The sequence below is a fragment of the Macaca thibetana genome, chromosome 2 (assembly GCF_024542745.1).
Source record: "Macaca thibetana thibetana isolate TM-01 chromosome 2, ASM2454274v1, whole genome shotgun sequence".
In the NCBI taxonomy this organism is placed as follows: domain Eukaryota; kingdom Metazoa; phylum Chordata; class Mammalia; order Primates; family Cercopithecidae; genus Macaca; species Macaca thibetana.
The window spans coordinates 86,573,060-86,809,499 of NC_065579.1; the positions used below are offsets into that span (position 1 = coordinate 86,573,060).

General features: G+C 38.0%; 1 protein-coding gene and 1 pseudogene across 7 annotated transcripts; both read left to right on the forward strand.

Moving 5' to 3' along the window:
• Positions 1-85,480: 85,480 nt before the first annotated feature.
• Positions 85,481-220,948, forward strand: ATP11B (ATPase phospholipid transporting 11B (putative)). Of its 7 annotated transcripts, XM_050780101.1 has the most exons (31): positions 85,606-85,763; positions 111,044-111,160; positions 123,543-123,632; positions 125,120-125,200; positions 129,894-130,001; positions 130,201-130,329; positions 130,922-131,025; positions 135,976-136,023; positions 139,342-139,406; positions 144,538-144,619; positions 153,959-154,109; positions 155,235-155,432; positions 161,587-161,829; positions 162,339-162,514; positions 163,457-163,525; positions 165,132-165,205; positions 165,287-165,390; positions 168,415-168,596; positions 169,855-170,058; positions 175,527-175,680; positions 176,904-177,006; positions 180,037-180,182; positions 181,241-181,300; positions 182,875-183,002; positions 184,684-184,822; positions 195,514-195,579; positions 196,118-196,221; positions 197,431-197,596; positions 201,322-201,407; positions 205,221-205,346; positions 213,147-213,232. In XM_050780101.1, exons 1-30 carry the CDS (start codon positions 85,737-85,739, stop codon positions 205,303-205,305), a joined length of 3,489 nt encoding a protein of 1,162 aa, XP_050636058.1. In that variant the 5' UTR covers positions 85,606-85,736; the 3' UTR covers positions 205,306-205,346; positions 213,147-213,232. The 7 variants fall into 7 exon arrangements, with proteins under 7 accessions (XP_050636056.1, XP_050636058.1, XP_050636057.1 ...); XM_050780099.1 differs by lacking the exons at positions 201,322-201,407; positions 205,221-205,346 and adding an exon at positions 217,334-220,948 and having other exon boundaries at positions 85,481-85,763; positions 213,147-213,280; XM_050780100.1 differs by lacking the exon at positions 205,221-205,346 and having other exon boundaries at positions 213,147-220,948.
• LOC126948395 (alpha-ketoglutarate dehydrogenase component 4-like) lies at positions 201,418-205,228 on the forward strand (annotated as a pseudogene).
• Positions 220,949-236,440: the final 15,492 nt, after the last annotated feature.

Consider the following 236,440-nt stretch of genomic DNA (forward strand, 5'->3'; position numbering starts at 1 on the left):
GGGCAGAGTCGGCAAGTTTAGGAATGGCAAATTTAAGTAAAGATCGGCAGGCTTTGGGGTATAGGGAGCTCTCTAGTTGCCTGGTACCTGGCCCTGCGATCATTTAAGGCAGGGGAAATAATGGCGTGGTGTATGAGAGTTTGATGGGGAGTGGTTGGTTTGCATTTTAGAGGCCTGCTCCCAAGTTGTTTACTATTTTGAGAAATTAGCTAGCCCTGGGAGGGCAGTCTCTCCTTGGCCAGCAAGATTTTTAAGAAGTCAACACATCATAAGATACAGAAAATAAAAACATAATAAACACTGATCCAAGAGAGAAAGCTTCCAACATTCCATTCAGGTTTTCTGTTTTATTTTGTTTTAGATATTCTGTATCCTAAAACAGTTCTTTTCTATTCCTCAGTTTTCAACAGTTTTTTTCCTAATTATGAACAGATGTTGGATTTTATCAAATATTTTTCCTGAATCAATTGATTATATGACTTTCCTCACATCTAGCAATATGAATATTCAATTTATTGAACTTTTAACGTTAACCAATATTTTTATTTCTGAGAATAAACCCAACTTGGTCATGATGGGCTCATTTTTATACATTGTTAGATTTGATTTGTCAACATTTTGTTAGAATTTTTGCAACTATACTTATAAGAGAAATTGGTCTGTTTTTCCTTTTTTTGTGTTGTCCCTATTGGATATTGGTACAAGTTTACGTTAGCCTCCTGCAATTAGTTGAAAAGTACACCTCAGAAATATTTACCAAGAAAGAGTTGGCCGGGCTCCGTGGCTCATGCCTGTAATCCCAGCACTTTGGGAGGCTGAGGTGGGTGGATCACTCGAGGTCAGGAGTTGGGGACCAGCCTGGCCAACATGGTGAAACCCCATCTCTACCAAAAATATAAAAACTTAACCGGGCATGGTGGCACACACCTGTAATCCCAGCTACTCGAGAGGCTGAGGCAGGAGAATTGCTTGAACCCAGGAGGTGGAGCTTGCAGTGAGCCAAGATGGCACCACTGACTCCAGCCAGGGCTACAGAGTGAGACTCTGTCTCAAAAAAAAGGCCAGGCGCAGTGGCTCACGCCTGTAATCCTAGCACTTTTGGAGGTCAAGGCGGGTGGATCACTTGAGGTCAGGAGTTCAAGACCAGGCAGGTCAAATGGTGAAAACCCGTCTCTATTAAAAATACAAAAATTGGTGGACGCCTGTAGTCCCAGCTCCCCTGGAGGCAGAGCTTGCAGTGCGCCGGATCGCGCCACTGCACTCCAGCGTGGGCAACGGAGGGAGACTCTGTCTCAAAAAAAAAAAAAAAGAAAGAAAGAAAGAGTTAATAGAATATTGGCATTTTTTTCCTTGTTTGATAGAACCGTCCAATTAAGCCAATCAGGCCTAGAATCTTCTTTACAGGAATAACTTTTAACTGGGATTTCATTGCTTTAATAGTTATGAAAGTATTTCAATTTTCTATTCTTTTTTGTATCAATTTTGATAAGTCAGTAAGTTTGTGTCAGTTTTTAGAAGTTTGCTGTTTTTCTGGACATTTCATCTAAATTTTCAATTTTTTGGCATAAGCTTGTTCATATTATCCTTTTATAATCTTTTTAATGCCTGCATGATTGGCAGGTTTTTGTTTCTGATACTGTTTATTTGTTCTTTCTTTTTTTCTTGATAAATCTCACCAGAAGTTAATCAACTTTTTTAGTCTTTTAAAATAACTCTTTGACTTTGTCAGTGCTTTCTATTAAACATTTGCTTTTCTCTTTATTAATTCATGTTCTCATCTGTTTGACTTCCTCCCTTCTAATTTCTGTGGATTCACTTTTCTGTTGTTTTCTAACTATTTGAGATTGACGTACAACTAAATAAATTTCAACCTTTTTCCTTTCTTAATACATACATTTAAGGCAATAAATTTTCTGTTAAACTGTTCTAACTCCATCTCTAAAATTTTTAAATGTACCATTTTTACCATTATTCAGATAAAAGTATTTTCTAATATTTCTTGTGATTTCTTCTTAGACTCATGGATTATTTAGAAGCATATTGACTAAACTCTAAGCAAATGGGAATTTTTTTAATTAATCTTTTTTATTACTGATTTCTCTAATACATTGTACTAGAGAACATATTCTATGTGATTTCAGTACTCTCGCATTTATTAAAAACCTTCTTTACAGCTGCTGTGCATTGTCAATAATTGTATATATTCTGCATGACTTTTTGAAAAGAATATGCAATACATAGTAGTTGGTGCAATACTGTTTCGTCAGATACGTTAAGTATATTGCTCATATCATTTATATACCTCATGATTGTTTTCTCAGTAGTGAAAATATGTATTTAAATATTCTTTATGATGAACTTATTTCTTCTTGCAATTCTGCCTGATTTTGCTCACTATGTGTTGATATTGCCATTGAAAGCATGCAAATTTAGAATTGCCGTATCTTCCTGTGAAGCTTAACCTTTTATCATTATGAAGCAAAGCCCTTTAATTCTAGTAATGCTTTTTGCCTAAATTCTATTTTGTGTGATATTACTGTAGCTGCTCCAGTTGTAAAACAAACTAGGGAGGAAGGAGGGGTAAGCATTTCACTTTCTATCTTTTTGTATCATTATCATGTTTATCCTTTATGGATATAGATTTGGATATATCTATATTTGTGGATAAATATAAAAGATTGCTTGAAAAATTATATATGTGTATATATAGTCATACATACAGTTCTTTAACTGGAGCATTTAATCCATTTATAATTAATGTAATTACTGTTGCCTTAGAGTTATATTTATAATCTTACTCTATGCCCTCTCTTTGTCTGACAGCTCTATGTTCCTTTTTCTTTTTCTCCTCTCTTGCATTCATGTGTAGGGGGGTTTATTTATTTTGTTTTGTTTTTATCGTGCTATTTTCCCTGTTAGTTTGAAAGACATATACTCTTTTTAGATTTTTTTTTTCTTTAGCGATTACCCTAGAACTTAAAAAATAGATCCTTAATTTCTGACGCCTAATGAATTGAAAAAATATTTGTGGAAATAATTGAATGACAACAGTAGCATTGTACTGTTCCAGGTGTTATTTTTATCTGCTCCATTCAGGCACCTAGAGGCACTAGCAGTCAGCATCACCTTGCTTGGGATTTTCTGGGCCACCCATATGATCAGAAAGGTGTAAACCACACACAATCTGCTTTACCGCCAGTGTAATTTTATAGCTATGTTCCCAGTCCAAAGGGTACGAGCGGGGCGTTATTCATCAGGACTTGTGCACTTTGCATGCCCTGGATTCAAATCTAGCACCCCTAGCTCAGGGAGACCTCAGGTCTGCCTCACAGCTGCCTTTTCTGAATCAACAGCAAAAGTGATCCAGTGGTATATTCACGCCCTGACCTCCCACCCTCTGCTAGATCTCAGTCCAATCATTGTTCACTGTGTTGTTTACTCTTTGATGTATTTTAGAAAAAAGTTTAATACATTTCATTCAGCTCTTTAGTTGCAATGCCTAAGAAAAATTACCCTCTCAGTTCCTGCCCCTGACATTCCTGGAGCTACCTATAACTTGGTTACTCCTCTAACCAGTACTTACTGAGAGCCTACTATGTGCCTGACCCTGTTCTATGCTCTAGAGAGTCTGCGGTAAAGTCCAGGTCTCAAGGAGTTGACATTCTGGCTGAAAAAAGAGATGTTAAATAAGTAAACTTGTCTAAATAGATTGAGAGAGTGAACTACACAACGTCCAGCAAAGAGCTTCTTAGGCAGGTGAAACAAATCCCAAGGCCCTGAGGCAGGAGGGTGCTTGGTGCTTAGAACTTCAGGAGGAAGGTCAGAGTGCCTGGAGTAGACGAGAGAAAGGGTAGCAGAGATGAGATCAGGGTGGCCAAAGCCAGATTGCATAGGGACTGGTAGGGATTTATTCTAGGTTGAATGAAAAGTCCTTGGTGTGGAAAGTTTTGAAAGACTTGTGTTTGTATGAAGTTGCTCTGGTAGCTTTGTGGAAAATAGCCTACAGATCTTTTCCCTGATTCTAATCTAACACACTCCAAAACATTTCTTTTCCCTTCTGAATTAGCTAAAGTCACATAAGCATAAAGGAAAAAAAAATCCTAATTAATATACCTTGAGTGGTGACTGCAGGATTTGGAGGAAGCTGCAGGATTTGGAGGAAGGATTTGGAGGAAGACAGTGAGGACTCCTATTCATGTTCCAGGCTGGGAAATTAGCTGCCATGGGCATATAGGACTCAAGCCCTACTATCGCAAGTCTGGCCTCCCAAGACTGGCTCCTTCTTTGACACAGCCACACCTACAGCAAAAGACTTGAGCAACGTGCTGCTGCCCAGCCCCAGGTGGTTCTAGGAACCTGCCACTCTCCTGAAACAACCAAGGCCCTGATTTCAACCTCTATCACCCGTTCTGATTTCTCCCTCCTTCATCCCCAGTGGGCACGTTGTTGCCCTCTGCCACCCAATGCTTCAATTGAGATCACCTGTGTCACCTGACATGTTCTCAGAATAGAAAATGATCAGGCTCTGGCACCAGGGATAAAAGTTACAGAGAGCAGATAGGTAACCCCAGAGGAGTAGCTGAACACATAATCAACCTCACTACTGCAGAAACCAAACACATTCATAGACTAGTGCAAAACTTCATAAAGCAGTTTTTGACCGCCCTTGAATAAAGTGGGAGAAACCAATTATGGCATAAACAGAAAGGCCAATGCTCACACTAAAAAACTCTAGAGAAAATGGTGGGCCAGGCACGGTGGCTCACGCCTATAATCCCAGCAATTTGGAAGGCCAAGGCGGGTGGATCACCTGAGGTCAGGAGTTCCAGACCAGCCTGACTAACACAGTGAAACCCCATCTCTACTAAAAATACAAAAATTAGCCGGGTGTAGTGGTGGGTGCCTGTAATCCCAGCTACTCAGGAGGCTGAGGCAGGAGAATCACTTGAATCTGGGAGGCGGAGGTTGCAGTGAGCTGAGATCTCACCATTGCACTCCAGCCTGGGCAACAGAGCGAGACTCCATCTCAAAAAAAAAAAAAAAGAAAGAAAGAAAGAAAGAAAGAAAGAAAATGGTGTCCTTGTAATCCCAGCACTTAGGGAGAGGATTGTTTGAGCCCAGGAGTTTGAGACCAGCCTGGACAACATGGCAAGACCTTGCCTCTATTTTTGTATTTGATAAATTTTTTAAAGAAAATGGTTTCCCATTTCTCAATTGTGTGTGAACAGATGCTAAATATCACATATACTAAGATGGGCCATGAAGTCAAAGTAGCCGTTTTATTCCCATGTATGGCAACACTTCATCTCCTCAGAATCCACCTGTCTAGACATTTCAACTATCCAGAATGCAGATACAAGAAAGGCAGCAAACAAAAACTTATCCAAAGAATTCAAATATATTTAACAAGTTTTACATTTTAAAGTATCTCTTTTATCTCAGGCTATTCACATTTATCTCAGTTCTCTTTTATCTTAGTTCTTTTTTCCCTGAGTTGTACACAACATCTTGATGTTAGAGGTGAGAGACGGGCTACCATAGGAAACAGCCAGAAATAACAGTCTGCCCTCTAGAGACCAGAGCAAAAATCTGAACATACAGATGCAGCATCTCAAAAAATATAGCAATTTTGTCTCTGCGCAAACAGCACTACAATTTTCAGTTAAGGCATTGCAGCATTGTATGATAGCTGAAGTATACAATGAGTTCCCTTAAAGATCAAGATCAATGCTTGAGCATGGGAGGTCGAGGCTGCAGTGAGTCATGATTGCACCACTGCACTCCAGCCTGGGCAACAGAGCAAGACCCTGCCTAAAAAAAAAGAGAGAGAAAAGAAAAGAAAAAAAAATCCAAAAAAACCATCCAGAGGTCCAGATCAAGATCAAGAAAATGTTAAGTTGTTTTCCTGGAAGGGCAAGAAATGTGTATTGCATTATAGAACAAATCCCACTAAAACATAACCAGGATTCATTTTGTAAACTGAGTAAATGTGAAGGTGTAACTTACCTATTCAAAACACCATTTTACTTGGAGTAACGTTTTTTTCTTCTTGTCACCTGTGATTAGATAAGATCTAAGAAACTAATTGTGTGGTGAAGAACCTGGGTTCTGATATCAGACAGATCTAGACTCAGTTAACAGCTGTGTGACTTTGGACAAGTTACTTAACTTCCCTAAGCCTAGGTTCCTGATCTCTAAAATGAGATTATCAGTACCTCCCTTACAAGGTTAACACGAGGATTAAATAAGATGAAGCACTGTGAGTCACTTCCGCTTCACAGTAATTGCTCAATAAACAAAAACTATTACTTCTACTATCTCAATACTGGAGGCAGTACTGCCTAATGACTATGAACTCTGCAGCCAAAGTGCATAGGCTCAAAGTTCAAGCCTTGGCTTGGCTACTTACATAATAGTGTGACCTTGAACAAGTTACTAAATCTCTCTGTGCCTCCATTTCCTGGTCTTTAAAATAGAGACAGTGATTGTACCTACCTAATAGAGTTGTGAAGAGGATTAAGTGAGCTAATGCAGGGGTCTCCAACCCCGGTGAGTGGCAGGCGAGCATTATTGCCTGAGCTCCGCCTCCTGTCAGCTCAGCAGTAGCATTAGATGCTCATAGGAGCGTGAACCCCACTGTGAACTGTGCATGCGAGGGATCTGGGTTGTACGCTCCTTATGAGAATCTAACTAATGCCTGCTCATCTGAAGTGAAACAGTCTGGTCCTGAAACCATCTCCCCAACACACAGTTTCTGTGAAAATTTGCCTTCCACAAAACTGGCCCCTGGTGCCAAAAAGGTTGGGGACCGCTGAGCTTAGAAGTGCTTAGATCAGGGCCTGTTGCACAGTAAGCACATATAAGTGTTGACTGTCATTGCTGTTAATGACTGATCCTGCCATTGTTGGGAAGCACTTTTCCTCCTTTGATTTAGCCATGACTTTCTCCTTTGTTCTCCCCTGGCAATGATGTCATATACAAAGTCCTTTTATGTGTATCATCCCAAGCAAGTCTTAGGACATGATACAAATGTTTATAAATTTCACACAGGTATTTGTCCAAACAAATATTTAACTGAATCATGAATCCTAGTATCAAACAAGTATCACATCATATAATGGTACACTTTTTAAGATGAAAGAAACTAACATCTATAGTTAGAAAAATACGGTCCTCTGCCAGGCATGGTGGCTCACGCCTATAATCCCAGCACTTTGGGAGGCCGAGGCGGGCAGATCACGAGGTCAGGAGATCGAGACCATCCTGGATAACATGGTGAAACTCCGTCTCTACTGAAAAATACAAAAAACTAGCCGGGTGAGGTGGCGGGCACCTGTAGTCCCAGCTACTCGGGAGGCTGAGGCAGGAGAATGGCATGAACCCGGGAGGCGGAGCTTGCAGTGAGCCCAGTTCGCGCCACTGTACTCCAGCCTGGGTGACAGAGCAAGACTCTGTCTCAAAAAAAAGAAAAAAGAAAAAGAGTCCTCCAAAGTAACATAGTATTGGAACAAAAATAGGCACATGGACCAATGGAACAGAGTAGAGAACCCAGAAATAAAGCCACTATCCTACAGCCAGCTGAACTTCAAAAAGTCAACAAAAATAAAGGCTGGGCGCAGTGGCTCATGCCTGTAACCCCAGCACTTTGGGAGGCTGAGGCGGACGGATCACGAAGTCAGGAGATCGAGACCATCCTGGCCAACATGGTGAAACTCCATCTCCACTAAAATATAAAACATTAGCCAGGCGTGTTGGCATGCGCTTGTGGTCCCAGCTACTCAGGAGGCTGAGGCAGGCGAATCACTTGGACCCGGAGGCGGAGCTTGCAGTGAGCCGAGATTGCACCACTACATTCCAGCCTGGCCACAGAGTAAGACTTCATCTAAAAAGAAAAAAAAAAAAAGTCAACAAAAATAGGCAATGGGGAAAGAGCTCCCTATTCAATAATGGCGCTAGAATAGCTAGCCAGCCATATGCAGAACAATGAAACTAGATCCCTTTCACCATATATAAAAATTAACTCAAGATGGATTAAAGATTTAAATGTAAGACCTCAGACTATAAAAATCCTAGAATAAAACCTAGGAACTACCCTTCTTGACATCAGCATTGATTTACAGCTAAATCCCCAAAAGCAATTGCAACAAAAACAAAAATTGACAAGTGGGGCCTAATTAAACTAAAGAGCTTCTGCACAGCAAAAGAAACTATCAACAGAGAAAACAGACAACCTACAGAGGGGGAGAAAATCTTCACAAATTATGTATCTGACAAAGGTATGATATCCGCAATCTATAAGGAACTTAAATCAACAAGCAAAAAATAACCCCATTAAAAAATGGGCAAAGGACATGAACAGACACTTCTCAAAAGATATGCGAGCAGCCAACAAACATATGAAAAAAATGCTCCACATCACTAATCATCAGAGAAGCAAATCAAAACAACAATAAGATACCATCTCACACTGGCCAGAAGGGTTATTATGGAAAAGTAAAAAAATAACAGATGCTGGAAAGGCTGCAGAGAAAAGGGAACACTTATACACTGTTGGCGAGAATGTAAATTAGTTCAGCCACTGTAGAAAGCAGTTTGGAGGTTTCTCAAAGAATTTAAAACAGAACTAGCATTCCACCCAGCAATCCCAAATCCCACTACTGGGTATATATCTAAAGGAAAATAAATTGTTCTACATAAAAAGATACATGCACTTGTATGTTCCTTGCAGCGCTATTCACAATAGCAAAGACAGATTCAATCTAGGTGCCCGTTAATGGTGGACTAGATAAAGAAAATGTGGTACACATGCTCCATGGCACACTATGCAGCCATAAAAATGAACAAATTCTGTTCTTTGTAGCAATGTGGATGCAGCTAAAGGCCATTATCCTAAGTGAATTAACACAGAAACAAAAAATATATATATACTTCACGTTCTCACTAATAAGTGGTAACTAAACATTGAGTACACATGAACATAAAGATGGCAACCACAGCCACTGGGTACTACAAGAGGGAGGAGGGAGAGAGGGGAGTATAGGCTGAAAAACTACCTCATTATATACTGTGCTCATTACCTGGTGATGCAAACTTCCATACCCCAAACCTCAGCATCACACAATATACCCATGTAACAAACCTGTACCTGTACACCCTGAATCTAAAATAAAAGTTGAAATTATTAAGAGAGAGAGAGAGAGAGAGAAAAGGAAGGAAGGGAGGAAGGGAGGAAAGGAGAAAAGGAGGGAGGGAAGGGAGAGGAGGGAGGGAGGGAGGGAGGGAGGGAGGGAGGGGGGAGGGAGGGAGGGAGATAGGTCCCTTATCTCTCTAATTCCTGGAGATTATAGCTACTGAGCCTAATCGTGAAATCAGTTTAAACAGGTGCAGTTTCTCCCATTTAGCATAAGGTGGCACCAAAGGATGTTTTAATTTGTGGCTCAGTGCATTGGACAAGGTGCTCCAGCTAGTCAGAAAACCTAGGAATACAAGCAAGATCTTCTGGACTAACTGAATAACCCTGAGAAGCCTCAGTTGTCAGCAGCTTCCTAGAACCTTTTGTGCCCAAACTTCGGAAAGTGTTTCATCTTGGATAAGAACAGAAAAGTTCTCTTACAAAAATGTGCCTAAAAATAGCCTACTGTTGAACTATTACAGGGGTCTACTGTTTGACACCTGCCAGGAAACTGTGTTTTCTGGTAAACAAAAAGTAACCCATGTACTGCATAGGAAAGCCATCAAATTTAAAATACTAACAAAAAATCATCAATACTATGACTTGGAGATAACCATAACCTCTCCCCAAAATTTCCACCTCCCAAATTGCCTATTCCTAGCTTCCCACATTTTCTATTTCCCAATTTCAGCCTCCCAAGTTCTCTACCAATATTTTCCAGTTGTCTAAATTCACAATATTTGAGACATTTTATTCTTTCCTAACAAAAACAATAGTAATATCCCACCTAGAATTATATTGTTTTAAAAGTGCTTAATCATTGGAGATCTGTGGCACAGCAATATGAATATACTTAACACTACTGAACTACACATTTTAAAATGGTTTCAATGCTAAATTGTATGTTTTTTACCACAATTAAAATTTTTTAAAATTGTTTTCAGAAAGAAAAAATGTTTAACCATTAACATTTTTATATATTTAGTTCAAATTAATTTAAGCAGTCCTGTCCATAGTACATTGAATTGTACATAATACAGCGCATTTAAAAACGGGCCAATAAGCAAGCTTATGCTAATAAAATAAACAGAATAACCTTGTGACTTTGGGACTCACTGGGCATGTGTTCCAAAGAACATACCATGCCTAGCGCTGTGGGTATCAAGAGGGCAAGATAAATGTAAAGGTTAACAATAGCCCTTCAACTTCGACTGCAATTTCTCCAGTGAGTTAGTCACAAGATCCAACTGACCAGAGGTATCTCTTTAGATCAAGTGATGCGAAAAAGACTGTTTTTTAAAAAGTCCTAGTCTTTGGCAACTACAAGATCATTGATTGTCTAAGTTGTGAGGAAGGAATAAGAGAAAAAGTGAACTCGTTGTGGTCAGTCTGAGAATCCATGTAGATTTTAGGATGGAGTGGCAGTGAGCAGTTTTGTAGAAGGGGCTTTCACAGCTGGAAGTCATACCAAAGTGAGAGTCTATCACCTTAGAATCTCCAAAGGCAGACAACATGGGTTCAAACCCTAGCTCTGCCACTTATTAGATGTGTGGTTAGCTTTGCACATAACTTTATCTTAGTGCATCTACTATCCTCCTCTGTAAAACAGGAATTATAATGGTAATAAAGTAGTATCTATCTCATAAGATGGGTAAGTAAATTAAAAGAATTAATAGTGTGAGGCCAGGCGCAGTGGCTCACGCCTGTAATTCCAGCACTTTGAGAGGCCGAGGCAGGCAGATCATCTGAGGTCAGGAGTCCAAGACCAGCCCGACCAACATGGAGAAACCCCATCTCTACTAAAAATACAGAAACCACCACATGACTGTAATCCCAGCTACTCAGGAGGCTGAGGCAAGAGAATCACTTGAACCCGGGAGGCGGAGGTCGCGGTGAGCCGAGATAGTGCCATTCACTCCAGCCTGGGCAACAAGAGCAAAACTCCATCTCTCAAAAAAAAAAAAAAAAAAAGAATTAATAGTGTGGCACTTGACATATTGACATACAGAAAGCACCCAATAAATGTTACCTATTAGTAGAGATTTTGGAGAGCCTTGAAAATCAGTTGAAAAGTTTGAGCAGTAAGCAGCAAGGAGGCACCCTCAGGAAAGTAGGATGAAGACAAAAGCACAGTAGATCAGTGTGTGGACAGAGGAGACTGAGGGGAAGCAGGGGGAATGGAGACTCAGAAAATTGGGCTTGAGGTTTCAAGCGTCTGGGCTGAGGTGGTGGAAGTAGGGAGCAATGTGTATGAAAAATTGATTGGTTATTGTGAAGAACAAGTGTCAGAGGATTTAGAAGTGAAAAGAGCACCCTACTAGGAACTGGGTGACTTTGAGGCACCCTCATTGTCTGGGGTAAATACCAAGGTTCTTGGTCTCACAGCCAAGGAGATTGAGGTCACAGACACACACACACACAGAGTGAGTTTGGAGCAGGAGTTTCATAGGCAAAAGGAAAGAACAGCTCTCTGTTACAGAGAGGAGTCCTGAGCAGGTTGCCACGTTGTAGTACAAATGTCAGGGTTTTTATAAATGGGCTAGTGTGGAGGGGGCTCATGAGGAGGGGATGTCTTATCCTCCCAGGGCCCGACGGTTCAGTTGGGACCAGATGTGCTATCTATGTAGAGCAGTTTTTTTTTATCAGCTCTCATCCCATTTCTGGGCCACATGGGCTGACTTTTAGTCTGTGTTTCTCTGTCTTGCCTATCTATCTGGGAGGCAGAGTTTCTGTGTCTGTTCCCATACATCTTCCTGCAGCTGCAGGCATACCCCTCAAGTCTGCTTTTAACTTCCCTATCTTAGTGCACCTAAAGGGAAAGGAATGTGCTTATTACGGCCACTGTTTTACTGGGACGCACTGTATAGGTGTGAAGTTTGGTGATAACCCAGGAGACTTTCCCCAGCTCCTCCTGTGTCTGAGCTGTCTTATCTGTGTTTTGCTGTTTGCTCTTTCAGGCTGCTGGTTGTTAGAAGAGAAGTGACTTCTTTGAACTGCATGAGGTTAGAAAGGGAGCTATCTCTGAGCTGCTTTTTGTTAAAAGGAAAGTTTTCTGCCAGGGACTCACTTTACCCTAACTGTCTACCTAAATAATTTCTCTCTGCCTCCTATAACATATTTTCCCCCTCTGAAATGGAACCCCTAACTGCTGTTAGGGGGAATTGGGTGCCGACTTCTGACTACTTCCTACTGGAGAGGGGCACTGTGTGGGGAACAGCAGCTAGGGCTCCTCCTGGGGTTGATTTAAGGGTTCCCAGTAGAAGAGAGGTTTCATTTTCAGCTTTATTTGCAGCATCATTTGAAGCTTGGTGGTTTCTAGGTGAGAAGAGATAAAGTTTACAAGGGGGTTTGGAATATAGGGTTCAACTGTGAGTATTAAGACTGCCATTATTAATGGGGACACTGTAGGCCATAACCATGACAACTGAGTTTGTTTGATACCTGTGAGCCATTTAGATGGGTTGTGCTGTTGTAAGTGGGTGTATGGGGCTTGGCTTTTTTTAGCTTCCTTGGTCTCGCTTTCCCCCAAAAAAGGAAACCTTGGGGTTATACGTTACCTGTGAGTATTTGTAGGATAATTGTCCGGAACTAGAACATGTTTCCAGATTTTTACATTACCCATGCCTTTTTGTTTCCTTTGAGCTGCAGCCAGAAATTGACAGGAATAAACAGGATTAGTTTAAAATGTAGGCAAGAACTGCCTGTAATCCCGGCACTTTGGGAGGTCAAGGCAGGTGGACCACGAGGTCAGGAGATCAAGACCATCCTGGCTAATACGGTGAAACCCCGTCTCTACTAAAAATACAAAAAATTAGCCGGGCGTGGTGGCGGGCACCTGTAGTCCCAGCTACTCAGGAGGCTGAGGCAGGAGAATGGCGTGAACCCGGGAGGCGGAGCTTGCAGTGAGCCGAGATCGCGCCACTGCACACCAGCCTGGGCATGGGAGCGAGACTCCGTCTCAAAAAAAAAAAAAAACAATGTAGGCAAGAACTTAAAAACAACTAATGAGATTACAAGTCAATGACAGATGTATGATAAGTTTTAAAACATAATTTGTCTCTCTCTAGTCCTCATTTTTGTTAAAAACAACTTATGGTAGGACTGAGCTGTCTGCAAAATAGACTTTAGTTGTAAACTTGGTCTGATTATTTGCATAAAGTTCAGCAAGAATAACCATTTTTTAGATCGGTTTTGATGGAAACTTTTTCCATGAGGAACCTCAGAACCTTTTAAAGCCAAGCCCAGACATGGGTTCAAACCTTCAAATACATGTGAATTGAGTAACTTCTTTCTTCTTGAGGTTCCAGAAGCATGGAGTTTCTAGGCCTGTTAGAAAATGACATTCTTTTTACTATTATTATTATTATTAATATTGTACTTTAAGTTCTAGGGTACTTAACCTAGAACTTAACACACACGTGTGCAACGTGCAGGTTTGTTACATATGTATACATGTACCATGTTGGTGTGCTGCACCCATTAACTCGTCATTTACATTAAGTATATCTCCTAATGCTATCCCTCCCCCCTCGCCCCACCCCATGACAGGCCCCAGTGTGTGATGCTTCCCACCCTGTGTCCAAGTGTTCTCATTGTTCAATTCCCACCTATGAGTGAGATCATTCAGAGCAAACTATCGCAAGGACAGAAAGTGACATTCTTTACTCACTGCAGGCTAGGAGCCCTATACTGAGAAGCTGTAGCCAAGGTATGAGGCCAGTTTCCCAAGGGCCTTTTTATTGGCTTTGCAAGTCAAGCCTGACTCCTTAAAGGAAACACACCCTTCCAGTCAAAGCCTTGGTAAAACAACCAGTTTTTCCAATTTTGTCCTGTTGCAAAATAAAATGGATTCTTGTTGCATTGATGCAAACAACTATATTGTTGTAATTTAAGAATACTTATAACTAGTTTTCAAATTCTAGAGGAACTAGGCAGAGAGAAACAAACACGCTTCAAGTCCTATTTACAGGAGTATACTTTACTTAGTTGTTAAAGGCCATAGCTAGCTCAAGACAAGTTTCCTTGGCTCTGAAAAATAAAATAAGGATTAGCGGTGTTCCAAGCAAAAGTCAAAAACATGCTTTTGTTTTCTATTAGTTCAGTCCATTCTATTAACTTTTGTTTTGCTTGATATTTATAAACATTTTAGCTTTTCATGAGTTCTGTATTTTTGTTGTTGTTATTGTTCGAAAGACCCACATTTGAGAGCACTTGTTCAAGTCCCATGGCTTGATTATAAAACATCTTTTGAAGATAATTAAAACAAAACAACAATTATCTGTAAATGACAAAATGTCCAGTTTGGATACTGTCAGAAACACAATTGACAAAGAAATTTGGGTATTTTTGTGATTTACAGCAACCCAGTATAACAATCTTAGTTGTGATTAATTGCACACATTCAGACACTAGACCCCTAGACATCCCAAGCAGTTGTGGAAAATATGTTAATACTATTCCCTAAAATATAACCGATTAGACATCATTTTGGCAATTCCGTGTACCAAAACATGTTAAATAATCCTGTTTACCTCTCTTCCGGATGCTCCAGGGGCCCTCTGCAATACACAAAAGCCAAAGTTTAGGAAAGACAGCCTTGAGACTAAAGTTTGATTTTGGGAAGCCTGTTAAATATATTCAAAATTTGAAACACTCAATATCATGAAATAGAATTTCAGATTACCATAAGGTTTTTTTGTTTGTTTGTTTTGTTTTGCCAAAATGAGTCAAAAATTTGAAAAAGCAAAAAACATTCATCAACCTTTTCTATTACATGAAAATCCTGTTCAAGACAGAAAGTTAAATTTTACCCTTGCATTAGTTTGCTATTAATGTTAACCCTAATTTTTAATGAAACCTTATAGACAATCATATTTAATTTTAACAAGTTTGGCCATGAAGTGAGATTTTCACAGACCTGTTACAACCCTTGACAAGTTTTGGTAAAGAGTAGATTAGCATTGTAAGAAAACCTTGTTGTGCTTTTGTTTTAGTGTTTAATTTACAGAAACAAAACATATAATACCCTTTTGAATTTAGTTAATATGGTCACACACAGAGTTTCCTTTGCAGGACTAATTTTTACAAACTCCTCACAATTTGCTTAAACCATTCACTTTATGTTATTTAATTTTAAGGCAATTCTTTATTCCTAAGCAAAATGTATATTTTCGTGCCTTCTTATAATTTTTAACTAAAAACATTTTTACTGTTTTTATATACCTTGCCTGCAAATCCATGTTCAGTAGTTTTAATTACATGTCATAATGGTAATGCTTAGCACTTTTTAACTTTAATGTAAAACCTGCTACATTTTTTAAATTATGCACTGGATGCAGATGAAGTTTGACTCCTTCCAGCACAATTAGGGACGTGGCGACTTCCACATGTTCTTGGCCTTACCAATTGTTAACAGGCAAGTTTACAGCTTTTAAAGGCTAAGGAAGCAGTTTATGGCTGGGCACGGTGGCTCACGCCTGTAATCCTAGCACTCTGGGAGGCCAAGGCGGGCAGATCATGAGGTCAGGAGATTGAAACCATTCTGGCTAACATGGTGAAACCCCTTCTCTACTAAAAATACAGAAAAAAATTAGCAGGGCTTGGTGGCGGGCGCCTGTAGTCCCAGTTGCTGGGGAGGCTGAGGCAGGAGAATGGCCTGAACCTGGGAGGCGGAGCTTGCAGTGAGTGGAGATCACGCCACTGCACTCCAGCCTGGGTGACCCAGCCAGACTCCCTCTCAAAAAAAAAACCAAAGAAACAGTTTACAACCTTAAATCATTTAGCATACCTAGTATCTGGCCTGTATAATTTAGACTACATTTTTACACCTCGAAGACATTTGTATTTTACCAATAATTCCTAAGACCGTTTTTATTTTTAAAGATTAAAGTCACGTGAACTGAAAGGTACCACAGCTTTTACTTTTCCTTTAAAAACATTTGATTTAAGTGCTTATTTTTCTTAGGCCAATTAATTAGAACTCTTTTTAATAGACATTGCCCGCATAACACATATATAACCACACAGACAAACAGAAGAAGATCCAGTAGTTATAAAATTTACATCTGCCAATTTCCCAATTGGATTATTGGCCTCTGGGTGAGGCCCTATAAGAACAGGGCTAGGAGTACAATTTCCAGGGCCTAATAAACAAGCATAGCCAGAAGACAAGGACAGATTTGGAGAGGTACTTACTCACCTCTAATTCCAGGGGTTCCATAAGGAAAACAGAGATTTTTCCCAAAATGGGATCGTGACACCTTTTCTGATTTCCCAAGGCATCCCAGGCCACCAGAAGTCATTCTAGGGTCTTTCATGCATGCAACAAGAGTGGCAAGACAGAGTGGAGAAAAGTAATTCAATCAAGTGAGGAAAAAAAACCTTTTCCCGGAAAACTAGATTTATGAAGAGAAAAACATAAAGGCCTTTTGAATGTACTCATAACTTGGATATCCATTTTTAATTAAGCTGAGTGCTCTTTAAGAAAATCCTTTTTCACTAATTAACACTTTGTGGAGGAGACAAACAGTAATTCTTACCATTTGTTTTTCCAGTTTGCACCACTACCTGTTCACAATTATGTTCAGGTTCTCCAGTTTTCTCTGGGAGAAAGTGACTAGGCTCAGGCAAGGGCAGATTTTTAACTGGACTGCAGATCCCTTTAGCAGGAAAGCTTGACATTTGAGGAGGCAATTGTCTGTTAGCCAGAGACTTTCCTTAGTGGACAACATTCCGTTATATGGTATGGAGTTAAATAGTTAAGTTATTTCCCATGGTTAACCCAGCGGCTTCTGGTACCAGCAAAGCCACCACTGTAACAGTTTGAAGGCAGGCTGACTGTTCTTAAGCTACCAAGTTAAGATCCTCGCTTAAGTAACCCACTGGCTGTTGAGCTGGACCTCAAGCCCTAGTTAAAACTTTCAGGGCTATTTCCTTCCTTTTCAATACATAAAGATTAAATACCTTCCCTATGGTAAGACTAAGAACTGGTCCTTTTTTTTTTTTTTTTTTTTTTTTTGAGACGGAGTCTCGCTGTGTCGCCAGGCTGGACTGCAGTGGCGCAATCTCAGCTCACTGCAACCTCTGCCTTCTGGGTTCAAGCGATTCTCCTGCCTCAGCCTCCCTAGTAGCTGGGACTACAGGTGCGTGCCACCACGCTCAGCTAATTTTTGTATTTTTAGTAGAGACGGGGTTTCACCATGTTGGCCAGTATGGTCTCAATCTCTTGACCTCATGATCCACCCTCCTCAGCCTCCCAAAGTGCTGGGATTACAGGCGTGAGCCACCTCACCCGGCCAGAACTGTTGCTTTAAGGAAGGCTTGCTTTATCTAGTTTAAAGCTTTTGTGTTTTCAGGTTCCCAAAGGGGGTTGAGTTGCAACTGTTTGAGTTTCTTTTATGAGGTGGTATAAAGGATGAGCTACTTTCCTGTGCCCAGGTACTTACAGTCTACAAAATCCAATAATGCCTAAGAATTTTCTTAACTGTTAAAGGAAATGGGCTTAATCCTTTCCTCACCAGGTGCTCTGGTCCCTTTTGATAAGACCAGAACTAGGTACTTTACTGAATTCTTGAGAGAGCTGAGCTTTAGATTTTGAGACCCTATTCTTCCTTTTTTTTTGAGACAGAGTTTCGCTATTGTCGTCCAGGCTGGATTGCAATGGTGTGATCTCAGCTCACGGCAAACTTCGCCTTCTGGGTTCAAGCGATTCTCCTGCCTCAGCCTCCCAAGTAGCTGGGATTACAGGTGCCCACCACCATGGCCAGCTAATTTTTTTTTTTTTTTTTTTTTTTTTTTTTGTATTTTTAGTAGAGATGGGTTTCACCACATTAACCAGGCTGGTCTCAAACTCCTGTCCTCAAGTGACCCGCCCACCTAGGCCTCCCAAAGTGCTGAGATTTCAAGCGTGAGCCACCGTGCCCAGCCGACCCTATACTTCTTTCCGCTAAGAAATTGAGGAGAGTCTTAATGCCTTCCTGAGCACTTGATTGGGACACAGAGGGAAGTGTCATTTACACATCGTGAGACCCTGACCTGAGGATGGAAGAACTTAGAGAGGTCCTTTGACAGCACTTGTCCAAACAAGTGAGGGCTGTTTTGAAATCCCTGAGGCAGCACCATCCATGTTAACTGGGCGGTCTGGCCGGTGGGGAATCCTCAAAGGCAAACGATATTGAGAGTCAGGATGTAACAGTATGCAGAAAAAGGCATCCTTTAAATTCAGGACTGTAAGCCATTTAGTTCCCTGCGGTATCTGGGTCAGCAAGGTGCAGGGATTAGGAACCACCGGATGAATTGGGACTATGGCCTCATTCATGAGACAAAGGTCCTGAACTAGTCTCCATTCCCCACTGGGCTTTTGCACTCCTAGTATCAGGGTGTTTCGAGGACTGTTACAGGGTCTGAGGAGGCCCTGCATTTTCTGGTTATTAATAATAGCTTCTAGCCCTTTCCTGGCTTCTGGCCTTAGGGGATATTGTCTCGGGTTAGGAAAAGAAGTGGGATTTTTAAGGTGCATTTGAACTGGCCTAGCAGTTTTAGCTCGACCCCTTCTTCCTTGAGTTGCCCACACTTTTAGATTAATATTGGCTTCCACTAAGAGAAGACAAAGTTTATCCTGGGGCCACGAGGATGCTGGCCCCCACGTGGGCTAAAATGTCTCTATCTAATGAAACAGTGGGACTGTCAGGCATAATCAAGAAGGTATGTGTAGACAATAACTACCCACAACTACAGCTAAGGGTTTGAGAGAAATGTCGGATTAGAGTCTTTGCTGAGATACCCATCACGGTTGTGCTATGGGAAGAGGGGAGGCCTGGACTGGAGAGGAGAACAGAGAGACTAGCTTCAGTATCCAGGAGGGGGCCCACCCTCCTCCCTTCAATTTCCAGACTCACCCGGGGCTCCTGAGCATGATGGCAGTCTGAGTCACTGGAGCCAGGGGTCTGAGCTCCAGAATCCATCAGTCCTGCTGGATCCTCTGTGAGACTGGTTCTGGACCAGGTGACTTCTGTCCCCAGGGGCAGTCTGATCTCAGTGATCTCCACCACAGGCTGGACAGCACTGAGGTGGCTTTTTCTTGTTGCCTAGGCAATTCTTCTTAAAGTGCGTGGGCTTGTCACACTGATAGTGATTAGTGGGTGCTCCTTGGGGATCCTGAATTCTGCAAGGCTGCAAAGCAGCCACTAGAGCCTTAGTCTTTCTCTTGTGCTTTCTCTTTTTCTCCTGGGCCTCCTCCTGGTCCCTATTGTAAAAGACCAAAGTGTCCACCTTCGGGAGGTCTTCCAAGGTACTACCTGGTCCTATGGCCTGTTTCTGTAGCTTCCTTCTAATATCTGGAGCTGCCTGCTTTTCAGCTGCAGTGTGGGTTTGGCTTAGAAGCAGCATAACATCCCTGCATGTGAGATCAGGCACTTGAGTCACATTTTGGAAGGCCTTGATATACCTATCAGGGTCATCAGAAAACCAGCCCAAGTCTCCCTTTATTTGCCTAGGGTTCTGTAATGAGACGGGAACAGGCACCCTAGTGATGCCCCTTCCATCTGGCATTTTTTTGTAGGGGTAGGAGTGAAGCTGGGGCAGTGGCGAGCTTCACAGATGGTGGAGCTGGAGGAGCAGTTGGAGGGGGGCCAGATAAGGAAAACTAGAAGGACTGGGACACTTAGAAGCTGCCTCCAGTGGCTCCTCCAAAACTTGCTTTTCTAACTTAGGGGAACTACTCTCTACAGACACCTGCCTGATATGATTACCAAGAGGGCTGAGTCGATCCGGCAACACTCGCAAAGGTCTGGATTGTCCCGCAGGGCAAAGAAAGCCTATACATAGGGGACCTTGGGCCATTTGCCCTCCCATCTACAGAAAAGATCTAATTGTTGGATAAGATTAAAATCAAGGCTCCTTTGGGAGGCCGAGGCGGGCGGATCACCTGAGGCCAGGAGTTCGAGACCAGCCTGGCCAACATGGTGAAACCCCGTCTCTACTTAAAACACAAAAAATTAGCTGGGCGTCGTGGTACACACCTGTAATCCCAGGGACTCGGGAGGCTATGGCAGGAGAATTGCTTGAACCCAGGAGGCGGAGGTTGCAGTGAGCTGAGATTGCACCATTGCACTCCAGAATGGGGGACAAGAGCGAGGTTCATCTCAAAAAAATAAAAATAAAAATGAATCCCCTTTCTATTTAGATGCCATTCTAGTTGTAGGTAAAATAGGTGTCTTAAGAGAACATAAGGGTCATATGGTGGTCTTCCTGCTAATAGAGAGAGTACTGAGACTAAAATTCGGGTTTGGAGGATATGTTCCTCCTCACTGCTGAAAGCAGAGTTCTTTCGCTCACAGAGGCGGCATCAGGTTTGGTCTCTATTACAGGGGCATAAAAGGGAGAAGAACTGGAAAGCTAGAGGCTTTTGGCAAAGGGCAGGCAAGTTTCGCCCTGGAGAGGATTCCCATTCTACTAGGTGATGCTAGTGGAATACCAGGCAGTAACTTTGCCTCCGTATGCTCTTTAAACAAAGGACAGAGAGAAGTTTGACCTGTGGCAAGCTGTCCCCACAGCATACCTCCTAGCGGGAGAAAGTTAATTCACCTCCTGCAGGGCCTATCCAGTCCACTGGGCAGTGCTGGCTCCTCATATGGGAAAAGAAACAGCCTAGGTGGACAGAGGGGCGTTTACTGGGGGAAGCGACCTCCCAGCCAAACCCAGGAAGTGCTATCACTAGGAGTTAAAGAGTCTTTGAGATCTGGATCATGAAATCCCCCTGTCTGTAAAGAGTCACAAAAACAGCAATCCCTTGACCTGCATTCCTGGTTGCTAAGGTGGTTGCTAAGCCTGCCTAATTGACTTATTTCCCTGGGCTATAAAAACTCCCACAGCATTGCATACAGAGATAGGATGGGAGGTATGGTGACCCCCGGAAAGGCAAGGAGAAAAATAAGATTTGCAATAGGAAAGCTTGGGGATCCTGTAGCTGACACCCAGTTGGGCGAATGGAGCCTGGGATCAGTCCAGGAACCTTTTGAATAACACCAGGGTGTAGCCCTGGCCAGAAATTCTCAGTTGCTCCAAGACCTATTCCAGCACCACAGCCAGTGTTTCTGTGGAAAAAAGGAAAAAAAAAAAATAGTTTGGACAGAGCCAATATTCCCGGCAACCTGAGGGCACTGGGGGATTGACTAGGTCCTCCCCAGCAAGCCTCACATGAGTCTTTAAGACCAGCGGCAGGCTCTTGTGGCTCCTTAATCGGCCATCAGATGACCAGTGTTTTCAATCGTTCTTTGAGAGAATAAAAAACTGAGGATGAGAAGCCTCGAACGTGAAAGGACAGAATCCGCTCCCTTACAGAGTCCACTACTTTACTCACTCTTCCGATGAATTCACCTTCAAATCCCAGACGGGCCCCCAAAATGAAGTGCCCTCGTTGTCTAGGGTAAATACCAAGGTTCTTGGTCTCACAGCCAAGGAGATTGAGGTCACAGACACACACACACACAGAGTGAGTTTGGAGCAGGAGTTTCATAGGCAAAAGGAAAGAACAGCTCTCTGTTACAGAGAGGAGTCCTGAGCAGGTTGCCACGTTGTAGTACAAATGTCAGGGTTTTTATAAATGGGCTAGTGTGGAGGGGGCTCATGAGGAGGGGATGTCTTATCCTCCCAGGGCCCGACGGTTCAGTTGGGACCAGATGTGCTATCTGTGTAGAGCAGAGTTTTTCTTTATCAGCTCTCATCGCATTTCTGGGCCACATGGGCTGACTTTTAGTCTGTGTTTCTGTCTTGCCTATCTATCTGGGAGGGAGAGTTTCTGTGTCTGTTCCCATACATCTTCCTGCAGCTGCAGGCATACCCCTCAAGTCTGCTTTTAACTTCCCTATCTTAGTGCACCTAAAGGGAAAGGAATGTGCTTATTACGGCCACTGTTTTACTGGGACGCACTGTATAGGTGTGAAGTTTGGTGATTACCCAGGAGACTTTCCCCAGCTCCTCCTGTGTCTGAGCTGTCTTATCTGTGTTTTGCTGTTTGCTCTTTCAGGCTGCTGGTTGTTAGAAGAGAAGTGACTTCTTTGAACTGCATGAGGTTAGAAAGGGAGCTACCTTTGAGCTGCTTTTTGTTAAAAGGAAAGTTTTCTGCTGGGGACTCACTTTACCCTAACTGTCTACCTAAATAATTTATTTCTGCCTCCTGTAACAACTTGAGCCTGGCTGTGGCTCCAGGAGATATGGGTTTTAGGGGAGTCATAAAACCCCTCCCAGGTTCCAACTATTCCTCTGTCAGTTTGGAGAATATCTTCACTGCCTCCTTCACAGGTTGTTGGCAGAAGAAAATTAAATGATATACATAAAAACACCTGTAAAGCAATAAAGATGCATATTATAATATTACAATCTAGATATAATCTAGATTAATAATAATATAATCTAGATACATATTATAATTTTATTGGTTTTGTTTGTATTGTTTGTAAAATGTCTCATAGGTGAAATTTGTCAAGTGGAAAATATTGACAATTTTCTAACAAAATAGGGAATTTGGGAAGTTGAAATTTCACGAAGGGCATATAGATAATCCAATCAAATCTGCAGCTACGGAATAGAAATATTCGGAAAACTAAAACAAAAGAGCCAGATCTTGGGGCCAGGTACATGGCTCCTAACTGTAATCCCAGTGTTTTGAGAGGCCAAGGTGGGAGTATCACTTGTGCCCAGGTGTTTGAGGCTGCAGTAAGCTGTGACTGTGCCAGTGCACTCCAGCCTGGGCAACAGAGCAAGACCCTGTCTCAAAAATAAGCAAATAAATAAATAAATGGATGGAGGGAGGGATGGGTGGATGGCAGATTAGCTTCCCCAAAATGTGCTGCTTTGGCATAAGAATTATTCTGAGCTAAAGGCACTTAAAACACAGCAGATTCGGAAGAGTATTCTAATGTCCCTCCTTTTCTTCCTGAAAAGTCCCTTGTGCAGGCCGGGTGTGGTGGCTTACGCCTGTAATCCCAGCACTCTGGGAGGCTGAGACAGGTGGATCGCCTGAGGTCAGGAGTTCGAGACCAGTCTGGCCAACATGGTGAAACCCCATCTATACCAAAAATACAAAAATGAGCCAGGTGTGGTGGCAGGCGCCTGTTATCCCAGTTACTTGGGAAGCAAAGGTTGCAGTGAGCAGAGATCGCACCACCACACTCCAGTCTGGGCAGCAGAGCCAGACTTTGTCTCAAAAAAAAAAAAAGAGAGAAAGAAAAACTCCCTTGTGAAAGATGCTCTCCTTGGATCTCCTTGTTTAATGGTGGAGTCATAGCCAAGAGAATTCTGTACAAGCAGACCTTGTTAAAACAATTCTTATCTTCCTTTAACCTTCCCACATAATTTAGTTACCCGCATAACTGGCTATCTTTGTTCAACCTGACATAAAGGCATTTGGGTTTTCCCACTTCTTTGCATCTTCATTTCCTTATGAGGGCTCCAGTGTCATGCAAAACATATTAAATTGTATGCTTTTCTCCTGTTAATCTATTTTATGTCAATTCTTAGGCCCACCTAGGAACTTTAAGAGGATAGTGGTAAAGTTCTGTCTTCCTTACAAAATGATTTTTTAAAATTCCATCATGCATTGTCTCGAAGAGACATAATTAAAAACAAATTGAACCACCAACTGAAAAGGCTGATTTCTGGTTCAACTAATAGTTTAACATATACATCTATTTCTTTTCTAAAATGTCACTAAGTGAGGAAAAACGTTTAAATCCATAAGGACAAAAAGAATAGGAGAAGAGACAACAGTAGATGTAACACATTTTTATAAAACAAAAAGCAGCTTGTCTAGCTGATTTCTCAGGAAAGAGCTACCACATTGTCTGTAGGAAGGGATCCCAAGTAAAAGCAAACCACCTTGCCCTGTATAACAGTCAAGAAGCTTACAATGGGGGGCCACAGAAGGCAAGAGATGCTGTGAAGGTCAAAAAGCAGAAAATTAGTCAGAAATCCATACATGGATCATCGGATTTGGGGTGGACAGCCACCCCCAATATGGCTGTCACTCAAAGTGTCCATTGGTTGGGGGGGACTAGGGGTAGAGAGGAGTTGCCTGTGTCCACAGTTAAGGCTTTCATGTTGTTCATTTAAAAACTGAGGTCAGGCGCGGTGGCTCACGCCTATATCCCAGCACTTTGGGAGGCTGAGGTGGGCGGATCACCCAAGGTCAGGAGTTCAAGACCAGCCTGGCCATCATGGTGAAACCCCATCTTTACTAAAAATGCAAAAATTACCCAGGTGTGGTGGCGCATGCCTGTAATCCCAGCTACTCAGGAGGCTGAGGCAGGAGAATTGCCTGAACCGGGGAGGCAGAGGTTGCAGTGAGCCAAGATCGCACCGCTGCACTCCAACCTGGACGGCAGAGTGAGACTCTGTCTCAAAATAAATAAACAAATAAAAACTGTGAGACCTGTGCATTAAGGGAGTGGACTTAGTATTGAATCTCAACATCACCAATCCCATCTTCCCAAAGGGAGGTGAGGAAGGGGAACAAACTCCCTTCTCAGAAGCAGTATTTTAGTTGCTGCCCAGTCTTGTAAGTAAAATCCCCTCCCGACCCCAAACCCAAAAATTGAGAAGTGCAACTTCTCAGACGTTCAGAAGGATGAGGAAGAGGAAAAGCTCCCATAAGCAGAGGGCTAGAAAGAGCAAAGTATCATACTGCTGTTTAGCATTGGTTTAAATGGATGCAAAAGTGGCAATCAACACTTTGATTTCTTTGTACCCTAAAGTTTCTATCTCTTTGCTCACAAGTTAGAAGCAACTCAGAGAAAGGAGTCACTCTTGATTTCGGTTTGTGACCCAAACACAAAAACTGAAACTTGGAGACAGAAAAAGAAAGATAGGAAACCACCAGCCTTACATCAACCCAATCAGGCACATCTAAAAGACTCAGTGTGACTCTTTTTTCTGAAAGTAGGCCAGGCGCGGTGGCTCACGCCTGTAATTCCGACCACTTTGGTAGGCTGAGGAGGACAGATCACGAGGTCAGGAGATAGAGACCATCCTGGCCAACGTGGTGAAACCCCATCTCTACTAAAATACAAAAAATTAGCCGGGCATGGTGGTGCACACCTGTAGTCCCAGCTGCTCTGCTGAGGCAGGGGAATCGCTTGAACCCGGAAGGTGGAGATTGTAGTGAGCCAAGATCGCGCCACTGCACTCTAACCTGGCGACAAAGCAAGACTCCGTCTCAAAAAAAAAAAAAAAGAAAGAAAAAGAAAAAAAAAGAAAGTAAACAGTCTGAGAAAAGGGAAGGTAAATGTCTGTTACCCACCTTCTCCTCACTCTTTATATCTTGGTAAAGGACCCTAGAAAATAATCAGTTCTTAGCTTCTATCTGCAACCCCTCCTTGCTATGTCATCAGGCAAATGCCAACCTCTTTGTGACTTGTTTCTCAACAGTAAAATGTACATAGTGATGAGTAAAAGTGCATAATCATTAACAGGACAGGCTCTCTACAGTGAGACAGAGCTGGGCTCAAATCCCGATATCCCTCTACTTATTAGCTGAATGATGTTAGGCCATTCATTACTTAAAGTCTCTGAGCCTCAATTTTCCTATCTATAAAATGGCTTAATAGTATATATGCCATAGAGTCATTGTGGGGATCCAATAAGATTATGTAAATAAAATCTTTTTTTGCTCTATATTTTGGTTTGGATATTTGACCCTTCCAAATTTCATGTTGAAAAGTGACCACTGACCGGGTACGGTGGCTCACACCTATAATCCCAATACTTTGGGAAGCCAAGGCAGGAGGATTGCTTGAGCTCAGGAGTTCAAGACCAGCCTGGGCAACATGGTGAAACCCTATTTCTACAAAAAATACAAAAAAATCAGCCAGGCGTGGTGGCTCACACCTGTAGTCCCAGCTACTCGGGAGGCTGGAGCAGGAGAATCGCTTGAACCCTAGAGGCGGAGGTTGCAGTGAACTTTCTCTGTTGGAGCTCCGCCACCTGCCTGCAACATTTGCAATAGAGCCCCAGTGGGGCAGGCAAGGCATGGGGGACAGAGCAGAAGCAGCAAAGTATGCTTTAGGGGAGAAAAGGGAAATCTACAAAGTATGCTTTAGGGAGAAGGGGAAATCCAGTGACTTTTTAAAAACCTCATCAAATACATTGAACACAAAATGATCCTGCCAACCTGTCACTCCCTTATCCTACTTCATCCTGGGTTAAAATCAGCTGCATAGGAAAATACTTCTATCCTGGCAAAAGCAAATCAGAAAGGAAACTTCACAAGTCACCCAGTCATAGCATAGTCTTCACAAAGCTCTGTCACCCCTGCCTTGCCTGCCCAGCTGGGGCTCTATTTGCAAATGCCAGAATGTCCAGGCACGTGGCAGTACTCCAACAGGGAAAGGCACTAGGGGGGTGTGAGGGGATTCTTTCCTCTGGAGTACCCACCCAGAGGCCACCCAAGGCCTGCACCAGAGATTGAGACTACATACTGTACTGTCCTCTCCCTTGGGTGGAGACTGGGCGTATAAGGCCCTCTGTGTAGACAAAGAGCTTCCATTTAGACAGCACCATCTGGCATGGTTCCCTTTCATGATTAATTGCAGTGTTTTTGCTTTTAACTTGGCAAGGCTTATGGCCATGTAGTTCCCAAGCCATGTCATTCTCAAATATTTCACTTGGCCATATCTTACAGACTCAGGGATGCTCTCAGTATGTGTGAGGGGATGTACAAGTGAGAAATGAGGGAAGCAGAGACAGCCACCTTTGTTCAGTGCCTTCTATGCACCAAGCACTATCCTAGGGGCTTTACTTATGTTATTTCATTTTGTTCTTACAAAAACACATCATGCATATGAGGGAGCTGAGGCTCTGCTCAGTTATAGGTTGTTATTTTCTCAAAATCATAAAGTTAATAAGAGGCAGAGTTTGGAGTCATACTGAAGTGTGTCTGCCTCCTAAGCCACTGTATTTTCACTGCATCCCTCCACCTAAGGGAAGGGGAGGGGAGAAAGCAGCCAACCATGGCTGTGACTCCGTGGTTTTGCTTGGAGTTCCTGAATTACCAGCAGTGGATCCTTCCTTACCTATAGGCTTGTACTCTTAGCCAAGAACTCAACGGCTAAATGACAAGTAAATAGCACACAATTGAGAAATTGCTCAGCAAACTAGAATCTAATCTATTCTGCTTTGTATGCCAACTGATTGCCTTATGGACCAGTGGTCTCCAATATTTTTTTGAATGTGTATCTTAGCAAAAAACTGTTGGCCGGACACAGTGGCTTACACCTGTAATCCCAGCACTTTGGGAGGCAGAGGCAGGTGGATCATGAGGTCAGGAGATTGAGACCATCCTGGCAAACATGGTGAAACCCCGTCTCTACTAAAAATACAAAAAAAAATTAGCCGGGCGTGGTGGCGGGTGCCTGTAGTCCCAACTTCTCGGGAGGCTGAGGCAGGAGAATGGCGTGAACCCAGGAGGTGGTGGAGCTTGCAGTGAGCTGAGATCGCGCCACTGCACTCCAGCCTGGGCGACAGAGCGAGACTCTGTCTCAAAAAAAAAAAAAAAAAACTGTTGATCACATACTCTCAATAAACGTCTGTTTATTTTTTAGAGGCTATATGAAAACTAGAAAAAGCAAAAGTGAACATTCATCTTATTCATCATATGACATTTTAGCAGTTATAATTTTTAATATTTTTCTTTCCACATTTGAATGGGTCCACTTGCACTCATTGCTATGTTAACAGTCATTAACCCGGAAGACCACTGTCATACTCAGTTACTGTTGAGAGGCAAACCCGCTGCTGTATACCAAGATCCATCCATCAGCATTTAAGAAAACCCTACCTAGCAACGGTTATAAGTACCTATGATGGAAGATTATTGTTTCAGTAGCCAAAACACTCAGGTGACTTCATGGCATCTTCCACATTGCCAATCAGAATCCTCCTAGATCCTTTCATGCCCAAGTGGCACTCTGCTCCCTAAATGTTGGGCGCATTTGCCTAGCTCCTTCCTAAATGATCTGATTAGCGTAGTTAATTTGTTTAAAAATGGGCCAGAACTGAAGAACATACCACAAAAACTCAGATTTTCGTGTAAACTTTCATCATGAAAAACGTGCCCTGAATTTGAGGTGGAGAGGAGCTTGAAACTTCTTCATTTCTATATTGTAGAAAGTTATTTGGTCACAAACGAGCATCTACTCTCCATCCCACTGAAGTCTAATTTATGTTTTTTGGTCACAGGTTCCTCTTTGGGATGCCTACAGCTCTACGCTCTGAGTGAGGAGGCTACATGACATCTTTTTAAGTACCCCTTTCCATGGCTTGTCTGAGCTGAGGAGAGAGGCTGCCTAAGCAGGACCCCACTAACAGGAAGTTCTCTCTCCTCAGCCACAGGTGAGGTGTATCCGAATGAAGGGAGTAAACGGGGCAAAGCAGCCAGTGGAGTGTATGCGGTTTGGGGGATGAGAAAACAGGTCAGGAAAACGGTAACTGTCTAGAGAAGACTGTTCAGCAAGGTGATCAAACAAGGAGAAGGTTCCATGACAAACATCACAAGTCAAAGTTCAAACCCAAGAGCTTAAAGAACCTGGGGATTCCAGCAGAGCCAAAACTGGATAGGCCATCTGGGCAAATACCAAAGAGGACCATTCCCTTCAGGTAGCTTTTACATGCTCAGTGAGACATGGCAGAGGGAAGAACAACTCCAAGCTGAAATGCCCTGGTTGTCAAACTTTAGTGGGCCTAGGATCAATGGGGACTTTGTTAAAAATGAGATTCGAATTCAGTATATTTTGGAGGGGAACAGGGGATGGAGACTATGAATCTGGATTTTTAACAAACACCCCAAGAAATTCTCATGCAAGTGTTCCATGAACCAGGTTTTTTTAAAAGCACTGAAATTAGCTATTATCATGCTCAGGTTAATAGGCTACCATTAAAAAAAAAATATCTCCCTGGGGTTTAAAGTGTATATATACACACATGATTGAAACTCTCATATAAGTTAATATAACTTTGTATTTTTCCCACTGAAAGAGGTACCCCAAAATTATCCCGTGTCAAATTAAATACTACCAATAAAAAAGTTCAGTACCACGAGGCAAGGAGTATAGTGAATGACAGGCAATAGTACTTGTGATACCCTCCTAATGGCAGGCTGCTGCAACATAAAACACTCTTGAAGAGTTATCTTACAATTAATTGTGTCATAGGGCACGAAGCTGATCTATGTAGAGTTTATATTAGTCCTGTAATAATTTCTATTTCTCTTTATAGTTATCTCTCTTTTGCATAAGTCATGGTTCAAAGGCAATACAAGCATTTCTCTAACATTAAAATCAGTTTAGTATTTTAAGACTTTGGGAGAAAGGACCATAATAGGGCTGCCAAGTAATATTCAGATCTTGAAACAACCAAGAAAAGTACAAAGACTTGGAGAAAACAGTAAGAAAAGCAGTGAGTTGATAGTAAGCACTCTATTGTAGAAGAAAAGAGAGTGGTGATATCAGTCTGTTAAAAAATGTGGGTTTCTGGTTTTTAAGGAATGTCGGCTCCATTTCTAGGGCAGTGACAGCCAGTGATGAAGATTCAGCAGTACAAAGGGTATGGGCTTGATGTTTGGCTGGTGTTAAAGAAAAAGTCTTCCTCGGTTCTGAGAATAAAGAGTGAAACCTCTATGGTGCCTTTTTACATGTGTCTGTTCATTATTATGGGAATATGGTATGAATTATAGTGCTGGTTTCTGTTGGAATTCAGTCTATTTCCTTGTTGCTTTCTGTATCCTAACATTCTGCAAAATATTTGATATAACTGCCTGCATGACTATGATATTGGCATTGCTTCAAATGTAGTAATTTGCTCGCATACTTAATGCTAGCTTTTACTGAACTATTTGTTTGGCTACATGTGCTGTCACTATCTTTATAGAAAGGCATTCAAAGTTATGTTGCTGCCTGCTTTGTGCCCATTTTAATTGATATATTTACTCCTTACAGACTATGCAGAAATTTATTCTAATATATTTTGTATTGTAACTCACTTTTTAGTACTAGTATTTCCACTAGAAATACTAGTACAAACTGTACTAGTACAGTTCCATTATTTTTCCTTTTGCAGCACCACATGTCTGGCAGAAAGCTTAATTAACCAGTCTATTCGTGATGTTTTATTTCTGTCATAGGTACCAATATTTAATGGTAATCAACATATTTCATTAGAGCTATGTATTTTATATTTTCCAAAGGTTAATAGAACATTATATATTATACTATATTACACAAACAAAACTATATCTTCCCCTAAAAAAGTTTTAAAGTCGCTTTTAATAAAAGTTTAGAGATAAGGCCAGGTACAGTGGCTCATGCCTGTAATCCCAGCACTTTGAGAGGCCGAGGTGGGCAGATCACCTGAGGTCAGGAGTTTGAGACCAGCCAGGCCAGCATGGCGAAACCCTGTCTCTTCTAAAAATACAAAAATTAGCCAGATGTGGCGATGGGCACCTGTAATCCCACCTACTCAGGAGGCTGAGGCAGGAGAATTGCTTGAACCCGGGAGGCAGAGGTTTCAGTGAGCCAAGAGATTGCACCACTGCACTCCAGCCTGGGTGACAGAGCGAGACTCTGTCTCAAAAAAAGAAAAAAGAAAAGTTTAGAAATAAGTCTATTATCGAGTGTTTGCTATGCTGCAGGCAATTTTTTGTGAGTTATTTTATTTAATCCTTATGATAACCTTAAGAGGTAGGTAGTATTATTATCCCTATTTGATATATGGTGGAACTAAGACTCAGTGAGAGGAAGTGACTGGCCCAAGTCACACAACCAGTAAGTGGGCTTTGAGGAGGACACCAGGAGCCCGTAGGCTCTGTCCCTATCTGTGTAATCCTATCTGCCCCCAACGGGAGCCTTCTGGCTTCTGCTGTATACACCGACTGAGGAAAAGAGTAAGTGAAAATCTTAGATTACCATGCCTTGTGATGTCAACCATGAGCAGAAAGAGTTACAAACAGGAGTCATTCTATTTAGGTTCTATTTCTGTCTCTAATTCCTACACCACTCACCAAGTGAACCCAGACAAGTCACCACCTTCTCTAGTCTTGAGTGTCCTCAAAGTACAAACTAAGCAGCTAGACTGGATAAGTATCAAGGGCCTATCAGTTCTAAATGCTAGAAATTAACTTTCCTGTCATATCTGTAGGTGAAGGGAAGCCATGCTGGAAAATTTAACTTCTCTTAGGCGCATTCAGTCCTGTCCTCATAACATTCCAACCCTACACTTTTAATCCAACACTTATTCTACACCAAACATTAGACACTGACTCTGATTTAACCCCTTAAAGAACTTTAAAATGTCAGCGGCATTATTCTCATTTTATAAGAAAGGGAATTGAGTCTCAGAAAAGATAACTAATTTATCTAAAGACACATAGCAAGTAAGTAATAGAATTAAGAGGCTAGGTGCAGAGGCTCACACCTGTAATCCCAATACTTTGGGAGGCCGAGGTGGGCTGATCACCTGAGGTCAGGAGTTCACGACCAGCCTGACCAACATGGAGAAAACCTGCCTCTACTAAAAATACAAAATTAGCTGGGCATGGTGGTATACACCTGTAATCCCAGCAACCTGGGAGGCTGAGAATCACTTGAACCTAGGAGGCAGAGGTTGCAGTGAGCCGAGATCACGCCATTGTACTCCAGCCTGGGCAATGAGCGCAAAACTCCATCTCCAGAAAAATAAAAAAGAATTAGGAGTAGGCTCCAGGTTTGTCTCCCTCCAAAGCCCACCATGAACCATCATGCTTCTTTGAAGTAACTGCCTCCTCCAGCTGTGCTACACATGGATTCAATGTGGAGATGGGAGAGATCAACCATGGTAGCTATAAACCTTCCCTCTTTTCTATCTGTGGTACAATTTTGTGAATGAGAATGTGCATAGGGTATGATTTGTAACCTTTCCAAGCACTCTACTTCCTTCTTCTTCCATCCTCTAAGATGGCTAAGATGAACTGCTTATGAACTATTAAACAGAATGCAGAGCCAGGTGCAGTGGCTCACGCCTGTAATCTCAGCACTTAGGGAGGCTGAGGCAGGTGGGTCGCCTGAGGTCAGGAGTTCCAGACCAGCCCGGCCGACATAGTGAAGCCCCATCTCTACTAAAAATACAAAAAATTAGCTGGGCGTTGTGGCGGGCACCTGTAATCCCAGCTACTAGGGAGGCTAAGGCAGGAGAATGGCTTGAACCCGGGAGGCGGAGGTTGCAGTGTTCCGAGATCACACCATTGCACTCCAGCCTGGGCAACAAGAGCAAAACTCTGTCTCAAAAAAAAAAAAAAGAAAGAAAGAAAACACACACACACACACACACACAGCAGAATATGCGGTGTAGGGGACTTAAAACATTTAGGTTCTGCTCTAGTTTTACCATTTATGTGACTTTGGTAAGTTCAGAATCTCTGTAAAATAGGATTGAGTATATTTTCTCTGCCTATCTCACAGAAGTGTTATAAAAAAAAAAGCAAATTTATTCATCCATTAACAAATATTTGGCGAATTTGGCGAATACCTAATACATGAAACGCACTCTTCTAGATGCTAGACACCCCACACATTTCCAAATACCCATTGAGTGTGTTGACCCATCCCAGCAGAGACCCACAAGTTGTGCACTTATTACAACACTTGGACTCTGGGTACTCTCATCTGTCATAGTCAGATCATCTAACTCAATTACATCATCACTAGTTCATGATACCGAGGTGGTTTCAGCAATTTATTTTGCAAGAAATAATTGTTTTCCCACACTCTTTGCCTCCCACAAGTACCAGCTTGGACTTTTTGGCGAGTTCCCTTAGCCTCACACTTCTTTGAAGTAACTGTCTTTAAGTAAGAAAGTTTTAATAAGAGAGTTCTGCCCTGCTTTACTCACCTGCCCGCCCAGTCCTTCTACCATCTGTGCTTTTTATTTCCTTATATAGACCCAAGGAGGGGTGTGCCCAAGAGCACAGAAGGTGCCAGGAAGGGACAATGTTAAAGAGGTTTACATACCAAGTGACTGGATCAAAAAGGGAAGAACTGGGCAGGAGCCATCACAGTACACCACTAACACAAGCTACATTTCTGGGGAAAAAGGTATTGCCTTGAAGAATAATTCAGTTTTGTCAGAGAGAGAGAGAGAGAGAATGCAGCAACCTTCATCAAACAAGGCGTAATGACTCGCTCCTTTCCAGCAGGTTTCACCAGTTCCTCCACCTTTCAATAGTTTGACCTGATAGTAAGAACCAGGGTTGGACTACTTCCTGGCTCTGCCTCTGATTAAATCATAGCAAGTTTTTCTTCTTGTGGTGATGAATTTATTACTCACCAAAGTAAACCACAGCTGCCAAACTTGATAATTGACTTCTCTGGGATTCTCCCAGAAAAAGGTGTACATCCTTCACAGCACACAGTTATGAAATTTATGTCACCTTCAATTAAATCTGTATTTTTACTTTATATAAGTGATGACAAGTTGTGTTGGATGTATTAAGTCATGATGAGATTGCATTATCTACTTCTTGTCATAAAAACACCAACAATTGCCCCATTTTCATTGAAAGTTAAAACCTAAGGTATACAGCAGAGACTGTGTGTCCTTTTAAATTTTTTTCCTAGCTCAAACATCAGTTTACAGTAACACAATCTGTGAGATCTCATGGGGAGTAAAGCAATTTGGACATCCCCACTGCAACTTGATCCACAGACTGTTGAATGCAGCAGACATCTCATGTTACTGTCTTATCTATGCTGGAAACACATTAGAGATGCCTCATCTCCTCTCCCTTTGGCTTCCAAGCATCTCTCTTTACACCCTTTCTTTCAGCCTCTTCACCAGTCTCAGACAGGGAATGTACTACTCCCCTCTCTATCTGTTCTCTCTACTACTGTCGGTCATATCTACTTTCTTATTCCATTGATTCTCTCTCTCTTTCTAGTAATTTCACTTAGTTAGTATCTTCCGGTTCACTGCTTCTTCTCTCTGTCTCCCCTTCAGAAAAAGCCTCCCCAGCTGGGCACGGTGGCTCATGCCTGTAATCCCAGCACTTTGGGAGGCCAAGGCAGGCAGATCATGGGGTCAAGAGATCGAGACCATCCTGGCCAATATGGTGAAACCCTGTCTCTAATACAAATACAAAAATTAGCTGGGCATGGTGGCACACGCCCGTAGCCCCAGCTACTCAGGGAGTTGAGGCAGGAGAATCGCTTGAACCTGAGAAGCAGAGGTTGCAAAGAGCTGAGATTCTGCCACTGCCCTCCAGCCTGGCGACAGAGTGAGACTCCATCTCAAAAACAAAACAAAACAATAACAACAACAACAACAAAAAAGCCTCCTCTGCCCTAGAAACAAAAATCCTTGGTGAAGTTGTTCCATTAGTACATTACCCTGCTCCTCTCCTTCCCTTCTCTGCCAAACTTCTGTTCTCCACCCACTGCTTCCACTTTTATATCATCCATTCCACTTTAATCATTTTCAACCTCAAGTTCCAGTGAATCTACATTGTCCAGTGAGGTTCATCTTGTCTATCTGCAGTTCTCCGAAGTTGATGATCCCCTTTTTGAAGGATTCTCTTTCTTTGAATTCCAAGAGAATTTTCTAATCAATCCTCCCATCTCTGTTTTCTTCACTCTTCATCCCTTTCTTCTCTACAACCACTCCCCCAGAAATCTCACCCAGACTCAGGTCTTCCAACTGCTCAATTCAAGCCTTACAGGGCACTTTTAAGCAGCTGTGCCTACCTAAGTGGCATGACACTCTTTCACAGACTTTGCTTCCTGAACAGCAGCAGGTGGAGACTGGATGTCTGGCTGGAAAAAAGGCCTGACTCATTCCTAGCCCTGTTCTCCCTGATGTTCCTGTCCATCAGCTCCTTGCTCATTCTACTGTTACAGACTCACCGCTCTCACATCACCACATTGTTCCATCTTGGCAGCACATGTGTTTATTGTGTCTCGGATCCTGAGTTTTCTCCTGAAGTGTAGTTCTACATTTTAGCAACTTCCTAAATATTTCCCCTTGCTTTTCCTATCACTTCAAACTCAAAGCATATGAATAAATGTATTTACCCATGGGGGAGTTGGGGGAACATGGTACCCTGACATTATTATATCATGTCATGATGAGATTGCATTGCCTACTTTTTGTTATGACAACACAGTTGCCCATTTTCACTGAAAGTTACAAAACTAAGGTATACAGCCAACTATGTGCCCTTTTAATTTTTTAAATGTTAATATTTTAATTTTAATATTGACAAATGTTATCAATTTTTAATTTTTTTAATTTTAAATTTTTTAATTAAATTTTTATTTTTTTAATTTTAATATTTTTATTTTATTTTATTTTATTTTTTTTGAGACAGAGTTTCACTCTGCCACTCAGGCTGTAGTGCAGTGGCACAATCTCGGCTCACTACAACCTCTGCCTCCTGGGTTGAAGCGATTCTCTTGCCTCAGTCTCCCGAGTAGCTGGGACTACAGCCATGCACCACCACACCCAGCTAATTTTTGTATTTTTAGTAGAGACAGGGTTTCACCATGTTGGTCAGGCTGGTCTCAAACTCCTGACCTGGTGATCTGCCTGCCTCAGCCTCCCAAAGTCCTGGGATTACAGACGTGAGCCACTGCACCCAGCCAATATTTTAATTTTAATATTGACAAATGTTATCAATGTTATTATCATTCAGTCAATCTCAAAAACCAGTCGTTTTTGCTCCCTCCTCCTATTCTAATTACCAAGCCCTCTTAATTCTTTCTCTGTTCTTCTCTTTTTTTCCCTTACCATTTCCAATGCCACCACCTTGCTTTCTGTAACCCATCTACTACTAGCTTCATCTTCATAAAACACCGATCACAAACATTTAATGCCTACATTAGCCAGAAGTTTTCAGTCATAAATAAAAATGTCAGTTCAAATGAAAATGTATGAAGAAAATTTGGCAAACACTTAAATGAAACAGCAAAAATCTTCAAGCATGGTTGAATCTAGATACTCAAGCAATGTCATTAGGAATCTCTCCCCAACACCCTTGGGCTGTTGGGTGGCTTCACTCTCAGACACGTTCTTCCTGAGTGTGGGGAAAGAGCAGCCACCACCTGTAGACCTATAGTGAAAGTGTAATCATTAGCAGAAGGAAGAGTACTCTTTCCCAGTCGCCCAGCGGAAGTACTGACGCTACTTCCATTTCAAAGAGCAGGGTTGGCTGGGTGCGGTGGCTCACGCCTGTAATCCCAGAACTCTGGGAGTGTGAAGCAGACGGATCATGAGGTCAGGAGATCGAGACCATCCTGGCTAACACAGTGAAACCCCGTCTCTACTAAACGTACAAAAAATTAGCTGGGCGTGGTGGCACCTGCCTGTAATCCCAGCTACTCAAGAGGCTGAGGCAGGAGAATCATCTGAACCCAGGCAGCGGAGGCTGCAGTGAGCCAAGATCAGACCACTGCACTCCATACTGGGCAACAGAGTGAGGCTCCATCTCAAAAAAAAAAAAAAAAAAAAGAAAAGTAAAGAAAAGAAACAGCAGGGTCATAGGCCCAACCCTTGAATCAGGAGGGTAATGTCAACCCACCCAAACTGCATGGATTAAGAGTAGAAAAAGCATGTCTCCCATAGAATATAAAGGTACTAGTACCAAAAGGAAGCATGGTTCTGGGTAAACAAAAACCACCAATGTCCAGTTGATTCTCCCATGACTACATGGGACGTTAAATTCCCTTAGTCCGACTGACATTCAAGATCCTTATACCTCAATGTGGCCTAAAACTTCCTTTCCTGTTTTCTCTTGCCTTATTCAATGCAAACCTTTCACTTTAGCCAATATTAACTATTTGTTATCCCCTGCTATCTCCACAGTCTTTCCTATTTCTACACCTTTGTTAATGTCACTAGCCCTACCATGTCTTCAAATTCTACCCATCCTCCAAAACCAAGATTAGGCCACCCTCTTTCTGGTCTACTTTACCCTCCCAGATTGCAATATTTTATGCTTTTATTGACTCAATTAATATTGATTGACTACCAGCTGGTCAGATAGGAGACAGTGTCTGTTATCAGACTGTAAACACTTAACCAAAAGGTTGATAAAGATAGAGAAAGTTGATATGAAAGTGAATACTTATTTAGAATGAGAAATTAAATCACAACTAATTATTGATTTTGAAAAGCTGCCATGTCACAAACATTACAAGATCCAAAAAGCAACAATATTTTTATTAATGAACTACCTGGCACCCCACTATAATACTTGTTTGCTACATTTTTGGCTGTGTATTCTTTAATCATCTCTTCATTTGATAATTGATTTGTAATATTTTCTGTAAAGAAAACAGAAAGGTAATTCAGTATTTCCTCTAGCCTGGGTGAGCTTTTCTGCTTTTTTATTATTGATATGTTTCAAAATACATGTCAGCTTCATAATTCATATTTGGTAATGTCAGATAAATATTTAGAATGCTGTCAAATTTGGGGAGAGTGCTACTATCAAGTTTTTAAAAATCTATGATCTTTAAGGTTTTGAAAATTTTTCAGCAGACTAGTTTCTGGCTCTCCATATTTTAAACCTCGTTACTTCTCCACAACCTACTGCCTCTGGTGCCGGGTGCTATGGGATGTACACATATCATGATGAGAATTCTGGTCCTGCTCTTTTGGGTGAAGAATGACAAGTGAGTCAGCAAGAGGTTCGAAGCCATTCCATTTCTATACTGGAATGGCTAGCGATAACTTTACCCATGAGGGTGACAGTGAACATACAAATATATCTTATAAAATCTTCACTAACTATATTTCTAGCTTAACTGTCCCTTAGCTGGATCCCAAAACTGTTCACGGCCCCTCCAAGGCCCTGTGGGAAAGAGTTACAGGGGGGAAGTTGGAGTGGAAAGTTATACCAAATAAATCTATTATGGCTGAATATGTGACTATTGAAATTTTTAAAAACATGTGACCGTACTGCCAGGAAAAAATGTGAATGACGTTGAAATGGACCAGAAAAAGAAAAGGTGATGAGTGCCTTATTGGCACAGCCTACTCGGTTTTCTGATTCTGTATGGGCCTGTGTCTTTTCATAAATGATTGCTGTCCATAGAAATGCAAATGCATGTTACCTTGTGGAATACTATCGATTACTGCTCTGTGGACACTTACTACTTTTGTAAGTGCATCTGCACAATCCTAGTTGCATATTTACATATATAAAATGCGTGTGTGTGTATATAGATATAAAATGTGTGTATACATATATATAAAATGTGTGTGTGTGTGTGTGTGTGTATAGAGAGAGAGAGTGTGTGTGTGTAGGCCGGGCGCAGTGGCTCACAACTGTAGTCCCAGCACTTTGGGAGGCTGAGGCTGGCAGATCACGAGGTCAGGAGTCCAAGACCAGCCTGGCGAACATAGTGAAACCCCATCTCTGCTAAAAACACAAAAATTATTCGGGCATGGTGGTGCATGCCTGTAATCCCAGCTACTCAGGAGGCTGAGGCGGGAGAATTGCTTGAACCCGGGAGGCGGATGTTGCAGTGAGCCAAGATGGTGCCACTGTACTCTAGCGACAGAGTGAGACTCCATCCCCCAAAAAAAAAGTGTGTATATATATAAAATGTGTGTATATATATGTGTGTGCATATATATATAAAATGTGTGTACATATAAAATGTGTGTGTATATACACACACACATTAGATATATGATGTATATGTAGTTTAAATTTTCCTTCAAACTAGTTGTAATCTCTTATTTGTTCCTTTATTAATCAATGAGTTAAATAAAATTTTTGATACACGTTTATTTTATCTCTATGAAAGTCATGATTTTACCTTTATCTTTTAGCAATATACCAATATAAACACATTGCTAGGGCCCCTCCCAGGACCTGGGAAGGTGCCCATGCAAGATAGAGCTCTAGTGCTAAAGTTTCCTTAGCTTCATGGAAAGCCAACCTTGCTTCTGGCTCTGACATTTTGTGACACAGGAGACTAGGGTCACTAGGGTGACTTGGTGTGCTTTCAAAGGCACCTTAACTTTATGTCAAATTTAAATTTTAGAAGGGAGCCAACAAGAGAAACAGAAAGAGCTGTGGAACTGACATGATCATATTCAGAGCAAGAACAGTTCCCAACACCATCGAGACTGTGTGGAGCACCCAGGAATCAAATCCCAGGTTTTCTCCTACCAGGTTTCTTCCCATATTCCCCCCTAAATCTGACTGGGAACTCTTTATTCCAGAGTACTTCCCTTCTTTTTTTTTTTTTTTTTTTTTTTTTGAGACGGAGTCTCCTTCTGTCACCCAGGCTGGAGTGCAGTGGCATGATCTTGGCTCACTGCAACTCCGCCTCCTGGGTTCAACTCCGCCTCCTGCCTCAGCCTCCCGAGTAACTGGGACTACAGGCGTGTGCCACCATGCCCAGCTAATTTTTGTATTTTTAGTAGAGATGGGGTTTCACCATATTTGCCAGGCTAGTCTCGAACTCCTGACCTTGTGATCCACCCTCCTCGGCCTCCCAAAGTGCTAGGATTACAGGCGTGAGCCACCGTGCCCAGTCACACCCCCCTTCCTAAAGGAGAACATGCCAGATCAGCAGGTACAGATATCCAGCTGCTGAGGTTTGTCTGATCACCTAGACTAGTTTGACAAGTCCTTCTGGGTTTAAAGAAGTGCGAGCCTAAGGGAACTGGCACAAAAGTCCAAGGGAATGCTTGTAGGAGCAAAAGAGTGATGCTGAGTTAAAATACAGCCTCTTAAATGATGAATTATAGAATTCTAATGCCTGTTTACTAAATGATGTTCCCAAAACAATCAATACCTATACCTATCAGTTCTCAGGCTGGAGTACTGGCAGCCACCAGCAGACCCACGCCTGATCAACCGAGGGCATCAACACTTCCCTCTTCCCTTTAACCGACCTGAGAAAAGTTGCAATTTTTCAAGATGAATTTTAATTTGTGAAATTCAAACTAGAGCTGTCTCTTTAGCAGTCTCACATTAGAGCTGAAACTCAACTTTCAGGTCCCATTCTTCTTGTACCTGATAGTGCTTCTTCCGTGGAAGAACCGGACCTCAAAGAACTGTGCAAAGGCCTGGCCCAGAATAACCTGAAGCTTTTGAAAAATGCAGGTCTCCATCCTTCATCCTCAATCATTCTTTTGAATAGCTTTAAGGACCAAACTGTGTAGTTAATACAAATGTAGGAGAAATAGCCCATCAGGAGCCAAAAAATTTCCCCAGGTTAGTGCTATGTAGAATACTGTAGTTGAGTCGAACATTCTCCAAATTCTTCCCAAAGTATAAGAGATAGTAACAGTTAACATTTATTGAATGTCACTATGTGTCAGCCTCTAGCATAAGCCCTTTACTTGTGTTTACCATATCCTAGATGAGTTGATTGTAAAGGCTTTGTAAGTATTAGCTATCATGAACTCACCTGGAACAGCTGTAAGGGTTATAAGTTATATATAGCTAGTGCCTGGCACATAGTAGGCACTCAATAAATGTTTGCTAATATTGGTTTATACAGAATGCTTGAAAACTATGACTTTTAACTGGAGTGATTCTTTTATCTTAGATGGAGATATGTAGATAAAAATGATAGTAACTATTTATCTGCATGAGTTGTAGCAGAGACTGGATTTGTTTTTATGACCCTGAGGAAAAGATTTTTTTAAGTTGGTATAAGTCATAAGGAGCTGGTAAAAGGAAAGAAATGGAGAGAGAAGAGAGAAAAGGAAGAGCAGAGGAAGGAAGTTAGGAGATACGTTTAGAAGTGATGAGCTCTTAGGTATCTGTGGGGCTGTTCTAGAAGGGGCAGGACAGACTTTTTGTTTTTTTGTGTGTGTGCTTTTTGTTTGTTTTTGTTTTTGAGACGGAGTCTGGCTCTGGCTCTGTCACCCAGGCTGGAGTGCAATGGCGTAATCTCTGCTCACTGCAACCTCTACCTCCCGGGTTCAAGCGATTCTCCTGCCTCAGCTTCCTGAGTAGCTGGGATTACAAGCACCTGCCAACAAGCCTGGCTCATTTTTGTATTTTTAGTAGAGATGGAGTTTCACCATGTTGGCCAGGCTAGTGTCAAACTCCTGACATCAAGTGTTCTGCCTGCCTTGGTCTCCCAAAGTGCTGGGATTACAGGCATAAGCCCCGTGCCTGGCCAGGTTTTTGACAAGGATAATTATAAGGAGAATTCAAACACCAGATAAGCTTGCAGATCGAGGAAAATTTTACTCTAGCCTAATACCAAGTCCCATCTCAAATCTACCTGGATGGCTTGAGATATGAAATTGAACACCATGGACACTTTTCATGGGCCTCCAGCTTCACAGGACAAAGAGTTTTACAACAAATGAAATGCCGATCAATTATTAAAAGGATAAGAGTTATTCCTGAATAAACAATAGGTAATATCCACACCATTTATTTTTAAAAACTCCTTGGAATTAGCAAGAAAGTGAACTTTCCCCTATCAGCCCAACATTCCTGAGGCCAGTAACTAAGTTACTTTTTTTTTTTTTTTTTTTTTTTTGCCTTTCTGTTGTCAGAGGACAGTGGATGATATTTGTAAAGCATCAGGTTCCTTTTACTCTGTTGATGGAACCTGATGCTTTACGAGTATTGCAGTGATGTGGAACCAATCTAAATGCCCCTCAATGACAAACTGGATATGTGTGAAAATTTTGTACATATATACCATGGAATACTATGCAGCCATAAAAAAGGATGAAATAATATCTTTTGCAGGAACATGGATGAAGTTGGAGGCCATTATCCTTAGCAAACTAAACAGGAACAGAAAACCAAATACTGTAAGTTCTCACTTAAAAGTGGAAGCTGAATGATGAGAACTCATGAACTTAAAGAAGGGAACAACAGACTGGGCATGGTGGCTCACACCTGTAATCCCAGCACTTTGGGACGCCAAGGTGGGTGGATCACCTGAGGTCAGCCTGGCCAACATGGTGAAACCCCATCTCTACTAAAAATATAAAAATTAGCCGGGTGTGGGGGCAGGTGCCTATAATCCCAGCTATTCAGGAGGCTAAGGCAGGAAAATTGCTCGAACCCAGGAGATGGAGGTTGCAGTGAGCTGAGATTGTGGCACTGCACTTCAGCCTGGGTAACACAGTGAGACTCCTTCTCAAAAAAAGAAAAAAAAAAGGGGGAACAACAGACACTGGGACTCACTTGAGGATGGAAGGTAGGAGGATGCAGAGAAGCAGAAAAAATAACTATTGAGTACTTAGCTTAGTAGCTGGGTGACAAAATAATCTATACAACAAGCCCCCATGAAACCAGTTTACCTATATAACAAACCTGCACATGTACCCCCAAACCTAAAATAAAAGTTAAAAAGTAAAAAGCATTATGGAGTTTGTTAGTTAAATAAATGTGAAAATGAAATTCTTAGAATATGCTGGACTTTTTTGTAAAATGAAGAATTTCCCCTCCTGTAATAAGGAATTCAACACTTATAGACATTTTAAAAATAAAACACTTGACAAATATAAAATGATACTTTTATTATCAGTCAACATAGTCCTTGACAAAGCAAACTTCATTATATAACTGTTTTTAGAAAAAAAAAAAAACAGAGCTTAAAAAACAAAATATATGTTAACTGGATAATATGTATTTAAATAGGCCAGGTGCAGTGGCTCATGTCTATAATCCCAGCATTTTGGGAGGCCAAGGCAGGTGGATCATGAGGTCAGGAGTTCAAGACCAGCCTGGACAACATAGTGAAACCCCATCTCTACTAAAAATACAAAAATTAGCTGGGCATGGAGGCACGTGCCTGTAATCCCAGCTACTCGGGAGGCTGAGGCAGGAGAATCACTTGAACCTGAGAGGCGGAGGTTGCAGTGAGCCGAGGTAGTGTTATTGCATTCCAGCCTGGGCAACAGAGCAAGACTCCATCTCAAAAGAGAAAAAGAAAAAAATATATATTTCAATAAAATATTTTACAAAAATATGATAAAAGTTTATTATAATCAGATTTCTGATTTTCACTTGATTTAAACCCAGCCTAATGGCAAATGCAAACTGTAATAAGGCATTTTGTGGAACATCATACAGTTAACTCACTAACAAATACCTTGGTGGATAGTACGGTATAGTGGTTAAGTGAGTTGGCTTAAGAGCCACACTGTCTGGTTCAAATCCTGACTCTGTAACTCACTAAGCTATTGACCTTAGGCAAGTTACTCAAACTTCACCTCCAAATGCTTTACCTCCAAAATGGACATAACGGGTATCCACTTCATAGGGTTACTTCAAGCTAATAAAAGGAAAGCACAGGCATGAAGTAATTGGCCAGTCAATGTTAGATACCACTGTTATTAGGATCAATTTTTTTTTTTTTTTTTTTTTTTACCTACAGGGTCTTACTCTATCACTCAGGTTGGAATACGGTGGAGGGAACACAGCTCACTGCGGTCTCAACCTCCAAGGCTCAAGTAATCCTCCCACCTCAGGCTCCCAAGTAGCTGCGACCACAGGCACGTATCACCACGCACAGCTAATTTTTTGATTTTTTTGTACAGGCCCCCAGGATGATGCTCAGGCTGGTCTTGAACTCCTGGGCTCAAGTGATCCTCCTGCCTCAGACTCCCAAAGTGCTAGGATTACAGGCGTGAGACAATGAGCCCAGCTAGGACTAATATTTAAGAAAGAAGAAAACACATTACTCTTCAGAAAGGTTGACTGAGATGCTAAGTTAAAATACAGAGCCACAAATGAGCAACTGTAAAATTTGAATGCCTCTGTACTAAATGATGTTCCCCAAGTAAAAATACATATGTTGGCATAAAAAACCAACATTATATTTTCAGAGACATGGATTTCTCTTGTTTGTTTTTTAGCATGCAAACAATGAGACAAACAGTACCTTCTGCTATATATGTGAAGGTGTGAGTATTGTTTAAGGGGTGGGTATGTATCAGAGAATTTCATGGGGTATTCCATGCAATCTCAAAGTGAACTTTTTCCACTCTAATGATTGAGATCATGTTCAATAGCTCTTGAAGACAATCACACTTGATAACACACTGTGGATTTTCTGAAACGTCATTGTTATCATAAGAAGTAAGTATGTCAAATATATCATACACAATAATTTTTTCACAAAAGAATGCATAACAGTTGTTTGTAAATAATTGGCGAGATGGATTGTATACCATGATGATTCCCAGTGGTGCCTTGTTTTATATAAAAAGTGTTAATAATAGCTAACATTTACTGAGTATTAAATATGTGTGAGGAATAGTTCTATGTGCTTTACATGTATTTTCTCATTCTATCCCCATGACAGCTGTGAAGTAGATATCATTATTATGCTAATCTTATGGAGGTTCTGAGAGGTTAAGACGTTTGTTCAATATCACATAGAAGTCGTAAAGATGACTCAAAACCATGCAGTCTGATCTTCTTAGCCCATATTATTAACCATCTCATTATGTCACAAAGAGATAAACTATCAGACAACTCTTTACTTTTCAAAAAAAGTTTACTAAAAGTTTTGTCAGCATATCCTAATGCTTTTAAAACATGGTATCACTTATAAAACCCTGTATCACACACATCTCAGGGGCATAAAATTTGTATAAAACTATTTTTATCAGTTCACTCTGGAAAAATAACATATTACTCTCCTTTTAAAATATTTTTTACCTTAAAATCATCTGGTTAAATGCTTTTAAATCAATCTGTACATGATTACTCCTTAATGTACTTGAAATACAAATCTAAAACATACAAAACCAAAAATACCATTTTCTATTTGGAGATGCATATATATGTAACATAGTTTCCTGTGATAGACGATACTGCAGGGTATAAATAAATTTCAAAAAGGCTATGATTAGTATCTTTAGAGAAAAAAGATAAAACACCGAATCCATGAAACAAAAACAGGTTCACATTAAAAAAAGAATTCTTGGAGAACAGGAAATATACAGCAGCCAACTTCCAAGATGGTCCCCAGTGATTGATTCCCACCTCCTAGAATTCAAAGCCTATGTTATCTCCTCCCACACTGTATCAGGGTTGGTCTTCTTGACCAACAGAATACAACAGAAGCGATGCTATTTGACTTCTGAGACTGAGATATAAAAGACATTGTGTTTCTGCCTTATTCTTTCTCAGGTCACTTAATTGTGAGAAGCTAGCTGCCATGTTATGAGGCTGCTCAAGTAGCTTTATAAAGAAGTCCACACAACAAAGAAGTGAGGCCTTCTGCCAATAGCCATGCATATTACCATTTCAGATGCCCATCCTCCAGCCCCAGTCAAGCCTTAAGATGACTGCAGCTCTGGCCAATGTCTTGACGGCAACTTCACAGGAGTCCCTGAGCCAAGCCACTCAATTAAGCTGTTCCTGAATTCCTGGGCCACAGAAACTGACACAACACATATCTGAAGGCTTAAGTTGCTATATTTTGGGGTGGTTTGTTACACAGCAATAAATAACTAATACAAAAGTTTACTTTAAAAATAAGACAGCAGGAGTTAAAAATACAATAGATGTTTAAAGATAAAGTTGAGGAAATCTCCCTTACTAGAATAAGTGGCAAAGAGGTAGAGAACAGGACAGATAAGATTAGAAACCTAGAAGACAAATCTAGCGTATCTAACCAGAAAGACTTCCAGAAAGAGAGAACAGTAAAAAGGGGTGAGGAGGAAAAGAAGAAGATTATGAAATTTTTAAAAAATGTTTCAGAAGACCATGACTTTCTAGATTGAAATAATCCACTTGGTCCTCCACAAAATGAATGAAAAACCATGGACAACAAAGCAAGTGATTGTGAAATTCCACAGTCTCTGAGGGTACAGAAAGAAAACTTCCATGAAGAAAAAACATGTCACATGTAGAAAATCAAGGGTTAGACTGACACTTGACTTCTCACCATAACATTAGAAAAGACAATACAGCAAAGCCTTCAAACTTCCAAAGACAGATGATTTCCAACCTATGTTTCTATATCCAGTCTAGCTATCAATCAAGTGTGAGATTAAATAGTCATTTCATATGTTACTCAAAAATTTCATCTCCATGAATTCTTTACACGAAGCTACTGGAACACATGTACTATTGAAATGAGGTATTAAATCAAGAAAGAGAACATATAGGAGGGGGAATTAGGGGACAAAAAAGAATACACAGTCTTTATTCAGAATTTAGAATTAAAGGTTTATATTAATTAACACATCAATTCATCAATCTCCTTTTAAAAGGGAAACTCCTGCCTGGCCTCCCCCAACCAGGACCATTTGCAGGTGGGTTGGCAACCTTTGGGTAAAAAGTGTGGCTTGCTTCTTTTATTTTTCCTAGTCAATTCCATCCTCACTCCCTAACTGCTGTTTTAACTGCCCTGAGGTTGGGGTGGAAGGCATGAAAGAAGGACAGGTATATTCTCACTCAGATGTTACTATTATAAGTTGGTCTCGCTTCACACTCTCTGAGCCTCCTGAACCACTTCTTTAAGGGTGTTTTTGTTTGTTTGTTTGTTTGTTTGTTTGTTTCAGAGGTGCTTTCATTGGTTCCTTGGTGATTCCCCAGCAAGTGAAGCTTTTCTACTTAGCCTTCTGGGTTTTGTTTTGTTTTGTTTTTATTTTTTATTTTTTATTTTTTTTTTTTTTTTGAGCCAGAGTCTCGCTGTGTCACCCAGGCTAGAGTGCAGTGGTATGGCTTTGGCTCACTGCAACCTCTACCTCCCCGGTTCAAGTGATTCTCCTGCCTCAGCCTCCCGAGTAGCTGGGATTACAGGCACCTGCCATCAAGCCTGGCTAATTTTTTTTTTTTTTTTTGTATTTTTAGTAGAGCCAGAGTTTCGCTATGTTGGCCAGGTTGGTCTCGAACTCCTGGCCTCCGGTGATCTGTCCGCCTTAGCCTCCCAAAGTGCTAGGATTACAGGCATGAACCACCGCGCCCAGCCTCTGCATAGCTCCCTTGACTTAAGTGATACGTTTCTACTCTGGCTGGTCACTTTGCTCTTTCCACAGCCTCAATAATCTGGTGGCTCATCTCTAGTCTCCATCTCCTTAGTTCCCATTGCCTCTCTAAAGGGCTCAGTTAGACAGAATCTAAGAGAATTCCCAAAACATTTCACTCTCTCTTGCACAGTGTACATCTAGAAACATTCTTTACCAGAACAAACTCTGAGTAGCCAGGACATTCATAATTTAGAGACAATGTTTCCTCACTCCCACAATCAGAGAAACCAGTCTGCCACAGATGTGAGTCACACATGAGTCTTTGTGCCTGGTGGCTCAAGGACACATATTAAGCTCTCCAAATGGTCCTATTAACGTATCTGTCATCAGACTTGAGGTGAAGGGGGAGGCGCCCCACATTCTCCTCCTTTATTTATTTATTTATTTATTTATTTATTTATTTTTGGGACAAAGTCTCACTCTATCACCCAGGCTGGAGTGCAGTGGCATGATTTCAGCTCACTGCAACCTCCACCTCCTGGGCTCAAGCAATCCTCCCACCTCAGCCTCCCAAGTAGCTGGGACCACAGACTTGCGCCACTATGGCTGGCAAATTTTTTTTTTTTTTTTTTTTTTTTGTATTTTTAGTACAGATGGGGTTTCACCATGTTGGCCAGGCTGGTCTTGAACTCCTGAGCTCCATTGGTCCATCCTCCCCATCTCCCACAGTGCTGAAATTACAGGCATGAGCCACCATGCACGGCCGTCCTCCCATCTTTAATAGTTGGGAATCAGCACAGCTTCACCAAAGAAATTTCTTTCACAAAATCCTTTTCCAATCTTCACTCTTTATACTTCTCTGTCTTCCTTAAGGGTAAGGGATTATCTGAATCATGAAATCAGTATATATCTGTACATCATTTTTTTGGAAATTTCTTATTGGTCTAATGCTGACACTGGAATCTTATATCAATTGTATGTCAGTGCCTAGATCAAAACTTCCAATACCACCACCTGTCATACTCACATGATCATCATAATGTAGCCTGAATTTTCATTTAACCAGGATTATGACACAATTATATTAACTATAGCAGGAGAAGAGGGTTGGGGGGGCAGTGTTCAATAGGGGAACAAGCTAAATCTTAATCTCCCATGGAACACTGTCAATTAAAAATTTAAGACATAACAGCATATTATTTACAAATGTGGAAGCAAGTGCCAGAATAAACTGTTTTTTTTTTTTTTTTTTTTTTTTTTTTTGAGACGGAGTCTCACTCTGTCCCCCTTGCTGGAGTGCAGTGGCCGGATCTCAGCTCACTGCAAGCTCCGCCTCCCGGGTTCAGGCCATTCTCCTGCCTCAGCCTCCCGAGTAGCTGGGACTACAGGCGCCCACCACCTCGCCCGGCTAGTTTTTTTGTATTTTTTAGTAGAGACGGGGTTTCACTGTGTTAGCCAGGATGGTCTCGATCTCCTGACCTCGTGATCCACCCGTCTCGGCCTCCCAAAGTGCTGGGATTACAGGCTTGAGCCACCGCGCCCGGCATAAACTGTTAAAAGAGTTGAAAATTGTGGTCTCTTGGGAGTGGGACTGGGGAGCCAGCAGTTTATAACATCAAACAGCCATAAATGGTTTATAACAAAAAAACAGTGTTTGACTTCATAAACTAGGCTCACACGTTACTTTAACAAATAATTTAAATTAGCAAAAGGGGGACATCAGGATTTTTTTTCCAAAACATATAATAAAAGCCAAATAGCACTGGCATAAAATATGTAATAAAATGTATATTTTTTTAATTAAGTAAAGAGTTTCCTGTGAGCGCAGTTATAATCTGTATCACAGCAAAATGATACACTGGAATGTCTAACAGGAAGAATGTATAATTATATTACAAAGGAAATGCTTTGGAATCTGTTTTCCCCTCATACACCAAATAAAAATGTCTCTACCTAATGTAAGAAGTTTTAAATGCCCCCATGAGCTGCAGTAAGAGAGGAAATACCACCAGGAAAATAGAGGACCAACAGTGCACAGATTTGAGCAAGAGGAAGGTCTACACATCAGCCACCCTCCCCCATGTTCCCAGGTACAGCTGATGCCTGGAATTCTTCAGCCTGGTAGAAGATAGAACAATCTTCTACTGGTAGAAGATAACAATTCTACCCAGTTAGAAGATAGAAGGTAGAAATAGAACAATCCACCCTGGCTAATGCAGGGATAAAGTGTCTACAAAGAATTTAAAGAAAACTGTAATGCATACATTAGCAAAGGCTTAAGAACCCAGTGTAAATGGGCCCTGTTATAACAAACTGACATCCTTACTAGACAAGGTCAGTGTGAACCTCACACAGAAAGGGATCAATAGAACCTGGTGGGGAAAGGAATGCAGATCAAACCTAAACCCGGGCTACAGGTTCTTCCTGGTTCCAGAAGGCACTGGAAATGTATATGAGAATTGTGTATTTATCTTTAACGTAGTTTACAGCAAAGAGTTTTCATGCTCAAGTAGATTTAATCAACATGAATGCTTTTATTGTCCTTATAAAACCCCACGTTAAGAAACCTCTCTGAGCAATTAGCATAGATCTGTGTCTGGATACTTTTTGAGACAGGGTCTCACTGTGTCACCCAGGCTGGAGTGCAGCGGCATGATCTCAGCTCACTGCAGCCTCGACCTCCCAGGCTCAAGTGATCTTCCCACCTCAGCCCCCCGAGTAGCTGGGACCACAGGCATGCGCCATCACACTCAGCTAATTTTTGTATTTTTTTGTAAAGATCGGTTTTCTCCATGTTAGCCAGGCTGGTCTCAAACTCCTGGACTCAAGCAATCTACCCACCTTGGCCTCCCAAAGTGCTGGTATTATAGGCGTCAGCCACCACCCTGGCCCTAAATTCTGATTTATTCAATTCTCCTGCAATTCTCCTCCAGTCTCAAGCAAGAAGGAAAGTCCTTTGTAACTTTTTACCTAAGAAATTTTTACAGAGCCCAAAACATAGACATATGAAGTCAGAGGCTCTTCTGGTCTCTGTAAAACCAAAGTCCATAGAAGACATAACGCTGTGTGTCTTGCAGTAGAAGTAGAAAAGGAAAATCCTATATATTTTTTATTATACTTTAAGTTCTAGGGTACATGTGCACAACGTGCAGGTTTGTTACATATGTTTATAAGTGCCATGTTGGTGTGCTGCACCTCGTCATTTTAAGAAAGGGAGAGAGAAAGCACAGATTCTGGAGACTGGACAGGCGACAGACATTGGTGGGTCCTGAAAAGTATCAGGAGCCTATGGATAACTTGATAGCCACGCCCAAATGAGGAGGAAAGATATCCAAGGGGGAAGGCTTGTCATCCTCCTAAGGAGAACAGACCCCCAGACATAGGGGCTCCCAGGATCCCCAAAGATTCTCCTACCCCGAGCACGGTCCAGAAGCAGCTAAGTGCTTAAACCTTGCTGGTGAGACACAGGTACATCAGCAGAAACCAGCGTGAGCCATCTCTCACTAAACAGAACGATCAGTGTTCCCCCAGAATCTTAGCATGGTCCCATGGGAAGAGCCAGTCATGACAGTGAATGCTGTCCCTGTACTGCAGGATGGGGGCTCAGAGTCAGATTTCTGTTGATTTGAGGAAAATAAGGAAATGTGATATTTTCTGCACAGCTGAGCTCGTGAACTGGAATTCACTCCCACAACAGACAGGGATCTGGAACAATGGACACTACCTGACTTTCACAGGCACAGTTTTCATGTCCAGTGGAGATAAAATCAGATATTTGACCCCTCTTACAGAATGATGTCTTAATAAATTCCAATGAATAAATGGAGTGGAGAAGTTTTTAAAAAGTCATTCCTCGTTGGGAGTCATTATCATCCCATTTCTGACTAGTTAGGTATATTGTTTGGTGGATTAAGCTTAAAAGTATGGAAAATAGGTAAATCAGTCCAGTTTGTTAATTCTGATAGTTCAAATATGGAGTGCATTTATAGTTACAGTATATATCATGAGAACTTCAAGAGATTTAAGAATACTATAAAGGTAGAATATTTGCCTCTGAGAAAGAACTCGCCATAAGATCAAAAATTAATTCATAATTTCAGCATACCTCTTATTGCTTAATAACATTAAAGAGGAAAGGAAGGTATATTCTACATAAGTCAATTAGATTTTATTTCTTTTGATCCATATAGAATCCTTAGTATAATTATTAAAATTCACATTGGAAAAAAATATTTTGGCTAATTTTAAAAGACTCCATCAAATACTTTCAACTCACTAATTTAGTGGGGTTCCCAAACGTAATGTTTTCATGCCTTTGTAATTTCAAAACCCATAGTTAGGGTGTTTATTCTTAACATAACAAGAAATTTAAGACATCAAGATTAGTGCAATAGACAAAGTATGAGATACTCTCTCGATCTAAAGCAAAATCAATCAGAACAGATTCCTTGCCCAAACCAGAAGTATTAACAAAATATAATCTGTTAATTGCAAACAAACTAAAATTATTAAATAATCTGAAGTTAAATTACATTTCTCATTCCAGAAATATAAATACTAGTAGGTTTTTTTTTCCTTTGGCATTACAAAATTATACAGATGAAAGAAAGAAGGAAAGGAAGGGGAGATGGGAGAAAGGGAGAAGAGGAAGGCAGGAGAAAAGGGAGAAAGGAAGGGGCTGCCTTGCCTTAACAATCTTACAATCTTTTTTCTTTTTTTTTTTTTTTTGTCTTGTTCTGTCACCCAGGCTGGAGTGCAGTGGTGTGAGCTCGGCTCACTGCAACCTCCCCACCTCCGGGGTTCAAGCGATTCTCCTGCCTCAGCCTCCTGAGTAGCTGGGACTACAGGCATGAGCCACCATGCCCAGCTAATTTCTTTTGTATTTTAGGAGAGATGGTGTTTCACTGTGTTACCCAGGCTGGTCTCGAACTCCTGTGCTCAGGCAATCCGCCCGCCTCCGCCTCCCAAAGTGCTAGGATTACAGGCGTGAGCCACCTCGCCCAGCCTCTTTTTTTTTTTTTTCTTTTTTTTTTTAATGGAGTCTCGCTCTGTCACCTAGGCTGGAGGGCAGTGGCGTGATCTCGGCTCACTGCAACCTCCACCTCCCGGGTTCGAGCGATTCTCCTGCTTCAGCCTCCCAAGTAGCTGGGATTACAGGTGCCCGTCCCACGCCCAGCTAATTTTTGTTTGTTTGCTTGTTTGTATTTTTTTAGTAGAGATGGGGTTTCACCATATTGGCCAGGCTGATCTTGAATCCCCGCCTCAGCTTCCCAAAGTGCAACGATTACAGGCGTGAGCCACTGTGCCCAGCCCAATCTTACAATCTTATTGAGAGAAAAAAATACAACTGAAAAAAATTAATAAACAAAGTAACACAATCACACACTAGATTAGATGCCACAATCAGCTAACACATCATTTCACTAAACAGGCTGAAATTAAACAACCATTCAGTTTGGTGTATGTGGAATGTTTTATTATCAATTATTAGGTGCCCAGTGTATGTCAATATCAAATAAAGGGCAAGGAACCTGGAAAAGAATTGAGGACAGATGGAATAATTCATCAAGGAAGTGGTTCTCTATTGATTTCACTGAAACCCAAGGTTACCTTTAATAGTTTTACGTCTCCATCTTTTGTAGGGTTTTTTGGTTTTAATTTTTTTCTTCTTTTTTCCGTTTCAGTCTTCTCCAGCAACAAAAGCCAGTAGGCCCAGGTGGTTTGGCAGTAGCACAAAGTGTTCAGGGTAAAAAAGGCCTGAGTTAGAGTCTTACCTGGACCTTTCCATAACGTTTTGTTTGTTTGTTTTGCTTTGTTTTTTGGAGCTGGAGTCTTGCTCTGTTGCCCAGACTAGAGTGCAGTGGTGTGATCTCAGATCACTGCAACCTCCACCTCCCAGGTTCAAGTGATTCTCCTGCCTCAGCCTCCCAAGTAGCTGGGACTACAGGTGTGTGCCCCCATGCCCAACTAATTTTTGTATTTTTAGTAGAGACAGTGTTTCACCATGTTGGCAGGGCTGGTCTTGAACGCCTGACCTCAAGTGATCTGCCCTCCTCGGCCTCCCTGAGTGCTGAGATTAAAGGCATGAGCCACTGTGCCCAGTACCATGACAACTTTTGGGAGAAATTTACTAATTTGAGTCTAGATTGGTATATTTCTGGATATGGTGTCTTCAAACCAGTTAAGCGTTTCATACTGAAAACAAAATTAAAGTTACAGTTTACTAAAATTAAAGTTACAGTTTATTAAAAATCGTTTTTGTGTGTGTCTGCCATGTGTAATCTTGGGCTAAGGAGGTAACTCTGTTTGTCTCCATTTCTTCACAGGTAAAGAGGAGATTTTAGTGCCAAGCTCAGAGTGAGGATGAGAAAAGTGCAGTTAAGAAGCTAGCATCTGGAACAGACAAGGCGTGGAATCAGTGGTAGCCATTATTCTTTCCCCTTTGGAAAGGTGGTAAAAAAGTGAGGACGTCTACTGTAGAGCAGTACTTCTCAAGCTTTAATATGTATATGAAACATCTAGGATATTGTTAAAATGCAGATTCTGATCCAGTAGGCCTGGGGTAAAGCCTGAGATTTGTCATTTCTAATGTCATTGGTTCAGACACCACTCTAAGCAGTACAGTTTCACAGGTAAAAAGAACATGGAAATGTCAGAGGAGAAAGATTAACGTGAAGGGAAATAAACCAACATTTATAGAATGCCTACTGTATGCCTAGAAATATATACATAAACACTATTTTTTTTTTGAGACAGAGTCTCGCTCTGTCGCCAGGCTGGAGTGCAATGACACAATCTCGGCTCACTGCAACCTCAGGTTCAAGCGATTCTCCTGCCTCAGTCTCCCGAGTAGCTGGGACTACAGGCATACGCCACCACGCCCGGCTAATTTTTGTATTTTTAGTACAGATGGGGTTTCACCATGTTGACCAGGATGGTCTCAATCTCTTGACCTCATGATCATCCCACCCCGGCCTCCCAAAGTTCTGGGATTACAGGCGTGAGCCAGCGCGCCCGGCCAAACACAACTTTTTTTCCTCATTTTATTCTTAAAATAACTCTGAGAAGTAGGTTTTATTTCCTTTATATATAGCAGGAAATTGAGAACCAGGTGCCCTTGCTCATAAGAGATTGCTATAATCCGAAGTTCACATTCACTGCACACCTTGAGAGAGGACACTGAGGTAGCCACATCAACGGAAGTAGATAAGGACAAAGGAGTCTAAGTACAAAAGACTGACCATGTAAGGGCGGGCACCAGGGGCCTGCGGAGGGAGAAGTGAAGGGGCTCAGTGATGTGTAAGTATAGAAACAGACCGCAGGGGTAATAAACCCCCTTGTTCCCAAATGCCTTTAAAAGCCAGGCTAGTTGCCGTTCTAAGTTCAACCCTTCACCTTTTGTGTCAAATAATCATTGACAAAGCCCTGATGCAACTGGCGCCTTCCATGCAATGAAAAAAATGGATCTGATGCGGCTACACCTCTCCAAGCTGTTTCTATGGTTACCAAGATAAGAAAGAAAATGCAAAGAGGTCAAAAAGAGAACAAAAGTCCTGCAATTCTAAAGGGACTTTCTCCACCACTGAGCTTGGCAAAGAGTTCATATCTAATCTACGTTCAACATTACACTAGCAAACGAGAGCTGCAGCCAAAGTTATGAGTCCATGATGATAATGAGGTCTAACAGGTGAATGTCACATGGCAAGATAAAAATGTTGCCATAAGGCAATTGCAGTGTGTAGGTTCCATAAACTGTGAACTTCATTTAGGGCAGACACAAAAAACATAATTGTTTTAAATAAACTACAACTTCAGGATGACATATGTAACTGTTTTTATGGCTCCATATTTAGAAATATACCAATTTGGGCCCAAGTTAATACATTTCTTCAAAAGTTGTCATGAAACCTATAATTGTTAAATAGAAAGAATTCATGTAATCTGTTTCATTATACTACCAACTCCATTCCTTGAGGATACAGAACCTGGGATTAATTGAATTGAATAATTTCTCCTCCTTGCCTGCATGAGTAAGATAATCCCTTGTAGTAATCATGATCAAAGAATCAAAATAACACCAGGACAATGGTAAAGGAATGTAGTCCAGAGAAAAGCAGGACCAACTTCATGACGAGGGAAACCAACATGTATTTAGTCTACATACATTAATTTTATTTACTCTTCACAACCTTGTGAGCTAGGTAATGATATGCCAATTTTACAGATACTAGGACTGAGGTTAAGATAAGTTAATTAACTTGTTCCTGATCATACTACTAGTAAGTGGCAGTTAGGATTTAAAAAAGCAAAGGCAATGCTTTTACAAAGCATATAAGGTTTGTCATAGAAAGTGTTGGCTGGGCGCGGTGGCTCACGCCTGTAATCCCAACACTCGGGAGGCCAGGGCAGGTGGATCATGAGGTCAGGAGTTCAAGACCACCCTGGCCAAGATGGTGAAACCCTGTCTTTACTAAAAATACAAAAATTAGCCAGGCATGGTGGCGGGCACCTGTAATCCCAGCTACTCAGGAGGTTGAGGCAGAGAATTGCTTGAACCCGGGAGGCAGAGGTTGCAGTGAGCAGAGATCGTGCCACTGCACTCTGGCCAGGGTGACAGAGTGAGACTCTGTCTGGAAGGAAGGAAGGAAGGAAGGAAGGAAGGAAGGAAGGAAGGGTGGGTTTATTGCCTACCTATATCAATTCTCCTCTTCCTCCTTAACAAAATCTCTATTTTTTTCTGGGCAAACTGTCACTTGGAATAAAAGAATATATTTTCCAGCCTTTCTTGAAGCTAGTTGTGGCCATGTGCCTAAATTCTGGACAATGAAATTCAAGTAGAAATGTTACATTGGCCGGGTACAGTGACTCACACCTATAATCCCAACACTTTGAAAGGCCAAGGCAGGAGGATCACTTGAGGTAAGAAGTTCAAGACCAACCTGGCAAACATGGTTAAACCCCATCTCTTTCTAAAAACACAAAAATTAGCTAGGCATGGTGGCCGGTGCCTGCAGTCCCAGCTACTCTGGAGGCTGAGGCAGGAGAATCCCTCGAACCCCAGGAGGTGGAGGCTGCAGTGAGCCGAGATTGCGCCATTGCACTCCAGCCTGGGCAACATTATTTTCTACTCTCTTTCTCTCTCTTTAAAAAAATCTTTTGCCAGGCACGGTGGCTCACGCCTGTAATCCCAGCACTTTGGGAGGCCAAGGCAGGCGGATCACGAGGTCAGGAGATCCTGACCATGGCGGCTAACATGGTGAAACCCCGTCTCTACTAAAAATACAAAAAATTAGCCAGACATGGTGGTGCATGCCTGTAGTCCCAGCTACTCGGGAGGCTGAGGCAGGAGAAAGGCGTGAACCTGGGAGGCGGAGCTTGCAGTGAGCAGAGATCACGCCACTGCACTCCAGCCTGGGCGACAGAGCGAGACTCCGTCTCAAAAAAAAACAAAACTTTTTTAGAGATGGAGTCTCACTATGTTGCCCAGACTGAAGGGCAGTGGTTATTCATAGGCGTGATCACTGTGCACTGCAGCCTTGAACTCTTGGCCTCAAGATATCCTCCTGCCTTAGCCCCTCAAGTAGCTGTAGCTGGGACTGCAGAAGCATGCCATGTCACCCAGTTTATTTTCTATTATCTTATCAATAGAGCGAGACTCCATCACACACACACACACACACACGCACACACATGCACACACACACAGAAAAGAGAGAGAGAGAGAGAGACAGAGAAAGAGAAATGTTACATAGGACTTTGGAAAGTATTAACAGCAATCTCTCCTGTGTACCATCAACTCCCATCACTGGACTCCTTTCTGAGTCACTGGTTCTTAGTTCTCAGGCTATCCGGACTCGAATGACTCCAACTGTGAAATCCATCACAATTGGCTGAAACTTTTACCCCTCCGCAGCTTCAGCTTCATTCCTACATGATTCTCCCATGGGGATGATGCTCATCTGCTCCCCTGAGCTCCCCAGGATAAAAAGTAAGCCCTGGATGCCCACATGAGCACCAAGGAGCCACTATTTTTATCTAAAACTTTAGATTGAAATTTCACTAACAATGACCGAGTTCATAGCTGGCCCTTGGTGCCTGGTTGTACCCCCTTCCTGAATCTCTGTGGGATTGGAGCCCAGCTCTGAACCCCAGCAAGCTGGCTGGGGACCACACTGTCTCCTGGCTACTGCTGGCCCCGTTTCCAGAGCTGGACCTGCCTGCTCTGTTCCTTCAAATTGGATTCCATTTGGCCACTGACCCCTGCATAAAACAAATGATCTTTGTTGTATGCAATCACCTTCCAACCTCAGCAAGGTATTGTCAAGCTGTTATGCTTTCCAAACCACCACAGGTACACCCTAGTCAGAATATCATTAGCCAGTAAGTCACAGATCTGTCTCAGCTCAAAATCTCTCCTCATTTCTTAGAATGCCATTCTATGAGAGAAGAAAGGAGAGAGGGGGGCAGAAATCTTTTTATGAAAATGAAATGTACCTACCCTAGCCTCTCTTGATTTAAACTTCTTATATATGTTATACATGTATAATTAGATCAGTTTTAAATAATAGAATTATGCCTAAAATCTGATCATTATTTCCTACTCTCTCTCTTTAAAAAAATCCTTTTTCTTTTTTTTTTTTTTTTTTTTTTTTTTTGGAGATGGGGTCTCACTGTCACCCAGGCTGCAGTGCAGTGGCACGATCTTGGCTTACTGCAACCTTTGCCTCCTGCGTTCAAGCAATTCTCCTGCCTCAGCCTCCCAAGTAGCTGGGATTACAGGCACATGCCACCACGCCCGGCTAAAAAAAATTTTTAGAGATGGAGTCTCTAAAAAATTAAAATACATTGCCCAGGCTGCAGTGCAGTGGTTATTCACAGCTGTTATCATTGTTCACTGCTGCCTTGAACTCCTGGCCTCAAGAGATTCTCCTGCCTCAGCCTCCCAAGTAGCTGGGACTACAGGAGCACGCCACCTCACCCAGCTTATTTTCTACTGTCTTATCCATGGATGAAAACAATGTGTTAATATTCTAGTTTAGAGATTCCAATTGGATCAAGAAAGTTTCCAGGAGACACGAATTGGCAAGGAGTCCAATTTGAGAGCAGTCTAGTTCCAGCATGCCTTGAAGTGATTAAACTTCTTTATGATTGAGCAAGTAGGCATAAAGGAGCTGCTTGTAAGGTAACAGTGGCTTCTTTTCCTTCCTTCCTTCCTTCCTTCCTTCCTTCCTTCCTTCCTTCCTTCCTTCCTTCCTTCCTTCCATATAACCACTTTTCTCTTCCGGAAAGATCAAGCTCTTAAATATGACTTCTCAGGCTTGGCTTCCAAGTAAAACCAATTCAGAGAAGGAAGAAGATAGAAGCGCTTATAGTTAATTATTCTGAGCAATTTCAAAATTCTTAATTGTATTAGAGTGTGAAAAACCAATGGAGAAATGAATCACTCTTTATCAGAGATCTGCTACTGGGGTCAGAAGCAGACATTATTGATCTAAGGTAGGAGAAAAAGGGTTGTGACTCCATTTTGGACGCGCATGTTTTTATTCAGCATAGTTTTGCTCAGAAACCCACCCTTCAAAGACTCTGTAAAGGCCAGAAAGAGAAAAAAAAAAAACGAAATTGCCTAGGAAAACATGAGTTCCTCATGGATATTAAAGTAGAATCCTTATCAATTTTACAACTAGGTAGAGTAGGCCAAGCAGCAAGAAAAAAGAAAAAAAGTAAAATAGGGATTTCTTTTGTGTTGATGCAACCTGGAGCCTGCCTTAGGTGAAGGTCTGAAAGAAAAAAACCTGTCTGTGATACCCTACCAAAATATATTTTTATATTAAAACTATTATTTCTGGATGTCTTCCTGACTCTCCTACAGATTTAGACGCCACCTCTTTGTACCCATTGCACTTGGGACATGCCTCCAATACAGCAGGTTATCGTATTATGGTGTCACAGTTTTAGCTTGTCTGGCTCCCAACTAAGCTGCTTGGGGTCAGAGACTATTTGCTGTGCCTAGTATAGGGTCTGCCAATGTGTACTAAATTAATAAATAATTGTAGTTCATGAGATAGTAGAAGGTCTGCATTTCTACCAATGGAATTATATTGGAAAAAATGATGATGACAAAACTTAAGCCTATTTCCCTTAGCCTTTTGTCCAAGACAAAATCCAACATAGGAGGTACGACCATCTGCTCATGATTTTTGGAAGCACATTACTTCAGGAATTGGTTCATAGGAAGAAAAGACCCCTTTCCTATAAAATTATTTTATGTCAGTGTTGCAAAATTTAGCGGTAATTTATATTACCTTCTTTCTATTTGGGTTTCTTGAAATACACTTGTATTAGTCAGAGTTCTCCAGAAAAATAAAACCAATAGGAGTATCCTTCTATCTCTCTAGAAACGGATTTATTATAAGGAATTGGCTCATATGATTATGGAGACTGGCAAGTTCAAATCTGCAGGCAAATCTGTGAGCCAGCAGGCGGAGCGGCAAGAGAAGACCCAATGGTGCAAATGAAGTCTAAAGGTTGTCTTCTGGAGAATTCCCTCTTACTAGGGTCTTTAGGTGGTTTCTATGTTCTAGTCTGGCCTTGAACTGATTGGACAAGACCCACCCACATTATGGAGGGCAACCTATTTTACTCTACCAATTAAAACGTTAATCTCATTATTCTGGGTGGTTTTTGAGGGTGTTTTTGGATGTTTGACCAGTTGACACATAAAATTAGCTATCACAACATTCATGAGTCAATGTTTGAATAGGCAAGGTTTGCTGTGTATTGCTCTGCAGAATGAAGGTTCAGAGTAAGTCTCAATTGAAGAGGATACTGCTGGTTTTGTGCAATTGTACCTAACATGAGCTTTTGCTTCAGAGAGACCTGGGGTCTAGGATCTACTATGCCAATCTACTATCTGTGCGACACTGAGCAAGTTATCTAAAGTTTGTACACTTCAGTTTCCTCTTTTGTATTTTAGGAGTAATAATAGTACATAGTACCTATTCATGGAGTTCTGAGGATTAACTGCACATAAAGCACTTAGCTAAGTACTGATCACATTCACAGTAAGAAGTCAATAAATGTTCATTGTTGTTGCAGTTGTTTCTGTATGATTTTGTCCTCGACTAAATGGTCTATTCTTCAAGGCAGATTTTTTTAGCCTCTCTCAATCACACTCTATGCTTAATGCATCATGTGCATTTGATCAGTTTAACTGCTCTCAGATTCTATGACTCTATTTTCATGATAAGAATACCAGGGTCAGGGGTATATTTTAATAGCAAAATTTGTCCTTGTGTGTATGTGTGTTTTAAAAACAAACCAATATAAAAAATAGTTCATATGCTACTGAAGGGTGGAGGACGCTAGACGAAATCCATGACGCAGAAACAAGCTCTAAATAGGCTTTGGTGAAGAAAGATAAGGACCTTCAAAGGAATAAATAAATTTACAGATGGAAAGATCTGGAGCATATGAACAGCATTCTACAGGCTTTAGTCACATAACAAAATCGATGTGAGTTCTATTCAAAGAAACTCCAGATTATTTTGAAGCAAACCTAAGATCATCATTTCTTCTATATATATTTTGATATGCATCTCTAAAAAGGACTTTCCTTTTTAAATAGCCACAGAGCCTCCACTCCCCTAGGAATAAAGGAAAATTATTTAACATTACTAAATATCAAGTGCTCACATTTTCCTTACTGTAGCTATACAATCATTTTTTAAAAAAACAGTTTGTCCATATCTAGATACAAATAAGGTCTGCCTGTTATTGGTTGATATATACCTTGAAGATTGTTTGTTTGTTTAATCTATAAACTTCTTCCTAAATTTTTCTCTTTTTTTCTTGTAATTTTATTGTTGAAGAAAAAGGGTCATAGTCTTACACAAGTCTCCACTGTCTGAATTTGCTGACAGTATCTATGGAGACATTAAACATGTTCTTGTAGCCTGAGTATTTTCTATAAATTAAAATCTTAAACTTGATAATTTTTAGATTTTGTTTTTGGTGAAGGACAAGATTACCTTACAGGTTTTAAGTTCTTCCATCAGAAGCTACATAGTGTCTGGTTGTCTCCCTGGGATGCTAGCAGCCATTATTGAGTAATGTCTACCTAGTGATATCCTGATTCTGCTATTCCTTCTTTATTTGTTGGCTATAATGCTATAAAACATAAACTTTCTCTCATCAACCATTAGGTTACTTTGAGGCACAGGTCATATTAGGATCAATGGCTATTGAAACCACACCCTTATTTAAAGTTTGATAATTAAATTTTATAAATTTGATATTACATTGTAGAATCAATCAGTCACTCTCAGCTGCTGGATTGCGCCTATAATCTCTATAATGCATATTGTATTGTGAAATAGGTACTCATTTTTTTTTTTTTTTTTTTCCTTTTTTTTCTGGTGGGGGATGGAGACACAATTTCACTCTTGTCGCTCAGGCTGGAGTGCAATGGAACAATCTTGGCTCACTGCAACCTCCGCCTCCCAGGTTCAAGCGATTTTCCTGCCTCAACCTCCTAAGTAGCTGAGATTACATGCACCCACCACCATGCCCAGCTAATTTTTGTAATTTTTTTTTTTTTTGGTAGATACAGGGTTTCACCATGTTGGCCAGGTTGGTCTTGAACTCCTGACCTCAGGTGATCCACTCCCCTCAGCCTCCCAAAGTGTTGGGATTACAGGCATGAGCCACCGCGCCGGACCTATGCAATAAGTACTTATTCTCAATTAAGGTTGATCAAGGAGTGTGGTAGATGATCAATCAAAATTTTAATCTGTAGCCTAATATTAATTATTTAGTTTACACCAAAGTCTTATTATTATGGATAAAGATGTAATGGATGGGAGTATTCATGTATCTATGTTTTCATTTCTTTTTAATTATTTCAAAGTAGAATTACTAGAACAAAGGATTTTACTATATTTATGGCTATTGTTTCTTATCGCCATATTTCTTTTCAAAAGGATTGTATTAATTTACAGTGCCATCAAGAATGAGTACATGGCCAGCTCCAGTGGCTCACACCTGTCATTCCAGTGCTTTGGGAGGCTGAGGCAGGTGGATTGCTTGAGCCCAGGTATTCAAGACCAGCCTGGCAACATAGCAAAACCCCATCTCTACAAAAAATATAAAAATTCGCCCCACATGGGGGCATGTGCCTGTAGTCCCAACTATTCTGGGAGGGTGAGGTGGGAGGATCACTTCATTCTGGGAGGCATAGGTGGATACATATAGGTCATTGTATCCTCCTCCGGGGTCTGGGATGATTTTCCAAGGATAACCAGGAGGCATGAGGCAGAGTAAGACTCTGTCTCAAAAAAAAAAAAAAAAAAAAAAAAAAGAAAGTACAGAATTTCTCTTTAACATTGACAATTGTTACAATAAAAAGCTCTACATTTTTGTTTCTTCGTAGATATGAAAAGATATTTCAAAGTTGTTTTCATTTCCATTCCTTTCATTACTGTCAAGGATGAACATTTTTCCATGTATTTATTTACTAATTATATTTCCTCTTGGGTAGAAGAGATATTTTTCTTAAACTATGAAAAAGCATATCTGAACAAGGTAACTATATAATGGGAGCAAGACATTTCAGAATCTGAATTCTTAGTTTTCATGAATTGGCTTAGTAGGAAAGTATATAAACATTTCTCATTTTAATTTACTTTTTTGTAAAGTTGAACTGAATATATTTTAGCCACGACAGAAGGTTATTCAGAAAATTCCATGAGTGTACATAGCTTAAATTCTTGTGAAAAAGGATGTACCCAATAATTACATTTGATATTTTTAAAAGCATAACTTTAACATATGTATTTAGCATTACAAACTAAAAATTAACCCAAGATCGTCCCTGAATCTCCTTACATTCAATTATATCCCTGAACCCGGTGTCTTAGTCTGTTTGGGCTGCTATAGCAAGATATATTAAACTGGATTGCTTATAAACAACAGAAATGTTTCTTACATTTCTAGAGGCTGGGAAGTCCAAGATCGAGGTGCTAGCAGGTTCCCTATCTGGTGAGCATTCACTCTCTCCTTCATAGATGGTGTCTTCTTGGAGCATCCTCATGTGGTGGAAGGGGCAAACAAGTTTCCTCAGGCCTCTTTTATAAAATGCTATTTCAAAGTTGTTTTGCTTGCATTCCTTTGATTACCATCAAGAATGAACATTTTTCTATGTATTTATTTACTAATTATATCTCCTCTTGGGTAGAAGAGCTATTTTTGTTTAACAAGATAACTATAATGGGAGCAGGACATTTCAGAATCTGGTGAATTCTCGGTTTTCATGAATTGGCTTAGTAGGAAGGTATATAAATATTTTTCATTTTAATTTCCTTTTTTGTAAAGTTGAACTGAATATACTTGAACCACAATCCGATTCATTTGGTCATGATTTAATCACCTCCGCAAAGGCCCCACCTCTTAATACTATCACATTGGATGTTATGTTTCAACAAATACATTTTGGAGCAAGACAAACATTCAGACCATAGCATTTGGAATTGGGAATAACACAACTATTAGCCTCTACACACTCCTGTTTAGGGGGATAAATGGAGTGAATATAAATTAAACTTTTTTTTTTTTTAACAAAAAAGCAGTTCTAAAAATCAATTTATTTAGCAAACATTAATTATTTCATTGGATTTCTTGAGAATGGGAATGTGGGTAATGTTTTGAGGAGGAAGCTTCCCTAGGGGTTGGAATACATGATGACATTCCCTCTCGTTTTGTTTTTCCATCAGAAAACCCAGTGGATTTGACAGCCTATCCTGTGGCCAATCCAGATATAGGTCAATGTATCCTCCTCCGGGGTCGGGGGTGATTTTCCAAGGCTAACCAGGGCTCTGGCAGAATCCAGAGGGGCATGCAAGAGAAGAAGGGGGTTCTGGGGAAGATATTCACAGAACAGCCAGCCAGACCTGACCCCAGTCTAGACCTTGCATTGGAGTCAGAGTTCTCACTGGCAAGGAATCAAATTGACTTTAGCTTGTTTAAAACTGACAGAATTTTTGCTCATCTATTTTGAGCAATTTGTTGGCTTTAGCAATTTTCTTGACCCACAGAGACACAATCACAGTGAGATAAAGCCAAGGTGACAGTGATTTTACAGAACATTTTCTATTTCCCGTGGATTTTATTTCTAGGAAGCTTAATCAATTATTTCCCTAGGATATAGTGGGCTTTTCTTCTTTTAATTGGCACTTTAGTGCCTAATTAAACAAGCATGCTAATTAAAACAGTAATAATAATAGAGAATTAACTTATGAAGCTAGTGAATTTATCAAAGGCTTAGGCATTAGGAAACTCTAATATTAAACCTAGCCTGTTATTGACACACTGTATTTTCATTATCCCTATTTCTTCTATTTTTGAAACGAATATACAATTGAAAATTAAATCAAAATAATTAATAGCTAAACATTCAACAATTGCTCTTATAAATAATACATAGGGGAAAAATAGTACATGGAAGGTCAGGTGCAGTGGCTCACGTCTGTAATCCCAGCACTTTGAGAGGCCAAGGTGGTCAGATCACTTGAGCCCAGGAGTTGGAGACCAGCCTGGGCAACATGGCAAAGCCCCATCTCCACAAAAAATGCAAAAATTAGCCAGGTGTGGTGATGCATGTCTGTAGTCCCAGCTACTAGGAAGGCTGAGGTGGGAGGATCACTTGAGCCCAGGAGGTCGAGGCTGCAGTGAGCTGAGATCGTGCCACTGCACTCCAGCCTGGACAAAAAGTGAGAGCTTGTCTCAAAAAAAAGAAAGAAAAGAAAAGAAAACATATTTCTGTTTTCATATGTCATTCTGTTGGGAGGTTTGCTAAACTGAACATTCTACATCTGATCAACTTCAAAATATTGATGAAACAAGTTTGCTAATCCTGTGATGCTGGAACAGACTCTATAATAAACAGTCATTTCTCCAAGTCTTTCCCAGGTAATCCCTTCTGTATTGATGAATGTCAAGCAAACCTTTTCTATTCTAAAATTTTCACACCCTTACTAGTGAACAGTGTGTGCTCCAGGTCACACTTCAGCTGCAGAATGTATTACAAACGTGACGGGGATGTACAGGGATGACATTCGGAAGTTCACTGTTTCCTTCAGGTTGTGTGACCTCACTTACTCCATCTCCATTGAACTATGTCGTAGCTAATACAGCTCCTAGCATATAGAAGGTGTTCGTAAATATGTGTTAAAATGATGGCTGCACTTGCACAAATGTGATGGTCTCTCACAAGAGGGACGGAGGCAACTTGCCATCCTGATAGTATCTTCTATCTTCCTAACTGCTAATACATGACTGGATCATTTAGTCTCAGAATGTGGCCCTAAAGAAAACAATTTCTCATTATTTGGTTGACTTTAAAAAATGATACGTAATATTTTACATATTTATGGGGGTACATGTGATATTTTGTTACATGCATAAATGAGTAATGATCAAGTCAGGGTATTTGAGGTATCCATAACCTAGAGCATTTATTATTTTTATGTGTTAAGAACATTTCAAATCCTCTCTTCTAGCTACTTTGAAATATACAATACGTTGTTGCTAACTATGGTCATTCTACTCTGCTATGGAACATTAGGACTTATGCCTTGGAAAAAATAATAATAATAACTTTTGAATCAAGGACCAGAGAAGGAAAAAAAAAGAACTTATACCTTCTACCTAACTATATATTTGTATCCATTTACCAACTCTGTTCATCCCCACTCCCACCCACACCATCCTTCCAAGCCTCTGATATCTATTACTCTACTCTCTGCCTCCATGAGATCAACTTTTCTAGCTTCCACATATAAATGAGAATGTGTGATATGTGTCTTTACATGCCTGCTTATTTCACTTAATATAATGACCTTCAGTTACATCCATGTTGCTGCTAATTACATGATTTCATTATTTTTATGGCCAAATAGTATTCCACTGTATATGTATACATTTTTTCTCCATTCATCCGCTGATGAACTGTTAGATTGAATCCTTATCTTTGCTATTATGAATAGTGCTGCAATAAACATGCAAGTGCAGATATTCCTTTGATAAATTGATTTCTTTTCCTTTGGATAAAACCCAGTAGTGGGATTGTTGGATCATATGGTAATCATATTTTTAGTTTTTTGAGACATCTCTAGACTATTTTCCACAGTGGCTATCTTAACTTACATGCCCACCAACCGTGTATAAGAGTTTCCTTTTCTCCATATCCTTGCCAGCATCTGTTATTTTTTGTCTTTTTAATAATAACCATTCTAACTGGGGTAAGAAGGCATCTCATTGTGGTTTTGATTTGCATTTTCCTGCTATTATAAAAAATATGTTGAGCACTTTTTCATATGCCTGTTGGCCATCTGTATATCTTCTTTTGAAAAAAAATGTTTATGCTCTTTACCCACTTTTAAAAATTTTTCATCTTTTAGGTTCAGGAGGTACATGTGCGTATTTGCTACACGGGTATATTGTATGATGCTGAGGTTTGGGGTATACATAATCCCATTACCCAGGTAATGAGCATGGTACCCTACAGGTGATTTTTCAACCCTCATCCCCTCCTTCTCTCTCCCATCTAGTAGTCCCCAGTGTCTATCGCTCCCAACTTTATGTCCATTTGTATTCAATGTTTAGCTCCCTCTTTTAAGTGAGAACATACAGTATTTGGTTTTCTCATCCTGCACTAATTTGCCCACTTTTTTTTGAGCCAGAGTCTCACTCTGTCACCAGGCTGGAGTGCAGTGGCGCGACCTTGGCTCACTGCAACCTCCACCTTCTGGATTCAAGCAATTCTCCTACCTCAGCCTCCTGAGTAGCTGGGACTACAGGAGTGCGCCACCACACCCTGCTAATTTTTGTATTTTTAGTAAAGATGGGGTTTCACCATGTTGATTTGTCTACTTTTTAATGAAATTATTTATTTTTTACTGTTTAGTTGTTTGAGTTCCCTGTATATTCTGGGTATTATTCCCTTATTTGATGAATAGTTTGCAAGTATTTTCTCCCATGCAATGGGCTGTCTCTTCACTCTGCTGATTGTTTCCATTGCTGTGCAGAAGCTTTTTAGTTTCATATAGTCCCATTTGTCTGTTTTTGTTTTTGCTGCCTGAGCTTTTGAGATCTTTTTTTTTTTTTTCATTGAGACGGAGTCTCGCTCTGTCGCCCAGGCTGGAGTGCAGTGGCCTTATCTCAGCTCACTGCAAGCTCCACCTCCCGGGTTCACGCCATTCTCCTGCCTCAGCCTCCTGAGTAGCTGGGACTACAGGCGCTCGCCACCTTGCCTGGTTAATTTTTTGTATTTTTTAGTAGAGACGGGGTTTCACCATGTTAGCCAGGATGGTCTCAATCTCCTGACCTCGTGATCTGCCCGTCTCAGCCTTCCAAAGTACTGGGATTACAGGCTTGAGCCACTGCGCCCGGCCTGAGATCTTAATAATAAAATCCTTGCCTAGGCCAGAGGCGTACAAACTTTTGGTTTCCCTGGGCCACATTAAAAGAAGAATTGTCTTGGGCCACACAGAAAATACACTAACACTAACAATAGCTGATAAGTTAAAAAAAAAATCACAAAAAAACTCATAATCTTTTAAGAAAGCTTCTGAATTTGTGTTAGGCCGCATTCAAAGCTGTCCTGGGCTGCATGTGACCTGTGAACCGTGGGTTGGACAAGCTTGGCCTTACACCATTGTCCTGAAGTGTTTTTCCCATGTCTTCTTTTAGTAATTTTATGGTTTTGAGTCTTACGTTTAAGTCTTTAACCCATCTTGAGTTGATGTTTGTATATGGTGAGAGATAGGGGCCCAGTTTCATTCTCCTGCACACGGCAGTCCAATTTTCCCTGCACCATTTATTGAAGAGGGTGTCTTTTCCCCAGTGTATGTTCTAGGGAAAGATCAGTTGGCTGTAAATATCTAGATTTATTTCTGGGTTCTCCATTCTATTTTACTGATCCATCTCTTGGTTTTTATGCCAATGCTCTGCCATTTTGGTTGCTATAAGCTTGTAATATATTTTGGACTCAGGTAGTATGATGTCTCTGCTTTGTTCTTTTTGCTCAGCATTGTTTTAGCTGTTTGTGCTCTTTTTTGGTTCCTTGCATATTTTAGGATTATTTTTTCTATTTCTGTGAAAAATGACATTGGCATTTTGTTAGTGATTGCGTTGAATCTCCAGATTGCTTGTGGTAGTATGGTCATTTAAACAATGTTAAGTCTCCGGATCCATGAGCATGGAATGTCTTTCCATTTGTTTGTTTCCTCTTCAATTTATAAATCAGTGTTTTATAGTTTTCTTTGTAGAGGCTTTCATCTCCTTGGTTAAATTTATTCCTAGGTGATTTTTTGTACCAATTGTAAATGGGATTGTCTTCTTTCTCAGCTGGCTTATTATTGGTGTATATAAATGGTACTGTTTTTTGTATTTTGATTTTCTATCTGCAATTTGCTAAATTTGCTTATCATATTTAAGAGTTTTTGGTGGAATCTTTAGGCTTTTCTAGAAAAAAGATCACATTATTAGTGAAGAGAGACAATTTGACTTCTTCTTTTCCTATTTTGATGCCTTTTATTTCTTTCTCTTGCCTGATTGCTCTGGCTAGGACTTCCAGTACTCCTATTAGGAGTGGTGAAAGTGGACATCTTTAACTTTTTCCAGTTCTTAGAGGAAAGGTTTTCAGCTTTTCCTCATTCAGTTTAGTGTTGGCTGTGGGTTCGTCACATAGGGCCTTTATTATGTTAAAGTATGTTCCTTCTACATCATGTTTGTGAGAGTCTTTATTATGAAGGGATGTCTAATTTTATCAAATGCCTTTTCTGCATCTATTGAGATAATCATATGTTTTTTGTCCTTTATTCTGTTGATGTGATATATCATGTTTATTGATTTGCAAATGTTGAACCACCCTTGCATCCCTGGTATAAATCCCACTTTATCATGATTTTTTGTTTGTTTGTTTGTTTTTAATTGTTTGAGGAGAATCGGTGTTCTTCTTGGAAAGTTTGGTAGAATTTGGCAGTGAAGCCATCTGGTCCTGGACTTTTCTTTGTGGAGAGGCTTTTAATTATTGATTCAATCTCATTACTCGTTATTTGTCTGTTTGAGTTTTCTATTGCTTTCTGATTCAATCTTGGTAGGTTATATGTGACCAAGAATTTGTCCATTTCCTCTGGGTTTTCCAATGTATTCATATATAGTTGCTCATAATAGTTCTGATTATCTTTTGCATTTTTGTAGTATCACTTATGTCTCCTTTCTCATATCTGATTTTATTTCTTTGGCTCTCTCTTTTTTCTTAGTCTAGCAAGTGATTTATTAATTTTGTTTATCTTTTCAAGAAATTAACTTTTCATTTCCTTGATCCTTAGAATGTTTTTTGTCTCTATTTTGTTTATTTCTGTTCTGTTCTTTGTTATTTCTTTCCTTCTACTAATTTTGGGTTTGGTTTGTTTTTGCCTGTCTAGTCCCTTGAGATGCATCTTTAGGTTGTCTGAAACCTTTCTACTTTTTTGATTTAGGTGTTTATTGTTAAAAACTTACCTCTTAGCACTGCTTTTGCTATCTCTCATAGGTTTTGGTATGTTGTGTTTCAATTTTCATTCATTTTTAAATTTGTTCTGGTTTCTTCCTTAATTTCTTTCTTGACCCAGTGGTCATTCTGGAGCATATTATTTAATTTACATGTATTTATACAGTTTCCACAGTTCCTTTTTTATTGATTTCTAGTTTTATCCCATTGTGATTTGAGAAGATACCATAAAAGATCTGAATTTTTAAAATTTGTTGAGACTTGTTTTGTGTCCTAACATATAGCCTATCCTGGAGAATGTTCTATGTGCTAATCAGAGGATATGAACTCTGAAGCTGTTGTATGAAATGATCTCTAAATATCTATTAGGTCCATTTGGTCTAATGTGCAGTTCGGATCTTTCTTTGTTAATTTTCTCTCTAGATGATCTGTCTAATGATGACAGTGGGGTATTGAGGCCCCCAACTATTATTGTATTGTATTGTATATTGTGTATCTCTCCATTTAGATCTAATAATATTTGCTTTACATATCTGGGTTCTCCAGTGTTGGGTGCATATATGTTTAGAATTGTTATATCTTCTTGCTGAATTGATGTCTTTACCACTACATAATTATCTTCTTTGTCTCTTTTTGCTGTTTTGGAATTAAAATCTATTTTATCAGATATAAGTATAGCCACTCCTGCTCACTTTTCGTTTCTGTTTGCATAGAATATCTTTTTCCATTCCTTTACTTTCAGTCTATATGTGTCTTTACAGTTGAGATGAGTTTCTTGCATGCAGCATATGGTTGGGTCCTGTGTTGTTGTTTTTTTTTAATCCATTCAGTCAGTCTGTATCTTTTAGGTGGAAAGTTTAATTTGTTTGCAGTCAAGGTTATTGGTGATATGTGAGGGTTATGTGAGGCTTATTCCTGTGGTTTTATTAATTGATTTCTAGTTGTTTCGTGTCCTTTATTACTTTCTTTCTCTCTTGTTGTTTATCACTGTGGTTTGGTGGTTTTCTGCAGTGGTAACATTTGAGCATTTTTTCTCCTCCTTGTTTGTGTGTCTTCTCTACCCATGGTTTTTATGTTTTCATGATGGTAGATATTGTTCTTTCACTTTTGGGTGTAGGACTCCCTTAAGCATTTCTTGAAGAACTGGTCTAATGGTAATAAATTCCCTCAACTTTTGCTTACATGGGAGAGATTTTATTTCTCCATTTGTGAAGGAAAAGTTTTCTGAATATAGTATTCTTGGTTGACAGTTGTTTTACTTTTTGTTGTTGTTGTTGAGATGGAGTCCCGCTCTGCCACATGTTGCCACATTGCAACCTCTGCCTCTTAGGTTCAAGTGATTCTCCTGCCTCAGCCTCCCAAGTAGCTGGGATTACAGGTGACTGCCACTACACAGAGGTAATTTTGTATTTTTAGTAGAGATGGGGTTTTGTCATGTTGGTCAGGCTGGTCTTGAACTCCTGACCTCAAGTGATCCACCCACCTCAGCCTCTCAAAGTACTGGGATTACAGCCATGAGCCACCATGCCCAACCGACAGTTGTTTTCTTTCAGCACTTTAACTATATCATCCCATTCTCTCCTGGTCTATAAGGTTTCTGCTTTTAGAGAAATCTGTTATTGTTTCTCAGCCTTTTGGCTGAGATCAAGTGGAGAAATCTGCTGCTCTGAAGGGAGTTCCTTCATAAGTGAGTAGATGTTTTTCTCTTGCTGTTTTAGAATTCTCTTTGCCTTTGATATTTGACAGTTTGACTGCAATATGCCATGGAGAAGATCTTTTAGAATTGTATTTATTTCAATTTGTATTTATTGTCAGTGGAGGCTCTGGTAACATTTTGCTGGGGACTGGGACACCAGGTGAGCCATTCTTTGGGCCCCAGTGATGCAGTGGTGCCTGTCCTGGGGCCCTAGGGCATCGCAAATTGGTACAAGTATTAGTGGGCCCAGGCATGCCAGTTCTTGGGTCTCCAGGTGGCTTTCTTGGATGCCAGGCATAGTGGCGATGGGATGGGTGGGTCGGTGGGTTCTCAGGCCATGGAGCAGCAGGTGTGACATGAGTGATGGCAGTAGCGGTCATGGGACAACCCTCTGGGACTCAAGCAGTCTGCACTGGTGTTGGTTGTGGCTGTGATGGGCTAGGTGGACCAATCCCCAGGTTCACAGGGTGGGTGCCAGCTGTGGTAGTAGTAGCAGATTGGGTGGGCCCCACTTCAGACCCCGGGAGGACTACTCAGCTGTAAATGGTGGTTAACTGGGCTAGGCAATCCCTAGATCCCTGGATGGCATGTTGGGTACTGGGAGGGTGGCAGAGCCAGGCTGGTTGGACCTGTCCTCAGGTCCCTCCACCAGTTGTGCATGCAGGCACTAGCTATGGTAGGTAGAAGTGGGTGACCTTCCGGTCATCTGTGGAATGCTCAGGTGGGGGCTGCAGTGGCCCCACTGTGGCCCTCCTACTAGAGAGGGTGAAGTTGCTCTAATTGGGGGTAGCCATAGGCAGGTGGCTGGTGAGCCATCTTAAAGCCCCTCCATGTGACTTTTTTTTCCAGACACTCCTGAGGTTTGCAGGAAAAAAACAATGCAAAGAAATGAGGATACCACAATCATCACTGGCTCAGGCCTCTCTCCAGGGTATTGCCAGAGATTCAGCCCTCCCCTTCCAAGTCCCTTCTGTCTTCCATTAGGTCCTCAAGCAATTCCCACACCATGCTTGCACTACTCCTCAGCAACCAAATACCTTCCACCTTGGCTACTCCCCATCAATCCTGATCTCTTTGGGTAGAATGGTGAGGAAAAACTCCAGCTTTGGTTGTTCCTACAAATTTCTGAGCTCAGATCTTTCCTGCAGCCACCTTGAACTTGTGCAAAGATGATGCTGGGGCACACTGCATTCCTTTCCAAATGCTACTAAAAGTCCCAGGATTAAACATCACCAGAGAGCTGTGCAGCCACAACCTTAGGGCCCCAGGTGTTGCTCAGGGCCCAGGAGAGAGAGCAGGTGGGTATTTCATCCCTGCTGCTGCTTTGGGGTGAGGTTGCTTGGTGATGCTGGAGATTGACTCCTCTGCTGGTCCCAGGAGCCTCAGATAGAGCCAAAATCCTACCGCAAACTTGAATGCAAGTGTAAGAATATGTGGGAAAAAAACCCCTCATTTTCTCCTACTAATTTATACTCTCACAACACAGAACACTTCTGTTACGCCCATATGTGTGTAGCTTTTCCAATTCAATTCAATTCTGACACTATTTACCTGGAGATAGCATCAGATCCCTCAGGTTGAGGGCTCAGTCCCACAGGAACCCCCTCCATTTCAGATGCTAGTTTTAAGCACAGGTTATGGCCTGTGCTTCTGACTGACCTGCTATAAATCAGGGTTCCCATGGCCCCCTCCTCAGGCTTAATTTGCTAGAGTGGCTCACAGAACTCAAGGAAATACATACTTACATATACTGGTTTATTATAAAGGATACTACAGGCCAGGTGCAGTGGCTCACACTTATAATCCTGGCACTTTGGGAGGCCGGGGCAGGTGGATCACCTGAGGTCAGGAGTTCGAGACCAGCCTGGCCAACTTGGTGAAACCCCATCTCTCCTAAAAATATAAAACTTAGTTGGGTATGATGGTGGGCACCTGTAATCCCAGCTACTTGGGAGGCTGAGGCAGGAGAATTGCTTGAACCCGGGAGGAGAAGGTTGCAGTGAGCAGAGATTGTGCCACTGCACTCCAGCCTGGGTGACAGAGCAAGACTCATCTACATATATATATGTGTGTGTGTGCGTATATATATATATATATAATCTCGTTAGCATACAGGATTTTAGGAGCACTATGCCAGGAAATGGGGGACAAGATTAAATATATATTTTGCAATAGCAGAGCAACCGATAGGTACATGCTGTCCCAAAGAGCCAGACTGCCTTTAGCTATAATGCTGAGGCCTCCATTAAGAAACTTAACTTTGGCCTGGCACAGTGGATCCTGCTTGTAATCTCAACACTGGGAGGCTGAGACAGAAGGATCACTTGAGGCCAGGAGTTCTCAACACAGTGAGACTTGTTTCTCTAAAATATTCAAAAATTAGTCAGGCATGGTAGCACATGCCTATAGTCCCAGCTACATAGGAGGCTGAGGCGGGAGGATCCCTTGAGTCCGAGAGGTCGAGGCTACAGTGAGCTATGCTTGTGCTACTACACTCCAGCCTGGAGTGAGTAGACCCTGGACAGAGTGAGACCCTGTCAGAAACAAACAACCATACAAAGAAACAAAAAGAAAAAGAAAACTTCTTGACTCTGCAACTTGATGCCAGACATATCTTCAAGAGATCCGCCTCTTCTATCTCCAAATACCACCCTTTCACCATGACCACTGTATTTCTGCTTTTTCTCCTAGTCAAATTTTCCTGCTTTGATGAATGGATGTGGCATACTCAGTTCTGGGAATTTGCTGCATTTTGTTAAATAAAAGTGTGCTTTGTAGTTGGCAGAATTGTTGGTTCATGTGTCGGTCTAAGTTACTGACTTTAAAAGATACACAGAACTGTAATAATAGCATTAGAATTTTCTTAAATATTAGGGACGGGGTTGTATAAATGGCTTGGACATGATGTACATTAAATTGGAAGTTAGCTTTTTATCAGGAATGGAGAGAAAGACATGGTAGATGAGACACAGAAGTAGAGAAGCAAAATGTAATAATAAAGATTTTCAGTCTTTGGTCTCGGGATTTTAGACATTAAATTTTATAAAAGTAAGCATAGTTTAAAAGTATATTAAAATGTTACTTTTATAACTTACCATTCTTGGTGTGCTTAATGATTAGCCTGAATACCAAGGCTATTTATGTGGGGACAGTCATAAATTTAATGAGGTAATTTTTACTTATAGAGAGATTGTTGCAAAGTAACACAACATGGGCTAAATTAGTGAATATAGGATGAGAGCAAAATAATGCAAAGCAATACCCATCATCAATCCAGTTCTTGCATGCTCATTATTATGTTTGGGAACCAGTTAAGAGAACAGTATTTTCACAGCTTTAAGAATGAAAAACATTAAATCCATTGTACAAGTAGCCAGACACAGAGCACAGAGTTCCAAAGCTATTCACATTGGGCCTGGGAAGCCTCCATCAATGGTCAGCTGGTATTCTCCGTTTTCTTAGCACACTATACTAGTTAAGATCAAAGATTTTAACCTGAAAGAGACCTAGGTTTGTGTTCTGGTTCTGACAGTTCCTAAGTGGGTGATCTTAGGCAAGCTGCTTAATTTTTGTGTACTTACATGATTTTCCTCACCTGCAAAATGGGAACTATAATACCTACATTGCTGTTAATAGCCAAAATATTTAACGACTGGTACATCTTGGGCACCAACCAATCAGAATGGACTCTGGTATCACCCTTGATGTTGGGAGCACCTGCTGTGCCCAGTGTTAACCCTTTAGTTTCTGAATTTGAGGACAAGGTGTAGGGGTCCCTAGGAGAAGAGTTGGGCAACCGGAGAAATAGGGTGTGGTGTGGAGGATACTTGGGGAACTCAGGGCAACAGCTCTTCACTGACCACTATGGAAGTATTTCAGTACTATAACAAACATTTTAACCATACAGTAACCTGATGTAACTATAAATAAAATATAGTTGTTGTGAGGATTAAATGATATATGTAAAGCACTTAGTTCATACCAACAAGTTTAACAAATGGTAGCTATATAATAGTAACAGTGTCATAATAGCAATAAAATAATGCCCTCATTGGGCCTAGAGAGGATTAAATAAGATAATGTGTTATGTATTTAGTTCAGGGTTTGGCTCCTAGGGAGTCCTCAACAAATAGTACGCATTGTTATTGATTCTATTGTTGTTGTTTAATGCCTGGTATATGGATTAAATTGTATACAGTGGATTAAAAGGCCAATCAGGGCCAAGAAAATGTGGGCATATAGCTACTAAATAATTACCAAACTCATGCTGTGAGATTAAATAAGAGCATGGAAAATCATATAAAAAACCAGTGTATAGTTTTAAGAAAAACAAAGAGTAATTCCTACAAAACAATAATCTGGGAATACATCTAGTTTGTCATATAGTGAAAATGAAAATTAAATTAATAAACGTAATTGGATCTAACAAATTATTGGCTACTAATCCAGAAAAGGCAAAATATAAAGGAACTGACAATAAAATAAAGTCAATTGTAGCATTCTTGAAGCAACTTGAATCTTGATTGTTACTGATAACTTAAAATTTAATGATATATTTTCACATCTCTGGGACTTTAGAGATAAATAACTTTTTTTTTTTTTTTTTTTTTTTTTTTTGGAGACAGGGTCTTGCTCTAACACCCAGATTAGAGTGCAGTGGCACAATCTCAGCTCACTGAAGCCTCAACCTCCCAGGCTCAAACGATCCTCCCACTTCCACCTCCTGAGTAGCTGGGATTACAGGTGTGCACCACTACACCCAGCTAACTTTTAAAAAATAGATAAATAATATTGTTTGACCAAATTAACAAGCAGGTAATAACTTTTCCTTATTAAAATAAATCAGCTCAAATCTTGAGTCTTCAGAAAGCTTTGTTATACTGTACAATTTAATCCTTCCTCAGAAGGGTATACAATCCAAAATGAAGTGTTTAAAAATCATCTGCTTACTCTTTTTTAAAAGTAAACATTCAAAACAGGATGATTTAATAGATTGGGGGTTTGTGGGTTTTCAGACTCTGTTGTTTCTTGGCCCTCAAATCAATTATTACCAAACTGCTATCTAATTTTACCATGACCTTAAAATCTCCAGTGAACATTTAGTGGTCTAGTGGTTTGGAAAATGTGGTTGAGATGAAGTGAAACTCTATTGAACTTACCTTCAACTGAAATTAATATTTTCTTCTTAGGAGCTTTATTTCAGGCATGATAGTAACAGTCAACAGATCATTCTTTTAAATTCATAAGGTAATAATCCTCATCATCATTATGAGGGAGGTATGTCTGAGAGAATCTACCACTGAAAGAAGCACAGAGCCAGAAGTGAGGGTCTCACTTTTTTATTCAAAGATATTTTTCCACATTTGAATGGTAAACTCAAAGCTAATTTGCATTACTGATTAATCAATATTGTACCACAAGTTCTTTTATAGCCTCAAAAGGATTTTTTCCACTCGGGTAAGCCTGAGAGAACAAAGGTGGCTACTCGTATAAACTCTGTTTGAACAGATTTTTTAAAAAACATTGTGCTTACAGTAATCAGATTGCACACCAGTATTAAACATACAGCGTGCATATATAATTTTCTGGCTCCTGTTGATCCAACGGCTTTCGAAAGGCTCAGTCTATCTGAATGACGAAATAAAGACAATTGCTTGCAGAGGAGGGAAACTGAAACCAATTGGGATAAAGATAATAAAGATAGGTAAGAGCAAGATATTGAAGATCTGTCATCCACAGAGATAATATTTTGTTGGAGAGAGAACTATAAAGAAGTAACAGACTTTGAGACTTCCCTCACTGTATAGTCACAAAAGATGTCTTTCATTCCACAAGTATTTTCTTTGAATACCATATTGAGGCCTCATTTATTAATAACTAAATTTGTCATGAATCAAACTTCTGTATTAGTTACAAGAACGTACACTGTTTAATAGTGTGATTAGAGTCACATTTAAACTGCAGCTTTCTTTTCGTTTTTTTATTTTTTAGTTTTTGTAGAGACGGGGTCTTGCTATGTTGCCCAGGCTGGTCCCAAACTCCTGGTCTCAAGCCATCCTCCCACCTCGGCCTTTCAATGTGCTGAGATTACAGGTATGAGCCACGCTATGCCTAGCCAAAATTGCAGCTTACAATAAGTAGCCAAATCTAACAAGTACACTTTTATTCTCAGTCTAACATTTAATCAACAGAAAATTGAGTAAGGTGAGGAAAAAGGAATTAAAGAGCAGGCTGTACTGTATATGCTTACCTCTGATATAGAGGGCAGCCTCAATTATTATTATTAAATAAAATATTAATATACAAATTAATACTACTGCATCCAAGTTATGTTAAAATAGATGATCAATAACAGCAAGTGCCCCACTTTTAAGAATGCACGTACTTCCTGTCATTTTCCCAGGTTGGATTCGGTGGTGCTTCTCCCTGGGCTCTAACCCAAGGGTCAGGGAGATGCTAGGAACTGGGGTAGTGGGAAAGGGCAGAGGGGGCAAGAGGAGGAAGGAAATCCAGGAAGACGAGACTTTTGGATGTCAACTGGAGACAAATTCCATCCATATGTTCTAGAAAAAGCCCCACTGAAAACTGTTAGGACTCTGAGACTCTGACATGTCCATGAACTGGCCTCAAATAAAAATAGGCTCTTTCTGATAGTAGACTAGTATACCCATGCAATGCTGGGGAGCATAAGAACATGTTTGGGGACTAGAATTGGAGCGCTCATTTTAGGGAAGCTGGTGGGGACAATATCAATGCCACAAACCAAGTATTTTATCAGAGTTTTAATAGCGACTTGATAAAAGACAACAGATGGAGCTAAAAATAAAAATGGTGGATGCAACCTGAAAACTGGCATCTCTCACAACAGACTATTGAATTCATTCACACAGGAGAAAAGTTGAATTCTCTTGTCTGACATATCAAAACCCAGTAAAGCAAAAACAAAATGTCATTCAGAATTCTAACGCAAACTTGTGGAATTCTCACACTCAATGAAGTTACCGTTAATTATTAATACTTAATGGAATTAAAACCTATTAATTAGAATTCACACATACTATTATATTACTCAAGGTTAAGTGATATTTACATCTCTTTGTACTGGTACATACATAAAAACAACATATATAAAATAATACAGAGGAAGACACGTACATACGTTTGTCAGTTCGAAAAACTGTTTACCTTTCCTATTATGATTGAGGGTTTTTTTCCCTCCTTTTTCCACAGTGATGGGGGAAAGTCAGAGTGGCGCATCTAACAGTAACAGTGATCTCCTCTCCTTTAGAGTGAAGATACTGATCCACCATCATATGACTGAATTGACTTTCTGGTCATGCTATTGATTCCACTGAGTTACGTGTTCCCTCTTTTTGCCTTTTGGGGCTGGAAGTGCAAGCCATGGTCATGGGACAGAGATTTTCCTCTCTGTAAAGCTAACGACCACTTCTAGGGGTTGAGCTACAATATTTTACCTCTTAAAAACTGTGGATAAAAATCAAGCAAGCTAAGTAACAAACCCACATCCCCTCCCCCATCTTCCCCTCTCTGCACAAGCATACAGATACATAAATGCGTGCACACACACTGACAACACCACTCCTGCTTGGTGTAGATGAGACACAATCTTCTGCAGACAGGATGTTTCTTCATGCAAGGTCACTGGGTGTGTATATGCTGACTGGCAAGAAGTATTGATCCATCCAAAAAAGTTATCATGTCTCTGTTGAATTATGAAGGACCTGGTCAGTGAACAAGAAAGTCTTAAATGGGAGCTGACAAAACCAACAATTTCTAAACTTTATCTTTTACTCCATGTATCTGTAATTTCCAACACAGGTATGGTCAGTACCTGTCTGAATACTCTCACCTACAATATTTTTATTATACTCAAGATGGTAGACATAAAATTGTGTTGCTGTTAATAACCTAATTCTGAAGCAGTGTCCCAAGTCTTAAACCATGAACTCCTTGAAGGCAAGGCCTATGGGACTCTTCACCCAGGCACCTAGGACAATGGCTAGTGGTTGCTACATGCTTAGCAAACATTTGTTGAATAACTGAATGGTGGCAGAAAAGGTGATGGTGGAGAGACAGGTCCAGAGGCTAGTATACCAGAATAGGAAAGTTCTTAGTATGATTTTATGAATGGGCCATATAAAACTGTCAGCAATTGATTGTAATGACACATTTATGTTGTATTTCACTAGGAATTATCTACAGGAAACCAATTTACCTCACCAGAATAGCAACATTAAATAGTCTGCGAAGTCTCTGATTGAATCAGTATTGTGTAGGAAAACACCTCTTACTTATTTGGTCTTTTCAATTAGTAAGTCATCTTCTTTTATCCCTTTTTTCACTCATAAAACTCCATTTTATCATTGATGTCTAGAAAATTCCCTGATTTCTTCACTGATCACTTAAAAGCTAGGTGTTTTTTGTTTTTTTTTTTTTTCTTTGAGATGGAGTCTCCCTCTGTCACTCTGGCTGGAATGCAGTGGTAAGATCTTGGCTCACTGCAACCTCCACCTCCCAGGTTCAAGCGATTCTCCTGCCTCAGCCTCCTGAGTAGCTGGGATTACAGGCACCTGCCACCATGCCTGGCTAATTTTTGTATTTTTAGTAGAGACGGGGTTTCACCATGTTGGCCAGGCTGGTCTTGAACTCCTGACTTCAAGTGATCTTCCCACCTCGGCCTCCCAAAGTGCTGAGCCACCGCACCTAGCCATAAAATTTGCTTATTCTTTATAGAACAGCTGGTCACACAAACGAACACTTGAGCTCTTGATGAATTCCACAAACTGAGTCGTTGCCCTTCAGAACAGTCTCATGGGGAAGACAGACATTAAAGAGGTTACAGCAAACAATTATACGATGACCAGTGTGCAAAGTACTTGCAGAGATACTGAATACTGTGGGAATGCTAATCTCTTGAACCACTAGCCACTTTCTTCCTGTCTCCCATACAGCAGTCTCTTTGAATCAGTATTTCCCAGTTCTCCACTTCCAACCCGTGCTACTTCTTGCAACCTGAAAGAACGGTGCTTTCTCTTGGATTCAGCATATTTCCTTCTCACTTACATTTTTTCCCCTCTTTTCACACCCTGCCTTACCTGGCTTCAGCCTTTACTCATCATTTTGTTTCTTTTCTGTCAATCTCTTACTCATACAAATTACATGTACAGTCATTGTAAAATAGTGAAAATATACGTGTAATTATGGTGGAGGTAAGGAAATTGAATAATCTTCAGAAGCTCATTACCTCATTTTAAAATTAATCTTTGTGGCATAATCATGAATAGTTATGTCTTATATTGTCCTTTGTTTCTTCTATTCAAAAAACATTGAAGGTGGCTTAAAAATATATACACAGTCTGGTCTGGAAATCCTGAAACGATAATCAGAAGGAAACTGCTTTTTAAATGGAATAATTTGTAACCTAGTACTAGACTGATAATTTTGAGGAAGTGAAAAGTTGTCTTTTTTTTTTTTTTGAGACAGAGTCTCACTCTGTCGCCCAGGCTGGAGTGCAGTGGCCTGATCTCGGCTCACTGCAAGCTCCGCCTCCCGGGTTCACACCACTCTCCTGCCTCAGCCTCCCAAGTACCTGCGACTACAGGCGCCTGCCACCATGCCTGGCTAATTTTTAAAACATTTTTAGTAGAGACAGGGTTTCACCATGTTAGCCAGGATGGTCTTGATCTCCTGACCTCGTGATCCGCCCGCCTCGGCCTCCCAAAGTGCTGGGATTACAGGTGTGAGCCACCGCGCCTGGCCAAAAGTTGTCCTTTTAAAAAATGAGATAGAGCAGATTCTAGTGCCCATCTGATATCTCCGTCACTATAGAAATATTTAGGGCAACAGATTGGCAAGGCTGTGTCCTTCAAGCCGAATGACCCTTGAAGAGTTCTGAGAGGCACACAATAGGAGGTGCCCTGGATCTAAAGGATGGTGACCACTGGTCTTACTGCATAGTTTGGGATCTACTAAAGTTATTCAGGGTGCTTGGCTCTATATCACTTTGATGTTTTTCTCTCTATCTACTCAGTCATTGGCTTTCTTAGTTCATTTTACATTTATTGAGTACTCCTTAGACGCTGTGGGTACCAGAATGAATGAGCCACAAATGTTGATCATAGTCTGTGCTTCCTATTGATGGTCCAAGATGTTCTCATCAGGAAAAACAGCCCTCTTTGTTTTGTCTGTGTTGTAGCTGAGAATATTGTACTGAACTAGGAGATGTTTTTCTCTTGGGAATGAACATGTCTCACAGTGTAACTAGCACAGAATTATGTTAACAAGTTTACTCAACAAAAAGAACCATATTTACCATTTATTCAGTGGTTGTTACGAGATGCCGGTAAACTTACTGTCTCGGAGGTTCTGTTACTTCACTTGGAACAGATTAACTTTCCAGTTTCCCTGCATCACAGCACAGCTTCCTATAACAGTTTGTTACTTCTGGTTCTTTGCCAGTCCAGCACTTTTCAACTTAATGTTTCACTCTCACAATAACTTCCTATCTAACCTGTCTTCTCTCTCCAACCTATCACATATAGTGTCTATGGACTAATATTCTGATTTCATCCTGCTATTAACCTGATCACAAAATTCCAGATTGCCCATTTCCTGTAAACTCTTATGACTAGACAGAAACTCACCCCACACTATGCCTCCCCTTACTTACCCAGTCTCACTTCTTATTACTCCAAGTTAGTTATACCTCAAACAACTTGAGCTTTCTTGACTCTGTATTTGCTCCTGCAGTTCTTCCTGTTGGAAAGTTTTTCTCTCCCACCTTCATCCTCCCACTTCAAGATCAGCTTAAATTCAGCTCCTTTCTTCTGCAGCCTTCCCCAACTGCTATTGCTCACATCAATTTTCTGAAATTAGCGTCTACTGTCAGTATAGTTCTTTAGGACTTAATCCCATACTGACTTGGATTGTTATTTAACTGATTCCCCTCTGCAACTTCTTTTTCCACCTAGATTTTAAACTATCCAGAGAAAAGAGGCTCACCTTAAAAGTTGCCTTTGTGTCTCCTCCTAGTTTTAGGCAGTTGTTACGCATACATTTGATGCTTAATACACGTAAGAAATAAGTGTGGATTGAATAAATTACCACTGGCTCCAAGCATGTTTTTTTTTCCCCTTTCCTTTATAGCTGATGCCTGCCTTCTAAAGTCCTTAAGTTCTGTATTTACCCATCTCAGTGTTTTTCAAACCTTTCTAACCATAACCAATAGGAAGAAATTGCTTTTATATTGTGACCTGATGTACATGTATATGAAAAATTCACAAAACAATACGTGTAAGGACTTACTCTGTGCCATGTATTCTGATGTTTTCTATTTTTTAAAATACAGATCATGATACACTAAATTGATTTCACCACCAAGGGGTTATAATTACAGTATTGTTGGGACTCAGAAATCAATATCCCAAATATAGTGTTTTGACATGCTGAACTGAAGAAGCCGTAAAATCTCTCTGGCCTCCCCTCTTTGCCCCCACCACCTCTCCCAAAGCACATGATGAAGCTGAAGTTCCTTTATCTGCCCAAGATCTAGACCCATCAAAAGGAACAATTGTTTTTCCTTCCCCTTCCTGTAAGACCAAGAATGTAACCACACCTAATAGACCCTTTGACAAAATAACATACAAGTTAATTAATCTCTGTTCCCTGATCCATTCATCTTCCCTAGTAACTTCCTCAACAGAATTCCTCTTCTCCCCACTCCCATAACCTGTTTTGCCAGGATGGTATATAAGCTTGCCAACCACATTAGGGGGTGGGCAATCACTTTATGATTCTCCGCATGTGCATACTGTGTGCACATTAAATAAATTTATATGCCTTTTCTCTAATTAATCTGCCTTTTGCAAGTTGATTTTTCGGCAAATCTTCAGAGGGCCAAGGGGGAAAGCTTTCCCTTGACCTCTACGGTAGAAAAACGCTCTCCTATGCGCCTTATATTAACATGAGGTGTATAGTACTGCTCTTAAAAAAAATGCTTAAAATGGCCAGGCGCGGTGGCTCATGTCTACAATCCCAGCACTTTGGGAGGCCATGGCGAGTGGATCACGAGGTCAAGAGATCAAGACCATCCTGGCCAACATGCTGAAACTCCGTCTCTACTAAAAATACAAAAATTAGCTGGTTGTGGTGGCATGCGCCTGTAGTCCCGGCTACTCGGCTACTCAGGAGGCTGAGGTAGGAGAATCGATTGAATCTGCGAGGCAGAGGTTGCAGTGAGCCGAGATCAGGCCACTCCACTCCAGCCTGCCAACAGAGTGAGACTATGTCTCAGAAAAAAAAAAAAAAAAGGCTTAAAATACTACTTGGGCTGTTCATTCTGTTCCTGACAGTTTGAGCTTCAATTTGATCTTTACATAGTTACCTTGAGATTACTTCTTACCATATTGCACCAGAGCACTAGGGATCAACCCCTTCCTTCCCCCAATTTCTTCCTTTTGAAATTTGGGGCACAATTAAATAATGATACACAAAGTGTTCTCCAGATTGCTATTTCTTATGTTATCTTGAAATTTTAGAGGCATATAAATAAAAATTTCCAGGCCTCATTTGTAATCAAACTATTTGCAGATGAATAAAGTAGGCATGACCATATTTTTATTTCTAGACATAGCTTAAGAGCATGAGCACTATTGCCTGACAATCCAGAATCTGAATCCTGGCTTTGCCAAATTAGTGTGAGCCTCCATTTCTGCATCTATACAAAATGGGAATAATACCTACTTCAAGGGATTGATTGGAGTTAAATTACAGCATACAAGGAAAGAACTTGATACAGGACCTGAGTGCTCCATGAATGGACACAGTGCTCCATGAATGGTAGTAAGGTTTTGTCACTAAATATATCTCAAACTTCCTTTTAGGGTCATAAAGTAGGGTTTAGTCATAAGAATAAAAGATGACTTTTCAAGTATCTAGCTTTTTTTTTTTTGAAGTTAGATGATTTATAATATAAAATTCCATGCTGGTTTTATAGATCATAAATATCCCCAAAGAAAGATTCTATTTGTGGTGCTGGATAAGCATTATATAATAAGAAAGGTCTACTGAAACTAGAAGATTGAGGATACACATGCAACGACCTGCCTAGTCATGCTAATCTCATTTAGATTTGTTCTTAATTTTTTTTTTAACCACAAACGTCTGTCGGTGAAGTGTGCTTTAATTCAGCAAAAATACAGCATTCAATACATATACATAACACAATATGTATACCAGGCTGCTTTTAAACAACGCCAAACCTTTAAGTCAAAGCCTTGTTCCAGTTGCTTGTATATTCCTTATGAGCTTGTCATCCACACACTTTTTTAACCCAGGTCAAGTTACTTCTACGGGTGTTTTTGATTGCAGAAATTTGGCAGTTAACAGTGAACAACTACCTTTTTATACAAATTATCTTCCCCTGAACCTGTCCAATTTAGCACACGACAAGACAGAATATCTCATCCATTCTCCTAGAAACACGGGCCCAGGCTGTACCAGGCTCAGGGGAGTTGCAATGCTTTCCAATCACTTAATGGGTGTGATCACGATTTCCCTAGCCCCGTCTCAGCCGTTTGCTAAACAAGAGGCCTGACTTGTGTTGAGACAAAAGCTCTGACAACTTGATGGAACCCAAACTGGGCCCTCTGGGGATTAACTTTCAGTCACATAAGCTCAGGACTGTGCGTATGCTTGTCGGGAGACTGGTGGACCAAGAAGCCAGACAGCCCGAAACAGACCTGCAACAGGAGGTAGACACCGAGGAATCAGCCCCAAGCGGCAGACTCCGGAGACGGCCAGACCCACAGACACGACTTAATCCCACTCTCAGAACGGGGAGGAGGGTGGCGGTGGACAGAAAGAGCGTCCGAGAACCCGGCACCTTTCCACGCTCCCTTCTTCCCGGACCCACAACACAGTCTCCCACCCCCACTCGGAACCACGGCGGAGCGCGCCAGGCCCCCCTCAGTCTGCCCATCCCCTTTCGTCACGTCCGGGGGCGGGCCGGGGCGCCGGGGGCGGTCCCGGGTGGAGTCGGGGGGCTGGGCGGGGCGGGACGGGGCGGGGCGGGAGTGGGGTTGCGGGGGTGCTTCGGGTGACAACGGTCAATAATGAAGGTGGCTGCGGCGCGGCGGCAGGCTCAGCTGCGCCGGGCGGGGGCGGCGCCGGGGCCGCGCCTGTAGGACTCAGGGCCGACGCCGCGGGATGGGGACGCGGCGCGGGGAGTGAGGCAGTGGCGGCGGCGGCGGTAAGCGGAACTTCGGCCCGAGGGGCTCGCCCGCTCCCGCCTCTGTCTTGTCCGCCTCCACCTGCAGCCCCGCGGCCCCCGCGCCCCGCGGGACCGGGACGGCGACGACGGGGGAATGTGGCGCTGGATCCGGCAGCAGCTGGTAGGTGCTCCCGTCCCTCCACTTCCGTTCGTCCGCCCCTGCGCGGCCTCTCGGCCCGGGGTGGCGGGGAAAGGCCGGCGGCGCCGAGCCGGGAGGCCAGGGCGCGGGCGCCCGGCTAGGCCGCAGCGGGGACGGGCGCGGGGCCCAGATCCGGAGAAGCCCCGTGCGGCCCCCGCGCTCGTCTCGCCTCCAAGCCCGAGCCCCCGAGGCTGGCGCTTCTCCGTTACTTCCTCCCCCTTGCCGCTCCGGGGCGGCTGTGACCAGAGGAGGGAGTCCCGAGCGGAGTGGCGGTGCCCTCTGAGGAAACAGGGCGAGGGAGCTGAGCGAGAGTAGGTCTTGGGGAGATGAGAGAGGCGTGCGCTTCCTGCCTCGAACAATTTGGGACGTGTTTGGGTGAAGGGGAATCGAAGAACCTGTCTTCTGCCTCCTCTCGTCACGGACTTCTGGAAGCGTGTCACGATTCACAGCTGTGTTGATTCCCGAGGAGGAGGCTGTCGTAGGTAGTCTAACCCCCTCAGCGAGAGACGTTTCTCCCCAGGACCTGGAAAGGGGAAAGACTTCCAGCTCCTGGTCTAGCTTCGGAAACGACACGTATGATAGGTATGAACAATACGTACTGTCGTTTCCTTCCTACCTCGTCCTCACCCCACCCCGAGTGAAACTTTTCGAATGTGAACCTTACTTTTTTCCCGTTCTCCTCAAGGCAGTTTGAGCGAGACAGGTTTGGAAGGAACAGTTAACTCTCCAGTATTACTGGAACATCTGGACACCACCAACAAAAGATCTTAGAAAAGGGTGATTTGAGGCCTGTAAGAAGTGCCACCTTTCCCAGAGTCAATTCAAAGAGAAAAATCTTTTCTTCCTCCTGGCAGCTACAGCGCAGAAAGTACAGCACTAAGGCAGCTGTGACAATTAGGACAGAAATTGCCCTGGCTGAAGAAGCCTAACCTTATCTGTGTGATGAGGCCGGTTACTATTTAATTTCTAAATCGCATTAACTTAATGCTTCTACAAGTTAGTGTTTTCATTTACTAATTCTAAAGGCAGTGGTACAATTTAGTGAAACAAACTATTTTTGTGGGACGAAAGCATTGATACCTCTTTTCCCCTTCTGCTCTAGAAAAGCATTTTAACGTTAAGACCAAGAAGTGTGGGGTTTCAGAGCCAGCCTTCTGTTACTTCGTTTTGCAGTGGGCATCATTCTCAAAAAAAAAGATTTATAAATAAGAACTGACTCCCACTCCCTCCTACAAATGTTGGCTCTCTATTTTTAGCATTGTAAATTCAGATATCCCAGATATATGCTTTATTAGGAAACCAAGCTAATGATGTCGTTATAATACCATCTTGTAATACTTTGGATTTGTTGCCGTAAGCTGTAGCACAGTAATTTTACTCAGGAAGTTAATTATTGCAGGTTTGATCTTATGCTTTTGATTTGCCAAAGCTTCGTGCCAAAGCTGATTTACCTCCTGGTGTTTTTGTGTGGTAGGAAGATCATTTTAAAGTGGTTCTCTTGAAGCTTTTTTTAAATATATTGAGACATCCTTTCGCACTGTTAGATATTTTTTAGCCAGAATAAAATCCTGGTTGTATAACCACGCTCATCTTCAAGACAGAAAATCTGGTAATGTTTTTTAAAATGGCTTCAAATGAACACAGCTGAAAGGAAGGGCCGGAAGTTGTGTGTGGTTATTTTACAAGGCAGCCGCCTTACAGGGATGGTTAACGAGTTGAACAAGTTGCTGTGCATAAAAAATGCTATCTCTGACATTTAGTTGCTCACCTCACTGGTTTTAAGTTATCAGATCTTCTACATATGTAATCATACCTGGGCCAGCGTAGGACTTTGTGTCTCTGGTTAAGTTTGTATGGTCACGTAAAGTAAACATCAAGGACACTGGATACAGAGTAAGGAAAGTATATTTTACTATCCCAGTCATAAACAACTATTCTAGTTATTGCACCAGAAATTATTCAACCCAGGTGAAAGCTAGTTTAGATTATACTTCCATTGGCTTAATGGATTGAATCACCATGACTTTCAGCAATGGGTTTATTTTAAAATTCAGATAAATAGGACAAATTTGGGGAAATTGACAAGCAAATCCTAAGGACAGGTTGGAGTTATAAGCATATTTAATTCATTATATGAATCTCGATTTTCAACTAATGTTGTCTCAAAAAAGTTGTCCTTTTATTACAGAAACAACACCTATGCTGTAGTAATTTCTTTTTAATTAAAAAAAAGTGTGACTCCTTATGATGACAAAGTGTTTTCATTACTTGAGAAGATGGAAAAAACCAGAGGGTTGACAGGAGCTTGATCTTTTCTATTGGGAAAGTAGACTGAAAATGAAAAGATTGGAATATGCTTTTCTTTTTTGTTTTTGTTTTTTGGCACACAATGTTAAAGTTATTTTACACTAAGAAAATTCTCTTATGGTGTCTTTGTGGTACAGTTAGTATTATTCAAAGTGTACTCATTTTCAATAGCATATTTGATGTGTTAACTCATTAGAGATGACAATACCTTGATTGTAATTATGGAAATGCCATTAGCTACTCACTGTATTCTAATATTTAGACCTGTACGGTAGCCATTAGGCCCAAGTGGCCATTAAAATTAAAATTTGAACCACATGTGGCTATTAAAATTAAAATTAGAATTCATGTGTCTATTGGCTGCCATTGGCTACTATATTGGACTGTTAATATTTTTATTATCACAGAAAATTCTAGTGGACAGCACCAATGTAGGCTTTTAAATGAAAGTCTGTGTCAGTACACATTTGAATGTAATAAAGCACTTGCTGTGTGCTGGTATTAAAATATGCTGAATACTGGGGGTACAAATGTTGGTCAGGGTCACACTCTACATGAGTAGACATTGGGTACATGTTGCTGAACAAATAATAGATGAGGAAAGAAAGAGTGAATCTAGTGTTCTTTCTGTGTTTGGAAACAAAAGTGACAAAATTTAAGATTGGCTAGCCCAGAAAACAGTTAGAAAATAAGTAATTACACAAAACCAATATTACTAGGATAACTGTTTCTTAAACTGTTCCACAAATGTAAACCTTTTAGATTGTATTGGTGATGGTGGTAGGAGGCTGCTAAGATTGTCTTCTGATTAACTGAGAAAAATGAGAAGGTCTTAGTCTGAACTCACTCAACTTTCTGTTCTTTCTCACACTCACCAAACTTGCTTATATTGGTACTTAATTCTTCCCTTCTTTCCCACAATCACAAGGAAGATGCAACCCTCTTTTCCAAGATAACAATTCCACTTAAGCTCTTGATCCTTTTCTTTCATACTGCTGTCCGTACTCCATCAGTTATCGTTAGTATGTTTCTTTTCTTTCTCTTTCTCTTTTCTCTTGTGAACATGTTCAGGCCTCTCTCTGCTACTTTTTCCTATACCTGTAACTGCCAAATTATTTTTAATTTTCTGAAAAACAGATCTATTCTATAAAACTATGCTGGCTGATATATTTGAAATGTGGCTGGTTTGAGTAGAGTTATTCTTACATATAAAATACACATTGGATTTCAAAAACAGTATTAAAAAATGTGAAACCTGGCTGGGCACGATGGCTCATGCCTGTAATCTCAGCACTTTGGGAGGCCGAGACAGGCGGATCACCTGAAGTCAGGAGTTCAAGACCAGCCTGGCCAACATGGTGAAACCCCGTCTCTACTAAAAATCCAAAAATTTGCCTGGCATGGTGGTGGGCACCTGTAATCCCAGGTACTCAGGAGGCTGAAGCAGGAGAATCGCTTGAACCTGGGAGGCAAAGGTTGCAGTAAGCCAAGATCACTCCACTAGACTCCAGCCTGGGTGACAGAGGGAGATTCTGTCTCAAAAAAAAAAAAAAAAAGAACTCTCATTTTTTTATTAGTTACATGTTGAAATATTATAATTCTTTGGATATATAGGTAAAGTAAAATAAATTTTTAGAATTTTATGTGTTTCTTTTTACTTTTTTTTAAGTGGTTAGAAATTTTAAAGTTACCTACGTGACTTGCATCTGTGACTCATGTTCTGTTTCTATTCGTGCTGCTATATAACATTAAAAGTGAATTTCTGTATCCTGGTAAGCATAGTGAGATCCCATCTCTAGGAAAGAAAAAAAATTAGCTGGGCATTGTGGTACTGACCTGTAGTCTCAGCTACTTGGAAGGTTGAGGTGGGAAGATACTTGAGCCAAGGAGTTTGAGGCTGCAGTGAGCCATGATCGTGCCACTGCACTCTAGCCTGGGTGACAGAGTGAGACCCTGTCTGAAAAGAATAGTGAGCTCCTGTTGTTACAGAACGCATTACGGAAGTCTAGATATCTCACTTACTAGACTAGACTAGGATAAGAACCATATCTTACTTGTGTTTATATTCCTTACACTCAAGACAGCAGTTGGCCCATTGTAGGTAAATGTTAGTTGAATGAATGAGTGAGTATCAAATCTAATTCAGCATCAGTTTGAAAATACCTGCTTTCTTTGCCTCTTTTCCAAGGAATGAATGAAGGAATTGAAAAAGGAAGCACTGGCCTATGGTGGTATTTTTTTTGTGGTTAAGTCTTAACCTCAATAATTAATGTTTAAGAACCTAGATCTGTGAATATGTGCTGCTTTATCTCAATTTTCAGACATACATTCTTAGATACCCACTTTTGCATTTGGTTAGGAAGAGGATAGAGCATTAGAGGAATCTCAGGTATTCCCAGCAACACTGAAGTAGGGACCTTGCTCCAGATCCTCTAAAGAGCCTTATGACTACCATTATTGTCATTAAATGTTTTCTAGACCTGTGCTATTCAACATAGTATCCACATATGGCTGTCAAAATGTAGGCACTTGAAATGTGTCTACTCTGAATTGAGATGTGTGTGAATGAAATACACAATGGATCTTGAAGACTTAGTTTGGAAAAAGGATGTAAAATATCTCATTCATTTTCTAATTGATTACATGTTGAAATTATATTGGGTTATATAAATACACATATATTGGGTTAAATATTAAATGTTACTTGTTTATTTTTACCTTTTTTTAAATGTGGAAACTAAGAAAATTAACATATGTGGCTTAGGTCATATTTCTGTTCGACAGCATTGTTTTAGATTATGGTAACAATATATAATGCCTGGCATAGGCAGATTCAAGAAAGTTTTTGATTCTAAGGACTTTCTGATTTTACCCAGGCTTTTTTTCTGTGAGTTTTCTGTTGGCTGCTGTGGGGTTCTAGATTTAGCCATGCTGTTGATTCTTCATTTTGTTCCTACAGTTATCTGAGTGATCATTCTAAGCAAGAGAATATTCATGATTAGCTTAGTTTTTGCTAGAAATGTGCATTTTTTTATTGTTTAATTTTAATTTTTTTATTCTTAAAAGGAAGTAAACGTGTATTTTTTTAAAATATCAAAATGAAACTCAAGATTTGAGTTTATAAACATAGTTGAAAGATTTTATTCTCAGGTATTCTTTATTTTGCTTTTCTTCCTGGAGTTTCTCTGTTACAAAATTTAGTATAAGAAAAACATTCTAGGCCAGGTGTGGTGGCTCAAACCTGTAACTTCAACACTTTGGGAGACACACCGGAGGATTGTTTGGGGCCAGGAGTTTAAGGCCAGACTGGGCAACATAGTGAGACCCTGTGTCTGCAAAAATTAAAAATTAGCTGGGCATGGTGGTGCCTGCCTTTAGTCCCAGCTACTTGGGAGACTGAGGCAGGAGTATCGCTTGAACACAGGAGTTCAAGGGGGCACTGAGCTATGATTGTGCCATTGCATTCCAGCCTGGATGACAGAGTGAGACTGTGTCTCTAAAAAATAAAAAAAGAAAGAAACAAAAACATTCTTAATTGGATATTTATATGGGAAATACTAGGAGACTTATTTTTAACAAGTTAGAAAATATATATGTAATTTTTTTTTGAAATAAGGCCTCACTTTGTCTCCCAGGCTGGAGTGCAGTGGTGTGATCATAGCTCACCGCAACCCCAAACTCCTGGGCTCAAGTGATCCTCCTCCTCAGCCTCCTGAGTAGCCAGGACTTCAGGCATTTGCCGCCACACCCAGCTAATTAAAAAAAAAAAATTTTGTAGAGATGGGGTCTCACTATGTTGCCCAAGCTGGTCTCAAACTCCTGGCCTCAAGCAGTCCTCCTGTCTCAGCCTCCCAAAGTGCTGAGGTTACAGGTGTGAGCCACTGTGCCCAGACAATGTTTGTATTTAATTCTTTTGCATGTGTAGTTATAATGCATTTAGTAAACATTCACCTGTATTGGGAGTGACATGCATTGAATTTCTATTACTTCTTAGCACTTGGGAATGGCTCTGAGGGAACTGTTTGACTCTTGGGTGTGCGTGGGAGAAAACTAGAACACTAAAATTTTTTTGCTGACTGGCTCACTTAAAATTGTACAGTTTTTAATTTTCTTATTTTCTTATCCTATATGTGGTATTGGCAAATTCTTTTGAATTTTTTTTTTTTTTTTTTTTTTTTTTTTTTTTGAGACAGTCTTGCTTTGTCGCCCAGGCTGGAGTGCAGTGGCGCAATCTTGGCTCACTGCAACCTCCACCCCCCAAGATTCAGGCGATTCTCCTGCCTCAGCCTCCTGAGTAGCTGGGATTATAGGCACATCCCGCCACATCCAGCTGATTTTTTGTATTTTTAGTAGAGATGGGGTTTTGCCACGTTGGCCAGGCCAGTCTCGAACCCCGGACCTCAGGTGATCCACCCACTTTGGCCTCCCAGAGTGCTGGGATTACAGGTGTGAGCCATCCCACCAGGCCTTCCTTTGGAATTTTTAGGATGTAGTCTGTCCTCCTTAACATTAAGTTATAGCTTATGCAGATAATCATACTTGTTTCTCTTTAAAACTATTAGAGTATCCAAAATTTAGATGAAATATCAAATTAAGGATATTAATTAGTTAAGCTGTGTCTGTCTCCACATTTTAATTGGAAGTGGAGTGCCCCTCAGGAAAGGAGGAAGAATAGGATGATAGGCATAGGTATCAACCATTCATTCATTCCCCTACATTTTGGAAAAGTTAGGAACAGAAACAGAGGTTGTATATATGTAGCTTATTCTTACTGTGTGAAGCCGGTAGAGCTGGTACAGGTTATTTTTATTCTTTCTTTAAGCATTATATTACGGAAAATTTGAATCACATACAAAAGTAGAGAAAATGGTATAATGAGCCCCTTTATGGTATAAAGTTGGGCAAATGGCATAATTTATCCTTTACCCAACTTTTATAATTATCGGCACATGACCAAACTTGTTTTATCTATTCCCCCCACCCACTATCCTCACTCCCTTTAGTTATTTTGAAGCAAATCCCAGACATTATATAATTTTACCCATAAATATTTTTGTATTTATCTCCAAAATTGCTTCTTCCTTTCTTTCCATTCTCAAATTCTTATTTTTATAAGTGTAGAAATTTTATGTCAGTTACATCAGTGATTATTAATATAAGTTCATGTAAAACTCTCCCCTTAACTTGATTTAATTCAGTTATATTGATAACAAAAGGTATATGCATAATATGTATTGCTAATAAATTTGTTAAGAATCTGTCAAATTCTAAGCAGAATATGTAGTTAGTCAGCTGCTCTTTTTCTGTGGATACATCTGTGGGGAGAAGAAATCACAGAAATACATGAATCCAAAAATGCTTTGCTTTAAAACATAATGTGCACCATAAATATACAAAATTTCTGTCAATTTTTTAAAAAATGCATTTTAAAAGGTGTTTTACTTATAACATGAATGCATTTAAGTGTTTGGGGAGCAAATCATATCTCCCTTTTTGTTGTTGCTAAAAGTGATATATCCAGAACCATTTATCTCTTTTCTCTGCCACCACCCTCGACTAGCTTTCTCTTACCTAAATCATTGCAAAAGCTTCCTAGTTCATCTCATTGTTTCTCCCTTTCTGTCTTTGCAGTCTGTTTTCAGTATACCTACCAGAGTGATCTTGTTGAACAGGTTAGATCATATGATTCCTCTGCCTAAGATTTTCCAATTGCTTCCTCTTTTGTTCAGAGTAAAAGCCAAAGTCTCTGCTTGGTTCAGAGTAAAAGCCAAAGTCTCTGCTTGATCTGTAGCCCCACCCCTACACTTCTTCCAATTCATTTCTCATCCTCATTCACTCTTCTCTCACTCTTTGTTCACACTAGCCTATTGCATCCCAGGCATACTTCAGTTTTAGGATGTTTGTCCTGACTGTTACTACCTCTACCTGGAATGTTCTTCCTACAGACATCTGCTGGCTCCTTTGCTCCTTTCAAGTCTTTATTCAAATATTGCCTTATTCATGAGTGAACCTTTTTCCAGCCATTCAGTATAATGTTCTGACCCTCTCCAATACTTCCCCGTTGCCTTTCCTTGCTTGATTTCTCAGAAGTTAACACTGTTTAACCTACTCCAAAACTTACTTGTCTCGTTTATCTCAGGAAAGAAGGGATTTTGTCTGCTTTGGTTTTGTTCTCCATTTAACAAAAGCTATTTTTCAACTCTGCATCCCCTTTTAGGTGACACCATTTCTTTCTCATGCCATGAATTCACTCATTTTCTGTAAGTGAATTAATTTTCTGTGATAGCGTGTTTGTTGCTAGGTTTTGGAACTACCAAAATGAAGTAATCCCTGCCCCAGCCAATCTTCTGGGGGGTTCTTCTTTTCTAATGTGTATTGGGATTGTTGCCAATTTTTTCCTGTTACAAAAAGTGTTACAATGACTATTATTGCTTGTTTATTAATTTATTTATTTTGAAGTGAAATACTAGAAGTGGAATTGCTGGGTCATGGGTTATGTACATTATGACTGTTACTAAATATTGCCAAAGTATTTTCTAAAACAGAGTTCTCCTTTCCCTACATCTTGCTCAACACTTTGTTCTGTCAGACTTGAAAAAATGTACCAGTCTGATGGGTGTGAAACAGTGTCTCGTTTTGTTGTAATTTGCATTTTCTTGATTGCTAGTGAGATGCAGGTATCCTCAATTTCATTCATATGAATAGATTGCCCATTTTCCATTGGGTAGTTTGGCCTTTCCTTATTCTTGCTGTAGCCTGGATGCTAATTTTTTGTTATATGTGTTGTAAATATCTTCTAGTCTGTCCCTTGTATTTAATTTTGTTTATGGTATCTTTTTTATACAGAAATTTTAAATTTATTTGTAGGTAAATTTATTAGGCATATGATTTCTGCTTTTTATGACATATTTGACAATTCCTTTCTTATACTAGGATCATAAAGCTGTTTTTCTAGCATAATCTTCAAATTGTTTTAAAATTTACTTTTTCAACATTTAGATCTTTAAAGATACCTGGAATCAATTTTTGTGCATGGAATAAGGTAGGGAATTTGTTTTCTCCCATATAGAAAGTTGTGTCAATGCTGTTTATTGAATGAGGCATCCTTCCTCCACAAGTCTGTGTTGTTTGCCTTCTCTATCATAAATGACACATTTACGACACATACCAGCATTCTCTTTCACATACTCTGTCATATACCAGCATTCTCTTTCATATACCTTGGTCTCATTCTAGATTCTGTATTCCGTTTCATTCATTTGTTGGTACACAAATAATGCTCTGTCTTAATTATAGTATTTTAATGATAAGTCTTGGTATTTGGCAGGCAGAACCCCCACCTTCTTTTTTTTTTTTCTTTTTAGAATTATATTGACCTTTATTCTTCCATATGCCACTTACAGTGTTTGTCTAACTCCATGGAAAATCATTCTAGATTTTGATTAGCTTTCACCGAAGTTAAGTTTCTTCATATTTTTCCCTTTGATGATTATAAGCTATGGATTGTATTTTCATTTTTATTTATTTTTCTAGTTATGCCTATAGTCATTGAGCATCTCTATACATCTACAAATAACATAGGAATTTAGATTTTTTAACTCCAGTGTTCTTTCTCATCTTCCGCATTACAATTGCATAGTAGTTTAGTTCTATTTTTTTCTCTTTTACCAGCTTTATTGAGCTACAACTCACATACCATACAATTTACCCATTTAAAGTATATGATTCAATTTTTTTCTAGTGTATTCATAGGTTAGTGTAACCATCACCACACTCTAATTTTAGAACATTTTTTCTTCCCAAAAAAAGCTACATACTCATTAACTCTCATTCCCCATGTTCCCAAACTTCAAGCCCCCAGCCTAAATCAACCACTTTCTGTTTCTAGATTTGCCTACTCTAAACATTTTATATAAATGTCATCATAACAATATGTGGTATTTTGTAACAGTGTTCTTTCACCTAGCATAATGTTTTCAAGATTCTTCTATGTTGTAGCATGTATCACTACTTCATTTCTTTTTATTGCCAAATAATACTCAATTTTATGGATATACTGTATTTTTTTATTCATCCATCAATTCATGGACGTTTGGGTTGTTTCTGCCTTTTGGGTATTATCACCATTCATCTGTAAGTTGTTATGTAGATGTGTATTTTCATCTGGGCTTATACCTAAAGAGTAGACTTTTGTTGGGTTGTATAGTAACTCTGTTTTTAACTTTGTGAGGAATTGCCAAAGTGCTTTTCAAACTATCTGGACCATTTTACATTCCCACTAGCAATGTATGAGGGTTCCAATGTCTTCATATCCTTGCCAACACTTACTTTTGTCTGTCTTTTTGATTATAGTCATCCTAGTGGGTATGAATAGTATCTTACTGTGATTTTGGTTTGTGCTTCCCTAATGACTAATGATGTCCAGTTTTTTTTATATATACCTGTTGGCCATTTGTATAGTATTTTTGGAGAAATGCCTATTCAGATATTTTGCTTTTTTTTTCTCTTTTTTTCTTTTGAGACGGAGTTTCACTCTTGTTGCCCATGCTGGAATGCAATGGTGCGATCTCGGCTCATGGCAACCTCCGCCTCCCAGATTCAAGTGATTCTCCTGCCTCAGCCTCCTGAGTAGCTGGGATTACAGGTGCGTACCACCAGGCCCAGCTAATTTTTTTTTTCTTTTTGTATTTTTAGTAGGGATGGGGTTTCTCCATGTTGGTCAGACTGGTCTCGAACTCCTAACCTCAGGTGATACGCCTGCCTCGGCCTCCCAAAGTGCTGGGATTACAGGTGTGAGCCACCGCGCCTGGCCGCTTATTTTTAATTGGGTTATTTCTTGTGTTTTTAAAAAAATTCTTGAGTTGTAAGACTTCTTTATATATTCCAGATATAAGACCTTTATGAGATATGTGATTTGCAAATATTTTCTCCCATAATGTGGGTTGTAGTCCTTCTTTTTAAACTCGTTTTTTAACATTAATTTTTAATTAATATGGTAATTTTGATTTAGCACAAGGATTTAGTGGTGTCTTTTACTCATTGTTTCTTGCATACCACCTCTTTCTTCTGGATTTAATTTTATTCTTGCTGAAATAACTTCTTTAGTCGTTTTTAAGCAAGGGTTCATGAGTGGTAATGTTTTTATTTCATAGTCACTATGGAATGCGAATTTAGCTAGATACAGAATTCTAGATTAATAGTTACTTTAGCTCTATATATTGGAGATACTGCTTACTTTCTGACATGTATAATTGCTGGTATGAAATATGCTTTTAATCTAATTGTCATTGCTTTGTTGGTAATATTTTTCACATTATTTTTAAGATTATCTCTTTGTCCTTGATATTTTGTAATTTTACTATGATAGATCCATTATGTTTTTTCATATTATTTTTCCTGCTCTGCATTTGCATGTGCTTTCAATCTGAAGTCTATACAGTTCAGAAAAATTTTTAGCCATTTTTTCTTTAAAATATTATTTCTCAGCCTTTAGTTTTCTCATTCTGGAACTCTTGCTTGACATATGTTGAAGCCTCTTAATTTGTCCTCTATGGCTCTTTTCTTCTTCTCGGCTCATTTTCTATCTGCTGTTTTCAGTGGAAATTTTGTATTTCTAGCTTCAAGTCCACCAGTTCTCTTGGTTTTTACTGAAGAGTTTATCCTCTCTTCTGAATTTTTACTTAAGTGACAATTTCTCATTTTCAGCATCTATTATTGGACCTTGTTCATTTCTGTCTGCTTTTTCTGCATATGTGCCTGACTTGTTTCATAATTTTTCATTAAAAATATTATTCCATTATTCCTTTGGAGATCTTAAACATACTTATTTTAAAGGTACCCAGCTTTTTCCAGCCTTCTTTCAAAGGTGGAAGCAAGCCTGGACCCAAGCACACTACTACTAATTGAACCTGACTCTAGAACCCTGGTGCAAAGGGAATACTGCTGATTCTTACCCGGCTATTCTTATCCTATAGGAGTTGAACTTCAGACTGCTTATTTCCACACTGAGAGTCCCAGAGGCTCAGCCCCTGATGACAGAAATGATTATCTTATGTTAAGCTTGGCTAAGTATTAATTAAAAAAAATAAAATAAAAAGACTATCTGTCTTTGCTTTTGTGAAGTAAAGGGAACAGTTCAAAATGTAGACCTTCCCAAAGCCAATAGCCAATTAATGCCACAGCCAGTACTTGAACCTAGAGAGTTTTTCCAGGGAGTTTAGTAGTTTGGAATAGAATTAGCTGTAGTGGGAAGAATGAAATAGCAGTAGCTTCCACCGTTATCTCTTAAATCTGCCTGAAAGTGAGATAAGAGTACAGAATGCATTAGGGGAAGGAATGTCTAGCAGTGGTATTCTGGAGATGGTGGTGACAAGTTTGTAGAGGAAAAAGAAAAAGAATAATCAAGAGTTTCTGTAGTCCAGCCATGGCCATTCTCAATGTGAAATATATTTTATTAGTTAGGCCTGGCTTATATCTTAATGTATGTCTCCTCTTACAAATGTTGTATAGTGTAAATGGCAATGTGTACATTGATTTTAAATAGCGTGGCAAATTATTTTTTAGAGTTTTTGAAAGTTTTTAATTCCTTGGGAGCTCAAAAATTATTTTGATGTTTGAGAAATTTGTGACCTTGAAATAGAAATTAGAAATGCAGCAAAGAGATAAAGTGGTTGCCCATTTTTAATAATAGCTTTTATCATATCCATAAGGAAATTATGCCATACTTTTAAATCTATTAAGATTATATTTTATAATATTCTGTAGGAAAATAAGTGAGTCATGTATAATTTAATGCTATTTTAGTCAAAACTGTACTCACTCTACGTGATATTTTACTTTTTGTGCTTATTAAAAGGGCTTTTAAAAAAAATGAATTCTATTCAGGGGAGGGGCGTGGTTTTCTCATTTTGGTATTTCCATAGTTCCAAGCATATTACCTTGCTCATGGTATTTATAAATTGAATTATAAGATGAAATACTAAGTGGCTTGATACTTCAGAATGATCAAACATTTTAACTTAAATTTGGTACAGAGCCTAGCAGAGTAGCAAACACATTTTTCTTTATAAGTGTTACACATTGGTATTGTAAGATTTTGCTTTGAAGAGTCTTCTGAAATGAGTGTAATGGGCAGGTAAAGCTTGAGCACAATATAGTAAGTTCAAATCTTAATCATGTTACCTCGAAAACTGTTTCTTCACTGTATCACCTCCTGAACTACAAGAGGAATGTAGATATTCTTGCTTATCTTAGCCCTACACTGTGCTCTTTAATGTACAGTAAGTTCAGAAACAGTGAGAATGAGCCTGATTGTTTACTGTGGAGAGACTGTAAAGTAGTTCTGTACTCTTGTGTTTTCCTGTTGAACTTCCAAAGTGTTGTAAAGGAATTGGTTTCTAACTTGGATATGTAGGAGACCCTCATACTTTGTGGATCCAAATCTTTATGCAAAGTTAAAAGGAATCGATGCAGTGCTAACCTGCCCATGTTGATCAACATTTTTTTTCCAGCATGTATTTGTAGTATTTTTTTAAAAAGAGGGAAAAGCTGAAGTATCTTAGGAATTTAATATGAGAAAGGGAAAGTCAAAATTTCTAAAGAATACTTTTAACAGTTTTTTTTAGTTGGTAGTCTCCCAGGCCATGGGTTTCGTAATGATGATGTTTCATGTAGATTGAGATAAAGCTCTCAGTGGTCTATGGCAAAAAGAGAAAAATGAGGTCAGTGTAATCTGTTTGTTTGCATAAATTTATAGATGTGCTTGTTTTTGAGTAATTTTTTTAACATTTTAAATATAAACTTTATTTTAGAATGGTTTTTGGTTAACAAAAAAGTTGCAAATATAGTAGAGAGGATTCCTGTACCCTCTTCTCCCACCCAGTTTCTCTTACTGTTAACATCTTATATTACTATGCTGTGTTTGTTATACCAATATTGATGTGTTATTTTACTCCATACTTTATTTGAATTTTATTAGTTTTTTTCCTAATTTCCCTTTTCTGGTTTAGTTTCTCAGACTTTTTAAAGTCTTAGATTGTTTCCTTTGCTTTCTTTTTTCTTAATATTTTTGGTTGGAAAAATAAAAAGTTGGCAACCCTATGCCAGTTTCCTAATTAAAAAAGTTTTACCGATCTGTAAAATCCAGAACTGTTCCCTCCTATAGGAGATTAAAAAAATAGAAATCCAAAACTCTGAGAACCAGTGCCTTTGGTTGTTAGAAGTCAGTGTGATAACCATTAACAATTAAAGACTCTCTAAGTTTCCTAATTACATTTTATTTATATTCTGTTTTATCTATTTTAATTATTTTATTTTATTTTATTGAGATGGAGTTTTGCTCTGTCGCCCAGGCGGGAGTGCAATGGTGCCATCTCTGCTTACTGCAACCTCTGCCTCCTGGGTTCAAGTGATTCTCCTGCCTCAGCCTCCCAAGTAACTGGGACTACAGGCACGCCACCACACCTGGCTAATTTTTGTATTTTTAGTAGAGACAGGGTTATGCCATGTTGGCCAGGCCATTCTTGAACTCCTGGCCTCAAGTGATCTGCCTGCCTCGGCTTCCCAAAGTGCTGGGATTATAGGTGTGAGCCACCACGCCCTGCCCGCTCTGTACACTAATAGGCAATTCTGTACACATCCTTTGCTTGAACTGTCACCATTTTGCTTGCTGTTCCAGTATCAAGTCCAGCCCTCTTTTCTAAGCTCTAAACAAGTATATCCAGTTGCTTACCAGATTGTTAGATATCCATGCTAGTTGTCTCACATTTGAAACAGAAAACAATTCTGATTTGATCTTAAGTATTTGAGATGAAATAGCTTAAGGCATAAATCACTAAGATTTCATCAATTCCATATGGGCAGGGACTAAGTCATGTGTTTCTTTCATCATCATTAGTCCTTAGCACACTACAAAGCACATAGTAAGTATTCAGTAAGTATTCTTTGATTGGTTTCTAAAGTACATTTAAAAAAAATTGAATACAGGAAGATATTAGAAGGCAAGAATTGCAGATCAGCAGTAGAATTTTCATAGTTATTATACAGGGTAAATGAGCTGCTTTTTGAAATAACTGAAAATAAGCTAAAATTCTTTTGTTTTCTAAAAATACATTTTCAGCCAGTCACGGTGGCTCACGCACTTTGGGAAGCCAAGGCAGGCAGATCACTTGAGATCAGGAGTTCAAGACCAGCCTGGCCAACATGGTGAAACCCCGTCTCTATTAAAAATACAAAAGATAGCTGGGCATCGTGGTGGGTGCCTGTAATCCCAGCTACTCAGGAGGCTGAGACAGGAGAATTGCTTGAACCCAGGAGGCGGAGGTTGCAGTGAGCCGAGATGGCGCCACTACACTCCAGCCTGAGCGATGGAACAAGACTCCACCTCAAAATAAATAAATAAATAAATAAATAAATAAATAAATAAATTTTTCAGAATTATGTTAGTGTGATTCAGTGATGCTAAATAATCATTTCTCTACTTAAAGTTTAATTTTCATGGCATTAGTTTAGGATTTACTGAGTCTTTTTTTTACTTTTTTCCCTGTGTAGGCATGCTTTACTTTCTTTTGAAGCATGTTTCCCAGGTTCTTGATAACACATTTCTGACATATAAAATTAATTAGACAATTGTGTATCTTCCTCTCACCCTACTTTTTTCTACCTTTGTTTCTATTCTTATCTAAATAAATAGGATTCCCCTAGCATCTTTATTCTTTGACCTCAGTATGTTTTTTGTGCTGTTACTGTTGAGAATATTTTTACCTATACTTTAATCCTATTTTTAAATCTGTAGTTGGAAATATTTGTTGTACAGTAGTTTCCTGGTGTGAATACTGTCTGTACTGCTCATGTGAGATAAGCAGCACCTTCTAACTTAAGAGATAGTGAATACTTGTGGTGTAACTTACATTTTAGCATCCAAGTACATAGTTGATTCTCAACACTGTCAGACATATTTCCCCTGTTCCTATCAAATATTTTATAAATATTTCTTCCTTTTTTAATCCTGAAATAAAATTTAAATAACTTGCTTATACAAGTAATTTTTTTTAAATCCACATTACCAACCTAATTGTCATATGAAGGAAAAATAAATGAATACATTTATATTAAATAAAATCTATTTCAGTATGTAAACAATCATGACTACACTAGACATAATGAATAATCAGATGCTGAAGTCATTGTGAATGCTGTGGCTCTAAAATATACTGCTAAAAATATATTGTTATGGTGACTCATAACATTTTCACTGGTGATGTGATTTTCTGAAACACTAAACACTACTTCATAAAAGTTCTGTCAAAAAGTATAATCTTTCTTCAATTTACCTGGTAATTGCATTCCTGGGAAATTCATAAATCCATATAAAATTGTTTTGTTTATGTTTAAATAGAAGGTTTGGATTATTTCAAAGGGATTTTTGCAAACATGGCATCTGGAAATTGTGATGCTCGTAGGACAGTTCTTCATTGGCAAGACTCTGCAATCCATTGTAGAATGTCTTAATACTTTTGCCTCATCCACCCAGTAACTAAATGCCACTAGCACCCCCCAGTCATTGTGAAAATCAATACCAACCTTATTTCTGAAAAGTTCCCTAGAAGTCCACCTTCCTTCCTTTGGCTCATACCCCAAAAAGGAGTTTTGACTTTGAGGCATACACCTTTTAACTATAATAGAACTAGTACATACAGTTTGATATATGAGAAAAGGGAAACACACTTAAGCAACCAATCAGAAAATGATAGGTGGATTGAAGAGCTTGTAGAACACTAAGTGTATATGATTATTTGGGAACATTACTTCAGTGATATTATTATTTTGGTTGGTTTGTCCAATTTAAATTCTTTATATTACATTGTAAGTATCTGATAACAGGAACAGCATATACTTTCATTATATGTAAGAGCATTATGTATTTTGAGAAACATTAAAAATGTTTATAATTATGAGAAGATGAAAAGTAGGACAACTAGATTGTGGTGAGACTGGTACAAGGTAGTTGGTTTTTGTTGTTGCTGCTGCTATTTATTTAGTAATGGTTTCTTGGTCTAGGCATTACTGAAAACAGGTTTCCAGCATGTAAAATTAATAGCAAAATTACATATCTTCCATTCACCTTTTTTCTACTTTTTTAAACTTTTTTTGTGTTAATTCTTGTCTAAATAACCAAATAGGATTCACTCAGGACATCTTTTTTTTACTTCAATGTATTTTTTAATGTTGTTTAGAATTTTGTGGTGTACGTTTGTGACTGGTATGTTTTTTAAATAGTAAACTTTGAAGATATTGTGAAAAAGATATGTTTATTCATTGACTGCGTCTCCAGCCTCTTTGCAGAGCTGTAGCCAGCTATTGCTGATATACCAAGGAGGATTTAGAAAGCCATTTTCATGGCCATTTTTGTTTGTGATTATTGGGGGAGAAGGAGGAAGCTCAGAAGTGTTTTAGATATGAGTGAAAATGTATTTTTACCCATTTATCTCCAATCTGGATACTGCAGCTATAAAATTTACTAGTTTCACTCCTTATCCAGACAATGGTTAACTGGATAGGCAAATTAAAGAACTCAAATTTAGTGTTCTTGGTTATAGAAACCTTAGATTCTCCCTTACTGAAACCTGTGATCTTTACATTTGATCTAAACTAAAACAACCTTACACATTTATTTTTATCATAAATACTCCCTATGTTTCCATGCATGGAAACTACCAGTCCAGCATATAAGGGATATTTACTATCATGGTTGAATTATGGCCAAATAGGACTTGCCTGATGCAGAAAATCCATAGTGAAGTCCCAAATGGATGAAGTTGATTTTTAAAAATTATGTGAAATATACATAATATAAAATTTACCATTTTAACCATTTTTAAGTATACAGTTCTGTGGCATTCAGTGTATTCACATTGTTATATAATCATTACCACCATCCATCTCTTGAACTTTTTTATCTTCCCAACCTGAAACTCTGTACTCATAAACTTGCTATTCTCTTCCTTACTCAACCCATGACAACCACTTTCTGCTTCTGTCTTATGAATTTAACTACTCTTATTCCTTATATAAGAGGAATCATATGATATTTGTCATTTTGTGACTGGCTTATTTCACTTAGCATAATGTCCTTCAGGTTGATCCATATTGCAGCATGTGCCAACATTTTCTTCCTTTTGAATGCTGTATAATATTTCATTGCCTGTATATTACCGCATTTTGTTTATTCGTTCATCAGTAGATGAATGCTTGAGTTGCTTCCACCTTTTGACTTTTGTGAATAATGCTGCTACGGACATGGGTGTAGAAATATTCTTTGAGCTCCTTCTTTCACTTCTCTGAAGTATATACCCAGAAGTAGAATTGCTGGATCTTATGTTAATTCTGTTTTTAATTTTTTGAGAAACTGCCATACCATTTTCCATGGTAGCTTCACCATTTTAGATTCCCCCCAGCAATGCACAAGGGTCCCAGTTTCTCCATATTTTTGCCAATAGTTTTTTTCTGTTTTGTGGGGTTTTTTGTTTTTTTTGTTTTGATTTGTCTTTGTAATTACTATCTTAATGGATGTGAAGTGTTATATCCTTGTGGTTTTGATTTGTATTCCCCTAATGGAAGTTGATTTCTTTGACATTCAGGAATGGATCCCCACCAACTGTAAAACTGTAATAAATAGCTTTGAGAAGAATAAGACATTTCTAGGAACACCAGAATAAAAAGTTTCCTGCTAGCCCTTCTTATACTAGTAATGGTATATTTCACTCTACAGTATCACTTTTACGTTTTTTCCATTTCCAAATTAAATAACATAAAAGTTAAATTCAGTTTGGTAGACATTTGTTTATTATTTTTATTTTTTATTTTTTGAAGCAGGGTCTTACTCTGCTGCCCAGGCTGGAGTGCAGTGGCATGATTATGGCTCATTGCAACCTTGACCTCCTGGGCCCAAGTGACCCTCCTGCCTCAGTCTCTTGAATAGCCGGTACAATAGACACATGCTACCACACCCGGCTAATTTTTCTACTTATTTGTAAAGACAGAGTATTCCCATGTTGCCCAGGCTGTTCTCAAACTCCTGGCTTAAGTGATCCGCCTGCCCTGGCCTCCCAAAGTTGTGAGATTACATGTGTGAGCCACCATGCCTGGCTGACATTTTAGTGATATTTTATATTTATGTATTTATTCATTTATTTATTTTGAGATGAGTTTTGCTCTTGTCACCCAGGCTGGAGTGCAGTGGTGCAATCTTGGCTCACTTGCTACCTCCGCCTCCCAGGTTTAAGCAATTCTCCTGCCTCAGCCTTGCAAGTAGCTGGGATTACAGGCATGCACCACCACACCCGGCTAATTTTTTGTGTTTTTAGTAAAGATGGGGTTTTACCATGTTGGACAGGCTGGTCTCGAACTCCTGACCTCAGGTGATTTTTCCACCTCAGCCTCCCAAAGTGCTGAGATTACAGGCGTGAGCCACCGTGCCCGGCCTTTAGTGATGTTTTAAAACCAAACTTAGAATGTGAAAACTAGAGAATTTAATCCATTGAGTAAATATTCTTTAAAGAATTAATTTGTGTCAGACATCTGACACAATCTGAGCACAGTGGCTCACACCCGTAATCCCAGCACTTTGGGAGGTTGAGGAAGGAGGATTGCTTGATCCCAGGAGGTTGGGACCAGTCTGGGCAACACAGTGAGACCCATATTTACAAAAAATTTAAAAAGTTAGCTGGGCATGGTGGTGTGTATCTGTAGTCCCAGCTAGTCAGAAGGCTGAAATGAGAAGGATCGCTTGAGCCTGGGAAGTCGAGGCTGCAGTGAGCCGTGAATACACCACTAGCACTTCAGCCTGGGTGACAGAGCAAGACCTGATCTCAAAAGAATCTTACAGTCTAGAGGGGGAGATAGTTACAGAGATAAGTAATTACAATTGAGTGTAATGAAATGAAATCTATACTGGGACTGTATAAAAGGTTTGGTGAGAGTAGTACATAACACATGCCTGCCTTTGTCTCTGGGGAATGAGGGGCATCAGCTAAAGCTCCATTGAGAAGGAAACTCTTAAGCTGAAAAATGAAGGATGAGTAGGCTTTTGCTGGAGCCAACGTTGGAATAGGAAATCAAGTTTGGGAAGTAATGTTATAACAAAGAAATGAGCAACCTTTAGTAAAACTTTGGCAAATGATTTGAGAGTTTTTGAGTTATCTTTCGTTAAGATTACACTAGATTTTATATCCTACAACTTGAAAAATCCAGTCCCAACTCACCCCTGCACTAAGCTGGAGCTCTTGGAAGACCAGACTGGTGTGATAGATGGCAAACTAACTTAAATCCTGAAGTGAAAGTTATGTAATACAAGGCAAAAAGCTAAGATAAATTACAACTGTTTACATTGTGGGTGTTTTAAGCTTTTCTCTGTCACCTTACTCTGGTCTGTTAACTGTGTCACATTATCTTGCCCTAATGGTACCTTTATATAGGTATATGTTACTGAATAGGTATGTTTTATTGAAAGTTTATGTCTAGGAAACAGTAATTCACAATTAACTTTGTAGGTTTCAGTAAAAGACGTTAAATAATTCCTCCCCAGAAGCATTGGTATTTTTTTTCCCTAGGCATTTTCATGTGCCTGTATACTTTGAAACATATAGCCAACAAAAATCACTTTCTGTCATGCATGCGATCTAAATAAAATTCTGTTCGTTTGTTTTAATAACCTAATGGTATTACAGTTTTGACCCTGAAGCTGCTTTTTGTTTTTGTTGTTTTGAGGTCTTTTGTTTGTTTTGATGCTTTTTCTTTCTGTCATAGAGCAAATAGATCATATGTAGGAATGCTAGAAAGCGCTGTGAACTCTAAGGATGATGTTTTCTTAGTTATATTAAAGAAGTATGACTAATTAAATTATTCATAACTGTAGTTTTAGTCTCTTCTTAGCTCTTTTATTTGTAATGCTTACAAAATCTTTGGGATTTTAAGATAATGAAGAGGCTAATATACTTGGCCTACAATTGAAAATGTTGAGATTCATTCCTAAGTATTGTTTTATGCCAGAGACCTCCTCCTAAAATTCATATAGCTGTTTGCTGGTTTGATTTCTCCAGGTCTCATTCAGTTTGGTTACAAGAGGAGTCTCGTTCAAATCAATCCTGTCTTCTGTATTAACAGTTCTTCCCCTATCCGCCATCATGAGACTTTTCCCCTTTTAAATATTCCCCACAATTTTTTTTTTTTTTTTTAGTACCTATGGCTTTAACCTATGCTCACAAATCCAGTAAGAAAAAAAAGGGATTTTGAATTTCATAATTTTTAAGACTATAATAGCTTTCATAGTTTAAATTTGTGTGCCTACAATACCTAAACTCTACTTTTTAGTAGACATTAACATTAAACCATGGTAGTTGGAATAGCATTAATCTATCTCAGTTCCTTTGCCCGGGACAAGATAAAATCAGAGAAGAAAGGAGCAGGCAAGCATCAAGGGGTTGAGGGTGTGAATGAGTAACCTAGGATAACAAGAGAAAATGTATTATGTGCCAAAGGTTTCTGAACCTTGGCATGTAGCCTTGACCTAGTGATTAGGGAGTTCAAATTATATTTCCTCTCCAGTGTCATAGAATTGCTGACAATGCTTACTAGAAATAGTGTGAAAATATGCTTGAACTTCGTACTAAACATGTAGTTACACAGATAATTTTGTTAATAGCTTGTTTTGATTCCTGTTAAAGAAGATAAAGGTATCACTGAAACATAAAGATTCTCTTGAGGTAGTTTTAAATGTAGAATTTCAAGCTAGAGAACTAATTACAAAGCACGATTTTAAGTTAAGTACTTTTAAGCTTCTTTTCATCATGCACAGCTCATGAAACCTATGTACACGCTTATCAGAAAAATGCACATATATGCAAATTTACACACAATTTAAGGGATTCAGAGACCTGAAGCCCATTTATCGATCCTGCTCTAAATCACTTTCTTCATTTTTGGATAGTTTTGTTCTTTTATTTTTATTTAGGTTGTGGCTAGTTTAATTTGTTGCAGCAAAGTTGATATTAAATATTAATAAACTGAAGTTATAGGTTTAATTTCCGTAAGGGACATTTGGCCATATTTATACAATAGACACATATATTAAATTTAACTGTTTTGCATATGAAAGAAAATAACACACGTACATCCCCACAAATGCATGCCATTGACTATAATATGATTAGATGAGATTATGTGAATTAATGAAAAACCTCAGAATGCATAAGTAGATACTGTATCATCATTGGAAATACAGAAAAGTTTGTCATTCTCCTTTTAGATTTGTCATCTTATTTTTAATTGGAATATAGAAATGCTCTATAGGATTTTAAAAATTCGGTTTAATGTATAATATATATATATTTTTTTGGGTTTTTTTTTTGAGACAGAGTCTTGCTCTGTTGCCAGCCTGGAGCGCAGTGGCACAATATCGGCTCACTGCAACCTCCACCTCCCGGGTTGAAGCGATTCCCCTGCCTCAGCCTTCCAAATAGCTGGGACTACAGGCGCCCACCACCACACCCAGCTAATTTTTAAATTTTTAGTAGAGATGGGTTTTCACCATGTTGGCCAGGACGGTCTCACTCTCCTGATCTCGTGATCCGCCCGTCTCGGCGCCCCAAAGTGCTGGGATTACAGGCGTGAGCCACCGCGCCCAGCCAGGGGGAACATTTTAATATATCCCTTTGAAATAATTATAGAACCTTCAGGAGTTCCAGAATTTTAGTATGTGGTCATTGGTTCTTATCCATCCAGTAGAGATAAATGGGAAATGATGAGCATTTGCTTCATGTAAATTATGTGCATTTATATGTTAATAGAAATTCTAGTCATAACTGAGGTATTGCTGTAGTTATCTTGCTGTTACTTTGGGTCCTTTGGTTTTTGTTTCTTAACTTTAGATATACATAAATTCCAGTCTTGGTGAGAATTTAGCAAAAAATTAAAATTTTCTTTAAGTGGTTCTCAGTCTCAGTTTTCTTGACATCTTAAAGATTTATGTATTGTTTGAGGCCCTGAAATTTACTTTCTTTTTTAAAAAAAATCCCAGAAGCTATAAATCAGTGTTTAAATTAGTGTTAAAGAGAAGTAATAACATGTTAGTAACATTTTACCTGTTTTAATAGGCTCTCAAACAGGTGTCCATCTGAATCTGTTGAGTTGAGCTGAAAGCAGAGTGATGCTGGAGAGAAAGATGGCAGAAAGCATATGAAGAGGCAGGAGCTAGTGTATGGGGGGAGATGTTAACATGTTTACAAAGCAGATGCTGAATAAATATGCCTCCCTGCAGTCTAATGCTCCAGATACCTGTTTATAGGTAAACTCCCTGTGAACCTCTTTTGAGAAATACAGTCCTAGACTAAAGGAGTAGCCTTGAAACTATTTGTTCATTCATTTGTTCACTTATTCATTTATTTGCCAAATTGTGAAAAATTTTAAAGACGCTTTATGAGGAAAATAAATATTTCTGCCACCATATTTTTTCATTGAAGAGACCTATTTTGAAATCAGACACATAATGCCATTTTCACATCTACAAAGTGTGTTCATCACTATTGCAAAGTGTTGCAAAAGCAGGGTAGAAAAATCTTAGGACTTTAAATAGTCTGAACAGATAAACATGTTTGTTATGATGCATACAAATGCATTTGTACAGTCCTGTACTAGCTGTTTCTGAGATCACAGAATAAAAGTTTAAAACCAAGAATAATAACAGTTGAATACCATACATAACACTTAATATTCCAATGAACTAAGCAAAATATCCCTCTAGCTTACATGGGATCTCCCACTGTCTGTGTATGTCTGTGCTTAATGGAAATGTTACAGGGATGCTAAGCATTGAATGGCAGCCAGAGTACTTTTTTAGTAGGTTACTAAATTAGAGCCTTTACTAATATCTAAAAATGGATTATCGTAGCTTATGAATACCAAGTTTTATAGCCCATGACCACTATTTAAAAAAAAAAAAAAAAGAAACCTAAGGAATTTTGAATCATTTGCCTGTTAGAACCAAAGAAAGAAAGTCTTTCATTTGTATATTGCTTTCAGCCTATCAGTGGGTTCCCAGGATCTGCCAGAAGAGTCTGTTTTTTTTTTTTTTCCTCTAATTTTTCAAACCCCTAGACAGTATGTCGAATGTTAAAGTTGTCTTGAAGATTCACTTGCAACTGTGGAAGATAGTACAGTCCTCTGAGGATAAAGTTTCAGTACTCTTGTCACCCGTGGAATCTTTTCTACTGGAGATGATTACTAATATGCCTTGACAGATGGTCTTCTAAATTTGAGGTCAGGATATGAGTTCCTGAAGGCCAGGAATTACAGCGTATTCATATCTATATTTCAGTAAGTCAATTGATACTATAATGGCACCAATAAGTAATTGTGTGGAATGAGTCTGGGCAAGATCCTACCTAACGTACTGTAAGTCATCTGGGAACAAAGCTCTTTGCAACCAAGTCAGTCTGGTGATGGGAAAAGTGAAATAAATATAAACCTTTGCCATCAGATGTGGTAGGTGTTTACTGGGCTGTAGCTACACAGGACTTCCACATCACTTGAGTAGAAATCCATCCACAGAAATGAAAGGGAAGGAATGCAGTAGGGATAGAAAACTTGTCCTCAAATACTTCTATAGGTCTTCCATGAGATTTTTTTTTTCAATATAGGAGTATTTCTGACAGAGAATGAACTGTTTTACATTACTAACGGCATTACCTAGTTAAGTTTCTATCTGGAGATAATGTACCTGTTTACCTGTGAAAGAAAAAAATAGGTGGCATAGCTCTTCTAATTAAATAGATTGAGTCTGTATGCATTTTAAGGGCAATAGTAATGTATGTAATCTGACCAGTTAAATAAAGCTAACAGTAAAGTATCATAACTAACCTGGTTGACTAGTATTTCTTTTTCTCTTGCTTGGCTGGTCTTAGGGTTTTGACCCACCACATCAGAGTGACACAAGAACCATCTACGTAGCCAACAGGTTTCCTCAGAATGGCCTTTACACACCTCAGAAATTTATAGATAACCGAATCATTTCATCTAAGGTAAGAATTAAGTTTTTATTGTTAGGCCATGTGCAGTGACTCATACCCATAATGCCAGCACTTTGGGAGGCCACGGTGAGAGGATCGCTTACGCCCAGGAGTTTGAGACCAGTGTGGGCAGCATAATGAGACCTCGTCTCTACAAAAAATTAGCCAGGTGTGGTGGCACACCTGTACTGCTAGCTGCTCTGGAGGCTGGCTTCAGCCTGGGAGGTCGAGGCTACAGTGAGCTGTGATCGCACCACTGCACTCCAACCTGGGCAACAGAGTGAGACCATGTCTCAAAAAAAAAATTATTAAAACTGTGGATATAAATCACTTTTATTTTTAAAAGTGATTATATGTGTGTATATATATTTATTTATATCCTTACAAATTCAAGAAAATGGTGGTGGTTGATTTATCTTAACCAAAATGGTTAACTGTAGAATAAAAGGAGTTGCTAATTGCTCATACCAGTAGCCCACATGCCAAAAAATTATCTTTAGTTGCTAGTAAACTAAGGAACTAATATGCTGTGTACCAGAAACTATATTAAGTACTTTTCATATCATTTAATCCTTACAACATAATATGTTGTAGCTTTTATGAAATAAAAAGCTTGAGATATGAGATAGCTTTTATGAAATCTATTTTACAAAGCAGTGTTATACTTGTTTTAAATCAGTTTCCTTAGTTGAAGTGCCAGGAAATTGAATAATTTTCCCAAGGTTGCTTACTAGTAAATGGCTAGATTGGTTTTTTGGTTTTTTTTTAATTATTATTATACTTTAAGTTCTAGGGTACATGTGCACAACGTGCAGGTTTGTTAAATATGTATACATGTGCCATGTTGGTGTGCTGCACCCATTAACTTGTCATTTACATTAGGTATATCTCCTAATGCTATTCCTCCCCACTACCCCTTCCCCACAGTAGGACCCGGTGTGTGATGTTCCCCATCCTGTGTCCACGTGATCTCATTGTTCAATTCCCACCTATGAGTGAGAACATGCGGTATTTGGTTTTCTGTTCTTGCGATAGTTTGCTGAGAATCATGGTTTCCAGCTGCATCCATGTCCCTACAAAGGACACGAACTCATCCTTTTTTATGGCTGCATAGTATTCCATGGTATATATGTGCCACATTTTCTTAATCCAGTCTGTCACTGAGGGACTTTTGGGTTGATTCCAAGTCTTTGCTATTGTGAATAGTACCACAGTAAACATACGTGTGCATGTGTCTTTATAGCAGCATGACTTATAATCCTTTGGATATATCCCCAGTAATGGGATGGCTGGGTCAAATGGTATTTCTAGTTCTAGATCCTTGAGGAATGGCCACACTGTTTTCCACAATGGTTGAACTAGTTTACAGTCCCACCAACAGTGTAAAAGTGTTCCTATTTCTCCACATCTTCTCCAGCACCTGTTGTTTCCTGATTTTTTAATGATTGCCTTTCTAACTGGTGTGAGATGGTATCTCATTGTGGTTTTGATTTGCATTTCTCTGATGGCAAGTGATGATGAGCATTTTTTCATGTGTCTGTTGGCTGTATGAATGTCTTCTTTTTGAGAAGTGTCTGTTCATGTCCTTTGCCCACTTTTTGATGGGGTTGTTTTTTTCTTGTAAATTTGATTGAGTTCTTTATAGGTTCTGGATATTAGCCCTTTGTTAGATGAGTAGATTGCAAAAATTTTCTCCCATTCTGTAGGTTGCCTGTTCACTGTGATGGTAGTTTCTTTTGCTGTGCAGAAGCTCTTTAGATCCCATTTGTCAATTCTGGCTTTTGTTGCCGTTGCTTTTGGTGTTTTAGACATGAAGTCCTTGCCCATGCCTATGTCCTGAATGGTATTACCTAGGTTTTCTTTTAGGGTTTTTATGGTTTTAGATCTAACATTTAAGTCTCTAATCCGTCTTGAATTAATTTTCGTATAAGGAGTAAGGAAAGGATCCAGTTTGAGCTTTCTACTTATGGCTAGCCAATTTTCCCAGCACCATTTATTAAATAGGGAATCCTTTCCCCATTTCTTGTTTCTCTCAGGTTTGTCAAAGATCAGATGGCTGTAGATGTGTGATATTATTTCTGAGGGCTCTGTTCTGTTTCATTGGTCTATAACTCTGTTTTGGTACCAGTACCATGCTGTTTTGGTTACTGTAGCCTTGTAGTATAGTTTGAAGTCAGGTAGTGTGATGCCTCCAGCTTTGTTCTTTCGGCTTAGGATTTTTTTGGCAATGCGGGGTCTTCTTTGGTTCCATATGAACTTTAAAGCAGTTTTTTCCACTTCTGTGAAGAAAGTCATTGGTAGCTTAATGGGGATAGCATTGAATCTATAAATTACCTTGGGCAGTATGGCCATTTTCACAATATTGATTCTTCCCATCCATGAGCATGGTATGTTCTTCCATTTGTTTGTGTCCTCTTTTATTTCACTGAGCAGTGGTTTGTAGTTCTCCTTGAAAAGGTCCTTTACATCCCTTGTAAGTTGGATTCCTGGGTATTTTATTCTCTTTGTAGCAATTGTGAATGGGAGTGCATTGATGATTTGGCTCTCTGTTTGTCTGTTAGTGGTGTATAAGAATGCTTGTGATTTTTGCACATTGATTTTGTATCCTGAGACTTTGCTGAAGTTGCTTATCAGCTTAAGGAGATTTTGGGCTGAGACAGTGGGGTTTTCTAAATATACAATCATGTTATCTGCAAACAGGGACAATTTGACGACTTCTTTTCCTAACTAAATACCCTTTATTTCTTTCTCTTGCCTGATTGCCCTAGCCAGAACTTCCAACACTATGTTGAATAGGAGTGGTGAGAGAGGGCATCCCTGTCTTCTGCCAGTTTTCAAAGGGAATGCTTCCAGTTTTTGCTGTGGGTTTGTCATAAATAGCTCTTATTATTTTGAGATACGTTCTGTCAATATCAAATTTATTGAGAGTTTTTAGCATGAAGGAGTGTTGAATTTTGTCAAAGGCCTTTTCTACATCTATTGAGATAATCATGTGGTTTTTGTCTTTGGTTCTGTTCATATGCTGGATTACGTTTATTGATTTGTGTATGTTGAACCAGCCTTGCATCCCAGGGATGAAGTCCACTTGATCATGGTGGATAAGCTTTTTGATGTGCTGCTGGATTCAGTTTGCCAGTATTTTATTGAGGATTTTTGCACTGATGTTCATCAGGGATATTGGTCTAAAATTCTCTTTTTTTGTTGTATCTCTGCCAGGCTTTGGTATCAGGATGATGTTGCCCTCGTAAAATGAGTTAGGGAGGATTCCCTCTTTTTCTATTGATTGGAATAGTTTCAGAAGGAATGGTACCAGCTCCTCCTTGTACCTCTGACAGAATTCGGCTGTGAATCCTTCTGGTCCTGGACTTTTTTTGGTTGGTAAGCTATTAATTATTGCCTCAATTTCAGAGCCTGCTATTGGTCTATTCAGGGATTCAACTTCTTCCTGGTTTAGTCTTGGGAGAGTGTAAGTGTCCAGGAAATTATCCATTTCTTCTAGGTTATCTAGTTTATTTGCATAGAGGTGTTTATAGTATTCTCTGATGGTAGTTTGTATTTCTGTGGGGTCGGTGGTGATATCCCCTTTATCATTTTTTATTGTGTCTATTTGATTCTTCTCTCTTTTCTTCTTTGTTAGTCTTGCTAGCGGTGTATCAATTTTGTTGATCTTTTCAGAAAACCAGCTCCTGGATTCATTGATTTTTTGGAGGGTTTTTTGTGTCTCTATCTCCTTCAGTTCTGCTCTGATCTTAGTTATTTCTTGCCTTCTGCTAGCTTTTGAATGTGTTTACTCTTGCTTCTCTAGTTCTTTTAATTGTGATGTTAGGGTGTCAATTTTAGATCTTTCCTGCTTTCTCTTGTGGGCATTTAGTGCTATAAATTTCCCTCTACACACTGCTTTAAATGTGTCCTAGAGATTCTGGTATGTTGTATCTTTGTTCTCATTGGTTTCAAAGAACATCTTTATTTCTGCCTTCATTTCATTATGTACCCAGTAGTCACTCAGGAGCAGGTTGTTCAGTTTCCATGTAGTTGAGTGGTTTTGATTGAGTTTCTTAGTCCTGAGTTCTAATTTGATTGCACTGTGGTCTGAGAGACAGTTTGTTATTTCTGTTCTTTTACATTTGCTGAGGAGTTCTTTACTTCCAACTATGTGGTCAATTTTGGAGTTAGTGTAATGTGGTGCTGAGAAGAATGTATATTCTGTTGATTTGGGGTGGAGAGTTCTGTAGATGTCCTTTAGGTCTGCTTGGTGCAGAGTTGAGTTCAATTCCTGGATATCCTTGTTAACTTTCTGTCTCGTTGATCTGTCTAATGTTGACAGTGGGGTGTTGAAGTCTCCCATTATTATTGTATGGGAGTCTAAGTCTCTTTGTAAGTCTCTAAGGACATGCTTTAGGAATCTGGGTGCTCCTGTATTGGGTGCATATATATTTAGGATAGTTAGCTCTTCCTGATGAATTGATCCCTTTACCATTATGTAATGGCCTTCTTTGTCTCTTTTGATCTTTGATGGTTTAAAGTCTGTTTTATCAGAGACTAGGATTGCAACCCCTGCTTTTTTTTGTTCTCCATTTGCTTGGTAGATCTTCGTCCCTTTATTTTGAGCCTATGTGTGTCTCTGCATGTGAGATGGGTCTCCTGAATACAGCAAACTGATGGGTCTTGACTCTATCCAATTTGCCAGTCTGTGTCTTTTAATTGGACCATTTAATCCATTTACATTTAAGGTTAATATTATGTGTGAACTTGATCCTGTCATTATGATATTAGCTGGTTATTTTGCTCGTTAGTTGATGCAGTTTCTTCCTAGCATCGATGGACTTCACATTTTGGCATGTTTTTGCAATGGCTGGTACCTGTTGTTCCTTTCCATGTTTAGTGCTTCTTTCAGGATCTCTCGTAGGGCAGGCCTGGTGGTGACAAAATCTCTTAAGCATTTGCTTGTCTGTAAAGGATTTTATTTATCCTTCACTTATGAAACTTAGTTTGGCTGGATATGAAATTCTGGGTTGAAAATTCTTTTCTTTAAGAATGTTGAGGCCAGGCGCGGTGGCTCAAGCCTGTAATCCCAGCACTTTGGGAGGCTGAGACGGGCAGATCACGAGGTCAGGAGATCGAGACCATCCTGGCTAACACGGTGAAACCCCGTCTCTACTAAAAAATACAAAAAACTAGCCGGGCGAGGTGGCGGGCGCCTGTAGTCGCAGCTACTCGGGAGGCTGAGGCAGGAGAATGGCGTGAACCCGGGAGGCGGAGCTTGCAGTGAGCTGAGATCCGGCCACTGCACTCCAGCCTGGGCGGCAGAGCGAGACTCTGTCTCAAAAAAAAAAAAAAAAAAAATGTTGAATACTGGTCCCCACTCTCTTCTGGCCTGTAGAGTTTCTGCCAAGAGATGTGCTGTTAGTCTGATGGGCTTCTCTTTGTGGGTAACCCGACCTTTCTCTCTGGCTGCCCTTAAGATTTTTTCCTTCATTTCAATTTTGGTGAATCTGACAATTATGTGTCTTGGAGTTGCTCTTCTCGAGGAGTATCTTTGTTGCGTTCTCTGTATTTCCTGAATTTGAATGTTGTCCTGCCTTACTAGGTTGGGGAAGTTCTCCTGGATAATATCCTGCAGAGTGTTTTCCAACTTGGTTCCATTTTCCCCGTCACTTTCAGGCACACCAATCAGATGTAGATTTTGTCTTTTCACATAATCCCATATTTCTTGGAGGCTTCGTTAATTTCTTTTTACTCTTTTTTCTCTACACTTCTCTTCTCGCTTCATTTCATTCATTTGATCTTCAGTCACTGATACTCTTTCTTCCAGTTGATCGAGTCGGTTACTGAAGCTTGTGCATTTGACACATAGTTCTCGTGTTACGTTTTCATCTCTATCAGTTCTTTTAAGGACTTCTCTACATTGGTTATTCTAGTTAGCCATTCGTCAAATCTTTTTTCAAGGTTTTTAGTTTCTTCACGCTGGTTATATAGTTCCTCCTTTAGCTCTGAGAAGTCTGATCGACTGAAGGCTTCTTCTCTCAGCTCGTCAAAGTCATTCTCCATCCAGCTTTGTTCCGTTGCTGGCAATGAGCTGCTTTCCTTTGGACGGGGAGATGCGCTCTGATTTTTTGAATTTCCAGCTTTTCTGCACTGCTTTTTCCCCATCTTTGTGGTTTTATCTGTCTTTGGTCTTTGATGATGGTGATGTACTGATGGGGTTTTGGTGTGGGTGTCCTTTCTGTTTGTTAGTTTTCCTTCTAACAGTCAGGACCCCCAGCTGCAGGTCTGTTGGAGTTTGCTTGAGGTCCACTCCAGACCCTGTTTGCCTGGGTATCAGCAGCGGAGGCTGCAGAAGGTAGAATATTGCTGAACAGCGAGTGTTGCTGTCTGATTTTTGCTCTGGAAGCTTCGTCTCAGGGGTGTACCCAGCCGTGTGAGGTGTGAGGTGTCAGTCTGCACCCAGTGGGGGATGTCTCCCAGTTAGGCTACTCAGGGGTCAGGGACCCACTTGAGCAGGCAGTCTGTCCATTCTCAGATCTCAACCTCCGTGCTGGGAGATCCACTGCTCTCTTCAAAACTGTCAGACAGGGACATTTATCTCAGATCTCAACCTCCATACTGGGAGATCCACTGCTCTCTTCAAAACTGTCAGACAGGGACATTTATCTCAGATCTCAACCTGCATGCTGGGAGGATCCACTGCTCTCTTCAAAACTGTCAAACGGGGACATTTACCTCTGCTGAGGTTTCTGCTGCTTTTCGTTTAGCTATGCCCTGTCCCCAGAGGTGGAGTCTACACAGGCAGGCAGGGCTCCTTGAGCTGTGGTGGGCTCCACTCAATTCGAGCTTTCCGGTGGCTTTGTTTACCTACTTAAGCCTCAGCAATGGCGGGCGCCCCTCCCCCAGCCTCGCTGCCGCCTTGCAGTTAGATCTCAGACTGCTGTGCTAGCAGTGAGAGAGGCTCCACGGGCGTGGGACCCTCCAGGCCAGGTGTGGGATATAATCTCCTGGTGTGCCGTTTGCTAAGACCCTTGGTAAAGCACAGTATTAGGGTGGGAGTGACCCGATTTTCCAGGTGTTGTGTGTCCTAGTTTCCTTTGGCTAGGAAAAGGAATTCTCTTCCCCCTTGCACTTCCCAGGTGAGGCGATACCTCGCCCTGCTTCAGCTCTCGCTGGTAGGGCTGCACCCACGGACCAGCACCAACTGTCCGACATGACGCAGTGAGATGAACCCAGTACCTCAGTTGAAAATGCAGAATTCACCCATCTTCTTTGTTGCTCACGCTGGGAGTTGGAGGCTGGAGCTGTTCCTATTCGGCTCTCTTGGGCGCGTGCCCACCCCCTTTTTTTTTTTTTTTTGAGACAGAGTCTCACTGTGATACCCAGACTGCAATGCAGTGGCGCAATCTCAGCTCATTGCAACCTCCACCTCCCAGGTTCAAGCCATTCTCTGCCTCAGCCTCCCGAGTAGCTGGGATTACAGTTGCCCACCACCACATCTGGCTAATTTTTGTATTATTAGTAGAGACCAGATTTCACCACCTTGGCCAGGCTGGTCTTGAACTCCTGACCTCATGATCCACCTGCTTCAGCCTCCCAAAGTGCTGGGATTACAGGCGTGAGCCACCACACCCAGCCACAGATTGGAATTTAAACTCAGTTCTGTGTTGCTTTAAAGCCAGCTTCCTCCAATTTTATCACCCATTTGTACACATTTTATGGTACCAAAGTACAGCTTCACTCTTGTATATTCTTCCTTGTTTCATTTTTCCCTGTGGCGTTTTTAAGATGTCTTAGGTTATTCTGAAGCTAAAGATTGTAGAATAGTACTTTGCAGTAGACTTTTCTCTCATGATGCAATTGTCCAAGATGATGGCCAATAACTATACAAGGTTATCAAGGCCTTGAAATATGGCTAGTGCAACTCAGGAACTGAAGTTTAATTTAATTTTTATTTAAATGTCAGTGGCTACATGTGTATTTAAATGTATTTAAATGTCAGTGGCTACCTTATTGGATGGTACAGTTATAGAGGATATGAGTCAAAGAGACTGAGGGTAAAGTTTTCCTTATAACTATTGCCTGAAAGGGCACCTTAAGAAGCATCTTTGCATTGCTCCTTCCCTCTCTTCCAAAGCAACTAACATCTTTCCTCTAATCCTAACCTCGTCTTTCCCAAGGATGTTGTCTTAGGTCAGCAGTTCTTTGCCCTGTCCTGTGTTTCTGCCTTCACATTCTTTATGTGTGTAACATACCCTTAGTGCCATCTCTCATTTTGGATGATGATTCTAAAGCAGAAAGTAGAGAGAGGAAATGTCAGAATCCAGGATAATTGATGAGCATTAGATTAGTGACACAGTTTGGTGAGTTTTGACAAATCTGACCACCGCTTTAATCAAGATGTAGAATATATCCATTGCTCCAAAAAATTCTTTCATGGCTTTTGCAGCCGATCCCCCTCCTCCTCACCCCTAGCACTAGCAACCACTGATCTGCTTTCTGTAACTATAGTTTTGTCTTTTCCAGAATTTCATCTAATACACAAAGTCTTTTGTGCCTGACTGTTTTTTCCTAACATAATGCTTTTGAGGTTCATTTTTGTTGTTGCAAGTGTTAGTATCAGTAGTTCATTCCTTTCTAGTGCATAGTTTAGCTGTCGGCCTGAATTTGGATGGTTTATGTTTTGAATGTAAGCCATTTTCTTTGTGTGGTTCTCTCACAATCAGTATTTTCCCCCTTACATTTCCAGCTTCTTTTCCAGCCCTGAACTCTAATCTCTGTCACATTTTGTTGATGAGGCTGTAGTTTTTCCCCGGCTGTTTTGCAGCCATTGCCGTGTGTGGTAGTTGGATACTGTCTCCAAGCTAAGAAGCCAAAAATTCACAATTTATACTTCTTCCATTTGCAATTTTTTGAAATTAAACTCTCTTACTGTTTCCATCTATATTTTGGACACTTTCCAGGATTTGACAGTTTTTAAAATGTGATCTTTATAATTCTTATCTGCTGGGAGTTCACAGGACCACTTCTCTGCCGATAGTGGAAACTGAGCGTCCTCCTGGAAAGCTTTTGGGATTAAATAAGTATCTTTATATGACTGTCTTTGTACACAGAAGTATTTGGTTTAATGTTTTTGACCATATTTTTAAAATGTGGATGTTTAATGTGGATATTGCCTTTTTAAATTTTTACCATAAATGAGGACTGTCTCTCTCATTACTACCTATTACTTCTTTTATTATACCACTATTGCTTTCTTAAACTCCTTCCAAAACAGATTACCTGTTATTCCACAAACTCATGTTGAACTTTCCTATCACTGTGCCTTTGCTTTGATTTCATGTTGTTAGTCACAATTTTTAAAATGTAAATTTTATGTATTTGTGGACATTGTAGATTTTATGTTTTTGTAGAAAGGTAGAATTCATGTCTTTGACCATAATTTCAAGAATGTAAATATTTACACAGATACTGTCACTTTTTTTCCTAAGCATAAATGAAGCCTGCTTCTCATTACTCTCATTTTACTACCTTTTCACTCCCCTATTATTGGTCTCCTTCCAGACTGCATTATTTTCTATCTCACAAAGCCATGATGAACTTTTCTCCTGTCCCTTTGCTCATGCTGTCCTAGCTTCCTGAAATGCTCTCCCTTATTTGCCCTGGATTTTCAGCCTGTTGAATGTTCTTCTTTTAAAGCACATGTCAAATATGACCGTCTTCATTTTTTTTTTATATACCTTACCTTTGAATACAGCTATTAATATTTTGTTCTTAATCTCCTCTACTTAATATTAAACATCTTATTTCTATAAGTGTTTTGCATGTTGTGGTTGCATAGTATGTCTTTAATTGGCCATAGTAACTACATTGTCTTAAATTTAAACTTTCTTTGGCCGTGCGCAGTGGCACACGCTTGTAATCCTAGTACTTTGGGAGGCCAAGGTGGGCGGATCACTTGAGGCCAGAAGTTTGAGAACAGCCTGGCCAACAAGGTGAAACCCCATCTCTACTAAAAATCCAAAAAAATTAGCCAGGTATGGTGGCGCATACCAGTAGTCCCAGCTACTCAGGAGTCTGAGACATGAGAATCACTTAAACTCAGGAGGTGGAGGTTGGAGTGAGCCAAAATTGCACCACTGCACTCCAGCCTGGGCAGACAGAGTGAGACTGTCTCAAAAAAATAAAATAAAATAACCTTCTTGCAAAATATTTAATTTTATAGCCATGTTTTAGTTTTCTTAGTTGGAAAATAAGGTCAATTGTAAAGTCATATATGACTATAGAGAAGTTACACTTCTAATTCATTTATCTTAACCATTATTACATAACAAAAAGAACTTTAAAGCATAATGAATTCTTTTCTTAGCAGTATTTTCATAATGTTTGATATTATGCTACTAGAGTTCCCCCTCTCTATACAATAGGACAAGCACAGAATTTAGACTCATTCACAATCTATTAATATGTTTGTATTTTGGAAAAACTGGAAACAATTTCTACCATTTATGTGCTAGTCTTCATAAGAAATTTGTGTTTGTTCTGAGTTGTTCCTTGTATTATTGAGCTAGCCAAAGAAAACACCCTGAAACCAGTTACTTTACTGCTAATTTATATAGCTCTTCTCCTCAGGATTCTGGAATACAAAATATGTTGTTGCTGTTACGTTTCAAATAGATTGCTGTAAACTTAGGAGATTTCAAACCTTCCTTATAAAGTATTATACATTCGATTTGGTGACTGAAGAAGTTATAAGGAGATATTCTGACAACTGATTTTTAATTCCAATTATGATCACCTGGAGGTGACTTGACACAATTACCATCTCATGTGTATACATTAAACATTGACTTCCTTTGGCTCCAGGAAGTGTCTACCTCTCTTCTCTCTAGAGCCCTAAACATAATTCCCATCCTCAGATTCTGGAACCCCTGGTGCTGCCACTGCTCAGAGAAAATATGTTTCACATATTCCAGATTCAAACTGAAAATATAATTTCACCAAAGAAAGTTTATTGGGTATTGGACTAGTCTTTCCATATCCCTGGGTCAGATAGGCTTTTGTGGGCTTTTCTGGGAACCTAACTCTATTTGTAAGGTTGTTCATGTGGGAAACAGTGATTTAGGTCTCAAACAGCTAATTAAGAAGTGAACTTTTGACAATGAAAATCCAAAAATTAAAGACATCTGACATGACACCAGAGAAAATTGGGTAAGGTAAAGTACCTCTTTGGAAATCTTGAATTGGTCAATAACCATTGAGGCTTCATTGCCTGAGATCAGGATATTATCTGAGAAAAAACCCATTGTCAACCATATTTATTTATTCATTAATCTGTTCTGCAAAATATTTGATCTCCACCTATGTGCCAAGGAGTAGTATATGTGCTAGAGGTGGAGCAGTAAATAAAATGATATCCCTGGCCTCAGGGATCTTATATTCTTCTGGGAGAATGTACATAAAGTAAAAATTCTATAAATCATTTCCCTGTTTCATATATGAATTATGTTGTGAGTTGTAATACAAATAAAATTTGCAGCATATTATTCTGCCCTTGTAATACAGCATTATAGGTTTTTGGGCTGAGTAATAATAAGCACTTTGATAGCAATTAGTATGAGCCAGGTTCTGTCCTAAGTGTTTCGCCAGTATGTTAGCTCATTTAATGTTTATAGGAACCCTATAAGATATGATTAATATTATCCTCATTTTATAAAGGAGCAAAGTGGGACACAGAGAGATTAAGTCCAGGGTCATTTAGTGAGTATTAAAGTTAAGATTTGGGCCACCACAGCTTAACCCCAAAGCATCTATGTTTTTAACCATTGTACTCTACTATCTTACCTTTTAAAATTGATGTTGTGACAGATTTTCATATCCTTCATGAAATTTTCTTGGTGGTTATCGCAGTGATCACTTATCTAAAGCATTTTTATTTCTTTAACATTCTAGGTTATTTTGTCATGTTTCATACTAAACAAACTACTTCCTCTGTTTCTGATGCTAAACTAAATAACATACAAATTGTATCTAGTATCATCCTTTCTATCAATTCATATTTATCTTTAGCATTAGGTTTAGTTTTGTATACCAGAATCCAAAATAAGTTGTTAAAATGTTGTTTTAGATCTGCTTTCTCTAACTTCTAAAAAAGACAGAATTTAGTAGCAAAATTGTTGGGTTTCAGCTTATTTTTCAAAATAAAATTGCCAATAAATAGTAAAAGGAAGAAAAAAGGGAAGTAGAATAAAAGTCCTGAACTCTAAAAGCCAGATCGTTTCTGTAGCATATAGACTTGCAGAATTTTGTCTAAGGGGTTAGTAAATCTGATTTTACTTTACTTATTATGTCTATATGCTTGATATTATTTTTAAATATTGATTTATTGATCTCTCCTCTTTCTTTTTAGTATACTGTGTGGAATTTTGTTCCAAAAAATTTATTTGAACAGTTCAGAAGAGTGGCAAACTTTTATTTTCTTATTATATTTTTGGTTCAGGTAAGCTTTATTACTCAATATTAAGTTTGTAAACATAGTTCCTAAAAATATGTCTTAGAACAAAGAAAAATTATGTTTTGTTAATCATTTGACCATGTGACCATTTTTTCTGCAGTGCTTCTGCATTGTATTCGGTGAATACAAGTCATATCTAGATTTCTAAAAGAAATAGCCCATAAACTTTAAGATCAATTGTATATTGTTTCATCAATAATGTACTGTAGTACTTAGATTAACCATAATCTTAGCTAAGAATGTAGTCTAACGTCTTTCAGATATTCTGCCTCAGAACATAAATATTTAGGCTTTTAATATATAGTGCATGTTTTTGGTACGTTTCTGCCTATGGAATCATCTTTGTACAAAGTAAACTTTTCTTTGGCTTTTAGTTTTTTAATTTAAATTTAACTTAAATGTAAGTTATTTAAAAGAATTGTAAGTTTTAAGTATCCCTGTGGGTATAGATTTTTTTTCCAGGAGACAATTTTCTTTGCTTAAATCTGTATCTATTATAGGCTGTTAGACAGTTTCTTAATTTTCACCCTGTGCTTAAAAAATTATATATATATACACATACACACACACACACATATATATATAAAATCAAGAGAACAGCCCATGAAACATGAGTATAAATCATTTTAAAATAGTGATTGCCATTTTCCTTTAAAGAAGTTATTCTTTTCTGATAAAACTTTGCAATTCCAGTGTAGCATTGAATGTATAAAACTCTGAACTCTTCTCTCAGTAGAACCTGGGATTTCAAATGAAAAATTGAAACTTGTCAAATATTCATTTTAATACTTTAGGAAACATTTGCTTTAAAAAAAAAATTGCTCTCCTTCATGAACAGAGAAGGAACTTCTGATTTTCTGCCCATAGACTGTTAGCTTCGTTTTCTTGGAAAAGCAAGAAATGTATACTAACCATATCCACGTAACATCCATACGTTTGTGAAATCACTAGCTAAGATGAATTCAGCTTGTCTGGGGAATAGAACAAATTTAATTGTCCTATCTGGAGTAAAGGAACATCGTTTTCCTAGTTATCTCCCTCTGGCTCTGTTGGATGTAACAAAATCACTTATAGAAAAAAATTCTTTCCATAGTCCCATTCCTAGTTTTCTTTCCCTAGTGTAGATATCATTCTGAATCCAAGGGTAAAAATTGCTGACAGACTTTTCAGCATTTATCAGGATGTACAAAGAAATGTGAAATGAGATCTGAGTAGCGGTAGTTCCACTCCTTGGCGAATATTGAAGAACTTAAGGACTCTTTGTGTTTAAGTTACCGAGTCCAATCTAGCCATGTATGTGGAAAGGCAATAGATTTAAATAATCTTCCAACCCCACGTAATAGCCAACAAAGTGAAGTTGTAAAATTGTCAACTAAAGTATACTCGCTGTGTAATGTGAAATTTTACATGTTAATAGTATGATGTGCACAATATAAAAATATAATATTCTCTATTCTTTTTTATAAATCTAGCTTATGATTGATACACCTACCAGTCCAATTACCAGTGGACTTCCATTATTCTTTGTGATAACAGTAACAGCCATAAAGCAGGTATGAGATACTTTCTCTTTTTATTTTCCTCCAAGTCATTTAGAAATTGCTAAATATTTCCACTCCAAAGAACATTTATTGTTGTGAAAATAATTTCCGTGAGAAAGCAGCAAATGTGTCTGGTATGTAGTAAAATTAAACTGAATTAGCCACTCTGTTATATTTCAGGTACCTGGTGACTCATGGGATGATTAACATCATTAAAATATGTTGTTCCCTTGACAGAGCTAGAAAGCATCCAAAAACAAGTATTGTATATGTAGAAATCAATTTATATATGAAATAGATTTCTTAATTATTATCTTTGTAGAGTTTGGTGATATTTAAAGGAAATACAATTCAAAAAAGATATGTTTATAGAGAGCAGGGTATATACTTCTGGTGTGAACATTTGTGAGTAAAAATTATGTAGTTCAAAAATTAGGGTGTGGTGGCACATACCTGTGGTCCCAGCTACTCGGTGGGCTGAGGCGGGAGGAACGCTTGAGCCCAGGAGGTGGAGGCTGCAGTGAGCCATGATTATGTCACTGCACTCCCACCTGGTTGACAGAGTAACACCCTGTCTCAAAAAAAAAAAAAAAAAAAAGGAATCCAGAAGATGCTTTTGCTGTAAGCCAGAAGATGCTTTGCTGGTCATACAGTTTTCAGAGAGAAAATTTGATCCACAAAGATTTTCTCCTTAACTTAAAACAAAATTTTGAGACTCAGGGTTTTCTCTTTTGCAACATCTATTCCTAACTTTTTCTCATTTAATAAATACACAGAATACTTCCATACCTTGTTCAGATTTATGTATCTATTTAATGCTATAGATCAATAGAACAAATTTTGGAAAAATTGTAAAAGTGAAAGTTACCATGTTCCAACCTTTCTTTCTTGTCTTCTCCCCTTTTAGTCTACCTTTTCCCTTTGTACTTCTATCAAAATAGGAAAAGGCTCCATTATCAATTACTTACACTATAATATGAATGAGGTTGTCAGTTGTTTGTTTGCTTTTAGGTTCTCCCAACTGTATTTACATATTAAGTCTTCTCTCCAGTTGTGTAATGCAAGATATAGTGCTTTAGGAAATAAGTCTTTGCCCTCCGTGATTCTAAAACCCATGAAATAGGAAGGTAAGACCAAATATAAAAATAATAAACCTGCACATTATGCACATGTACCCTAGAACTTAGTCTAATAATAATAAAAAATAAATTTAAAAAAAAAAATTATGGTTCCGTAGAGTAGTAGTAAAATCCAGGGAGCTGAGGCTAGCTATTTAGAGGAGGAAGGGAACACTTCATTTTCATCTGGATGATCAGAGATGATTTTGTGGAGGAAATATTATTTTTACATAAATTTAAGAATTTGTTCATGTTAAGGGTCATACTTCAAATCTGGGTAAAATATCGGACAATAAATTGTGATGTGATAATCATTTGAATATTTAGAAAAAATAGTTGGATTCATACTTCATACCCATATAGCAAAATAAAATACATTTGGATTATTAATGTAACTACAGAAGTAGTAGAAGTAAATACAGATGAAATGTTATCTCATTTTCAATTTGGGAATTAATCAGTTAATCTACTGTTGTAAGCAAGGAAAGAAATCATATAGGAAAAATAAAATGTGAGTGTTTAAAAAAAGTCTGAATAATATTAAAAGGAAACTGAAACATTTGTGTTATGTATAACAAAGGGCCTGTGCCCTTAATTTTATTTATTTATTTATTTTTTTGGAGACAGAGTCTCATTCTGTTGTCCAGGCTGGAGAACAGTAGTGCAATCACAGCTCATTGCAGCCTTGACCTCCCAGGCTCAGGTGATCCTTCCACCTCAGTCAGCTAATTTTTGTATTTTTTTGTAGAGACGGGGTTTCACCATGTTGCTTGGTCTGGCCTCCAACTTTTGGGCTCAAGCGGTTCTCTCGCTTCAGCTTCGCAAAGTGATGTAATAATAGGCGTGAGTCACCATGCCCAGCTGATCTTAATTTTAAAAGATATTTTACCAAGAGCACATACCTTTCTCTTCAACATAAATAAGTGAAAAGGCATAGATCATCTCCAAGAAAATAAATGCAAATTGCTGACAAATAGATGAAAATATGAATTCTCATGGAGGAAATATTATTAAGATGAGTTTAGGAATATGGGTAAAATGACAGTTGATGAAGAAGATGAGGTAGAAATGAACGACCTGGGCAAAGACCCAAGTGCAAGAAGAGGCAAGACCTATTTTGGGGAATTGTAAGTCAAACTAATGTTTGATCGTATTTAGGAAAGTACTACAAGATAATAGAAGTGTAGTTTGGTTCTAAATTAAGGAAGCCAGAAGGTGCTTTGCTGTAAGCATTGAGAATCACTGAAGGGGTTTTGAGCAGGATAGTGAATCAAGACAATGCTTTGGGAAGATTAATCTGGCAGTAATGTGTAGGATGGATTAGAATTTATGAGCTTGTATTAAAAAAAGATAATGTTTGAATTATTGCTCTGCTATTAGTGTCATCTGACTGTAAAGGAAAGTGTGCTTTTGACAGTTTCAGAAAAAATATTTTGACTCTCAATTAAATTTCTCTAAAATGACATACTGCAACTTAAATACGGCCAACATAATTTAGGTGTCTTAAGAGTACTTTCCCACAAGGTTTCCACCTGAAAACAGTATACCTTCAAAATAGTCTTTCATATTTTGCTTTTTATTTTATAATTTCTTAATATTTTAAAAATAATAGATGCACATTTTTTTAAGGGAAACAGCACAAAATAGCATATAGTAAATCTTAGACTCCTAATCCCCAGTCTTCTAGTTCTCCTACCCAGGGAGCAATTATTTGTAAGTTAGTCCAGATTACCTATACAAAGTGTTCACATAGGCAAGCATATCTTTTCACAAATGGTAACGGAGAACAAAACCTGTTCTGTACCTTATCTTTTTATTCACTTATTACTCTCTCTTAGATATCATTCCATTATCTATACTTGTCCTGTATCTCTTGAGTTCTTGAATTTTTGTAAAATGGCACAAGAAGTCTTTTCCATTTGAAAAACATCACCATTCCTTAATATTTAATCAAAATATTCTTTGTGAAATGCCTGTGTCTGTTTCCTTCCTAATAATGATCCATACAGGCTAACGTATTTTTGTTAAGCACAGTTGACCCTTGAACAGTGCAGGGGTTAGGGGAACCCCTTGTGCAATTGAAGATTCATGTATAACTTTTGACTCTCCCAAAACTTAACTACTGATAGTCTGTTGTTCGTCGGAAGCCTTACCAATATCATAACAGTAGTTTATCACATATTTTGTATGTTATATGTATTATATACTGTATTCTTAAAGTCAACTAGAGAAAAGAACATGTTATTAAGAGGATCATAAAAAAGACAATATATTTACTATTCATGAAGTGGAAATGGATCTTCTTTGAGGTCTTCATCCTTGTCTTCACATTGAGTTGACTGAGGAGGAAGAGGAGAGGTGGGTCTTTCTGTCTCTGGGTGGCAGAGGCACAAGAGGTGGAGGAGGTGGATAGGGAGGAAGATAATTTAGGAACACTCAGTATAACTTTTAGTGAAAACAGTCCATGTATGAGTGGACCTGTGCAGTTCAAACCTGTGTTATTCAAGGGTCAACTGTACTTATTATAATTCTGTCAGTCTACTGTTTAAGAAAGTAAAAGAACACAATCTTGGTTCCAAAAATCTGCTCATTTTTTTCTACTTATTGTCTGTAACGCTCTGTGAATTTATGCTTTATGATTAAAATATCATTTATACATAGAAACAATAGAATTTAGTGATTGAGTAGATGTTAGGAAAAGGTTAGGAGTCAAGAATGACTCCCCAGATTTCTGGCAAGAACAGCTTGGTAGATGGTGATGTCATTTGTCAAGATGGGAAACACTGGACATGCAGCACATGTTCAGGACATCATCTGTTTGGTTCTGAATATGTTTAAGACATTTATGAGACAATAAAATTGAGATATATTAATAAAGCAATTAGATATTCAAGTTTGGAGTTCAAAAGAGATATATAGCTGGAGATACACATTTCGGAATTACCAGCATATTTATACTATTTGAAGACACAGGGATAGAAGAAATCTCTTAGTGCGAAAGAGAAATGTGAGAAAAGGATCCATAAAGGTGACATAGAAGGAGCCTCCATAAGGACATTTAGAAGAAATAGGCCAGGCGTGGTGGCTCACGCCTGTAATCCCAGTACTTTGGGAGGCCGAGGCAGGCGGATCACGAGGTCAGGAGATCGAGACCATCCTGGCTAACACAGTGAAACCCCGTCTGTCCTAAAAATACAAAAAATTAGCTGGGCATGGTGGCCGGTGGTTGTAGTCCCAGCTACTCGGGAGGCTGAGGTAGGAGAATAGCATGAACCTGGGACGCGGAGCTTGCAGTGAGCTGAGATCACACCACTCCACACTCCAGCCTGGGCAACAGAGCGAGACTCCGTCTCAAAAAAAAAAGGAAGAAATAACTAGAGGTCCTTTGAAAGCCAGGAAAATGTATATAACAAAAAAGAACCAAGTGTTTCCAGTAGGAACAAATGTCAAATACCTATGAGCATATGCAGCCAAATAGCCTAATATGATTCTGGAATGTAGTGTTTTAGGGAAGATTTTTTCTTGTTTGATAAAAGTATCTTCAAATTATACTGAAAAATTATTTTTTACCCTTTGGATATTTACAGGGATATGAAGATTGGTTACGGCATAACTCAGATAATGAAGTAAATGGAGCTCCTGTTTATGTTGTTCGAAGTGGTGGCCTTGTAAAAACTAGATCCAAAAACATTCGGGTATGCATCTGGTAAATGATGGAAATCAGTTTTATCTTGATATCACAGGACATAATTCTAATCTTGATATTACGTTTTAATTAAAAGCCTACTTTCCTATGCTAAAATACTGTGATAGGCTGCTTATTTAGAGCCCAATAAAAGTAAGTCCTTGCCTTTTAAAATTTATAAATTCACTCTTCCCCAAAATTCTTTATAGGTGGGTGATATTGTTCGAATAGCCAAAGATGAAATTTTTCCTGCAGACTTGGTGCTTCTGTCCTCAGATCGACTTGATGGTTCCTGTCACGTTACAACTGCTAGTTTGGATGGAGAAACTAACCTGAAGGTTTGCTTGCATATGTTTGAGTATTGCTCTTGGTGAACAAAATGTCTTTGAATTATAATTATACTTTCCTTTGGTTAAAGTAGTAAAGTTTGACTAGATTAAGGGGAAGTTTTTAAAATTACTATTTCAAAAATTAAAAGATTTTAAGAAAGAATTGATGTTATATCTTTATTTCAAGGGTAGCCTCACATGGGTTTAATCCAAGTTAAAAATAAAGTGTTTTTAGGAAAAATACAATCTTTTACTATTTGTGGTACTTTTAAAAGATAAGGGGCAAATTTTTATTTTCTGTTTTCAGAGTGTAATCAAAGGTGAAAATTCACAATTTTTCCTATTAAATTACTTATGATAAAGTAATAGTGACTATGCACACAGACTTAATTTCCTTATGTGCAGATGGCCTCTGTGGACAGAGAATGATAGCTGCCTTTGCCCCTTGTTTATTTTACATGTTTCTTTCTCTTCTGTTGTCTAGCTGAGTGATCTCAAGTACAGTGTGCCATTACTTTACCTACAAAAGAGATTTGAAATAACTGATATCAAAGGTCCCATTTGGATCTGAAAACTCTACAATTTTATTCATTTTTTTCAGACACATCTGGCAGTTCCAGAAACAGCATTATTACAAACAGTTGCCAATTTGGACACTCTAGTAGCTGTAATAGAATGCCAGCAACCAGAAGCAGACTTATACAGGTATGGTGTGATGTTCAGTATACTTATTTTAAGTCCTACTTACAGACCTCATTTTTAAATAACCATAAACATAAAATGAAATCTTTAGCTAATTGGAGACAATATTTGTGGGGTGGGTTGGTGGGGGATGCAATTAATGGTGAAAAAAAACTAAGAGCAGAAATTGCTAGAATTCTAAGCAAAGGATAATAGTTCAAAGCCAGAGTTTTTATTCACAAGTTTCTTCACATTACCTTCTATTTTGCTTTGAACTGTCATGCTCACTTTGTAGCTATAACAGTAGTTATAGTAGACATAAGATTATTTTCTTAGAAGAAAATAATGATTTTTTTGGTAAGCTCCATGAAGCCAGGGACTATGTCTTTGTTTTTACTACTATAGAGGATACTACTTTTAAATTAGAGGACACTACTTTTAAATTAGAACCTTATAAAGTTTTCAATATTTTACTTATATGTAGCACATAATGAAGTAAAAAATAATTTTCTATAAATATTATATTTAACAGCTATGAGTTTCTCAAAGACAGAAGCTACTATTCGTCTTATCTATCACAATGAACACAAAATAAAAAATCTGTTTTTCTAGTTTGTTAGATTTTTAAAGATCTTGTTTCTGAAAGGAGAGAAAGGAACAGAGGAACTAACTTCTTTTAACATTACGGTTTGCTAAATACAGTGTTGTATACCTTCAGTGATCATCTTCAGTTGTATACCTTCAGTGATCATCTTCAGTAATCCTGCCAGTTATATGTGGGCTGTGGAATGGAAACAATTTTTTATTACTAAAAAATTAAATAATAAACTAAGTTCATTTTTACTCAATAAATGGTGGTAGACTATAAATTACAACCACTTCGTAAAAATCACCCTCAGCTTCTTGTCATATTATATATCGCCCCCTGTTGGTTGAAATGTTTCTAAAGTCTTTAGCCGTTGGCTTTTCCAAACTTCTTAGGTATCTTTTTTTTGGATCCATCTTTATAATGGAGGTTTTCTCTATGTGATGTTATAAAAATTGTATACTTTCATCAAAGTCAAATGCAGTGTAGAATTTGCCAATTAACTAAAAACTTTGGAATCATATGCTTAAAAAGCACTTGATTGACTGTAAGACATATTTAACTGTGAAGGATGAAGAATTTTAAAATTTCTATATTGCTGCTATATCCTGGTCTGAGGCAATGGCAAATTATTTAAAAATTATTAAAAACCAGAAAATGGACAACTAAGAACTAAGCAAGCATAAGATCAATATGAGATTAAGTGTAACTAATGCTTTGGTATATGGTTTTTACATTATCTTGGAATATGGGGAGAAAGTTTGAAAAAAATTTTTAAATAAGCAGTTTCTCTTATTGGAAGTATATGTTTTGTTTTAAATATAAGTAAAATGTAATCATTGCAACAGGCTTTTATAATAGAAAGAAAACTCGTAATTATATCACTATTTAAAATCTTTGATTGCCATTTTTATTCATTCATTCATTTAACAAATTACTGTTTAGCTAAATCTGTGTGCTCATTGTGATAGGTGAATAAGATGAATAGGAATAGTTTCCCTCCTTGAGGAACTCATAGGAGTTAGAGACTATTTATATAAAATTATATCTTTCATTTTATTATGTACTTGTAACACATATATGTGCTATATGTTATATATATATTCATATATATTACATGTGAAATACTGCAAACATTTTAAATGTCCAAGTACGAAAATGATTAGATAGGTATATATATAGATATTTAAAATCTTTTTTAAGAATTGAATGATATAGGTACATACTGAAATATAATATTAAATGAAATAAGATACAAAGTTGGGCCTCTCATATGATCCCAGTTATGTAAAAATAATGTGTGTGCAATAGCAAAGACATGGAATCAACCTAAATGCCTGTCAGTGGCAGATTGGATAAGGAAAATGCGGTAAATATACACCATAGGATACTATGTAGGCACAAAAAAGAAAGAGATCACATCTTTTGCAGGAACATGGATAGAGCTGGAGGCCATTATCCTTAGCAAACTAACGCAGGAACAGAAAACCAAATACTGCATGTCCTCACTTATAAGTGGGAGCTAACCGACGAGAACACATGGACACAAGGGAACAACACATACTGGGGCCTACTGGAGGATGGAGGATATGAGGAGGGAGAAGAGCAGAAAAAATAACTGTTGGGTACTAGGCTTAGTACCTGAGTGACAAAATAATCTGTAAAACAAACCTCTGTGACACAAGTTTACCTGTATAACAAACCTGCACATGTACCACTGAACCTAAATGTTTAAAAATAAATTAATGTGTGTATATATATACTAAATAGGTAATTAGGTGACAAGGTAGAATAATTGATAGCTACAGAAAGAAAAACCTGGAGGAATTGTAGATGAAAATTTAGTAATATTCTCGTGGTAGGATTTCTGCTGATTTTTAATCATCTTTTTCTTTTCCATATTTTTAAATACTTCTTTATTTTTATTTATTTTTGAAACAGAGTCTCGCTCTGTTGCCCAGGCTGAAGTACAGTGGCACGGTCTCAGCTCACTGCAACCCCCATTTCCCGGGCTCAAGCAATTCTCCTGCCTTAGCCTCCCAAGTAGCTGGGATTATAGGCGTGTGCCACCACACCCTGTTAATTTTTTTGTATTTTTAGTAGAGATGGGGTTTCACCATGTTGGCCAGGCTGTTATCAAACTCCTGACCTCAAATGATCCGCCCACTTCGGTCTCCCAAAGTGCTGGGATTACAGTTGTGAGCCACCCCACCCAGCCTAATATTTCCTTTAAGAATGTGGATTGGTTTTGTGATTTTAAAAAGTATTTTCCATTGTACTGAATGGTATTCTTGACTTTTTAAAAAATATTGCAGGAAGCTTAATTAATGATCATTTAAAATGGCTATGAATAGTCCAAGTGCATGTACTAGATAGAACCTAACCATTCCCCAACCTTTCCATACTTGACTCTTTTCATTGTTTTGCTATTACAAATACTGTATGGTACCTTATTACAAATAAAATTCACCAATTCAAAATCTAGTGGTTGAATAGTTCATTACTTTCTCTTCTTTGATGCAATTTGCTAACTTGTCTTCCAGGACACTCCCGTCTCTTGGTTTACCTCCTACCTCACTATTCCCTCTGTCTCAGTCTCCTTTGCTAGTTTTTCCTCTTGTCCCAGACTTCTTTCTTTTAGAGTGCCCCAGGACTTGCACTGTTTCCTTCCCTACCTATACCTTTCACTATCTACCCTCACTCCCTTGGTGATCTCACCCAACCTCCTGGCTTTAAAGACTAGCTACGTGCTGCTGACTGTTGGATTTATTTCTCTATCCCAGACTTCTTTCCCAAACTTCAGCTGCCTGTTCCACAGTTCCACCTGGATATTTAGTAGAAATCTCAAATTAATAAGCTGAAAACGAAACTGCTAATCTTCCTGAAAGGAAGCTTTTCTACCAGCGGTCTTTCTCATCTCAGTTGATACAGTCCATCCTTCCAATAGCTCAGGCCAGAAACCTTGGAATCAGCCATGACTTCTCACATCTCCTCTCCCTTCACCTTTCTTCACCTCCTTACTCACATCTCACCCCAACCCATCAGAACATTCTGAAGGCTTACCTTCAAAATACATCCAAAATCTTACCATCTTTTCCTAGTTTTGTCTGAACCAGTACCATCTCCTGCCTGGATTACTGCTATTTTATAGTTGGTTCTCACAAAAGCAGTCATAGTGTTCCTTTTTTAATATAAGTCAGATCATGTGACTCTTCTGCTCAAACCCTGTACTGGCTCACTGTGTCACTTAGAGTCAAAGCCCATATCTCTATAACCATCTCTAAGATCTGCCCCCATCCCCCATCCTCGACCTTTCTTCTCTGCCCTGTTTGCTATCCTTCACCCTCTAGCTCATCCTCCACATACACTGACCTCCTTACTTTTCCTTGAACATACCATGTCTACTCCCACCTGGTCACTAGACCTAGCCCTTGTCTGATGCTTGAGTAACACCTTCAAGTCTGCTTAAATCACCTCCTCAGTGAGGCCTACCTTAACTACTTAGTACTGCTCCCTGATCCTTCTTACTCTGTTCTGCTTTTCTGTTTTCACAATACATAATATTTTCTAGTACACTATGTAAAATTTACTTTTTTATTATGTTCCTTGCTTACCATCTCTCCCACTAGAATGTAAACTGTAGAGCAGGCATCTTTGTGTATTTGTTCACTGATGGATCTCAAGCACCTAGAACAATATCTGTCATCTTGCAGGCCTTACTGTTTATTTGTTGACAGTTGATAGAGTAAACGTTCTTGTATACCCTTTGATTGAATTACGGGTTGAATATCCCTAATCCACAAACTCAAAATCCAAAGTGCTCCAGATTCTTGCCATTTTGAAAACATTTTTTATTCATTACCTCATCATAGCTGGAGTAGAGATAGCAAGAATTCTAAATTTTTTAAAGCTTAAGGACCGATAAGTATTTTAAAATAATTTATAGCAAGAATATTGGACCATTAATATATACAAATGGTTGATTTTTGTTTCATATATAAGAATGGTTCAGGCCGGGTGCAGTGGCTCATGCCTATAATCCCAGCACTTTGGGAGACCGAGGTGGGCAGATCACGAGGTCAGGAGATTGAGACCATCCTGGCTAACATGGTGAAACTCTGTTTCTACTAAAAATACAAAAAATTAGCCGGGCGTGGTGGTGGGCGCCTGTAGTCCCAGCTACTCAGGAGACTGAGGCAGGAGAATGGCGTGAACCCGCAAGGCAGAGCTTGCAGTGAGCCGAGATCGCGCCACTGCACTCCAGCCTGGGCGACAGAGCGAGACTCCGTCTCAAAAAAAAAAAGAAGAAAAAGAATGGTGCAAAAAACCAGCCATTGATATCATAAGTGATATTATATAATTTTGTAATATGGTGAATTTTTTGGTAGATTCATGGGACGAATGATCATAACCCAACAAATGGAAGAAATTGTAAGGTAAGAATTTTTGTTATCTAATTACCTTTAAGTGGGAACTGTTTGGGGGAGGGACTAGAAGTTCCAAAGGGAGATTATGTAAATAAGCAGCCCATCATGGGAAAGGGTTGATTTTGTTGTTTTTTGTTTGTTTTGTTTTGTTTATATTTAGTGGTTTATTATATCACTTCAGAATCATTCAGTGCAAGCTAGAGTGTTTAGTGGTCAACCCAGCACTGCTTGCTTTTTCTTCTGATTGGTTTATCATATCCTTTATAATAAACCACTAAATGTAAACAAAGCATACAGGTAAAGAGTTGCTCAGGGCCAGGTATTGGGGAAGGGTTGTGGAGCTTCCCTGCTCTTCCTGGGTATGCAACTCTCCAGAAACTTCTGGAAGCCCTCCCAACCCACTTCTCTTGGTTTTTTATGGAAGCTTCATGACATCAGCTTTCTTTACCCCAGTAGGACCCTCTCTGGGGAGGGCCTTAAGACTTACAATTAGAAAGGTGGGGGAAGAGTAGAGTCCTATCTTGGGGTGAAATGGGGGCAGGAGAAGGTCAAAAACCTGCCCCTGAGGCCGAGCACACCCAACATTATAACAAAAGACTGTAACAAGGGCTGTGGGAGTTATGAGCCAGAGACCATGGATGAAAACTAATGTATATATCATAATGTCACAGGCCATCCCCTGGTTTTCAAACACAAATCCCTTACATCAAAAGAATAATATAATTCAGAAGATACTGCCACATTACTAGAATCCCATTCAGTTGTTAATAATTAGTCCAGTCCATCATAGTGGATAAGTATCTCCCAGAGTAAGGTCACTCAGGTTTGCAGGCTTCTTATCAATCTTCTCAGATTCCAAAAGCAGCAATGGTCTCAGCAAATATACAGCTTCACTCTTTCAGGCATCTGGTATTATTGAGCTAAGAGAGAATGTAATCTTTTGCTCTGAGCCTCCTTCAAGGTGTTAATGTAATGTGAGATTTCCCTCAACTTGTAACCCATTTATTCATTCATTTACCCTCATCTGTTATTTCTCCTTTTCTCCATTAATACCCAAACTTTTCCAGGAAAGGGTTAATTTAAAACACTTCACATTTCATCTGCTAGTAATTTGTGGCAGTAGCAAGTGAGGATGAAACGAATCCCATGAAATGATATCAAAATAGTTTAGTAAAATTATTTGTGTTTTTGTATTTCTTTTTCTAATAATACTAAGTAGTAATATTAAAAGGAAACATAGCTGCTTTTATTCACTCCTCATGCATTTAAACCCACGATGCTTAGTAAGTCTAGAATATGAAAAATGTTTTATATAATGTTTAACAAGTATAAATGCTATGCTCTTCTTCACTTCAGAATCATTCAGTGCAAGCTGGAGTGTTTACTGGTCAATCCAGAATGGCTTACTTACTTTTCTGATTTTTTTTTTTTTTTCTTGTTTGGTTGTTTCAGATTGTTTTCCCTCAGTATTTGGGTTAATTTCTGGCTCCTAAATGAAAAGCTTTGTGTCAGTTCAAAGATATGCTGATGGGATATGATTACATTGTTACTCATGAGCGTAAACCTAATTTGGAATCAGTCTTGGAATCAGCTCTTGAGTTTCTAATCATATTTGACTTTCTACCTCTTTTCTGGGGACATGTTCAGTTTGTACTGGCTGCATGAAATAAGTCACTAACAGAAAGAGATGAGCATTTTTAAATGAAATCCTCAAGACAAGTCAGCAAAAATACCATACATTCCACATTGATTCATATTTTTAATAAGCATTAACATAGGAGCATGTTCAGTAAACTCTGCAGCAAGACCTTTGTATGTGTAGGATCCCTGCTGAATAACTATGACTAGGTTTATTTTGATTTTTTTAGGGAAATAGTGAGAAATGTTTGGATACATAGTCTGAATTGCATTAATATGTGAAGGAAAATAGCAGTTACATTACTTCAGCCCCTAGAATGGTTGAAAAAAATGAACGATGTTCTCTACTAAAACAACCTGACTGAACTGATGAGTTATATTTTAATCTGAAGTTGTCATTGTATCCCAATTTTACATGCCAATGTGAGCTAAAAGTATTTCTGTTTATTGTTAGAGGCACCACTGAGTGAAAAAGAACTATTTTATAGCCCCTAAAATAGTTTTCACATTGATTTTGGACTATCCATGGAGTATACTCCGAATATGACTGTATTGGTTCTCCTTGCTTCATTGCAGTTTTTTACAGTGTTTGGGTTTGCAGGTATCTTCATAAATGGTTCAGATTCTGTTTGGTTTGTATAGCTGTGTATGGATATTTCAGAAAAGTATAAGGAATAGCAACAAAATAATGGCTTTTTAACTTATCCATAGAAGATTCTTATTTTGCTATCACTAAGAAGATCAATTTCCTTTCTAGTTATTCCTTGTCGTTTTATATCTCCTTTATGGAGAGAAATTCAAACAGCAAGAAGACCTGGGCTTCAAGAAGTATGCAATGCAAGTAGTCAAGTTATACTGTGCAATCTTGCCTAGAAAAAGTACTAACATACCTTGTACATTGTGTTTTATAATTCAGTATAATTTTAATTGTGCAGAACTCATGCATTTATATGCAAATCATACTACAATTTATGTTTACGTTGTGTTCTAATTATTTTCCCTTTCAAAGCTGTTTATTAACTTTGCTTTAAAATTTTAAAATTTCATCTTCTGCCACACATTTTTAAATCACTGCTTACTCTTTGATTTTGCTGAATTTTATGTTTAAAAATTTTGAAACTAGTGGCTTTGTGACTGTATTTACATGCATAATCATTTTTCTGAGCCACTAATCTTAAAGCAGGTTGTTACAGTAACTAACATCAGATTGGCCTAGGCAGCTTTTTTTCTTTTTCTTTTTCTTTTTTTTGTAGAGATGGAATCTCGCTCTCTCGCCAAGGCTGGAGTGCAGTGGCGCAATCTCGGCTCACTGCAACCTCTGCCTCCAGGGTTCAAAAAATTCCCCTGCCTTAGCCTCCTGAGTAACTGGGACTACAGGCGCACGCCGCCACGCCTGGCTAATTTCTTTTGTATTCTAGTAAAGACAGGGTTTCTCCATGTTGCCCAGGCTGGTCTCGAACTCCTGAGCTCAGGCAATCCGCCCACCTCAGCCTCCCAAAGTGCTAGCATTACAGGCTTGAGCCACCGTGCCCGGCCCCTAGGAAGCTTTATAGTAGCTGGGATTTCGTTTTTTTATGAAAGCAGTATTATAGCTATAGCTTAAGTACCTTCTGCTGAAGACACCATTTTAGAATCGAATTGAATTTTTAATATATTCAGTGCTTTATGGTTATTTTCTTTTTTTCCTAGACCTCTGGGTCCAGAGAGTCTCCTGCTTCGTGGAGCCAGATTAAAAAACACAAAAGAAATTTTTGGTTTGTACATATTTAAACATTTTAAATGATTGATTTGTGTTAATGCTTTATATGAAGTACTTCTAAAAGTACAATGTTTGTGGTCTTTTGGTTAGATAATTTATTAATTATATTTATGACAATTTTCTTATAAAGTTTGTATTAAAGTAGTCATGTATTATACTTTTGTTCTGTTGATGATCCCTGTTTTTTAATAGTAGACTAGAACCATGCTCTTACGTTATCTTTATGGATACTTGTGAAACTGAGGGCGGATAATTTATATAACACTTCTAGTAATGGTGAGTGAGAACCAATATAATCTGGCATCATGGTACAGTAAACCACTTCTGTAATTTCATTATGATTATTAGATTGGATTAATAACTGCAGATTTATTCATTCATATATTCATTCAAATTTCTTATTGATATCTGAATATATACTAGGTACTATTCGAACATACACTGACTGGATCAAAAGGATGAATAAGTACTGCTCTTGCCTTGGAGATCTAAATTAATATAGTACACTCTGAGTCAACTATAAGCAAATTGTGAAGTTGATGATAACCTTTAGCTGTTAGCTAACTCCTCACATTTCAGGAATGGCCCTTAGTATCTTGGCCTACTGTGTTACCCACTGACTGTCTGCAGCTTGTGAGATCTTCTTTCTCATTTGCTCTTTTTCTGTTACCTGTACTATATCTTACCTCTCAGTGTTAGACTCTCTGATAAAGAAGTCCATATATCGAGGAAAAAAGACCAAGCAGAAAATAGCAAGTGTTGGTGAGGACGTGGAGAAATTGGAACCCTTGTACATTGCTGATGGGAATGTAAAACGTTGCAGCTGCCTTGAAAAATAGTTTTGGCAGTTCTTCAAAAAGTTAAACATAGAATTATATGACTCAGTGATCCCACACTACATGTATACCCAAAGTAACTGAAAATGAGTGTTCAAACAAAAACTCGTACAAGAATGTTCATAGCAGCACTAATGATGATAGCCAAAGGTTGGAAACAGCCCAATGTTCATTAGATAATGAATGAATAAGCAAAATATAGTATATCCATATAATGGAATATTATTCAGCTATAAAAAGGAATGAAGTATTAATGCATGCTACAATATGGATGAACCTTGAAAATATTATGTTAAATGAAAGAAGCCAGACATAAAAGGCCACATGTTGTGTGATTCCATTTATTTGAAATACCCAGAATAGGCAAATTCATAGAGACTGAAAACAGATTAGTGGTTTCCAGGGGCTGGGGAGTAGAGGAGAATGGGGAATGTTTGCTTAATGGGTACAGGGTTTTCTTTGGGGGTGATGAAAATATTCTCAAAATTATAAATGTACTAAGTGCCACTGAATTATACACTTTAAATTGGTAAATATGTATATTTTTCCACAATTAAAAATAAATCCATAAGAATGTTCTAATAGCAGAAACTAGAGTAAACCTTCAGGGCTTTTAGATCCTCTAATATAACACTGTACTTTAAAACTTTTTTTTTTTTTTTTTTTTTTTTTTGAGACAAGGTCTTACTCTGTTGCCCAGGCTGGAGTATAGTTACACGGTGTCGGCTCATTGCAACCTCTGCCTCCCGGGTTCAAGCAATCCTCCTGCCTCAGCCTCTCAGGTAGCTGAGATACAGGCGTGTGCCACCATGCCCGGCTGATTTTTGTATTTTTAGTAGACCATGTTGGCCAGGTTGGTCTTGAACTCCTGACCTCAAGTGATCCTCCCGCCGTGGCCTCCCAAAGTGCTGGGATTACAGGCATGAGCCACTGCACCCGGCCTGAACCATTCTTATATATGAAACAAAAATCAACCATTTGTATATATTAATGGTCCAATATTCTTGCTATAAATTATTTTAAAATACTTATCGGTCCTTAAGCTTTAAAAAATTTAGAATTCTTGCTATCTCTACTCCAGCTATGATGAGGTAATGAATAAAAAATGTTTTCAAAATGGCAAGAATCTGGAGCACTTTGGATTTTGAGTTTGTGGATTAGGGATATTCAACCCGTAATTCAATCAAAGGGTATACAAGAACGTTTACTCTATCAACTGTCAACAAATAAACAGTAAGGCCTGCAAGATGACAGATATTGTTCTAGGTGCTTGAGATCCATCAGTGAACAAATACACAAAGATGCCTGCTCTACAGTTTACATTCTAGTGGGAGAGATGGTAAGCAAGGAACATAATATAAAAGTAAATTTTACATAGTGTACTAGAAAATATTATGTATTGTGAAAACAGAAAAGCAGAACAGAGTAAGAAGGATCAGGGAGCAGTACTAAGTAGTTAAGGTAGGCCTCACTGAGGAGGTGATTTAAGCAGACTTGAAGGTGTTACTCAAGCATCAGACAAGGGCTAGGTCTAGTGACCAGGTGGGAGTAGACATGGTATGTTCAAGGAAAAGTAAGGAGGTCAGTGTATGTGGAGGATGAGCTAGAGGGTGAAGGATAGCAAACAGGGCAGAGAAGAAAGGTCGAGGATGGGGGATGGGGGCAGATCTTAGAGATGGTTATAGAGATATGGGCTTTGACTCTAAGTGACACAGTGAGCCAGTACAGGGTTTGAGCAGAAGAGTCACATGATCTGACTTATATTAAAAAAGGAACACTATGACTGCTTTTGTGAGAACCAACTATAAAATAGCAGTAATCCAGGCAGGAGATGGTACTGGTTCAGACAAAACTAGGAAAAGATGGTCAGATTTTGGATGTATTTTGAAGGTAAGCCTTCAGAATATTCTGATGGGTTGGGGTGAGATGTGAGTAAGGAGGTGAAGAAAGGTGAAGGGAGAGGAGATGTGAGAAGTCATGGCTGATTCCAAGGTTTCTGGCCTGAGCTATTGGAAGGATGGACTGTATCAACTGAGATGAGAAAGACCGCTGGTAGAAAAGCTTCCTTTCAGGAAGATTAGCAGTTTCGTTTTCAGCTTATTAATTTGAGATTTCTACTAAATATCCAGGTGGAACTGTGGAACAGGCAGCTGAAGTTTGGGAAAGAAGTCTGGGATAGAGAAATAAATCCAACAGTCAGCAGCACGTAGCTAGTCTTTAAAGCCAGGAGGTTGGGTGAGATCACCAAGGGAGTGAGGGTAGATAGTGAAAGGTATAGGTAGGGAAGGAAACAGTGCAAGTCCTGGGGCACTCTAAAAGAAAGAAGTCTGGGACAAGAGGAAAAACTAGCAAAGGAGACTGAGACAGAGGGAATAGTGAGGTAGGAGGTAAACCAAGAGACGGGAGTGTCCTGGAAGACAAGTTAGCAAATTGCATCAAAGAAGAGAAAGTAATGAACTATTCAACCACTAGATTTTGAATTGGTGAATTTTATTTGTAATAAGGTACCATACAGTATTTGTAATAGCAAAACAATGAAAAGAGTCAAGTATGGAAAGGTTGGGGAATGGTTAGGTTCTATCTAGTACATGCACTTGGACTATTCATAGCCATTTTAAATGATCATTAATTAAGCTTCCTGCAATATTTTTTAAAAAGTCAAGAATACCATTCAGTACAATGGAAAATACTTTTTAAAATCACAAAACCAATCCACATTCTTAAAGGAAATATTAGGCTGGGTGGGGTGGCTCACAACTGTAATCCCAGCACTTTGGGAGACCGAAGTGGGCGGATCATTTGAGGTCAGGAGTTTGATAACAGCCTGGCCAACATGGTGAAACCCCATCTCTACTAAAAATACAAAAAAATTAACAGGGTGTGGTGGCACACGCCTATAATCCCAGCTACTTGGGAGGCTAAGGCAGGAGAATTGCTTGAGCCCGGGAAATGGGGGTTGCAGTGAGCTGAGACCGTGCCACTGTACTTCAGCCTCTCAAGTAGCTGAGATTACAGGCGTGTGCCACCATGCCCGGCTGATTTTTGTATTTTTAGTAGACCGTGTTGGCCAGGTTGGTCTTGAACTCCTGACCTCAAGTGATCCTCCTGCTGTGGCCTCCCAAAGTGGTGGGATTACAGGCGTGAGCCACCACACCTGGCCAACACATCTTTCTAGTAGTAACTTCGTCACTCCTGTTTACTTTAAAGTAAACCATAATGAATGGGGTCCAAATTTTGTACACTCTTAAAAGAAAATGTGGATTTGAATGCCTTTAGATGGGTCTGTCTTCTGTTGTTTTATCTCAGTACCACCTCTCCCTATTGTATCATTCTGGCTATTTTACCACATTTCTATAATCTCTATTTGAGTTGTAATAGCCTGCCTTTAAGGAATAAGTCAAGATAAAACTTCCAGGACAAGTATTTAGGAAGAGGACATGAAAGGTTCTATATTGCTTTTCAAATTGTGCTATTTAGGGGTGGGAATGAACATTTATTGATCATCTCTCAGTTGTTAGGCATTTTGTTAATTTGTCATACAGACCTCACAATTCTATGAGGTATTTTTTCCCATTTAAAGATGGGAAGATTGAGACACAGAAATTACTTACCCGAGGATGTAGAACTAATAAGTGGCAGAGCTAGAATTCAAACCAAGGTCTAGGTGCAAAGTTTTTTTATAAGCTGGTCTCACCTAATTCCATTTGTTGTCCAGTTTTAGTCCCATTACTACCATCATCTTTGCTCATCTCAAAGTCATTCAGTAGGCACACATTTTTTAAATAGCACTTTCCGTGTGCTTACTTGATTTACTCTGATAGACCTCCATATTATCTTGCCGATGCTTATGGAATAATGTCTAGACCCCCGATTCCAGCATTCAGGGCTTTTCACACTGTGGCCACAATCCATTGACCCAACCTAACAGGAAGTGAGGTTTTCCATATCTGTCTTTGTTAACACTACTCCATTTGTAATGGCCTTCCCTGACACTTTTATCTTTCCAGATTCCTTTCCTCTATCAATTCCAATTCAAGTAATACATTTTTCATTCAGATGTCTGTCATAACTCAGGAACAAGATCCATGCCCTCCCCCATTTAGCCAGTTGACTGGGGCTTCCCAAAATTGGTCTCAGAAAGCCTTTTAAAACTCTGCAAACACTTAAAGAAAAGCAAAATTATAACAACTGTCAGGCAGTACACTAAAAGCTTTCATGCTGGTAAATATATTTATTTCTTGTGAAACATGCTAGAGGATTATTTTGAGACAATTTTGTTTTATTTTACAGGTGTTGCTATATACACTGGAATGGAAACTAAGATGGCATTAAATTACAAGAGCAAATCACAGAAACGATCTGCAGTAGAAAAGTAAGAAAACTGTTTTCATTTATTTATATGTAATTATAACTATACATTTTTTATTCATTTGGTATAAAATATTTATATAAAAATATATATATTAAGTAAACAGGATGATAACCTTGGGGACAGTGATCGTTTCTTATATTTTTACATACAAGTAACATTTTGCACAGTATTGAGCATATAGTAGATGCTCTATAGTATGACTTTTAAAATAAATACTATTGAATAAATGGTGGAAACAATCAGACTAACGCTTCTGCAGATTACAGTTCTAAAACTGAAAAAAAAATTTTTAAATAAACAACTATTTGAAAACATTGGAGACAAACCTGAATCAAATAGAAATGGGCAGGGAGTGTAATCCTGAAAGATGATAGCAGCAAGGGGGAAAATTTTAGAGTGTAGCTTTTTGCCTGAGGACACTCCCCAGTTTATGTGCTGCTTGGAACATCAAAAAGTCTGAACTTTACTGGATAGAAGTATCAGAGGACAAGGTTAATAGCTGGAAGAGCAGCTGGAAAGTTAGGGGAAAATAATGTAAGGGGATTAGCATTAATTCCCTTCTGTAAGCAATGAGAGGTAAGCTACAGAAGGGAATTAACTCTAAAAACTGCACATAAATTCTGCCCAAGTCCTTGGCTGACTGCTAGAACTATGCATGTGCAAAGGAGACAAAGAACTCAACAGAGAATTTTACTGCTGCTCATTGCATTGGAGATATAGTTTGTTGAACCAGGTGAAATTAACTGCCTACTGGAATAAAAATTAGCACTCTTCTGAGGAACATAAAAGAATACAGACTGTCTAGAATGTATTATTTATAAAGTCCAGTCTGCAATAAAAAATAAGCAGAAGGTGAAGAAAATGTATTTCATCCATAAGAGAAAAAGCACTCAATAGAAACTCTCCAAAATGATCCAGATCTTGCGTTTAGCAGACAAGAACTTTAAAGCAGATACTATAAATTTATTATAAATATGTTCAAGGGCCTAAAGGAAAATTTGAATGAACATATGGGAAAACTCAGCAGATAAATGAAAACTCTTGACTTGAAAAACATAATTACTAAAATGGAAACATCATTAGGTGGGCTCAACACCAGACTGAATCAGTCAGACCAGTGAACTTGAAGAAAACACAAATTATTCAGTCGAAAAATGGAGAGGAAAAAAGATTACGAAAAATGAACAGAGCTTCAGAGCCATGTGGGATAATATTAAGCTGTTTGGCATATGTGTAATTGATTCCCAAATAAAGAGAAAAAAGGACAGAATAAAAATATTTGAAACAATAATGTCTGAAAATTTCTAAAATTTGGGGAAAAAGTTTCAGCCTACACTACAAAGATCAGTAAACTCTAAGCAGGAAAAATGCAAAGAAAACCACCCCAAAGCACATGATGGTCAAAATACCAGAATCCAGAGAAAAAGAAAATGTTTCAAGGAGCCAAAGAGAAATGCCTCACATGTAAGTGAATAACAATATGAGTGATAACCGGTTCTTATCAGAAACAACAGAGGACACTGGGGAAAGGACATCCTCTTCAGTAAGTGGTGCTAGGAAAATTGGATAGCTACATGCAGAAGAATGAAACTGGATCCCTGTCTTTCACCAAAGAAATAATCAACTCAAGGCTGAGTGCAGTGGCTCATACCTGTAATCCCAGCACTTTGGGAAACCAAGACAGGGGGATCACTTGAGGTCAGGAGTTCAAGACCAGCCTGGCCAACATGGTGAAACTTTGTCTCTACTAAAAATACAAAAATCAGCCGGGTATGGTGGCGTGTGCCTGTAGTCCCAGCTACTCAGGAGGCTGAGGCAGGAGAATTGCTTGAACCCAGGAGGCAGAGGTTGCAGTGAGCTGAGATCATGCCATGCACTCCAGCCTGGGCAACAGAGCGCGAGACTCCATCTCAAAAACAAAACAAAAAACAAAAGTGTATCAAAACCACGATGAGATGTCATCTTGCCAGCCAGAATGGCTGTTATTAAAAAGACAAAAATAAAAAAATAAACAATAGATGCTGGCAAGGATATGGAGAAAAGGAAACTCTTATATGTGTTGGTGGGCATGTCAGTTAGGCTAGCCACTGTGGAAAACAGTCTGGAGATGTCTCCGAAAACTAAAAACATAATTACCATATGGTCCAACAATCCCACTACTGGGTTTTATCCAAAGGAAGAGAAATCAGTATATCAAAGGAATATCTGCACTTGCATGTTTATTGCAGCACTATTCATAATAACAAAGATAAGGATTCAATCTAACAGTTCATCAGCAGATGGATGGATAAAAAAATGTATACATACCTACACAATGGAATACTGTTTGGCCATAAGAAGAATGAAATCATGTCATTAGCAGCAACATGGATGTAACCGAAGATCATTATGTTAAGTGATGCAAGCAAGCACAGAAAGACACTCATTCATGGCACACACCTGTAATCCCAGCACCTTGGGAGGCCGAGGTGGGCGGATCACTTGAGGTCAGGAGTTCAAGACCAACCTGGCCAACATGGCAAAACCCTGTCTCTACTAAATATGCAAAATTAGCTGGCTGTGGTGGTGTGCGCCTGTAGTTCCAGCTGCTTGGGAGGCTGAGGCAGGAGAATTGCTTGAACCCAGGAGGCTGAGGTTACAGTGAGGCGAGATCGCACCACTGAACTCCAGCCTGGGTGACAGAGCGAGACTCTTTCTCAAAAAATAAAAAAAAGACACTTTATTCATGTTTTTCAAAGAACCAACTTTCGGCTTTAATTTTGTGTATTTTTTTTCTCTTTTCCATTGGCTTCAGCTCACATCTTCTTAATTTCCTCTGTTTCTTCTCAGGTTGGGTCTCATTGTTCCTCTTTAACTTCTTATGGTGCCAGATGAACTCAAATGATTAATTTTAAGCTTTCTTTTTCTCTTATATAAACAGAGCACAAAAGATGATGAGGGGCTGTAAATGAACTGTTACAAAGGTCCTACATTTTACATGAAGTAATACAGTAGCATCTATAAATAAATTACAATAAGGTGAAGATGCATATTCTCATCTCTGGAGCTTCCATTAAAAACAATAAGGCAAGGATTTATAGCTAGTAAGTTAGAGCAACTGAATATTAAAATGTTTGATAAACACTGTAAACAGCTAGAAAGGAAGAACAGCGAAACAGAAAACCAAATGACACAAATAGAAAACAAATAGCAAAATGGTGGTCCTAAATTTGACCAAAAATTACATGAAATGTAAATGCATCAAACAGTCTAATGAAGTCAGAGATTGTCAGATTGGATAAAAGAGCCAGACCCAACTACATGCTGCCTAGAAGAAATATAGTTTACATATAAAGATATAAATAGGTTGACATCAAAAGATATACTGTGTATATTGTAAGCCTATGAAAACTGAAAACCAGAATAGTTCCATAATTATACGTGGAAAGTTCATCTAGAGAGATCATATGATGTGCCATAAAACAAATCCCAAAAGATTGAAATCATACAAAGTGTGTTCTTTGACAATGAGGGAATTGGATTAAAAATCAATAACAAAATCTGCAAATATTTTGAAATTAAAAAACAACTCTCTTAACTGACTCATGGGTCAAAGGAGAAATCACAAAGGAAATTTAAATTTCTTCAAATAGAATGGTAATTTAAACCCAACATATCTACATTTGCAGACTCAAGGCAAAGCCCAGCAGCTTAGAGGGAAATTTCTAGCTATAAAGTTGATAAATTCCTGCTGAGATTAACTGATTAAGCAAAAGAGAAGTGGTATAAGAGAAGAAAAGTAAAAAATTACCAATGTCAGGGATGAAAGAGGGGATAGCCCTATAGAGCCTACACATATCCAAGGATAATAAGGAACTATTATGAACAACTTTATGTCACTGACTTTTACAACTTAGATGAAATGGGCAGATTCTTTGAAAACACAGGTAACTTACCAAATTGGCACAGGATGAAATAAAGTCTAAATAACCATAAGTCTGTCAAATAGCTTTAAGTTATTATTTTAAAAAGTCTGCACACTAAAGCTCTGCCTTTTTAACACATGGTGCTAGAACAGCTGGACGTCTCTATGTCAAAAATTGAATCTTCACCCTTACCCGTCTCCCACATACGCAAAAACTAACCCAAAGTGTAAGGTCTAAGCATAATAACTAAATCTGTAAAACATGGGAGAAAATCTTTGTGACCTTGGGTTAAGTAAAGATTTCTTAGATGGGAAATGTATGAAAAAGGAACCACGAAAATTGACAGCTTAAACTTCATCGAAATGCACTTAAAAAGGCACTGTTTATGTTATGAAGATGCCAGAAACTAAAATAAAAAATTTAAAAAGACAAGCCATAGATCAGAGAAAATGTCTGCAAAGCACATATCTTGTAAAGGACTTGTACCTAGAGTATCCAGTCTCACTACTTTTTAACATTATTCTGGAAGCCTTATGCAGTGCAACAAGTTAAAGGATTTAAAAACCATAAGTACTAGAAAGCAAAAAGTAAAGTTGTCCTACTGGAAGACACATGATTTTTCATATAAACAGGCATAAGTATTCAACAAGAAAATTATAATAAGCAAGTTGGTCTCAGAATACAAGGTAAATGAAGAGAATTTTTTTTTTTTTTTTTGAGACAGAGTCTCAGTCTGTCACTAGGCTGGAGTGCAGTGGCGTGATCTCGGCTCACTGCAACCTCCGCCTCCTGGGTTCAAGCAGTTCTCTTGCCTCAGCCTCCCAAGTAGCTGGGACTACAGGTGCGTGCCACAACACCCAGCTAATTTTTGTATTTTTTAGTAGAGATGGGGTTTCACCATGTTCGCCAGGATAGTCTTGATCTCTTGACCTCGTGGTCTGCCTGCCTCGGCCTCCCAAAGTGCTGGGTTTACAGGCATGAGCCCGTGTGCCCGGCTGATAAATCATTTTTATATCTATATAATAGTAAGAAACAGAAAATGAAATTTTAAAAAAATTATTTTTATAGTAGTGTCAAAAAGCATAATATATTTAGGAATAAGTTTTTTTTTTTTAACTTGTGCAAGATTTCTATAATGAAAATTACAAAATGTGGCAAGAGAAATTAAGACCTAAATAAATGGAGAAATCACATTAATAGATTGTCAAGCTCAGTATTGTTAAGCTATCAATTACTGTATAGATTCCCTTAGTCTCAAAATCACAGCAATCTTTTTGTAGTAATTGACAAGGTAATACTAAAGTGTATATTGAAATGCAATAGCCAAAATGCATATTCAGATGCACAGCAAAAACAGTCTCTTTAAGAAAGCTAAAAGATTTACCTTACCTGATTTAATACTTAATATAAAGCTACAGTAATTACAGTGTGGTATTAACATAGAATAAAATAGAGAGTTGAGAAGTAGACCATTCATGTGTGGGTTTGTTGATTTTCAACCAAGCAACAAGTCAATTCAATAAAAAAGTTAGTATTTTCTACAAATGATGCAGCAGTTGGATATTCAAATGAGAAAAACATGAAACTTAGCTTCTACCTTATGCTGTACTCCAGAAAGTTTTGAAAATGAGTCATAGACCTAAATATAAAAGCTAAAATTATAAAACTTTTAGAAGAGCCGGGCGTGGTGGCTCAGGCCAGTAATCCCAGCACTTTGGGAGGCCGAGACAGGCAGATCATCTGAGGTTGGGAGTTTGAGACCATCCTAACCAACATGGAGAAACCCTGTCTGTACTAAAAATGCAAAAATTAGCTGGGCATGGTGGTGAATGCTTGTAATCCCAGATACTTGGTAGGCTGAGGTAGGAGAATCACTTGAACCCTGGAGTCGGAGGTTATGGTGAGCCGAGATCATGCCATTGCACTCCAGCCTGGGCAACAAGAGCAAAACTCCGTCTAAAACAACAAAACAAAACAAAAAACACTTTTAGAAGAAAACTTAGAAAGATATCTTTATGACTTAGAGTAGGTAAAGATTTCTTAGGATACAACAAATATAATAAAAAATTGATAAATTAGACTTTCTCAAAATTAAAAACTTCTGCTCATCAGGCTAAACATTTAAAGAAATGAACCTGCACATTACGAACTGGGAGACAATATTTGAAAACATATCTGACCAAAGACTTGTATCCTGAGTATATAATGATACATACATCATTTGTGTACACACACACACAAACACACATACACAAAAAGCTGCCTACAAATCGACAATGAAAAGAGAAACAAGCCAATTTTAAAAATGGGGAAAAGGTGAAAGGTAGACACTTAAATGGCCAATAAGCACATAAAGAAGTATACAGCATCATTGCTCATGAGAGAAATGCAAATCAAAACTACAAGGAGATACAAATGCATGACTTACTAGAATGGTAAAAATTGAAAAGACTAAATGTTCCCAGTACTGGTAAAGATTTGAAACAACTGGAACTCTTCTAAATAATCCAAGGGTCAAAGAGGAAATCTTAAAGAAAATTTTAAAAAATACTTGGATATCAGTGAAAATACAGTATATCAAAATTTGTGGGATACAGCTGAAGCAGTATAGGCATTTCTAGCACTAAATACTTACATTAGAACAGAAACATCAGTGGCAAAGGGAAATTAACATTTAAACCACAATGCCACTTACAGTTGCTCCCCAAAGAAAGAACAACCTAGGTACACATCTAACAAAATACATACAAATCTTTATGCTGAAAATCACAAAACACTGAGGAAAGAAATCAAAGATCTAAATAAATGGAACAATATATCATGTTCATGGGTTGAAAGACTCAGTAAAGATGCCAGTTTTCCCAAATCGATTAATAGGTATAATGCAATTTCTATAAAAATCTCAGCAAGTTTTTTTGTAGAAGTAGAAAATTTATTCAGAAATTTAGATAGAAAAGCAAAGGAACAGTTTTGAAAATGAAAAAGTGGGAAGAGTTGCTATTGATGTTAAGTCTTACTATATAAGCGACAGTAATCAAGACAATTTGGTGTTGGTGAAAGAATAGGTACATAGATCAGTGTTACACAATAGAGAACGCCAGAAACAGACCAACACAAATGGGCCCAGTTGATTTTTGGCAACAACACAAAAGCAATACAATAGAGGAAGGATAATCTTTTTCAACAAATGGTGCTAGAACAATTGGATATCCATAGCAAAACAAACCCAAAACCCCACTGTGTGTAAAAATTAATTCAACTGAAGCATAGATTTAATGTAAAACATTAAGCTATAAAACTTTTAGAAGAAAACAGAATCTTCAGGACCTAGTGTTAGACAAAGAGCTAGAAGACATGACACTGAAAGTGTAATTCCTCAATCAAAAAATTAATAAGTTGTAGTTAATCAAAGTTAAACACTTTGGTGCTGTGAAAAACCCTCTTAAAAGGATGAAAAGACAAGCTACAGACTGGGGAAAAATATTTGCAAACCACAAATCTTTCAGAGGCTTTACGTTTGGAAACATAAAGAGTGCTGAAACTCAACAGTAATTCAGTGATCCAATTAGAAAATGAGCAAAAGACATATTTCATATTTCACCAAATGCATAATACATATTTCACCAGAGAAAAGCTGCAGATGACAAGCACATGAAAAGATACTTAGCATCATTACCTATTTGAGAAAAGCAAATTAGAACCACATTGGGATATCACCACACCCATTACAATAGTTAAAATAAAAATAGTGATAATACTAAATGGCTAGGGGGTGGAGAGACTGAATCTCTTATATGTTGTTGGTGGGAATTAAAAATAGTAAACCCACTCTGGAAGATAGTTTGGAAGTTTCTTATAAAACTAAATGTGTTTACCATATGACCCAGCTGTTGCACTCTTGGGCATTTAACTCAGATAAATGAATTTTATGCTGTCACAAAAACTCAAGCAGAAATGTTCATAGCCACTTTATTTGTTACAGCAAAAAACTGGCAACAGCCCAATGTCCTAGAAATCTTTATTCAGCTTTTTTGCGTATCTGTTGCTGTAGTAGGTTTTCTGAGATATAATTCAATCTCTTTTTGGGGATTTCAATCAAGTTGAAAGTTTAATACACAGTAAAAAAAAATTAGGTAATAGGGGCTGTGGTACTAGTTTTAAATTTAAATAAGGGGAAGTTGAATGTAAACCAATGTAATTAGGACAGACTTTAGGAAGGAGATGGATTTTGAGTTAAATTTTGAAAAATAGGTTAATAATGTCAGGAAAAAGGAGAATATGTCTGATGAGGATAGACATGAGCAAAGAAAGATGGAAATAAACCAGGCATTTTGTTGCCGCAAGGAGACATGACTAGTTTAGTGAAAAGAGGTCAAAATTTAGATTCATACAGATGTAGATTTGAATGGCATATCCCTTCCTTACTAGCTCTGTGGGGCTTTGGACCAGTTTTTTTCTTCTCTTGATCCGAGTGTTCTCATGTATAAAAGTGCTAGCAGTACTGTAGGTGAAGTGCTGAATACTATGCCTAACACATAATAACCAAACAAAAGCCAGTTCCTTTCTTATGTTCCTTATTTACTGTCACTGCAGAATATATAGAGTTTACATTGGAACATGGTGGAATCGACTTATTCCATAGGTAAGATTAGGTTAAATTATGGAAGGCCTAGGGAGAAAAATCAGAATTCAGGCATTTTTCAATCTTTTAAGGGTTTTTACAAAGCTTGTGATTTGCATTTTCCCTCAATATCTGTTGGATGTGAGAGTTCATTATAACATCGCTTGTTTTGTATACACTTGCATTTACAATGATGAGTTCCTTTAATTGTATTAATAATATATGTTTTTAAACTTAAAATCAAAGACATGTGGCATTAGGCTTACCTAGTAAAGAGAAGAGGGATTCTGAAGTCAATTCCTGACTTGTGTGATTTTGGGAAATTTACAGAATTATTTTTGGGCTTTGGTCTTTGTCAGTTAAAAGTGTGTAATAATTTCCCCTTTAAGGGTTTTCATATAGATTAGGTAAGGTAGTAGATGTGACAAACATTTTATAAAATTTTAATGCTATACAAATGTTATTTTTAGCTATTACACTTAAGATGGGTGCTGAAAATGTGAAAAAAAAAAACTTAGAATAATTACTTATGGCAAAAATAACTGACTTAAAACCGTCACTTACTATAAGCATTTTGAATGGTAACATGGCTATATTAAGTAGGCTTGTAACCTGTGTGTATTGGTTCTTTTATTGCTAGTAAATAAATTCTATTTAATGGTTATTTCTTGAAAACAAAAACTGTGTTTTAAAATAGCTACAGTAGTACTTTCTGTGTTTTAATATCCTCTCTAATACAAGTACTAATTTTCAAGCAAATGAATATAGTAATAAATGATTTGTATGTTTTATATTCTCTTTTTCTTCCTTTAGGTCAATGAATACATTTTTGATAATTTATCTAGTAATTCTTATATCTGAAGCTGTCATCAGCACTATCTTGAAGTATACATGGCAAACTGAAGAAAAATGGGATGAACCTTGGTATAACCAAAAAACAGAACATCAAAGAAATAGCAGTAAGGTATTTTATGGTGTTATTGACTGTGTCATAAAGGAAACTATTATTTGGCACAGTTAGTGCTTTGGTAGCGACTTCTGATAGGAGAGACCACTATAATCCTAAAATCGTTGGTACTGAAGGGTGACAAAAATGGCATTGCAGATGCAGAGAAGCCAGCGTGTTTGTACTGATAGCTTTTTGTAGTTTACGGCATAAAAAGTTGTATTCCCTATGGCTTGACTTGAATAGTTCAAAGAGGTCACAAAATTTTAAATCCGTCTATCTTTGCATTTCACATTAATAATACTACAAACTCAGTTTTCTCTTCCATTTACTATGTCTTATAAATGAATCAAAGAGTAAATGGATGTATTTTTCATTTTGTCTTAATAATTCAAGGATGCTTATTATCAGTCTTAATATGAACTAATATACAAATGATGTCGTATGTTTTAAATTGATTAAACATGGACTACCAAGAGAATTTAACCTATAATTTTGGTAAATAATTGTTCTCCAAATTTCACTTTAGATTAAAATCTATGTATTGGAAGACAAATTTGGATCTCAAGAGACTATAAAGCAAATAATCACAGGGTCATATTTTTAATATCATTCACAATTAGGTACATTTCCTTTCACAAATGCATGTTGAAATATGAAACCACTAAAGCCATTAAAATAGGCTATTCCTATGTAATCTGTACTTAAAGAGTTTTAATTTCTAGCACTTTTAGCCTCACAATTATTTTATAACTTTGTAAAGTTACACTCAACTTTTAGTAGTTATCTGATTTTGAAGGGTAATAGTAGAATGGGATAAGTACACTCCAGATATTATAATTTTGCCAAAGGTAGTTTCAGTCATACCAGGCTTTTTGTTAGCTTCTGAAAGTAACAAATTAACTTATTTGAATTTAACCTTTTCATCATTTACTTCATCAAGATTCTAATGAGCAATACAATAACCAGAGGAAATGTAATGTTAGACAATTCAATAAATGGATTTCAATTCATGAGACTATTTACCTCAGAATATAGTTGATAGTCTATGTAGACATGAAACTTTCTGGTAATTTTCATCAATAATACTGAAGAAATTCTAGTGTATTTTTTCTTATCAAACAATTATTTCCTTTTTTCTAGATTCTGAGATTTATTTCAGACTTCCTTGCTTTTTTGGTTCTCTACAATTTCATCATTCCAATTTCATTATATGTGACAGTTGAAATGCAGAAATTTCTTGGATCATTTTTTATTGGCTGGGATCTTGATCTGTATCATGAAGAATCAGATCAGAAAGCTCAAGTCAATACTTCCGATCTGAACGAAGAGCTTGGACAGGTGAAAATGATCCTAATATTTTGTTTCTCTAATTTGTTATTATCAAAGTAATACATGTGCAAAGATTAATTTAACAAGATATTATGACGCTTATACCTAAAACAACACTCCTTTGCTCCACTCCTAGCTGTTCCCAGTTTTTAAACCCTAAGTTGTTTCTTTTGTTATTTACCACTATATTTCTATTTGATATTCTTTCTTATTCTTGAGTTTTAGACATTATCTACTATGGAATATAAAGACATAGCTCTTACACTACTCTTCACACACACATACCCAGACACATATCCACTTTGCTTCTCCATAGCCCCCTAATATTATCATATCACAATTTGGGATTTAATAAATATTTTTATTAACATTCTTATGATTGTTTTAATGTTGTTCACTAATTCTCAGTTCTATAGGTGTGTTCTATAATACCATAATTACATTCCCTTCTTATATATTTTGTTTTCCCAAGAGTTAATTGCTCTGTTTTTTCATTTCCTTAATTTCCATATGCCACAAACAAGTCTCTGATAATATGTGCAGCATCTGTCTACATATTCAAACATATCAGGTAATCTAGGAGTTCCTTTCTTCCTCCCTGCCTTCCTTTTTTTTCTTTTCTTTTTTTTTTTTTTTTGGTGACAGTGTTTTTGGAGGCTTCCACCTTTCTGCTTCAATTGGATTATTCTTTTATTCTTTCTGGGCTTGCTTCTCAACTGTCACTCTGGACTTCCCTTTACCATCACCCTGGAAATTCCTTTACCTCTCTCCTGTTTTGGATCTCCTCTTTCTTGCATCCCATGTGCTTCCTACCTGTGGCTTATTGTCTTTTGGTGCTGTATATCTTCTAACAACTTCCTGAGAAAGGATGTATGAGAGGAAAATGTTTTTAAACTTGACATATCTGAAAATATCTTTATTCTCTTTTCACACTTGATTAATATTTTAGCTGGTATTGCATTCCAGATTGAAATCTTCAGAAATTTTAAGGGATTTTATTGTTTTCTAGCCTCCAGTATTGCTGTTAGAGAAATCCAGTTCCATTCTGATTCCCAATTATTTATGTATGATCTGTTGTTTTATCTCTGGAAGCTTTAGGATCTCCTTATGCAATAGTTGTGAAATTCATGATGGTGTACCTTGGTGTTGGTTTTTCCTTTTTTATGTTTTGTTTCATTGGCAGTTAACTCTGTGAGTCTTTTCAGCCTAGAAACACATGGCCTTCAATTCTAGGAAATTTTCTTTTTTTTTTTTTTTTTTTTTTTTTTTTTTTTTTTTTTTTTTTTTTTTTGATAACATGTCTTTCTGTGTTTCCCTTGTTTTGAAACTTAACTATTTGCATGTCATACCACTTATATTGACCCTTTAATTCTCTTCAATTTTCAGTTTTTATTTGTTTTTATAATTCTACTTTCTGGTAGAATGCCTCTGGTTTATCTTTTCAGTATCTTTAGATTTATTTCTGCTATAGTATTTTTAATTTCTAATATTTTGGTATTCTCTAGATAGTTTTTTAAAATTGCCTCTTATCCCATTCCTTGAGCACAATCTATTCTTGTACCTCCCCTAGTATATTAATGACAGTCAATTGAAGTCTTCTTCTGCCCCCTGTATTATCTTTGCTTGTAGTGCATTTTCCAGAACAGTGAGTTCTGCTATAATGTGATATATGCATTCCTAAAATTCACTGCATAATGCAAAATTGATTAGTTAAAGCCACAGGGTTTATGAGAGAATGGGATTGGGGTAGAACACAAAAACATTAATAATACTTTCTTTTTTTTTTTTTTTTTTGAGATGGGGTTTCACTCTTGTGGCCCAGGCTGGAGTGCAATGGCATAATCTCGGCTCACCACAACCTCCACCTCCCAGGTTCAAGCGATTCTCCTGCCTCAGCCTCCCGAGTAGCTAGGATTACTGGCATGCGCCACCACACCCGGCTAATTTTGTATTTTTAGTAGAGACGTGGTTTCTCCATATTGGTCAGGCTGGTCTCGAACTCCCAACCTCAGGTGATCCTCCCACCTCAGCCTCCCAAAGTGCTGGGATTACAGGCGTGAGCCACTGCACCCGGCCTAATAATACATTTTTTAAAAGATAGGAACCTAATAATAGCAGCACTTGCCAAATTGTTCATGAATACGCAAATACTGCAATAAATATGGCACTTATCTGGAAAAGACCTGAAGTTTGCCTGTGGAAGATAGGCATCAGAAGGGTTGCAGCTTATGTGTTACTGTGAAGTGTTAGAAGGAAGGTTATCTGAAATCAGAGGGAAGGTTGTAATACCAGACGTGGATGAGTGTGACTCATAACACATGGTGAACTGAGATAGCTAGTAACTGAGGTTTGGGCAAAATTTGAGCAAAGTTTTGATTACGCTTAAATTGTCCCTCATTTTATCAGTTGCATCGGGATAAATTTGTGTTTTTCAAGACAGTGTTACAGCAGAACTGATTATAATTTGTTTCAGATTCTACCTTTTATGTAAGGAGTGATCCTCAAATGGATGCTAATCTTTGGCTATCATTTCAAGTGTAAAAGTGCTCTGTCCGGGAGGCTGAGGTGAGAGGATGACTTGAGCCCAGGAAGTCGAGGCTGCAGTGAGCCGTGATCACACCACTGCACTCCAGCCTGGGCAACAGAATGAGACCCTGTCTCAAAAACAAACAAATAAATAAATAAATAAGCAAACAAACAAAAACGAAAGGCTGGGATCCCAGCACTTTGGGAGGCCAAGGGGGGTGGATCAGTTGAGCCCAGGAGTTCAAGACCAGCTTGGAGAACATGGCAAAACCCCATCTCTACAAAAAATAAAAAATTAGCTGGAATACAAAAATTAGCCAGGTGCAGTGGTGCGTGCCTATGGTTCCAGCTACCTGGGAGGCTAAGGTAGGAGAATCACTTGAGCCCAGGAGATGGAGGTTGCAATGAGCCAAGATTGTGCCACTGCGCTCCAGCCTGGGCAACAAGAGTGAAACCCTGTCTATAAAAAAAAAAAAAAACAAAAAAAACCACTAATATGCTTATCAGAAGCTATTGATTCAGTGGGCCACACCTTAAGGTAATGGGCTGACAGGCCCAGCAGGTAATATTTCTGCTGCTTATGACTGCTAGAATTGGCCATTGGAAATCTGTTTTTAGTGTGCTGCCTTACTTCTGTGTTCAGCTGTCTGCGGAGACCAGATTCTGTCTGGTTCAGCCTACTAGCCTTCCAGCTGTTACTCCAATAAATGAGGGGCATTTTGAAGTTTGCAACTTTTAAAGAGATTTCAGAATTAAACTACTCCTGATAGCCTGTATTTTCAGCCTCATCCTGTACTCCCACATTCAGGGTTAGCTGGTAGGTCTACTTCCTGAGAGTTTCTGAGAATGGGTTTCCTCATCGCTTGGGTTTCAGATTCTTAATTCTGGTAAATCAGTTACCACTCATTCATCTCCTTTTCCATCTTCCAAACTTGTGTCAATCTTCCCTCTCATGTTGACTTTTTTACCATTTTTTTGTTCTTTTTCTATTTTTTTATCCTCATGGTGAAGTTTTAAGAGAACCAGAGGTAATTAAATGTGCTCAACCTATCATATTTAACCACAAGTTGATGCATTTATTTTTAGTAACATTTAGGAGGCCTTAATAGTTTATGTTAAATATTAATTAATGTCACATTTCTTTAATTATGTATTATATATTTAAGGCCTAAAGGCCCATTTTTACTTTTCTGAATAAATTTTTTCCAATCTACCTTTGACCTTTCTTTCTCAACTCTCTTCACCTCCTTTTTCCTTCATGATAGAATTTTTGTTTTTCTGGAACTCCACATTGTGTAGGCATACTCATGTCTGCTTTGTCTTTTTTGTTTGTTTTTGTTTTTGTTTTTGAGACGGAGTCTTACTCTGTCACCCAGAATCTCGACTCACTGCAACCACCACCTTCCAGGTTCAAGCGATTCTCTCGCCTTAGCCTCCCAACTAGCTGGGATTATAGGCGCTTGCCACCATGCCTGGCTAATTTCTGTATTTTTAGTAGAGACAGGTTTTGCCATTTGGCCAGGCTGGTCTCAAACTCCTGACCTCAGGTGATCTGCCTGCCTCGGCCTCCCAAAGTGCTGGGATTACAGGTGTGAGCCACCGCGCCCGGCCTGCTTTGTCTTTAAGAAGCTTCTGGTGATTATTTCTTTAATTACTGATTTTCTCAGCCTCTCTTTTTGCTTTTGAAACTACAAGTATTTCATGTATGTGTATTGCCTCTATTCCTATTTTGTCTTTATACCAATGAAATCTACTTTATTTCATACTCTTCTATGCTCTTTTATTTCCATATTCAAAAAACAACGCTTAGGAAGGTTTACAGTGGTGACCTATTTATCACCAAAGTTAAAAGATTAAACTTCTTGAATTTATATATATATATATTTTTTAATCAAAATTAATTTATTTTATCCATCCCTACCATCTAAACTTTTTTCTAAAGAATCTTCCATGACTGATAGGTCAGTCTGTATTCTAGTATCTAGTAACCTGTGGAGTATTATTTCTGTTTGACTGCTAATGTATCTTATATATTTTCTTTATAACTCATCCCTCATTCTTTCTAATCTACACTTGTGGGTGTTTTTTAATTAACTTGCATGGGGTCTTTATATCTACCTTTAACTTCCAACTCAACATTGCTATAGATACTGGGCAACATTTAATATCAAATAGTAAAGATAAGGTATTCTAGCTCTTATTTCCAGTTTCACCATTTATTTGCTTTTTGACTTTAGGTAAGTTATTTAACTTACCTAAAGTAATTTTCTGCCAAATTTATCTCTGCCTTTCTTTTTGGATATCGATCTTTTTATCCTGAAATTTTGCTGAACTTATGTATTCTATTTTTTTTTAGTGGCTTTTTAGAATTTTCTGTATACAAATTCATATGTGCAAATGGAGATAGTTTTCCAATCATGTTAACTTTTATTTCCCTTTTCTTGCCTAATTGTCATGGCTAAAACCTTAAGTACAATGTTGAGTTAAAGTGACAAAAGCAGTCTTATTCCTGATCTTAGGAAGACAGCATGCAGTCTCTCTCCATAAAGTATGATGTTAGCTGTGAGTTTTTTATAGATACCCTTTATCAGGCTGAGGAAGTTCCTTTTTATTCCAGTTTGTTGAATGCCTTTATCATGAAGGGTATTGGATTTTTATCAAATGCTTTTTTCTGCACCTATTTTGGTGGTTATTTTATTAATAAAATGAAGGCCAGGTACCATTTTATTAATATGATGGATTACGTTAATTTTTTAAAATGTTGAATCAATCTTGCAATTCTGGGATAAATCCCACATATTTGTAGTATATAACCCTTTTTATATGTTTCTGGATTTGATTTGCATCTCTTTATAAGGGATGTTGGTCTGTAGCTTGTTTCTTTTCTTGTGATTTCTACATCCCTTTTTAAAGGACTTCTTTCTCAAGTCATTATTGCAATAATCAAATTTTCATGATGATCCTAGTTGGATCAAGACTTGACTATTACATCCTTCTTTTGTCATGGACGTACCTTCTTTTAAAGTAATTTTTCTGGAATTAGCCTCCAAAAGTAATGAAATAATTTGTCTTACTTGCTTTTAAAAATATTTTTTTCTTTTACACATTCATTTTTTTCACTAAATTTGTTTTCTGTCCTCAGTTTCAACTTCTCTCTGTTTTAGACAATTCACACCTCTACCTTCTTGTATTGCAGTTGTTATCATTGTGTATTCCTATTCCCAGCCCTGCACTATTTCTCCTCACCCAGATACCCTTTCACATTCTTTGTTATTAAGCATCCTTTCTGCCCTGCTTTAGAGATAATTCTTGAGTCCTACTACTTAAAATACCTTAGCCAAGAAACAGAAAAGAAGCATTAATACCAAATTCTCGTCAATTCTAGAGATAAACATGTACATAAAAATGCCACAAACTTCAAAATCTATGTAGCTTTAAACTATTTTGTGTTACCCTGTTTTCTTTCCTTGTCATCTTTTTTTTTTAATTGTTCTTGGATTATAAGAATCTCAGCATCCATATATCAATATTAATAGATAAACTTGACTTCAGGAGAGCAAGGACAGAGATTTTTTTCTTGCTTAACATAGGTCCGTGAACACAAAGGTTTATTTTCTTTTGTTTGCTGTCTCTATAGGTAGAGTACGTGTTTACAGATAAAACTGGTACACTGACAGAAAATGAGATGCAGTTTCGGGAATGTTCAATTAATGGCATGAAATACCAAGAAATCAATGGTAGACTCGTACCCGAAGGACCAACCCCAGACTCTTCAGAAGGAAACTTATCTTATCTTAGTAGTTTATCCCATCTTAACAACTTATCCCATCTTACAACCAGTTCCTCTTTCAGAACCAGTCCTGAAAATGAAACTGAACTGGTAAGTAATTTTTAAATTAATAAATAAGGGTTTCATATGAAATAATTCTCTGCAGTAGTTGATGAGTTGCAGGAAAAAAAGTTTGTGTCAGTAGAGCAAGGAATATATATTTGAAATTCATATCAGACAGTTTAACTTGTCTGCCTTAGCTCTTTGAGTATTTAAATGGAACATAGTTAAGAAAAGCCCTTACTGCCTTGAAGTGAAGAAGATTTTCTTTGAAAAATAGAGCTTAAACTTATTTAATACTTTTTGAGACCTCACTTCTTCTATAAAAAAGTGTTCCCCTCTACTTGCAGTTTGATTGTACCTCCTAAAAAGATGCTCACATGTCAAAGGGTCCTAAGCAAATGTGACATTTTACTTTTTGAAGGCAGAAACAACCAACTATTATTCAGGCAATCAAGGTTGTAGCACTCTTGTTCTAGATCTTAGAATTTTGCCTCTGGTTTCCTAAATGGTATGTGGAAATGATATTTTTATCATGAATATGAATTACATTTTTACAGATTAAAGAACATGATCTCTTCTTTAAAGCAGTCAGTCTCTGTCACACTGTACAGATTAGCAATGTTCAGACTGACTGTATTGGTGATGGTCCCTGGCAATCCAACCTGGCACCCTCGCAGTTGGAGTACTATGCATCTTCACCAGACGAAAAGGCACTAGTAGAAGCTGCTGCAAGGTAATTTAGTCCGATTTCCAGATCTTCGGAAAAACACCGTTTAAATAAATGCAACAATATTAGAATCATAATTTAAATTTTTCAAACATAAATTCATCATTTTAAGTTGTCAGAATTCATATAAATACATAAAAATAGAAGTACAATTTAAATTTTAAATGACAATTTGAAGTCATTTTATTATCAAGCTTGCATTCTTTTTTTTAAGATCTCTTTGAAAGTCTGATTACTATAAAAATCTGTGTAATAGAATTTATGAAAAATGCTTGTGTATATGTTGTACTACATCTACTCTGATCCTTCTAATCCTCCTAGTCCTTAAAAGTATATATGTGTGTATGTGTATATATTTTCTTTTATATATATAAAAGAATATAAGAATATATATAATACATATAAATGTGAATATATAATATATAAATGGGAATATATATAATATATAAATGTATATATAATATATAAAAATGTGTGTGTCTATATATATATATATATATATATATTTTTTTTTTTTTTTTTTTTGAGATGGAATCTCACTCTGTCACCCAGGCTGGAGTGCAGTGGCGTGATCTCAGCTCAGTGCAGCCTCTGGGGTTCAAGCCATTCTCCTGACTCAGACTCCTGAGTAGCTGGGACTACAGTCACAGGGCACCACACCTGGCTAATTTTTGTATTTTTAGTAGAGATTGGGTTTCACCATGTTAGCCAGACTGGTCTTGAATTCCTAAACTCAGGTGATCAACCCGCTTTGGCCTCCCAAAGTACTGGGATAACAGACATGAGCCACCACTCCTGGCACCAAAGTAGTGATATTAAAAGGAAATATTTTTAAATGCATTTTAAACTTTGATTTTAAATGTTTTTATTCAAGTTAAGCTATAGTGACATTGTGAAATATGCAGTATTATTTCTTAAGTCTCACTTTTTTATCCTTATAATGTCTAGGATTGGTATTGTGTTTATCGGCAATTCTGAAGAAACTATGGAAGTTAAAACACTTGGAAAACTGGAACGGTAATTTTTTTCATATATTAGAATGTTCTCTGTGTTAAGTGTATATAGTATAGAATAGGGATCAGTAAACTGTGGCTCACAGGGCAAATCTGGCCTATTTTCTGTTTTTCTACAGCCCACAAATCACATTACTTTTTTTGTTTGTTTGTTTGTTTGTTTTTGTGACAGAATCTTGCTCTGTCACCCAGGCTGGAGTGCAGTGGCACGATCTTGGCTCACTGCAGCCTCCATCTCCCAGGTTCAAGTGATGCTTGTGCCTCAGCCTCCCAAGTAGCTGGGATTACAGGCATGCACCACTATGCCTGGCTAATTTTTGTATTTTTAGTGGAAATGTTGACCAGTATGGTCTGGAACTCCTAGCCTCAAGAGATCCACCTACCTTGGCCACCCAAAGTGCTGCGATTACAGGCATGATCCACCGCGCCTGGCCCACATTAAAAAGAGGTAAAATATGCAACAGAGACCATATATGGCCGCAAAGCTTGAAATATTTACTCTCTGGCCCTTTACAGAAAAAGTTACTGAACTCTGCTCTAGAATGATGTTAACATTATATTGTATCTCATCATAGTTATAACAATAGTCTGCTTTGAATATTTCATCTATATTTTAGCTTAATGATTCTTGAATTTACTTGTATGTTTATTTTTAGATGCTCCTGGGTAATGAGTTTTGTAGGTTTCTACTCAGTGAATAAAGAAAACTTTCCTTATATTTCCTGTGATTTTTATCTTTCAAACATGAAGGAACAGCTGTCTATATCTAGTTTTTCCATTCTTTGATAAATTAGTTCATGCTTAATATACTTACTCCTTTCATGGTTTTAGCAATTCTGATCATATGTCAATTCCAGCTGTGCTTTTCCAAACTATGCTTTTCCATACTAAATAGGGCCAATTCTTTGGCTGCTTTTATGTGAGAGTCTGTCTAGCTTATTTCATCAACTTACAAACCATATTCAATCATTGTTTTTCTTTGAGATGTGTGAAGATTTCATATGTAAATCACTGTGTAAGATTCATCTGGAATACTTTAAGCCACACCTCATGTAGCCACACAAATTCTTTTACAGCTCCCTAGAGAGGCACGAGGGAATGGACCCCTGCACACACACACCCAGGTTCACAGTCACTGCTATAATGAGCCTTTGATATTAATGTGTGTTGTGTTTGTCAGGTGTATTAGGACAGAAAAAAGCACTGAGAATCAGTTACCTTTTTCAATCAGAAAAACATGGAGCTGGGCAGATGTGGATTCCAGTCTTTGCTCTGCCACTCACAAGCTTACGTGACTTTAGGCAAATTACTTAATCTTTCTGAGGTTAATAGTCCTCATCTATAAAAATGAGATAAGACCTACTTTCTTGGCTTCTCTTGGTTGTTAAACGACATAAGGTATGTAAAATATATGGCATTTGGTAATTACTCAGTGTCAGTCTCTTCTATTTGTTCCCTGTTTTGTTACTAATGTCATGTAACCTATCATGAAAATGTGATTAATTCTTGTTCTAAATTAGCCATTTTATCTTAGATATGGATTATTTCCATATAGTCACTTCATATTATTTAAAAAAAGTAAAGTTTTTGTCTTTCTTACTTTTCTTTAGGTACAAACTGCTTCATATTCTGGAATTTGATTCAGATCGTAGGAGAATGAGTGTAATTGTTCAGGCACCTTCAGGTAACCAATCTAAACTTTCATGAATTTTTATTTATGTAATATTAAGAGTTTGATAACTCTTTTTTTTTTTTTTGTCTGTAGGTGAGAAGTTATTATTTGCTAAAGGAGCTGAGTCATCAGTTCTCCCTAAATGTATAGGCGGAGAAATAGAAAAAACCAGAATTCATGTAGATGAATTTGCTTTGGTGAGTGCAAATTTCTATGATTTAAAAAACTCTAAAAGATATATTTATGAAAGATTTCAGACTTTATTTCTTATAATTTATCAAAAATTATGGAAATTCTGCAGTTGTGTTACACTGTATGTTGGCTCCACATTCCTTTTATGAAAACTGACTTTTAACGCAAGCTAAAATATATCTTCTCTTCAAACCTATTCTACAGTCAGGGCATTTCTGGTTGCAAAGGCTACTCAAACTACACTATTTTAAAAGAGTGTTTATTAAACAAACATAGGGGAATCCTAATGATGTGGAGAAACTGGAACCCTTATACACATATTGCTGGTAGAATTATAAATGGTACAGCCACATTGAAAAATAATTGGGCTAAGTTCCTCAAAAGGTAAACATCAAGTTACTGTGTGACACAGCAGTTCTACTCCTGGGTGTACACCCAAGACAGCTGAAAACATGTCCACAAAAAAACTTATACACGAATGTTCATAAGCAGCATTATTTCCAATAGCCACAAAAATGGAAAACCCAAATGTCCAACTAATGAGTGGATAGGCAAAATGTGGTATATCCATATAATGGAATATCAGTTGGCTGTTAAGAGGAATGAAGTACCGATGTATGCTACAACATGGATGAATCTTGAAAAGATTATGCTGAGTGAAAGAGGCCATAAAAAAGGCTATATATTAATAATACATTTATATGAAATATCCAGAATAGGCAAATTCACAGAGAAAGCTGATTACTGATTGCCAGGGGCTGGAGGAAGGAGAAAAAGGAGAGTACTCGTGGGAGCAATGAGATATTGTGGATTTAGATAGTGGTGATAATTGCACAACTCTGTGAATATGCGATAAAACACTGATTTGTACTATTTGAGAGGTGAATTTTATGGTATGTGAATTATATCTCTCTTATTTACAAAATTTAAAGATATAGGGGAATCTTATTAAAACAAAGAGCCATCATTCATGTAAATAACAAAATTATTTTGCAGTTGTCTCTCAGTCTTAGAACTTCATGGTCTCTCATTTTTGCATTTCTGTAAATGTATACTCCACACTCACCTCTGCTCATCTGCCTTCTTTAACAGTTTATGATTTTTTTCCCATTATTTGTTTCCTAATTGTTTATGTTCCAGTTTATCCACCACATTGTAACATCTGTGAGAACAAAGACATGGTTCTGCCTTATCACCATTTTAATATTTAAAATAATGATGGCACATAGTTTGTGCTTAGTATTTGTTATAGAATGAATTCGTGTATTAATAACAGATGGTTCTTTATCAACTAAAAGAAGCACATTTATAGGTATGGGTCATTTATAAGTCAGGGAATGGCAATGTTTAGAAATCTGCTAAATAGGGCTGGGCGCAGTGGCTCACGCCTATAATCCCAGCACTTTGGGAGGCCAAGGCCGGCAGATCACGAGGTCAGGAGATTGAGACCATCCTGGCTAACAGAGTGAAACCCCACCTGTAGTCCCAGCTACTTGGGAGGCTGAGGCAGGAGAATCGCTTGAACACAGGAGGCAGAAGTTGCAGTGAGCCAAGATCGCACCACTGCACTCCAGCCTGGGCAACAGAGCAAGACTCCGTCTCAAAAAAAAAAAAAAAAAAAGGGAAATCTGCTAAATAGTGTCATATAGTATTTTTAAGTCTATGCTTTCCAGGTTGTTGTTAGAATATTTATTATGGGGCTCAGCACAGTGGCTCATGCCTGTAATCCCAGCACTTTGGGATGCTGAGGCAGTATCACTTGTGGCCAGGAGTTTGAGACCAGCCTGGGCAATGTAGCGAGACCCCATCTCTACAAAAAAATAAAACATAGCCAGGCATGGTGGCACGTGTCTATAGACCTAGCTACTCAGGAGGCTGAGGCAGCAGGATCACTTGAGCCCAAGACTTCAAGGCTATAGTAAGCCAAGATCATACCACTGCACCCCAGCCTAAGCAGCAGAGCAAGACCCTGTCTCTAAAAATAAAAAAGAATATTTATTATTGGTTTTCTTGAAGAAAATGCATGTAACAAGAAAAATAACTTTTATAAGTCTTTAGATTTAGATATCAATTTTCAGAGATGAATACTATAAGAAAACTTTGAGCCTGGTAGAACCAGATAATCAATTCTGATTCCAATTCACTGGTAAAGATATATTCCTTAAAATCATTTATTTGATAAATCTAAAAAGTATTTTTTATAATGGCCATTTTATTGACTTCTTTATTTGAAAGGCAAATTTTGTCATACAGTGAACCTTTAGGAAATTATGGTCTCCTTTGCTTTAGAAATTTTATGAAGTAGGTAAAAATGGAATTGTAAGTTAAAACAGGAAGGTAGAACCTGCAGCTGTCTCTCTCTCGACAGCCTTGAAGGTATTAAGAACTTTCTGGCTTTCCATGTAACACAGTTTTAAAACCACTAATAGGATAGTCTTTATGATCTATTCTAGGCTCTAATATTCTACAATTCAGTGACCTTAATTATTTTCAGCAACTTTTTATTTTTTATTTTTTATTTTTTTGAGACAGTCTCACTCTTTCGCCTAGGCTGGAGTGCAGTGGTGCTCTCTCGGCTCACCTCCCGGGTTCACGCCATTCTCCTGCCTCAGCCTCCTGAGTAGCTGGGACTACAGGCGCCCACCACCATGCCCGGCTAATTTTTTGTATTTTTAGTAGAGATGGGGTTTCACCATGTTAGCCAGGATGGTCTCGATCTCCTGACCTCGTGATCCACCCACCTCGGCCTCCCAAAGTGCTGGCATTATAGGCGTGAGCCACTGCGCCTGGTCTATTTTGAGCAACTTTTTACAAAAACATCAGAAGTTGAAAGATGTATATGTGTCCCATGACTCAGATCAGTAGGGCTTTGTGACACTATTTATTTCCTGTCACTAGGTGATGGTACTTTTTAAATGATTTGTGATTGACTTTTGGTACTTGGTCCTCAGTGTATTTTGATAGTGACTTCTTGATTTTCTGTTAGTTGTTTGTGTTCAATTTTTGTCTTTAATTTTTGTTTGTTTCAGAAAGGGCTAAGAACTCTGTGTATAGCATATAGAAAATTTACATCAAAAGAGTATGAGGAAATAGATAAACGCATATTTGAAGCCAGGACTGCCTTGCAGCAGCGGGAAGAGAAATTAGCAGATGTTTTTCAGTTCATAGAGAAAGACCTGATATTACTTGGAGCCACAGCAGTAGAAGACAGGTAAGTATCAGATAAGTAAACAATATTATTTTTCTCTCATAAGAATTTTTGTAACCAAGTGTTCTAATATGTGGCATAAATTCTCTTTACTAACATCCTATGATAAATTAATATATTTAAGATCAAAATAGAGAACTAAATTCTTAATTTTTCCCAGTCAGTATGTACAATTTTTGTTCTAGCCAGATATCTGAAATTGATGAAAGAAACCAGCTCTCTATAGTTTTTTCTTATAGGCTTGAATCTTTAGAATACTCCTCAGTGTGTCATGCAAACACTTGAACCACCTGCTTAATTCTCCAGCCTTCCTTCCTACCACTGTCTCCTTCTGCTTTATGTTTCAACAATACCAGACTGTCTCTGCATGCCATCTGTAGCTAAAACTATTCTGTTTTGTGCCTATGTTGGCCTTCTGCCTGGGTGATTCTTCCCTTCACCATCCCTCTGTGACTACCTATTCATAAAGTATAGCTTAGATATTAGGTCCACTCCAGTAAGACCTTTCCTGACACCTAAGAGGATTAAAAATTCTCTTCTTTGTGAAGTCTCATTGTAGGTAGTTCTGTTGTTGTCTTTGTGGCACTATATTTTAATTATTTGTTTAAAGACTTCTCCTCTGTTAACCTGTGAAATCCTTGAAGTCCATTTATTCTTTGTCTTTGTTCCCAGCACCTATCTCAATGTCTGTTTCACTGTTTCTTAAATTTAGCTGAATTCTGAGATTGAATCCTGCAGATTAAGTCTGTTGTTATGTTTACCTCCACCACCTAGACCTAAGGGTGTTTGCATATTTTTAAAATCTAGGTTTTCATTTACTTTTTGGTTGTCCTTACGAGATTTCTGAGACTCACCTAAAGTTAGCTAGACCTTTATTTTCTACAGTCTGATTTTTGAACTATATGAGTGGTTTGAGTTTTTTTTTAATCAAAATAAAAAGAGAAAAATCTTCTTTTTTGAAATGTAAGACTTCCTAATAAAACAGGAGTTTATGAAGAGCACATAGTTTCATCCTATAAATAGCAACTTTGAAGATACATTCTTAATATATGAAATTGTAGATTTGAATTGATTTTGTGTTAACCAATCACCAATCTGTTTATTCATGTTTCTTAATGAGAGGAAATTCCAGTTATATTGCTATGTTATGTAATAACATGCATAGGTCAAGGAGTTTAGAATTATCCTTAAATATACTATGTAGTTTAACTTAAAATACAGTCATAAAAGTATTCTCTACTACTAATTTGTTTCTTTTCAGACTACAAGATAAAGTTCGAGAAACTATTGAAGCATTGAGAATGGCTGGTATCAAAGTATGGGTACTTACTGGAGATAAACATGAAACAGCTGTTAGTGTGAGTTTATCATGTGGCCATTTTCATAGAACCATGAACATCCTTGAACTTATAAACCAGAAATCAGACAGCGAATGTGCTGAACAGTTGAGGCAGCTTGCCAGAAGGTAAGAATATAGGTAACTGTATCGTACCTTTCAGGGGTTAGCAAACTGTGGTTCCCTGGGCCCGATGATATAGCCCACTGTCTCTGCCTGCTTTTTACAGCCTGTCAGCTAAAAGTAGTTTTTACATTTTTTGATAGTTGAATAGAAATCCAAAGAATAATAATATTTCATGAAGTGAAAAGTATATGAAATTCAAATTCCAGTATCTATAAAGTTTGATTGGAACACAATCACTTTCATTTGTTTACATGTTATCAACGAGTGCTTTTACATTACAGCACCAGAATTGAGTAGTTGCAGCAGAGACTTTACAAAATACTTCTCTTCAACTTCACACTGCTGTTTGATACGCTGCAAATCACAGTGAGATACATATAATGTGATAGTGTTTGGAGTGCCATGCATAGCACCATATCGCGACATTTTACCATTTTTTATTGTCAGTATATGGCCATCATGTCAAAACAAGAAAAGTGGACTTTTAACATTACACTTTTTTTAAAAATCACTGTGGATAGGGGATTATTTTATTTTTGAATTAGATGGCAAAGCATTATTTATTATGCATTGATATGTTAGCTGTGCTACCTGTTTGAAAAGACATTTTCAAAGATGAATTATAAATCTCATTACATACAGTTCCATCGTATTGAAATGTAAAAATCTCGTTACAGATAGGCATTAACAGATGAACATTTGCAATGTTAACTTTGAACCCCAGTTAAACAAAATATTATCCCTTGCCCAAAAGAAATATTTTCATTCTCATTAGTAAACCTCTCTTATTTAAAAAATTATACTCAATGATCGCTACATCCTTAACTTAGTGAAAATTTTGTTGAGATTTTTTCCTCTCATTCGGTAACTACCTATATCCTCAATTTTGCCTCTTGGCCCACAAAACCTAAAATTGAAATATTTACTCTCTGGCCCATAACAGGAAACATTTGCCAACCCCTGATCTAGTTTACATGACCAAACTGGGAAATTAAGCTACATTTTACTGTTCAAGATTATTTCATAAGAATTTATACTCTAAATTCTGTCTTTTTTGTAAATCCATGCTTTATGGGCATATCAAAGTTTTGCCGCATATGGGGGCAAATGATGCCCCATTTAACACAGTCTAATTTTTCACAGTAAACTAGGGAGGGCTTCATTCAAGTCTCAGGGCTGCTTGCATGTAAGCGTGTTAGGTCTCCTGCAGGTTTCTGTTGTTTGCTGTCTTGTGATACTAATCCAGAAAAATAAACACAGAGAGACAATACCGTAGTTGTTAATATACATTCAGTGTTTTATATTTCTATTTTTTATGCAGGCATTTATGTGATACCAAAGTCTGGATTTCATCTTTTTAAAACCTATTTAAGAGACATTTTTAAAAGACCATACAGGGTTATTTTGTTGTTGTTGTTGTTTGTTTGTTCGTTTGTTTTCTGAGACAGAGTTTCACTCTTGTTGCCCAAGCTGGAGTGCAGTGGCGCACTGGGTTCACCACAACCTCCGCCTTCAGGGTTCAAGTGATTCTCCTGCCTCAGCCTCCTGAGTAGCTGGGATTACAGGCATGCATCACCATGCCTGGCTAATTTTGTATTTTTAGTAGAGACAGAGTTTCTCCATGTTGGTCAGGCTGGTCTCGAACACCCGACCTCAGGTGATCTGCCTGCCTCAGCCTCCCAGAGTGTTAGGATTATAGGTTATATTATATACAGGCCGCACCCGGCCTGTATAGGGCCTATTTAAAATATCTCTTAAATAGGGTCACACTGGATCTTTGAGTGCAAAAAGACAATTGATTTAGCTAATTATACTACAATTTGGGGACAATGTCAACAACATTGTGGCTCTTTAAACATTTAAATACTGCAATATCATGAACTCCCTAAAACACAGAAATTAATTGCTTAGAATCATTTACTTTATATATGCCTTTTTAAATACTTTTTCTGGCTGGGCACAGTGGCTCGTGCCTGTAATCCCAATACCCTGGGAGGCTGAGGTGGATCGCTTGAGCCCAGGAGTTTGAGATCAGCCAGGAGCTTGAGGTCAATATAACAAGACCCTGTCCCCACAAAAAATTTAAAAATTATCCAGGTGTGTGGCATGTACCTGTAGTCCCGGTTACTCTGGAAGCTGAGGCAAGAGGATCACTTGAGTCTAGAAGTTCAAGGCTACAGTGAACCGTGCTCTCACCTAAAAAATAAAAATAATTTTTAAAAAATTTTTCTGATTATAAAAATAATAAATATCTACTTTTAAAATGCTGAAAATTGTAAAGCTGATGCAGTGGTTAGTAACATAATAAAGTCATCAGAAGATTATTATTTGTAATTTAGGCTATTTAAGTCTCCTGTGTATAGGTGGTTTTAACGAATATGCTAATCATTAGTATTTGTTTTCTTTTTTGTACAAAAGCTGTATTATAAAATGAAGACTATACTCTTAAAGTGAATTTTAGGCTTGCCATCTTAGTCTGTTTGTGCTGCTGTAACAAAATACCTGAGACTAGGTAATTTATAAAGAACAGAAATTTATTTCTCACAATTCTGGAGGCTGGGAAGTTGAAGATCAAGGCACCAGCAAGTTGTATAGTGAGGGCTGCTCCCTGTTCCAAAATAGCGCCTTATTGCTGCATCCTTCTGAAGGGAGGATTGCTGTGTCCCCACATGGTGGAAGGGATGAAAGGCAAGAGAGGGCAAATCTCTGAAACCTCTTTTATCAGGGCATTAATCCCTTCATGAAGGCAAAGCCACTATGAGTTAATCGCTTCCCGAAAGGCCCCGCTTCATAACAATGGGGGTTAACTCTCCACATTAATTTTGGAAGGGATACGACATTCAAACCATAGCACTTGCTATGTGAAGTTTATGTTATATTTTAAAGATACCTTTTGATGGAATACATTTTATGAGATAACCATAAAAGTCAATAGACCTATTCATTCAGACTTTCAGGAAGTATCTATTCTAAAAATCTTGATAAAAATCTTCTGTTGCACAAAGAATTTCGTACCTTTGAAAACTTTAGTATATATTTCCATTCCTTCACAAAGATATATTGTCACCTGTCTAGGCATTTGGAACCGAGACATAAAGTGTGTCGTTTACGCCCTGGATACTTACAGTGTGTGGGGAAAACAGAAAAGTAAATACACTGTCATAGTCCTATCCCTACAGAACTGTATCTGAGGCAAGAACAGAAGCTCTGGGAGGACAGAGGAGAGAAGCCTAGCCTAGACTAGGGGTACCAGGGAGAGCTCTGAACAACCAATGACTGTGTTGCCTCCTGTGGGGCCAAATGTTCACTGGACAGAGAGTGACACAAAGAAGCAAAGGGGAGGCTGGACACAGTGGCTCATAATCCTGATTTACAGGCACAGTGGCCAATAATCCCAGCACTTTGGGAGGCCAAGCCAGGCAGATCACTTGAGTCTAGAAGTTCAAGACCAGCCTGGGCAACATAGTGAAACCCCATCTTTACAAACAGTACAAAAATTAGACGTGTGTGGTGACACATACTTGTAGTCCCAGCTTCTTGGGAGGCTGAGGTGGGAGGATGGATTGAATCAGGGAGGTTAAGGCTGTAGTGAGTTGTGATCATACCACTGTGCTCCAACCTGGGTGACTGAGTTGCTGTGTCAGAAAAAGAAAGGCAGCAAAGGGGGCAGTGCATGCAGATTCCCAGAGCTGAGAGAGAGGAGGGCATATTCAAGGAAATAATTAGAAAGTATGGCCAGGGAGTGGTATAGATGGGACAGGGTATGAAGAGTAGTGATACATGAGGGCTACAGAGATGAGTAAATGCTACCTATGTGCCAGAGATGTAGGTGCTTTTCCATATTTCTTAAATATTACTCCATGGATTGTAAGATCATAATGTGATTCATGAAGCCTGTCCAGAGGAAAACCTAATTGCATGTGCCTTGGGAACTTTTCCTAGGAAAACTAATCTCTGTCCCACTCTTGACTGCTAGCATTTCTGAGGACTGTTGCTCAGGTAGTGCTTTGGACAGGCTGAAGACATTGGAGGCAGCACAAGTTGCCAAATAAAGTTTGGCCAATAGGGAAGAAAAGTAGTCTATATAGGTGTTGATTTCAGATATTGGAGAATTAGTAATAATGAGAAAAATACATTTTATAAAACTTTATGGTGTAAAGTGAATTGCTTTATAGCTATAGTACAACACAACAGTGATTAGGCATACTATGAAAGACATTGCTTTAACTTATGAAAGTTTCTTATTATAAGACTAAAATCTATCAATGTATGTTTAGCTTTTATACCTTGTGCTCATTTAATAGTCTTCTCACTTCTTATTTTTAATTGGAGGGATAGTTCTCAGCAGAGTCTGCTATTCTGTGAACCTTTGGTGCTTTTCTGTGGTGTATATAGCACAGTGCTGCACTGAGTACTGGTTTTCAACAACATAAAGGAGCTTACATCAAAATGTAAATCTGCGTATACTTCCTTCATCAAGAAAGTGTTATTACCAAAGAATTGCAGGGGGAAGCAGTTTAATAAAATAGTGTGCTTAGTGATTTTGTTGATTTACATTCTGGTGTAGGCTCCTTATCTCTTCCTGGCAACAAATAGTTTGCCCACCTTCCAGCAGTGAGACTGTACTTGGAGTAGCATATGCCCACATGTGAGGTGTTATCCATCTTCTACCACAGTAATATCTGGCATTACAATCCATCATCGGTTTCCTATTGCAAGACAGTACTCTTCCTTCATTCTTTTCTTTGCTTGTTATGCGTGTGGTGAATCTTGCTCATGGGTTTTCCTGAACATCCTTGATTTCATATAGTTTTTTAAATTTTAATTAGGATTTGCTGAATGTTAAAACAATGTTTTGATTTTTGTAAGACTTTTCATACAATTTGGGAGAATATCCTCAGATTATGTATTACAATTCACATTTTAGAAAATATAATTACTGTACCTATATCAGTTCGTTGTAAAATTGAATATTAGGCGGGGCACAGTGGCTCACACCTGTAATCCCAGCACTTTGGGAGGCTGAGACAGGCGGATCACTTGAGGTCAGGAGTTTGAGACCAGCCTGGGCAACATGGTGAAACCCCATCTCTACTAAAATAACAAAATTTAGCCAATCATGGTGGCTCATGCATATAGTCCCAGATAGGAAGCTGAAGTGAGAGAATCACTTAAGCCCAGGAGGTCAGGGCTGCGGTTAGCTGCTATACTCCAGCCTGGGTGACAGAGCAAGACCCTGTTTCAAAAAAAAAGAAAAATTGAATATTATCTGTTTTACTCATTAGTGACTCAATTCTGCTTAATTTTAAACTTAAGATAATAAAACAGTTTGTTTCCTGACATAACAGTCTTATAACAGTAAAGGCTGTGGGTAAAAGATCCATCTTTCAGTAAGAATGTGTTGTTCTATATGAGTGTAAATAATACGGCTTCAAAGTATCTTACAGAGAATATAATTTTTTCTCTTTTAGAATTACAGAGGATCATGTGATTCAGCATGGGCTGGTAGTGGATGGGACCAGCCTATCTCTTGCACTCAGGGAGCATGAAAAATTATTTATGGAAGTTTGCAGAAATTGTTCAGCTGTATTATGCTGTCGTATGGCTCCACTGCAGAAAGCAAAAGTATGTATATGTGTTATAAAAAGTCCCTTAAAGCTATTTAGATATAAACATATTATTTAAAGTTAATGCCTTACATAGTTCCATTTGGTGGTGTGCAATATATAAATTTTGCCAAGAGTCAGTCACATATTGTAAATTTTAACCATGCACATCAGACTTCTGGAATTCTTAGAGTGAGTTTCACCTATTCATAGTGACCCAGAAAACCTGTGATGAGTAGCAGTTTGTGATCTTGCAGAAATTAAACTGTGATAACTAATGTTTCCCAAGTTAGCTACTTAGCAAGTGAAGGAGCCTAGGAGACATCAGTTACTTGCACCTTTAGATGGTTCTGTTGGTCTCCGTTTATTCTTGCATTCTCATGAAGTGATAATTCTCTGTTACTTTTGGCCGTAAAGTGATAAATAGAGCTTTAGTGTAAAAAGTTGAAAAGCCAATTAACTTGTAATATAAAGCTTATATATAGGAAATATTTAAATTTTAGCTACCTATGTGATTCAAGTGAAAGCCTATATAAACATTTTTTATAATTCTAAATTTGGAATTTGTGGTCTTAGACTATTTTTCACAAATATCCTTTGCAATGCACATCTGAATACTGATTATTTCCCATATAGGTCTAATGAATTAGACATCCAATTTTTTGGGCTTCATGGAATTTTGTTACAGTACCGATATTATGACAATTCATGTACCCCAGTCTGTGGAGACTAAAACTGGAGACCAAACAGAGCAAATACCCAGGTTCTTTATAAAAGTACATTTAAGAATGCCAAAGAAACATTTCTTTTGAGTTCATTGAATTTAATCTTGATTGATTTTTTAAAATTCTTAAAATTGTGTTGCAAGAGGAAACAATTGTCTTCTTTCATATCAAATGAAAAAATAATTCTTAAAAACATTTGCCTAACAGTTCAATTAAGTGCAGTCTTTTTTTACACTATTATTAAGCCTTCTAAATATTTAAGCTATATTTAAAAGATTCTTGTTTCTCATCATAAAATCCAAAGATAATTCTGTTTTTGTTATAACATTTCTGAAAGACATTTCTAAAATCTTAGTGGAGACGCCCTCAAAAAAATGAACCTCAGTGCATATTATTGTCTAATAGAAAATTAAATATTTCATTAGTGTTCTTACTAGAGTCATTTCAGATAAATGATTATATAAATGCAAGAAAAGTGAAATTGTGTCATAAATAACTAATTCATTATGTCTTTCAGGTAATAAGACTAATAAAAATATCACCTGAGAAACCTATAACATTGGCTGTTGGTGATGGTGCTAATGACGTAAGCATGATACAAGAAGCCCATGTTGGCATAGGTGATTGATTTTTCCTGAAAAGTTTTTCCTGAACTTTTAAAGTTGGTGGTATTACTTGGTGGTTTTGAATTTTCTTTTTGTAGATTAAAGTGCGGTATCAAATTTGTGAATGAAAACTAAATGCAACATGGTAATAATATAGCACAGTGTGCCCCATCAGAAACTTACTATAATTAAGCCCACTGGTTAGTATATTTTCATTCCAAATTTTAGTTTCAGATTTTAAAGGAAATAAATACCACATTAGTGAATTTTATCTTTGCCAATTCTTTTTCATAATAAAAGTAGCTTTATTTTTACATGCCATTTTGTACCTTTTAAAGTACTTTCACATGTTATTTTATCCTTTTTAAATTCTAAATTTGTGATTTACATAGTTGCACTTATAGTTCTTGTTTTAGAATCTTACTGTTAACTCCATTTATTTGTGAATCTAAAGATCCTACAGTCCTTTTTAAAGATAATTATAAAGACAGGAAATTGCACCAAACTGCAATAAAAATATAAAAATCTCAAGTAGTTTTCTTATTTTAATAACCTTTATCCTTATTCTTTTCTATTTTTGCCTAAAACTTTTATTAGATTCAGACTGCTAGTATCATTTCATTATATTTAATGTATTAATCCTTTCCTTTTTAGCCATAGAATCTTATTGTAGAAATACAGAGCAAAATGAAAAGTATGGGCATGGTATTTTTTATGGAAGGATAAAATTTGAGAGTTAAGCTAATTCCTGTTCTGGAATAGTCTCTATAATGTGCTGAATGGGTAGTTATCAGGTCTGATATTTTCTGTGTGCCTCTCAAATCAACTCCTTCCTCTTTCAGATAATTAACTCTTCATTTTGAAAACTTAATTGTCCTTCTAGTTTGTATACCGTTATTTTCTGTAAATCTTCATAGCAATTTGATGATAACTTCCTATACCATACATTTAAAGCTATAAAAAAACTACAGTATTTATAACAGTTTGATTCTGTAATGATAACAGGCAGACCAGTGACTAGAATACATTCAAGCATCTGGAAGTTTAGAATATAACAAAGGAGATATTTCATATAAGTAGGAAACCAAATTATTTAGTAAAAAAATAAATGGATAAAACTGATTAGTGATTGGAAAAAAAAGAAAAGTTGAGTCTCTTTCTATTACTTATAACAAAACAAATTCAAGATGGATTAGGATTTAAATCACTTACAAAGACCCTAAAAAGTAATAGAAGAAAATTTAATGAATAATTCTGTTATTTGAGGTGTGGAAGAATCTTTTGAGGACAGCACCAAAGCAAGGAACTATAGTTAACTGTAGGGAAAAGATCATGCAGAGGTAAAAGCTCCCAAAACAAATTTTAAAAACAAAGGACAAACTAGTAAAGAATATTTGTAAAATAGATGACAAAGTTTTAATAATCCTGGTCTACAAAGTATTAACAAATTAATGAGAATAAGAAAAACATTCCAGTAGAAATAATGCGGAAGGATGTGAGCAATCAATTGTCACAAAAGGAGAAATCTAAAAAGAATACTAAATGTATGAAAAAAAAGTTTAGTTTCTCTAACATTCCGAGGAATGGAAGTTAAAATTTCCTATCAGATTGACATCCATTATAAACATTGATAAACCTGGAGTTGGTAAAGGTATGGATTAACAAATGGTCTTATACAATGTTAGTGGGAACATAAATTGGTAAGCCCTGCATTATTATTCAAAACAAAATTTTAAATGTATGCCTATTGACATTGCAATTATGCATGCAGGAATTTCTTGTAGGAAAAAAAATTGAGCACGTTGATAAAGATATACATTACAAGTATACATTTTAAGCAGTGTCCATAGTCTGTTAAGCAACAAAAACAAGTTGTAAAACAATCCTTTTTTTTTTTTTTTTTTGGTATAGAGCTTCGCTCTTATTTCCCAGGCTGGAGTGCAATAGCCCGATCTTGGCTCATGGCACCTCCATCTCCTGGATTCAAGCGATTCTCTGGCCTCAGCCTCCTAAGTAGCTGGGATTACAGGTGCCCACCACCATGCCCAACTAATTTTTGTATTTTTGTAGAGATGAGGTTTCACCATTTTGGCCAGGCTTGTCTTGGACTCCTGACCTCAGGTGATCCACCTGCCTTGGCCTCCCAAAGTGCTGGGATCCTACAGACTTGAGCCACCGCACCCAGCCTGAGCCACATTTTTATAGATGTTTTTGTATGTATGAAATACATACACACACAGACATGAAATAAGCAGAAAGAAAATTTCTAAAAGAATGCAGACTAAAAACGGGTTTTCTCTAGGGATTATGAATACAGTTTTTTTGTTGTTGTTGCTTATACATTTTGGAACACTTTCATCCTTTTGTGACAAAAGTTTTAGTTTTGAAAAATAGTTTTTAAAAGTTGCTTCTAGATTGAAAAATACAAACTTGGCAATGACTCTTCTTCTCTTTTGAAACCTTAAGGAATATTGTAACCATTAAAAAAGTATTCATATTTGTCAGATGAAATGATGCACTGATTTCAAATGATACTGTACATTTTAAAAAATTTATTTTAAATTCACATTTACCTTTTAAAAAGCACACTTTGACTTATTCATGAAAGTGTTAAGCATGCTTATTTTGCTAATCTCAAATGACTCAATTTGAATATTTTTTATATTCATTGAAAATAGTGAAGTTAAGTATTTAAGTATTATACAGCATTCTGTCCATCAGAAGTCTGTTACCCAGTACTTGTGCTAATTAGTGTAATATTGATGTTCCTGCTAAATCCTTAACTTTCACTATTACTTTTTATATTGTATTTTATCTTTTTATATTTTAATTCTTTGGAAATTGGTGTTATGTGTCTGATAAATATCGTAGCTTTATATTAATTACATATTCAAGTAGAACAACCTTTTGGACATCTGTTGTATATTAGAATTTAAAGTTCCTAAGTGCATGTTCAACTAATATAAATAAGATATTTGCAGATTTATCATGAAAATTACACTTACCAGTTACCAGTGAACACATCTTTTGTCCCTTTTATTATAGGAATCATGGGTAAAGAAGGAAGACAGGCTGCAAGAAACAGTGACTATGCAATAGCCAGATTTAAATTCCTCTCCAAATTGCTTTTTGTTCATGGTCATTTTTATTATATTAGAATAGCTACCCTTGTACAGTATTTTTTTTATAAGGTGAGTTTCATGTATTTAGAACCAATTATTGATACAGTAATATGAAGTTTCAATTTAAGGAATGTTATAACTGTATACATTTTTCTTTAAAATAGTTTCAATAAGTAAAAATAACAGTATTTTGTCATGAATCTATTCTATACTGACAGAAAGCAAATCAGTGGTTGCCTGTGGCCCACGGGTTCCGTGCAAATTGGAACACAGTACATTTGATATCTTTAAAGTTATTTTGTCCTGAACCAGCAATAAGTTTTAACACCAGTATAATGGTTTCAAGTAGAGGTTTTTAGCCTTTTTTATGCCATGAATGACCCTTTAGTAGTCTAGTGAAATGTGTGAGCTCCTCAATATAGAGATTTTATGTGCATAAGGTAAAATACGTAGGGTTACAAAGAAACAAATTATGTCGAAATACTGTCCTATCTTTGGGTCCTTTTGTATAAGGTGGGAGTCTGTAGAACCCACATTAAGAGTCCCTGTTACCGATATATTTAATAACACCAGAGTGTACTATGTTGCATATATTTCTATAATTGATAGCTACAATCCAGTGATAGAACATATGTAGATTGCATATTGCTCTAAGATGATGATGGCAGTTTTTTTCTAACTTATTTTTCTAGCTTTTACTTGTAATATGAGTATATTGAGATGGGAAGAAGTTTTGATAGTTTGATTTATTGTGTGGTTTAAACATTTTTGTGTTGTAAAGATATCATAGCCCTAAAGTTTAAGTAAGTCTTACTTATTGTACTATTATGAAAAGTATTGAGTAATAGTTTGAAGGTTGTAAATTCAAAATTATAGTATTGCTTGGCAATGAGAGGAGTCAAGGGTTTTTTCATTCTGATATCTGCACTGTTGCTTAGAATGTTTTTAGACATTTTTTGATAAAATGGGAATCCTGCATTCGTGCTATATATAGACAAGTCCTTATCCTTTACTTACCATACCAACTGAGATTGTTTTTGGATACTTTAAAGCCATTATTTTTATTTTTTATTTTGTCTTTTAGACCTAAATATTTTAATTATTTTCCATTTCATCTTGTTTTTCAGAATGTGTGCTTTATCACACCCCAGTTTTTGTATCAGTTCTACTGTTTGTTTTCTCAACAAGTAAGTAAATAGAAACTTGTGTTTTGTGTTTTGTCCTTTTAGAGTAAGGTATTTATGTTCAGACTTTGATAGATGTTTGAAGGAACTTTTTTCATTTTTCTTAGTCCTGCAGGGAACCAGACAAAACTGTTTAGTATATTTAACCAGCATAATATTCATAATATTTATTTATTCTGGTTTTCAGTTTGAGGTGAGTGTTAATACCAAAATATAATTCTGGATGCTTTTAAAAATAGATAATAACCCTTAACAGCTTATGAGAGAATTTTGATAACTTATTTGTGATATTCCTGTAAAATCCAAATCAAGCCAGGCCAGATAACTTGGAGGTTCACCTCATTTTTATTTTGGTTCGAAATGTCTTAGATTTGGAAGGAGCAATAGTGATTTAGTCCAGGGATGACATATAGGTTTTATCTCAGAAACTCCCTTTAAATAATTGATGGGGCACCTAGAGTATATTGAAAAGGCTTCTAAAGCCGCAGGCTCAGAGGGAAAGTGTAATTCGTTAGCAGTAGTTGTAATGGGCACAGGGTAGGTCTTTGTTTGCATGCATGTCACATACTTACCAGTCCTGATCTACTTTGTTTTAATTTCTAGAAAAGAAAAATGAAATCCACAGAAATTAAGTAACTTGTCTTGCTAACTTAATGACTAAACTATGACTTTGACCTACTGCTTCTGACTAATGTGGCAGGCACCCTTTTCACATACCATACTATACATCTCAAATTGATCAAGACATCAGTTCTAATTTATTGAAAAAAAAAAGAGCTTTATTATCTTAGGTTTTTCATGAGTTTTTCCTATTCTTAATTGCTGTTTTATCCTGTTTACAACCTGTAACTCTAAATTCCAAATATTTGCTTGGGCATTGATTACCAGTAAAAGTTTGTTTACCTGAATGAACTAAAGAATGTGTTAAGACAATATGACAAGGAAAACTGACCTATTTTGATTAGGTTTTCTGGAGAGTTTATAGGGTAATTTGGGAGGCAGTATTAATAACAATAAAAACAATATGTAAAGCATAGGCAGAGTGCTAAGTGATTAGTACCAACAGTAGTACCTGTGACTGTTTAGAGGAGCAGGATATTGTTAAGGACTTAAGCCATCGTGCAGAGTTTCATGGAAGAAGATAGTCTTGTTCAGTGCCTTAAAGGAAGGGTAGGATGTAGAAAGGGAGACAAAGCCATGAAAGGTAAACTATATGTGTTGCATGTGGAACAAGTAGTAAGATGCCTGGAATACATGGAGAAGAATTATATAAAATTACTTCACAGTGATCAAATTGTGGAGAATCTTGAAATGTTGATCTAACTCACTATAATTCCAGAAGCACCTGACATAGCAAAATATTCCAGTTCGCACAAAGAGTATCAACCTGGGAACATTATATGTTTATGTCAATATTAAAAACAAATTAGAATTATTTAATTGGAGTTACTAAAATGGATTTTAGTATAAATTTTTAAAACTGTTTAATTTTGTTTTTAATATGCATAGTTGTGATATATGCATAATAGTAATGCATAATTCAGAATCTCAACATTCCTACCAATTTCTCTTTCTAGACGTTGTATGATGGCGTGTACCTGACTTTATACAATATTTGTTTTACTTCCCTACCTATTCTGATATATAGTCTTTTGGAACAGCATGTAGACCCCCATGTGTTACAAAATAAGCCTACTCTCTATCGGTAAGTATTTTCTGGTATTAAATGGCCTTCTCAGTTATTTTAAGTAAAAAATAAGCAGATTTATTTATGTCTTGGTGATTAATGCTTTCCTAAGGAAAGTTCTTCAGTTGTGGTATGATTTACAGTTGTTGAATATCAGAGAAAAAAGGTTTCTTTCAAAGACAAAATTTGAATTAATTTTTCCAGTGTTTTTTAAGAATGAGCACTTTCATCCTGGGAAAGCACCGGGCAGTTGTGTAATTTGCACTTACTGTTGCAACCAGTAACATTCTATTTCATGTGCACAAAAGAAGTTATTCATAATTGATAATCTCTAGAATTCCTAAAAGTTAGTGTTTTTTCTACTGTTAGCAAAATTTATGTAATAATTAGTGCAAAATCCAGAGGTGAGGACATTAATTCCCACCCCAGATTCTCTGCTTTATTCCTGCTTCCCCAGAACCAAGTAATCACAGAGATGTGACTGGGACCTGTTCCTCAGTACCAGCTATGGTATTCGCCATAAGCTATTACAGAGGTAGCTATTGAAGTATCACTTATAGAGGCATCTCATTATCTAGATTTGGATTCATTGACTTTGATTCCTCAGGTTATCTAGGACAGGGCTTGACCTAAGATTGGCATAGATTGTTCTTCCCATAATAGCTATTATTAGAAGGGAAGTTAGGAGCTTCAGTGCTGAACCTAACTCAGATAACCTCACTAAAAAGAGACCATTATGGCAGAGTGACTGAATGTTAACAGAAGAATATAATAACAGATAAATCAACTTTTCAAAATTAAAGTGAAGTGTTATGCCTATATCATAATTCTTTTTTTCTTTTTTGAGACAGGATCTTGCTATGTCACCCAGGCTGGAGTGCAGTAGCAAGATCGTAGCTCACTGCAGCCTCAGTCTCCCAGGCTCAAGCAATCCTCCTGTCTTAACCTCTGGAGTAACTGGGATTACAGGCACACATCACCATGCCTGGCTAATTTTTTAAAATTTTTATTTATTAATTTTAGTAGAGACAAGGTTTTGCTGTGTTGCCCAGGTTGGTCTCAAACTCCTAGTCTCAGGTGACCCTCCTGCCTTGGCCTCCCAAAGTGTTGGGATTACAGGCATGAGCCACCATGCCCAGCCTATCATATTTCTTTTTTTTTTTTTTCCTTTTGAGACGGAGTCTCGCTCTGTCGCTAGGCTGAGTGCAGTGGCGTGATCTGGGCTCACTGCAACCTCTGCCTCCCGGGTTGAAGCGAGTCTCCTGCCTCAGCCTCCCAAGTAGCTGAGACTACAGGTGTGTGCCACCACGCCCAACTAATTTTTGTATTTTTAGTAGAGATGGGATTTCACCATGTTGGCCAGGATGGTCTTGATCTCTTAACCTCGTGGTCCACCTGCCTTGACCTCCCAAAGTGCTGGGATTACAGGCATGAGCCATTGTGCCAAGTCTTCATATCTCTTTATCAAATGAAGAAATGTATTTGAATATATTATGTGAACTATAAGCTATTAAACAGATGTATGGTATTGTAAGTAGTGGTTTGTAAATTTGGATTTACTTATTCTTTGTGCTAATATTTTCAACAATTTTAAATTTAAAATACCTTGTTTTTTAATTATCAAATTATAGTAATTGTTTAGTAGGCAAATAATAAATGATCCCTAATGTGTTTCTTTTTCTCTTCTTCTTTTTAACAGAGACATTAGTAAAAACCGCCTCTTAAGTATTAAAACATTTCTTTATTGGACCATCCTGGGTTTCAGTCATGCCTTTATTTTCTTTTTTGGCTCCTATTTACTAATAGGGAAAGATACATCTCTGCTTGGAAATGGCCAGGTAAAGTATATAGTTTTTTTAAAGAATGGTTGTTAATATTTCATGGTTTTTTATAACTTTTGTCATAAAGTAAAATTTAAATTATAGAACTTCAAGTATTAAAATGCAAATATAAAAAGATTTAAATTTTGGGGGTTAAATAATAAAGTTTCATACAAATGAAAATTGACAGGCAATACAGTGTAATCTCAAAATGAAACTCAAGTTACTAGACAATTTTACTATTCAAAAATTAGCTCACACAGGGGATATGTTATTGCCCCTGCATGCTGTTCACCTTAGTATTGTGTTTTATTGATAGCTGCCATTTATTTGGTACTTACTTTTGTGCTAAGTACTTTATATGCTATATCTCCATTAGTCCTCCCAATATTCTTATTAGACTGGTATTATTACTCCCATTTTTCAGATGAGAAATGAAGACTTAGTGTTTGTTTGCTTTTAATTGCATTGTTTTTTGCCTAGGAAATGCTACCATACTCTTCATTGCACACTCACAATTCTCAATAGATGTCATAACTTACTGTTTAATTTGGCCACTTTTCTGAAGTATGAAATTAGGGAAGAGTGCATTTTCGACAGTACACTGTTACACTGTGTTCTTATTGGAGTGCTCATGTTGGGAGACTCTTGGCAGAGCTAGACCTCTCTTCCAAGGCTTAGCTAAATGGATTAGGAAGAAAAGAAATGACAGCAGTTGTAGGGACTCTGGTGGACTGGAAATGGTTGTCACTTTTAGTTTCCCTTTTCCATTCCCACCACTTAAGTGTTGCAAAATACGTTTGGAGATACAGACATACAGAATTTGAAATTGGAACACTATAAAGTTTTACCTGCTCAACAGATCTTTATTGAAGACGAGCCTTTCCCAAGTACTATACTAGGCTCTGGTAAGTAACTTGGTCATGGAGCTTAGAATCTTGAAAAGGATACAGAAAATGAGCAAGTAAACTAATAACAAAATACACCAGTGTAATAAAGGAAATGGATTTCAAATGTAGAGGCCTTAACTCTGCAAAATCCCTTTATATTGTAGAATAGGGACATAAATATAATTGCCAGTTCACTTTTGAGGACATATTTAGACTGATGTGGATGAAAATATGAATCTTGTAGCATAAAGGTTACAGCACTTCCCAAATAATAACTACTTTTTGTTGAGTTTTTTTCTCTGTGCCTGGTACATTATGTGCATTTGCTCTTTAAATCATAACTCTGTATGAGAAAAATATCATTATTAATTTTGCATGTTAGAAAATTAACCTTAGAGAGGTTAAGAAACTTGCCTAAGTTCACACAGTAAGCAAATTACAGTAATAGAATTCAGACTCAGATCTATGTGACTTTAAAACCTACATGCTTAGTCATGATTCTCAATTCTTTTGAGAAACAACTGTTAACCTGGTGCCCTTCTGCACGGTCTTGCCATCAAATATATAGACATATGAATAAGTATGCACACTTCCACCTTAAATAGTGGAGTGAAAACCAGAGAAAATTAAGACGGGAGGAGAGTTAAGAAGAAGGAAATTTGGGTCTTCATCATTGGATGAAAAGGACATTAAAGATATCTTGTATTGCTAGTCACTACTTTTTTTAATTTTTAAAAGTAATAGGTACCCATTGTGGTAAGTTTGAAGTTTGTAGGAAAAAGTATAAAGAAAATAAATCACCTGGTGGCCCTCTACCCAGATATTATTACTTTGTTATTTTTACATATTTGTTTCAATTCTTCCTTTTTGCTATTTTCATTAACCTCATAATTTGTATCCCTTCTTAACATTGTAGCCTAAGTGATTTAGTATGTTATTAAAAATGCTTCAAGAACATTTTTCATGATTACATAATACTCTATTACATTGTCATAATTTAAGTATTCCCTTAATTTGAGAATTTGTTTCTAATTTTTAGTAACTTTTTAAAATAAAATCGTGAACATTCTTTGTACAAAAGATAAAACCTTAGTGAAGGATAAATTGTTATTGGCCATTAGTATGAAAGCTTTTTTCTCTTTACTGTCTATTGAAATTAATCTGCCACTCCCTACCCCCAATACTAGGTACAGTAATAAAGAAGCACACGTTAGAATCAGAATTGGATTCATATCCTGGCATCTGTAGCTATCGTTTGAGTGATTTGGGATGAGTTAACCTCTCTCAGACTCAGTTTTCTCACCTGTAAAAAGGCACATAATTCTCACCTTATAGATTTGCTGTGAGGATTAAATGACATATTATTTGTAGAGCATTAAGCATAGTGGCTAGCATATAGAAGTATTCACTGCATCTTAGCAGTGTTCATTGTTATTTTTACTATTAAATCATTATATTGGAAGATCCTGTCCTACTCAATACCACCCGGTCTAATTCTCCCAGAAACTCTCTCTTAACTGTGAAAATCACCTTGCTGGCTCTCAGAATGCGCCATGCTACTCTCTAATTCTAAGACATTGCTTATGTTCCCTCTCTAGAATGCTCATGCTTCCTTTTCCCCAAGACTCTCTCACCACCACCTGTTCTTCACAGTTGAGCCCACAGACCCCTTTCCTTTTGGTCCAGCTCCCTCTTATGTGTCCCTGTGCTAAAAATCCTTTTAGACATCTATCTAGACCGCGTCTCATTGCTCAGCACTGAGTATGTTGAATGCTTCGTGTTTTCTAAATATTGTTGTAGCATGAGATATCAGTAAACAATTGAGGGCCTAGAGCAGACAAAGTTACTAGAGGGAAGTGCTGAGAGGAGTGACTAGAGGCAAAGATGAAGTCATTGCAAACAGGTGATCCTGGGAGAGGAGCAGGAGGAAGAGTTGCAATAGTTTGGGTTTAAGGGCAGAACGATTCAGAGAAAGTTAAGACTTTATCCCATTTTTTTTTTTTTTTTTTTTGTATTAGGGTGTAGCAATTTTATATTAATTTTCAACAAATACTTTTGAAGTATTCACTAGTTCTTAATTTCAGTTTAGCTTAGGAAAGAACTAGTCATTCTTCATGTATTTATCTCACATCTTTTTAACAGGCCTTTCTTTCCCTTAGTAAAGTATAAGTCTTGATCAGTTTTCTCTAAGAAGGCTCTTTACCTTCAGATCACTATAAAAAAGATACTCCTTTACTATCACTCCTTAATGAGTTGTCAGAGAACAAAAATATGTTAATAAGAAGGCTGAACTAGTGACTAATTTTTAGCTTTGTTTTCCTTCCTAAATAGTAGACGAGTTAAACTCTCACGGCTGGGCGTGGCGGCTCATGCCTGTAATCTCAGCACTTTGGGAGGCCGAGGCGGGCAGATCACCTGAGGTCGGGAGTTCAAGACCAGCCTGACCAACATGGAGAAACCCCGTCTCTCCTAAAAATACAAAATTAGCCGGGAGTGGTGACACATGCCTGTAATCCCAGCTATCAGGGAGGCTGAGGCAGAAGAATCACTTGAACCTGGGAGGCGGAGGTTGCTGTGAGCCGAGATCGGGCCACTGCACTCCATCCTGGGCGAAAAGAGCGAAACTCCGTCTCAAAAGAAAAAAAACAAACTCTCACATAAAATTTGCCTAGCCCTTATCCAAGCTTAAAGTAGTCACAGTATTTAAATATTAGTTAAAAAGTGGGACTTGTCTTAACAATACAGTAGTATCATCTTACCATGGACATTTGTCAAGAAGTCATAGATTAGTAATTTATTGAATATATTGAGTAATCTTTTCATTTTATTTTTTAAAGTTAAAAATAAGCTTAAGATTTCTTGTTTGTTTATTTATTTATTTATTTACATGATTAAGTTCTTTAGTAGATAAAAAAGATATTTGCATCCCCATGTTTATAGCAGCACAATTTATTTATTTATTTACATGATTAAGTTCTTGTAATTTTGGTGCACCCATCACCCAAGCAGTGTACATTGTACCCAGTGTGTAGTATTTTATTCCTTATCCCCTCCCACCCTTTTCCCCGAGCCCCGAAAGTTCATTGTCTCATTCATATGCCTTTGCGTCCCCATAGCTTAGCTTCCACTTAACGAGTGAGAACACAAGATGTTTGGTCTTCTAGTCCTGAGTTACTTCACTTAGAATAATGGTCTCCAATTCTATCCAGATTCCTGCGAATGCCATGATTTCATTCCTTTTTATGACTGAGTAGTAGTCTATGGTATATACATATACCATATTTTCTTTATCCACTCCTTAACCAATGGCCAGTTGGGCTGGTTCCCTATTTTTGCAATTGCAAATTGTGCTGCTATAAACATGGGGATGCAAATATCTTTTTTGTATAATGACTTCTTTTCCTCTGGGTAGATAGAGGGCGTGGGATTGCTGGATAAAATAGTAGTTCTACTTTCAGTTCTTTAAGGAATCTCCACACTTTTTTCCATAGTGGTTATACTAGTTTATATTCCCACCAACAGTGTAAAAGTGTTCTCTTTTCACCACGTCCACACCAACATCTATTATTTTTCTATTTTTTTATTATGACCATTCTTGCAGGAGTAAGGTGGTATCACATTGTGGTTTTGATTTGGATTTCCCAGATAGTGATGTTGAGCATTTTCTCATGTTCCTTGGTCATTTGTATATCTTTTGAGAATTGTCCATTCATGTCCTTAGGCCCCTTTTTGATGAGATTGTCTTTTTCTTGCTGATCCTTTTGAGTTGCCTGTAGATTCTGGATATTAGTCCTTTGTCAGAAGTATAGATTGCAAAGATTTTCTCCCACTCTGCTTGTCTGTTTACTCTGCTGATTATTTCTTTAGCAGTGCAGAAGCTTTTTAGGTTAATTAAGTCCCATCTATTTATCTTTGTTTTTGTGAGCCTAAGACTTTAAATTCTGTCTGTAATCTGGGTCAACTTTTTTGTAATTGTTTTTAAACAGGGCTTCTATAGAATACTATAGGTTTATGTTTGATAGTGGTAGATTTTTACTGTCCTGCTACCTTCAATTTTTAAGTAAATTTGCTATTAAAGAAATGTACAATCATCATTTCTTACAATTTTGAAAAAGGTAAAATTATGTTATAAAATACTTATAAGAGATTTTGATGTAACTTTAAAAATTTTAAGTCCCTCCAAAATATACCATTTAGAAAAACTTAAATCATTTTTAAAACAGCTTTATTAAGGTATAATTGACATATAATAAACTACACATATTTAAAATGTACAATTTGATAGTTCTTTTTACCATCTTCACCATTTTTAAATGTACAGTTCAGTAGTGTTAAAAATATTCACAGTGTTGTGCAGCAGCTCTCCAGAACTGTTTCATCTTGCAAAACTTAAACTCTATACTCATTAAATAACTTCTCAATTTTTTTCTCCCCCAACCAACCCCTGGCAACCACCATTCTATTTATCTGTTTCTATGAACTTTGACTACCTATGAAATAATTTTTTAAAACTAAATAATTGTTATAGCTCTTTTAGAACTCTTTTAGGTTTTTACCAGAAAACCTCACATGCTATTAAAAAAATAAGGCTAAATAATTTGAAGGTTAATACCAATGAAACATGTTTATTAAATATACTGTAAATGAGAGGGGTAACTAAGGACTGTTTCTTTTTTTCTTTTTTTTTTTTCTTTTGAAGAATTTATCTTTTATTTTGTTGACCCCTACAGAATAAGTCATCTTAGTATATAACTTACTTACTCTAACAATGTTGCTGTTGTACAAAATATTTTTGGAAGTAGCTTAAGTTGTCTTTCTGTGATCTTAGCAAGGAAACTTCCTCAGGAAAGAAGCTATTTAGAATTATAAAAAAGATACTAATTAAGATATTATAGATAAGAAAGTGATGGGGAAAGGTGAGAAAAACAATTCAGATTAAAAGAGTTCACCACCAGTTAGAAGAGACTTCTACAGAATGCAATGGAAAAAGCCTCATGGCTGCCTTAAGAGTATATTAAATGAGTATGAATATTACAATTAAGAAACAAGAAGGAGGGAATTGTCATATGGTGAGAGCGGGAAACTAGGTTGATATAGGAAAGAAAATACCAGAATAGGCCGGGCGCGGTGGCTCAAGCCTGTAATCCCAGCACTTTGGGAGGCCGAGGTGGGCGGATCACAAGGTCAGGAGATCGAGACCACAGTGAAACCCCGTCTCTACTAAAAATACAAAAAATTAGCCGGGCGCGGTGGCGGGCGCCTGTAGTCCCAGCTACTCAGGAGGCTGAGGCAGGAGAATGGCGGGAACCGGGAGGCGGAGCTTGCAGTGAGCCGAGATCGCGCCACCGCACTCCAGCCTGGGCAACAGCGTGAGACTCTGTCTCAAAAAAAAAAAAAAAAAGAAAAGAAAATACCAGAATAGTTCAGAGGTAGCTGAGTTCCCATCGTAGTATTTCATGTCATTGTTTCCCTGGCTTCAGGAGAAAAAGACAGTAAAGACAAAAAGAATTCTTTTTTAACTTAGGGACCCAAACACTAAATCGATTCCATTTCTTCTCAACTGCGAACTGCTCTTTAAAATGAAATCCTGCCCAAATAAGAGGTTTCTTTTGTTTTGTCTGTTTTACTAAAGTGTACAGGAATTCAAAGGAAAGCATCTATTATTAATGATTTTTCTTCTCTTTATGGAAGTGTACCCAGTTTGAGAAATTAAAAGAATTAAAATTCAAAAAATATAAGATTGGAAGAAAAAGTAGAAAACTATCAAAGTATGTAAATTCCACTTTGGGCTGGGCATGGTAGCTCATGCCTGTAATCCCAGCACTTTGGGAAGCTGAGGTAAAACGATCACTTGATCCCAGCCTGGGCAACATAGCAAGATCCCATCTCTGATTTTTTTTTAAAAATCCAATTTGACTTCTCCAGTAGAGATTTTGTCAGACCGTCAGCACAATTCCAAAAAAAAAATCATATACTATATCACATTAAAAATTAAATGGAAAACAAAGGATTAAGGAAGAGAATGTAATTATTCACCCCTTCATTACCTTCTAGACCATTAAGCATTTAAACCAGATTAGCTGGGGGTAAATAATTAGCAATACAAGGTAGACTGAGGACATGAAATTTCAGGTTGTAATTTTGAAAGAAAATAAACCTTTGTTTAGTATTTACTACTATTTTCTCTTGAATTTTTAATGATTTCTCTCCTTATTTCCTATTTTTAATTAATTTTTTTTCATACTGTACATTATCATCAACTGTTGAAACCTGATCAAATGGTAAGAGCTCTGTTAAGACAAGAAATACATACTCTCTTGTATCTGTATTCCACAGAGAATGCTATATCCTTTATTTCAATTCAAATGATTTACTGTGATTACCAGTCAGGTCACTCAAGAATGCATATAACTTAATTCCTAGAGGTAGATACAGATTTTTTAATAAAAGGTTATATGGTAAAAAAGATCTTTGTCTAGTTCTTTATAGAATTCCCCTATATGTTCATCTATTCATGAGACAAAAATTTAAGCACCAACAGTATTCCAGGCACTTTATTAAGTATTAGATATAGCTATACCTTAGAAGAGAACAGAAAACGTTATCTTGCTTCTTACGGTGTCATCCAAATGTCCCTACAGAGGCAAAATCACCCACACTTGAGACCCACCGCTCTAAATGGAGCAGTGGCCTAGGACATAGTTCTAGGCCATCAGATCTTCATCAGTGCACTGGGTACACTCATTCTTCTCATCTAAGAAGTGATCTAGAAACCAAGCAGAGTGGGAAAGAAAGTATTTTGAGCATTTGTCTCTTCTGAGCAGGGACAGATCCAGGTTTAGTAGAATCTAAACATTTTCACAGGCCCTCTTTAAGAAAAAAATTAAAAAAACATACAACTATGAACTTAAGTATATATGCAGATGACTATGAGTGACAAATATGTCTCATTTATCCCAAACCAAATGTAAGCTCATCTTTTTTTTTTTTTTTTTTTTTTTTTTTTTTTTGAGACAGAGTTTTGCTCTGTTGCCCAGGCTGGAGTGCAATGGCGCTATCTCAGCTCACCGCAACTTGTGCCTCCCGGGTTCAAGTGATTCTCCTGCCTCAGCCTCCCCAGTAGCTGGGATTGCAGACATGGGCCACCATGCCTTGCTAATTTTGTATTTTTAGTAGAGACAGGGTTTCTCCATGTTGGTAAGGCTGGTCACAAACTCGTAACCTCAGGTGATCCGCCCTCCTCGGCCTCCAAGTGCTGGGATTCCAGGTGTGAGCCACTGCGTCCGGCCTATAAGCTCATCTGTAGCCAAATCTCCAAAATGCCCTTTGCCACTCACATTATCACCTACCAGCTCAAGGGCAAATCAGAATGGAAAGAGACAGCAGTCGTAACCAGTTGATTACAATTGAAATACATTACTTTGTATAATTTTACCCACAAAAAACTATGGGAATGCTTTCGTATAGCTTCTTCTAGGGCCTTGAATGGGGCCTATGCAAGAGGAAGCCCTAAATTCTCCTCTAAGGAAAATACCATGTAACATGCCCCAGTCTAGGACCAGTAAAACCAGATACTGAAGGATAGACATTCCTTACCACTTCCGGGCCCGGGTTCCCTGGTTGCATCAAAGTATCTCTCCCAGCTGGGCACAGTGGCTGATACCTATAGTCCTAGCATGTTGGGAGGCCAAAGCAGGTGGATCTCTTGAGCCCAGGAGTCCGAGATCAGCCTGGGCAACATGGTGAAAGCCTGTCTCTATAAATACAAAAAAAAATTAGCTAAGTGTGATGGTGTGCACTTCTAGTCCCAGCCACTTGGGAGGCTGAGGTGGGAGGATTGCTTGAGTCCAGGAGGTGGAGGTTGCAATGAGCCAAGATCATGTCACTGCACTCCAGCCTGGGTGACAGATCAAGACTCTGACTCAAAAAAAAAAAAGTATCTGTGTCCATACCTGTGAAAGGGGAGAATAACACTCCTCCTCAGAGAGCTAGGTTGAGACCCACTGATCATCAGTATTTCTGGGTCATTTCTAGAGATGATAAAAGCAGACAGATGACCACAGGTTCAATATGACTTTTGATTCTCCTCTTGGCAAATACATTCCTCAAAAGCTCTCAAAGGAATATTAATTGATGTTTCATTGTTGATAATCATAACTATTATTTACCGACTGCCTTTTGTATACCAGGTACTCCATTCTTTTTGTATACGCTGATTGAAAACTTACAGAAAACTGAGATTTATCCTTATTTTACAAATGAAGAAAGTGAGATATAGAGAGGTTAAGTAATTTAAGTAAATGATAATTGTTAGAAATCTATAATAAAAACACAGCCTTTTTAATAATTTTTTTGAACCAGTGTTAAGATAATGATTGTTAGGTTTTGAAGGGAAGGTGAGAGTTAAAGAAAGACACAGAAAGAGGGCGGCTCAAGAGCAAATGCAAGCTTTTTGTCCAGCATAAAACCTACAGAAGTGGGGGACCAGCCTAATGCCAGAGCCCATCAGCTGCTTACAGGCTGTGGGTACTTACAGGTATGGGCGGGAGGGGTCTGGGCAGTATGGCCCACTGTCCGGCAGGGTATTGATAAGATGTTCCCATGATGAGGTGGTTCTGACCCTTGTTCTGGTGGGATGTCTTCGTGGTGTTCCTTGGACCTTTATCCAGCAAGATATGATAAGGATCTTTCTGTCTTTTTTTTTTTTTTTTTTTTTTTTTTTAAGTTGGAGTCGCTCTCATTGCCCAGGCTGGAGTGCAACGGCAAAATCTCAGCTCACTGCAACCTCCACCTCCCGGGTTCAAGCAATTCTCTTGCCTCATCCTCCAGAGTAGCTGGGATTACAGGCGCCCGCCACTGTGCCCGGCTAATTTTTTGTATTTTTAGTAGAGATGGGGTTTCACAGTGTTGGCCAGGCTGGTCTCAAACTCTTGACCTCAGGCGATCCACCCGCCTCAGCCTCCCAAAGTGGCTCTCAGACGTGAGCCACCGCACCTGGCGTGATAATGATCTTTCTATAGTGGTCAGGTGGTGGTAGACAGGATGTTTCCCAGGTCTCGAACCCCTGTGAAATGTTGACTTTGACCACGGTCTGCAAAATAGCAGGGAGCTTACAAAACGGTGCAGTTTGGACTAACAACGATTACTTTGTAAACTAAATTATCAAACTTCTGGTTGTATTCTTATTTGTAGAGATAAAATCCTGAAGCTGTTTTGGGGTTCTGCATGTTTAATACCTTAATAAGTTTTGGCTTAAAGCCTGGGGGAATACTTTCTGACTGGCAATAACAGAATTTTTACATGGAATCCTTTGAGGAATAATTCCATGATCCATTATCCTTCCTTTCAGATACAGGTTTTAAGTGTAAATTTTTTTCCTCCTGCTGTACTGTACTGTATCCAGAAATACTGTGGCAGGTGCTCTGCTGTGACATCTGGTTGGAAAGGTTTCTGAAAATACTTGTGATTGAAAAGGATTTTGTTACCATTTTTAGTGTGCGACAGCAATAAAGCAGACCCTAATGACTACATTATTCTAACTAAAAATAGTCTGGGCCACACCATTCTAAACCCGTCTTTGGGTTTCCAGTCTGATAATGATATCTAAAAGATCATTGTGTGTAATAATAACACATGTAAATAATGCTTTATGCTGTTTCTTCTCATACTCTTAACTTTATGAGTATAGTCACCAGTTTCAAATGTACGTGACTTAAAAAATTCAAGGGATTTTTAGTAGAGAATTAGACGACTTTTTACCTGACATTTTATTTAACATTATGTTAACACATAATGTAATAGTGTATTCTTTCTGTTTAGATGTTTGGAAACTGGACATTTGGCACTTTGGTCTTCACAGTCATGGTTATTACAGTCACAGTAAAGGTATGGTACTGAAATTAGAAATGTGGACACATTTTGCAACTGTTTACATAATTAGTTAATTTTCTTCATTTCTTTAGCCATAGATACTTTTCCTTTTTCCATTTTCAAAAACGATTAATTTCACTGATTACTATTTTAATAATTCACTTAAATTTTTGTCAAAAGTTATTTTTAAAGTTTATTTTAGGAAGCCTCAACTGATTTTTATGATCACATTTTTAAAAATCTCTAAAATTTTGCTTCTCTGTGTATAGTGCCAGACAACGTAATTTGTTTTAGGCCATGGAGTTGAAAATAGAGTAATCACGTGAAATTTGAATGCTGCTTCCTCAAAGAAGAAAAATATTATAAACTTGAAATTATTTCATTTTATACTAGGACCTTTTCATTCATATTTATCTCTGAGGGATTTTGAGGGATTATATCTGTCTTCTGAGGGACTTTTAGATATTTATGTTTATTCTTGAGTTTTATCTGAAAAGTTAAGGTAAAGCTTTATTTGTTTATAGTTCTAAGGATATAAAAACTTTTTTTTTAGATGGCTCTGGAAACCCATTTTTGGACTTGGATCAACCATCTCGTTACCTGGGGATCTATTATATTTTATTTTGTGTTTTCCTTGTTTTATGGAGGGATTCTCTGGTGAGTGAATATGTTGTATTTTAAATGGATTGCTTTGACATAATAAACCTTTATTGTGATAGGTTACATTATGAACATATTCTGCTCATAACAGATTTGAGACTCCTGGTAAGTTTACTTCTTTCAGTTGATCTTACTGATATGGAGAGGAAAAAACTAACATTTATTGAATATCTACAATTTTTCTAGATTTTCTGTGTAAGATACTATATTGATTCATCACAATCATTATCCCTGTTTTTTTCTGTGTAGAAACTGAGCCTCAGGGTCACAAAGACAAAAAAGTAGCAAAGCCACAATTTAAACCCCAGTTGTCTTATTTCACAATTAATTTTCTTTACACTAGTTATATTATGTATTAATGTATTATGTATTAATATATACAATAAAGTAAGTCACACAGAACAATTAAATATTAATCATTCACTTTTCTCACAAAAGTAAGTAGTATGCATCATCTTCATTGATAGAATCAGATACTCAACTGGCTACTCTGAGAGATTAAAAATTAATGTTTCTCCTAAGATTCTTTGGTAAGTGATGGATAACTGAAGGCTCTCTTTTGGAGAATTTATATTACATTTGCCTGCTATGTCTTTGATTCATCTATCAGACAAAAAAACTTCTGAAGGTAGGTAGGCCAAAAAAATTTGGATTAGCTAAACATTAGCTTCTAGTTAGGATCATAAAAGGATATTATGAATGTTTCTATATTTCACCATATTCTTTTGAGGTAGTATATACAAAAACCCAAAAAGAATATCTTTATAACACCTACTACTATGTAAAACTAGTATTTGTGAGTACATTAATTTTAAAATATGTTTTTGAAGAAGAGCTTCTGAATAAAGCTTTCATTCTAAGATTTGGATAATCAGTCTTCTCAGATATTTTGTTACACCCTTTTTCTTGCTTTGCTTGGTCCCTTAAGTCTGTATTAGTACATTATTCTTCTGATACGCTACCACTAAGATAGGGTTATCTGGTCAACTGCTTGCCATTTTCCTAATAAAAACTATAGTTGTTTTATTTTTAACAATTAAAGCTTATCTTGTTTTGTTAGTTGTTCAGTTAATTAAGTTATACCGATTTCAGTTTTGAACATTTTCTTGGAGTACTTGTTACGTTCAACTATAGTGTCTTTATATGATGTCCTGATTTAAGTCTTTCAGTTTCCACTTTTATTAAGCACATTGTCTTTCTTTGCAGGCCATTTTTGGGCTCCCAGAATATGTACTTTGTGTTTATTCAGCTCCTATCAAGTGGTTCTGCTTGGTTTGCCATAATCCTCATGGTTGTTACATGTCTATTTCTTGATATCATAAAGAAGGTATTTGACCGACACCTCTACCCTACAAGTACTGAAAAGGCACAGGTAACCACTTTTTGTAATAAATTCATTATCTTTTTAGTTAGGGATCTTTAATGATGAATAGCTGTCATAATTTGCTTATGTCAGAAAATAGGAAATTAGCCATTCCTGTTTCAAGTATTTTGTAACATAAACATTGTTCAATGTGATATTTTTAAAGTTATTTCTTACTATTTCTATTAATTTTATAACTACTGATAAATTATTTTTTAATTACATTGTGTTAATAAAACTTGATGTTTTTAGATATGAAACTATCAAGTTATATCCAGATAATAGTAAATATTTTTAAAGTAATATCACAACATTCTATCATATATATATATAATGAAGATCTATAGCCATGTCTTTAGAAACATAATAATTTGAGGAATTTTTCTTTTTTTTTTTTCTGAGATGGAGTCTTGCTCTCACCCAGCCTGGAGTGTAGTGGCACGATCTTGGATCACTGCAACCTCTGCCTCCTGGGTTCAAGCAGTTCTCCTGCGTCAGCCTCATGAGTAGCTGGGATTACAGGCACTTGCCTCCACACCTGGCTATTTTTTGTATTTTTAGTAGAGACGGGGTTTCACCATTTTGGCTAGACTGGTCTTGATCTCCTGACCTCGTGATCCTCCTGCCTCGGCCTCCCAAAGCACTGGGATTACAGGTGTGAGCTACTGCACCTGGCTGAGTAATATTTTTTCTGATCATATTATTTTCACCAAAAAAGTATGAAATGAGGTCTTTAACCTCAATAATTTCTACAGAATAGAATTTTTAAAAACATATTATCTCACTAAACATTTATTAATAAATATTAAACTACAGCAAATATTAGTGGTATGTTACATAGTGCTTAAGAATCTTGGAGGCCTGATAGATCTCAGTTCAAATCCCAGGTCTTCCATTTGGTATCTCTGTGACTTTAAATCTCAGTTTCCTCATTGGTAAAATTATGATAGAAATATCTTTTGTATTACCTTTCTAGTGAAGATTAAATGAAAAAATGTCCAAATACATAGTAGATGCTCAAAAATTGTAGCTATTTAGTTGAATGTGCCTCTTTTATATATTTAACTAGTACCTGAGCTAGAAATCTCTCAATTTGTCCTTTTAACTATATTGTAGTATTAGATAAATACTCTCAAAAATATATTCTAGCCAACTCTTATGCCCTGAGTTTATTAATCATTTAGTTCTTCCCAGGTTGAGATTTTTTAAACACGCTTGTAACATGCCAGATGAATTTTGGAAATTTAGTTGTATATTCATCCTACAAATAGAAAAACTACTTCCTAAACATTTAGTGATGTAAGTTAGGCTTCCTGACCAGTGCATTAGTTTTAATTTCAGTTGGTCATGTCCAAACATTTCTTTAGCATTTGTTTGCTTCAATAACCAAATCCTAGCCAGTATACACATTCACACCATTGAGACAGCATAGGCTTGTGAAGCCTGACAAACTTGAATTCAGATATTGTTTCAACAGTTCATATGTATGTCCTTGATCAAGCACTTCATAAGCCTCAGTTTCCTCCTCTATAAAATCAGATAAATAATTACTACTTTACATGGTTGTTAGAGATAATGAGTATGAAGTGCCTCACACTGAGCCTGTATATAGTTGATCCTCAGTAAAACAGTTATCATTGTAAGTAAAATGAGGATGAGAATGTTACCCTGTTATACTGATCTCCAACTGGGGCTAAAAAAATTTGCATAATCTGATTCCTCTATCTGTCTATGCATATATATTTATATCAGTGTGGACAGACTTTTCCACTCTGCAACATATTACTTAAACATATATCAGAAAGTTTGCCTAGCTTACTATTCCTAATCTTCTGGAAAAAAAAATTTACAATAAAAGAGTACTATTTTTAAGGCTTTGTTCATTATACTTACTCTAGATCTTTATGGAGAATACTTTGTCTCCCTGTTTTGACCTAAATATAGTTATATTTCACCAAAATATATGGATGGCATTGTTTTAAAGACTTAATTCTTGAGGCTGGGTGCAGTGGCTCACACCTGTAATTCCAGCACTTTGGGAGGCCGAGGCAGGTGGATGGCTTGAGCTCAGGAATTTGAGACCAGCCTGGCCAACATGGCGAAAGCCTCGGTCTCTACTAAAAATTAAAAAAATAGGCCGGGCACGGTGGCTCACACTTGTAATCCCAGCACTTTGGGAGGCTGAGGCAGGTGGATCACGAGGTCAGGAGATGGAGACCATCCTGGCCAACATGGTGAAACACAGTCTCTACTAAAAATACATAAAAATTAGCCAGATGTGGCGGCGGGCACCTGTAGTCCCAGCTACTTGGGAGGAGAATTGTTTGAACCTGGGAGGTGGAGGTTGCAGTGAGCTGAGATGGCGCCACTGCACTCCAGCCTGGGCAACAGAGTGAGACTCCGTCTCAAAAAATAATAATAAATAAAAATTTAAAAACATAAATTAGCCAGGCATGGTAGCACACTCCTGTAGTCCCAGCTACTCAGGAGGCTAAGGCACAAGAATCTCTTGAATCTGGGAGGCAGAGGTTGCAGTGAGCCAAAATTGCGCCACTGCACTCCACCTTAGGCGACAAAGTGAGACTCCGTCTCACAAAAAAGTATATACTTAATTCTTTATAAGAGTAAATATAGGTTCAGTATCCTTTATCCAAACTGCTTGTTTCAGATTTCAGATTGTTTAAAGAGTACTTGCATTATACTTATTGATTCAGCATCCTTAATACAAAATCTGAAATGCTTCAATTAGCATTTTCTTTGAGCATCATGTCTACACTCAGAAAGTTTCAGATTTTGGATTTTCAGATTGGAGATACTCAACCTGTAATCAGATTTATTTATATGTATCCTTAGAAATTCTACTTTAGGCAGAGCATTTGCAAACTTACACGTGTTCATAGAGGTTTCTTAATAATATAAAAGGTGATAATATTAGTTCTTGTTACCTTTCCGGTAGCCTCTTTTTAAAGTAATACATAGGAAATATTTGGACTACCTTAAGGTAGGCCGTTAGACAAGTTGAAAGTTAAAAGTGCTTATACATATTTTGGTTCTTTCACTATAAAGCTAAAATTGGTTTAGTCTATTTGATTAAAAATGGAATGTACAGTGGATCAATCATTTTATCTATGTATAAAAGCTAGTATGGTCTTCCTTCTTGGCTCACTAAATTTACTTCTAAATGACTTAACTGGATGTTCTAGGTGGTCTAATCCAAGAAGGAAATCTCTGCTTCTACTCAGGGATCTTCTAGCCTGCTGGGGTTGGTGTATTTTTTCCTTTCCTTTTTTTTTTTTTTTTTTTTGCTGAAACAGTATATGGTCATTGAAATCCTATATGTAACATTATTCCTTTGTTATGGTCAGTAATCATTATTTTAGCTTTATATCATTCCTGATTTCAAATGATGGAGAAATGGCTAGAAAACTGTCAGCTACTTCATTGTTTACCAAAAGTAGCAAGAAAAATCGTATCAAAGGAAGAGCTGTCAGCATGTTTTCTGAGCCTTGTTTTTCTCCAGAATAACAATGTGGTGTTAAGAGTGAATAATAAATTCTTTTGATGGCACAGCCAACAACCCTACAAATGTTAGTCATGTATGTGTATCACGTATGATATTAATTCCTCCTGTAGGAACAGATGTATTTACAAAGCGTGTCCTGTGTCTGTCTCTTAGGTGATGAATACAGCTCACTGACTTGTTGTGTGTCCATCCCTTTTCTGTCCACTTATAGATGTACTCCAACACAGTTGCTTTAAGTGACGAGTTCATCGCACTGCAGCCATTGTCGAGGGCAAGGAATCAGCTGAGCAAACTTAGGTAGAGTAGGAGGAGTAGAACCTCATTAACTCTTCTGCATGCTAAAGGTCAATTAAACAATATCAAAAGATGGGCAGAGGCATGAATAAAGAGTGGGGCATTTTTGTTAGCATGGCCCTGTCTCTGGCTAATTTGACCTTTATTAACATATACGTTAAAACCTAAAAAAAAAAAAATCCATTTCTTCTTTGAGAAGAAAATTCAGATAAAAATTCAACATGATCACAGAACAGAGATCTATACCTTGTTAATATATTTTTATACTTTAACTATCTTTTCTAGTACAACTCTAATGCTTCTGCTTGTCATGTTATTCATATTTATGAATGCTCCTGCATGTTGAGTAATTAAGCTACATATTTGGAAGTGAGAGTTGCCCATTTTTTTTATCTTGCCTTAATTTGTATTGTAAATACTTGTGCATATTTATGTTTGTATACTGTAATGGCTGCTGAAGCATTTCATATCCTGGCTACTATTTAGTGCATCTATAAATTGAACAATGTGTGTGTGTGTCTTATCTTTATCTCCACAGACAGATGCATTCTGTCAGTTTGTACAAAAAATAATAATATAGAGATGTCTTTTGATAGAAAGGGATGAAAGCTTAAATTCTAGGATTTTTTATATTAAGATACTAAAACTATGTATTAAGTATGGTTTGAAGGGGAAAAGTAATATAACTTATTATTTTTCTTTTTAGAAATTGGCACTTTTCCATTTCTTGCTCTATTGGTTTCTTACAGATTCTTAATCGTGTATTTTTTAAAATTATGTTTTATTCTCAAGGTTTCTAATCTTTATGTTCATTTGAATTTTAAATTCTTTTTTATTCTCAAGGTTTCTAATCTTTCTGTGTTTTTCTGATCAAATGAATGGCTTTTACAAAGCACCACTTAAATCACCTTTTATAAAACTCCGTAAGTTCATAATATTGAGCCATTTAAAGATTTATTAAACCTTTCAGGTTGTTATTAACTTCAACTTTAAAAAATATTCTATTTCAAATTACAATGGTGTAATAATTACAAATGAGTACACAAATGGGTGTTTAAGTGGTAGTCAACTAAATTTTATATTTAAAATGAGAACTAAATTAAAACAAAGATTTACCTTCACTTTTGGCTCAGCCAAATAGGTGTATCACAATTTTATCAGTAGGTGACTTTAAAAACAGTGGCTTTCTATTACATTTTTTAGCATCTAATTATTTAACTCTAAAGCAGAAGGAGAGCTCATTATTTAAAAGCACACTCTGGCCAACTGTTTTTTGTCATATAAAGATAACTTTTATATTGTGAATAATCATATTTTTATGAAATCATATTTTCACATATCATACTGGCTTAAATCAAACCACACTTTTTTAGCAAAGCTAGATTTAAGAATAATGGAGAAAGGAAATCATAAATCAAAGAAATCACTGATTCTGTAATACTCTGATAAAACAGTAAGCTGAACATTCGTCTGTGAAAGGTCACAATGAGAACAGGATATGGATGAGATGGTCTTTCTGCAAGCCACTCTCCAATCAGGTGGTGTAACAAGTGGGAAAGAACACTGTTCAGAGAGCGGCAGGCCTGAATGCTGATGCTGCAGCTGGTGCTACTCCCAGTGGGTCCTGACCAAGTCACTTTACCTCTGGGCCTCCAGGTTCTTCACCTGTCACATGATCATTTTACATACTGTGGTCTGCTTATTTACCATCAGCATCATAGAAAAACAAAAAGAAGAAATACTGTGCTCAACTAAAAGCCAGGCAGAGAAACAGTTACTCAGATTGAGCAGTGAGTGACCACTAGGTGGGCATTTGTTCATAGCTGCATGGAGAATAAGTGCCCATATACATCTTTCTGCTGATGCAGGCTCTGAATTTTGAATGCATCGGTTTTTTAAACTGCATTGAACAGTATTCCATGGGTGTGATCCATAGTAGCGTAACTGTTTACTCCTGTGACAGAGAGGAAAACTGTATGGATATCAGGTATCTTTAAGAGCTTTTTAATCTTTAATCAAGTTAGTACTTCTTAAGGACAATTAAGGCCAGGCGATGGCTCACGCCTGTAATCCCAGCACTTTGGGAGGCCAAGGCGGGTGAATCCCTTAAGGTCAAGAGTTCGAGGCCATCCTGGCCAACATGGTGAAACCCCATCTCTATTAAAAATACAAAAATTAGCTGGGCGTAGTGGCAGACACCTGTAATCCCAGCTACTCGAGAGGCTGAGACAAGAGAATTGCTTGAAGCCAGGAGTTGGAGGTTGCAGTGAGCCAAGATCATCCCACTTCACTCCAGCCTGGACAACAGAGTGGGACTTCTTCTTTTAAAAAAAAAAAAAAAAATCAATACAAAACTATTAACAATTTTCTTTTGAATAAACAAAACTCATTTTGAGTATTTTCCCTTCCCCTCTTCCCCTGTATTTTAGGCAAAGCTATTAAGATATCTTCACATAAACTTACTATACTCTTGAAACCAAAAAATTCTGCTAATTTTTTGTTTATATCAGAAATTCAGCATTACATCTTTCATAGAAATAATTATTGGTCAGTCTTAATCCTGGGAAAATACATAGAGATGAGGCAAAATTGTTTTTTATTCATTAAGGACATTTTCTTGTAATTTAATAAGATTTAAAATAAGGATGGCTGTGGACACACTTTAAACTTCCTTAGAAGGTCTCTAATACAAATACAGAAAAAGAACTGAAATGTGTATAAATTATTGACCCTCATTAAAAATCTGTTTCAAATTGAGGATTAAATTTATTTTGTTAACAAATAGATCAGGTGAAGCACTTTGCACACATGCTCAACATTTCTAAGGCCATGAAGTCCAGTTAGAATAGAGAAGTCTTCTGAGAAGGGAAGCAGGAAAGGTGAGAAATTGGACATACTTTTGCAATAAGAACCCTAAATCTTGGTGGCAAGTGAATTTAATAGAAGAAACTGAATTTTATTGAAAGAAATTTTGTTTTAACTTAGCTATAATATATGTTTAGTTAGAGCTTTGTGCACTGGAAAATCATGGCTTTATTTTGTGTGCTTATGTTCCCCTTAAGAAGTTCCCATTAGGGAAACTGCCCCTTCTCGGGGGTCATGATGGGCAGCAAGATGGCGTCTGCCAGTAGGGCCGTTCAGGTAGTCAAACCACACACTGCATTAATAAGGTTTCCTGACAGAAGAGACAATCCTAAACCCAATGTATCAGAGAAGCTTTGAGATCAGCAGGGCTACCATCTCACTCTTCTGTAATTTCACAACATTCTAAGGGAAGTAAATCACCAGATTTGCTGATGTATCAGGGTCCACCAGATACTGCAGAAATAATAAAAACATTACCTTAGAAATACAGAAGGAAACTTGTGTCTCAAGAAGAAATTGAATTTATCCAACATGGAGGTCCTGAATAACCATGGTGGCTGCTGTGTCATCAGACAATAGAATTGTCTTTACAATAAAGGACTTCCAAAATGACAGATGAGAAACTGTGTATTAAACACCTTTAATAAATACTATGAAAAAAAATGAAATATAGAAAATTTAGATGGACATTTGTATTTCCTAATTTATGTATCTTGGTCAGCTTCTCCACAAGCTTACCTAATTGTTTATACACTTTATAGTTATTAAACTATACATTTGAAAAAAAAAGTTCCCGTTAGCCCTCTTTTGTGACAGTAAATGTGCTGTTCTCTGAACATTTCTTTTGTGCCTCAGATTGTGGACGCCAACTTGTTGCTTTGATTTTAAACCTCTATATGGTGAAGAGTATCGTTCTGTAATATGAGACTTGTTGCTTTTCTGTCCTTCCAGATGGAAGAAGATAAGGGTTCAGTCAGCTCAGCATATGAATTTGCTGAAAGCCAGCACAGAGGGGAGGACAGTAGGCACCTGCTAGCTGAGACTTGCAGCCAGCAGGACAGTTGTTGCGTGCACTAGGTAGTACTGCGCTGGACCTTCCCGGGGACTCATCCGCTAAGTTCTCATGCTTGGGGGGCACGTCATGGGACACCTCACCTGATATTGCCATTTCGTTACTAATTCCTTCACTGTTCCTCATATGTTGTTTTGGTTTCGTTGTTTTCCTTTTTTGTGATCTTTACATTTTTCATATGTCCATCCCTGAAAATTTTGTCAATCTCTCTTTAGAGTTCCAAGGATAAATCAGACTTCACCTCACATTCTAAGCTGTAAAGATATTCTCACAACCTATTGTCTTACATTCAAGAAAATACTCCTTTTCGCTTCTCCTTTTGAAAATGTCTTGCTATTTCTGCTTTCTCTGAAATCATTTTCCCCCTTGAAGTTGTAGTTGTGTATCATTTACCTGTCTTAATGTAGTAAGATACTGAATTACTTATCTAAGTCACCTTTTAAGTTGAATGATCAAAGAGTAGGGTGCTTAGACTTAGTACTGAGAAATTTTCTACTGACTGATATTCAACAAACTTTCCATTCTTTTCATAAATCTTTTGAGACAGGGTCTCATTTCATCGCCCAGGCTAGAGTGCAGTGGCACGATCATGGCTCACTGCAGCTTCAGCCTCCCGGGCTCAAGTGGTCCTCCCACCCCAGACCCTGCTCCTGTAGCTGGGACTACAGGTGCATCCCACCATGCCCAGCTAGTTTTTTGTATTGGGTCTCGCCATGTTGCCCACACTGGTCTCAAACCCCTGGGCTCACGCGATCTACCTGCCTCAGCCTCCCAAAGTGGTGGGATATAGGTGTGAACCACCACACCTGGCTCATAAATTTTCATAGTTGTATCTTTTTAATAAAAATTGTTTTAAAAAGGCCGGGCGTGGTGGCTCATGCCTGTAATCCCAGCACTTTGGGGGCTGAGGTAAGTGGATCACGAGGTCAGGAGATTGAGACCATCCTGGTGGACACATGAAACCCCATCTCTACTAAAAACACAAATCATTAGCTGGATGTGGTGGTGGACACCTGTAGTCCCAGCTACTTGGGAGGCTGAGGCAGGAGAATGGTGTGAACCTGGGAGGCGGAGTTTGCAGTGAGCTGAGATCGCGCCACTGCATTCCAGCCTGGGTGACAGAGCGAGATTCCGTCTCAAAAAAAAAAAGAAATAAGAACTGATGAGAGCTTGATTTTCTCTTGAGGAATAACCCTGACAACATTTCTAGACCTAATTGGGATATGCAGAATATTTTGATTGGTAGTGATTATGGAGGATAAAATTTCCTGCCACTAATAATTGTATTATTTGGACTAATTGCTATTTTATTTATTGTCATTACTAGTCAAGAAAGTGCTGTTGTCTCATATGGGATAAGCAGTGATGAAATTTTGTAAAAAGCGACTTGAAAATTGTAAATCTTTTAACAACACTATAAATCAGACCTTGGAACAGGTAGAATAATTTAAAGAATCTGAACTATTCTATAAGATACAGTTTTTAAATTAGATTAGTGGATTGCCCTACATGAAAAATTAATCAACTCTGTTATTAAATATTAGTTGAAAAGATATTCAAAAGAATTCAGAATTTTTATTTGTTTTGGTATGCTTCATATGATATTTACAGTATATTTCTCTTGCATTGTGCCTTGCTGTAGAAAGATGTTTAGTTTTTTTTAATATGCTCTGATTGAGCTCCAAAGAAAGTTCATGTGAAGAGCTTGCTGCTGCCTAGGATTTATGTTATGCCCTGGACAGTCTACAAAGCAGATTATCTACTTGAGACCTGATAATACCAAAACTATAAGATTGTGTCCTCTGTGATAAAAGTTCCCCACACATTCGAGTTCTAGTGGATATTTCATACGATGTGGATCTGGTACTGCTTTGCTTTAATATGTCCATTAAATGTACAATACAGTTGAGAATTGGGTTCTTAGAATGTTCCCATTAAATAACGGAAGCCTTATTATGGTGACTTTTGCAAAGGAATGATAAATGAATTCTCTCTTACACCCTGTGATGTTAATTTACCCTCTGCATTAAGTTTGGGGATTTTATCATTTTTCACAGGTGTTAATTTCTTCCTCACCTAAACTACAAATTCCTGGTCATATGTTGTTATTTTTGTAACCAGTAGAGTAAGTACATCATTAAAACAGAAGGCCCTTAGTCCTCTTTCAAACTAGGAATAAGCCAGATTATTAAAATAAATTTACCGAATCAGTATAATTCTCATCATATTTTTCTTTTCTTTTTTGAGATAGAGTCTCACTCTGTTGCCCAGGCTGGAGTGCAGAGGCACCATCTCAGCTCACTGCAACCTCCACCTCCTGGGTTCAAGCAGTTCTCCTGCCTCAGCTGACAGACTAGCTGGGACTACACATGCAGCTAATTTTTGTATATTTAGTAGAGACAGGGTTTCGCCTTGTTGGCCAGGCTGGTCTCGAACTCCTGGCCTCAAGTGATTCACCTTCCTTGCCTCCCATAGTTCTGGGATTACAGATGTGAGCCACTGTGCCCAGCCCATATTCTTATTTTCATACTTAAATTTAGGTAATACATACAGAAATCTCCTTCTCTTAAGAAATTCCTAAAAGACTTTATGGAAGTATTTTATAACCATCTTTCTAAGTTGTTTATTTTACTTAGAGGGAAGGAGAGAGGAAAGGGAGTTTAGAAGAGTGAATATGAGCTTGAAGAATGTTTTGGAGAAACAGGCCTTGAGTAAGATATACCAGTTACCCAGATTTCATCACTACATGGCTATCTCCATCACAATTCTGAATTATGAGATGAAGCTTGTTACTTGTTTTAGAAATTTTATGAGTCTTAATCAGATTTGAAAATGTAATATTTGATGACTTGATTTTACATTAAAAAGAAAAACATTTCCTTAAACACAAACCTCCTCTTTTTTCATTTTAGTTTTATAATTAGAGTGGAAAGCTTCTTTCCAAATAACTCCTTTAAGGCCATGCAAGGTGCTCACTTTGATTATATAGTATATAAAACACCTTTCAGGGCAAAAGACCTAGCATGGTTAATTGTTTGACAGTTATTATCTAAACTTCAAATAACAAAAACCTTTATTTGATTTGATAGAATGTCATAAGTGTGACTAAAAAATGTTAGAAATGTAAGATATTTTTCTAAAATTTATAAGATTTAAGGAAGGTTGTAAGGTTTCAGGAAAATATTTTGTATAAGCAATAAGAAATATCTGTTTATTGTCATTGACATGAAAATAATGGAAATAAAAGCAGTGAACCAGAATTTATTTCAAAGGGCAATTTCTGTGAAGATGAGCATTTTTATTATCTGTGCATAGTCATGTTGAATAGGCATAGTTGTTTTTCTTGACAGCCTTTCTAGCACTAAATTATGTGGTCATTCCTGGGAGCAAGTGTGATGGAAAGTGAGGCTTACCAATCACAACTTCTAGTAAATTAAAAGTTACCTGTTGATACCACCAGGTAGGGTCTCACTCCCATTACTATGCTTTTTTTCTCTTCTGTTATTTATAAGTGGTCTCCCAAAAAATGTAATGATTTCCTCTCCTTACTTTGAATGAAATGAGCTCTAAATGGTCAACTCCATTCTCCCTCGCCCAATTATACTGGCAACTATGGCTATATAAGTACTCTGGCCGAGCTCTCAGTTCCTGAATATTGAGATCAAAGATATATATATGGGAAAGTAGTAGAGCTTAGAGGTTTGCTAGAGAACAGTATAGCATTTTCTATAGATAGCTTTACAGAAACACAGCCAACATTCAGCATTTTAACAGCAGCTGAGGCTGGCCACAGTGGCTCATGCTTGTAATCCTAGCACTTTGGGAGGCTGAGGTGGGCGGATTGTCTGAGCTCAGAAGATTGAGACCAGCCTGGACAACATGGTGAAACCTCATCTCTACTAAAATACAAAAAATTAGCTTGGCATGGTGGTGCGTGTCTGTAGTCCCAGCTACTCAGGAGGCTGAGGCATGAGAATTGCTTGAACCCAGGAAGCGGAGGTTGCAGTGAGCCGAGATCGCACCACTGTACTCCAGCCTGGACAACAGAGTGAGACTCGGTCTCAGAAAAAACAAGCAGATGAGTTCTTTTTTTTTTCTTTAGAGAAAAAAGGAAACATATACATACAAACTATATATACACATATATAAGTTCAAAAAGTGATCCGAAGAAGTCGTTTCTTAAAATTTTTGACATTTCAAGATGTTTACCTTCTCTGTTGGGATGTCTATATTTTAATAACTGTCCTTCAGTTTTAAAGCGAAGGATGGCCAGGCTCAGTAGCTCACCCCTGTAATGCCAGCACTTTGAGGGGCTGAAGTGGGAGGACCACTGGAGGCCAGGAGTTTGAGACCAGCCTGGGCAGTATAGTAAGACCCTGTCTCTACTAAAATTAAAAATTAGCCTGACATGATGACGCACACCTGTAGTAGCCACCCAGGAGGCTGAGGTGGAAGGATTGCTTGAGCCCAAGAGGTTGAGACTGCAGTGAGCTATGATCAGTTGTGCTACTGCACTCCAGCCTGGATGACAGAGCAAGACCCTCTCTCTAAAAATAATAAAAATAAAGTGAAAGGTGATGAATGCAAAGCAAGATGATTACGTAAGGTCAGATCCAGACCAAGGCAGTGTCTTGCATATATATGGATACTCAAGCGCTGGCTACCTTCTGGGTGTCATCTCGATGAATTTCTCCTCAGTTTGGTTGAGCACCAGCTTTGAGCACAGCACATGTTGTTAAACTAAAAAGTGTCAGACAAGATCCTTGCTCTTTTGAGTTTCTGGTTTAGTTCTCCCCAAGTAAATGTGGTAAAGGACCAGTTTGTTATTTTCTTGTTTTGTTTTAATTTCCAGTTTATCTTGAGCCAATGCTTTTACAAATACAATAAAAATGAATTACAGGAAAATGAAATCTAAAAGATATATAAAATAAGCCCAAATTTTTAAATTATTGAATTTAACAATTATAAACATAGTTTGTCCAACTGCTGTAAAAATTTCTAAGCTCTTATTCTCACAGATTACAAATGCTTATTTCTTCATGGACCGGTAATAGTGTTTATGGATCAGCATTGATCCATGGACCACACTTTGAGTCACAGCTTGTCTTTTTGCAGGGGGACAGTACCACTCCCTTACACTTAGGCTAAGCTTGTGCTGAATACATAGCACACTGCTGCCCACACATAGCCACTCTTTCTCCTCCCTCAGCCTAGAATATCTCTTCTCCGCCATCTCCTGCTGTATTGAAATGCCCCCCGAGTCCTTTAAGATGTATTTTAAATGCCACCTTTTTCATCAAATCTTCATGCTCTCCCACCAGTACCACTAACAGCAATTGGGTTTGAGCTTTCCCTCCTATTTTCTGAGTAGTCTGCCTCTTACAATCATAAGGCAGAATAGTGACGTGGTAAGGGGTTTGGGCTCTGCAAGCAAAGAAACCAAGATTCAAGCCCCAGATTAAGTGGGTGACGTTGAACAAATTCTTAACTGTTTCCTCCTCTTTAAACTGGGGATGATCATGACGCCTATTCCTAAGGGCTATTTAAGTTTTCAGTGAGACAATCCGTGAGAAGCATCTTATATAGTCACTGGGGCATACGTGGTGAGCACTCCACTAACGTAACTGCTGTTGGTATGTCTTCCTGACTTGTCCTCTCTCCCACCTTCTTCCTTACTTTTAGCTCACCTGATTGAGCACAGGTTTACTATCCCCTGTGGAAACTGGCACAGTACCTTGCTCAATCAATAGAAGTTTAAGTGCTTGTGCCAGTTAAGTGATACAAATAAGCAGTGAAATAGAATCAGAAAAAGAGATGACTCATAGTTGGAGAGGTGAGGGAAGTTCTATGGAGACGGTGGGGTTTAAGCTGAACCCTGGTGTAGGGGTCAGCATTTGGACCCTGATTGATAGCAGGCCCTGACACATGCCCACGGGCAGGGAACACGTCCTGGTTGGCTGGAGTGGATACTGCACCAGAGCATTGGGAAGCAGAGCAAGAAAGGCAGCCTTGGGTCAGGCTGTAAAAGGCCTTCAAGGCTTCATGGGGTGTGGGGCTTTATCCTTTGAGCATGTAAGAGCCCTGGAGTCTGGGTTGCTACAAGGGGTAAATTTGAGATTGGGGAAACTGGAGTCCAGTGACCCAAAGAGGACACTGGAAAACTCATGAAATCCTGTTACCTAAACCAGCATTTCCTAAACTATTCCTCTGAATATGAATGATCCTCCTGGTGTTGCTTAATGTTTCCTGGTTGGTGGGGTGGAAGTGTATGGTTTCTCCCACTAAGAAAATGAGTGGGAGAATTACGATATCTCAGGCTTCCCCCATGGAGATGACCATGTATCCTGACTTGACAGTCCTCTACTTTAAAAGTCTGTTTAGAACTTTGTTAAATTAGTGTTTCCCAAATTTAATTGAACACAGCCCTTTTTTTTCATGAAATGTATGTAAATAGCTCACAAAACAGTTTAAGAAACAGTGGCCTACACAATTCTAAACCAAGAGTATTGTAATGAAAGAACAAGTAAAGTTTAGCTCTTTCTCAGTGCTTAGCTGATCCTAGGACACTGTCATCAGGCAGTTGCCAGATAAGAACCACGTTGTTTCACACTGGGTGGTGTCGAATCTTCTGAGCATGCATCTTGCAGGACGTCAGCAGTTGCTTACGTTCAGAATGCCAGGTTTCTGTTCCACCATGTCCGTCTCTTCTGTTCATTGTGAGCATCTCCACAAACATCCTCTATTGCCAATGCCTGCACCCAGCACGTGGTGACTCCCAACCTTCGTGGAAGTGCAACCCTGTATTTATTCTCCTCTATCCTCAAAAGATGTGTTATGCAGGATGTTATATATGTGAAAGACAGTGAATTGAAATAAGGTGTTTTTTTTTAAAACAACAGCCCTTGAAAAATTTCGGAGCATCCTTAACAAACAAAACCAGGGTTGGGATTCATCGATTTACGTGGTCGTACCATCTTTCTCCCTCATTTTTGCTCAGTTAAAATTGTTAGTAGTGTGGAATAAAATTATCTTGCTGGGCTATTTATGCCTGAATCAACATAAATCTTGCATACTTTCAGAAAGTAATTCAGTTTCAAATCTTGATAGTACTACTTAATCACTTGTTTAATAAATTGTAATCTGTGTGCTGTCAGCTAACTGTTAAAAAGCAGGATGAGCTGATGATGGGATGATTGCCACTTCAAAGTTTTTAGCAATTTATGATAAATGATGCTTTTTTCAAAGATAAGTATGGAGTGGCTATCTGTAGAGTGCTTAGAACCTGGCACATAGTAAAGCATACGTAAAGTGTTTGCTGCCATTGTTGTTGTTATTGAAGATTGGGGTGAGGCCCTGCCTGGTTGTTATTTCCCAGTCTTCAAGATAGTTCATACTCCACTTTTCTCAATTGTTAGACATTTTTCATTGAAATTGCAGGAGCATTTTACCTAAAGAAAAACTCCATGCAGAATTGGAATTCATTACATTCCTGAGTGGTTAATGGAAATCATTTTGAACATAATAAATGATTAAAATAAAACATTAAAAGTAGATTTAAATAATATCCAGCTTCTTAATTTATGTAATTATTTTACTAGACCTCTAATTTAGGATACAAGGCTTTAAAATAATTTTGGATGGTTATACTCTAGTAAATTAAAGCCTTTCATATGTTTCCCATATTATAGAAAAAATGTAAGTTTATATATATTACCTTTGATTTGAAAGTGCTTGTTGTAATTTTCTCATGCTTTTTAGAAGTCCAGATCTTTAAATAACTAATGTTTTCTGCTTCGCCTCTGCAGCTTACTGAAACAAATGCAGGTATCAAGTGCTTGGACTCCATGTGCTGTTTCCCGGAAGGAGAAGCAGCGTGCGCATCTGTTGGAAGAATGCTGGAACGAGTTATAGGAAGATGTAGTCCGACCCACATCAGCAGGTGTGAAATATCTCTAAGTAGCCTTTGCTGCAAATGAGTATCCTATCTGGAACAGGATGAACCTGCAGCTCTAGATACCTAATAAATCAGCAGCTGGTTTTACCAACTGAAGCAGGAAGTCTGCTATTTATTAGCATTCCTTGGTGGTAGATTTCACTTTGTGGCTTTGGGGTAAGGGGCTTTTTCACTCACAAAGGAAGAGAAAGCACCTTTGAAGAGACTTCATCTAATGAACAAAACATTTTGTCTCATAGTCTTTCTAAAATGTGCTGAGTAGGAGTGTGTATATGGTACTCTTTCATGGTTTGTATAACTTTCTTTTTTAAATTATACATATATTATTTCCTTTTCATTATTTTTTAAATTTTTTTTGCTTTTTGTCTTTACAAAATAATCTCAACATAACAGTGAAGTCAAAGGCTTTCCTTTTCTTACTCTGTATGTATATTTTCCAGTTGCTTATTTGAGGCTTTGAGGTATTTATAAACACAAAAGGCTGTATTTCTGCTCCCCTACATCTTCTTATGTCTGTAATGAAGTTTTGAAATGAGTCATGATTTTTAAGTTTCTTTTGCTTGGTATTTATTGTCTAATTAAAAGTGTATGAGTTAGAACAGGCTCTTTAAATTATGGAGTAAAAGAATCTTAGCATTTTTGTCCCCTTCTAAATCTATTTCTTGATTGAGGTTTATCACCATGCCTGCTGTTGTGCACCATAACAACAACAACAACAAAAACCACCTTTTGGTAAATACCATTTAAAATTCATTGAAACGTGCAATGAATTTATTTATTCATACATGTCCCCAAGAGTTATATCACTATTTAGAGGATGTTAGGGGGTAGAAAGCGCTTTTTCCACCCTTGGTGTTCTTTAGGTGAATGATACCATATTCTCAAAATCAGTGCAGCAGTACACGGTATGCATGGAGGGTACAAATGGGCAGGGAGAGATGTTGGTTCCCATTGTTCCAAATGTGCTACATGAATATTAGCACTTTCTACATGTGCCAGGGCTTGGAAAAGGTTGGAAATTACCCCAGGAACAGGTTATAAAGAGTGAAGAAGGCACTACTCCTATCTACTGGAAAAAGGATTTTTATTATTTGGTTAGCTTTATGTTTAAAAAAAAAAATGAGTATGATATCATTCATCTATTATAAAATTCAGGTAACTTTTACTGGTGAACTTATTAGTTCCTCACTTTAGCTTAGCCATGCCTTTATGTTACGATTGAATTTATAAATAGCATTCTTACGTTAACATATGTCTGTGGTTTCAATCCCCATTTATTCTGACTTGATTATAACATGTGATCTGAAATATTTCCATAATGCTGTGATATCATTTTGTAGTAATTTCATTTCATGTAGAAGGATGAGCACTTAAACTCTGGGACTTTGTTATGATTCACATAATTGTATTATAAAATGTGGCTCTGTCATGTACCTAGGCCAGCAAGTTTCCCAAAGGAAGTTCTAAAAGAGCTTGATTTATAATATTATTTTACCTAATAACACAGCTTCATTGCACAGAATGAAGATGGGAGTTAGACCAAGATACAATAGAACCTCTACAGAATTTTTTCAACTTCTGTTTCAATGAAAATTTCTCTTTAATGACAATATATGTTTTTGTTAATGATTTTTTTAAACTAGAATTAATTTTAAATGAGCCCCAAATTTTTTCTGCTCTCTCTCTCTATATATATCCATTTTCTTGATATCAATTATGTAGGTAATATACCCCCTTTATTCTTTACGTAGCCATTTTGATGCGGCATTACCTCTTTGGAGCCTGCCCCAGGAGTTACTGAATTTACTTTGACATGTAGCTATTATCATCTATACTTCTTTTCACTTAAAATTGTGCCACATTCTTTTTTCTGAATTTTTTTATTCTCCTAATAAAATGTTTAACTTAGTAATTAATATCATATTTGACAGACTATAAATGCCCTTCCAGTTTTCTCCAACATCACAGGTTATATTATTGGTTACTATTATTTTCTTAGCTTTTTTCTCATGTGAATAATCTAGAAAGTCTTTTCAGACCTGTTCATTCTTTTCTAGGAGATAAAGTCATATAATAACACCAAGCTACCTGGTGCTTTTCAAGGGCTATGTGAAAATTGCCATAGATGCATTAAGATTATATTTAAACTTTCCAAGTCATTTTGATACGTAGAGTTCTGGTTTTGTTTTTTACATATAATTGTATTTGTGAAATGTGTTGGGCATTTCCATTGTGACTTTAGAGCAGCATCTATTCTACATTTCTATTTCATGTCTAGGAGGTAGGCAAGGCTGAGACTGCCATTACGAGATGTGGAAGCCCTTGGCTGTGTGTTCCATTAACATATTAAACTCAAAGAGTAATGGGCATCACTTGAGAAATGCCACCAGTATTTTTTATATGACAGATTTCTTTGGTGATTACATTTTTACCATGCAGGCACAAAAATTGACTTACATTTTATTAATCGGTGTTGTCAGTGAAGTATCCCATATTGCAAGCTTAGTTTCAAAGGGAGCATCATGGTGCTATATAAAGGATATGCCATGTTGCACCCTAAAGAGCTGGATTTTAGCAATAAAAGATTTTCTGTTCCTATTATTACTAATAGTTAAGTTACTTTATCCTAATCAAAACTATATTCTAAATAGAAAGTAAGTAATACATAGTTCAAGTGTTTAATGTTCTGTCAAAAATTATATTTAACATATGAATGCACAATGTGTGCTTTGAAAAAAAAATTAAAAAGGAGACATTACCTAATAAGATTCTTGGGTGTAAGCGATGTGGAAAGAAGAAAAACTAATAAAAAGTATGGCAGTTTGGAATTGGACATCTGACTCCAGATAACTGGGATATTGATAGCTATTATAGTTAAAAGTTATAGTTAAAAGCATACTTTTCCCCTGTAAATATTTACTGTTAAAGAAATTTTCATCTTCTCGTTTTATTCATTTATTCTACAAACACTGGGTGCCTAATATATGTCAGACACAGTTCTAGATGCTAGGCAGACAGTAGTGAACTAGTCCTTCCCTAACCTAAAGTAGATACTGTTCCAGCTTTTCTAGAAACTAGTCGAATTAAAGTTGAGCTACATACAAACTTAGCATCTCTGGGAAAAAGAAAATATTTGACAAAGGTGAATTGGGGCCATTTTTAACGCTCGTCTCTTCCTGTAACGTCTCTGTTTAGGGAAGGTGGGAACCCTGGAAAAAGTTACATAAAATGTATTTATTGTTAAATGTGTTTAGTCTCGTAAGAAAAGCAACCTTTCACTTGGCAGTCCTAACATTGTCCTTGAACTAGGTTAGTCTATTTTAAGCATGGCAGGCTACTTTTGGTCTTGAGTTATTTTAGCTTAAATTAACTCAAGCTAATTTAAGTTTACAGCTGCACATAAAGTATTATGTAATGAATTGCTTTAGGGCCTTATCATTCAGACACCAGTTAACTTTTCCAGACCAGTAGAGGATTGTTTGTTCTTAGTTAAGTGAAAACACTAGTGACCTACAGGTGTCTTTGATGTCTTTTGAATACATCATTCACTACATTCAAGCTAATTATGCTGAAGTCTTTAGAATAGGATTCATAGCTGAAATGAAATGATCAATAATAGGAACATACTACTGTTTCATTCCAAAGCCTTTGGTAAGTGGGATTTGGGTTTGTTTTTGTAAACTGAACTTTTCAGTAAAACTGAATGTGCATAACTCTTAATAACATACTTCTTATTGAATTGTTAAGACTTTAAAAAGCATCCCATGCTTTACTACATAGAGAAACTGTTTTAATGCTAATGAATGTTTGAATTTTGGCTAATATTTTTATATGATGACTAGAGCATTATTTTTCCCAAGTTTTTATATAATATAAATAGAAAGTTTGGGCATTCAATACTAGTATGAAGAACCTCTCTTTCGCATTTAATTGAATCAATCAGTGATTGCATTTGGGTCCTAAGTTTTAGAGTAAATTTTTTTCTCAATTAAAACATAGGTCCTGGTGAGCCAAACTTTTCTCTTATTGTTACTTTAGATCATGGAGTGCATCGGATCCTTTCTATACCAACGACAGGAGCGTCTTGACTCTCTCCACAATGGACTCATCTACTTGTTAAAGGGGCTGTAGTGCTTTGTGGGAGCCATTTCACCTCCTTTCCTAAAATTCAGTGTGATCACCCTGTTAATGGCCACACTAGCTCTGAAATTAATTTCCGAAATCAATTTCCGAAATCTTTGTAACAGTTCACACCCACTCCGAGTTACGATGGCAGACAAACAGAAAGCATTAATACAAGCCCCTCCTAACACCCTTAATTTGAATCTGAACATGTTAAAATTGGAGAATAAAGAGACATTTTTCATCTCTTTGTCTGGTTTGTCCCTTGTGCTTATGGGACTCCTAATGGCATTTCAGTCTGTTGCTGAGGCCATTATATTTTAATATAAATGTAGAAAAAAGAGATAAATCTTAGTAACGTGTATTTTTTAGTATTAGCTTGATTATTGACTCTTCTATTTAAATCTGCTTCTGTAAATTATGCTGAAAGTTTGCCTTGAGAACTCTATTTTTTTATTAGAGTTATATTGAAACTTTTCATGGGAAAAGTTAATGTGAATACTGAGGAATTTTGGTCCCTCAGTGACCTGTGTTGTTAATTCATTAGTGCATTCTGAGTTCACAGAGCAAATTAGGAGAATCATTTCCAACCATTATTTACTGCAGTATGGATACCAATCCCTCTAACTGTACTGTAACACAGCCTGTAAAGTTAGCCATATAAATGCAAGGGTGTATCAAATATACAAATCAGGAATCAGGTCTGTTCACCGAACTTCAAATTGATGTTTACTAATATTTTTGTGACAGAGTATGAAGACCCTATAGTGGGTAAATTAGATACCGTTAACATATTATTAATTTAATGTCTTTATCATTGGATCTTTTGCATGCTTTAATCTGGTTAACACATTTAAATTTGCTTTTTTTCCTCTTTACCCGAAGGCTCTGTGTATAGTATTTCATGGCATTGTTGTAAAGTTTAACTATATCAATAAAAAGTTTGGACAGTATTTAAATATTGCAAATATGTTTAATTATACAAATCAGAATAGTATGGGTAATTAAATCAATAAAAAGAGAAGAGCCTCTTTCTGCGGCCAACTTACAATTGCTCTTCCCCTTGTAAGCTAGATTTTAGAATAAAGAGTTTCAGTTAATAATCTTATTTTCAGGTTATGTTATCTAAGTTATAGCACACTACCACAATACAGTGGGTTCTGCCAGTGTCCCAGTGCAAGGCATATTTTCAGGTGTGGCTATGGAATGTAAATTGTCAAAGTTTAAAATGCTAAACTTGTATCAGGTAACATTAGCAATAAATTACAATGCTAAGAATGATTAATCGGATAGATGTTACTGTAATTAACTCATTGCACTTCAAAACCTAACTTCCATCCTGAATTTATCAAGTAGTTCTGTATTGTCATTTGTTTTTGTTTTGTTGAAATGTTGTCTTAAGATTTAGAAGTGATTATTAGCTTAAGAATTATTTATTACCCAGCTCTAAGCAAATAATGATTGTATACATATTAAGAAAATGGTTAAATGCGGTTTTACCAAGTTTTCCCTTGAAAATGTCATTCTTTTATGGAGATTTATTGTGCAGCCCTAAGCTTCCTTGCCATTTCATGAATATAAGGCTTCTAGAATTGGGCTGGCAGGGAAAAGAATGGTTGAGACAAAAATTAAGACTTTATCTTTGTTTGCTTGTAAACTATTTTCTTGCTAATGTAACATTTGTCTGTTCCAGTGATGTAAGGATATTAAGTTATTAAGCTAAATATTAATTTTCAAAAACAGTCCTTCTTTAACTTAAGATATTCCATAGTTGGATTTAGGAAGATCTGTTATTCTGGAAATACTTTAAAAGAATAATACACTGTACAGTGTCTGCATTCACTAATTCATGTTCCAGAAAAGGAATACTGCAGATATACTCAGTAGAGTACTTTAGTGGAGGATATGGAAATTTGCTTATAAAGTCTCTTATAAAACGTACATATAACGAAATGACATTCAATAGGCCTGCATTACATTTACATGACAGTGTTTATTTGCCATCAAATAAACTGAGTACTGACACTATAGACAAACACTCCAAAGTCATAAAGTAGCCTATGACCAACTGCAGCAAGACAGGAGGTCAGCTCGCCTAGAATGGTGCTTAAAGTGTGATTGATGTAATTTTCTGTACTCACCATTTGAAGTTAGTTAAGGAGAACTTTATTTTTTTTTAAAAAAAAAGTAAATGGCATCCACTAGTGTGCTCATCCTGAACTGTTACCCCAAATCCACTCCGTTTTTAAAGCAAACTTATCTTGATTTTAGGAAGAGTTTTCTATTTAAGAAAGTAACAATGCAGTCTACAAGCTTTCAGTAGTTTTCTAGTGCTATATTCATCTTGTAAAACTCTTACTACGTAACCAGTAATCACAAGGAAAGTGTCCCCTTTGCGTTATTTCTTTAAAATCCTTTGGAAAGTATGATGTTGATAATTAACCCTTATCTGCCAAAAGCAGAGCAAAATGCTGAATATGTTATTGCTAGTTAATCAGTGGTCTCAAATCGATTTGCCTCCTTTTGCCTTCCTTTGCCTCGTCTGAGGGCTGTAAGCCTGAAGATAGTGGCAAGCACCAAGTCAGTTTCCAAATTTGCCCCTCAGCTAAGGCTTTAAGTGACTCAGCACCCTGCCTCAGCTTTAGCAGGCATAGGCTCACCCTGGGCGGAGCAAAGTATGGGCCAGGGAGAACTACAGCTACAAAGACCTGCTGTTGAGTTGAGAAAAGGGGAGAATCTATGGTCTGAATTTTCTAACCGTCCTCTTTCTTGGATCTAAAGCTCATGATATACAAAGGCTTCCAGAGCTGAGCCCCGCCCAGGCAGTGTCCTGAACAGGAGACTACACAGAGGCAAATCAGCCTTAGGGAACACTTGCATTCTGCCCTACGGTTAGTGCCAGGACTGAGGCCGTTTCTACTGCAGAAGATTGTGAGATTGAACTTACCTGAGAGCTGGAGACTCCTGAGAAGCAGGAGTCAAGGCCACTAGAAAATTGACAGTTAAGAGCCAAAAGTTTTTAAAATATGCTACTCTGAAAATCGCTGTAGGAAAAGGGAGAATCTTCCATGTTGGTGTTTTTCCTGTAAAGATCGGTTTGGGGTATGATATTGGGCAGGTATTAATAAAAATAGCACACCAAAGAGTTCTGTAAAACATGTTTTATTGATTTTGGTCCCCACTTACATTCTATTTCTAGGAGTTACCTATTTTCATATAAGTAAAACATTATTAAAGTGCTGTTTTATGTGAAATAACTTGAATGTTGTTCCTATAAAAAATAGATCATAACTAATACATTTGTAATAATGGTAATTGTTAGATTTTTATGAGGAATGAGTATCTGGAAATATTGTAGCAATACTTTTAGTTTAAAATTTTGGACCTGAGACACTGTGGCTGTCTAATGTAATCCTTTAAAAATTCTCTGCATTGTCAGTAAATACAGTATATTATTGTACAGCTCTTAGTAATTTTTTAAAGTTTATGAAGTTATATTTATCAAATAAAAATTTTCCTATATAATTAAAAGTGTTCCTTTATTTAAGCATTTTAAGCCTCTCTCTGTTTATCACAACCTTCACTGCCAAACTTGTTTGAAGTTAAATTTTACTGTATTTACCCTTCATTATAGGACAGGGATATCATTTATGCCTTTCACTGACTGCAGTTTTTTAAAATGTAGTTCTTACCCAGCTTTTATAGATCATCAGTACAACTCCTGGAAAAGACTCTGATAAGAATGCGCCAGCTGTAAAGACCAGCATACCTCAACTAGACTAGAAATTGCATCATTCCTGAAAAGCCAGCCAAGAGCACTTGGGAATTTGGAAATGCCCTGGTTCATAGAAAATGTGTGCTTTTTAAAAAAATATAACTGATGATAGAATGTATACTTCCCTATAAAATATTCCCGTTTCCTGACACCCAGTTATTTTCACTGCTTCCTCGGTTGCCAGTTAGAACAGACATAATTGTCTAATCTACATCTGCGTAAAAAGTTAAGCTGTTGTCTTTGCCCAGCTGTTAGTATTTGCAAAGGATGACAATGCATGATTTATATAATGTAATGTATTTTTGAGATGTAATAAGAATATGATCCTAGACAAAGCAGTTTAGGCATCTGTTTTTATATTTAAAAAGGAGTGTTTGGACTATTTTTAGGACGACTACTGTCTTTAACTTCTAATATACAAGTAGAACATGATGAATAATGAACAAGAAATTTAGGACAAAAAAATTGGAAGCATTTCACTGGAAAATTAGTGAATTCAAAAATTCAAGTTTTATATTGAAGAGCTAACTGACTCAAAGGAAAGGCTATTGTAAATGGAGATAAGTCACCACACCTCTCTATGAACAGCCCGAGAACCCTGTGATAAATCAGATTTTTAAATACTAATTTAAGGTAAAATGGTTTGTATTCAGATATAATTTGTACACAGTAAAATGTATAGATTTTAAGATTATAGTTACTCACTTTTGATAAATCTCTACACCCATGTAACCCTTACCCCAAACCAGGTTAAAAATCCTTCAGTCATTCCTCAAGGTTCCCTTGTGCCTTTTGCAGTGAATACATTCCCCTCTTGGTCCTGTCCCAGCAACCATTTTCTGATTCCTGTTGTCATAGATTAGTTTTGCCTAATCTTGAATTTTATGTAAATGACAGTACACAGTGTGTCACTTTTGTGTCCGGCGTTGTTGCTCAGCGTGTCTGAGAGACTCATCTATGTTGTGCCAGGACCCATGGTTTTCTTTCTGCTACTCAGTAGTGTTTCATTGCATGAATGTACCACAATTGGTCCTTTCTCCTCTTTATGGACATGTGTTTTTTTACAGTTTGGGGCTATTGTTTAATAAAGTTATTATGAACATTATTTGTGGACTTATGTTTTCACTTCTTTTGTGAAATAACTAGGAGTAGAATTGCAGGGTCATAGGGTAGGTTTATAAGAAACTATCAAAAAGTTTTCCACAGTGGCTATATGTACTATTTTACACTCCCACCAGCAACTGTGAGAGTTCCAGTTGCCAACATTTGCTGGTGTCTTTTTAATTTTAGCCATTCTAATAAAGTATCTCACTGTGGTTATTTGCATGATGATGTTTAATCCTCTTCATATGCTCACTGGTGATTTATGATTTTTTCAAAATGTCTGTTCAAGTCTGGCCATTTTTTCATTAGGCTACTTTTCTTGTTACTGAATGGTAGGAATCTTTAAGGTAAGGATATAAGTCCTTTGTCTTATGTATGTATTGCTAGCATTTCCCCCCAGTTTGTGGCTTGCCTATTTATTTTCTTACTTGTCACTCTGGGGAGCAGAAGCGTTTTATTTTGATGAAGTCCAATTTTTTTTTCCTTTTATAGTTAGGTGCTTTTCATGACTTCAAACTCTGTCAGCCCCAAGGTCATGAAGAAATTTTCCCGTGTTTTCTTCTGAAAGCATTAGTCTTAACTTTTATGTTTAGGTCAAAGATATCTCAAATTCATTTGAGTGTGATGCAAGGCGGCAAGGAATGAGGATCGTCCTTCCCCGCAACTCCCCCCACCCCTGACAAGGTTATCTGGTTTAACCCCATTTCTTTAAAATATTCTCCTTCTCCATTGAATTGGTATGGTGCCTCTGTTTAAAATGAATTGACTTTTCTATAAAAAAAAAAAAAAAAAACACCTGATGTGGTTTTCATTTGTATTTTTCTGAATCTATGTATCAATTTGGAAAGAACAGACATCTTGAGTCCTCCAATCCATGAACATGGTATATCCATTTATTTAGGTCTTCTTTAATTTCTCTCAGCGATGTCTGGTAGTCTTTAGTGTAGATACCTGGCAAATACTCTTGTTAAAGTCCTAATTTTTTATGATTTTTTATGCTATGTTAAGGGGACTCATTTTCAAATTTATTTTCCTATTAGCCTTACTAGAACACAGAAATAAAATATGAAATAAGGGGCAGGGCGCGGTGGCTCACACCTGTTAATCCCAGTGCTTTGGGAGGGTGAGGTGGGCAGATCACAAGGTCAAGAGATCAAGACCAGCCTGGCCAACATGGTGAAACCCCGTCTCTACTAAAAACACAAAATTAGCTGGGCATGTTGATGCACGCCTGTAATCCCAGCTACTCGGGAGGCTGAGGCAGGAGAATCACTTGAACCCAGGAGGCAAAGATTGCAGTGAGCCAAGATCACACTACTGCACTCCAACCTGGGTGACAGAGCGAGACTCTGTCTCACAAAAAAAAAATTAAAATAAGGATATGATCCTGGACAAATTAATTTTAACTTTGTTAACCTACAGCCTTGCCATATTCACTTCATATTCACATTCAAAGGATTCTTTTGTATAGAATCCTTTGGATTTTCCCATATACAGTCATGTCATCTGAGAACTAAAAGGTTAATTTTTTTTCTTTCCAATCTTTATGCCTGTAATTACTTGTTGCTGCCCTGCACACTAGCTAGTACAGTGTGCTATAACACTGGTACAGTGTTATATAGGCATGGTTAAAACCATGAATAGGTGCTGAATTTTGAAAAATGCTTTTTTTCCATTTACTGAGATGATGTGTTTTAATTTTTTTAGTTTGATAATACAGTGAATTACCTTGGCTGATTATGGTTTTTTGTTTAAGAGACAGAGTCACCCCCTGTTGCCTAGGCTGGAGTGCAGTGGCACACTTGTGGCTCCACTGCAGCCTGGAACTCCTGGCCTCAAGCAGTCCTCCCACTTCAGCCTCCCAAGTAGCTAGGATTACAGGAACACACCACCACACCCAGCCAATTTTTAAATTTTTTGTAGAGACAAGAGTATCACTATGTTGCCCAGGCTGATCTACAACTTCTGAGCTTAAGGAATCCTCCCACCTCAGCCTCCCAGAGTGCTGGGATTACAGGCATGAGCCACCACACCCAGTCTTCCTTGGTTGATTTTCGAATGTTAAACCAACTTTGCATCCCTAAAATAAATCCCACTTGGTTGTGATGTTTCTTACTACACTATGATCACCACCACTGCGCCCCCCCCCCCATTTATATCTACTTCCTCAGAAAATACTTAGACCTACCTTTAAAATATATCCAGAGTTCAAATACATTAATATTTAGAGTTTTTGTCAACCTGGTTATCACCCTGGTCTAAGTCACCATCATCTCAGGATAATTGCATTAACTCTTTAACTGACGTATTAGTTCTGTATTGCTGCATTAAAACATTCCCCAAAATTTCACATCATAAAAGAATAGACTTTATTCCAGTTTCTGTGGATCCAGGATATGGGTACAGATTATCTGGGTAGCAAAGCCTCAAGGTCTTTCACAAGGCGGCAGTCAAACTGTCAGAGCCGCAGTATCACCTATCACCTGAAGGCTCAACTGAGATTAAACCTGCAGCCAAGCTCATTAATGTGATTGTTTGTATGATTTAGTTCTTTATGGGTTGCTGTACTAAGGACTTTCAGTTTCTTACTGGCTGTTGGCCAGAGACTGCTCTCAGTTCCTTCCCTCACGGACCTCTCAAAAAGGCAGCTTACAAAATGGCAGCTGGCTTCCAACCAAGTGAGCAAGAGAGGGCATGCAAGATGGAAGCTATTTATAACCTAATCTCAGAAGTGATGTCTCATCACTTTGCCATATTCTACTCATTAGAAGCAAGTCACTAAGTCCAGACCATACTCAAGGGGAAGAGATTACACAAGAGTGTGAATCCCAGAAGGCAGGGACCACTGGGGGCATTTTAGAGGCTGCCTACCACAACTGATCCCCGACTTTCATCTTACCTCCACTCTACCCCCGACACAACAGGATTTTTGTCAACACATCAGCTAATTTTATTAAAACTAGTCAGGACTTGTTACCCCTCCAATGACTTCCCACCTCACTGTAAAAGCCACAGCACTAATAATAGCCTACAAGGCCGTATACAATTTGCTACCTGTTATCTCTGACCTCATTATCTTGTTCTCCTTACCCCCTCCCCGCCCGCGGCCTGACAGCCTCCTTGATATTCCTTAAACACGCCAGGCTTGTTGCCAACTCAGAGCCCTTACAGTTTCTATTTTCTCTGCCTACAAAGCCTTTCCAGATATATGCATGGCCTACTACCTCATTTTTTTAGGTACTTTTTCAGATGTCTCCGTGAGGCCCTACCTGATCACCCTCTTTAAAATTGCATCATCTCCTTACCCCTTCCCTGCTTCATTTTCCCTCTGCAGCACTACATATCACACTGTATACTTGACTGATTTTGTTTATTACATCCCCAACACTAGAATGTAAGCTCCATAAGGGTAACTATTATTGTTTCGTTCACTGCTGTATTCCCAGAATAATGCCTGGCACATTAAGGACTTAAGAGACATTTATTTGAATAAGTTAGTGAATCAATTCTGAAAGCCATGGGGAGTTACCAGAGGATCTTAAGCCTTTTAGCTAAATCATCCTGACAAGAGTGAGAACAAGTGGTTGGAAGAGAAACAGACAAAAGCCATAGAGAACATATAAAAAGCCACTGCAAACATCAAGGAATTCAAATGAAGGCGCTGGCACTAGAAATCAAGAACATTATATGGACACATGACATAGGCAAAATGTATGAGTGGTTCCAAAACTGATCTACAATTTCAACACAAGCCCTATCAAAAACCAGCTGGCTTCTTTGGCAAAAATTGACATGCAGATCTTATTATTTATATGGAAGTACAAGAGACTCAGAGAGAAACCAAAACAATCTTGAAAAAGAACAAAGTTGGAAGACACATTTCTTGATTCTAAAATTTTACTACAAAGTTATAGTAATCAAGACTGTGTGGTTCTGACATAAGGAAGGACATAGACAATAAAATTGAGAATCGAAAAATCCATACATTTATAGGCAACTGATTTTTAGCAAGGGTGCCAAGACATTCAATGGGGAAAGAACCGTCTTGTCAACAAATGGTGCAGGGACAACTGGATATCCACAGGTAAAAGAATTAATTTGGACCCCCACCTCAGGCATTATACAGAAATTAACCTAAACAAATCAAATACCAAATGATAATCTGAAACTATAAAACTCTTAGACACATAAGTAAAAATCTTCTGACATTGGATTAGGCAATGGTGTGATACCTGAAGTGCAAGCAACAAGAGAAAAAAATAGATAAAATTGAACTTAATAAAAATTAAACGTGGCTGGGCATGGTGGCTCACGCCTGTAATCCCAGCACTTTGGGAAGCCAAGGTGGGTGGATCATGAGGTCAGGAGATTGAGATCATCCTGGCTAACACGGTGAAACCCCATCTCTACTAAAAATACAAAAAAAAAACATTAGCCGGGTGTGGTGATACATGCCTGTAGTCCCAGCTACTTGGGAGGCTGAGGCAGGAGAATCACTTGAACCCAGGAGGCAGAGGTTGCAGTGGGATGAGATCACGCCACTGTACTCCAGCCTGGGCAACAGAGCAAGACTCTGTCTCAAAAAAAAAAAAAGAAAAGAAAAAAATTAAACTTTTGTGCCATAAGACACTATTAAGAAAGTAAAAAGACAATCCACAGACTAGTAGAAAATATTTGTAAGTCACATACCTGATAAAGGTCTAATATCTAGAATATATAAAGAACTCTTATAAGTCAACAATACAAGATAACCAAATTAGGCCGGGCATGGTGGCTCACACCTGTAATCCCAGCAATTTGGGAGGCTGAGGTGGGAGGATCACTTGAGCCGAGGAGTTTGAGATCAGCCTTGGCAACATAGTGAGACCCTGTCTCTACGAAAAAATGAGGCAAGAGGACTGCTTGAGTCTAGGAGGTCAAGGCTGCAATGAGCCGTATCACGCCACTGCATTCTTGCCTGGGTGATGGGCGTCAGACTGTCTCAAAAAAAAAAAAAAATTAAAAATGGGCATAAAACCTCCCAACAAAGAAAAGCCCAGGAACAAGATGACTTCCCTGGAGAATTCTACCAAACATTTAAAAATTAACACCAATCATCTTCAAACTCTCAAAAAAATTGAAGAAAAAGCAACACTTCCAAACTCATTCTGTGAAGATAGCATTACTCTAATACCAAACAAATCCAAAGAGGCTATAAGACAAGAAAAATACAGGCCAATATCTCTGATAAATATTGGTGCAAACATTGTCAACAAAATAGTAGCAAATTATACATCACGACCAAGTTATTCCTGGAATGAAAGAATGGTTCAATACAGAAAACTCAATCATCAAAATATACCACATTAACAGAATGACAATTTGCTACCTGTTATCTCTGACCTCATATCTTGTTCTCCTTACCCCCTCCCCCTCCCCCTCCCCAGCCTGACAGCCTCCTTGATATTCCTTAAACACGCCAGGCTTGTTGCCAACTCAGAGCCCTTACAGTTTCTATTTTCTCTGCCTACAAAGCATTCCCAGATAAATGCATGGCTTACTACCTCATTTTTTTAGATACTTATTCAGATGTCTCGGTGAGGCCCTACCTGATCACCTGGGCACATGATCACCTCAACTGATGCAGAAAAAAACATATGACACGATTCAACACCCTTTCATGATTAAAACACTCAACAAGCTAAGAATAGACGGAAAGTACATCAAGATAACAAAGGTGCTATATGACAAACCCATCACATCATACACACTGGTCAAAGACAGAAAGCTTTTCCTCTACGATCAGAAACAAGACAAGGATACCAGTTTTCACCACTTCTATTCAACACAGTACTGAAGTCCTAATCAGAGGAATTAGGCAAGAAAACCAATTCAAATTGGAAAGGAAGAAATAAAATTATCTCTACTCGCAGATGACATGATCTTATGTTAGAAAACCCTAAATAGTCCACACACACACACAGTTTGAACTGTTAAGTTCAACAAAGTTACAAGATACAAAATCCACACACCAAAATTGTTTGCATTTGTATACATTAACAATGAACAATCCAAAAGGAAAATTAAGAAAGCAATTTACAATAGCCTCAATAAACAACAACAAAAACCCTAGGAATAAACCTAACCAACGAAAAGACATTGCTAAAAGGAATTTAAGAAAACAAATGTATGGAAAGATATTCTGTGTTCAAGACTGGAAGACTTCGTATTGTTAAGATGTCAATACTATCCAAAGTAATCTATAGACTCAATGCAATCTCTATGAAAATGCCAATAGCATTTATTGTAAGAATAGAAAAATCCATCCTAAAATTCATATGGAATATCAAGGGATCCTGTATAGCCAAAATAACTAAAAAAAAAAAAGAGAAAAAAAGAACAGGTTGGGCACAGTGGCTCACACCTGTAATCCCAGCACTTTGGGAGGCCGAGGTTGGTGGATCACTTGAGGTCAGGAGTTCTAGACCAGCCTGGAACATGGTGAAACCCTGTCTCTACTAAAAATACAAAAAAAAATTAGCCAGGTGTGGTGGCACACACCTGTAATCCCAGCGACTCAGGAGGCTGAGGCAGGAGAATCACTTGAACCCAGAAGGCAGAGGTTGCAGTGAGCTGAGATCGCACCACTGCACTCTGGCCTGGGCAACAGAGTGAGACTCTGTCTCAAAAAAACAAAACGTGGAAGACTCACAATTTCTGACTTCAAAACATACTACAACAAAGTTATATTAATCAAAACAGTGTGGTAGTGACATGAAGACAAACATATAGACCGATGGACTAAAAAAAGACCAGAAATAAGCTCTCATGTATCTGTTCAAATGGTCTTTGACAAGGGTGCCAAAACCACTGAGTAGGGAAAGGACAGGTTTTTCAACAAATCAGTGTCAGGAAAAATGAAAATCTAGAAGAAAAGATAAAGTTAGTTCCTTACTTTATACCATATACAAAAATTAACTCAAAATGGATCAAAGACCTAAAAATAAGACTAAAAACTATAAAACTCCTGTAAGAAAACATAAGAGATGAGGCAGGCAGATCATCTGAGGCCAGGAGTTCGAGACCAGCCTGGTCAATGTGATGAAACCCTGTCTCTACTAAAAATACAAAAATTAGCTAGGAGTGGTGGCATACACCTGTAGCCTATAATCCCAGCTGCTCGGGAGGCTGAGGCAGGAGAATCGCCTGAACCTGGAAGGTGGAGGTTGCAGTGAGCTGAGATCACACCACTGCATTCCAGCCTGGGCAACAGAGCAACACTCTTCTCAAAAAAAAAAAAAAAAGAAAAAAGAAAACAAAACAAAACATAAGAGGAAAGCTTTATGACATTGGACTTGGCAGTAATTTGTTGGATATGATACCATAAGCACGGGCAACAAAAGCAAAGATAGACAAATGGGTCTATATCAAACTCAAAAACTTTTGTGCATCAATGAACACAATCAGCAGATTGAAAGGCAATCTATGGAATAGGAAAATGTATTTATAAATCACATATAAGGGGTTAATATCCAGAATATGTAAAGAATGCCTACAACTCAACAACGATAAAAATATCAAATGACCTAAATTTTTTTAAGAGGCAAAGGACTTGACATTTCTCCAAAAATGATATGCAAATGGCCAACAAGTATATGAAAAATGCTCAACATCACTAATAATCAGAGAAATGAAAATCAAAGTTACAATGAGATATCACCTCATACCCATTAGGATGGCTACCATCAAAACAAGCAAACAAAAACAGAAAATAACAAGTGTTCAAACGGATGTGGAGAAATTGAAACTCTTGCGCACTACTGGCAGGACTAAAATGGTGAAGCCACTATGAAAAACAGTATAGCAGTTCCTTAACAAATGAAACACAGAAATACCGTATGATCCAGCAATCCCACTTCTGGATATATACGAGAAGAGTTAAAAACAGGGTATCAAAGTGATATTTGCACACTCATGTTCATAGAAGCATTATTCATAATAGGCAAGAGATGAAAGCAACTCAACGTCCATCAAAGGATAAATGAATACACACAATGTGGTACATACCTATAATGGAATATTATTCAATCATAAAAGTGAACGAAATCCTATCACATGCATTGACATGAATGAATTTTGAGGACATTACGCTAAGTGAAGTCAGCCAGTCACAAAAAGACAAGTACTATATGATTCTACTTAGGTGAGGCATCTAAAGTAGTCAAATTTATAGAAAAATAATACAGATTTGTGGTTACCTGGAGTCAGGGGCAGGGAAAAATAAGGAATTGTTTAATGGGAATAGAGTTTCAGTTTTGGAGGATGAAATAGTTCTGGATATCTGTTGTATAACAATGTGAATATACTCAACACTACTGACTGTACACTTAAAAATGGTTAAGATGGTAAATGTTACGCTTTTTACCACAGTCAAAAAAATATTTAGGCTGGGCGCGGTGGCTCACACCTGTAATCCCAGCACTTTGGGAGGCCAAGGTGGACGGATAACCTGAGGTTGGGAGTTCGAGATCAACCTGACCAACATGGAGAAACCCCATCTCTACTAAAAACACAAAAAATTAGTGGGGCATGGTGGTGCATGCCTGTAATCCCAGCTACTTGGGAGGCTGAGGCAGGAGAACCGCTTGAACCCGGAAGGCGGAGGTTGCAGTGAGCCAAGATCACACCATTGCGCTCCAGCCTGGGCAACAAGAGCAAACCTTCATCTCAAAAAAGAAAAAAAAAAATATTTAATGGACAAAGATTTGAATAGGACATTTCTCCAGAGAAGAAATACAAATGGCCAATAAGGACATGAAAAGATGCTCAGCGGGGCACAGTGGCTCACGCCTGTAATCCCAGCACTTTGGGAGGCCGAGATGGGTGGATCATGAGGTCAGGAGATAGAGACCATCCTGGCTAAGAGGGTGAAACCCCATCTCTACTAAAAATACAAAAAAATTAGCTGGGTGTGGTGGTAGGCGCCTGTAGTCCCAGCTACTTGGGAGGCTGAGGCAGAAGAATCACTTGAACCTGGGAGGCGGAGGTTGCAGTGAGCTGAGAGTGCACCACTGTACTCCGGCCTGGGTGACAGAGCAAGACTCAAAAAAAAAAAGGAAAGAAAAAAGCTGCTCAACATTTGGGAAATGCTTATCAAATCCACAATGAGATATCACTTCATACCCACTAAGATTGCTTTAATCAAAAAGAGGCAGTAACAAGTGTTGCTGAGGATGTGGAGAAATTTGAACCCTCATACTCTACATAGGCAGGAATGTAAACTGGTACAACTGCTTTGGAAAATAGTTTGGCCATCCCTCATTTAAAAGTTAAACACAGAATTACGATATGACTCAGCACTTCCAATCCTAGGCATATACCTAAAAGAAGTGAAAACAGATACTCAAGCAAATACTTACTTGTACATGAATGTGCATAGCACCATTACTCAATATAACAGTAAAAAAAAAAATGCAAACCTGGCCAGGCGCAGTAGTTCCTGTAATCCCAGCACTTTGGGAAGCCGAGTCGGGTGGATCATCTGAGGTCAGGAGTTTGAGACCAGACTAGCCAACATGGTAAAACCCTGTCTCTATTAAAAATACAAAAATTAGCCTGGCATGGTGGTGGGCGCCTGTAATCCCAGCTACTCAGGGGGCTGAGGCAGGGGAATCACTTGAACGCAGGAGGTGGAGGTTGCAGTAAGCAGAGATGGTGCCACTGCACTCCAGCCTGAGCAACAGAGAGAAACTCTGTCTCAAAAAACAAAAAGGAAACCCAAGTGTCCATCAACTGATGAATATATAAACAAAACATATATCCATACAATAACATTATTCAGTCACAAAAAGGAATAAATACTGATATATCCTACAATACCCATAAACCTTGAAAACATCATGCTAAGTGAAAGAAGCCAATTACAAGAGGCCACATATTGAATGATTCCATTTATGTGAAATATCCAAGATAGGCAAATCTATAGAGACAGAAAGTATTTTAGTGGCTGTCAGGGACTAAAGGGAGGGCATAATGAGGAGTGACAGCTAATGGGTACAGAGTTTCTTTGTGGGGTGATAAAAATGTTCTGGAATTAGATACTACTGACCATTGTACAATCTTGTGAAAATACTAAGAATCATTGAATTGTACACTATAAAGGGGTGAATTTTATGTTATGTGAATTATACCTCAATGAAAAATATTAGCAAACCCAATTCAGCAGCATATAAAAAGGATTATATATCATGATCAAGTGCTGTTTGCCCCAGGAATGCAGGGTTGGTTTAACATCCAAAAATCAAAGTGATATAACATATTAATAAAGAACAAAAAACCACGTGATGATCTCAATACACAAATAGCATGTGATAAAAAAATAGCATGTGACAAAAATTCAACACCCATTCACGATAAAAATCCTCAACAAAGGCTTAAAAGAGAATGTACAACTAATATTATACTTAATAATGGAAAAACTTAATGTTTTCCCCCAACAATGGAAAAAAAGGCAAAAGTGACATCTTCACCACTTCCATTCAACATTGTACTAGCCAATGCAATAAGACAATAAAAAATAACTAAAGGCACGTTGTTTACAAATGAATTAAACTGTCTATTTACAGATGATATAATCTTGTACATAGTAAATCTTAAGAAATCAAACAACTATTAGAACTAATAAAAGTGTTTAGCACAGTCCCAGGATCCAAGATCAATATATGAAAATCTACTTTAGTTATGTATACTAGAAACAAAACACAAAACTAAAAAAAACAAATTTGCAACAGCATCAAAAAGAATACTTAAGGCCAGGTGCGGTGGCTCACACTCATAATTTCAGCACTCTGGGAGGCTGAGGCGGGCAGATCATAACGTCAGAAGATCGAGACCATCCTGGCCAACATGGTGAAACCCCATCTCTACTAAAAATACAAAACTTAGCTGGGCATGGTGGCGCATGCCTGTAATCCCAGCTACTCGGGAGGCTGAGTCAGGAGAATCGCTTGAACCAGGGGAGCTGGAGGTTGCAGTAAGCTGAGATCACGCCACTGCACTCCAGCCTGGGTGACAGAGCGAGACTCAATCTCAAAAAAAAAAAAAAAAAAAGAACACTTAGAAAAATAAATTAAACCAAAGTACGATACCTGCAAACAGAAAATCATAAAACTGCTTAGAAAAATTAAACATTTAAATAAATGACATCCTATGTTTCTGGATTGGAGGACTCAATATTCTTAAAATGGCAATTCCCCTCAAAGTAATCTACAGATTTAATGTAAGGTTTCTAAACCTTGGCATTATTGGCACTTAGGACAACTCTTTGTTATATGGAGCCATCCTGTGCATTATAAAATGTTTAGCATGGCTGGGCGCAGTGGCTCACACCTGTAATCCCAGCATTTTGGGAGGCCGAGGCGGGCAGATCACAAGGTCAGGAGATCGAGACCATCCTGGCTAACACAGTGAAACCCCGTCTCTACTAAAAATACAAAAAAATTAGCCGGGCGCAGTGGCGGGTGCCTGTAGTCCCAGCTACTCAGGGGGCTGAGGCAGGAGAATGGCGTGAACCCGGGAGGCGGAGCTTGCAGTGAGCCAAGATCACACCACTGCACTCCAGCCTGGGAGACAGAGTGAGACTCCATCTCAAACAAACAAACAAAAAAAATGTTTAGCAACATCCTCGGCCCCACTAGATGCCAGTAGCACCACCTTACTCTAGTTGTAATAAAAAATGTCTCCAGACATTGCCAAATGTCCCTTTGGGGCACATTTGCCCTTGGTTGAGAACCATTCAACAGTGGTTACAATCTTCATCAAATTCCCAGCAGGACTTTTTAAAAAAGTTTTTGGGTTTTTGTTGTTGTTGTTGTTTTCTAGGAAAAAGTGATACTAGAATTTGTACGTAGAGGCCTGGTGTGGTGACTCACACCTGTAATCCCAGCACTTTGGGAGGCTGAGGCGGACAAATCACTTGAGACCAGCAGTTCAACACCAGCCTGACCAACATGAAAAAAACACATTTCTACTAAAAGCACAAAAACTAGCTGGGTGTGGTGGTGGGTATCTGTAGTCCCAGCTACTCAGGAGGCTGAGGTGGGAGAATGACTTGAACCCAGGAAGCAGAGGTTGCAGGGAGCCAAGATCACGCTATTGCACTCCAGCCTGGGTGACAGAGTAAGACTGTCTCAAAAAAATAATAATAATGATAATCAAATGCAAATATCAAGGACCTAAAGTGATCAAAAATTTCATAAAACCACAAAGTTGGAGAACTGAAAGCACTGATGTGAAAACAGAAAGCTCCAGTAGCCAAGGCAGTTGCCACAGGTTGAAGACTTGACCTAGAAATCCATGGAAAAGAAGGGAGCCCAGAAATAAACCCACACACACGGGCAATTGATGCTGACAAAGGTACCAAGATAATTAAGGGGGGAAAGGAGAGTCTTTTTAACGGATGGTATTGGAAAAATTGGGTATCTTTTTGTAAAGAAATAAAAAAGGAAGAACCTAGACCCTTACTTCACATGCCACATGTATAAATTCACTCGAATCAAACAAGAAACCTAAATTGAAGACCCACAAATATACACTCAAAGAGAAAATCAGGACAGGCTCAGTGGCTTGCACCTGGACTCCCAGCACTTTGGGGGACGAAGGCAAGAGGATGGCTATAGCCTAGCAATTCGAAACCAGTATGGCCAACATAGTGAGACCCCATCTCTATGAACTTACAAATTATCTATGTGTGGTGGCATAAGCCTGTAGTCCCACCTACTAGGAGGCTGAGACAGGAAAATCACTTAAGCCTAGGAGGTCAAGGCTGCAGTGAGCCATGACTTCACCACTGCACTCCTGCCTGAGAGACGAGCAAGAGCCTGTCTCAAAAAAAACACCATGAATAAAATGAAAAGAGAAGCCACCAACCAGGAAAAAGTAAATACAAAATAAATATCTAAGATTTGATCCAGAATATATTTTTCAATTTTTTATAATCCAATAAAAAGAAGACATATTCTAAGATAACACTTGAATTAATATCCTCAAGGATCTCTCAATATCAAGATTGGTGTTTTTTATTAACAGACCAATTGAAGCAAACAGACCAGGTCCTCTGCTATCTCAAAATACTTTGAATAAAGTTATCCATAAAGCACTGATATGTCCTACCTCCCCGTCAGGAGGAAGGCTGGCAGGTAACAGAAACATGGGATCCTGCTAACCACAGCTAATAGGCACAGAAGCCAGCCTGTTCTAGTCACAGGCTAACAGTTTCAAAAGGGACCCATCTTTTTGGTGTTGTCATTTTACAGATGACTTCTTCAAACTGAACACAATCAAAGTGCTCATCAAGATGGGGATATCATGCTGAACCAATTACTACTTAAACATGCAATTGGCAATGGGAAATAGGTTGCGATCTCTGAAGAGATAAGCCTCTACCAGAAAAGATTAAACAGTCATCACAGAAGATCCTGCATATCGGAGCTTTAATAGCTAAACTGATTATCTGGATTTAGAACTTGAATTCCTTCCCATGCAACTTTGGGAACTTGCCTTCAAAGGCACATCCTGGCACCGGTGTCTTTAGACCAATGGACAGACTCTTCCTAGGCCTGGTTAAAGAGGAAGACATTCTCCAAAGCAGTTACACAAATTTACTGGGATCGCTCACTCTGAAGTAAATGTACAAATCAAACAGACTCTCTGAGAGGAGATGGCAATGATGCATAAATTAGCTTTTAGGAAACATTTTAAAGTAACCACTTCCTCAATCACTCTCCATCTAGAGATAAATAGAAAATCTTTCCTGAAAGTCAACATTAACTTTCACTTATAGAATGGAACACACTTCAAGTTCTATAACCATTAAATGAAACCTACAGGAGGCCATGGATTTGGACTGAGCTCCTGCACCATCAACAGACCAAACCAAAACTAAGTCACTCGTGCTAAAGTTCCAGGCCACCAAACCAAAACTAAGTTGTTTATCTGAGCTTCTGATAAATCAAGAGAAAGAGAGAATAGCCAAATCTCTAAACAGGCCAGTTTTAGCCTGCATGATGAGAAAGTCTCCTCTATTTCACCCTTACAAGGAAAGTAACCTGAAGTAACCTAATGTTAACCAACTGCATTTTGTATTACGCTGTTTCCTTGTTCCTGTT

Coding starts and splice junctions, on each gene's coding strand:
- ATP11B (XM_050780099.1), top strand. CDS start 85,737: ATGTGGCGCTGGATCCGGCAGCAGCTG. Junction 181,301..182,874: donor ACTGTTTGTTTTCTCAACAA/GTAAGTAAATAG, acceptor TTCTCTTTCTAG/ACGTTGTATGATGGCGTGTA. Junction 195,580..196,117: donor TTATTACAGTCACAGTAAAG/GTATGGTACTGA, acceptor CTTTTTTTTTAG/ATGGCTCTGGAAACCCATTT.